This window comes from Taudactylus pleione, unplaced genomic scaffold, assembly GCF_031769625.1.
Source record: "Taudactylus pleione unplaced genomic scaffold, aTauple2 ptg001594l, whole genome shotgun sequence".
Taxonomy (NCBI): Eukaryota; Metazoa; Chordata; class Amphibia; order Anura; family Myobatrachidae; genus Taudactylus; species Taudactylus pleione.
The window spans coordinates 590,114-800,316 of record NW_028285991.1 but is presented as its reverse complement, the minus strand read 5'-3'; the positions used below and the strand labels follow the sequence as shown (position 1 = coordinate 800,316).

Genomic DNA, 210,203 nt, shown 5'->3' with positions numbered 1-210,203 from the left:
CAGACAATGCCAGGTGCTTCTGCTAGTGACAAATAAACTAAAAAACATAATTTAAAAGGCATAAATGTGCTCCACAGCACTGGATGTCTGCACTTCCTAACATTCAGACGTGAAATGGGGGATAAAAAAAACCTTGTACCTGATCTGCCAAAACTTTGTAGAATTGCCCACTTTTGGGCAAAACTGACACTTTCAAGGTCTGCAAGTCCACAGTTGAGGGGTAAGTGTCTGCTCTATCCTCTAGCCAGAATACAATAGGACACCACTAGCCAGAGTCCAATAGGGCACCACTAGCCAGAATACAATAGGGCACCACTAGCCAGAATCCAACAGGGCACCACTAGCCAGAATCCAATAGGACACCACTAGCCAGAATACAATAGGGTACCACTAGCCAGAATCCAATAGGGCACCATCAGCCAGAATACAATAGGACACCACTAGCCAGAATACAATAGGACACCACTAGCCAGAATACAATAGGGCAGAGTAGCAATCTGCTGCTACATTATACAGGCTGTAATCATTACAGTATTTTTGAAATCATTAAATTTCCTGGATAAATTAGTTATATTAAGTTTGTCCTTTAAGGAACATATTTGTTCCTCTGGGACAGGGCCCCCTATGCTGCTGTTTCCGTCAGCAGTCACATGAACTGCTTTGGCTATAGTTTCACCCTTGACTGCAAAATGTAACTTTGGTAAGAGATATCCAGAACAAATTCATAAAGTGACAAAGATGCTGCTGCTTACATTAGGTCTTATTCAGAGTCAGTCTGAAACACTATTTGCAATTGAAGTATTTTTTCAGTCTCCAACGTGACTTGGGACTGTGGGCCTAATTCATAGATGGACGCAAAACCGAGCAATTGTATTGTGATTAGTCTCATATGTAGGAATCACAGGTAGTCAGTGTTTGGGGGTAGTAAGGGGGAGGGGGGTTTAGAAAAAACACCATCATGTCTGACTGTTTAAAGGTCGTTTCATGGGCATGCATAAATTAGCCATTGGATTGGCTTTTGGAGTATGAGAGCTCTCTGCGTATCAGAAAAGCTGCAGTGTTTGCAGCTGGTCACACTTGACTTACATGCTGCCCATGTGCGTCGATAGTACCAATGTTTACGCTGTTGTACTTTGTCGGACGGATATGAGAATACCGTGATACCCCTGGCTCTACAGATGCCAATGGACGTTATAATTAAGGGATATGCCAGTAGAAGGAACAGCACCATAACGAAAAGAGACAAGTCAGCAACAGAGCAGGGGGTTACTAGTTGCATATGCACAGTAGAGTTGTAGAGATGCCGAAGAGCGTAGTAGCAGACCGGGGTTAGGTGCCGCAGTTCTGAAGAGAAAGGCTAGGAAAGTGACAACGCGGAAGTGGTACAACTGCCACTGAATAGTATACCCGCTGATGGTGGGCTGGGGGCTGCTACAGAGTGCCGGCAGAATGAGGCTGAGATCCGAAGACAATGTGTCAGCGCTGGGAGCCGCAGCTAATATCCGTGTAGGCTGTGTAAGAGTAAAAGCTGTAAAAGTGGGAAGTCTCTTCTGAGATTCTGAGAACTGTTAAGTGCTATTGAAATGTACTAAGCATTATTGAGAACCATTGAGAGATACTAAGCCCTATTGAGAGATACTGTGAACTATTGGGAGATATTGAGAAGTATTGGAAACTATTGAGAGCAATTAGAAATATATTGAGAGATACTTAAAGTATATTTAGTATATTAAGAAGTATACAGAAAGTACTGTGTAAACCTAACCTATGAAAGAGTTTGTGATAAATATCTTAAAGTGTGATATATACCTTGTCTGAGCTGCTACTGAATCAGTGACTGAGTTTAACAGTAAAGAGAGAAGGCCATTTTGTGAGAGAGTCTTAAGCTGATTAAAGAGCACTTTGGGACTGAGCTATTGATACTGTGAAGTGCTGAAAATAATTGAGCTATTGAAAATGGAACTGTGTGGCTTATCATTGGAAAACCAAAGCTGTTGTTTAAGACTAGCATCAGATGCTAACTTTCTTATGTGTGCCTATTGGAGAGTACAAGTACATGCATGTTATAGTACAGTGACTGTCCAGCAACATAGTACTCCAACGGCAGAACCTTGTACTCACTTTAATGTAAATTACTGATCAGCTTGAGGTTTTTGTTAGTTCTGCTGAGTAATGTTCTGTTTTGCTATTACTCTATATATGTGTATTGTAGGGGTGAGCGGGTTCGGATTTCTGAAATCCGAACCCCCCCGAGCCCCCCCGATCCGAGGCAGATCCGAGTCAGGCTCGACTTTTCCCGCCTGACTCGGATCTGAAATCGAGGCAAAACGTCATCATCCCGCCTTCCGAGTCTCGCGGGTTTTGGAACCTATATAAGGTACCCGCGTCGGCGCCATTTTCTCACTCGGCTGTGGACAGTGAAGAGGGAGGGTGGGAGTTAGGGCTGGCTGGGCTGTGTAGTGTAGTGTAGTGTAGTGCAGAGTAGTGTTGTGCTGTGCTGTGCTGCGCTGTGCTGCTGTTGTCCACTACTTCAAAGTCCATAGGGGCTGGCTGTGTTGTGCTGTGCTGCTGTTGTTAATAGGGGCTGTGTCCACTACTTCAAAGTCCATAGGGGCTGGCTGGACTGTGTTGTGCAGTCAGTTCTCCATAGGGGCTGTGTCCACTCCAAAGTCCTGTGCAGTGTCCCAGTCCTAAAGGGGTCCTCTAGTGTTGTCCAGGGGGTGCTCTGTCCATCAGGGGTGCTCCCCCCAAGTGCTAAAAAAATTATATTTTTTGTGTGTTTGTGAATTGTGTGCGCAGTAGCCGCACGAGCATCAACAAAGTAGTGCCAAGCGTGCGCGTGTGTCATAAGTAAAGGGCCGGCTGGCTTGACCATTAAAGGGTGCTGTAACCCCCAAAGTACACTCCAGTCCAAACCAAAAAAAAAATTATTTTCTGTGTTTGTGAATTGTGTGCGCAGTAGCCGCACGTGCATCAACAAAGTAGTGCCAAGCGTGCGCCTGTGTCATAAGTAAAGGGCCAGCTGGGTTGACCGTTAAAGGGTGCTGTAACCCCCAAAGTACACTCCAGTCCAAACCAAAAAAAAAAATATTTTCTGTGTTTGTGAATTGTGTGCGCAGTAGTCGCACGTGCATCAACAAAGTAGTGCCAAGCGTGCGCCTGTGTCATAAGTAAAGGGCCGGCTGGCTTGACCGTTAAAGGGTGCTGTAACCCCCAAAGTACACTCCAGTCCAAACCAAAAAAAAAATTATTTTCTGTGTTTGTGAATTGTGTGCGCAGTAGCCGCACGTGCATCAACAAAGTAGTGCCAAGCGTGCGCCTGTGTCATAAGTAAAGGGCCGGCTGGCTTGACCGTTAAAGGGTGCTGTAACCCCCAAAGTACACTCCAGTCCAAACCAAAAAAAAAATTATTTTCTGTGTTTGTGAATTGTGTGCGCAGTAGCCGCACGTGCATCAACAAAGTAGTGCCAAGCGTGCGCCTGTGTCATAAGTAAAGGGCCGGCTGGCTTGACCGTTAAAGGGTGCTGTAACCCCCAAAGTACACTCCAGTCCAAACCAAAAAAAAAATTATTTTCTGTGTTTGTGAATTGTGTGCGCAGTAGCCGCACGTGCATCAACAAAGTAGTGCCAAGCGTGCGCCTGTGTCATAAGTAAAGGGCCGGCTGGCTGACCGTTAAAGGGTGCTGTAACCCCCAAAGTACACTCCAAACCAAAAAAATATATATTTTCTGTGTTTGTGAATTGTGTGCGCAGTAGCCGCACGTGCATCAACAAAGGAGTAGTGCCAAGCGTGCGCCTGTGTCCCATAAGTAAAGAGCCGGCTGGCTCATTTCTTAAAGGCTGGTGTAACCCACAAAGTGCACTACTCTCCAGCAAAAATAAAAAAATATTTTCTGTGTTTAGCCGCACGTATATATCAAATCGATATAACATAAATGGAGGACCAAACTTTCTCCGATAAAAGTAAAATAGAGAAAGATCAAGAACCACTTCCTCCTAGTGCTGAAGCTGCTGCCACTAGTCATGACATAGACGATAACATGCCATCAACGTCGTCTGCCAAGGCCGATGCCCAATGTCATAATAGAGGGCACATACAATCCCAAATGACAAAGTTCAGGAATATGACCTTGAAAAAAACATTTAAATCAGCTGAAGAGAAACGTAAACTTGCCAATATGCCATTTACGACACGGAGTGGCACGGAACGGCTAAGGTCGATCCCTTGTATGTTCATGACTAGTGGTTCAGCTTCACATGACGATGGAAGCCCTCCTCCCACTAAAAAAATCAAAAGAGTTAAGCTGGCAAAAGCACAGCGAAGAACTGTGCTTTCTAAGAAGATATCACAAATCCCCAAGGAGAGTCCAAGTGTGGTGGTGGTTGCGATGCCTGACCTTCCCAGCACTGGACGGGAAGAGGTGGCTCTTTCCACCATTTGCACGCCCCCTGCAAGTGCTGAAAGGAGCACCCACAGTCCACTTGCTGATATGCAAATTGAAGATGTCACTGTTGAAGTACAACAGGATGAGGATACTGGTGTAGCTGGCGCTGAGGAGGAAGTTGGCGAGGAGGATTCTGATGGTGATGTGGTTTGTTTAAATCAGGCTCCGGGGGAGACAGTTGTTGTCCGTGGGATGAAAAAGCCCATCACGGTCATGCCTGGGCAGAAGACCAAACATTCCACCTCTTTGGTCTGGCAATATTTCTATCCAAATCCGGACAACAACTGTCTTGCCATATGTACCTTATGTAAAGGTGGAATAAGTAGGGGTAGGGACGTTAACCACCTAGGAACATCCTCCCTTATACGGCACCTGCAGCGCGTTCATAATAAGTTACTGTCAAGTTCAGAAACTTTGGCTAAGACCGTAAGCAGTCCAGGGACACCTAAATCCCGTTGTCCTGTTGTATCCAAGCGCCTGCAAACCACACCGTCAACTCCCTCCTCGTCAATTTCCTCCTTAGTCAGGATTGGAAGTAGTCCTGCAGGCCATGTCACTGGCATGACTGACTCTCCTATCGGGGATTCCTCCGGAGGATCCTGCATTGCTACGCCTCCTGCTGCCGCTGCTGCTGTTGCTGCTGCTGGGAGTCGTTCATCATCCCAGAGAGGAAGTAGGAACACCACTACTTTTACTAAACAATTGACCCTCCAACAGTCCTTAGCGAGGAGGATGAAGTACGACAGCAGTCATCCTGAAGCAAAACGTATAACTGAGGCCTTGACTGCTATGTTGGTGTTAGACGTGCGTCCGGTATCCGCCATTAGTGCAGTGGGATTTAGACAATTGATGGAGGTAGTGTGTCCCCGGTTCCAAATCCCGTCTAGATTCCACTTCACTAGGCAGGCGATACCGAGACTGTACAGAAACGTCAGAAAAAGTGTCCTCAGTGTCCTGAAAAATGCCGTTGTACCCAATGTCCACTTAACCATGGACATGTGGACAAGTGGAACAGGGCAGACTAAGGACTATATGACTGTGACAGCCCACTGGGTAGATGTATCACCTTACGCAGCAACAGCAGCAGCGTCACCAGTCGCAGCATCTCAGAAACGCCAGCTCGTTCCAAGGCAGGCTACGCTGTGTATCACCGGTTTCAGTAAGAGGCACACCGCCGACAACCTCTTAGAGAAACTGAGGGAAATCATCGCCCAGTGGCTTACCCCACTTAGACTCTCCTGGGGATTTGTGATATCTGACAACGCCACCAATATTGTGCGGGCATTACATCTGGGCAAATTCCAGCACGTCCCATGTTTTGCTCACACAATAAACTTGGTGGTGCAGAATTTTCTGAAAAGCTACAGGGGCGTGTAGGAGACGCTTTGGGTGGCCCGAAAAATTTCTGGCCACTTTCGCCATTCAGCGACTGCGTGCCGAAGACTGGAGCGCCAGCAAACACTCTTGAACCTGCCCCGCCATCACCTGAAGCAAGAGGCTGTGACGCGGTGGAACTCAACACTCTATATGCTTCAGAGGATGGAGGAGCAGCAAAAGGCCATTCAAGCCTATACATCCACCTATGACATAGGCAAAGGAGGGGGTATGCACCTGACTCAAGCGCAGTGGAGAATGATTTCCGTGTTGTGCAAGGTTCTCCAGCCCTTCGAACTTGCCACACGTGAAGTCAGTTCAGACACTGCCAGCTTGAGTCAGGTCATTCCCCTCATCAGGCTTTTGCAGAAGCAGCTGGAGAAAGTGAAGGAGGAGCTAAGACGGAGCGATTCTGCTCGGCATGTGGGACTTGTGGATGAAGCCCTTCATTCGCTTTGCCAGGATTCCAGGGTGGTCAATCTGTTGAAATCAGACCACTACATTTTGGCCACCGTGCTCGATCCTAGGTTTAAAGCCTATGTGGTGACTCTCTTTCCGACACAAGCCTGCAGAGGTGCAAAGACCTGCTGGTGAACACACTGTCAGCTGAAGCGGAACGTGACACGTCAACAGCTCCTTCTTCATTTTCTCCCGCAACTGGGGCTGCCAGGAGAAAACTTAGGTATCCTAAGCAACCCGCTGGTGGTGATGCAGGGCAGGCAGGACCAAGTTTGGACATCTGGTCCGGACTGAAGGACCTGGCAACAATTTCTGACATGTCTACTGTCACTGCATATGATACTGTCACCATTGACAGAATGGTGGAGGATTACATCGGTGACAGCATCCAAGTAGGCATGTCAGACAGTCCATACCTGTACTGGCAGGAAAAAGAGGCAATTTGGAGGCCTCTGTACAAACTGGCTCTATTTTACCTGAGTTGCCCCCCCTCCAGTGTGTACTCCAAAAGAGTGTTTAGTGCAGCCGGGAACCTTGTCAGCGAAAGGCGTAGGAGGTTGCTTCCACAGAATGTGGAGAAGATGATGTTCATCAAAATTAATTATCAGCTCTTCCAGGGAGACCAGCCTCCAGAACGTACAGAGGGACCTGTGGTGGTGGATTCCAGTGGGGATGAGTTAATACTCTGTGAGGATGAGGATGTACACAACACTGAAGAGGGTGAGGAATCGGTGGATGAGGAGGATGAGGACGACATCTTGCCTCCGTAGAGCCAGTTTGTGCAGGGACAGATTAATTGCCAGCTTGTTTTGTGGGGGCCCAAACGAACCAATCATTTCAGCCAATCATTTGTGTGGCAGACCCTGGCGCTGAAATGATTGCTTTGTTAAAGTGTGCATGTCCTGTTTATACAACATAAGGGTGGGTGGGAGGGCCCAAGGACAATTCCATCTTGCACCTCTTTTTTTTCTTTGCATTATGTACAGTTTGGGGCCTAGTTTTTCAAACTGCCATCCTGTCTGCCACTGCAGTATCACTCCTAGATGGGTCACGTGTTTGTGCCGCCCACTCGTGTCGCTTAGCATAGTCATCCAGCTACCTCGGTGCAACCTTTTGGACATAAAAACACTATTGTGAGGTGTGAGGTGTTCAGAATAGACTGGAAATTAGTGGAAATTAAGGTTATTGAGGTTAATAATAGCATAGGAGCAGAAAAACCAACACATTCTGTGATTTTAGCTGTTTTTATGCTTTTTAAAAAAAAATACAGATCCAAAACACAAAACCCAGAACCCAAAACACGGAAGGGTGGTTTTGGCAAAACCAATCCAGATCCAAAACACGAAGAAAGATCCAGATCCAAAACCAAAACACAAAACACGAAAAGTGGCCGGTGCACACCACTAGTGTATTGTAAAGGGTATTGTGTGTTTAGAGCATAGTATAGTGAAACCATTGAGAAACTGCATTTTTCCCTAGTCATAGGCAAAGAAGTGCTGCAGCAGTTAAAATAAATAGTCTATTTCACTATCCAAGAGAGTTATTGCCTACTACTGTGCTAGATTTGCTATATCCCTTTTATGCTGCAATTTACTGTCATATGTATAGTGATCATTATTTTCATCATACAGTTGATTATTTTGTTTATCAAGGCTATCATGTTATGTCATTTTACTGTGTTGATGGGACTAGCCTCTCTGCTACAGTCTGAGGGGGATAAGGCTTGTGGAGTGTTTTTTTATGTTTTGCTATTTTCTTTCTGTGTACACACTTTCTATGAGAAAATTATTAAAGCTACTTTTGCAGAATTTATTGTTATTTTTGCCTCTTATAGCTCAAAATGAAATACTTGTTTCTAATCACAGCATATTATAGCCATATCATACACCACTAATGACGTCTATACCAGTGCGTCTACTCCATAAATACTATGCACGCAAGACTATACTTGTAAGGTGGCTATAAGCAAAACATGGAAAATATTTATACTACTTTCCAAAGTACACTGCACAATGGCTTAAATTTTTTTTTATGAAAAGGGAGGTCTGGTTACTTTAGGATACAGTATCCCACAGTATATACCTTTGCAGCCTCCACCCTCACTCAATGAACAGACTGTAGGGAGGGATCCTAAACAGACCTGCATTCTTCATAGCACCTGTGAGCAGTATCTTATCTAGGGGTAGATTCAATACAAGGCAGAAGATGGCAAAAAGAACCTCACGCTATCTTTCCATATTCCAACTCCTGCTTTATACTTCTATGGCCGTAAGTAAAATCTGATTTTTGGCTTTAATGTTCTCTTGCACCTTACAGTATAGTGAGTTACATGAAGTGCTGCAACATACTGTAAATTGACCAATATTATTTGTGATTGGTCATTCTCAGCAGAACAGGTTAATCCATTCTGTATTTTACAACAAAATAATATTTGCACTCTTAATAATATTCTCTAAAGACTCTCAGTCATGTCCCCCAGTAACTGAGATATTTCTACTGAGATATTTTTTTTTAGCTAACTAAAGTGTATTTTTCATATTGAAATATATACTGAATTGAATATAACATATTGAAACATATTGTGTTTCAATACATTTTGTGACACAGTATTGAAACACAAACTAACAATGGTTGTGATACGACATAATTGCAACAATTTGCTATAGTTTTTTTCAGTATGGCAGATTACAATATGCTTTATGCTTACTATAGTACTATTTAATGCAAAATAACTTATAGACAACCTATGTTTTAAATAACTGATGAGAGGAATGTGATGTGTGCTACATTTGTAGAATGTAATTGCATTGATTGATGTAGGTTCATATATATGCTTGCCCGTATGAATGTATAGCTAGTAACCAAGTAAGTGGACATTTAAAACATTCAAGTTGCTTTGAAGGTCAATTTTCTTTGAGCACCCACTAAACAAGACATGCCTGCAAATATGCGCATCCATCATCGCTTGAGGTTCATTACACTATCTCCTCATGTTTTAGGATTTAGGTAAAAATCAACATCTTTGCTAAAACACCTTCATCTGCCCATGTCTTAGCACTTCCTCCCAACAGAAAGAGCACATTTCTGACCCCCTTCCCATGTGCGCGCACACACACACACGTGTGTGTGTATATATAAATATATATACTACACTGTATGTATATGAAAGAAAATAAAGCAAAATTGAGTTATTCATCATTTTCAGTGTTTTATGCCTCATGTGCTGACGATCTCTCCCTATTGTCAATCGCATTGTGGGCCTGATTCAGCAGTGCATTGCTAAATGCAGATTCCCGATGTTCGAGAGTCTGCGCAGGACCATGACCCATTCTGTGCATGACCCATTCTGTGCAGGCTGGCAGAAGACTATCAGTGATTGACAGTCTGCTGCCGTTTGTGGGCGGGGAGGGGGCGGCAATGTCCTCCGTTCCCCGAAACAGAGGTGACACGCCGTTGGGGGGAGGGAAGGAGCCAGGATCTCCGTCGGCTGATGGAGATTTCCTGGCTGCTTCATCTCAACTGCGGCGGCCAGCTGTGTGACCCCATGGGTCACCTTAGCTTGCCGATGTCCCGCAAAGTATCTGATGCTGCGTTGGACAAGGCAGATCGGATATGTAATGCAGCAGAAGACGTGATGCTCCCTGCAGCATTATCATATCAGCACAGACGGAATTGCAAATCTGCTTGCGAGCAGCTTTGCAACTCCGTCTGAAGCTAAATCAGGCTATTTGTGTATAAGGGTGAAGAGAGGTACATCAGGAATTCTAGTAATTGTAAAGGCAATATTATCCTTTTCTCTGTAGGGAAGAGGAATGACAGTATATTGGTAATTGTTACTTTTTGTAATACATGCTGAAACAGGCAGATCTTTATATTAAATTTTAAAGGCACTTATATAATTTAGGTGAGTCTAATTATTTAATGTTAAGCATGTCCATAGGATTGGGAAAGCTACTGAATTAAAAATGTTGTCCCTGCCCTGATCATAACTGACGGTTGTGGATTGGAAGCACTAGCCGTTATCAAGGCTTTATTTGTTGGAAATTACAATCGGAAGGTGGAAAGGTCATTCCTAAAGTCTGAGCCAGATCTGCCTTATCTGGTCTGTCACCAGTTAAAATCTTTCTTCTGTTCATGAATGAACAGATTCAGAAAACGTCTATGCAGAGGAAATATTAGCTAAATACCTAGTCTGCTCTCACCAGCAGCTGGGATTTACCTTTCCAGTGATGGGACTGCTAATTACACTGGTGAATATCTTGCATGATGTCAAAATTAATGACAATGCATACATTGATATGATAATTAGTTTTGAATAATAAAGCCACTAGCTATTGAAAACAAAAGCAATATAAAGATAACCCGTTTTACATGGAGGTAACATTGAAAATGTATCAGATACTCTGGTTCAAGACATTGCAGAGCTCAGGGCGAAAGTTTCCTTTGGCATCCTGCGCTCAGGGGGTGTGGTCTGATTGGGGGGGTATGGCCATGGTCTGGGAAAAAAAATAAATAAAAAAATAAAATACTAATTGCAGGGTTGTGTGCTGTGCAGAGAGGAGGCTGTTTGCCAGGGAGGAACACTGTTTGCGCTGGCGGGCAAGAGCAGACAGGCGCCTTCACCGGCGGTGGACTGCGGCCATGTCTTCAGTCCGCAGCGCCCCGAGCAATAGCCCCGCTTGCCTGCCCCTAGAAGCACCACTGACTCCAACGACTCTGTTTCATTTATTTGCAACCCTCCATGTGCAGGCGGGAAGCCAAAGCCACAAAATTAATAAATATATAGTTAAATAAATAATTAGGTTAATTTTTAAGTATTACCAGTTGTGTTTTGGATATGCCCAGGTTAAGATGCTGAGGAAATATCCAACCTGAAATGGAAGATATAAGAAATATGACAATAGAGAAAAAGGGCCTGATGTAGGGTTGGATGGAAACGAGACATATGCACCAGCATTGTGTGCATGAAAATAATTAGTATATTTGCCCATCTGCAGAGTTTTACACATCTTGCATGCAACTACTGTACCCTGGTCTGTATGCTTGATTTGCTACTAGTCATCATCATCAGTGTGCACTTACACTTACCCTATACTATATGCAAAAGGTATGTGAAACAGACGTACTTACACTTGTGTCTAGTTTGCAGTTTTATTGGAGCGCTCAACATTGTCTATGTGAGTGTGCCAAATTACAATTAATTTGTATCTCTTCAGTAGTAAGTGTAGATGTGGTCAAAATGAGTTTGAATCTGCACCATCTGTACTTGCATGTGTTCAATTCCAGGGCATGAGTACAAAATACGCTCTGCCTGCAGTCGTACATTCAACTCTTCATCAGACCCAAAGTCTGTGCAGTCTGGTGACTGATCTGCCAGTTTGAAAAGAAGACATATTGGTCATGGTTGAAAAACTGGGTCGGGTATGAAATCCCGGCGGCTGAACAGCCGCCGGGTGAAATACTGATGCCAGAAGCCCGAACAAGAAGAAGAATATCGATGGGGCAGGTAAGTCAGCTAACCCTACCCTTCTCCTCCTCCTAACCCTCCCTTGGTGGTGCCTAACCCTAAAACTCCCGTGATTGTGCCCAACCCTAAGTCCACCCGGGGGTGCCTAAACACCCCCCCTCCCCACACCCTAAGCCTAACCCTCCCAGGGAGGTGTCTAACCCTAACCTCCTCCCAGTGGTGCCTAACCCTTATCCCCCCTCTCCACAGCCTAGCCCCAAGTCTCCCCAGTAGTGTCTAAACCTACCCCCCCCCCACCACCGCGGCTAAAAGCTAATAGCCACTGGGTGAAATACTGATGCCGGAAGCCCAAACAAAAAGAATACAGATGGGGCGGGTAAGTCAGCTATCCCTACCCTCCCTTGGACGGTGCCTAACCCTAAAACTCCAGGGGTGGTGCCTAACCCTAAGTCCCCCCGGAGGTGCCTAAACTTAACACCCCCTTCCCCGCACCCTAAACTTAACCCTCCCATGGGAGTGCCAAACCCTAACCTCCCCCCCAGTGGTGCCTAACCCTAAACCCCCCTCTCCACAGCCTAACCTTAAACCTCCCCGGGGGGTGCCTAAACCTAACCCTTTTCCCCAACGCAGGTAAAAGCTAACAGTAGTCGGCTTACCTTCATTCGGGAAGCCATCTGTCGGGATTCCGTCGTTAGGCTAAATATAGGTGTCGGGATTTAAATGTCTATCTTTAGCCCTAAATTGGGATTTAGACACCGGGATTTTGTCAGACTGCTTCCCGGCCATCAGTATTTTGACTACATCCCAGAAAACTGACAACAGATGGGAAGGGAAGTACATGTATTATTGTAATGGGAACAGGTATTAACAGGAGTTCAAAAGATGGAGGTAAATTAGTTAAACAGTTAACTATGGAAAAAGTTTGTCAAAATCATAAAGCAATTGCCATCTTGCTGTTAGACAGGTAGTTACCTGTCTAACAGCAAGATGGCAATTACTTTATGATTTTGTGTGTGTGTTTTTTCTGGAATGCTCCATACAAATAAAGCACATTACACCTAACCTATTATGATATTACAAAAAAAGTAATTATTATGCACATCACACCACTCCTTTATACAGTATGCAGTCCAATGTCCAGCAAATACTGCACAGAAAATTCCCACACTAAGTGATAACACCTAAAGCTTATATAAAGGCTGATTCTAAGTCGGAAGCAAGTTGATGTATTTGTCTGAAGCCAGATTTACTACCTTATACTAATGCGGGTTTCCTTAGGGATAATGCGAGAAACCGTATGGTTTCAAGCGGAAAGCTGCACCGCCCAGTGTTTTACTTTTTGTAGCTGCAATTGTAATCATTGATATCGGCACTTGCACCTGACTCATGCTGGGTGCAGGAGATCTGTCAGGTTTCACTGTCTCTGTATGCACGCCTAAGAATAGCATGGAAGTATAGCTACTTTTCCACAACCCTCCCATGATAGACCCACGAGATGGCACAGTTCCATGTGATAGCATGGACACCATCCAGTTACAGCTCCGAAGCACCTATTTCATGCAAATAGAGATCTAGCCAAGATCCCTCAAACTCAGACTTGCCCATAGTTACTCAAAAATGTGTAAATTCCACTCTGTGCATGTGCAGTATGCTAAAACTCATTATTTGCTGCTGCTGACAGGCCACTACCATAGCATCGCTGTGGGCTTCCATCTGGATCTGCCACCGGACCCACCTGTGGCTGCAACCAGGAGGAAATAACAGACAGGTGTCCTTTTGATGCTACACAGCTCACCATCTTGCTGCCCACTCCTCAGGTTTTGTTGCATTAGTAGTGGTAGTATTCTGTGATAGATCCTAGCATCAAAAATAATGGGGGCATGTGGAGGAATCTGGTATAAAATGGGCATCATTTGTCATAAAAAGGGCATTTGGGTAAATCTGGTGGCATAGAAGTGACATGTGGAGGATTCTGACATAAAGGGGGCATGTGTCTGGCATAACAGGGCGATCTGGAGCAGTCTGAATAAATCTGACAATAAAATGCTAGTTTCCCATCTCCAGGAAGGATAATTTACTGTCATTTTGCTTTGTTGCGAAATTTGCGCTAAACTAAAGCAACCAGGCACTTTCTTCCATTGTCTAATGTAGATAAAAGTTAATTGTTAATGGATTGGTGCACTTACATGCAAATGATGTACAGTACCTAAAGCCAATGTTAGTAATTCAGCCCTATTGTCATGGACCCTATGACCCTATTGTCATAAACCTATGATTTTCTATGGAAATCAGGGCAGCGGCAATTTGTGATTTTGGCAACAGCATGTTCTCAAATAGCTTCAAGTAAGAAGAATACCACAAATATCGCCAGAAGCTAATCAGAGGAGTCCATAGTGATTCTGATGCCTTATTGCAATTGACATGAGGTGGTAATGTGCACTTATAGTTGGGGGGTGAAGTGAGGAGCAATTGAGAAAACTGCTAAATGATTGCAACTAAACTGAGTATGATACGTCCAAAAAATACAAAACATGTGCAAACGCTCCGTACTGTAACCAATTTTGCCAATGGATGTGGGGTTAAAGGGTTCCAATCCCATAACTGTTTATGTCCTTTTACCACTGTTAACAAATTCTAGTAAAAGCCTGTACGGTAAGGAATCTAACAAAACTGTACACACTTTATATCAATACCATGTTGTTGTAATGCTGGTTTTTGGCCCTAGGAAAGTTTATCCACATATAGTAGAGGAGAGAGACAGCACAAACACTGACGACAAATATTGCTGTAGGTACTGGTAGGTACTTCTAGTTCCAGTTATTTCAATTCTGGAAACAGAATATCCAGAGCAATACTGTACATAGCATAAGATAGTCTGATCAATAACTCATTTAAAAGAGTTTTTTTTATTTCCAATGTTGTAATATTATGATTTACTAATTTAATTTTATTGTATTTTCTGTTTTTCAGATGGCGAATGGGACAGGTAAATCTCCCAATATTTTCCTAAGCTGCCTCAACTTCTGTCTTTTTAGACACCATTTAAAATGGAAAACCCTGTAAAGAATGCATGTTCTTGTGTTTATATTCAATAAGCATTATAATAAAACATAATTTAGTACACAGCTATAAACATCATATAAAACACTTAAGGGGTTATTTATCATGAAAGTGATAAATGCCACTATAATTCCTTATTACCACTATTCACAGCAATTTCTGAATTAGTTTTGTGGCAATTTATCATGGTCCCTTAGCCAGGACAGTTTCTCTGATAAGCAGCTGTGCCAACGATGCCCCAAACCAGAACTTTTTACATTACCATGTTCTGTCTTGTCATTGTTACTATGCATGTGTGACCTTATATCTTCCATGTGCCCTGTGAGGGCCGGTATAGGCAAAGGGATCCAAATGGATCCCTATTTGTGCTACGGACCCTCTTTCCTAGGTAATTGCCAACTGAATATGGTGTTAGCTACTGCAGTCAATTCCAAATGGAGCTGGCTAAATATTACAATCGCAACGTTCCCATACCTTGTATAGGGACAGCAGTGCGCTCCGTTAATAGATACGTCTACATGATACATCCAATATTTACTAGGAGGTGCTGGTGTTTGGTTGTGCTAACTAGCGTTGCTGCTTGCAAAACAACTGGATGACTTGCACTCTAAATCAGGGACTCAGTGAATGGCAGTGGAGGTTTTCCCCTACCAGTTCCTATTTCCCTTTTACGTGGCAACGCCTTTGACTTTTTTTGGAGATTGGCAATTATCAGGGTTGACTTACATGGATTTATCCAGTGTTGACACAACTGCTGCAGCTTAAAAAGAGACCACGGGAAGCTTATACCTGTGGTTAGACCCTGGAGTTACAAGTGACGAAGTTGCCCTTATGGTAGATCTATGGTAGCCAGAGGTTACTACGGTGAAACAGGTAACATATTCATGGATAAACTCTATAGCAGGGAAGTCTTTTATACAGTGATTTGCTGGAATCAGAGCCAGATTTACAGATACATATATGAACCTGAGAGTTTATGTGGGCATTATACAAAGGTGCAGCAGTATATAGTTCTGGAAATTTGGTGTGTTTTGATCAGGATTGTTTGGAAAAGGTAGATAGGGGAGGCAGTGCCTCACCTGCCATACACTTTTTACTCCAGAGTTTTGACTATAAACATGATTAGAATAATACAAAGAAGATATTTATAATATTTTCTTTACATTTTTCTTATAATTTTTATAGTCAAATCTTTGGAATATACCTAAGTATGACAGGAATGGCTCTGCCTCACCGGCCTCACCTGAGGCACATAATATATTTTTATCTCCAAAATGATATTTTGCTGATTATTTATTTGAAATAATTAAAAGTATTCTTTCAGTAATTAAAAATGTGAATTGTTTTTCTTTTATGCAGCCAGGAATAAATAATAATAGAAATGGGAAGAGATAGTTTTCCACACTAGGCTTCAGCCTAGTGTGGCACAAAATCCACATATTCTTTGTTTTATGACAATGTGACCTACATACATGTACTGTACTGCTTTTATCAAACAGCTCCCAGATCTTGCCACATTCTTTTTTCCCTAGTGGCTCACATCCTCCCCAGTTCCTCTTCTTCCACTTATACCTGTACAAATTAGTGTCATTAATGAAAGATAAATAACAAGAAAATAACACCTGTAACAAGTATAAACTGAAAATTACTTAACAGCTATAGAAAATTGGTTTGGTTAATACATCAAATATTTCTGATTTTCTTGCAGATTTTTCAATATCGACAAATGACGTCACATCAAGGAGTATATATGTTCAATGGACTAAAGTTGTTGGGGCCGCATCATATAAAATCACAGCATCTCCTTCCATGTCAGCTGACCAGTCGGCATTTGCAATATTTAATCCAGCCACTGTCATAGGGACTATAAACACACTTCTTCCCAATACTAACTATACAGTAATAGTGGAAGCCATGGACAAAGATGGAATAGCTCTAGCTCAAGCTCAGATCCTCCAACTTACAGGTTAGTGTGTTGTTTAATGATTTTCAACAATTTCAACCATATTTTTAGATCTCTGTCACATTTTTAAATTCAATTTTATGCAGCTCCTGAGGTGCCCAGTATTGACCAGGCATATTCAAAGCTAAGTAACAGCATCACTGTGGAATGGGCTGAAGTACCAGGAGCTGCACACTATCAGGTGATCGCTCAGGCTGGACAAATATTCTTTGAGTCTATTGTCACCAGTTCCCCAGGGACTGTGACCGGCTTGCAAGATGCAACCTCCTACAAAATGACTGTGAGATCCATCAATGCCGCTGGGAAGAGCCAGCCTTCTCCTCCAAAATGGGCAAAAACAGGTATTGTGTGGTTATAAAAACTAGTTATTCATTTAAGTTACTGTCTTTTTAATGGGGAATGGAGAAATTGGTCTTGTTTTGTAGTAATCATAAATCAATATAACAATAATATGAATGGGTCTGGGATTCTATGGGTATATCTTTACTAAAGTGTGGATTTTTAAAAGTGGAGTTGTTGCCCATAGCAACCAATCAGTTTCTACTTATCATTTATCTAACAGATTCTAGAAGATAATAGCTAGAATCTGATTGGTTGCTATGGGCAACAACTCCACTTCTAAAAACCTACACTTTAGTAAATATACTCCTATGGGGTCCCAACTGTCATCTCACAGGCTGTGTTTGAAAAATGACAGTTGGGCGCTGATTGGCTGGTACCCTATCACTTTCTTATCACTGTTAACTCTGTCTCCTAACACTGGTTAGTAAATAGACCCCTATGAGTTTATGCATGCCTAAATGTCTACTATTTTTAATGGAATGAGACAGTCGCTGTTTTTGTGCTTTTTCTGAAGACGATTTTATTCCTGATAATTTCCCTGTGTTTTTTTTTTTTTTTTTTTACAATGAACAACTCCAAAGCACCATGGGGTATATTTACTGAAGTGAGAGTTTTTAGAAGTGGAGATGTTGCCCATAGCAACCCCCGTAGAATCTGATTGGTTGGTATGGGCAACATTTAAATTTCTATAAACTCTCACTTTAGTAAATGTAAATATACACCCATGTTTTATATTGTGTTTCCTGTATATAATTATTAATGTCTGTGCTTATTAGGTAACTTCTACACATTCAAATTTGTTGATTTGGAGTAAGCGACAGATAAGCGCTGTCAGCCAAGTTTGTTGCTCATGTTGTTGCTTGGTCCCATTGCTCAGTTGTTTTGAGTTGACCAGCTCTCTAATGAATTGTGTCAGGGTAATGGGTAGATCCCAACAAATGCTACAGTGCTCCAAAGTAATTTGAATCATTTTATTTCTTGACTGACAGTGATCTTGAGTTTTTGGAACCTCCTGGTTTTACAGTTATCTACAGGGACCATTATTTTTCTTCCAGATGAGGTGTCTTTCAAGGACCCCTCAAGCAGTAGTTGATAATCTAAATAGGCTATTTTCCATGTCAGGATTGGTGCTTACCCAAGTTTGGCGGTGTTTACTTTGGTCTAACAACTCTTCGAGGAGTTACAAAATGACACACTTAAGGTGGAGCTGATGCAGCTTGCCGCTAATATTTGAATGTATGTCCTACACAAGGAATGTAACTCTTGATTCCACTGGGTTAACAGCCAGATCCTTCAATTGCACATAGATTCCTCCGGCTCAAATCCTGGTTGGGATTCTTCCAAAAGGTCCTTGTTTATGGAATAATATAATGTTTCTTAAGCTTCAGATTGCACTAAGGACATTTAATCTCTGGACACCATAGAGAAATTTAGAAGTGAATAGGACAGCAACCCACTCTGGTGGACCTTTACTCTACTCTTTGGCACATGAGCAGGAAACAGCACAATCACATTCTTATTTTGGCTTTGAACTCAAAGCTCATTTTGCTGGCCCAGATGCATGCTCAGAAGGACTGAGCAGATGGACAGCATCAGTAGGCTAATAGCACACATGGGCTTTGTCAGTGATAGTTCCTCAACTGCTACGTATTTATGTAAAATGAATATATGTCAATGCATTAGAAGAACACATAACAAATTACTGCATTTATGATTTTACTGTACTGTGCATTGATAATTACGTGTTTAGGGCATGATTCATTACGGATCGCTAATGCGATGGCGGCTGCGATTACACTCCCAGGACTGATGCAAAATGCTTATGAATGCAATCGCAAAGCCATCGCACAGCCAGCATAGGGACGCCCACTACCGCTATCTCACATCCATAATACCTTGCAGTCCTGTCTAAACATCAGGAACATCGAGTAACATCGGTCCCTCACGCAGAATTACAGCAGCTCTGACCATACTCAGAAGTTGCTAACCTCGTCGCACGCAGTAAGTACAGTTGCCGTTGCAGTGGCAAATTTATGCATGCCCAAGTAACGGTGTTACTGCGTTTCTCCGACCACTCCCCGTCACCACCCCCAAACGCTGACCTCCCGTCACTCACTCTGCGATGGCTTTGTATCTGCGTAAGTGTTGGCAGTGCTATCACAATGCTAACTCACTCACGCGCACTACAATGCATATGCATGCGCAGTATACATCATCGGCCGGTCTGCATACACTGTTGCAATTGCGATCAGTGATGAATCAGGCCCTTTGTCTGTAACCATGTCTATTTTCTAATTTTATATCCCTTAGCAAATAGGTGAGGTTTTTTTTGTCACTTACTGTGTTCTTTTCCCAATATCCTAGTTCTGGCAGCGCCATCTATCACAGTGGAATCATTAAACAGTGAATCTGTGAGTGTTAGCTGGCAGCCTGTCCCATCAGCTGTGCTGTACTCAGTATCTGTAATGAGATCAGATGGATCTGGCAGCAGATGGAACCAAAACACAACAGATCTGTCCCTCAACTTCACCTTTCTGGACCCAGGCACTGTCTACACGATAAAGGTTCATGCCTGGGATGCTAATGGGAGACCAGGGGATGACATCACATACAATCAGATTACACGTAAGGAACACTTTGATCTATAATAATAGAATCATTAACATGTGTTTCACATGACATTGCTTTAAAGTAGATGTAACCTTACAATGGGTAACATCACATATTGTCAAATCATCTTGAATTTACAAGAAATGTCAATGGAAAAATATAAATTTTTAGAGGTTTATTATTTGAAGCTGTTGCAGTTATCATTCTTCAATGGCTTATTACCGTTCATTGTGTTTCAACCTTTAGGTAGAGAGTACATACTAATCTGTAGTTAATTATCTTTAACTAGCTGACCAAATGTGACTATTCTTGACTGGACGCCAAAATAAAAAACAATTTAATTATGACTTTGTAACCAATAAATGCCCTTGCTACATTTTCTCACCCCTTTAGTGTTTGTGTAATTCCTACATACAGAATAATCACTTTTTATAACCTACAAAAATTATTTATGTCAGCCTTTAAACTTGAGTTATAAATTCACCTTATAAGTAGACATTTAAGTATTTTTGACCTCAGAACCCTTTAACATACAGTATCTGGAAAATAATCCCCTGTTTTTGTTGGCAATATATGTTTATTGAAAAAGCCAAGAATACAACAACAGGGTGCAAAGCACCATTATTCCCGAGGACTAACAGCATTACATTGACAGACAGAAAGAGTAGTCTGATAATAGGAAACCAACATATAAAGAAAAACAAAACCAATACTTTGACTCAGTGGTTTAGAAGAAATACCGAGTTCCAAACGTCAAAACGAACATCTGTTATTTCAAGAAAAGGGAAATAAAAAGGAAAACAATCCCCATTTTGAGATTTAACTCTGTGTAAATCTTATTTCCTTCACAATTTAGTTATTTTGTATAATTATTTGGTGCAAATATCCATATTATATAATTAAATGTTATGTTGTTTAAACATGTAGTTGTTTTTTTTCTTTTAGGTCCAGTTGCTCCGTCAGATGTAAACATCGCATTCAACAGTGGAGCTTTGGAAGCTGCATTCTCTGTGTCTGGAGCTGATTCCACATCCAACTACACTGTACTTCTTTATGGTGGAGAGTCCACTATCAACTGCACTATGTCTGTGTCCACTTGTACAATCTCTTCATTACAGTGTGGAATAGAATATACAGTATCCTTGGTAGCAACCAATGAAGCTGGATCAACTCTATCACCAAATAACTGGAGTCTAAAATCAGGTGTCTTTTTTAATATTAACAATATGCAGTTACAAATGTACAACTGTGAAGGAATAGGGAATTTATTGATAGTAAATTAATAGTTAGTTGTTTGTACATTAAGTAAGCAAAGTTGAACATTTTACACGATAAGCAATGCAAACACCAAACAAAAAAGCAATATTTTCATCAAATTGTAAAACTTGCAAAATGTTTCCAATTGTGTAATAGATTTTGCCCAACATTTCCATCGAATCAATTGGTGATCCAAATTGTACATATTGTACATATTTGGATACAGTGTTGTAGGTCTGATCCAGAACTTTGGATCCAGCAAAGTTAAACCTAAAATGAAAGAAGGTCTGCTAAAATATTTACTGCCAGTAGTGTAAATAGGTAGCACACTCTTGTAAGAAAAGGCCAATAACAGATGTGTCCTAATACACTGTGGTGTTTGTGGCACCAAAAAGCCTCTCTCAGCTTGCCAGGCAGTGCCAAGAGTTTTTTCACTCAAAATGTACTGTATATCTGATTCACACAAATGAAACAACTGGAAGAGACAAAACTACTTTGCTAGATTAGACAGACCAATTTGATGTGGGACATTTGTGCATCTGTGTGCGATTGAAGGCCGTATTCAATTAGACGCGAAAAGCCGAAATCGGTGAAAAAGTTTCACCTATTGCCGCTTTTCGTCTTTTTGCGTCTTATCTCCAAATTCAATTTCATGACGTTTTTTGCCTAAGTGGAAACTCAGTGCACTGGAATGGGTTTCCCCAATGAATGGAAGGCGAAAAAAAGTGCAAAATCTCTATTTTGGGGGCAAATGTGGGGAATTGACCCTTTGGACAACCCCCCCCCAAGGACGAATCAGCCCCAAAAAACAAATTACCTCAGAACACCCCAAAAATACATGTTATTTTTGGGGTGAAAACGAAAAAAGTGGGGGACAAGGATAAAAAGCAGTGAAATAGGTTTCTTGGGGGGCTGTATGGATGGGACAGGTGTTTTTAGGATCGCAGGTGCATGCAGAAGGTTGATTTTTCACATTTTTTAAAAGTGCACTTTAGAAACACAAAAATATGCTAGCACCCATTTTCAAGTACCCCAAATTTGACAGGACTATTTAGTTTCCCCAAAAAATACTGCTTTCTATCATTTTTCACCAATTTTAGAAATATGCTTCTAGAAAGCTTTTAACACAAATTAAGGTCACAGAGTACTTTTATTAGGGCTAATAATGATTTCCAGTGTCAGGGCATCTTATTTTCGGGTACAGACTGATTCCCCCAATCTATTCAGTACTTTCCGCCTGTTATGCATTCGCCCATTTGCGTTTTCGCCTCAACGTCAATTGAGTTGGGTGAATCGTGGGGACGTGCATGGCGTGAATTTGCATCCCAAACAAGCGAATGAGGCGGAAAGTACAACAGGTGAAAAGTTTCCGACTTTTCGCGTCTAATTGAATACGGGCCTAAGTGTACGAGAGATTTAATAAAGCTTGGAAAGAGATAAAATTGCAGATAAATATGACCAACCAATCAGCTCCTAACTGTCACTTTACAGACTGTGTTTGAAAAATGACAGTTAGGAGCTGATTGGTTGGTGCTATTTGTCTCCAATTTTATCTCTCTCCAAGCTTTATTAAATCTCCCCAAAATGCTACATTGCAGCAGCCAAAGCTTTTTCTGCTGGGCTTCATCTGCAACTTTCTACATGTTTACAACAATTTCCTGTGTGGTTTAAGTCACAGCCTAGCATCTCTAGTATTTAAAGAAAAACTAAAAGACAATACACTACAGCTCTCACAGCGGCTCAGGTGTGCTGAGCATCTTGCGCTGTATGGCGTATTGAAGCTAGGTGAGTGAGGACACATCTGTAGCTCAGTATAATAGCTTGTAAATATTTACTGTCAAGAAGTGATCTCAGCTTCAGTGACATGAAAGTTTACTGTAGGAGGTTTAGCACTTATTTTGCCCTCACCTTTCACATAGGTTACAGATTGGCTGAATTACCCTCTATACAGTTATTTCACACCCATGCACACCTAGAATCTGCTACCACCTATTCTATGAGGGCAGTTGTAGAGTTCCAAATGTACCTGCTTAACCATTTGTTAGACGATAGAGTTAAAATTTCACACACTAGCAATCAAATGGTTAAAACATCACCTGTGTTATATAAAGTATCTGCTGACGCACTGTATTGCCCTGATTCAGAGTAGCATGCAAATCTGTCTGCATATGGACTTCGTGTTTTTTAACAAACTGCTAATGCGTCAGTTCCTGCATATGCCACTTAGTGCAATTAGGGGCGATTCAGATTTGTACACATCTCAGCCGCATGTCCTCTAGTGCCTGAGTGGTTATTACCTGGGTGGAAACAAGACATTTGCATGTAGGATAAGTATTCCGTGGGCGTGTTGTGGGAGTGATAATGGAATTGCAGGCTATTCAGTGGTAAGAGTAAGCAAAGATCTGGCCGCTTTCCGTCACATCTCGTACACCAGGGATAGGACTGATTCCAATGCGTGCTGATGGATAAAGGATGGGAACGATGGGGGTCTCATAGACAACACTGGCCGACACTGCATACAGGCAGAAATCCACATTTCTTACCAAACACCTAAAGTTTTACATGCAACTCTGAATGAGGCCTTATGTATGAGTTCTTTATTCTGTGACTGATATTTCCTTTTTGTTCTTTTGTTGTTTCATTTATTTACTTTTTTTTTTTAATATGATTTATAAACATAGTAGGTCTAATGATTACATACTGTATGAACAAATTGATTATTTTGGTCAATATTCTTATGAAGACCTATAACAGCTATACTTTGTCGCTATATAGCATAACACAAATATATTAAGTTGTAATGAGTTCTCAACTATGAGATGTATTTGTTGGGCTTGCTGTTAATATGTATTCATATAAACTCACCTATGTTCTCAGTTCCATGTGCACCTAGTGGGATTACAGTTGAGGAGGGAAACCCTGGTAATCTCACAGTGTCCTGGTCCAGCGGAAATCTTTCAGATTATTATGTTGTGTTTGTGAAGAGTGATGACGGCTTTGAAGTTCATTGCAATACGTCCCAGTCACCGTGCTACTTTCCAGCTGAGTGTGGCTTCATCTATTTCATGAGTGTCTTTGCATATAACAAGGCAGGACAAAGCCCCCTGGGTGAACTTCTGAATTACACTACAGGTGAGTTTATGTGATAAATAAATACAAAGTCGAGTCACATTATTGTGACCACCAGCTAATCGCCAAAGTAACCGCCGTGTGCAGCACGGACAGCAGCTAAATGGGCTGGGATCGACTCAGTAAGGTGCTGGTAAGTTGGCACAGGTATCTGGAGCCATGCTGATTGCAGTGCATCCCACAGCTGCTGGAGGGTGCGTGGTGGAGTATCCATAGAGCGAACACAATGATCGAGGTGGTCCCACAGATTCTCAATTGGGTTCATGTCCAGGGAATTAGAGGGCCAGGGAAGTACTTGGAAGTCTTGGTACGTGCTCGTCCAACCACTGTCAGACATTTCTAGTCGTGTAACATGTCACATTGTTTTGCTGGAAGATCCCATCTACCTCAGGGAAGACAATCAGCATGCATGGGTGTACGTGCTCTGCAAGGATGGATTCATAACCAAATCGGTTGAGGGTGCCTTCCACATGGATGAGTGGGCCCAGAGAATGCCATGAACACATTCCCCAGACCATAACACTGCCACCACCAGCTTGTGTTCTTCCAGCAATGGTTGCAGGGTGTTTGTTCTCCGATGTTTCTCGGCTGACATGCCAGCGTCCATCTGCAGAAAACGTGACTCATCGGAGAAGGCAACCCTTCACCAATCAGCAGTGGTCCAACTCCGATACAGGCATGAAAATTTAAGCCTTTTCTGCTGATGCACCTTCGTTGGCATAGGTGCAGTGACCATCCGCTTGTTTCGGAGCCCCATATGCAGCAGGGTTCGCTGAACTGTTATTTTAGACACACGTCTGGTGGCCCCAGGTTCATTTTGATGGTGAGCTGCTCCACTGTAGCGTGTCAGTAGGCCCTCACGCACCTTCATAGCCGACAGTCACCTCTCACATCAATGGCATGTGGTGTTCCGCAATTTCCACGTCAGTTATTTGGAATGGTGCCATTTGTCCAGTCACAATACACCTTCACCACAGCAGCACACAAACAGCTTACAAACTGCACTGTTTCAGAAATACTGCCACCCTTGGCCCGAAAGCCAATAATCATCCCTTTCTGCAACTCAGAAAAATGGCCCCTTTTACCCATGACAGCAACGAGTGATATCTTTGCAGATGGCCTATCACACTCCTTATATACCCACCAAGCCAGCGCACTGCATGTGACGTACTTCATGGGCTACACGCTGTCGACATCAAATGGTCATAATAATGTGACTCAACTGTGTATATCCTCAGATACTGTAAATCTTAGTTTGTAGACACTACAGTATATACATTTTCCACCTTACATTTGTTGGAAAGGCTCTTTTTTACAAGCATGGTGAAATGCGTAGTTAAACCATTACTTCCTATTTCAGGAAAATTATCTTTTATATCCAGTTTGGGAAATATTTACTTACAGGAAAAGCAGTACATTTATAAAGAAAAATAATATACTGTAACAAGATCTCTTATTAGTATTTTCTTTTATTATGTCATTACAATATTTTTGTATGTTAATAATAATTATTATTATTATTTTAATTTAAACAACTACTGTCGTTTTATTGTGGTTGGGAATGATCTCTGGGATTGGTAATATGATATTAAGGGGGAGGTTTATCAAAGAGGAGATATTGCCAATAGCATCTAATCAGATTATAGTTAGCATTTTACAGAATGCATTAGATAAATGATAGTAAGAATCTGATTGGTTGCTATGAGCACGAATTCCACTTTAGAAGGTTTGATAAGTCTCCCCCTAAGAGTGACAGATTTGAAACCTCCATTTTGTTTTTGTCAGTTTTGTCAAGATTCTATAATTGAAAACTATACGTGAGTGAAAGTGGACTGGCCAAGGGCAGGTGCCTGCTGTAGATTCTCAATATATATATTGCTGATTGCCAGAGCCGTAACTAGACTTTTTGGTGCCCCGTGCCAGAAAGAGCATTGGTGCCCCCCTCATTTTTTAAAGGGACATAATGCACCCAAAAAAGGGCCATGGCTTCATGGGGAAGGGCCAGGGAAGAGATAGGAGAGGCCAGGAGATGCTGGGGATGAAATAAGAGGAAGCTACAAGCAAGAATGATAATAAACAGAAATTTGACAGGCCCAAACAGCACCCCCTGACCTGTGGTGCCCTGTGTAATGGCACCGGCCGTACTACCCTAGCTACGGCCCTGCTGATTGCATAATATGCACAAGGTTACATACTGTATTATTGCTGTAGATTATCAATATTCATTGCTGATTGCATGATCTGTTTCTCCCACAACTGTATTGTGCTCTCTGGTATGGCGCTCCAGTGCTAATAAAAAATGAGTAGTATATTGTTTCTGAAAATGACATGTCATTGTTTTACAGCACCGTGTTGCCCCAGTGATTTCAACCCGGCCTATGTATCGAGTGATACGCTAGAGATTGTCTGGTCTGCTGTGCGAGGTGCGGAAATGTATGAGACAAAGGCTGATGATGGGACTAACATAATCCTCTGCAATGACACAGCCACAGTATGTGCTCTTTCTGGCCTCCAGTGTAACACACAATACAATGTAACCGTGTTTTCATATAGTGAAAACCGGGGCAGCAACACCTCATGTGCTTCAAAGTACATGAAAACAGGTATGTATACATTGAATGTTATATTTATCGTTCACCTCCAAATTTTGTATATTTAAATGATACCTGGGGGAAATGTATCAAACATTGGAGAGAAATAAAGTGGAGAAATATAAAGTACCAACCAATCAGCTTCTTTAATTTTTCAAACACAGCCTGTAAAATAGCAGTTTAAAGCTGATTGGTTGGCACTTTATCTCTCTCCAAACTTTGATAACATCTCCCCACCTGTTTGTAATACTATAATTTCCTCGAAATACACATGTGAGTCAATTTCTTATATGTAATGCTGTGATAAGCTGGACACATATGGGACATTCTGCTGGGGACAGATCTCTTCTAATCTATGGCCTGTAAGTGTGGACTTACCCTCTGACAGATAGGAGTCATCATGGGTAATCTCACATTTTAATAATATCAACATGGGTGATAATGATGCATATGTGGATTATAGGACATCACCGTTGGTTTCAGTACACAAGCGCTGAGCTGTTGTTACAAATGAAAGGAATCAATGGGAGAATAACCAATTTCTTCCTGAAAAAGTCTGAATAAATGTAGTCTGCATTGTTGACAGATGTAATTTTGATTAAGGCATAATTGTGTTTCACAATGCACACCATGCTTATACAGATAAGGGACAACAGGGACACAATTTAAGACACAAGAATCATTAGGTTACGCCTCATTCTAACATACAGAGCATAATACAGAGTGAGTATTATGCTTGGTAGTGAAATGGACACAAGAGTACAGTCAAGGCATGCTTGCACAATTGCAAATACTTGCAGACCAGGACACAGACACATCCATGCTGAAGACATCTGTATAATTTGCAGGTAGTCTCATCTGGGCTTTCTCTGTTGCTCAGGCATACATTATGCTTTCCTGGATGTGTTTAGGCAAATGTTTCTTTCATCCCTCTTATATGAGAATGGGAGTTATCGGCGGCGTAGCTTTGCTAAGTAATGCACTGTGCCGCCCACTAAGCATATGACGTCATGATGTCACGTAGAGGGAGTGGTACCGGGAAGTGCAGCACTGCCTGGAATATCTTGAGGATGCTCCGAGCAGCTGCACAGACTGCAGGGTGCCTGCCTGGAGCATCCAAAGTACACTCCGGGCGTAACTGCAGCAGTGATACTGGCTGCAGGGTGCTAATTCAGGCACACTACTAGCAGAAGTAAGGGCTGTGGAGCAGCGACAGTGCCAACCCCAGGCCCCTGCACTCTGTGTGTTGGCACTAGTATCACATCCCTAATTACAACCCTGGTTGTTATTGATTAATTAGAAAAGTATTTTACGTTTTATATAGCTGTAAATCTGGATATATGTGCATGTGACGTATGTCTGGTGTAAACCAGGCACAGATGCTGCTGTTGCTAACACACATGCATCTTGCAATAGCCGCGGTTTGTGCACATATGTAACCAATCTGCAGGGGTGTATCTACCCATTGGCCAGGATGGCACTTGCCAGGGGCGCTGGCGAAGGGGGGGGCGCCATCCGGGGGTGACAGGGGGTAGAATCAAGACAGAACTGCAGTCCTGGGTACGCCCCTGTGGCTCGACGGCTCCTCAGTGCAGCCGCAGTGATGAGGCGCACATGACGTCATGACATAACGTGCGCCTTGTTAAAAAAATAAAGCTTTTTTTTTTACAAGGCTCGCATAAAGTCATGACGTCATGTGCGCCTCATCGCTGCAGCTGCTGCTGCACTGATGAGCCACCGAGCCACAGGCTGAAGTTGGTAAGTATTTGTGGGCTGTGGGGGGGCTAGTGGCTGGATGGTGGGGGCCAGGGACTGGATGCAGGTGCCAGGGACTGGAACAAGGGGCTGGATCCGGGGGACCAAGGACTGGAGCCCCGCATTGGCTGGGGAGACTGGAGGGGGGTGACTGGAGAGACAGAAGTGGGATGGTGGGGCTAGGGAGACAGGAGAGGGATGGCTGGGGAGACAAAAAGGGGTCTGCCTGAAGAAACAAAAAGGGGTGCTGGCTAATAAAACATGGGGGTTGGCTGGGGATACAGAAGGAGGGTTGGTTGTAGAGACGTAATAAATGCAGACAAATTATTCAGAATATATGGGGGGGAGGGGGGCGCCAGTTCATTACTTTGCCAGGGGCGCTCGGAGCCATAGATACACCCCTACCAATCTGTAAAAGCTATAAATGTTATACATTCTATTCCATATACTGTATAAAAGTTGTCTTCCTAATGAATTATGCTTGTTTGTTTATGGACTGACAGGCATGCATTAAAGGCATTTGATACCTAAAACTATAATGTTGATATCTACAGCTTATGACATACATATACAGCATTTACTTGATGTCCACAATTGTGTTTATTCCCAGTAAGTTAAAGTATTTGCTGATACTATTTGAAAATGTATTTATGACTGATTATTTTCTCATTTCTACACCACAATTTGTTCATTAAATGTCCCTGCTTCATTAAACAGTGACTGTTTTGTACTCCAGAACTAGTCTCTTATTATGTAAGCTGTCTGCTTTCAGCTCCCTGTAGCCCAGTAATCAGAAATATCACAATGATGGATATAAGCAGCTTCATGGTCAGTTGGCAGTCCAGTAATTACCATGCAGTGTACACTGTGACTGCAAGAGGAGAGCACGGATTGCTGGACTGCACCAGCTCAGGCACCTCCTGTATACTTGAGAACCTGCCTTGTGGATCAATGTACATGGTCCATGTGGTGGCATCTACTAATGAAGGAACCAGCCTGCCCAGCTACAGCATGCCCTTGGAAACAGGTAACTAAAGAATCCACGCTGACATTCTGTTTGCCACTACAAATGCATGTTATACAGAGAATGCAATGTACTTTTAATATCTAATGGCTGTTAATTATTTTCAAGATAAAATATAAACAATAAAGAATAGATTGCACAATGTGTAATCATTGACATATGAAATAGGTATGTTTTGAAAATGTTGTGTAATTAAATATATTTTCTTGTTACAGCTCCTTGCTGTCCAACAAATCTAAGTGTGGTCCAAGTCACTCAGTCAGTGACAAATGTAAGTTGGTCCTCTGCCACAGGAGCCCTGACATATAACACAATGCTGGAATCACCGAAGGGAGAGGCTAAATGCCACACCATGGAGGACCATTGCTTGCTGGGATGTATCACCTGTGGGACAAGTTACTCTGTGTCCCTGGAAGCAGTCAGTGAAACTGGCCTTATGTCACAGTGCACTTATCATGGTTACTCATCCAGTAAGTCGGTCATTTTGTCTATTCCAAAACACCAGTGGTGTCCGCTAGTTGTCTGCTTGTGATTATTCATAATAAAAGAGATACATTTGTAAAACAAAAAGTTTGTTAGTGTAATCTACAATTGAACATTTCAAAGGGATAAAATTGTAATATAAATCCACTGACAATGATTCAGTCAGAGCACCCACATAAGCCCAGTGCCCATCACAACTTGTGTTGCACAAATACATTTAAGTGCAATTTTAAATCATGCTTTTAGGGGCATATGTATCAAAGCTTGATGTGAGATAAAATTGTGAAATATATATCACCAACCAATCAGCTTCTAATTTACATTGTGCAAGCTGTGTTTAAGAAATTATAGTTTGGAGCTGATTGGTTGGTGATATGTATTTCACAATTTTATCTCACATCAAGCTTTGATACATATGTCCCTAGTGTGCTAACGCTTTACTAGACTTCTTTATATTTTTTGTGAATGTGAAATATGCAAAAAATCCAAACCTCCAATGTATCAAATTATTCAGCATGATATATAAGAGCAGTAATGTAGTATATTAATATCCCACAGGTGCGTGCTGTCCATCTGGAGTGAAGCTATACAGGCTATCTAACAGTGGCATCCGTGTCACTTGGCGGGCATCATCTGGACATGACAACTACACCGTCAACATCTATGGATCCAAAGGAAACTTTACGTGTAATCCAAACACCATCTCCAGTTACTGTGATGTCACTGAGATTCCATGTGGAGATGTGTATACCGTCGTGGTTTCTCCTGTCAGTGGTGGAGACACCCAAATCTCATTCTGCCCCAAAAGAATATATTCTGGTAGGAATTTATTTTTTTTATTTGAACTCAGTTCTTACTGGAAGCAGTGGCTTAAATAGAGGGTGGCTAGACTGGCAAATTTGCAGGAGCCCACAAGGTGAAGGAGGCCCTCTGCAGCGCACCCTGCAGACTCTAATGTTGCTCCAAGTGTCCTAAGGATACTTGTGGTGCAGTGGTGATCCAGAGTCAGCATCCCCCAATCTCACCTGGGAGCACTCACCAGACGCCCATAACACACAACTGCAGCTGCGAGTGGCCGGAATACACCAGTGTGTGCTGCCGCTGGGAACTTACGGGGACACGCAGTGAGCACAGAGAGGGATGATTGGTCAGCCGCCGTATGCTGGGCTGAGTGAGGAGGAGATGAGCCCGTGCATGTAGGAAAGTTCAAGACAAATAGGTGATTACTAGCAGGAGGGGGTTATTATACCTGCAGGTGCTGCTGGGTATGAAGGGACATATTAGTGATTGGGGTTGACATTGACCCTTAATATTGACTGTCTTGACCTTTATTGTTGATGCTCACAATTAACTTCCCTGTTTCAGTATTACCATCTCCTCATGTAGGTGCCTAGTATAATCGCAAACATTTTTGAAGTACTGTGATAATGTCCTTGAAAAAATATCCAAGTGGTAGTGAGAAACGTAAAAGGAAACAAGAGGAGGAAGAAAAACGCATTAAACTCCCAAAAACATGTAGACCTAAGGCTTTATAGAAATCAAATAGGAGGCCCACTGTGAGAGTTTGCCAGGGGCCTCCAATACTCTAGTTACACCCTGACTGGAAGCAGTCTCACTCACAAGGAAGCACTTGTTTAATATCTACAGTACCAGTGCATTTTATCTTATCGTTTGGCAAGTATTACTAGACAAACAGATATATGACAATGCCTTTGTATCTGTCATGAAAAGTAATTCCCATGCCACTGTCATGTAAACACAATATAACTATTTACAATACCTGTGTAATATACAACAGTGATATAATAATTAAAGGCGTTTCAATGAGTATTCCATTTAACGTATAATACTCATTTTACTGTATAACAGATATTCATAGTTCTGACCTCTCTTATTTAATTGCAGTTACATGCTCAGGAAGCTCCCTTGGGATGGGTAAGACTTATTCAATTTCTGTCTATTTTTCTCATTCCACATTTATCTATCATATTATCTACTAAAAGTGTTCCTCGGAATTCAGTAGGGTTTCCAGGTCCAGGTGTTTCCCATGTGCCCCTTTTATGACACATCAGACACCCCCACATGCCCCCCATCTGTCTGTCCTGTTAGTTTGTATGTCCAATATTGTGCCGATAATCTCTATTGTGCAGGACAGGATATACAAACCAGTGTTGTGCTCTTTCCACCTCACCTATTTGATCTGTATCATGTTATATACCCCTTCCCCCAAAAAAACTGTATGTTCTGTGCCCTCCCCCCTCATCTGTCTGTCCTGTTAGTTTGTATGTCCAATATTGTGCCAATAATCTCTATTGTGCAGGACAGGATATACAAACCAGTGTTGTGCTCTTTCCACCTCACCTATTTGATCTGTATCATGTTATATACCCCTTCCCCCAAAAAAACTGTATGTTCTGTGCCCTCCCCCCTCATCTGTATGTCCTGTAGTGTTACCCTACATTTCTCTGTGCCCCCACATCCGCATCTGTATGTCCTGTAGTGTACACCCCCATTTCTCTGTACCCCACATCCCCATCTTTATGTTCTGTAGTGTGTATCCCCATTTCTCTGTGACCCACATCCCTATCTGTATGTTCTGAAGTGAACACTCCCATTTCTCTGTGCCCCATATCCTGATCTGTATGTCCTGTAGAGTACACCCCCATTGCTTTGTGCTCCCACATCCCCACCTGTATGTGCTGTAGTGTAAACCCCTAATTCTATGTGCCCCACATCCCTGTCTTTATGTTTTGTAGTGTACACCCCCATTTCTATGGGCCCCTTATCCCAATCTGTATGTCATGTAGTATGCATCCTCCATTTCTCTGTGCCCCCACATCCCCACCTGTATTTCCTGTTATGTACACCCTCATATCTCTGTGCCTCCACATCCCCATCTGTATGTACTGTTGTGGTACACCCCAATTTCTCTGTAGCCCATATCCCCATCTGTATATCCTGTAGTGTGCACCCCATTTCTCTGTGCCTCCACATCCCTACCTGTATGTCCTTTTTGAGTACACTCCCATATATCTGTGCCCCACATCCCCATCTGTATGTCCTGGTGTGCACACCCCCATTTCTCTGTGCCATCACATTCCCATCTGTAAGTCCTTTTGTGTACACTCACATTTCTCTGTGCCCCACACCCCCCATCTGTATGTCATGTTGTGTACACCCCATATCTCTGTGCCTCCACATCCCCATCTGTATGTCCTGTTGTGTACACCCCCATTCCTATGTGCCCCACATCCCCATATGTATGTCCTTTTGTGTGCACCCCCGTTTATCTGTGCCCCCACATCCCTACCCGTATGTCCTTTTGTGTGCACCCCCATTTCTCTGTACCCCCACATCCCCATATGTATGTCCTTTTGTGTACACTTCCATTTCTCTGTGCCCCACATCCCCATCTGTATTTCCTGTTATGTACACCCCCATATCTCTGTGCCTTCACATCCCCATCTATATGTACTGTTGTGGTACACCCAAATTTCTCTGTAGCCCATATCCCCATCTGTATATCCTGTAGTGTGCACCCCATTTCTCTGTGCCTCCACATCCCTACCTGTATGTCCTTTTTGAGTACACTCCCATATATCTGTGCCCCACATCCCCATCTGTATGTCCTGGTGTGCACACCCCCATTTCTCTGTGCCATCACATTCCCATCTGTAAGTCCTTTTGTGTACACTCACATTTCTCTGTGCCCCACACCCCCCATCTGTATGTCATGTTGTGTACACCCCATATCTCTGTGCCTCCACATCCCCATCTGTATGTCCTGTTGTGTACACCCCATATCTCTGTGCCTCCACATCCCCATCTGTATGTTGTGTTGTGTACACCCCCATTCCTATGTGCCCCACATCCCCATATGTATGTCCTGTAGTGTGCACCCCCGTTTATCTGTGCCCCCACATCCCTACCCGTATGTCCTGTTGTGTGCACCCCCATTTCTCTGTACCCCCACATCCTCATATGTATGTCCTTTTGTGTACACTTCCATTTCTCTGTGCCCCACATCCCCATCTGTATTTCCTGTTATGTACACCCCCATATCTCTGTGCCTTCACATCCCCATATGTATGTACTGTTGTGGTACACCCCAATTTCTCTGTAGCCCATATCCCCATCTGTATATCCTGTAGTGTACACCCCCATTCCTATGTGCCCCACATCCCCATATGTATGTCCTGTAGTGTACACCCCCATTTATCTGTGCCCCCACATCCCCACCTGTATGGCCTTTTGTGTGCACCCCCATATCTCTGTACCCCCACATCACCATATGTAAGTCCTTTTGTGTACACTTCCATTTCTTTGTGCCCCACATCCCCATCTGTATGTCCTGTTGTGTACACCCCCATATATCTGTGCCATCACATTCCCATCTGTATGTCCTGTTGTGTACACCCCCATATATCTGTGCCCCACATCCCCATCTGTATGTCCTGTTGTGTACACTCCCATTTCTCTGTGCCCCCACATCGCCATCTGTATGTCATGCACTGAGCTGGCTCTCCCCATCTGCATGCTTTGTATTGTCTGCTCTCCCCCAACACAGTCTCGGTACTGTGCTCTCAACATCAATCCCACACACACACATGAGGTATGTTAGCATACCTCATGCACGCCATCCTCCAGTCCTGTCTGACTTGTAAGCATGTTCATACATGTCAGACTATATAAATAATTAGTTTCAAGCTGCCAATCATCCTTAGATGTGGAAAGAATTCAGTACACGCTGCATGGTGCTTGTTCTATGCAATACACCATGGTGGCAACAATAGGTGATGTCAGAGTACAATGGGCCTCATTAATATGTGGATAGTGTTGCACAGCCGCAAGGAAGCATCGATAGGAAGCAGACGCCTCCTGACAGGAATTGCGATTCAAGTGCAGTGTCTGTAGATGCTGCATCAGATGACCATTGCGACCATCAGTCACAATGACAACAGTACCAGCCAGTCTGAGTAAGCTCCATCTTACTAAGGCTGGCAGCTTGCGATGCCAGGAAATCTGCGTCCACCGACGCAGACCCTGGCCTTGGCACTCCCGGAAAATGAGGCAACATGCCCAGGCACGCCCCCACTCTGCACCCCAAACGCTCCAGCATGTCAATCATCCTACGGCTAAGGGGATCTGTGAACGAAATTGCAGGACATGTTCTGCACATGCGCATACCCCAAACAATTAGATTAGTACGTAAACCATCGGGTTCAAGTTCTAATCTGAATCAGGCCCTATGTGCGGACAATTAAAAGACAACAAATGTCTATTGCTACCAAATATATTTTTATCACAGTATACTCCAACTGCAGAAATAATGCGACACTAAAGGCACTTTATTAATTCATAAAATGATGTCTAACTGTTTTACAGTACTGCCATAAAATATATATAATGCTGCATACCTGAGTTCTGAATTTCCCCTGTGTCTGCTCTGGTCAGAGGAAGACAGCTTCCAGAAAATATCTCCTCATTAATTTACCATGTAGACATCAACTGACACACAACATACATACATTTCATGCATTTTGATTCAATAAGTGCTAATGAGGGACACATATTATGCCCATATATATATATATATATATATATATAAACATGCATATATTATATATATATATATATATATATATATGTATATGTATATATATATATATATATATATATATATATATGGGGATGGGAGATATGCACGCGTCACCTGGATCTATTTAAACAATAAAGTTTTAAATATCTCTATGCACTTTCCCATCAGGTTATGTGTGTCAGCTAAGTCAAGAGGTTAAATAGCAATGGTGGTCTGCTATTGCAATAGAAATGGTTTATAATGGACTTGATGTGCAGTGACAAAAATGTGCTTAAATAAATAAATAAGTTAAGTAATTGTGCTTTAATCCGTGTTTGTAAGAGAACCTATGTATAAAAGTATTTAATATTCCACTTACAACTTTATTAAATTGTATCTGTTGATAATTATGTATTTTTATAAATAAATTGTGCAAATAAATGCAATAAAGTGTCAGTGAAACCATGCAAAATAATTTTTTTGTGTAAAACTGTAAACATATATTATGATCACACGTTATATACCACTGAAATCCATCCCATACACACTAAAAAAAGACTAAGTGACAATCCCTCAGCTTAGTCCCTCAAATACAAAAAATGCCAATGCCTAAATAAAATATCTATATTTATTTAACTATTAACATAAGATTATAATGGATAAATATATTTAAAAAGATTACAACAACACATATATAGCACGATTATACCAATGAGATGATTAAAAAATATATTTCATGGTAAAAATCAATCATGTAAGGTATAAAGAATAAATAAATGGCAAAGTGCTAGATGCTTATCTTGTTTAGAATGCTAAGGCAAGTTCATGCAGGGCAAGGGCATGGAGCCTCCAACGCATTTCGTCTGGTCCACAGAGTTCCTAAAGGGGAAAAATAATTTTGCACGGTTGCACTGACACTTTATTGCATTTGTTTGCACAATTTATTTATAAAAATACACAATTATCAACAGATAAAATTTCATAAAGTTGTAAGTGGAATATAAAATACTTTTTTACATAGGTTCTCTTACAAACACAGATTAAAGCACAATTATTTAACTTATTAATTTATTTATATACCACAACAAGACAATGGTGATGCGCTAATAAACAAATTAATATACTATATAAGTCCTGAAATGGCAGAAAAAAATTCTCAAGACACCACCTATATAATATTAATAATCTTTATAAAAATGTAATATAGCAAAAAGGAGAGGAGGGGGAGGAACAGGTGCACACTATAAGCACTAAGAATACAAATGATCAAAATATCTATAATAGACTGCAATAATTAACATGGTTTTAAATGTAAGGTTTCTTAGTACATGTTTGGCCAAAGATGTTTGCCCACCTACCACCTCACGGTGAACCTTATACAGGTGGGTCCCTAACATCTCTAATACTAACACACTAATTAATGTATCTAGGTCTTACCTATCATAGAGCCCATTAGAGGGCTCTTCACCTTGACGTGGTAGGTGGGCAAACATCTTTGGCCAAACATGTACTAAGAAACCTTACATTTAAAACCATGTTAATTATTGCAGTCTATTATAGATATTTTGATCATTTGTATTCTTAGTGCTTATAGTGTGCACCTGCTCCTCCCCCCCTCTCCTTTTTGCTGTAGAACTACTGGTCTCAGCATGGTAGCACCTATTATCATGTTTAATATTAGGATGTGCAGCCCAGCCCCTCCCATTTCCTGTGTGTGTGTATTTAAGGTACATTCTGAAGTTGAGACCCCCTTCTTTGGGCTAGCACTCTTCCTGCCTGCCACAAGTGATTTTAACTGGTATGGGTCCTTGCATTGCAGTACACACATCTAATGGGCTCTATGATAGGTAAGACCTAGATAAATTAATTAGTGTGTTAGTATTAGAGATGTTAGGGACCCACCTGTACAAGGTTCACCGTGACGTGGTAGGTGGGCAAACATCATTGGCCAAACATGTACTAAGAAATCTTACATTTAAAACCATGTTAATTATTGCAGTCTATTATAGATATTTTGATCATTTGTATTCTTAGTGCTTATAGTGTGCAACTGTTCCTCCCCCTCCTCTTCTTTTTGCTGTAGAACTACTGGTCTCAGCATGGTAGCACCTATTATCATGTTTAATATTAGGATGTGCAGCCCAGCCCCTCCCATAAAAATTGAATATGTCAGTACATATAATCACATTTACATTTATAAATAATCACATTGATTCAATATAGAAAGACTCAAATGCACTTCTAAGAATTGAAATAATCCTTTTAGCCTTTTTAGAGAAACATTTTTTTAAAAAGGTTTTTTTACTTATTATCCTGTGCTAATATCAATTGCATTGTATCATCTTTAATTTATATTTTGCATTGTCTATGTATTATTCATAAGGGACATTTGCAATATTTATAGCACCTTTGCACTTTACTGTACGCAATATTTGCACAGGGGACTGTACTGATTTGAGGGCATTGTCAGAGCCCATTGAACACGTGTAGGCTCATTACTCTATTTCATATCATTTATGTTATATGTTTTTTATCATAGTGAATAAATATTGTTGCATTTTTTAAATTTACCACGTTTTATAAGTTTTTACACAGCACTATTTTGCACTTATTATTTGCATTGTGGTATGTTTTCACTACATATGTACGCCAGTCTCTAAGACCTTATACACTTTTTCCATATTACTAAAGGTGCATACCCAATGCTCCATCACATTTGGCCCAGCTGACACCCTTTAGACGTAGGGAGTATGTACTTTTATTATTATATTTTCACGATTTGACTTGTAGTCTATATTTGATTCTATCAAAGTTGGCGGCATTACCCTACACATTACTATATATATATATATATATATATATATATATATATATATATATATAAATATACCAAATCTGATGGTGCGGCACTCAGGGCTTGTTGAACAAATAACTCAGACACGTGAAGATAATAATTTATTATCTTCATGTGTCTGAGTTATTTGTTCAACAAGCCCTGAGTGCCGCACCATCAGATTTGGTATAATTTTGCTTTGTGGTGGGACCGGGTTAAGTTATTCATTATTATATGAGTGCCGGACCGTTGTTGGCAATATACTGTATATATTGTATTATGGTAATTTAACCTTTTGTATTTACAGTGATCTACAGAGGAAAGAGAAGTGTCACATAAAATAATAACAGTGCTGTATGCAGGTAAAACAACCAAACTCATTGTAACAGCAACTACAGAGATGGAATTTACCACTATTCTAGCATAAGCATCAGTTCACTTGGCAGCCTTCTAATCCCTTACAGAAACTACCATAACAGTTTACATTCTAGACAAATGTTGCCACTAGAACTGTATTTAATCTGCCCATAGAATATATTTAATTTATTTACTCTTGCAGCATATTCCAATTATTTACCTACCTACCTTATGTAGTCTTTAGTAACCAAACAGTCCCAGCTACCCCTGTCTACCTTGTTATAAAAACTGCCATATACATTGATAATCTGTTTGTGTCCTTGGATTTAACTTTAATTCAATTGTTTGAACTTGTATAAAAACTTTTCAAACCTTACAATGTTTTATTTGTTCATTCTGTGCCTGTTACACCATCAGTTACATTAACATGCAAGAGATGTATCATTTTAAATACTTAAATATGTGTTTTATGTAAATAATTGCATGATAGCCTACAAAAACTCAGAAGGGCAAAATACACTTATTGAATAAATAAAGCAGTAGAAACAAGCCTATAATGTAAACTTAATATTTTACAGTTGAATTAATTTATTGTTAATCTATTTTTCCAATTATATTTTATAATTTGTAAAACTGAAAATAGAAATTTTTATGATTTCATCTACAGAATTCATCACAATAATTCAGGATTGGAATAACTGGTCAATGCAAAGCAAATATATGTACATAATTCACCAAGCAATACCCACATGATCAAGAACTGCCTGGTGTCAATTTTCTTAGACCTGGAGATATCATTAAAAACACAGATAATTTAAATGTGCTGTATGACATTGGTGATTGCTAAATGTTGAACATGTTTTTGGTCACATTCATAAAATGAAATATTCTACAAATTATTTGAACAATAACCTATTTCCCCAGTATCATATATATATATATATATATATATATAAATAAAAAATTTATTTATATATATATATATATATATATATATCTACATATATAAAGAAGTGCCTTGCTTAGTTACTGTGTTAAACATCTTCATACTTACATTCTTATTTACTCCTCTAGTCAGGGTAATCCTGATCACTGTACACTCTAAGCTAAAGTCAAGGAAAATATATTTTCATTAATCAAAAGCTCATTGTAATTGATGAAACATACTATTGCTTACTATATGTAGTATAATTTCACTAACAGGTAACATAATTTATAGTTAAAGAAAGCTTGCATTGTGTTCAGTAAGGTAATGTTATCAATGTATATTATATACATGTACTGTGTAATTATTTGGCCTACAATGGTGTCATGTATAGCTTTTATATTAAACAGAATGTTCTACAGACAAATATGTTCCTATCTCTGATATTACTCTATGTTCATTTCCAAATTGCCACAATAATGATTACTAATTAATTGCTGTGTTCTTAAAGTATTAAAGAATATGATGTGTCATTTAGCAATCCATTAATGTATAGACTCCCAACCAAAACATACAAAGCACTTATATGACTAGTTCTCTTATATTTCATGTATTTCATATGTTTGTTAAAATATATAGATGTGTAAACACTCATACTTATTAATAAAAATTTGGTATTTTATGGTTATTTAGGATTTCAGTATACACTGTAGTGTGATTATAAGTAATAAATAGTTAATTTATTACAATGAATTCCAAATTTATTAAGCCTTGCCATAGTAACAAGCATGCAGATGGAACCAGATAGTCTATAATTATCTCAGTCACCACATCACCACGTTACTTTCCAAACCCATGTACCAATCCACTGGACAAAATCACACATCATATTTACTTTTAATTAAACTGTTAATATTGCACATTTGTAGCAACATTTTAGCTAACAAACTCTGCAAAGATACTCAGATTTTATGTAGATTTCAGAATATATTTTAATTGTAGCTGAAATCTGGTTCAAAGTATGGAAATGTACTGTAGTTTGTAGAAATAAACATCCCTATTTGCATATTGTCCCAATTGTCATTCTTCTGTTTGGACACGGAAACTAGCGTTAGCAAGCGAATATTGCACAACATATAGGAGATTGATTTGGAAACCAGAAATGTCCCAATGCTAAATCACCCAGTATACGTACATAATAGTATGCTAATATAAAAGTATATAATTTGGCTTAAATCAATAGTAGCTGCTGCACATGTATACAAGACTAGCAGGTCACTACTTCAGCATTAATACAGTTGCCAAATTATATATATATGCACAGCATATTTTCAGTACTCAATCATATGTAGGTGTGCTTGTTCAGATACAATGAAGGCTAGAGAACCGACTTAATAAACTAATTTGTAATATTATCTTTAGCTATAAACAATAATCAGTACTGACCCTAGCATAAAATCACATCAATATACAATGTAGAGTTCCTAAGCACTGGTCATTAAAATGTCATGCCTGATTACACAAGCCTCACTAATTATGAGCAGCTAGCTGGCATTTATCTACATTGTAAATATCTCATATGATTGACTGAAGGAGTGGATTCAATTTACATATATATATATTAGAAAAAAGGGCACTCACCAGGTAGAAAATAAAGATAAAATCACATCTTTATTGGGAACTTAATTAAAATTATCACCATAATGTCTGACATTATGGTGATAATTTTAATGAAGTTCCCAATAAAAAAGTGATTTTATCTTTATTTTCTACCTGGTGAGTGCCCTTTTTTGTATTTTTGTATTTTTGATTCTGTTGGATCTTTAAGGAGCACCGCCTTCATATGTGACTCACAGTTAAAGCCTGGAGTGCGGACTTATATATACACACAAGAAAAACAGCGGCACTCACAGGACTGATATGAAAAGGACTTACGACTCAGATAGGTCAATATATATACAAAAAATACTTCAAGGGCGCAATTTAGTAAAATACCCTATAAGGGTCAATATTGAAGGAAACCTTATCAGTCCAGGCAATTTACACCACTGTTCATAGCAAGTACAACTAGAGTTCTTTATATAACTCCTGTAGCGAATTTGATATTTTTCTCTCCAGATTCTTTATTCCTTTGGATGTTAATACTGGATTGTTCCAAATAATACTAAAAAAGACCCTCTAACCAAAGAAAACACCCAAAAGGGGCCCGAAGGCCAATCATTAGATATATTTTCTTTTGAAATTTTCTTTTTATTAAAAAATATATATAAATGCTAATTAGCACATCATTTTCACATGATAAAAAAAATCCTTACATCAGTTTCATTCAACATTCCATTGTCATAGATTAGGGGCAAGATGGCTGTATCCTGTTGTCCACCCCTCAGGGTATACAAGTTATTCAGCAGGTGCCTCCCCGTTGACACATGGATCTTTTTATCAAAATCTAGGGGTATTTAGGGGTAACCTGGTAGCTGCTATCCCATTGTTTAAACTGAAAAAATGTTACCTGGTTTAAAGCTCACCTGCCAGGTAATGGTTTTTAAAGGCAAGGCAGTCACCAAACATAGCTTCTATCATACCAGCAAAAAGGCAGCTGACACAGGTTATTATAAATGAGTTTGCACATGGGGTGCATGATTTTGTATATATATATATATATATATATATATATATATATATATATATGTTAATATAAAAAGAGAGGAGAGCGCTCCATGGTGCAGATCAACACAAATTTTAATAAAACATGTACACACGTTGGCACACTGATGGGTGCCGCTTGTACCTTGGAACAAACTGTGTGGGCTGGTTACCACGTGATGTGTTAAAATACTCCACCGGTTGCTGTAGGCATTGTACCAGAGGACCGCCGGGCTCACACACCCCGCTGCCGGATACTACAATGTAGACCACAGCCGGTCGGACCACAAGTGGCTGGGACACGCTGGAGGCAACTGGGGATTCCTACGACGTGCGTCACAGAGGCCCCGCCCTAACGCGTTTCGTCATGGACTTCGTCAGGGGGCCTACAGCAACCGGTGGAGTATTTTAACACATCACGTGGTAACCAGCCCACACAGTTTGTTCCAAGGTACAAGCGGCACCCATCAGAGTGCCAACGTGTGTACATGTTTTATTAAAATTTGTGTTGATCTGCACTATGGAGCGCTCTCCTCTCTTTTTATATTAACAGATTTTGTGGACTTGGTATCCGTCCTTTCTATGTGGAGAGCTGCGGTCCGCTAACACTTGGGACCTGGTGGCATATGGAAATACTCAGTCATCACCCTAGATTGGTGTTTTTGATTGCTGGACTCACTAGAGACTATATATAGATATTTTTTGGGCAGTGTTTGTTCTAAAACATGCGCAATCACTGAAATTTCTTTCTATATATATATATATATATATGCAACAATGGGCGGCACTCCCTGGCAACTTCACAAAACACACAAACACTCATGATATTAAAACAACGTTTCAGAACTCTATTGAAGGTTCTTTCCTCAGGATACAATCTTTTCCTTGTATCCTGAGGAAAGAACCTTCAATAGAGTTCTGAAATGTTGACTTAATATCATGAGCGTTTGTGTGTTTTGTGAAGTGGCCGGGAGTGCCGCCCATTGTTGCATATATTTTTTCCTTACTATTACAGGGATAGGTAGTTTAGGAAGGCACAAGGCGCACATTATATCTTTAGCCCTTTGGAGTGCCGGACGTAATTGCTGTGTATATATATATATATATATATATATATATATAATATTGATTGCTATATACTGATTATTGTTTATAGCAAATGGCAAAATTAAAAATTATCTTGTTAAGCCAGTTCTCTATGCTTCATTATATCTGAATAAGCACATCTATATACTGTATGGTACTGGAGATATTCTGTGTGTAAATATTTTTGCAGTTACAGACAATTACACAACATAGACTGGTTGAAGCTGCTGTATATCTTGTTTCAGGCGTAAATATTTTTTTCACAAGTCCTGTATCAATGGGTTTCTTAAAGAAAAGAACATATCTGGATACTTTGATGTTTCTTTTATAGGCCACAAAAGCAGTAAATTTTAATCTAATAACACTTCTAAACAATGGCACATTTCTATCTGTGTCATGGGTACAGGAAGCACCTGGGGGAGTTTCCCATGAACACACAAGTTCCAGTACTTTCCCACTTGTATTCTGATATCATCTCACTGTAAACGATCACTATAGACAAAAGACACTCTAGAGTGAGACACACAATCTGTATTGTGTACATACATAGTGCTATGTACAGCTATGATACTCAGTTGCTCTGTCATACTTGATCACTGCCTTATTATGTAGCCAGCTTTTTTCCAGAAAATTATGTAGAAACTGAAGTTTCTGCATAATTTTTATGGTTTGTTGCTATGTACTAATAACGCCATGCAGGACATTTCACAGAAATCTCTGGAAGAGTGCTATTTAGTGCTATAAATCTCAGTCCCCATTATTGTCAATGGGATCTACGATCTCAGTACCAATCTCCAAAAAGCAGAGCATTTTGGAATTTGGTCCTGTTAGTTTACACCATCTTCAGATTATGTAAACTGCTTTAAGCCTATGGAGGGATCTTCTGATCTCTCTCCTGCAGCCTTGGGCCAGCGACAGACACTGTCATAGCAACAATTCATAAAATTATGCAGAAACTTCTGTTGTTCTTCTGTGGGAAAACCACAATGGGTTATTTCAGTCTACAGGAACCTATATAAACCAGTCCCTGAGGATTTGTTTTAAATAAACTTACATTATAACCTCTATATGAGTTCAGCACTTTCCACCTGAGTAGTAACCAATACTGTATGTGATATTGCAGGCTGTAACAGTTATTTTATTAACTTGTTACAGTTATTATATTCCTAGCAACTGTGTTCTCTTTGAATCTAACACAACATAACTCAGACATGAGACCATTTGTGTGTATTTATGTCAAAATATAAAGTAAAAAAATGTGTAAATATAGGTATGCTGCTTTAATTAAAATACATTTTTGCTAGAAATCTGGTAAGTGCACCCGGGATTAATTACCTTATATTTTGGCAGTGGAATTGTTCTTCTGTGTATTCTGTGCTGCACTCCAGGAAAGTGTCCTAATAATGCGGGTGCAGACTCTTTAAGTGTGTGTGTGTGTACAAAGCACAGCCTTTTTTTTTTTAATAAACATCTGTCTCTTTTCACTTTCTATAAATCCTGCATTTTAATATTTAGCTTCTGTTATATACAATAATGCCAAGATAATTTAGGCAATAATCCTTTGTTTTTAAATTCTCATTTTTGTTAGTACCATTTGGTAAAATAATGTGATATATATATAAATATTATATATATATATATATATATATATATACACATGGACGGCGGCACTCAGGTATAAAAGGTCACCAAGACGCAGGTAAATGTATTCAACATTTCGGAGTACTTTATTCCTCCATCATCAGGATACAAATATATAAAACATGTACTCACTTATATCACCATCATCACCCAATGTGTGCCGCGCTGCTCCTGGCATCCGGCTAGATGACGCACCAATATGACGTCAGTGCTACCCGAACCGTGACCATGGAGACCAACCCACACACAGAAAAAACCCACAAAATACAATGGCTATATTACACAATAAGCCTATACACAATCGCAACTGACAAATAGTCAGTAACTAACAATAATGCAGTACTTGGATGTTGTTAATAAAATATCAACATTTGGCACAAAATATAAGTCTATATATAGCATACAGAATAAAGTCTTTAAGCGGCACTAATAAAATAGTAGCTAATGGCAACCACACATATAAAGAGAAACAACAAATCAGTATATATCATAAAGCTAAACCATACCAATATTTTACACCATATACATCAATTACAGGAAGCACACTAAGCCCAAATTCTCATTGAGACCCTTGAGGGACATGGTCTCTAATCTGTAAATCCAGCGTGTCTCGCATTGCAGAAGTTCTAGTGATCTATAACCCCCCTAATGAGTTTGGGTATGTGGTTGATGATAATGTAGCATAAAGCAGACACATTGTGTCCTGCAGTCAAAAAGTGGCGTGCCATCGGCTGGTCACTATTGCCGCTAGAGATAGCAGCCCTAATGGCTGACCGATGTAACGCCATACGCTCTCGTAAAGTTCTATCGGTCTTGTCGACATACGTAAGACCAAATGGGCAAATAATGAGGTATATGATGTATCTCGTGGTGCAAGTAACTCTATGTCATATACTATACCATATGCTACTATGAGGCTGACAAAAGGTATTACTGGCAGTTAGCTAACGGCAAGTTAAACAATTTAGACATTTGAAACAGCCAAGTTTAGGTCATAAAAAGTGATCATCTGACTTCAAACCAAGATTGGTAATATCTGTCTTGACTAACCAATCTCTAATGTTGCGGACTCTCGTATAGGATGGTAGAATATTAGTATTCTGTCATTTTTAAATCACAATCTCACCTAACAATCGGCCAAAGTTTTCTAGCAGATCTCCTGATGTTCCCACTCGCAATGTTGTAATGGTGGACCCAGGGAATCTTTTCTCGGCTCCTGTCACAATTTCTACTACTAGAGAGTAATTTACTGCATGGAATAGACAACGCTTTACTCTTTGCTAACTCCAGAATAACTTGGTTATACCCCTTCTCTCTAAGTTTTACCATCAAAGCATTAATCTGCTCATTCGCAGATACTGTATCACTGCAAATTCTGTGTGCACGCAAAAATTGAGAGTAGGGAAATCCCAATTTAAGTGATGTTGGATGGAAACTATTGCAGTGGACAATAGTATTCCTGTCAGGGGGTTTATGACAGAGGTTGGTCTTGATATTATCATCACATAATTGAACTTGAACATACAAAAAATTAACGCTGACTGGGTCAATACAATAGGAAAACTTCACTGGATTCTCCCTGGAGTTATGTTGATCCATGAAATTAGTAAACTCCTCTCGGGTCCCCATCCAGATGAGGAAAATATAATCTATGTATTATGGCATAGAAAAAGATCCTGCCAACTACATAGATGTCTTTGAAAAAAATCTCAGATTCTGCCACAAACATAAACGCGTTGGCATACGATGGGGCCACATTGGACCCCATCGCACAACCAACAAGTTGCAAGTTCAGTTTGCCATCAAAAAATAAAAATTTGCGAGTAAAGATCATCTGCATCAATTTGACCACCAACTCTACATTATACACAGGGCTCTCAGATATCAACTTTTGTACAGCCGCCAGGCCATCAAGATTTGGAATAAGCAGCACTAATAAAATGGTTACTAATGGCATCCACACATGATAATGTAGTGTGTCCACTTTATGCTACATTATCATCGACCACATACCCAAACTCATTAGGGTGGGGAGGGGGGGGTGATAGATCACTAGAACTTCTGCAATGCGAGACATGCTGGATTTACAGATTGGAGACCATGTAACCCAGGGGTCTCAATGAGAATATGGGCTTAGTGTGCATCCTGTAATTGATGTATATGGTATAAAATATTGGTATGGTTTAGCTTTATGATATATACTGATTTGTTGTTTCTCTTTATATGTGTTGTTGCCATTAGTCACAATTTTATTAGTGCCGCTAATACTTTATTCTGTATGCTATATATAGTCTTATATTTTGTTCTAAATGTTGATCTTTTATTAACAATATCCATGTACTGCATTATTGTTAGTTACTGACTATTTGTCAGTTGCAATTGTGAATTAATTTATTGTGTAATATAGCCATTTTATTTTGTGGGTTTTTTCTGTGTGTGGGTTGGTCTCCATGGTTACGGTCGGGTAGCCATGATGTCATGTTGGTGCGCCATCTAGCCGGACGCCAGGACCAGCCCTGCACAAGTGGGGTGGTGATGGTGATATAAGTGAGCACGTGTTTTACATATTTGTATCCTGATGATGGAGGAATAAAGTACTCCGAAATGTTGAATACATTTACCTGCATCTTGGTGACCTTTAATACCTGAGTGCCACCATCCATGTATGTATATTGGGATCCACAGGCTGGGTCTTTTCACGGAGGGCACTGGGGACATTGCAGTGGATTTCTGGAGTGCCGCCCTATTGGACTGTGTGTGTGTATATATATATATATATATATATATATATATACATATATATATATATATATTGTTTTAAATGCATATATTAAATAGTATATTTTATTGTTATTGTTTATTGTATAATACTGTGTGCACCCTCAAATAGCTTTTCTTTTTTTCTTCCCCCCTCTGATATATTGACAAATAAGCTAGACAGCACAGCACCACATGTAAAAATACCATCTAAGATTGGACATTATCAATTCTTGGTGCAGGATTTATTTTCTCTCTCTCCCTAGCTATGGGCCTGATTCAGCAACGATCGCAGTTGCTAAGATGCACGCAATTGGCCGATTGTTGCATTCTGCGCATGCATTCACATAGCAGTATGCAAACCTGTTATTACTGTCGCAGAAGCCACGCAGACCCATCGTAGAGTGATTGACAGGAAGTGCAATTTGTGGGGGGTGAAGGGGGGTTCTTGGGCGAATGCAGGCGTGCCAGTGCATCTGAACGCCGTTGCATAGGCGTGCACTGCATGAACATACGCAGCCTGAAGTCTCATAGTGTGCGTGGCTGTTAGCAATTTCTGAGCAAGGTCTGGGCTTGTGCAACTGTGTGTATGGTCTGATGGTACTCGATTGTACCGATGGTTTCACTATTCTCTATTACGGATGTGCATATGGTAAAGTTGGCGTCCTTATGTAGTGCTGAGTTTGCATTGCGATCGCAGTGGATTGGCTTGCTATCGCAGTTGAACTGCGTGCGTACGCAGTATTACGATCCGTAGTGAATCAGACCCTAGGCACTTACATTAGATTAGATGCACAAATTTTATAACAGCTACTGTTTTCTGTGGACTATAATTCCCACATTGCTTTAGTACGCAGTTGTTGTTGGAATACATATTATTGTTGACTGTGGCATACAGAACACTGTTAACAAATACCAATGACTGTTCCTAGACACCAGTGTAATGTTTGTTGGATTACAATCTCTTTCCACTGACTAAACTCTCAAGTAACTTATTTTTACTGGAATGGCAACACATTACAAAGAGTGTTGCAAATAACACCAGTTAAGCCTTTAATCTACTGTGGCCCATAAAATATTGTATGGAGCAGTAGGCAGAGTACAGTAAGACCAAGTACAATAAGGGTTTGTTCATGCAACTGTAACTCATGTAGACTAGTAGATACACACTGATAATAATGACGACATTGTATTAGTAAGGCTTATGTGCTGCCCATGCAGAGCCAGATCACCAGATGTGTACAGCTCTGCATATGGGTGGAAATACACTATTTCTGTGTGAGCTTTCAATTTTTCATTTATAGAGTAATGTACGCCCATTGGGGCTGATTTTGAGTTGGGAGCAAAGCAAAAAAATGCCAGTAACTTTGCACCTTGCCAAAACCATGCTGCACTGCAGGTGGGGCAGTTTGAAAGAGAGCATAGAGATGTAGGGGAATATTTACTAATGAGCGGTTTGTCTAAGCCACTGATAACCTGAGGTTTTGACCAATAGTTTTAAAACGTCAACAGGAATAAATGATAAACAAGCCTTGTTTAGCATTGATTCCTGTTGCCCTTTTAAAGCCAAATTTGCTTTTACAAACTGCCTGTTGGTAACTACACTCCTTAGATCTGGGATAGGCATATCCAAACTTATATCTAAATTGCAGTATAAAAATAAATGTCCAGTAATTGTGGGCTACATGCAAAAGGAGCCAGTATTTATTCTGTGTGCAAATAAAAAAGTATTTGCACCCCTTACAGTGTAAACTAGTTTGTTCCAGATACAAAGTTACTTTGCTTTGCTCCCAACTCAGAATTAGCCCCAATATGTGAGCAATGTTGCATCTGTCTCTTTATCTCACTATGTTCTGAACCCCAACATGTACATGCTAAGCTTGGAAATGCTGTTTGAATATCTTTGCATAAATCATTGTTTAAAACTTTAAGAACTATAGGGTGGGGGCAGGGATGGGCGAGAAGAGGGGAAGCAAGACTGTAGCATAAAGAGCTAAAAGGAAGAGGAACATGTGGGATAGAGGGCAAAGGAAAAGAAAGAGGGACAGTAATTGCAATGGAGGTTAATTATGTGTTGAGGCCTGATGATAAGAAATCCTGGGAGACCAAATATAATGACTTTTATAAGGGAGTTCATGTAAAGTGCATGTGATGTCTTCTAAGTGATATGTATTCCAGACACAATGAATCAGTGCAGTAGTGGAGGGAGGCTCTGATTTTTTTTCCAATTTGCATTTATTGAGCAATTGGCAGTGTTGAGTATGAGATCAACCAGAGTCTGTTAGTGATTGGGCATACTTTGGGATTGGTTTAGGGCAGAATGATAGACATAAAGGGAGTATGATACCTGTAATGGTGTGTATTAAGTTATGTCCCTTAAGAACCTAATATTTTTTTGTCCAGATGACAAATGGAGATGTCTGTACCCAAGGGGTAGGGCGGATGTTCCAGAGAGGGGACATGTGTTAAGGACTTAGAATAAAGTGGAAGAGTCTAGTACAGCAGTCCCAATTCAAGAACACAAATCTAAGGGTAGGAAGGAGGAGTCACACAAATTTTTATTTTAGGATGGTACATATTCCTACGTTTCTGACTAGGTCTATTTCTTAGTAAAAGGAACAGCCTGGACCACAAATACAATTTGAAACACCATTGGCATATAAACACAAGAAACTGTCTCCTAACGTGATTAATTAACAACTCAATATCGATAGCACAATTTTGGTACAATTTCTAATTCTAATAACTAGCTCCAGAAACAGGAAGGAATCAGCAATTTTTTTTCAAAATTAAATAAAATAAGTATCTCAACACTTATCTAGAATATGAAGCTTCTATAAATCTTGTATCAGTTTGTTCATTGATGATTCCTCTATGTCCTATGGCCACATACAGTGCGGCTCATCAGCATGGCATACCTGCTGCAGCCTGTAATTATCCCACTGATGTTTCCAGCATACTGCTTCCAGGGCTGCCACCTGAAACACTTCTACTCATCCAAGGGGTAGATAGAGATAGAGGATGTACTAAGCCGTGCTGATTCTGCACTTGTTTGGTATAGTGTAGCTCTATTGTACGGCATAGCAGTAGTAACTTCATTATCGCATAAGTACTGTACTCTGTAGCTTTCAACATGTTTATGAAAAGCTCACACCCTACACTGTATGGGATTGTCACTTTCACTAGCTTGCATTCAGAGGAGGTAAGTCAGAGTTATATAATGGAACAGAGATAATAGGATCTTCAAATGGTTAGATTATATAATTGATGTAACTTTGTTATAAACAGAGAGTGCACAGGAATGGGGGTGTTTGGTATGAAAAGCAGACATTCAGAATGTTGACACCAGAATGTTGACAGTCAGAATTACGACATGGACTTTAGGTTGTCAACAAAAATGTTGACCTTCAAAAATGCGATGTGTTCATAATGTCCACATTTAACATGTTGACTGGGCCATAGTGAGCTTTGCCGGTTAAAATTGGGGGTGTGGCTTAATGTAAGTAGGAGTGGCCACACCTCCTAAAAAAACTTATTTGTAAGGTGCAACAGGTACTGGAGAGACTGAACTGAGTGTGGATTGGAGAATGTAGGAAAAGGAGGATGGAGTATGTAGGATTTGATAAGAGAATGGTCTCAACTGTCAAATGGTATTGAATATGTGGCAAAATCTTGGGCTGTGTCAGAAGAAGGGGAGGAGGTGTATTTGGGCAGAGTGTTATGATACCCCTAGAGTCATGCTAGGAAGCGCTTCTGCCTATAACAACCACCTGTTGTTCCTTTAGAGTTGGACACACTCACCAGTACTTAGGATGCCACCAGGTCTTAAACCTCTGAACAATAGGAGCTTACACAATTATTAGGAGATCACAGGATATGGTGAAAGGTGAGTATACAGAGGCAGGACTGAGACCTCAATAGTAAACCACTGAAGTAGGGCCACAAGGTAGTTACAGGGCTGAACAGAGCCAACCAGACAATCATACATTAATGATACATTTGCTGAGCAGGCTAATGGTAGAGTCACCTGCAGGTGGTAAATGCAGTAAGGGCAAAAGGAGTTAAATTTGCTCAAAGCCTGGACAGTTATAATGAATAGCAATGGAGACTGAGCTAAAGACAAAACCAGCCAGGACCAGCATTCCCCAAGGCTGCCTGGCATTCCGGTTGCCTGGCAACCCCGGGACCAGGCACCCATGCAGCCGGGGAGCCGCGTCATCCCAACTGCCTAGTGACGGCCCGGGACCTGTGAAAGTAATGAGCCGCAATGGAAAAAAACAATAAGGGAAGGAGAAATAGGATGATTGACAGTAAAGAGGAGTTTGGTGAAGTGAGCAGGAAAAAGAGAGAGGGTGAATTTCAGGGCCGTAGGGAGGGTGGTGCGGCTGATGCCTCAACACAGGTCAGAATCCTCCAAGGTCACTGGCCACACACTTTCCGGCTTCGGAGGTCTGCGGGAACAGACCTCCTGCAGTGCCGCATGGCGCTCCAACAACGCCGATGAAGGTTCCCGCCCTCCACCCATCTCCTGGAGGAAAAGGTATACCCCCAGATGGAGGAAAGGGGGAGGGGGGAGTGAGGGGCAGCAGTGCTGCACAGGGCGCACTGCCGTCTTTATACGGCGCTGGTGAATTTCATAGGTGCATAGTGGAATGATGTCAGAGATGTGTATGAATTTGGATAATTTTCTGGTATGTTGTCCAGGGTGGGTTGTACTAAGGGTAAAATGCAGTAAAGCCTCTGTGAACTGTCATTTTTAGAGGTTTGCCGCATTCCCCATATGTATCAAGCTCCTGTATACAGAACTTTCCGGAGCTTGTACCAGATAGGCAACGCCATCTATAAATAGCGTTGTCTAAGCCTTTGGGCTTCTTTCTGAGAATTCCCCTGCAATGGGATCCATAGAATCCAAGGGCTGCACATGCGCAATAGGTCATAAACCTGAAAGTCATTACAATGCAAAGGACAGCTCTTATTGGGAAAACTTTCCTTTGCATTTATAATCACAATTATTCATGCATACAGCATTAATAAATGCCACTATGCATGCGATATGTGATGGGATGTATCGCATGCAGTATGTGATACATGATACAGTCTGCTGACGTGGAAATATCAGTAGGTCCAACAGCCAAACAGATGTGATAACATCAATCACAGTTGAGCTCTGTGAGTCAAGCATTTGAACCGAGATGTTAAAAGTAATGGCAGATAAGCTTGTTGGGTCCATTATAATAGAATATAGATGGTAATTCCGTAAATCCTTTAAATGGGATATGTTCAGTATCCTAGCGCAGGGGATGCCGATGCTTAGAACACCATCACTGTAATCCCGACACCTGTAAGAATGCTGGCGCTGGCATCCTGACCGCCGGCATCCCGAAGGTAAGTAGCGGGGTTGGGGGAGGGTTAGGGTTAGGCACTAGGGGGGAGGGATAGGTTTAGGGTGCGGGGAGTGGGAGGTTAGGTTTATGCACTAGGGGCAGAGGTTTGGTTCAGGCACCAAATAGGGAGGGTTAGGGTTAGGGTAGGGAGAGGGGGATGTTTAGGATACCGACCAACAAGTGTCGGTATCTTAACCCTGTCGGGATGCCGGCTTCCCGTACCCAATCCCTTAAAACAACCTTGCTTTTGGTGTGATATCAATCCTCAGCACTACTGTGTGGTTTACTAACTGTGGGGCTGATGCAGATGTGAATAGAAGTCTGTTTGCCAATTGTATCCCGCAAATTTTCTCACTGCGCATGTTGTGTAGCTGAGTTATATTCAGTTGCATCTCCACTTACGGCTGAAGGGGTGTAACTGGATTGCAATGGGCCATTTGCTTGTAGACAAAGATCAGATAAGGCATGCTGATGAAATTGGAGGCTATGCTGAGTTATAAGTGTAAATATAGATGTTTTAAGATACATCTATTGCAGTTAGTATAGGGCAGGTGTGCAATGATAATAATGATGATTATAAAAACAAAGCAGAAGGACAGGAGTTAGGGTGGGTACACACCTGCATGATATTTACCCGATTTGGCCTATTTAGCAAACTTGGAACAACAAATCGGACATATCATTCAGTGTGTATGCCCGATTTGCGCTTTCCCGCGGTCGCATCCGGCGCCATACATATTAATGATGGACGGAACGAGTAATTGTTCCGACGTTCATTCAATCGTGCAGTGTGTACCGGCAATCATGCGATGTCCAGGATGAAAGCAAATCGCCATGAACATCGGTATGATTGCCGGTCATTTAGGTGTGTACTCACCCTTAGGGTTATACTGCAATTTAGGTTTAGGCCAAAATATCATTATCGACATTCACAATGTCAACATTCTGAAGTCAGTGTCACGATTGTGAATGATGATAAATGTCAGCATGCTGAACATGCCAATATCCTGAATGTTGACATTTGCTCCATGTCAACATTATGGTGTCAACATAATGAATGTCAACATTTCATCCCACCCCCATTCTCATAACTCAGGTTAATGCCTTTTGGGATGGGGTATTAAACTACAAGGACCATTACATGTTGTTCAGTGCAATACCTACCATGCATTTCTTAGACTCTTGTATTTTTATAATTTAGTATTTATTGAAAAGGGTTATTAAAAAAAATAAAAAAAATAAATACATAGTATTACTATGAAATTCAGCATTCGTGACCTAATGGAGATTGTGTTAGGCCAAGTGGCACACCATATTACCTTACTGTACATGCACAGGCTCAGCAGCTAATTTTTCCTAGATATTATTATGAATGTTAGCGATTATGAGATACTGTACTTTAAATGACTTCCTACCTATAAATCACAGTCATAGCATAATATTTAATTACATATATAAGTTTCATTTCCTGTTGTAGCGTTTTCACAGCTGCTGGGAATCAACACTCTTCATGTGACCTCTGCCCTCTTACTCACACTTATGTATTCTATAGGACTCTGGTCTGTTCTTCAGTTCCCTTTTATATATGACAGTTGATCATCTTTTATATTTCTTGCATTGGAATGCACCGCCCAACAATGAGAGTTACCATATCTCTTTATAAACATGCTTTATCTAAGAACAAAGTGTAAGATAGATTTTCATCAATAGGAGGAGTAGTGCTGATATCTTTTTCAGTGTTTCAGCTTTTACAATTGGTCTATATTATCCACTATACATTACACCTCTTTCCAAACCAACTTTGCTCTGTCAACAACTACAAATGTTCCTTTTAGATGACTCTCAAAGAATAATTGAAAAATACAAGAAATGATTAACTTACAGATTGTGGTGACATTGGCTCTTCTTTCAATCCTATTTCAGGTATTTTGAGGGCAATATTTGTGGGTTATGTGAGTTAATATTAGACACAGATTAGTCTGTGTTGAAATAAATATTATTTAGTATAGATTTAATTCCATGGTAAATCCATTGACTAAAAAATATATTGGCAACATTATTAGAAAATGTAGAAAAATGTAATTGGATTTATTTTGATGCAAGTTTTTTTTAGTATATTAATGTTTCTTCAAGTAACATTTAAAGTATTCTTCAGTATACTGTACTTTAATACATATAATATAGCAATATATTATATTGATTTGTGTCATTACTTACAAAAAACTAACTAGAACAGACTGTAAGGATTATTTCATTTCAAGCAATAATATCTCTTGCTTTGCAGATATATATATATATATATATATATATATACATACAAAATTGAAAATGGATTGCATTAGACATAAGAGTGATCTATAACATTACCGAGTACCGTTTAATTTTTTGTGCAATACACTTGCCAATTAATCTAAGTAAATTAAGTGGAAGTACTTACATTTTTGTGTTTTTTTAAACATTTTTTTAAATGAATATATATTTGCTTCCAAATTATTACATTTGCGTTCTGAAGTAATTTTTTTATTTCAAAATGATATTCAGTTTAGCATAGGACTTGGAACCTCCCATAAAGAAGAACACTGACATATTTATGTGAAATTCTTAATTATTTATTGAGAGTGCAATAGCAATTAATTGTGTACAGTAATGGATTGACAGTTTATTGTCCTTATAAACTATGATATGAACTATACCTGTGTGACTGTGATATTGGAAAATATACTCAAATATAATTTATTTTGAAAACATTTGCTGTAGTTATTTTTAATTGGGTAAAAAAAGAGTGTCCTTATTTCTGAGTATTCTTTTTTAAGTTATTGGAAAAAGTACCTATTTTTAAAGTATTTTTCACTAAAGCTGCTTTTGACTGGAGTTTATAAAATGTCCCATCAGCCTAGAAAGCAGTACTGCAGTTGTCATACATGGTCAAAGGTTCTCTGTGCAGAAAAACATATGTAAAATAAAATGAACCCTAGTTTTATTTACATTCAAACTGCAATTTTTTTGTTTGACTTTTAAATAGAAGATTAGGATGTACTCATATAGTATTATTTATGGATGGCTTATGCATCATATTTTGTTTCATGTATATAATATAATCTAGATATCATTTCAATAATCTTAAATTTATATGCTTTTCTTTTATAGATTTCATCTGGACAAAAAGGTACCACAATTGATTTATTTATTGTTTATTATTTATTAAACTTTATAACAACTTACATTAATATGTATAACGGAATGAGGGAATAAGACTGTATATGTGTAAAACTGTTTAAACTGTTTGTGGTTCTGGATCTGGACAGAGTGTGTTACCAGGGGTAATACAGGATTTATAGAATGGACATAACATTTAACATATATATTATTTAGAAGCAAAGTTATCAACTGGGTTGTTTGTTTTATTAAACACAATAACAAGAAACATTTATATTTTTAATATGTTATAGTGACTTTGATCAGTTTCTTGAATGTCACAGCAGTTACATTTTCGAAAAATATATATGTTAATTACTTTCCAAGTCACAGACACAAGGGAATAAATGTTCAGGAGCTCATGTAGTTCAGGGGCTCATATTTATGCCCCAAAAACTAAGCAGGAAATGATGCATGCATGAATGAAAAAGTATATTAAAGTGCATATGGTCTGTTAGATGGGTGTGGTATAACTTGTCGACATTCAGAAGGTTGAGATTCAGAATGTCGACAGGTTCTGAATGTAGACAGTTAGAAGGTCGACTTGGTCATAAGGTCAGCAATCAATATGTAGACATTTATTTTTACATGTTTAGAATGTTGACACATTCAGAATGTGGACAATTAACACATTGACACCAAAATGTCAACATATGGTTTTTTGGTTACTTAATCCCAGTAACCCTAAGCCTAACCATGAACCTATCCCTATCGCAACATTTTGGTGTTGACATGTTAAACATCAACATTCAGAATTTGTCAACATTTTAACCATGTTGACCTAAATGCATGTCTATATATTCATCATCGACCATTCTGACTGTCAACATTCTGAATGTCGACCTTCTGAATGACGACAAGTCAACCGAATACCTGTCAGATGCTTATCAAGGTCCTTACGTTATGTATACACAAAACAAACTCAATTCAGGCACTGATACTAAACCATAGTATAAATATGATGTCACTGAGAGTTTTTTTCTATGTCTCACAGCTGCAGAAACTATTATGTGTTTGTGACTACACACAAATCTGTATCCAAAATGACACAGTACAACAATAAGTATATATTAGCTTTTGTGCTAATTATTAAAGAGGTCTGGAATGTGAATTAAACACTCAAATACTCTAGAATACTTATAGAAAGTTATTTATTGCACAATATAACAGTAAAAAGATTAAAACCGGTTGCTATCATATCAGTGTATATTTCTATAAAACATCACAATAAAATATAAAAAATTGAAAACATAAAAAACCATTAAGACAAAACGAAAAAGAAAATCTAACATCTCTTATGTTTATACTCCAGGGGACTTTAAATCGGTCCCCTTTAATGGCTATTATGGTGCATACACACGGTCAGATTTTTCCTTCAGATCTGAACGATAACGATTTAAAAATCGTTCAGTCGTTCATATCTGAAGGAAAATCTGACATATCTGACATGCCTGAACGATGGACGATGAACGATGCGCGTTCCCGTTTGTCAGATAACGATATCTGACATCTGATGTGTTTGCAGTCAGACTTGGACGATTCCATTCATTTTAATGCAGTCAAAAATCGTTCAATCATTCAAAACTTTGGTCAAATCGTTCAAATCGTTCAATTGTTCAATCGTTCATCTGACAAATCTGACCGTGTGTATGCTCCATTAGTGTGAAAGCTCACCACAGCAGATTTTTTCTTTTTTGGGTGTAATCGATATTGTACCCAAGTAGATCTGTAAACAACAAGTTAGTTTTTAAAGGAGCAAATTTCCAAAGGCCCTGATTTCCTAGTCTGCTCTGGAAGAGTCTGTGTAATGACGCTGACTAATGTCTATTTGGTTATTATACCTGTATGTTGCTTAAGTTTTCTCTCTGCTAATAAAAGTGCATTTTACTGCACTGAAACAATAAATCAAGATTTGCATTAATCAGAGTACCCTAGGATCATCTATCTTTGTAAGTTCCTGGAATTATTGGTAGCAGGTTTCTCCCTCTTAGAATATATATCTTCACAAGAAGAAAACAGCATTCCGTACAGGATCAGTGTTTATTTAGGCAAATGTAAGAGGGGTGCAGTGCAGTACCTGCTGCCGTGCAGGTGTACTCCCGTATCTTACTTTGCGTAGCACCCTCTCACCTTCAGGCCGTATGTTTAACAGACGGTCCTGGAATATCCAAACTGGACACAGACACGATGACCTAGGAGGAAGGAGGTGACGTGAGAACCGTCCTTCCTCACGTCAACCGACACGGCCTACCGGACCGAGGAATAGATTCAAGTTTTAAGTGAAGATCATCACTGGCACTTTTGGCCTCAGATCCCGAGTTTTCACCTAGAGGTACTAGCGCACCAGGTGAAGACTCAACCTTGTACCAGGATGCAAGGACCACGGTCCGCCCAGAAGGAAGAAAGACAGAAAGCAACAAACAGACAGTGAGAGACAGTACACACAAATATTTCTCACTGTGTCCACTCTTGCTCTTCATCCGATCACTCGCCTACAGGTCCCTGTAAGGAGATACACACCACAGCTGTGCAGGACCTAAACCTGTGTCATGCTACTACACATACTATGACAATATCACCCTCAACCTACAGTGTGTGTAGTGCGGCAGGCTTAACAATAAACAACTAAACGTTTGCCCTGCACGGAACAACATTCACAGACGGTAATCACACAAGAGTAAAACCACAGTGCTATCCCTTTAAATTAGGGGTGAGCGGGTTCGGTTTTACTCGGATTTACTCGGTTCTTATCGCCACTTTACCGCAAATTCGGATTTATTATATTGGCTATCCAAAACACATGATAGGCGATAGCCAATAAAATGCCGTTTAAAGATCCGAGTAAATCCGAGTAAAACCGAACCCGCTCACCCCTACTTTAAATGTATGTTTCCTGCCTAACTAGAGCTGGCCAGCTCCTCTTCTTAGTGACTGTGATATACTTATTATCTTAGTGGGAGCCTGACAGCTCTCCACGGGGGTTCTTGGAGGGTGAGAGTGACACAACTGCTCACACCTCTATGCACTTAAACAGGGGGCTACCTACTTGCTATACCAGTCATCTGGGCCTATGGCCCAGAACCACTCTCAAGATGCCGTGAGTGGGTGGGTCTATGATGCGACGAGCTGTGATTGGCTCATCGCGTCTGCCTCCTATTGGCTGCTGGCCCGTGTTTGGCACGCGGCCAGAGCCAAACACCCGCCGCCGCTCCAGTTAGCTCACACCCGGAGCCAAGCTTCACCCGACGCCACTGTACCGCCAGCACTGGTGGAAGGGACCAGGCAGTCCCTTTACCAGGTACCCACCGCATCTGCTTACACGGCGGTGGGAGTAGAAACAGCATCCCAGCGCCGGACACCAATGTGTCCCGCATTGGACACATCTCCTCCTGCTGTGCCAATGCTGGGATCAGCCACTTGATCCTAGCATGGCTTTCCACACATACAGCATATACAATACAGCAACGTTTCTCGCAGCTATATACTACGGCACTTAACTCATCTATGGTGCCCGAGGTGCGAGAGAAAGTGTGACCACAAAATAGGCTTTAATCCAAAGCACTCAACCAGCTGCGGAGTCTGAGGTATGTGACCACACCATTAAATAAAAGAATCATACAAGCTCATAACTCCAAACTGTATTTTAGATATGTGTGTATGTATAGTAGTATATGTAAAACACTTACGTCACTGTAACTTGTCTATTTGAATTGCTGCAAATCTAATTATAAAAATGTTTTCATATAGATCTCCAGATCACTAATGTGACAAGTCCCACTTCTGCTCAACTGCTGGTTACATGGAACTCCAGCTCTACATTAGTGTCCTTCTTCGTGCTTGATCTCCGTGTGGTGAACAATGCAACCATCACTCCCATTACTACCATTGTCAGTGTTTCTATCAGATCAAAGCTAATGCAAGGCCTACGAACTGGGACATATTACAATGTAACATTGAAATCATATGGATCTAGCAGCAATCTGCTAGCAACAACTTGGGTACAATCACAAACAGGTCAGTGTACATCTTATTGTATGGAATTGGGGAAAATAATGGTAACCAGACAATTACTTCCATGTCAGATCATTACAGGGATGTATAGTTCTACAACCAAAGTCTATTGATGGTCTAATCAGTTTCTAGCTAATAAACCAATACAGAGCTAGTTTTATTGTACTTTGGCTTTTCCAGACAAGTAGATTGAAGAATAACGGGACCACAATGGTCGGTGCCAATGCTAATTGGGAGGAGGGATGTCTTGTATAAATTTCCACACCTTAGAGGAAATAGGGTAAAAGACTGTCACCTACAGCACAGAACATCTCCTCCCATATTCAGAGTTCTAGTATGGGCCCTGGTCACTGATTCATACAACTTTGCCAGTTAGCTAAATCAGCCTTTCGCTGACTATATATGCAAACTGCGCAACAACGTGGTGTCCACAGATGTAGGAGAATAATTGCTGCCAACATCAGATTCGACCAGACCAGAGACAAACTTACGCTTCTTGGTCACTATGTTGCTCCTGCTGCACCTCTTTGTTGGTTACTCTGACTTTAATTCTTCCTGAACATTTACTATAGATCAGAGCAATATATAAATAGGCGCTAAACGTCCAGGCACTCTATATAGTGTTAGTAAATAGCAATATAATATGCAATCATATGTTAAAGTAGTCCAATGTATTAAATTCAAATAACTGATAGCAGCAACCATAAAATAAAGGGAAAAACTGGATTACCCCAATCAAGCAAAATAGAAAAATAGAAATGAGGCGCTTGTCAGTTATAACATTTATTAAAAGAAAAAAATAATAACAAACATATCACATAAAATACAGATACACATGAAACAACACTTACGGGGGAATTCAATTAGATGCAAAAAAACGTTACGTTTTCGCACCCTTTGTGTCACTTTTCACCGCTATCGCGTATGCAGGTTTTCAAGCAATCTTATTATAAAAGATGCGATGCGGCATTCGCCCCAAAAAAATACAGCGAAATGTGTGCCTGATCCTGCCGCACTACTTTAAACCCATTTTCCAACACTTTTTACATTTTGACCCCAAAAATGACATGCCATTATAAAGGGGAACTAAGTTAATAAAAAAGTTATTTTTGCCTAATTATTCATTGGGGGTCCCTCACATTTTTAGCCGAGTAGGAGTTTTGCACATTTTTTCACCTGTCCTGAGATGGTGAAAACTATTTGCTGCGCAAAATTCGCATGAGCGATAAGCCATGGCTAATAAGACAGCTCTATACCCATTTTTAGCGAAAAGTTCGCACAATTGTAAACTTTTCGCCAAACTGTGGCTTTTCGCGGCTAATTGAATCTGGCTTTAATTTATTAAAAGGCAACAATTAATGTACTGAGCAAAGAAGTTATCAAGCAGAGATTATAGCAGAAGAGTGTTTTGCTTTCATCACAGAAGCATTAAGCGGCAGAGGCAATATACTGTAGCTTGGATAGTTGCAACATATGGGATGTACTCAGCATTGTGGTGCGTGGGATGCCGACGCTCAACATACCTGCGCTGGAATCCCAACAGCAGCGGGATCCCGGCTACAGTATCCTGACCGCTGGCAGTTGCACAACGAGGTGACACTAGTAACTGTACGGCAGCAAAGGTGTCTTGACGCACTTTAGCTCCAAGGAATGGCACTTGTAACTATACGCCAGTAAGGTGCTATAACGCACTGCTGCACCAGGAGATAGCACTTGTACTGCACGCAGGTGAGGTGTTCTGACGCACTGCTGCACAATGAGATAACACTTGAAATGGCACACAGGCAAGGTGTTAGAACGCACTGTTGCACACGGAGTTAGCACTTGGATAGCACACAGGCAAATGTTCGGACGCACTGTTGCACAAGGAGTTGGCACTTGTATAGCACACAGACAAGATGTTTGGATGCACTGTTGCACAAGGAGTTGGCACTTGTATAGCACACAGGCAAGATGTTTGGATGCACTGTTGCACAAGGAGCTGGCACTTGTATAGCACACAGGCAAGATGTTCGGACGCACTATTGCACAAGGAGATGACACTAGTAGACTCGAGAATATCACGATGAGGGAACCTGAAAGGAGGTAACGGCAAGTATACACAAGATAGCGACAACGTTGCAAAGGCAACTTCCTTCTGTCCGGAGACTGGCTTTATACCCTAAGGTAGCAGATCATTGGTGGACAGCGTCACCTGACCACCACCATGCTACCATTGGGTGATGTGAACTGTGATGGCTGCGTCCATGACGGCAACCGCAGCAACCAAGGCACAGTGCAGCTCACGGATGTCCACATGGCTCTAAGTATAATGCTCAGCATGTCACTCGCCACCGCACCTAACGTCTGATCACCCGAGGGATTGGGGGAAGCCAGCACTGTGGAGAGTAACGGCCGATCCTAGGCCGCAACCTATCACTCATGTAGTGCTTTTTTCATGGCGCATTGGCTGATAATGGGGGACAGAACTCCAAACAGTCTTCCCTGTTATCAGAACAGCACAATTATGGGTAAATTTACTAAAGTGACAGTTTTTAAAAGTGAGTTTTAGAAGTGATGTTGCCCATAGCAACCAATCAGATTCTACTTAACATTTAACTAGCACCCTCTAGATCATTACTTCTAAAACTCACTTCTAAACACTCTCACTTTAGTAAATTTACCCCTTAATGTCAGTTGTTGCTAACATCTTATCTGCCATGAGAACCAAATTACCCTGTATATGATATTGCTATTATGTGATGTCAAGGCCTACATGTCTGAACCTACATCACATCTCAGTGTTCACTTAGAGTTTGGTGTCTGGTACTTTTCTGCCCTGTTGTGACTTGCAGTCATGTGACCATAAATATCAGTGGCAGCTATTTTGATTTCAGAAAACCAGTAAAACCTCACTCTGTGAACTAGTCTGTGTCAAAGTTTTAGGTTTACTTGTCTCTCGCATCCTGTATTCTGATGTGTAGTTCCTGATATGCTCTGTCACCAGCCTTTTCTTGACTCTATCTACTCTAACTCCAAGGTGATTGTCATTTGTTGACCCTGGCTTGACTTGGACTATTAGAATTCCCTGCTTTCTAGAGCCGTGCCGGGCCCAGGTGACTGGGGTCATGGCCTAATCACGGGAGGCATGACCACGCCCCCTTAGAAAAAATGAAAAAAAAAAATTATTTCAGTGCTGCGAAGCGGTGCTGCGCGCTGGGGAGGGAGACGCTGTGTGCCCCTCAGTCCGGTGCACAGCCAATGGTGGGGTGCGATCAGCATGATCGCTCCCCCCATAGGCATAGGAGACTGCTCCAGCTGCTGCTTCAGCAGCCACGAGCAGTCTGGGCTGCTGTGACTTAAGAGGGAGGGGGAGCGGTTCTGGACCCAGGCCCCGGCAGCAAGCCCGGGCCCAGGTAATTTGTTCCCACTCCCCCCCCTCTGGGTGCCCCTGGTTCTACTGTGCTGCCTTTCTCCTCAAACTGTTTTAGAAACAGTCACCATTTTGAGGCATCAAGCATTGATTTTTAAGAGGAAAACTACTATAATACTTTGGTCTTAGGTTTACTTATCAAACCTGGTGCTCAAAGCTGCTCACTATAAGCTGCTGCCCTGACTCTGACTCCTTATGAAGGGTAAATGACACTTTTGGGTAACACTGTGGCTTATGGTCTTGCGACCACTGACATCAAGAAAGGTAGTTTTGAATTGAGTACACTGTTTACATCTCACTCTGTGCATTTTCAGTGACAGAGTGTTAGGCGTCACTGCCCCTGCCTGATCAAGTCTGCTCCTTAATGACTCTTCTGATTTGGTACTTTGCTCCGTTTTCACCTTGGCTTGATCGAGACTCTTCTTTGGCACCTTTCACAATTTTCAGCTCCCCAGTCCTACTGTACAGACTTGCTCATTTCAAGGGGCAGGTCAGAGTGCTGCAGCCTGTGGATCTTCACTTAGTGAAGCCCAAACTTCCTTGTGGAGGTCCCTGGAGAACACAAGGATCCTTTAGAGTTTGGGTCACAGTCAGTGATATCCTCGGTTGGCAGTAGTAAATCCACTAATCCATCTTCCCCACAGTCTGGCTTATACTGAAGTTTATCTCTGGTTATTTAATAAGTATATCAAATTAATATCCTTAATTTGATGCACTGCACCACTCCATTGAGTACATAATGGGGTCAGAACTTTTACAGGCATCACAGTCATATCGGTAGCAGAGATGAGGTTCTTGAGTCCTTACTTCCCCTACTGAACCCAAATGTTCTTATTATTTTTATCTTCCTTAGTGTATTGACTATAGGAAATGATTGCAGTCACTGTGTTATTCTTCCTGCTATCAGGACCTAATGAAGAGGTAGTCGAGCAGAGCTCTAGGAAACGAGTACTGCTGCCATAACTACCACAGTGAAGGGACAGGGACAGCTATATCTTCTTATCCACTGAACACTTCTGGAATGTTTAATAATATAGTAATATAGGTAGGAGGCATCTGAGTACAGATATCACCTCATCGACTACTATTACTGCAGCTCTTATACTGAATTATATGGACGCACTTCGCAAAGTGCTAGTGATGTTATCTGTGAATGTCACCAGAGGTTTGCACAGTGCTCTTTCTCAATGGAGTGATAATAACAATTATAATACCTTCTCCACCAGACACAGTAGCAATAAAGGAATCTGTGGGAGTGGAGGAAGATATAAGAGAGAAGAAGGGCAGGGGGGATATAAGGGACAATGGGAGAGTGGGGACAGAATAAGTAACAAGGGGAGGATGGGGTGGCACTGAGACACAAGACATTGAGCAGACGAAGAGGGAGATCCGCTTGGAGCCAGCTGCATAAGTCTGTGAAAATAAAACTGAAATGGATTTTGATTGTGTGTATAACATTTCTATACATTTTCACTTGTTGTTTTAGCCTGAAATAATTGGATCTGAATTTAAAGCTATATTCTGATACATATCATAAGTGCATATTTCTTTTAAAGGGCAAGAAGCAAGGTTTTGCAGATAATGTTAGATTTTTATTACTTAGTTGGGAAAGATGGATATTTGTAGGATGAACGGGGTGGGTATTAGGAAAAAATGTTGAAGGCACACGTAGAGGTAGAAGAAATTCAAATAATTGCAATCATTTTCATTATTCCTGAACAGCTATGACATTTTACCTACTCAGTTTGATGATCAATTAATTCTTTCCTTTCATTTTTAGTGCCAGCGACTCCACAGATTACATCATCCAGTGGCATATCTAGCTCTGTAATCACGGTTGGATGGTCATCTCAAGTAGGGGCAGATAACTACTTTCTGATGGTGACACTTGGAACAGGGAGTATCAACAGGACATTCACAGCCTTGAACTGCAGCATTGCAGGACTTCAACCATCATCTCTCTACAGTCTCACCGTATATGCTGTAAATTCAGCTGGTCCAAGTGCAGCAAGCAAACGTGTGACTGCTCTTACTTGTATGTATCTGTACATTTTTTACATTAAAATGAAACAAATAGAGCTACAAATCTTTTTTGTAAATGACTGGGCCTAATTCAGAGATATATATGCAAACATGATGGTTTACGTACATCTCCAATATTTGTTGCAGCCATTTGGGGACGGTGACTGGGAAGTTATACAAAATGGGGGCATGTCAGCCCCATTTTGTAGGTGTGCTAAGACCAGGATCTGCATCTTACGCCGCAGCTTCACTGGCCCTAGCAGCATGAAATCACCAGCCATCCTGAGTAACCTTCAAAGTTACCAGCATTGCTGTAGCAAAACTAATTTGTAATAAGGAATAGTAAAAAAGGAAGATATGTGAATAAAGACTACAATGGGGCATATTCAATTGCAGGTTGGATTTTGAAAAATCCTGCTGCACTGGTTTTTTTTTATTTGATTGTTTGCAAGAAAATGAGTTGCGGTAATTTCTATAGAAATTAACCAGTTTTTTTCTTGCAGCTTCAGGGCAGGTCCAATTTTTCCTAAAAAGTCTACACTTGCTTCTGAATTCCTTGGAGACCTCCCTATCCTTGTGACTAATTAGATAATTGGAAGTTTTATTATAAAATAGCTTTATTAGTCCAATAATAACATGTCATTATTGCTTGCTAAAAAAGTCCTCAAATTACCCACAAATCAATAGTTTTCCTTCCAAAATTTATTTAATTAGTTATTTTAACAAAAAAAGAATTTTTTAATTTAATTATTTTTAATTGGCAGAAAATGATCCAAAATCACCTTTTTTGTACTTTTTCCCCCCTTTTGTTTGTAATTAAACAAATATTTTTTTTAACATATTTTAACAAATGCACAAATAAGCTACTTGAAATTTTTTTAACATCAAAACAATTTTCTTTGCATCAGTAATAAACATTATTACTGTTTTTCAACATTTTCTTATTTTTTGGGGGTACAGGCTGTTTAGAATTTTTCTTTTAAAGTACCCGCGGGTCTTTGCGGTAAAAATTACTGAAATAATTTTTTTCAAAATTGGATAGTGCGGGTATCGGGAGGATGCATACCCATTGTAATGAATACATGTATAACATTTATTATGTTTCATACATTGTTTTTTTTCTTTTTAAAGTAACACCACCACCCATGGATGTCACTGTTATTCCAATTTCAAGTTACTCTGCAACATTAACATGGACAAGCGTGGAGAAAGCACTGATGTATGGGATCTTTGTCTACGAAAATGGGCCAACACCTAACTTAGCATTTATCAGGAAAACCACTTCCATTATGATCACACTTGATAATCTGCTCCCATGCACTAAATATATTTTTGCCCTGACATCTTACAATTGGTTTTACACCTCTGGAGAAGAAAATTGGGTATTGCATGAAACCGGAAGTAAGTCAACCAAAGTAAAACTATATATTTATATAGCAAGTATGAAAGTAAAGTAGACCATTCAGTTTTACCATGCTTCCACAACTTTTTAAAAATATCAAGTGTAATTAAAATATATTTTTAAATCAGAGACACAGTATGCTCAAAACAAGTGTGATTACAGCCATTTTAGCAATCTCTCAAATAGAACCATTTCTAAAAAAATTGTGTCTGATGCTGCTGATTTAGCCATGCGCCTTTGCAAACTACCATGAATCCCATGTTAACTAAACCGGCTTTGAGATTTGCATTTTTCTGGTTGAAAAAAATGCATCTTGATTTTACTTTGATCAATATCAGGAACCCCTTCTAATTCGTGGTGTTGTTATTATTGTGCATTATTGGTTATTTGTTGCATGAAATTATTAGGAACTTTTAATAATTTTAGTTTATAGATTTTGTGAAATACAATGTATGGATACAAAATGGCAAAATCATGATTTTTAGGGAGAATCAGAAGAAATTGACTCCACTTGTATGCCAAGAAATATTCATGTATGATCTGAAAGGTGACTGGTTATGCTTGTGTGTGCATGTCACCTCTCTCTGTGAGTCAGTAATTATAATGTGTAGCCTGATTAGATTTTTGTATGAATAAAGGTATAGGTACTATGAAAAAAATGTACTGTACTCACCTAAACTGCTGATGGTCTTGTTGCCAGGTAAGTGTATTTATGACCTGTGAGGTAGTCTTGTCATTCATGTGGGATCCCTGCAGTCTGGATGCCACTGGTCACACTGACAGCGGCATCCTGACAGTCGGAATCCCGATGCCTGTAGGTAAGTAGCTTAACTCTAACCCCTAACCCTCCCCCTAACCCACCTTTCCCACAGCCTAACCCTAACTCTCCCCCTAGTGTCTAACCCTAACCCCTAACCCTAAACCTAACCCTACCCCTAAGCCTAATACTTACCATTGGGATGCCGACGGTCTGGATTCTGGAGCCGGGATTCCGACTGTTGTCGGGAGCCCCATGCCGGTATTCTGAGTGCCAGCATCCCGACTGCCGGGATGCTGACTACATCCTAGTCTGGTGATACAAGTTACTGGTCTGTGTACACTTCTGGATGGGGGAAAATCCAAGAACTGATAAATATGTCTAATATTAAAATAGGTTCCATGACTTTCAATGTGTGAAATCTTTTTGAAATGTAAATGAGCTTCATAGAGGTCACGGGATGAATATATCAAAGCCAAGGAAAACTTGGATCAATTGGTTAGATTCACTGTAACCTTTAACTTAAGTTGAACTATTAAGTTTCTACTTTAAATTTCAATTTATTTTTTTTTCTTTGACCAGTGCTGAATTCTCCCCAGATTGTCAATATCCAGTACTCCAGCAATTTAGGAACTGCGTTATTATCCTGGAATTCAAGTGTTGGGGCCTCTTCATATACAGCTAGTGCAAAAACACAAACTGGTCAGGAATCCTTGTGTACATCCACTTCCACCAGTTGTCAGATTTCAAATTTACCGTGTGAACAGGATTATGTAGTAAGCATCACAGCGCTCACTAGTAGTTGCAGCAGCAACAGCAGCCAACCGCTGAATCTAGTAACAGGTATGTTATACAATGTTGCTACCATTTTTGAGTGACCAAAGTGATTTTGATGAGATTAAATAACATGCTGCAGTGTTTGGGATTGTCTAGTAAGACCAGTATACCTATTTCTTAAATGCCAAATTTTCAGGAGCTTATTATAGAGCATATTTGAGATAAAGTTGAGAGTATGTAGACAATATCTTTCCCCTGTACTTCAGACTTTTTGTCAGTAAGTTCATAAATGACCTTATAATTACACTCTGTCTGGAAAGGTTGCTGACAGAAAAATGGTTTGCACTCAAGCCAATGTAAATTGCAAGCATCTCATGTATAGTAGGTTAGGTCTATCTCACACCATACTTGTCATCTTCTGCAAGTGACTGTCTGGGAGGTCTGAGGAATAAAGGAGGCAGGTGGGCAGGATGGGTGCAGAAACCTGCAAATCATGTCATTGCAACCATGTCCCCTGTGACATTTTGCCAAGATTCTCAGCTTCCCGATGCTGAGACGAGTGGTGTGATCACACGGTTCATATAGAATTATGTAACCATGAGTTGTGACACGCCTACTTCATGAGTCATTTGGCAGGATGCGGGAGAGCTGCCCACTTTCACAGGAGAAGGGAGGACCCCAGGTTTGGAAGCCTCTCAGAAGTTCTGGGAAAGTGAGCAAGTATGGCTCATACTTACATCACAGTTGCCATATGAAACACACATTTCACCTCCGATGTATCAAACTGCAATTTTGTATCAGTTTTTAAAACCACAATAAATCAGATTTTGGTTGTAAAATACAAACTGATTTATTTATTGATCTGTGGTTTATTTAAAATATTTAAAACAATAAGCCTGATTCTGAGTTGCAAGTAGATCCGAATGCGTCCACATTCTGAATCCAAATGGATTGCAAACAAAATGCTAATGTGACTATAGGCACATCCGAATGCATACGCCCAGTTGACACCATTCGTTGGGCACTCACTATCATGCCCCGTTCAAACTCTGATAATTCCCATGGCCTTGCCATGAGCAGCACAGCCGGTGTTCACACTGACTCACGAGATGTCAGATTACAACTTATTCCAAAACGTCACAGTACAGTGACGCCACTTACCATTACCTTCACATACTGCTATCCCATGACTTTTGGCACTTCAGTCTATTGGCTGCTCACATATAAATCAAAAAGAATCTCTCAAAGCTCGTAAAAAATAAGAATTTATTAACATATAGCAACTAAAATGGTTGTAAAAGATATAACAACATAGTTAAATGCATGCATTCAATAGACTTTATTATATCAAGATGTGACATCATAAGCTGATATGTAAGCTGTTATGAGCAGGGCCCTCTACCCTCTTGTGCTTCTCCCTACTTTACTTTCATCTACTTCTTACTCCCCACTAGAGTACCTAACACTTAGGGGTCTATTTACTAAGCTTTGTTATGAGATAAAGTGAACGGTGATAAGGTACCAGCCAATCAACTCCTAACTGCCATTTTTCAAACACAATGTGGACCAATAAAGATAAAGAAGACTTCTTTTTTGGGGGCACTGCTTAATATGATTAATGATTACTTTGAAAATTAACTTTAATAAATTGTTTCTAAAAAAGGAAGAACTATACATACAGACATACACTTAATACATAAAACACATATTTACCCTTTCAATTAAGGGAAAACGCATATAGGAAAAGCAGCCTATATGGAATCAATACCCTGATTTGGCATCATAATGATTGAAAAACAATCTTTCTGTGCGAATTAAATGACAAAAAGCATAATAGCAATGATATGTCTGATAAACTTAACACCACACAAAAAACAGCAAAGGCGAAAAACAGACAGTAATAAATAGTATCTTGCTCTTATGTCTGTTAAATTGGTGGTAATCTCCTACCATAGATAAATTACTCAGCAAAAAATACATATAAATCTATACATTTACCATGTATGCCTCAAAATGTAGCCAATTTGAACATAGGACTCTAAATGTCTCAAATCAGTCTCTCAGTTGTTAATTGGAAAACAGTCTCCTATATAATTGGTAGTAATCTCCTACCATTGATACATTGCTGATCAAAAATACAAATAGATCTACACATTTGTCTTATATGTGTATCTTTATTTTTCAAACACAGCCTGTGACATGGCAGTTAGGAGCTGATTGGCTGGTACCTTATCACCGTTCACTTAATCTCCTAACAAAGCTTAGTAAATAGACCCCTTAGTTGCTTAAGCTCTGCTGCTAATGTGAGTGTTATGGTTGCTAACGGAGCAATGTCTATTATTCATGTCCCTGTCCTGCATTGTATTGTACGTATTGTACTGTAAGTCTTTGGTCACGTATTTGTTTATATATTTTGTATGGCGCTGTGGAACACTTGTGGCGCCATATAAATAAATGATAATAATAATAATAATAATAATAATAATAATAATAATACATTTCATGAATACGGCTTAGTGAGATAAAACATCTATAGTCTCAGAGACATTCCATGTGTTTGATAATTGATTTTGAAAAGTACATATGTAAAAGTACAATTTCACCTAAAGGGCTGTTACGGTCCTTTTTAGTATTGCTTGTAATGGGAGCTGTAAAGCTATAAAATCACAGTATTAATGGTATTACAGTGGCCAAACATAAGTGCTGATTCTTCTGCCAGTAAATACCTGATTATTTGGTAAAGCTTTTGTGCATCTGCTTGTGAATATACAGATTTAGGTCGGTGCTAATCGCAGGAACAGCCTTGTATCTGTCAGAAACAGCCTTGAGTGAGATGTGGTATTATGTGGTTCTTGCACTACTTAAACATCATTTGTGTTCCAATATGGTATCAACCGCCATTTTGGATGATGCACAGGCGTTGCACAATTCTTGCACCTATGTCCTTCAGTGGTTGCACAGGCAACGATGAATGGACTGGTCCCTTGTTCCTATTTGTCCCAGCTATTGCGTGTTGAGGATTCTCCTTTGATGTTTAGTCATTCATAAAGGATGATAGAAATAACTAGATATCATACATATCACTTTCGTAGATGGTATTTAATATGTGGTGGATTAATATACTCACCTTTGATAAATTTCAATACGCTTTGGACATTTTTAATACCTGATGTCCATCAGTTAATAGTGAAAAAATAGATTAAATAAATATAGACAGTAAAATCTATATAAATGAAAATGATATAAAAATTGCTTAAAATAATTAAATAAAAAAATTAAGATTACTGAATAATTAGTGCTATGAACTTTAAATAATTTATTCAATAAAAATGCAAATACAAAAAATACACTATGATAAGGTAAAAAAGTGAAGAACTATGAAATGATAAATAAAAATCTATTGGAGTATTGTCCCTAAAAAAGCTACGTTTTTCACAGCATCTATCGGCTTCATCAGGCTGGTCGCAAATGAGATGTAAAGTGGGCAGTGCTACCTCACCTCTCAACCTGCTGGTGAATTGTGCAGGTAGATGGTGCGTAGACGTCAAGCAATCCGGTGTAGTCAGTCACCTCTTTAGCAGCGTGGAGCATCGGGCTATCCCCTGGGTTTCTAAAGCAGCTGTGGTAGAGGTTCCCAGTAACGAGCTGGTTGGAAAGACCTATCCAAGCATTACGCTTCTGATGAAAGTTCAGTCTGCACTGAAACACCTTAAGGGACGGCCACAAGGCTTGCACTTGGAGAAGCAAATAAATAACAGTCACATATAAGTGCAGTACAGTAAGAACATGACACTCTAAGATGCCTTATATGTAACTTTAATGATTTAAGAAGAGTAGTTTTGTGCATCCCATAGGTTTGATATAGATTCACTAGTTGATAATGATGATTGTTGCTCCTGTGCTCTGGATGCATTTATATGTTTTATGTTAAAATAAATGCCCAGATGTATTTGTATGACCATCTCTAAATCAGGCCCATAGTTGCTCAGAACAAATGTGATTTCAGCAATCTTAACAATAATTTCTAAAAACAAATGATGTTTGATACTGCTGATTTAGCCATGCTTCTTTACAAACTGCCGCTTCTTCATGGATTCCAAGGTGCAAAACCAGCATTGACTTTTGCATTCGGCCGGTCTGATAAAATGCATCTTGATCAGTCTTAAACTCTAATAAATAACCTCACAGATAAAAACAGCTGACATTAAATTTGATCTTCAATTTATTGATAACAATATAACTGTAACCAGTATGGTGGCAAGGAGAAAGTGAGCAGATCAGGCTCCCACTCTGTAGTCCTGCAGTCCAGGGGCAGCCTCCCATATGCCCAACGGTGCCAACAATGTTTTCCACCTACGCCCTATTATCGTGTCTGATGGATGACCCACCCAGCAAAGTGGTGTCACTGACCTGCGGTCATACCTATCTGAGGAGGAGACTAAAACACTATTAGCACAGCATCATCTGATCTGATTTACATTTTTATGCTCAACCCAGCACAAGAGAAATAGGGTTACTGAAAAGAAAAATGTATATCTCATCTGTTCCTCAATAGGTTTCCTTTAATTATATATTATATTACTAAGAAAAATGTATATCTCATCTGTTCCCAAATAAGTTTCCTTTAATTATATATTATACTAGCTGGATTACACGGCGTTGCTCGAGATTTTAAGAATGCTTGTTTACACATCATCCTCCAACAAACCTGTCCTTAGGCAGGCCTCACAAAAAGTGTGACAAACTTTCCCATCCACAGTCCTAAGGTCTTCGAATGAAGTAGGACCTGTAATGCTGTAAAGCAAACTCGAGATAGAAGCATTCAAAATGTGTTGGATGTACAGTGTAAACACGGCCAAGAGCTTCTGTTGCTCTAATACCAGGATGACCATCTACAGCGACTCCCTGTTTTCTGCGCATAAAAACTTTTCCAGAAGCATTCCATGCGTAATATTTTGGCAGCTCACAGTACAGCAGGGTCCTTGCAAAGTCAGCATTTTGACACAGTTCGAAGAAAGAAGTCAATGTTGTTGTGTAATTTGGGAAAGGCTGCTAAAGCTCTCTTCGATAATAAACATTAAGATCATGACAAAACATGACAACACAAAATGCTGGCTCCGAGGCCCTACCCATATGCCGTGAGGCCCCACAATGAGCGTACAGCCAACATTGTGTTTTTTAATTAATTAAAAATTAACAGTAATTCATTTCAATTTCAAATTGTTGTAGTTGCCTCCGGCGTGTTTTAATACGCTCGTATGTAATATTTCACGATCTTGGCTTGTAAACTGTGGATTTGTATAGAAAAACAGAAGGACAGAAATAGTATAAATAGCAGAGATAAGAAAGTTCTTAAATATCACCACTGGAGGCAGCAGACAGCAAAAATTGTGGTTTTTAATTAATTAAAAATTAACAGTAATTAATTTTGATTTAAATATTTTTTAGTTGCCTCTGCCATGATTTAATACACTCGTATGTAAAATTTCTTGGGTTGTAAACTGTGGATTTGTATAAAAAGACAGAAGGACAAATTTTCTCTTTTATATAGTAGATTACTAAGAAAAATGTATATCTCATCTGCTCCCCAATAGGTTTCCTTTAATTATATATATTACTAAGAAAAATGTTAAACATAAGCCTTATTTCTGTTTTACAGCTGCATGTGCCCCACAGAATATAACAGTGAGTCGTGATTGCCATATAAATACTATTAGCATGTATTGGAATCCAGTTACTAATGCTGTGAAATATACTGCAAGTGCCATCGCACCAGATGGTACAAAGGAAGAATGTGTAAACAGGGACACCTACTGCTTCTTCATGAACCTGCCATGTGGCACGGTGTACGAGATGAGTGTGTTTGCTTTTGATGGGAAACTGAATGGTTCTAGCAGCCCTGCATTCAGAGTAAGGACAGGTAAGAGGAATGTCATGTATGTAATAAGATCATTTAGTATTTGTAGCAGAAGTGGTTAAGGCAGACTTTATATAGGAGAGACAATACCTTTACTTAATAATAAAAAAACTCCATATTATAATTTTCAAGCATGTTTAGCATACTCTGATCTAGTATTAAGGTTCTGATTCAGAGGTGGACACAGACATGGTGGCGGCTTCGTCTTTTGCGGCAGTCGCGTCTGCGTATTTATGCTAATGCTGCCTCTGATTTGTAAAGAACTGAGACACCCACTTGCAGTGTCTTAAGAATCCAGTGCGTCTTTAGATGCACCATCGGTCACACCATCAGAACTTGTACCAGCCCTATGGCAGGTGCAGTTTCCCCATCTAAGCATGGCCTCCTGTGTGAGTGGCCGTGTGTCTTTGAATGAAGCCACTTTCAGCGATACGCCGCATCGGATCCGCCAGCGGCTACCTCCCAGGAACCCCCACTGAAAGTCACAAACCTGTATCTGATTCTGTGCTGCATCTCTGTGTGCCCACTATCAGGATGAATGCCCTGTGTGACTAAGATGCATTTGAAAACTTAAAACATCAGCCATTTGCGTGCACCATCGACACTGCGACCACCTCTTTATCACGCCCTAAGGGTCTAATAGTAAGGGAAATATGCTAATGACCATTTATTAACTATTTATTACTATTATCATTAATTTATCACTCATAAAGTTTAACAAAGATATAATTTTTTTCCTGCTCTAAATTCACGTCGTTAACTCATACCAATAAAGACTGCATGCAGATATATTCTAACATTTAAGATATTTAGGGGTCTATTTACTAAGCTGTGTTAGGAGATAAAGTGAATGGTGATAAGGTACCAGCCAATCAGCTCCTAGCTGCCATGTCATAGGCTGTGTTTGATAAATGGCAGGAGCTGATTGGTTGGTACTTAATCACCGTTCACTTTATCTCCTAACACAGCTTAGTAAATAGACCCCTGAATATGTTCATTGACTTGAAAGTTCAGTTATTACACCATAATATATGTGTATCACTGATATTATTATCACATAATCACATTGCTTGTTTTATAACTATGTACTCTATAAGTAATGTGTGTGTTTGCATGAACGCAGTGTGTATGTATGTGAGGGTTCCTGTATTAATCCCAGACCAAATTAGAAAGAAGATGTATGAGATGACTCTGGATTGCATGTTGAGGGGACCGAGGGCCTGATTCAGAGCCGCTCGCTCTGACAGAGGGCTCGCTCTGAATCAGGGCCAGGCTTTTTTTTTTTGGAGCGGCCTCCTGTAGCGAGCGGCCATAATGATGTTCGCGATGGTCAAGACCATCGCGACCATCGGGCTTGCGACGAGACCCTTGTGGTAGGGTCTCGTTAATCGCAAGCCCCAGAGAGCTTTCGGCTCTAACAGAGTCGGAAGCTCTCCACTGACATCACTTGTGATGTCAGTGGGGTCACCCCAAACGGAAAGCGTTCCCTCGGGAACGCCTCCGTTTGGGCAGCCACCCCCCTGGCCCACCCACCAAAGGGGGCGAGCTGTCACTCAACATCGACAGCTCGCGCCCTTTGGTGTGAGACCCGGAGCGACGGATTGCCTGACGCTAGCCGGCTCCGTCGTGTGCATGCTCTGTGGGCCACCATCGACCCAGTTGCGATCGCTCAGCGCTTGCGACCAGGTGTGACTCAGGCCCCGATTGTGTATGTGCGTGTGTGTGTGAAACATGAGGGAAGTAGGATGCGTGTTGCAGATGGGAGTCAATGGGGCTTCGGTACAAGATTTTTGGTATCCAATTGGGTGCAGGGTTTTGATTTTTTTTGAGTGCTCAAGTTTTGTTTGAGTGCCTCCAGAACTGGTCTAATTTTTCCTAAACTTGTCTGCACCTGCTTTGGGCCCCTTTGTATAGTCTCTCTAATGACTATTAAGCAATTGGCAGTTTCCAAAATCCTTAATTACTCACCTTCTTAAGCGCTGTCCTCCACCTCTGTCTCTTCTCCAGCATTGCAGGCAGCATCCATGGACCAGCCAGGCACAGGACAGGTACTACCCCTAACCCTGCACCCCCTCCCTGCACACACTACCACATTAACACTTTAGAACTAGACTGCCTGTTGGCTTGTTTCCAGGAAACTAAGCAACTCACTGGCGAGCTGCACTGATTACTGTAGCTAAGGCAATTGTTGCAAGAGTGTTTTTCATTGGGCTCCTTTAAAAGTTTAAAGTTTAAAAAATAGATGTACCTGGGTTCACTGCCCGTCATACAAGTAACTGCTGTGAATCTTTCTTGCTCTCAGATAAATCTCTTTTGCTTAGTTGTGTATTGACCTCAGCTTGCCTTTTGATTTGGAAGGGAACCCCACACTTTCCATGTTATAGTGTCACCAGTCCTGGTTGGTTCAGCCTAGAGCTGATAAGTGAACAGTGGCGGGACTCAACGCCATTTTTTAAAACCTTTGGAATTACTTATATCCAATTTGAGAACCCCTTAACAACCACCAAGGCAATGTGACAATTATGGCTGCCAACCACTAGAAGTTCTATGAAATCTATTTGTAAGGCTGTCTATATAATCACTGCTTAAGGTGGATACACACTAGATGATATGTCACCCGTCCCACGGATTGTGTGTACCCACTATGCGTGACTATGCGCACTCCCGTGGGTCAACCATCAGGATCGTACCGTCGGCCTGCATGTAGAGCTGATGGAACGACCCAGATGCCAACACCAAAATATTGGTTGAAGCCAGTGCCCGACAAATCCCTAAAAATCGTGAGCCTCTCGCAACTTCTGGAACAGTAGGCAAGTATGTGATATGAATTCCTAACCAGCATGGGCTTAAATAACCATGTTGCCATCTGGACAGAAGCTGGATAGTGAAGGGGCGAAGCAGAGATCCTTTTTAGTGTATAACCTTTAAATGTGTATTTCTTACATCTAAGTAGTTTAGATGTAGCAAAGTCCTATATGAATTCCGTCATTAAATTTTCAAACCCCCAGGACTTATTCCAGTCATGCAGCGTGGGAGTCAAGGGCATGCAAGGGGTGCAGTTGCTATGGGGCCCAGAGTACCATACAGGGCCCGCCACCTTGCATCAAGTTCAGCTATCTCAGTAAATTGTGCTGCCAGTGTTCGCTTCTATTAGTCTGCAAGATGTAAAGAAGTGCTCTGCAACGCTGGCCATACAAGAGGACTTAAAGTAGATGGTCATCTGATGCTGATTCCTGATAATCACTTCCTCTGTTATCATGGGGACAGAGCTACATGGGGATGGCGGCGGAGCTACATGGGGTTTGTGCCACTGGCTTCAATAGCTAGACATATGGATGGCCATTGGTGGAGTGTCCATCGATGGTCACCATCAATGGGCCTATTGGTGATTACCATTGATGGCACAAAAACCATCTATGGTGAACCATCGATGGTTAGTGCCCCCTTGATGGCCACAGCTGCTGGGGGCTCGCTGGGCCATGGGCCAATCAAAAAGGGGTATAGGACTTAGTGGCTGCTGGGGAGCAATGCTAAGCTCCGTCTTGTCAAGAAAAAAAAACATCAGCTCCCATTCATCTATCAATGATGGAGAACCATTGGTTCTCTGCAATCGATGGCAAAATTAGTAAACATTGGCTGTCCATCATTGATGTTTTGAAAACATCAATGGCCAATGGCCATCCCTAAATGGACCACTTTCGGTGTGTGTGAGTCAGTATGTGTGTAGTAAGGACCACTGGTATAGATGGTCCCGACAGCAAACTGCTTCTTAGTCACAAGCAGATTTCTGCCTATGACTTAGAAGCAGCTTACTGCTAAGGCCATCAGTGTTGCAGTTCCCTGACTGACAGTGTGCAGTAGAAAAGCTGCTATATAACTATTTTTTAGATGGGGGCACAAAAATTACTTTCCCCTGGACCCCCTCTCATAGAAAGCTTCACAGGTGTGTCCCCACCTCCAACTCTCCTTTATTCTCCTGCTCCACCTGCTTGCTCTGTAAAAAGGTACAGAGAACCTTCCCATGTGTGACTCTGCCCTTATCCCACCCCTAGTGTTCCTCTGACCCCACTACCAAATGATGCCACTGACCCCCTACCTAACTGTGCCACGGACCCACTTCCCATGTGTACCTCTAAACCCACCTCTTGTGTGCCACTGACCCCCCTCCACATGTGTAAAGCTGACATCCCTCCCCCTTACCCATGTGTGCCTCTGATCCCCCTTACTCATGTGTGCCTCTGACCTCCCTTACCCATGTGTGCCTCAGATCCCCCCTTACCCATGTGTGCCTCTGATCCACATTACTCATGTGTGCCTCTGACCTCCCTTACCCATGTGTGCCTCAGATCCCCCTTACCCATGTATGCCTCAGATCCCCCTTACCCATGTGTGCCTCTGATTGCCCTTGCCCATGTGTACCTCTGATCGCCCTTACCCATGTGTAGCTCTGATCCCCCTTACCCATGTGTGCCTCTGACCCCCCTTACCCATGTGTGCCTCTGACCCCCCTTACCCATGTGTGCCTCTGACCTCTCTTACCCATGTGTGCCTCAAATTCCCTCCTTACCCATGTGTGCCTCTGATCCCCCTTACCCATGTGTGCCTCTGATCCCCCTTACCCATGTGTGCCTCTGATCCCCCTTACCCATGTGTGCCTCTAATCCCCCTTACCCATGTGTGCCTCTGATCGCCCTTACCCATGTGTGCCTCTGATCCCCCTTACCGATGTGTGCCTCTGATCCCCCTTACCCATGTGTGCCTCTGATCGCCCTTACCCATGTGTGTCTCTGATCCCCCTTACCCATGTGTGCCTCTGATCCCCCTTACCCATGTGTGCCTCTGATTGCCCTTACCCATGTGTGCCTCTGATTGCCCTTACCCATGTGTGCCTCTGATCCCCCTTACCCATGTGTGCCTTTGATCCGCCTTACCCATGTGTGCCTCTGATCGCCCTTACCCATGTGTGCCTCTGAATCACCCTCCCCATCTCTTACTATACTCCCACTGTCATCATCAACTGTGCCTTTGCCCTCTACCCAAAGCTGGTGGCTAATTATAAAAAGTAGTGGGTGAACGGAGACACCGCATAACTGAACATAATGATGGCAGGTAAGCACAATTTTCCTTTCTAAAAGCTTCGGGGACACCTTCAAAATTTTGCAATGGGGCCCACAAAATCTAAGCTATGCCCCTGTTGGGAAGCCAAGGTAATTTAATCTTTGCTTCCACAGACTTGGCCATTGTTCTAGCATAGCGCTAGCAAGCGGGTCGGTGGCCGGGCAGTGCGCACACGCGAGCCCTGGAGCAAGTGAGAAATTCACTCGCTCCGGGGCTCACTACAAACGGGGCGGCTGTCGATGTTGATCGACAGCTCGCCCAGTTTTGTAGGTGGGTCGGTGGGGTGGCTTGCCAAATGGAGGCGTTCCCGAAGGAACGCCTGCCGTTTGGGGGCGGCCCTACTGACATCACGAGTGATGTCAGTAGTGAGCTTCCGGCTGTATTAGAGCCGAAGCTCACTGGGGCTTGCGGCAGACAAGACCCTATCACAGGGGCCTCGTCGCAAGCCCGATGGTCGGGATCATCGCAACCATCACCTGGCCGCTCGCTAAAGCTGTGGGTGGTCACCCACAGCTTAGCGAGCGGCCAGAAGGCCGGTCAAAAAAAAAAAAACGCCCTTTAGACCTGCAAGCTGCCTCCGGCAGCGAGCTGGTCTGAATCAGGGCCTAAGTGCCATTTCTCTATACATCTTTCCTCACCATTGTCTTGCACTTTGATAATCCATAGACAGGTAGTCTCCACATGTCTAATTGAGAAGCCCATGAAAGCTACTCATATGACTTTCTATTTCCAAATCACCACATCCATCAAGATAACACACATTCCTTAGCAAATTCACTAAGTAACCCACCATTATGTGTCAATCAATGTATAACAACAAATCTATCATCAACTAAACCACAATGTATTATAAATGGAGGCAAACACTTCAAACCTTCTTTCTCTCAAATATCATTAAAACAAATAAATACAGTACTAATATACTTCACAAAGATACTGTAACTTCAAGGTTATACAAACATTGCATATAGGCCCTCATTCAGACCCACTCGCGAGTGGCTGTCCGCTCGCAAGTGGGTCGATGGTCCCCACTGCGCATGCACACGACGGAGGGAGCTACGTCGTGCGCATGCGCGAGACCCGACGAGCGAAGGACTTTCCTTCGCTCGGAGTGTCTCATCAAAGGGGGCGTGCTGTCGATGGTGACTGACAGCACGCCCCCTTTGGTGGGCGTGCCGGGGGCGTGCCTGCCAGACGGAGGCGTTCCCAAGGGAACACCTACAGTCTGAAGCCGGCCCCACTGACATCACTAGTGATGTCAGTGGGAGTGATTTTGGTTTCGATAGAGCCAAAATCACTCCTGGCCTTGCGGTTGAAAAACCCAACCGCAGGCTTTTGCTCGCAGTTTCGATGACCATCATCCTGCACGCTCGTATATGCTGTGGGTGGTGACCCACAGCTATACGAGCGTCCAGGAGGACGCTCCATATTAATGGAGGTGGGCCCTGATTCAGAGCGAACGCTCTGGTCAGAGCGTCCGGCTCTGAATCAGGGCCATAAATCCTTACATACAGTACATATAACACAGTACAGTTCCGCAGATAATATAATATAAAATGGGCCTAATTCAGGGATGTACGTAGATTCGATTTTTATGTATGTTTGCATGCAGATTTGCACATGTGCAGGAGCCGCATGTGCAGGAGCCGCATGTGCAGGAGCCGCATGTGCAGGAACCGCATGTGCAGGAGCCGCATGTGCAGGAGCCGCATGTGCAGGAGCCGTATGTGCAGGAGATGCATGTGCAGGAACCGCATGTGCAGGAGCTGTATGTGCAGGAGCCGTATGTGCAGGAGCCGCATGTGCAGGAACCGCATGTGCAGGAGCCGCATGTGCAGGAGCCGCATGTGCAGTAGTCGTATGTGCAGGATCCGTATGTGCAGGAGCCATATGTGCAGAATTTTTTTCCGATGTTGCTCACGGTGCCTTAAAACCTGCAACATGATTGACATGCTGCTGGGGTTTGGGGGCGCGATGGGCAGCATTTCAGAAAACAGGGGCATGTCTGCCCCATTTCCTGGACTTGACGAAGCCAATGGTCTGTCAGCTCAAAGCTGTTTCAAAAGTCAAGTCCTTTTGCATATTGAAAATAACCAGGCAGCCCCTCTGCACAGCAAGAAATACCCTAAACAATCCATCCGGGGTGCAGTCAGCATCTCGACAGTCAGGATGCCAGTGGTCACAATACCAACAGCGGCATCCCAACTGTCAGAATCCTGACAGATTGTGGAGGTAAGTATTAGGGTCAGGGGAAGATTAGGGTTAGGCACTAGGGGGAGAGTTAGGGTTAGTCTGTGGGATGGGAGGGTTAGCTGCAGGACTGAGGGTTAGGTCCCTACGTGTCGGACCATCCACACCTTATGATACCCATCACTGGATCCAACTACAAACCAGTGGACTTTGGGCCTGATTCAGACCCGGTCGCAAGCGCTGTGCACTCGCAACGGGGTCAATGGTAGCCCAGAGCGCATGCGCACGACGGAGCCGGCTCCGCCATGCGCATGCGCGAGACCCGGATAGCGACGGGCAATCCATCGCTCCGGGTCTCGTACCAAAGGGGACGTGCTGTCGATGTTGAGTGACAGCACGCCCCCTTTGGTGGGCGTGCCGGGGGCGTGCCTGCCAGACGGAGGCGTTCCCAAGGGAACGCCTACCGTCTGAAGCCGGCCCCACTGACATCACTAGTGATGTCAGTGGGAGTGATTTTGGCTCTGATAGAGCCAAAATCACTCCTGGCCTTGCGGTTGAAAAACCCAACCGCAGGCTTTTGCTCGCAGTTTCGATGACCATCGCGACCATCATCCTGCACGCTCGTATATGCTGTGGGTGGTGACCCACAGCTATACGAGCGTCCAGGAGGACACTCCATATTAATGGAGGTGGGCCCTGATTCAGAGCGAGCGCTCTGGTCAGAGCGTCCGGCTCTGAATCAGGGCCATAAATCCTTACATACAGTACATATAACACAGTACAGTTCCGCAGATAATATAATATAAAATGGGCCTAATTCAGGGATGTACGTAGATTCGATTTTTATGTATGTTTGCATGCAGATTTGCACATGTGCAGGAGCCGCATGTGCAGGAGCCGCATGTGCAGGAACCGCATGTGCAGGAGCCGCATGTGCAGGAGCCGCATGTGCAGGAGCCGCATGTGCAGTAGTCGTATGTGCAGGATCCGTATGTGCAGGAGATGCATGTGCAGGAACCGCATGTGCAGGAGCTGTATGTGCAGGAGCCGTATGTGCAGGAGCCATACGTGCAGAAGCCGCATGTGTAGGAGTCGCATGTGCAGGAGCCGTATATGTGCAGGAGCCACATGTGCAGAAATTTTTTCCGATGTTGCTCACGGTGCCTTAAAACCTGCAACATGATTGACATGCTGCTGGCGTTTGGGGGCGCGATGGGCAGCATTTCAGAAAACAGAGGCATGTCTGCCCCATTTCCTGGACTTGACGAAGCCAATGGTCTGTCAGCTCAAAGCTGATTCAAAAGTCAAGTCCTTTTGCATATTGAAAATAACCAGGCAGCCCCTCTGCACAGCAAGAAATACCCTAAACAATCCATCCGGGGTGCAGTCAGCATCTCGACAGTCAGGATGCCAGTGGTCACAATACCAACAGCGGCATCCCAACTGTCAGAATCCTGACAGATTGTGGAGGTAAGTATTAGGGTCAGGGGAAGATTAGGGTTAGGCACTAGGGGGAGAGTTAGGGTTAGTCTGTGGGACGGGAGGGTTAGCTGCAGGACTGAGGGTTAGGTCCCTACGTGTCGGACCATCCACACCTTATGATACCCATCACTGGATCCAACTACAAACCAGTGGACTTTGGGCCTGATTCAGACCCGGTCGCAAGCGCTGTGCACTCGCAACGGGGTCAATGGTAGCCCAGAGCGCATGCGCACGACGGAGCCGGCTCCGCCATGCGCATGCGCGAGACCCGGATAGCGACGGGCAATCCATCGCTCCGGGTCTCGTACCAAAGGGGACGTGCTGTCGATGTTGAGTGACAGCACACCCCTTTGGTGGGCGTGCCGGGGGCGTGCCTGCCAGACGGAGGCGTTCCCAAGGGAACGCCTACCGTCTGAAGCCGGCCCCACTGACATCACTAGTGATGTCAGTGGGAGTGATTTTGGCTCTGATAGAGCCAAAATCACTCCTGGCCTTGCGGTTGAAAAACCCAACCGCAGGCTTTTGCTCGCAGTTTCGATGACCATCGCGACCATCATCCTGCACGCTCGTATATGCTGTGGGTGGTGACCCACAGCTATACGAGCGTCCAGGAGGACACTCCATATTAATGGAGGTGGGCCCTGATTCAGAGCGAGCGCTCTGGTCAGAGCGTCCGGCTCTGAATCAGGGCCATAAATCCTTACATACAGTACATATAACACAGTACAGTTCCGCAGATAATATAATATAAAATGGGCCTAATTCAGGGATGTACGTAGATTCGATTTTTATGTATGTTTGCATGCAGATTTGCACATGTGCAGGAGCCGCATGTGCAGGAGCCGCATGTGCAGGAGCCGCATGTGCAGGAGCCGCATGTGCAGGAGCCGCATGTGCAGTAGTCGTATGTGCAGGATCTGTATGTGCAGGAGATGCATGTGGAAGGAACCGCATGTGCAGGAGCTGTATGTGCAGGAGCCGTATGTGCAGGAGCCATACGTGCAGAAGCCGCATGTGTAGGAGTCGCATGTGCAGGAGCCGTATATGTGCAGGAGCCACATGTGCAGAAATTTTTTCCGATGTTGCTCACGGTGCCTTAAAACCTGCAACATGATTGACATGCTGCTGGCGTTTGGGGGCGCGATGGGCAGCATTTCAGAAAACAGGGGCATGTCTGCCCCATTTCCTGGACTTGACGAAGCCAATGGTCTGTCAGCTTAAAGCTGATTCAAAAGTCATATTGCATATTGCATATTGAAAATAACCAGGCAGCCCCTCTGCACAGCAAGAAATACCCTAAACAATCCATCCGGGGTGCAGTCAGCATCTCGACAGTCAGGATGCCAGTGGTCACAATACCAACAGCGGCACCCCAACTGTCAGAATCCTGACAGATTGTGAAGGTAAGTATTAGGGTCAGGGGAAGATTAGGGTTAGCGTGCCAGGGGGGTGGCTGCCCAGACGGAGGTGTTCCCATGAGAACGCCTACCACCTGGGGGCGGCCCCACTGACATCACAAGTGGTATCAGTGGGAGAGCTTTTGGCTCTGTTTGAGCCGAAAGCTCTCTGGGGCTTGCGGCAATGAGACCCTACCACAAGGGTCTTGTCGCAAGCCCGATGGTCGCGATGGTCTTGACTATCGCGACCATCTTCCTGGCCGCTCACTATAGCTGTGGGTGACCACCCACAGCTATGCGAGCGGCCAGGAGGCCGTTCTAAAAAAAATAGCCCAGCCCTGATTCAGAGAGAGCGCTCTGTCAGAGTGACCGGCTCTGAATCAGGGTCTTTATTCTTAATTATTCTAGAGACTTTAATTCAGGCGCTCAATTAATTTGCTACAAGCCACATGAGGCAGTAATTCATTACTGTGTGCTCTCACATTACCGCGACATCCGGAAGTGACTACTGTCACTCACAGCACTGTGACTCCAGTGTTTTTTAAGTTAATAAACATACATTGCCCTTGTACTACTTGTGTGAGATAATTACATGATACATTTATATAGTGACTAGAGCATTACCATAGCATTCAACAAGGGGTTAACACATATGCTAAGCGCAGACTCATTACAATTAATCTATAGATACTATAAGAGATTTGGATCATCTCTCGTGTCAGCAGCTAGCAAGCACGTACTCAAGAGGAAGTGCAGGGTCTCACTCAAGCTATCATGGGAGAATAAGGTTATGACACCAGATTTTTTTTTATACATATTTTGGGTCTGGAAGCATACTAATGGGTTTCATTAACAATGGTAGGGGATTGGTTAAAATTTTGCAATATCAATCTTAGCTGGGGCATAGGATCCAGATTTTACAGCCACCCAGTAGTGCTTGTGTTGAAAAAAAGACTTTGGAAAACAATACTACAGTGTTTATGATCATTTTAAATTTGCCTATTTAACGGTAAAGTCATGATAAGATGTCATTGTTTTTATTTGTGCAGAAGTCATATGTATAAAATTCCTTCATGATCATTACTACAGACAAATACAAATGTATGTAACACTTTTATGTTTGTTTGTTTTTTCACATTTCAATGTCTTCTCTCTTATATCTCAAGCTCCCTGTGACCCAGAAAATGTTCAAGCTATTGCACATTGTGAGGATAATACCTTAGCGGTGTCATGGGACCCGTCAGTTGGGGCTGTTTTCTACACAGCATATGCCTTGGGGAGCTCCGGTGCTACCTACAACTGCTCTACAGGAAGCATCAGCTGCCAGATCACAGAGTTACAATGTGGAGAGAGTCTATCAGTGTCTCTGGTTGCCTATGATAATGAATGTCCCAGTATGAATAGTGATCCAGTGGAGATAGCGACAGGTATGTTATGTATCAATAAAGGATTTAGGGAAAGTTCAACCAGAATTTTCCTAAATATCTCTTTTTAGATTTCAGCTCTCAGAGTTTCGATACCTGGAAAAATAAATAATTAGGACAATTCATCCACTGAACAGAAGCATTATACAAAACCTAAAACACAATATTCTTCACATGAAATTGCTACTATCAACTTTAAAGATATACACCAAAAGCTTTTATGAACTAGTCACCAGTGGTCAGTTTTTATTTTTTAATGGCAATTTGTTTTTCTTTTTTAAACAACTCAAGGTGCACAAGTCACATAACCCCAGAAAGCAGAATACACAATAAGAAGTTACATTTTATCCATATGTAAGACAACAAGCTGTTTTAATATTTTTAAATCTTTTAAATACAAACTAGAAACCTAGATATAAGTATACATATATCCCTCATGATTAATCATGTCATTGACCAATTTCCACTGTACAATTCCTGTAGGAGCTTCCACTAGCCAAGTCCTAGCTATTACTAGCTTTGCTAATGTAGTAGGATTAAATATGTGTGGGTACATTTGTTTTTTTAAGAATTCCTCCAGTGAAACCCCATAAAGACCAATCTTTGAATCCAATGGAGGAATTACTGGTAGAGTGATACGAATACAGTCCCACACCTGCTCTCAAAACCTGTTTACCTGTATATCTCACACATTCCCACAATACATGCCAATATGTAGAATGAATGACTTTTCATTTAGAACAGGTAGCACCCAACCTTTTTTGACCATACTGTCAGGCAAAATATATAACTGTTTTTGTTGAAAGCGAACATAGGACAGTAATTCTAAGATCCAATGTTCATACTAGGAACCACCCTTATCTGTTTTACACCTATTCTGAAGGAGAGGTAGTTCCATGGAGGTTACCAATGGATTTAAGATATAATATAATGAGAAGATGACCTTGGATGCTAAATTGTATATTACTAAAGACAACAGAATTCAAGAGATTAAACTCCAGTTTGAGTTGTTTGAAACTCTTAATAGAATCAGAAAGATAGACCTTGCCCTTGATAGGAGTTGAAGAATCCTGAAGGGTAGAAATATGTTGCTCAGTCTCTACAACCCACTTCTGCATCCTGGACTTCCTCTATTTTGTTAGTAACTCACTTATCAGAGGCAGTAACAGTCAACTGAACCTGCTGCAATGACGTCACATCCCCTGCAACCAAAGCAGCAGGGTTTGGGAGAAATGAGGAAATAGGGAGGGAATTGGAAGCCACCAAAGCAGAATGAGTCTGTGACAAACAATATTTTAACATGTCTGCATTAAATTACCATCTTCTGAGCATGTATGAAAAAATTAAGTATTAATTAAATTATATTAAGGTATCACTTGTAATTATAGAAGCATGCACCCTGTGCTGATTAAACATTTTCCATTACATCATGATATTGTTCCATCTGTCAGATTTTAGTACAATGTCTCCAAGTAATTACAGGAAATTAGAGTTGCAGAGTCTTTATACTACAGTTATACCACAAGTATACCTCAGATTAGCACATACCTGCATCTAAATGAAGGACTTACACATAAAATAGGAAGGGAAATAGTTTTGTTGATTTTCTAAAGAATATGTGTTATTATTTTTTTATGTTTTTCTTAAGATATACTATAATGGTGGAGTATTTAAATCTACCATGTAGACACAATGTAAGTGTAGTTATACCTGTACTAGTGAATCAAGAACTCAAAAAGTTCATTCTTCCTAAATAATATTTGGTCTTATGTATCATCAGCAAAATCAAATGATCAAAAACAATATTATTTTCATTAACTTTGTGCCTTTCAGCTCCATGTCCACCAAAACATGTCTCAGCCGTGACTGACTGCAAAACACATTCCACTGTTATTCAGTGGTCCTACAGTGAAGGGGCTGTTCTGTATGTGGCCCATGTACAAGCCACCAATGGCTCAGAATATTCTTGTGAATCCTTTGACTTAAGCTGTTCTCTCTCTGAATTACCATGCAGCCTTACATACACTGTCTTTGTTACCGCCTCTAACTACCAGTGCATGAGCCCCTACAGTCCGACACTTTCTATCAATACAGGTATGTTTTATGCAATGTCAATTTAAAGTGTTTTAAATTTAGGGGTATGTTTTTTAGAGAAGAGGATGAGAAAGAAACTACATCGTTCTAAGAATTACATCTGGAAGAATGAATCAGCTGAATTAGGGTGTATTGATGTAACAGCTTTATGTTATGAAATAAGCCCAAGAGCACCATATCAGAAATAACTCCATTCTACCAGCATATGCTGTTGCAGTACAATGTAATAACCCCATGTCACCATGATAGCCAAGTGCTGCCTTATTTGCCAAGTATTCTATCAAATACAACGTAATGCCAACCTCACCCATTGTGTAGACGATGTTATTTTGATTGCTATTCTGAATTTTCCATCCAAGAAATCTGTGCTATCAAAAGTGTTTAATATGTCCACATGAGAAAAGTATCATATTATTTAAATAAAGCAAAATTGAAACGTGTGAACATTTGCTCAAGGATTTCCTTCCTTCATTTTCATTATAAAATGTCACCATGGTTTTTATGTTTGAATTCCAAATTGTATATTTTTATGACATTTAACATGGTTTCAATTTGTATATTTGCAGTTCCATGCATTCCAAAGAACATTGCAGCTGACGTCATTTGTGACCAGAATGCAATACATGTCACATGGGCAGAGGACATGGCAAATATAACATTCACCGCTACAGCACAGAGTGACTCTGATTATTTCAACTGTACTACCCATGAAAATAACTGTGAAATTAGTAATATTAGCTGTGGACAACTTTACTCTATCTCTGTTGATGCAGATAATGGTCAATGCATAGCTTCCAGCAACCAGATTGGACCACAGTATTTAGGTATTGTTATTTTCTTCTGATTTCAAGATTTCTGATACACAACTAGTAACAATTTCTCATGTCTTCTGTAACATTAAAATTACCACTAGTGGGACAAGTTCTGTTTATGCAGTTGCCATACACCAGTACAATAGTGATGTTTTGAGTGTACAGTTTATATTCCTTGTAGATGAAAGGGGACTTTAGTAAAGTAGGCTAACTTTTAATATGTGGACATCCAGCTAGAGACCAGGCTCTGTGTCTGACTTGGTCAGACGTATGAATGGCAAACTTGAACAATTGTGGGTATTCAGCATTCAAGCCAAATTATAGATCACATTATAGGCCTACAAATACAGTCAGCTACTGATCTCTGTGCCTGAACAATCATTGAGTAACTGTTAAATGTGGACCAGTAAAATTGTTGTTATTGTGTTACTGTCTAATATACTGGTTAACCTGACCCAATTTATTTACGATTATCTGCTCTTATTCTTAGCATTGATATCACAAGTCAAGCTGACTTCTTTGGTTTCCAATGTGCATGGTTATTAATTATTCTTATGGTAGGTTAAATGAAGAACTTACACTTAGTTGGAGTTTGATAACTACATAGAATACTGTTACCATATAGATCTTTGAAAAAAAAAAGAAAAGAAAAGCTTTTTAGCTTTATATCATTGTAGACCAAGGGGCATATATATCTTTATTTGCCATCTTGCATATTGTGGCAATAAAACATTAATTATTGGGACAACATATTAACAAACGTTGGCACCGATGAATGCCCATCCCTACAATGTGTAAAAAGTAAAGTGATTGCTTATGTTATTACATTACTTCCAGGTTGTGACTAGACAGAGCTGCTGGTTGTGCATGAACATCCATCTGCACACACGCAAGAGGTTATTATTTTATGAAAATGTGGCCCATAGTGTACAATGGCAAACGCCAAAGATGGCATAAGCCATTACTGCTCTGATCAGGAAAGTGTAGCTTTTCTGAGGGTGATATATTTCATAGAAACGTAAGGAGCATTTTTGCCTCTTTTGGGGGGACCATATCCTATATCTCCAATTTCTTCTGTGTTCACCCCTTATATTTTGGGGATACTTCATTTTTGCGAGTATCCACCAAAAACAGCTGTTTATATAGGACTGCCAGCAAAATAGTGTTAATAAATATGCCTCTAACTTTGTTATAGTAAACTGATCTGCAGTTTACATACTTAAACTTGTCCCAGTATCTCCAGTCAGACTGACTATAGAACAAACTGCAGCCCCATGTTTTTTTTAAATACCTTTATTAGGTTAATTTAATTTACAGTTACTATATTTATCTGTTCTTGTTTACTTCTAGTTCCTTGCAAGCCAACAGATGTGTTTTCCAAACATATCTGCGTTAATGACAGCGCTGAGATATCATGGACAAAAAGCTCTGGATTTGGGATAAATATGTATGTTGCTGCAATGCAAAGTAATGATGGAACGGATCTGATGTGCCAGTCTATGACAGGAACTTGTGTGATTGGGGGCACTAAGTGTGGAGAAGTGTACAAAGCAACAGTCACAGCTGTGGGCATCAACTGCCAGACTCTCTCCAACGAATTCTATGTGGATCCAGGTACCAGCAACAACAGTTATAAGTCAAGCTACACAATATCTTATCAGATATTGTGATTGCTGCCTTTACAGAAATGAATTGTTTACAGCTGTTTAAACCTAAGATAGAATATCACGCATATTAAGAACAGAACTAAATTAGGTCTTTTGGGGGTAAATTTACTAAGAATCGAGTCTGTGAGAGTTTGCTTTTTTTTCAACTCGATTAGCTTCACCTAAACTCGGGTGATTTAAAGCTCCTGAGACTCAAATTTACAAAGAAGGGAGTTTAGCTGAGAGTGAGATGGCCGATGGTGAAGCAGAATCAGATTTCTCTGCCGAGTAGCAGGGTTTGTAGGAGATTTCTCCCCTGAGTAGCTGGTTTTGCAGGAGATGACTCACTCAAGATTGCAGTATCTTCTCTCTGCAAAACTCTCCTGAGCAAGCAGCCTGCACATATCAGTGAGATCATATCAGATCTGTAAAAAAACGTGTTAAAAGAGTTTAAAAAAAAATTACATAGGGCCCCCCCCCAAAGCTTGACCAGCACCAGGCTTGCCAGCCTGTCCTGGTTTCTAAGATTACGGGGAAAAAAATGGTAGGATTCCCCTGTAATTTAGAAACCAACACCAGGCTGCAGGGGCAGTACTGATTTTAAATATAAAAAAGGGGTCCCCCCTCTCTCTTAATCCAGGCTTGGTCTGAAGCCTGGGGCTCTTCCCCGCACTCCTGGAGTATTGTGGCAACACACATACTGATGCCCGGTGCGTGGTGCGGTAAATTTGTTTTTTTGTTTTACAAAGTCCATGGATTACTGTGGAGACCAGTGCCAGGATATAGGTGAGTATGCAATCTTTTTTGCATGGCCAGTCATTACAGATTCTACTGGAGAAGAGGACAGAAGCATCTGGTATAGATAAGTATGTGTGAATGGGTAGGTGTGTGCAATAAAGTTATACTTTGCACGGTGTGTCTGTTTTGTGTTTATTTAACTATTTATTTTACAGTGGGGGTACAGGTGCCGCCCATCTGCTGGCACTTATAGTTCCACAAGTGCCAAAGGGCAGGCATGCTGGCACCTGTAGTCCCACTGTAAAATACAATAGTTTACTTAAATATAGGGGGGACCTTACACAATTATTTCCCCCCTATATTTAAAATCAAGACTGTCCCTGCAGCCTGGTGTTGGTTTCTAAATTACGGGGGAACCATACACATTTTGTTCCCTGTAATCTTAGAAAGAAACCGGGACAGGCTGGCAAGCCTGAGGCTGGTTAAGCTTTAGGGGGGGGGGACCCTATGTCATTTTTTTTCTGATATTTAAATTTATTTTCTATATTTACAGGCAAAAACATACATGGATCACAGCGATCTGTGTATGTTTCTGCCAAACTCTCAGATCACAGGCAGGTGTATTTTTTTCACAAGTTTTTACAGGAGAGTTTGCCCATCTCATGAGAGTTTTGAAACTCTCTGCTTGGTAAATTCTAGAATCCTATCTTCACCAGTGCAAAGGTTCTCAAGTTTTGCCGATGGTGAATTGAAGAGAGTTTGCTAACTCTCCAGTATTTTCCCGTAGCAAAGGAGATCTCTCTCCCGAGTTTGACATTAGTAAATTTGAGAGTGGGAAAAACTGCCCAAACTCTCCAGAGTTGGCAAACGCTCCCAAACTCTCAGCTTAGTAAATTTACCCCCTGTTGTCTTCATTCTGGTGTAAGCTTAAGTGTAACAACTGTATAGTGACACTAATAATTGACTATGATGGCGAAGTTGTGTTGTTTACATTATATACTTCTTATTTTTACAGACCTTGAACCTTATTGAGAGACAGCATCCAAGATTTAATAGCTGGCTTTTATTAATATAGATCCTCTTCAGTACTTTGCTGCCCTGTCAATTTATAATTATATGAGGAAGTAGGGTAAAATACTAAAACATGAGAATAATATTTGGGTTATGTAACAGAATATACATGTTAAGTTTAAGAAAGTGCTGATACATCCAGGAAGAGATAGAAGATGTTGATATGTCCTATTGGCCGCTGCGCAAGACAGGGCAAGTCTCCCTGACTGGCCACCACCCCCCCTCAGCCCACCCTTTGCATTGCCCCCACTTACCTGAGGAAAGTGGGCGGTCTGGAAGGGGCAGATGATGCGATTCATGCTGAGCCACAGCATGATTAACATGCTGCGGCAGGGGCGTCTTTAGAGAGGAGGGGGTACGTGTGCATTCCACATCATGGACCCCCTCCTCTCACTCTGGCATCCGGCAGTCGTCTGACGCGGCTGGCCGGCCACCACAGAATCAATAGACTCTGGGCACTAGAGTGTGCTCAAAGACACAAGATGTGGGAAAGCTCAGAGCGCAGATAGCTGCCCGTGAAGAATGGTGATGTAGAGTCTACCCTTAGTGATCCTCTACAGTGAAATGCTAAAAAAGAAAAATATCACCATAAACTCTGCAGGCGCTAAGCACATGGACCAATGTTCTTATTGAAATCGGAAGTCTTTACGATGTCCTCCAAATCTCTCAAAAAAGAGAAAATACAAACAGACACATGGTGAAGTATATCCAGACTAAAGTGTAACTTTCAAAAAATTAACAAGGTACTCCTACCAGATGTTATAGTCTACTGTTTAGGTAGACAGTAATCGCATTAAACACACTTCTCTCCAATTTTCACTGTTCCATATTGTGTCCCCGATGTAGTATATAGAAAAAATAGAAAACTATATAGTGTAATATAGTTTTAATAAGAGACACAACATACAAACGTAACAAGTGGCCTCTTACTAAATGTCAATAAAAATAAGTCACATACAAAAAACATCAATGAATCAAAATATCCAAAAAATTCCCATAAGTAGATACAGGTAATAGATAAGCCTCTCACCAGATGATAATGTCCACCTAAGTAGACAAATGGGCATAGAATATGGATAATTCAGGCGTCCCCGTAGTCCATAGCAAAAAGGTCCCAACAGAGAGTGCTATATCAATTGCCTGGATCCTAGTACAGCCAACACGTTTCGATTTGCAGTTTAATCTTTTTCAAGGCATAATGGTAATAAAGTAGAAGGAGATATATATACCCCTTTCTCATCAAAGACTAAAATACTTATTGCCAGACATGGAGTAACTAGCAAACTAAAATCCTATAATGAAATGGTGTGTCATCCACCAAAAAAAAATCTATCCAGGTTTTCCGTTTATTCGTCTTTTACATGTTCCCGCCGCTAAACACATGCGGCATTGTGAGTTATGTCTTCCGGACCCGGAAATGACGTCCCGTCACAGCTACACATACCGCATCTCTATGGTAAGCGCAACCAGTCCTCCACACTGTCAGCATTCTTGCCGCTCAACACACGCGGCGGTGGACGGCGGATATTGCGTCAAAACCCAGAAATGGCATCTCGTCATGGCTATGAAATCATTCACTCTATAGTCATTATCTCCAGTCCTCCCCATGATTATATACATGGCTGGAACCGGAAGTTATTCATTCTGAATATACCATCTCATCAAATTATTTATGTTGCCATGGTAACCCTTTTATAATAGGAAATAGCTGCATACTTAAACGCCATGCTGAATTAGAAATACCTCAAGAAGAAAAAGGAATAAAAATACAGTAGAAAGACATTAGATATAGTATAAAAAATACAAACATATATAAAAATCATGGTAAACACATGTTGAATCATTTTTGATGATGTTTTTTGTATGTGACTTATTTTTATTGACATTTGGTAAGAGGCCACTTGTTACGTTTGTATGTTGTGTCTCTTATTAAAACTATATTACACTATATAGTTTTCTATTTTTTCTATATACTACATCGGGGACACAATATGGAACAGTGAAAATTGGAGAGAAGTGTGTTTAATGCGATTACTGTCTACCTAAACAGTAGACTATAACATCTGGTAGGAGTACCTTGTTAATTTTTTGAAAGTTACATTTTAGTCTGGATATACTTCACCATGTGTCTGTTTGTATTTTCTCTTTTTTGAGAGATTTGGAGGACATCGTAAAGACTTTCGATTTCAATAAGAACATTGGTCCATGTGCTTAGCGCCTGCAGAGTTTATGGTGATATTTTTCTTTTTTAGCATTTCACTAGAGTGTGCTCAGTCTACTGCGCATGTGCAAATCGCTGGTAAAATGGAGTGCCACCATTTTACCAGCGATTTCCTCACAGCGCATGTGCAAAATGCCGGAAAAATGGCAGCGGCGGCCATTTTACGGCATTTGTGCAGTGCTAGGAAATCCGTGCGGGACCGCGGAGAGGTAAGTTTTACATAATATGGGTGCAGGGTGTGCGGTGCTGGCCCCACCTGGACCTGGGGCCACCCTGCAACCATTATAGATACGCCCCTGTGCTGTGGCCATTTGCTGCTGTGCAAAAGAGTCCTACTCTGAATCAGGCCCTGTGTCCCTGTAAAGACGGAGCAAATTGTCTTCCTTCCCTCCAGTCCCTTCTCTTCCCCACCTCTCTCTTTCTGTTGTTATACTATACTCTCTCCACTCCTTCAAGTCTGCTGCCTAGGGGGTTTATTTAGGATTACAAAAATGTAAGTACCCGTTTGAGGCAATGCTTTTTCTGATATAGGCTTACCTTGCCATTCTGGAGCCCTTACCTTGATAAGGCAGTAACCTATTAACTTATTTTTATTAGCATAACCCTGTATAGATAAGAAGGAATCTATTTTACTATATTATAAATTATCAAATTTTTTTAAATATCAATGTAACATCCCTTGAGCGCAAGTGAGAGAGAGTGACATCCCTTGTGATGTGCGGCTGAGTACAACACCTCTTGGGAGTATTCACATGATCAAGAGCATTTAATAAGAATGATTCAGTTTAAGTTTGATCTTTGGGTTGAAATCAGCAAGTTTGATTTTTTATTCTTTCAAATACACCCCATTTGTGTAATGCTGAGTGACCTGGACTCCTGATGTGACTGTTACAGTAAGTTGGGAAGGTGAGCTTTAGAGTACAGCCAGGTCGATTATAGGTTTATGGTAATTTTTCCATCGGTTTTGTAAACTAACCATTTACTAAAGCCAGAAACGATGGAAAGACTACCATAAGCCCAACTTTAGAACATTGGGCCAACAATCGATTGTTTTACATAAAACAGATTTACTCATAGTCAGTTTGTAAACTGACCAAAACCCGACCTGAAAACAATGGAAAACCCATGCAAACAATAGTCCTGCCTGTGGCAGGCGAGTTTGGGAGAAGCATTGCACAGATCACTATTATCTGTGCAGACTTTGTTACTAAAGAAAATTTTTTATTTTTTTTTTAAATATGAGGGGGTCCTCTCCAAATCAATAACCAGTCCCAGACCTCCCAGCTTGCACTGGTATGGGAAAATAGGAGGAAAACAGAGTGGGGTAACCAGCAGGAGAGCTTATGCCATAGCAGGGTGACACACAGCGTGGGGTCTCCCCGCCATCACTTTAACCATCCCCAAGATAGTCAACCCAGGGCTGGAATTCCTTAGAAAGTGGTGATCCCAAAAATCATGTGGGGCCATCCCTACCGAGGAACTACCAGCTCTCACCCAATCACCACTTCCCCATGCATTCCTATGTAGTGACCGGGTATAAGCTCTTATTTCGGGTTTGCACTGTATGTCCTTGAGGTACACCCAATTTGTAGATCAACAATGGCTGGAGGGACGCTTATTGCTCACCCCTGATAGACTGTAACATCACGTTTACATGTGCCTGTGAGACACTAGCCTAAAATACAACAATTCCTTAACATTACAGTTAACATGTTGAGATTTCTCAGATTCAAAGTGACTGAATGTTGTTTTCCTCTGGTTCCAGAACCCTGCTCTCCGAGTAACTTGGACACCCATGTTAGTACTGGGCTTGTGGTTGCATCCTGGACTGCAATGGCTGGAGCGCTGAATTACACCACGGACATAACAGGGGTTAGTGGAGAGAAACATGAATGTTACACAGCAAATACAAGCTGCTCTATAACAGAACTAATGTGTGACCACCAGTACAATATGGCTGTGACAGCCAATGGCAGATACTGCAGCAGTAGTGTCAGTGACACGCAAACCTTTCAAACAGGTGAGAAAATAAATTATGCCGATATACAATCATTTCCAATTTTTGCTTAAAGAATAATTTAAATTAAAATGATCCTTCCCTAATAATACCCTATATTCAGATGCTAATAATATTGGAATAAAATGATCAATCTGCGTGACAATGGCATCATGTTGGAGGGTTTTGTTTTTTGTAAGGTTTCTGTTTTTTTTCCCTAGTATTGGAGTTGCTCAAATGTAATAACAGTGCTAAATACTAAAATAACAGCCTAACTCAGATCGGTGGAACCCCTCTCCTTGTTTACAAAGCTGTGACCAGTTGACTAAGAATTCTAGAAGATATAAATCTGCACTGCAGTATAGCAGTCAATCAAGATTTGATTGCATATTCTGACCTTTTATTTTCCCACAGCTCCATGTGCTCCACAAAATGTGACTGTAGAGGTAGATTGTGTCACTAACACTGCTGCCGTTTCATGGATCAGCAACCTGGGAGCAGAGAATTACACCAGTGTAGCAGTTGGTACAGATGGGAAGCAACATGTTTGCCAGTCCACTGCCCCATCCTGTGACATTGCAGGGTTACTGTGTGGACAGCTGTACCTCATAACTGTCTCAGCAGCAAATAATATCAGCATCAGTGAGAGAAGCCTGCCAGTAGAACTGCACACTGGTGAGTATATAGTGATACTGTAAGTGTAATTAAGTTTACATTGGGAACACACCAACAGATCAATAAAGGGTATATAGAATTAAGGACCTCATTCAGAGCCGGTCGCACAGAGCGTGCGGTCGGTCTGAATGAGGGGAGGACGTCTTGAATTTTCAAGACGTCCTCCTTTGCGGTGGTAAGGCTGTGGGTTAACACCCACAGCCTTACGATGCCTAAGGTGATGGTCGCGATGGTCAAGACCATCGCGACCATCGGGGCTTACGACGAGACCCTAGGGTAGGGTCTCACTTGTCGTAAGCCCCAGAGAGCTTCTGGCTCTGTCTGAGCCGGAAGCTCTCCACTGACATCACTAGTGATGTCAGTGGGGCCTCCTCCAAACGGCAGGCTGCCACCCCCCGACCCACCTTCCAAACGGGGCGAGCTGTCAATCAACATCGACAGCTTGCCCCCTTTGGATCGAGACCCGCTACGACCGGCGCTGTCGGTCGTAGCGGGTCTCACGCATGCGCACGACGGCGCCATCACCGTCGTGCGCATGCTCTGTGGGGGGCCATCGACCCGGTCCGAGCGCATCGGCGCTAACGACCGGGTCTGAATGACCCCCTAAAGCCTGACATTACACAAAACACAGGAAAAGTTGCTTTGTTTTCCACTTATTATAACGCAAAATGTTTTCCAAGTTGTTAGCTAAGTTACCTAAAGAACGCCTTATGTTTAAAGCTGCATACACACGTAAAGATTTTCTCTCCAACCATCCAACTAGTTGATTGGTTGGAATGAAAATCTGGTAAGGTATGAAAGCAACTGACAATCAGCAATTTGCTCCCAACGCTGGAAAATGGACAAAAACTGTTGTTTGAACAAATTGTTTAGATCAAACATTTATCCAACTTGTCTGAATGACCATTTTCCTCTGTTTTCTGGCATTTTAGGAGCAAATTGCTGATTGTCATTTACTCCCATACGTTACCAGATTTTCATTCCAACCAATCAACTAGTTGGATGGTTGGACAGAAAATCTTTAAGTGTGTAACCAGCTTTAGTCTTCTCTTTTGGATTACAAAAATGTAAGTAACTGTTTGAGGCAATGCTTTTTCTGATATAGGCTTACCTTGCCATTCTGGAGCCCTTACTTACTTTAATAATGCAGTAACCTATTAACTTATTTTTATTAGCATAACCCTGTATAGATAAGAAGGAATCTATTTTACTATTTTATAAATTATTTAATTTTGTCAAATATCAATGTAACATCCCTTGAGCGCAAGTGAGAGAGAGTGACATCCCTTGTGATGTGTGGCTGAGTACAACACCTCTTGGGAATGTTCACATGATCAAGAGCATTTAATAAGAATGACTCAGTTTAAGTTTGATCTTTGGGTTGAAATCAGCAAGTTTGATTTTTTATTCTTTCAAATACACCCCATTTGTGTAATGCTGAGTGACCTGGACTCCTGATGTGACTGTTACAGTAAGTTGGGAAGGTGAGCTTTAGAGTACAGCCAGGGCAGTATGCTCTTAATGGGCCCATACATCCAGCCGCTGTTGCTGCAATACAGCCGCGTTTCCCCATTCTGCCAGTGCGATGCAACGATTTGTGATCTATTTCGCTATTCAGCAGCCATCAATGATTGGCGGCCCGTAGGAGGATTAGGGAAAAACAGCATGTTAATAATCCTGACTCATTGATCCCGATAATTTTTTTGTCGAAATTTGTGAATTGAGGATTTTTAATATGTTGAATTTCCCTGATTCTCCTACCCCGCTGTCAGATTGAAGAAACACACTGCAGATGTATGGGTCCCTTTAAAGAGACACCAATCAAATTTGAGACTGCACTTGCTAATGTCCAGAGTGTGGCTCGGGCTGGAAGGAGGTAACCCAGTACCTAATGCATATGAGTGACATGGTGTAAGTACATCTGTGTAGGGCTGAAAATGAGAGCTTAAATGATGGTCTGATTTCACAAGAGTGTCAGTTTTTGTGTAAAGTAACTATACTATGTAAAGGAACTGAGTGAACTGTGCTAGAGTGTGAATATTGAAATAAAGACCTACTTCATTTATTTTAGTAAAGAGAAATGGTCTGGAATCCACTTATTAGAATCCTGGTAACTGCACACTGCTACACAGCAGGCATTACACAAACTTCATTGCTAATAAACCTGCATGTTCAGGGGCACCTGTTGGCCATGTCACCTGTGGTAAGAGAGACTGAGCTAGAAATTGAGTGACAGATTTAAAGGTACTTCAGAGATAAGTGTTAAGGATTACACATACACCCCACGCAATGTAAAAACTGGGTAACATCAACATGTATAGATGTGTCCTTTCGTACTGTTGCTTCAGTCACGCCAAATAGCCCCTATTTGCCAGGTCCACTGCGAATCATCTGCGCCAAGCATCTTTTTCGCTCAAAATGTGCAGCTTATTTACATATTTAAAACACATAGAAGACACCCAAAACTACATTGCTAGCTTAGACTGATCAATTTGGTGTGTGACATTCGTTCATCTATGTGAGTCTGAATCTGTGTAAAAAGGGCTCCAATGCGAGCGCCCGTGGCTTTTCCTCACGCCAAGTTCCTTGGTGTTTCATCTGCAACTTGGTACTGTACGTGTGTAAAACCAAATCCTATGCCAGTAAAGTCGCAGCCTTGCATCTCTGGTACATTGTGAGTGGCTGTTCACTGCATCTGTGATGCGAATAAGATGCAAAATGTAAAGAAAAATACGTTATGCTCCTCATCTCGGAGCATCTCAGTCGCATCTGGTGTATGGTATGGAAAATCAGTAAGTGAGGACACGTCTGTATGCTAAATTAGTTATATAAAAGTGTTGGGTATGTAACCCAGTGGCTGCATAGCCACCGGGTGAAATGCCAACGCCGGAAGACCAAACAGTTAGAATCCCGACAGACAAGGTAAGTACCTTATCCCTACCCCTCTCCCCTCCTAACCCTAACCCTCTCTTAGGGGTGCCTAAACCTAACATTCCCAGGGTGGTGCCTAACCCTCAGTCCCCCCGGGGGTGCCTAAACCTAACTACCCCCTGCCTGCACCCTAAACCTAATCCTCCCGGGGGGGTGCCTAACCCTAACCACCCCAACCGGGAGGGCCTAACCCTAAGCCCCCCAAAGCCTAACCCTAACCCTCCCTGGGGGGTGCCTAACCCTATGTCCCCCTCGGGGCCATGTCACCTCGGGGCCATGTCACCTAAACCTAACCCTCCCCTCCCGCGGCTAATGCTAACCCTGTCCCCGCTTACCTTCATTCGGGAAGCCGTCAGACGAGATTCCGTCGTTGGGCTAAAGATAGGCATCTGGATTTCGAAGCCTAACTTTAGTCCTATGTCGGGATTTTGACGCCGGGATTCCGTCTGACGGCTACCCGGGCGTCGGCATTACAGCTACATCCCATATAAAATAACATGTATTGGCAATAAAAAGATAATAATGTGTTTTCTCCAGCCCCTTGTCTACCAGTGCAGGAACCACCACAGCTCCACTGTTACAACAACTCAATTTCATTGTCCTGGAGCACAACCTCTGGAGCAGTCAGTTACATGTCCAATGCCACCAGCCTGGGAGAAGAGACACTCTCCTGTCATACAGAAGACACAGGCTGCACCATCAATGAGCTGAAATGTGGTCAGATATATACTGTGACAGTTACAGCCATCAATAAACATTGCTGGGGTCCAACAAGTGCCCCATCTACACTTATAACAGGTAAGGTCTTTGTATCAATATGCAAGTGTTCTGGGCATTTTGATAACACATGCTCCAGTCTTAGCTACAGTATGATTTTTCAAAACATTTCTACAGCTATAAGTAATATTGTCACCTGAGTGAGAAGTGACAAGGATTGTGTCTTTATTGTTTCAGCACCATGTCAGCCTCAAAATGTGGTTCCTAAAATGAACTGCTCCAACTCAGCTGCCCAAGTGAGCTGGGATAAAGCCCTGGGAGCTCTGAGTTATTTCTCAGTTCTGAGAACAGCTGAGAAACACTATGTTGTATGTAACAGCACTGAGCTTGGTTGTGAGATCAGTGCTCTCCCCTGCGGACAGACTTATGATGTGATAGTGACAGCAGTCAATGATCAGTGTGAGAGCGCACCCAGCTTTCCTGTAGAGTTATACACAGGTAAGATGGCCTATCGTATAAACTGCCTTTATATTTATATAACAATTGACTTGATGGTAGTGTATCTAAAATAAATCTGAAATTAAAATCTGATATTACTAACAGTTCCTCATTAGAGGCTTCAATAAAAATATTGCACCCTGGACTTTAATATGGTTGCTGTGGAACCACCAGACAGGGGACTTTGAAGCAAAATGGAACAAAATACCTAATAAGAGTTCTGTATGACTTGAGCCATCTTAAACGGTTACATCCAAGAACACAATAATAGTTCCAAACGTAACTCTATGGTATAGCATAAGACATTTGTTTTGAATAACTTGTTACTTGTAAGTTTGGCATATTTTGGGATTATTAGAGCTCTATGAGAAGGAGTGCATGCTCCATGCTGTATAGATGTGTATTAATTTCTAGGTGTAAATTGACTAAGAATCGAGATTGGTCGAGATGTCAATCTCGGGTGATTTAAGGGTTGATTTTCATTTCGCAAATTTACTAAAGGTAAAGTCGGGTGAGATACAGAGATATTTCTCTCTTCTCACTCATAAAACTCGGGGGAGATAGCTAACTCGAATCAACTCACCATTGGGCAAATCGGAACTACTTTTCACCTAAAATATACATCTCTAAATTTACTAAGAATAGGGATGACAAGCTCGGGTGAGATGACAGCAAACTCTCTGTCCAAATTACTTTTCTAAAGGTGGGTATCCAGTACTAGATATACAAATGAGAGCACAATTAAGACATTGCAATCGTGCTCTCGTTTGTATATCTAGTGATGCGCCTAGACTGAACGTTCACTCGTTCAGTCTAGGCAGATCAAGACACGGACCTCTCTGCCGCTCTTGCTGCTGCTGGACATCTCTGCATTACACGGGAAGGGAAACAAACAGTCACAGCCTGATGACGCTGGACACTCACATGTTGTGAGTGTCCAGCATCATCATCAGGCTGTGACTGTTTGTTTCCTTTCCCGTGTATTGCAGAGAGGTCCGGCAGCAGCAAGAGAACAGTAGGTGCTCTCTATTGCTCCCCGTACATGCTGAACCTGACGAAATCGTCAGGTTGACCAGCATGTACGGGCGATGATAGATGGCAAAAACGACCAGTGGGCACGCGCATCGCTGGTCGTTTTTGTCATTTACATGCCCGATTTGTGGGCAATTTGCTGGTGATTGCACGATAATGACGTCTTTATCGTGCAATCGCCTGTCAAAATTGCCTAGTGGATACCCCCCTTTAACTCTCCACTTCCTGAGCTGTGAGTTAGCCTGAAACATACACAAATCATTGTGATTTGTGTATGTTTCTGCCTTTAATTAGTTAAAAATGGGTTAAATTAATTTTTTTAAAATTACTTGAGGTCCCCAGCCCCAGACTTGCATGCTGGCACCTGTAGTTCCACTGTAAAATACAAAAGTTTCTTTAAATTTTACACTTTATTACTCCCATACCCACAGCCCAGGGGTGCGGGGAAGAGCCCCGGGCTTCAGACTAGGACTGGGGTTTTGTGAGAGGGGGGACCCCACCTCCCCTGAGATCCCCAGCTTGGCCTAAGTGGCTTGGGGTGTTAATGCTTTGGCCCTGGAGACCCGGTAATAGGGTCTCCTGACTGTGGCATTACACCGTGGTCGTTTTGGGTCCGGTGCTGGTTTAAATATAGGGGGACCCCTGTGCAATTTTTCCCCCCTATATTTAAAAGCAGGACTGGCCCTGCAGCCTGGTGCTAGTACCTAAATTATGGTGGAACCCTACTCATTTTCTTCCCCGTAATTTTAGGTACCAGGACAAGCTGGTTAGGCTTTTGGGGGGGGTCCCTACATAATTTTTTTAAAAATAATTTAACCCGTTTTTTACAGGTCTAACACACAAGCAGCTTACACATATCTCACTGATATGTGCAGGCTGCTAGCTCAGAAGAGATTTGCAGAGAGAAAACACTGCAGTCTCGGGTGAGTAATCTCATCTTCACTTGCAACTCGGGGGAGATATCTCGATCTGCTTCACCATCGGCCATCTCACTTTCAGCTAAACTCACTCAAATTTGAGAGATGAAAAACGGGAAAATCACCCGAGATTCGGCGATGCAATCGAAATAAAAAAAAACTAAACTCGACCATTCTCGATTCCCTTTATAGTTAGCTGGAAGATCCAGTGAATATAGTACTTCGGGGTGCAGAGTATTTCTACAAAATTGCTACATCTTACTTCTAGTGTAGATTTTACTATAAATAAATCCTCTGATCTCTTTCCAGTTCCCTGTACGCCCAGTGAAGTGCAGGCTGATATTAGCTGCGAGTCTAATATAGTAACTGTGGCATGGTCAAAGACCCCAGGAGCTGTGGATTACATTTTGGTAGCCAATGGAAGTAATGGAGAGCAGTATTACTGCCAAACAACCAACACGTCGTGCAGCTATACAACACTCGCCTGTGGTCTGGAGTTTGAAGCCAGTATTGCTGCTGTGGGAAACACTTGTAGAAGTGATGACAGTGCAGCCATTGCTTTTCACACAGGTAACTGCTCTGTACATCTGACTGCTTTGCTAGAAACATGTCATTTATGTCAAACTCAGCTTTTGTTTGTTATCAGTGGCATATTCCAGAGGTGCCCAATTTCTGCAGTTACAGTCCAGGTTTTAAGGATATTCATGCTTGAGCACAGATGGTTAAATCTAATTGACTGAGCTACTAATTAAGTCACCTGTGCTCAAGCATGGATAACCTTAAATATGTACTCTAATGGCTGCAGCCCCTAGGTAAAATTGGCCACTGGGCACAAGTACAAAATAATTTATGTGGTTGGCTCTCTTCATTTATCTCTAGGCATGTGAGTTTTTCTGTGGCGTAGCCTGCCATGGTGCATTGCCATGCTCTGCTTTCTACTTAAGGTGAATAATGCATATAGGAAACTGTTTATCAGCAGGCTCTTTAAAAACTGGGAGCTCCATGTACTAAGAGTAGATAAGGTATGAAAACGAAAAAGAAATAGAAATTCCCTGTACATATTGCTCTTCGATATGTACCAAAGGGATTTCTCTGTCTTCTGCCTGCAAGCGCTAATAGCAGCTTAGAATATTGGCGCCACCATAGGAACTTATGGAGGCACTTAGTGACCCAGCTATAACTAAGAAGAAATGTCACTTACCATTAGGTTTCTTCACCAGTGCGGATTTGGTCACCTCTAGGTGCTGATATTTGCTTCTCCTCCTTCTTCTGGCACCTATGAGCTGGCTGCATTGCTGGGAGAGGAAACCTGGTGTTGTCAAGTCCAAGATTTGTGATGGGGAGGTCACAGTGAGGATGGAGGGAGATGCAGTCTTTTGGGCCTGGTCATTCAAATGGAGGTCACGTATCATGCATGTATCTGTTTAACCTACTGCACATGTGCACAGCTGATTCAAAATGTGCTATGCATTTCCGCAGACACTGCCGAGGCCAACTTTATGTTCACCCTCTCATTTTGATAAATAGCATGGTAGCCACTTCCTGCATCACAACGATGACAGGCAAAGGAGTAGCGGATTTTTGTAAGTGCAGTGTTAGTACATGGAGCTCTGAGTTTGCTGCACCCAAGTTCCTGAAATTTAAGTAAATAATTAAGGAGCACTTGTCACAGTTGTCACGACCAGGTCTGTGCAGCGCCAGAGGTCGCGGACCTTACCTGTCCAGGCTCTCTGGCGGGGTCTCTTCAGCGGGGGTACTGGCTTCAGGTGGTACGCGGGTGCAGGTGAGTCCTGAAGGATGGTGGCTGGACTGCAGGCTGTGGATCATGACAGGCAGCTACTGGGCGGCGCCATCTTGGATTTGGGCATGTGACCTGTTCTGCCTATCACAGCATCATCCTGGGATTCCTAGCAACCAATCATTATTATTATCATTTATTTATATGGCGCCACAAATGTTCCTAAGCGCCTTACATAGTACATAAACAAGTTGTAGACAAGCGACTTACAGAACAATACAATACAGGACCAGGACATGGATAATATATATTGCTACATTAGTGACCATAACACCCAGATAAGCAACAGAGCATAAGCAACCAAGTGTTAGGTGCCCTAGTGGTGAGTAAGAAGTAGATGAAACTATAGTAGGGAGAAGCACAAGAGGGTAGAGGGCCCTGCACGTAAGAGCTTACATTCTAAAAGGGAGGGAAAGACAAACAGGGGTGACACAGATGGGGTAGATGGGGAGGAAGGAGCATGTAGCAGGGAGTTAGAATGATAGCTGGAAAGCTTTGATGAAGTAGTGGGTCTTGAGAGCCCTTTTGAAGGATTGCAAAGAGGTGGAGAGTCTGATGGGGAGTGGGAGAGAGTTCCAGAGGTGGGGAGTAGTGTGGGCAAAATCTTGGAGGCAGGAGTGGGAGGAAGAAACCAGCTGGCATGAAAGGCAGTCTGCATTAGTTGAACGAAGAGAGCAGAGAGGAGAGTGAAGTGAGATGAGATCAGAGATGTATATGGGAGAAAATTGGGTGAGGGCTTTTTAAGTGAGCGTGAGAACCTTAAATTGGGTTCTAAAAGGGAAGGGGAGCCAGTGGAGGGCTTGTAGGAGAGGGGAGGCAGATGTAGAGCATTTGGAGATGAAGATAAGCCATGCAGCAGCATTAAGGATAGACTGGAGAGAAGAGAGATGGGATTTGGGGAGGCCAGATAGGAGGTTACAGTAGTCCAATCTGGAGATGACCAGTGAGTGTATGAGGGTTTTAGTAGCATCCTAGGTGAGATAGGGTCTGATCTTAGAAATATTTTTGAGATGGAAATGACAGGACTGTGAAAGATTCTGGATATGTGGTTTGAAGGAGAGGGATGAGTGCAGGATAACTCCAAGACAGCGCACCTTGGGACTAGATGAGTTATTCCATCAATCATGCACCTTCCTTGGGTACTTAAGGGCTGTGTGGAAGTCCTAGTTGCCAATGCAATGTTATACACAGCGCAAGCTGTGTGCTATTCTCTGAGCTCCCTTGTGTTATTGTTGTATCCTGCAGTTCTAGCTGCACTCTGTCATTGCTCAGTCTGCTTTAGTTCCAGCTCTTAACCCCTTGGACTTCCGATTGCTGTGTGCACCATCCTGCTTGCCTCTCCTGCTGGAGAACCTACCATTCCCGTGGTTCTAGTGTCCCCTCCAGTATTCCAGTTCCTAAATCTGACATACTCCACAATTTCTACAGTTTTCTACAATCAAGCATCCTTCATTTCATCTTTTATTCATGAGTAACACCCCTCTAAGGCAGCTTAATTTCAATACCAAAAGCCCGTTCTATGGTCATCACCTGTCTCCACCTCGGGTCCAAGTTCAAATCAAGTTCTGACAGTTTGCACTGGCCCTATGGATTCGGCAAGTGGACAGGATCCTGGAGCGGTTCTACTGCAAGGTATTGCCAAACGCTTAGAGGGACTGGAAGCCTCACAGTGGCAGCTAGCTCAATTCCTTCAAGATATGTCACTCCGTCAGGATGTATTGCAAGCTTCCCTTGTTACAGTGAACATTCCTGCAGCTACTAATCAACAAGCTGCTCCGATTGCTGCTGCTCCAGCCGCTCCATCCCATGTGCATTTAACAACACCTAACAAATTCGATGGAAACACTAAAATGTGTCGCGGATTCCTCAATCAGTGCGATGTCCATTTCACTCTCCAACCTGCGAAATTTCCTACTCCTAAATCTAAGGTCGCCTAAATAGTTTCCCTTTTGTCTGGATCCGCTTTAGATTGAGTTTCACCATTATGGGAAAGGTCAGAATCATTACTGGATAATTACACAGACTTTCTGGCGTCCTTCCGGAGGATATTTGACGCACCAGGGAGAACAACGTCAGCATTCGCTGACGTCATGCGTCTCCATCAAGGGAATCGTCCAGTCAGCCATGACATCCAGTTCCAAACTTCATCCTCAGAAACGAGGAAGTTCTGATCTCCGCTTTTTGGAGTTGTCTTTTGGATCGATAAACTATTACCTCGCTACACGAGATCTACCTACCATTCTAAATGACATTATTTCTCTTTGTAATAAAGTGGATTTACAATATCGCGAACGACAAATTGAAAAGAATAAGGTTGTTCATTTCAGATTTCGTCCTATCAATGGGCCTGATTCAGAGCCGGACGCTCTGACCAGAGCGCTCGCTCTGAATCAGGGCCCTCCTCCACGAAAATGGAGCGTCCTCCTGGACGCTCGTATAAATGTGGGTGACCACCCACAGCTATAGCGAGCGTCCATGATGATGGTCGCGATGGTCAAAGACCATCGCGACCATCGGGATTGCGACGAGAACCTGGGGTAGGGTCTCGCTGCCGCAAGCCCTGGAGTGATTTTGTCTCTATTAGAGCCAAAATCACTCCGACTGACATCACTAGTGATGTCAGTGGGGCCGGCTTCAGACGGTAGGGAACGCCTCCGTCTGGCCGCCACGCCCCCGGCACGCCCACCAGAGAGGGCGTGCTGTCAATCAACATCGACAGCACGCCCCCTATGGTGTGAGACCCAGAGTGACAGCTTGGCTGTCGCAGTCCGGGTCTTGCGCATGCGCACGACGGAGCTCCCTCCGTCGTGCGCATGCGCAGTGGGGCAACATCGACCCATTTGCGAGCGTCCTTTGCTCTCGAATGGGTCTGAATGACCCCTATTATCCCTATAACCTCCATATCAGAACCTGTGAACGATGAACCCATGCAGATTAACCGGGATCATCTCACTATTGAGGAATGGCAAAGACGCCAGCGTGAAAACCTTTGCATGTACTGTGGAGGGACTGGTCATTTAGTTGCTTCCTGCTCCCGCCGTCCAGGAAACTTCCGCTCCTAACTGACTCCGGAGACACCAGGTTGGGAGTTATGTCATCATCTCCATCTAAAACCGAATCAGCCATGTCCATTACTCTGGAATTAGTACAAGGTAAAATTGTTCTCTCTCTCCTTGATTCAGGGGCTGCCGAGAATTTTATCACCGCAGAGCTACTCCAAAAATTTCAGATTCCAGTTATATCACTCGATCATACAATCACCCTGTCAGCAGTGAACGGCAGTCAAATAGCCAATGGAATTGTTTCTTTACAAACTCAACCTGTACAAGTTCGTGTGGGGGCACTCCACACAGTGGCCCTCATTCAGAGGCGCTCGCAAGAAGCGGGCGCTCGTTCTGAATGAGGGCGGCCGCTTCTATTTTTTAGTGCGGCCTCCTAGTCGCTAGCTAAGCTGTGGGTTACCACCCACAGGTTAGCGACCGACCAGGGTGATGGTCACGATGGTCAAGACCATCGCAACCATCGGGGCTTGCGATGAGACCCTAAGGTTGGGTCTCGGCAACCGCAAGTCCCAGGGAGCTTCCTGCTCTGAGCAGGAAGCTCCCCACTGATATCATTGCTGATGTCAGTGCGGCCACCCACAAAACGGTAGGCGTTCCTTAAGGAACTCCTCCATTTGTGAAACCACCCCCCCCGCCCCGCCTTCAGAACGGGCCGAGCTGTCGATCAACATCGACAGCCGGCCCTTTTGTAGTGAGCTCCGGAGCGAGAGAGTTTCTCTCTCGCTCCGGGGCTTGCGCACGCGCAGTGCGGCTGCTGCGTGTGCGCAGGGCCTAAACATCGACCCGGTTGCGAGCGCTCAGCGCTTGCGACCGGGTCTGAATGAGGTCCAGAATCCATACAATTTCCTGTCATTCCCAAGGCCTCTCATGGAATCATTCTGGGATATCCTTGGCTATGTAAGCACACTCCAAGAATTGATTGGAGCTCCATACAAGTCCTGTCCTGGGGAAATGCCTGTTATGTATACTGTCTTCCTTGTATTAAATCTATTAAAGAGATTCTACATATGCAGATTCCCAGCCAGTATATCTCCTTTAGTGACGTCTTTTGTAAAACCAGGGCTGATACCCTGCCTCCACATCGGGATTGGGATTACCCCATTGAGTAGGTATCTGGCAAAACTCCTCTGCGAGGCCGTACTTACCTGCTGTCTTTACCCGAGACCAAGGCTATGTCGGAATATATACAAGAAAACCTACAAAAGCGATTTATTCGACCTTCCACTTCTCCAGCTGGTGCAGGGTTCTATTTTGTGTCCAAAAAGGATGGAGGCCTTCGACCCTGCATCGATTACCGGGGCTTAAACTACATAACTATTAAGAATCAATACCCGTTACCCGTCATCACCAAACTTTTTGACGATTAAAAGGGGCCACAGTATTTACAAAATTGGATTTAAGAGGGGCATACAACCTCATTAGAATATGTCCAGGCGATGAATGGAAGACCGCCTTCAACACATAGGGAATACCCTTCGGCCTCTGCAACGCACCCACTGTCTTAATAAACTTCTTTAATGACATTTTCTGAGATTTACTGTATATATCTGTAGTCATTTACCAGGATGACATCCTAATTTTTTCCTCCTGTCTTGAAAAACATCAGTCTTAGGTGAGGGAGGTTCTGAGTCACCTGAGAAGGAATCACTTATACTGCAAGGTGGAGAAGTGTGTATTTAAGGTATATTCCATTCCATTTTTAGGATATGTCATCTCAGGTTCCAGCCTAGAAATGGATCCCAAGAAAGTACAAGCTATCCTGGACTGGTCTCGTCCCAATTCATTGAAAGCAGTACAAAGACTCTTAGGGTTTGCCAATAACTACAGGAAGTTCATAAAAGGATTCTCATCCCTAGTGGTACCAGCTTTGACCCGCAAAGGGGCTAACCCTTCTCAGTGGCCTCCCGAAGCTGACAGCCTTTCACATGCTGAATGAGGCTTTCATTTTTGCAACCATCTTACGACAACCTGATATTGATAGTCCTTTTTTCATGGAGGTAGATGCCTCGTCCAAAGCTGTAGGGGTGGTACTATCACAGAGATTCGAAGATAATAAGGTCCATCCTTGTGGATATGATTCCAAAAAGTTTTTAACAGCCGAGAGAAACTATCCTCTAAGGGAACAAGAACTATTGGCAGTCAAATTAGCCTTCACAGAATGTCGTTATCAATTTGAGTGAGCTAAATTTCCCATCATCGTATATACGGACCATCGGAAACTACTATTTCTAAAGAACAATCAGTGTCTCAGTTCACGTTTGGTTCGATGGGCTATATTCTTTTCTCGATTCAACTTTACTTTGACCTTTCAACAAGGATCCCTAAGCTGAAAGGCCTTTCTCGTTCCTTATCCTCTGACAATCTCCCAGAAGATCTTAAAGAGTCTACAGTCTTAGAGCCCAAAGGCTTTGTTACTGTTCGCATCCAACCACCTCCTGGAAAAACTTTTGTAGCACCAGATCTACGTAAGCAAATTCTAACTTGGGCATATACTTCTCGCTTTTCAGGGCACATGGGCATCCATAAATCTCTGGAATTTTTACAGCGCTCCTATTGGTGGCAAGCCATGAAGTCTGAAGTTGCAGAATTCATCTCTTCTTGCACTCTATGTGCGCAACATAAAACATCCAGACAAGCTCCTGCAGGTGATCTGAAGCCTCTATCCATTCCGACTCATCCCTGGTCTCATTTGTCTATGGACTTTGTAACAGATTTACCCATCTCCAATGGCTATACCACCATTTGGGTAGTTATTGGCCGATTCTCGAAAATGGTGCACTACATACCTCTAAAAAAACTACCATCTGCTCTTGAGTTAGCCCAACTCTTCGCTCATCATATATTTTGTTTACATGGACTTCTTACTGAAATTGTTTTGGACCGAGGAGTCCAGTTTGTGGCCAAATTCTTGTGCTCCATTCTACAAGTCAAACTGAATTTTTCTACAGCTTATCATCCCCAAACCAATGGATCTACTGAAAGGGTGAATCAAGATCTTGAAACCTTTTTATGGATCTATGTGTCATCATCTCAGAATAACTGTCTGATTCTCTACCTTGGGCCAAGTTTGCACACAACAGCTCTTATCATTCTTCCACTGGACAAACCCCATTTTTCATAGTTTACGGACTTCATCTCAGAGTTCCAGAGTTTAAGGATCTACCGCTTTACGGCATTCCAGCCGTGACATTAACATTACAAAATTTTTCACAAATTTGGACTCAAGTCCATTCTTCCCTTCTAAAAACTTCTCACCGATACAAGTTAGGAGCAGATAGGAAGTGAAGGGCTGTTCCCAGTATGAAAGTGGGAGACCAAGTTTGGCTATCTACTCGTAATCTGCGGCTCAGAGTTCCTTCAATGAAGTTTGCTTCCCTTTTTAATTGGTCCCTTCTCCATCACCGAAGTTATCAACCCCGTGGCTTACAAATTGAAGCTTCCTCTTTATCTCAAAATACCAAATTCTTTCCATATCTCCCTATTAAAAAATCTAATTCTCAATCGATTCCTCAAAGTTTTGCTGCAGACTCCCAAAGTTCAAACAGAGAGAGGAGTGGAGTTCCAAGTTAAACAAATCTTAGACTCTCATTGTTATGGACAACTCCAATATCTTCTAGATTGGAGAGGTTATGGTCCTGAAGAACGATGTTGGGTGAAAGCAGAGGATGTCCATGCTCCTCGTCTGGTTCGGAAATTCTATACCGAAATCCAGGAAAACCAAAAAAGTGTCCAAAGGTCACTCATAAAGGAGGGGGTACTGTCACGACCAGGCCTGTACAGCGCCAGAGGTCACGCACCTTACCTGTCCGGGCTTTCTGGTGGGGTCCCTTCGGCGGGGGTACTGGCTTCCGGTGGTGCGCAGGTGCAGGTGAGTCCTGAAGGATGGCGGCTTGACGGAATGCTGTGGTTCATGACAGGCAGCTACTGGGTGCTGCCATTTTGGATTTGGGCATGTGACCTGTTCCGCCTGTCCGGTCACAGCATCATCCTGGGAGTCCTAGCAACCAATCAAGCACCTTCCTTGGGTACTTAAGGGCTGTGTGGAAGTCCTTTACTTGCCAGTGCAATGTTATACACAGCGCAAGCTGTGTGCTAGTTCTCTTTGTGGTATTGCTGTATCCTGCAGTTCCAGCTACACTCTGTCACTGCTCAGTCTGCTTTAGCTCCAGCTGCAATCAGTCACCACTCAGCTTTGCTTTAGTTCCAGCTCTTGACCCCTCGGACTCCCGATTGCTGTGTGCACCATACTGGTTGCCTCTCCTGCTGGAGAACCTGCCATTCCCGTGGTTCTAGTGTCCCCTCTGGTGTTACAGTTCCTAAGTCTGACATACGCCACAATTTCTACAGGTTTCTACAATCAAGCTTCCTTCATTTCATCTTTTATTCATGAATAACACCCCTCTAAGGCCAGCTTTGTTTCAATACCAAAAACCCGTTCTACGGTCATCACCTGTCTCCACTCCGGGTCCAAGTTCAAATCAAGTTCTGACAACAGTGATCCGATTATCAATTTTCTATTTTTTCACATAACTCATACAGGTCTACTCTCCCAGAATATCTGGGAGACTCATGTAATTCTGGGAAAGTATATTGCTACCCCATTGAAAAGGGCAGTCTGGTGTTTGATCCAGTCTGAATGTTGATAGTAAGAATGTCGACATGGACATAAGGTCAACAAGAATAATGCCAACATGGTTAAAATGATGACATGTTCATAATGTTGCCATTTGACATGTCGACACCAGAATGTGGACAGTACATTTTTTGCTATTTTTAGGGTTAGGGTTAGGATTAGGGTGTGAATGTCGATATATTGCTTGTCGACCTAATGTCCATGTCAACATTTGAAATTTTGACTTTTCATACCACACCCGTCTGGAGGTTTATGACACAGTTTGCAGTGAATCGCGTCACTGTGACCCTGCCCTCACTGCTGTGGTTTGTCTCATTGATCAGTGGTGCCATACCACCTGCACCTCACATCTATGACCCTGCCCTTCAGTATCTACTAATTTTTATTAAATTGAAGAAAGTATGTATAACCAGTAGCAGATTTTACCTAGGGGCTACGTATTAGTGGTATTGACTTCCCATTGGACGTGCTTCCTGCTAATCACAGCCGAACAGGCAATCCCAGCAGGAGTTTTCTCCCCACAGGACTGCCTGTCCACACTGTGAAAGGAGAGAGCACTTCCCATGGGAAGCCACACCCCTGCTATTACGGTAGCCCTTACTAGCTTATAGGGGTTGCAGCCGATGCAGTCCCTAGAAGCCGGACAGTTGGTGCGTATGCCTGGGATTGTGATCCTGCACATGCACACAATTACAGAACCTCCCCCTTCCCCGTCAGACAGGTAAGAATCAACCGCTGTGTATAACCATGATTAAATTTGCTAAGGAAACGTCAAAATACCATATTTTTGCATTTTACACATTAGTATATTAATGGAAAATACATGAGCTAAGCATTGTGTAAAATCACTGTGGGGTGTTTGCTGTTTGGACTGATGATAGGTTCTGTACAATCACATGCATATTGGATCCTGAAGCATGAATCACTGGAAAATGTACATTGACCCAAAACAGACACTGCTATGACTCTTTACAGGGTACCCTTATAGACTAAGAAATTGCCCATACTATATTTACTGTAGTACATTGTAGCAGGTACAATTTTTTTTATGGATAAGGTGGGTCACTAAGCTTTCAACATCTAACAATGTTATGTAAGTATGACTGGTTCCATAATAAATATTCAGGATTTACCAGACATCCATTCACTATCTTTCAGTACCTTGTGTAGCAAGTAACATAAATGTGCAACTCCAATGTGGAAATGACTATGCAGAGATCTCCTGGATGCCTGCACTTGGAGGGACCACATACATTGCAAGTGTCAGCACATTGGATGGGGATGAAAGCAAGTGCAACACATCTGAAGCCAGCTGCATAGTTAATCATTTACAATGTGGCCAGACATATGCTGTGACGGTGGAAACATTTGGGGCAATTTGTAGCAGCATAGCCAAGGCCCCAGAGTATGTTCACACAGGTAATTAGAATGTTAAAGTAAATAACTCTATTCAATTAGGAGCAACTATGTCACGACTGCAGGTAAGTGCACTTGCACTTAAAGAACCGCTGGACTCGTAGTATTTCTGTTCGCAGCCCCATAGGGCTGTGTACAAAAATGCATAAGTTTGGGAGTGAGATCGGGCTATAAGGGGGGTGAGTCCCGCTGCCATTGCCAGCGTTTCTACACCATTGCAAGGGAAACTTGCTCCCCTCACCCCTAACTGAATTGATCCAATTGATTCACAATGGAAAATCTTGCCATATCTTTGATCAGTAAACATCTACCATTAATTGCAATGTGTAGTAGATTAGTAGTAGTACTTCTTCAATTTACTCGTTTTGCTAGAACTGAGTCTACTTGCATAGTTTCAATGTACTGTATATAACCCAATGCCGCATGCTGTAAGGCAATCCCTATTCCACAGGGTCTAAAATTGTAGAGTTTATTTGCCACTGCTGTTAGATACAGTACATCCCAACACTGTGAGTGCAAAGATCATGATATGGTGTAGAACTACATCTTGGTGTAGCATATACCTCTCTGGCCCCGTCCGATCCCCTTGTCACTGCCCTGAGCATCAGTTATGCAGAGCAGTAGTGGATGGGAAAGTAATTGCATTTGATAAACGGGGTAACAGAATAATGTTTGAAGTGGTAGGGTCCAAGACTAGAAAGCAGGGTCTGTTGCCTAGAGTAACCATAGATATAATCCAGGCATTTTAAGCGCAATTTTTGGTAATTTCACAACTTCTTTTATTTGTGTATATTTTTGCTCTTCAGATCCTTACATACCACAGAACGTCGCTGCAGACATTGACTGCCAGGCTAATACTGCTGCTTTATAAAAAAATCGAATACATCGCTATCGATAAAAAAATATTCACGAGGCTTGTAAGAGTCAACAATATTATGATTTAATAGTTAAAAATTAAAACATATATAGACAAACCATACATATACAGTCAGGTCCATAAATATTGGGACATTGACAGAATTTTCAAATTTTGGCCTCTATTCACCACCACAATGGTTTTGAAATGAAACAAACAAGATGTGCTTTAACTGTAGACTTTCAGATTTAATTTGAGGATAATTACATCCAAATCGGGTGAACGGTGTAGGAATTACAACAGTTTCAATATGTGCCTCCCACTTTTTAAGGGACCAAAAGTAATGGGACTATCAACTCAAAAGCTATTTCATGGACAGGTGTGAGCTATTCCCTCGTTATTTCATTATCAATTAAGCAGGTAAAAGGTCTGGAGTTGATTCTAGGAGTGACATTTGCATTTGGAATCAGTTGCTATCAACTCTCAATATGAGATCCAAAGAGCTGTCACTATCAGTGAAGCAAGCCATCATTAGGCTGAAAAATCAAAACAAACCCATCAGAGAGATAGCAAAAACATTAGGTGTGGCCAGATCAACTGCTTGGAACATTCTTAAAAAGAAAGAACGCACCGGAGAGCTCAGCAACACCAAAAGACCTGGAAGACCACGGAAAACAACTGTGGTGGATGACAAAAGAATTATTTCCCTGGTGAAGAAAAACCCCTTCACAACAGTTGGCCAAATCAAGAACACTCTCCAGGAGGTAGATGTATATGTGTCAAAGTCAACAATCAAGAGAAGACTTCACAAGAGTGGATATAGAGGGTTCACCACAAGATGCAAACCATTGGTGAGCCACAAAAACAGGAAGACCAGATTAGAGTTTGCCAAACAACATCTAAAAAAGCCATTACAGTTCTGGAACAACATTCTATGGACAGAAGAGACAAAGATCAACTTGTACCAGAGTGATGGGAAGAGAAGAGAAGGAAAGGAACTGCTCATGATCCAAAACATACCACCTCATCAGTGAAGCATGGTGGTGTAGTGTCATGGCGTGGGCATGTATGGCTGCCAATGGAACTGGTTCCCTTGTATTTATTGATGATGTGACTGCTGACAAAAGCAGCAGAATGAATTCTGAAGTGTTTCGGGCAATATTATATGCTCATATTCAGTCAAATACTTCAGAACTCATTGGATGGCGCTTCACAGTGCAGATGGACAATGACCCAAAGCATACTTCAAAAGCAACCAAAGAGTTTTTTAAGGCTAAAAAGTGGAATGTTATGCAATGGCCAAGTCAATCCCCTGACCTGAATCCGATTGAGCATGCATTTCACTTGATGAAGACAAAACTGAAGGGAAAATGTCCCAAGAACAAGCAGGAACTGATGACATTTGCAGTAGAGGTCTGGCAGAGCATCACCAGGGATGAAACCCAGCGTCTGGTGATGTCTATGCGTTCCAGACTTTAGGCTGTAATTGCCTGCAAAGGATTTACAACAAAGTATTAAAAAGTGAAAGTTAGATTTAGGATTGTTTAGTTTGTCCCATTACTTTTGACCCCTTAAAAAGTGGGAGGCACATATAGAAACCGTTGTAATTTCTACACCGTTCACCTGATTTGGATGTAATTACCCTCAAATTAAATCTGACAGTCTGCAGTTAAAGCACATCTTGTTTGTTTCATTTCAAAGTCATTGTGGTGGTGAATAGAGGCCAAAATATGAAAATTCTGTCAATGTCCCAATATTTATGGACCTGACTGTATAATTAGATATCATATAATTCAATTTGCAAAATTAGCAGCATAAGTAGTGAATAGTCATTAGATGCAGGTTGTTTCCAGATGTATAGCCCCAATATAGGACTGCAGATTATAATATTTATAATGTCCTTTCTTATAAGGAAACAGTTCTGTAAGCAGTCAATACGGTGAAATGGAAGTATTTTTACCAGTCCATAATAGGTATCTTCAGGGTTTAGCAAGATATCCTCGCGGGACGTAGTTGAGCCGCCGGTCTCAATGCCGATGCTGGAATCCTGACAAGGAACTTAAGATAGTGGTCGAAATACCGAAGCCTGTCTTAATCCCAGCGCCGGAATCCAGGAGGACGTGTACCCGAACGAAGGTAGTGTTAGGTTTAGGTAAAACAGCGGGGTTAACGTCAGTTTTATTGGGGGGTAAGTGTCAGGTTTAGGGTGCGGTAAGGGTGGGTTAGGGTTAGGCACCCCCCAGGGGGAGGTTAGGTTTAGGCACTAGGGAGGGAGGTTAGGGTTAGGCACCACTAAGGGAGGGTTAGGGGGAGGAGAGGGGTAGAGATAGGGTACCTAACTGCCCTGTCGGGATCTTCTCCCTTCGGGCTGCCATCCTCGCAGATGCTGTATACTTTCCTGGAGTCCTGGGCCCCTGTATCTAATGACTATTCACTACTTTTGCTGCTAATTCTACAAATAGAATTATATGATATCGAATTATATCTATATGGTTTATCTATATATGTTTTAATTTTTAGCTATTAAATCATAATATTGTTGACTCTTTCAAGCCATATGAATATTTTTTATTGTTAGCGCTGCATTAGATTTTTCTATGTCATTTATAAGAAGGTTCACAACCTTCATTTACAGCTGCTTGAACAATAGTGATAAGCGCCAACACAAGTTATCCTTATAATACTGCTGCTTTGTCTTGGAGTAGAACACCTGGGGCTGCTAATTGCACAGCACCTGTTATAGGAACAAATGGAGAGGAGCACACCTATCACACAACGTCCACCACATGTGACATAACATATATGAGTTGTAGACTCACATATGATCTCACTGTAACAGCATTCAATGCCCAATGTCAAGGGAAAAGCAGCTTTGCCATACAGCTTGTGATGACATAATTCACCTCCAATCACGTCATCAAGCCTCCAATTCAGGAAACCTGTCTGCTCTCTGGGAGTCTGCTGGAGGGCCAACACTAATACCCATAATATACAGCACCTTTATGGTGCCACTGCTGTAATAGGAATTTGGTTCATATAATTGGGTTAATCCAAGAGTAATACAGTATGAGTAAGAATAAAATTTCCTAGCTACATAAGCAATGATTGTCCTGGAGATATCATGAACTGTTCTCTTCCTACCCAGGACCCTGCGTCCCACAGGATATCGCAGCAGATGTTGACTGCCAGCTAAACAGTGCTGTTGTGTCCTGGAGCAGTACTCTTGGATCTGTAAATTACACTGCACTGCTGTCCACATCAGAGGGAGAGGAGCGCACCTGTCATAGCACATCTACCTCCTGTAATCTCACAAGTCTGAGCTGCAGTGCCACATTCCACGTCATTGTCAGGGCGTTCAATGACTGGTGTCAGACTGACAGCAGCCATGAGATCCAACTTATTACAGGTATTTTCTTTTATTATCACTGCTTAAATTATTATTTTGTTGAGATTATAAAAACCATTGACAGTACATTTCAAGAGAAAATTAAGCTGGCCATACACCTGCGCGACCAGCATACATTCCAATTCAGCATCCGACTCCCCGAAGCTCCCTCGCAGAGACGGCAGCATGTCTGTTGTTTTTCTTAGCACAGGATCTGTCATATGATCGATCCTGTGCTTCACGTGCTCATTAGGGAAACAGTCATTGAAATGACTTGAATTGCTGCACGATGGATCGCATTAACAAAATAAACGGCACAATCTGCACACGATACGATGGAACATATGTGCTGCACATCTGATCATAAGATCCAATTATAGGAGCTTCGGGAGCGCGCATCAGATCTTAAATTAATTTAAAATAAAAACGATTTTCACAAGATCCATCATATGACTCATCGAAAATCAGGCAATCGGTCTGAAATCGCGCAGGTGTATGGCCAGCATTAGTGAAACTAGAACTATTTAATGTTTATGATAATTTGGCCATCAGTATAAAACCAGAAAGATTTAATATTAATGATAATTTTTCCTTCAGTATAAAACCAGAGATATTAATATTTAATATAATTTTTCCTTCACTGTGAAAGTGCTAATATTTCTCAGGCTATAAGCTTAGCATGGCAACTCTCCTTTGTTTCTTTTATTTGCTTTTTACCTGTAAACCTACAGTTCAAAGTTACAGGACCATGGACTGTATAGCCCTTTTATTTGAATAAACACAAGATGACAACCCATTGTCTGGACTGACACATTGGCATACAATAAAATAATCTACAATTTCTGGTATTTTAGATTTTGTCGATTTTGACAAATTGCAATAATCTTTGCTGAATTCCTCTACAGCTCCCTGTGCTCCAGACCATGTCCATACAGCGCTAGACTGCAGTACAAACTCTTTAGCTGTTTCCTGGAATCAGGTGATCGCTACTGAGAGTTTTACTTCCTATCTCATTGCACCTGATGGTGGGAGCAGAACTTGTAACACTGGACAATCAAACTGCACATTTCCTAACCTCCCATGTGGATATGATTTTATTGTTACTGTGTCAGCTGCTAACAGTCGGTGTGGAGGACCAATGAGCCAAGCTGTAAACATCTCTACTGGTAAATAGAGGATATCCTCCTGCTGTCTCATAACATAAAGTTATTTCTATAGAAGTGAGAAGTCATTATGATGCTTTGCCATAACATGTAGCTTGTAATCACTGATGAAGCATTTACCATAATGGTGCTCATCCACCGGTTTTAGTGTCCTCTTTACAAAGAGGTTTCTCTTGCTGTTGCATACACAGTTCTCCTTATCCATTATTAGAGATGTGAACCACATTGCATAACCACACCCTTTATGCTATATCTTGGTGCAAATCTAATAGCATTTGTAGAAATGATATATCATTGTAGTCATCCATGATAAAAAAAAATAATGCAGAATAAAGGGTTGGGCTCCATAGCTGCCGGGATGAAATGCTGACGCCGGAAGACCGATAGAGGAGAATCCTGACAGAGCATGTAAGTACCCTAACCCTACCCTTCTCCCCCCTAACTCTAACTCTCCCTTAGGCGTGCCTAACCCTAAAACTGCCGGTGTGGTGTCTAACCCTAAGTCCCACCTGTGGGTGTCTAAACCTAACCCTCCCCACCCACACCCTAAACCCTCCCGGGGGGGTACCTTGCCCTAACCTCCCCCCCAGTGGTGCCTAACTCCCTCTTCCCCTAGCCTAACCCATCCCGGGGTGTGTGCGGCTAAGTGGACTTACCTCGATCGTTCCAGTGTCCTTTGGCATTCCGGCATTGGGATTAAGAAAGACATAAGTATTTTGATGCTTATCTTAAGTCCCTTGCCGGGCTTCTGCTATTGGGATATAGACCGGCGGCATTTAGTCTATAAACTACATCCCAGAATAAGAGGCGGTTTAAGTCTACCTGCTGTGATCCCATAATAATTATTTTGCAAGATTCTAACAAGTCTGAAATACTGTTTACCATGACGTTTGCATGCACAGCACAGTACAGCCTTTACAATAATTTACTGGTCTTGTAATATATGATTTTTTCCTTCATTGTGCTATACACAGCCCCCTGCGTTCCAATGAGTGTGAACACAGCCCTGGACTGTATTACTAACTCAGCATTGATATCCTGGAGCCTCTCCCGTGGTGCATTGAGTTATATGCCTTCATTGATCGGATCACAAGGAGAGAGATACAACTGCAGCAGTCAGAACACATCATGCTGGATGCGAAATGTCCCATGTGGGGAGTCAAATACTGTGGGGATGATGGCACAGAATGACATCTGCATGAGTATAGAGCACACTGTTGCTGTGCTCCATACATGTAAGATAGTACTTTTAATTCCAGAGTGCGTTGATGAATGTATTTTAGATTATTTGATCTGTTACATAAATATTAATTATGGACGAATTATAAGCTTTAAAAAAGAACACCTAACCACTCTTATGTTTAATCACTGACACATCCTAAAAACACAACTCCAACTTTTTAAATGGTTCTATCCATTGAAAAATCTATTCAAATCAGAAATTCACCACAGGCGGAGTGACAAGTAATGGTAACTTATGACTAACAGCAAAGTTGAATGGGATCGTGGATCAGTGATCTTTATCTCTAATGGAATTGTTGGTTTACTATAGAAAGAGAAATGTCAAACAAATTAATGGGGAAGTCTAGGAGGCCAAACCTTTGCTTTTACAATTTAAGGATTTGCCTGTCTATCATGAGAGAGACAAAACAATTAATGAGAGAGTAGAAGAATTTAGTACAAGGAAAAATTTAAAATTTATATGAAATAAAGTCTAACTAAAAGATTAGAGTACTTACATATATATAGAGTATCTCGGGGTGCACCTTCCTAGAGACCTCTCTAAAGTGCATTCACTTAACTTTACTCCTATACTTGCGAAAATCTGACATGAGCTTACCTCTTGGTCCAGTATTGACATCTTGTGGATTGGGAGGGTAAACATAATTAAATGAATATATTGCCTCATATACTTTATTTACTAAAGGCTCTCTGGGTGCTGATCCCCCATGGTGGGTCTGTGGATCTTCACTGAATGGCAAGGAATTATGTTTGAGGTGGGAGAACTCCCCGATTTAAACATGATGCTTTGTTTAGGAGGAAACATCTGGGTGGTCTCCAACTTCCCAATTTTGGCATCTGTTATGATGCAGTTATGCTTAGCAGAATTTATGATTGGTCCAGGCCAGGTTCTATGAAACAGTGAGTGGCTATTGAGGGTTCCTTTATAAAATCCCTTTTAACTGCTTCTCGTATACCTGGTGTTTCGAACTCAACCGTTGGCCCTACTCTCATGGAAGCATCTTTGGGGCAAGGAGTTCATTTCATCCACTTATTCCCCTTTCACTCTTCTACTCGATAATCCTGCATTCCCTCCTGGGGTCTCAAGGCAGGCTTTAAAATGTTGGTTCAGGGCAGACATTTCACAGATTGGGCAATTATATTACTCATCCAGGGTGATGCCTTTTCTTATATCCAGGCTAGGTGGCATTGGCTGAATAATGAGATATGGAGGTTTCTCCAGGTTAATATTGCTTCACGATAATAATTTGTTTGGTTTAAAATAAATTGGTGTTGAGCACTTTACTATATATCGCAAGAGGAGAAAAATGTAGGACGTTTTGCCTCAGGTAGGCCTTCTCTATGTTCAGATTACACATGCTGTATTCAGACTACAGCATTCAGTGGCTCGGCTCCTCTTCCTGTTTAAAATGTATTTATTTATTAATTATTCTAAAGATAAAATATTTTACTCTAATATGTCTCTTGGTGATTTTTGAGATACTCAATTAGACACTGTTTTGTTACTCAAGTAATTTACAATATTCACTCTAGCTACTTGGGGCCTAACTAGGTATTTCAAGCCCCATACAAAAGTTTGTAAGTGCCCCTATGTACCACCCAATGGTGCAAAATGTAAATAACACATGTAAATGTGACAAAGAAGATGGGTCCCCTCAGCTCTGGGCCCCATAGCAACTGCACCCCTTGCACCTATGGTAGTTTTGCCCATAGATAGATAGATAGATAGATAGATTATTTGTTTTATATAAAAGAGGATTTAGATGTGTTTAGAAGGAGTATATATTTATATATATATTTTAACTAATTTTATTCCCTAGCTTCCCATAATTAATTGGTTACTTTATTGCAATGTAGTTTAACTCCCCCTCATTCTATATTTATCTTATTAATATTTATCTCTGTTTTATATCAGTTACTCTCTATTTAGATTCATAATAGGATTTGAAGATGCAGAACGTACAATATAGCATTAATAGGGTGCATTTTCTTTGCCACCAAAGTATTCCATTCTGTACTAGGGATTTCTATTTTATTCAATTCATGTTAGTATATTTGAATTATGTGAGAGATTTTCAGAAGGGACTACTATCCTTTTAGATTCTGGTCTTGGTCTTTCACTGGTATAATGAATTTATACTCTGTTGTATTAGGTATCACTGGAGAGTACGTTATTTAGCATTCTTAGACAAACTCTTCCTTAAGCCAAGTCCAGAAAGGTGACTTGAGAAAGTAGTTTTTATTAAATCACTGAAATGTTGCACACATACTGTGTCATCCTGCTGAGACTTTGTGGCTGATAAGTTTCAATGGATGAGTTTATTTATATCTTGCTCCTGTATGGAGCTATGTTCTTTTTAACTTTATTACTTGTTAGCCACACTAGTTTAGCACTGTTCATTTTGTTTGTGTAATGGGCCAGTACTTATGGTACAAATGACACAATTAGTTTAAATAAAATTTGTTAGCTCTGATTTTCTTAATAAATCCGTTTGTCAAAAAACATTACATTTTCCTTTTTAGGTCCTTGTGCCCCCCAGAACCTATCCATATTTTACCCCTGTGACTCTAATGTGGTTAAACTGCAGTGGACGTCTTCCCCAGGCAGTGTACATTACAAGTCCAGTGTAATATCGTCACATGGAGAGATATATACATGTAACACAACTGACATAACCTGTGACATTGGAGGACTGCAGTGTGGAGAGATATATAATGTGACTGTCACAGCCTTCAATGATCAACAGGCCAACGTCAGCCTAAAGGAGGTGACATTTCAAACAGGTAAACCGCAACCATAAAAATACAAAATGTGTAAATATTGGTCATGCAAACCTCATCCAGAGTTTCTTATTCCTAATTATGGGATACAGATGTAACCTTCTTTACTAGCTGATAAGCAGAGCAAATGCTACATAAACTGTCATTGTTAGCCACATTAATTCTGTAAGTCACATGTCTATAAAGAGAATAGCCTTCCCTGACAGAAGTCGGAGGACCCAATCATTTGGGTGATACCACTGTTTTTCTCACACTGTTCCTGGCATTGCCCATTTTATTAAGTAATGTATTAGTGCTTCTCACAGTAACTGTAGAAGGAAGTACTTGGGGATTATACAGGTTTAGTCTCCTATATCCAAATATTCCAAAATATGTAATATTCTGAAATACAGATTTTTTTTGGCATGACTGAGATAGTGAAACCTTTGTTTTTTGATGGTTCAATGTACACAAACTTTGTTTAAGGCACAAAATTATTTAAAATATTGTATAAAATAACGTTCAGGCTGTGTGTAAAAGGTGTATAATACATAAATTAATTTCATGTATGTAGACACACTTTGTTTGAGCCACAAAATTATTGAAAATATTGTACAACATGACCTGCAGGCTGTGTGTATAAGGTGTATATAAAACATAAATGCATTCTGTCTTTAGATTTGGGGCCCATTCCCAAGATATTTCATTAGGGTATGCACATATTCCAAACTACGGAATATTCCGATATCCAAAATACATCTGTTCCCAAGCATTTTGGATATGGGAGACTCAACCTGTACTTGCATGACATTTTCATTAGAGAATACAAATTACTTACTTAATTACTAATTTAATCCACCACTAGATGCTATTAGATATGACCAGCACATTTGTTATATTAAATGTGTCATTAAAATACAGCTGTACTATGTACAGTACATGTTTATAATTATTACATTTTAACTTTTTTATAAGTGATTTATCAACATTCTGCTACTGACAAGATGTAGAGTAAAAAAAAAAAGTTTAAAATAAGATAGAGGTATTAAAAAAAATATTTAACAGTAAAAAATGACAATAACCAGACAGAACAAAATATGCAATCTACAGTCATTTAGTGATAAACTGATCATGTTAAACATATTAATATTGTTAATTAATAAATTAGTAAGCAGTATAATGTTATAGGTATATGCATGCACATGGCTATAAAGCACTGGTAATGATCTTCATGTATAGCAGGGCTTCTCAATCCCCATGCATCAGGTAGCCCTTATAATTACAAAGGTTTAGCCCTTAAGTGTGTCACTTTATCCCTAGCACCCACTTAAAGTTATTCCACGCAACCTATTAAAGTTTTAATATAGGTCAGCAAGCCACTTATATATTTAAATATAAAATATACAAAATTTTCTTTATTGCATTTACCTTCTATAGTTTGTTTTTCTTTATTGCATTTACCTTCTATAGTTTGTTAATACATGAAATTGTTATTTTGAGGTTAATCTAAGAACCTGAATTGTACCTTGATTCTATCTGGGTTACCCCTCGTACGGACCCTGCCTTAAAGCAACACCCTTTTTTAACATTTTATCACATGAACAATTAGAAGTGATATAAGTTACTATTTTTCTGAATTCCAGCTCCATGTATTCCTACAAATGTGAGGGCAGAGTTACATTGTGGAACCCGCATTGGAACTTTAAGGTGGGAAACAGCACAAGGAGCTACAACATATTCTGCACTTGTAACTGGAATAAATGGCTGGAGTGGAATGTGCACCTCAGGCAACACAACTTGTGACATCAGTGACCTTGAGTGTGGACAAGTGTACACTGTAACCATCACAGCATCTAACTCCCACTGCAACAGCATAGGTAGTCCTACAGATATCTACACAGGTAAAAATTATTACAGGTGCCGCCTAAAACACCAGCATACTGTGTTCATTATCTGACAATATCCATTTAAGAAAAGCAAATGATCATGTAATAAGAGATCATCTTCTATCAAGCAATTAAATTACATGCAGTGCAAACTAAAGCAACTTCTACATAATGTGAACATGGCAATATTCTGCATATACCTGCAGCAGCTCTGCAATGAGCAGCTATATGTCTCTCAGTGATTCAAGTTTACATGTTTCCTTCTAGGACATTGTTTAAAAGGTTAGACAGTTGAGTGTGGGAAGGTCAAGGTATTAATATAGGGCTGCAAATCCATTTGGGCCAAGGTCATTAGGAAATTTTGGTGTTTTATAATTGATACTTCATCTGTCAATACAGAATTGTTCAAAGACCTGAAGACTAGGGATTGTGTCTAGGAGTGTGGACAACAAAGACCTGCAAATTATATTTATATATCTTTTACATTCATACTGCTTTCAAGCTAGTAGGAGAAAGAGGACACATAGAGGGGAATTCAATTAGAGGAGAAAAGCCATATTCGCCTGTTTTATTGCAAAAAATTGGCCTAAAATTTTTTTGCCAATTTCAATTACAGGACAATTTCGCCTAAGCGGAAACAATTCTCCAAAAAAGTTTCTCCAATCAATAGCTGGTGAAAAGAAATGCAAATTTTGGGGTGCAAATGTGGGGAAACAACTCACATCCCTTGGGGCAGCCCCCCAAAGGACAAATCTGCAAAAAAAAGAAACAAAAACCTAAGAACACCCCAAAAAAGACATGTAGTTTTTGGGGTGAAAATTTAAAAAGTGGGGGGATAAACATTAAAAGTATCAAAATAAACTTCTTGGGGTCCCCAAGTATGGGTCAGGTGTTTTGGGGATTGCAGGTGCATGTAGCAGGTGGATTTTTCACATTTTTTAAAAGTTCACTTTAGAGACATAAAAATATGCTAGCACCCATTTTCAAGCACCCCAAATTTGACAGGACTACTTATTTTCACCAAAAAATACAGCTTTATGCCATTGTTCACCACTTTTACCTAGATGCTAATAGCAAGCAATTTACACAACTTAAGTACGCAAAATAGTTTTATTAGGGCTATTAGTACACATTTATATTGATTCCCTATGTTAATATATCTTTTTCTGGGGTACAGACTGATATCCCCAATTCTTTCAGTACTTTTTGCCTGTTCCGTTTTCACCTGTTTTGCAATTGAAGTAGGCGAAAAGTCGGACAGGCGAAAACCTCGCCTCTAATTGAATATGGCTCATAAACACAATAGAAAGCATTAATAACAACAACTGAACATACTAAACCATGATAGTAACAATTCACAACTATTCCTTGGTATCAGTAAAGTTACAGTAACCTTTTCTAAATCATGATATTAATTTGGTAAGTAGAGGGTATGAAGCAGCTGTTGCAAAGAGTGATGACCAGTGCTAGGGTCGGTGATCCCAAATTGGTCTTGGATATGATTATCATCCTCATCATTTATTTATAAGGTGCCACAAAACTCAACATTTCTTTAAAAAAAACAACAACAACTCCTATATAGAAACAAAACAAGTACATTTAAATTAGATGGAGAAGGTATTGGAATAGGTGGTGAGTAGAGACTGCTCTGCACTTGAGAATCTACAATTTAGAGGGAGAGCATAAAGCTTTTATTTTACACCACATTAGAGCCTTTTATACAGTTACACCACAGTAGAGCCACTTCTACACGTTATACCAAAGTAGAGCCACTTAAACATGTTACACCACAGTCTGGCCCCTTATACACATTACACCACAGTAGAGCCACTTATACACCACAGTAGAGCCGCTTATACACGTTACACCACAGTGAAGCCACTTGTACACATTACACCACAGTAGAGCCACTTCTACACGTTATACCAAAGTAGAGCCACTTATACAGATTACACCACAGTAGAGCCCTTACACACGTTACTCCACAGTAGAACCGCTTGTACACATTACAGCACAGTAGAGCCACTTATAAAAGTTACAGCACAGTAGAACCGCTTATACACTGTACTTCACAGTAGAGCCCAGTCATTGGTATGGAGCTGTCAGTGCCAGAAAATAGTATCAGGTGGAAGTATAATAGGCTGTATGGGTGAGGTGGGCTTTGAGTATGAACTGAAAATATTGCCAACTTGTGGAGAGTATATTCAGGCTGATTAAGGTGTTCCACAAGAAAGAAGTAGCATGAGAGAAGTCTTGGATGCAAAACATAGAGGTGGATTTAAGAGAGGTGCAGGACTTTGGTAGATGTATAAGGATGTGAGGGGGATCATCTCATCTCAACATCAGAGATTTATAAAATGCAGGTGTTGGTGACAGGTTTTAAAGTGATGGATAGTGGCTGCAATTGGATTCTGGATGTTACAGGGAAAGTGTAGATATTTGCAGAGTAATGACGTAGACATGAAATGGCATGAGAGGTGGATTAGTTTCACTGTGAAATTTAGGACAGCTAAAACTGTGAATAGATGAGTCAGGGGAAGACTCTATAGGAGGAGGTTACAGTAGTGAAGGTTGGACATAATAAGAGATTGGATATGAGTAAAAAAAAGGGCATATTCTGGCAATGTTTAGAAGGAAAAGGTGCCCATACTAGGGCAAGGATTGGATGTATGGAGTGAAGCTGAGGGCAGAGTCCAGAGTGACATCAGGGACTGGGACTGAAGACAGAGGAGAGCTGGTGAGATACACTAGAGGAGGGTTCATAAGGAGAGAAAATAATCAGGAGGGAAGATTGTGTTTGGATATCTAAGTAACGATGGTGGAGAGGCATTTGGACACACAATATAAAGAAGAAAGAGAAAGGTCAGGAAGGAGAGGTCGTTTTTGCTATTGTCTGCATAGAGACGATAGTGGAATACAAGAAAGTATAATAGTTTACCATGAGAATAGTTGTAAATAAAAAAAAGCAGAGATCCAAGAACAGAGCCTAGAGGGACAAAACATATGGAGGGGAAGATGTGACAAAAGTATATACAGTACTCTTAAGGAACATTCATTAATTTAGGCAGTGAAATAGGAGAGCACTGTACTCTGAAGGCCAAGGGAATGAAGGATGAACAAGACAAGAAAGTTGTTGTCTGTATCGAAAGCCTCATAGAGGGGAATAAAGATATTACCTTCGACTCATCTATGAGATGATCATTTGTTACTTTAGTAAAATCAGTCTCAATGTAGTACAGTGGTCAGAAGCCAGAATACAGAGGGTTAAGTATGGCATAAGAGCGAGGGCAGATTGGGATGGAAAACCAGCCCCGGAAGTTTATGGAAGCATCCACAATGGGGGCGGGGGTCTGTCAAGAGGGTCGGGATCCCTCCTCATAGTGACTGATTCTAAATTGGACGCAGTTGTGACCTTCCTTGCTTCTTTTACTGCAGTTGCGTCTGCGATTTTATGCTAATGCCACTACAATGCCCTTCCCTGGGGTACATTTGTGCACCCAAATATGCAAGGATTGAGATGCCCACTGCAGTGTCTACAGATTCTAGAGTCATGCTTTCTGCGTCTTTAGACACCACCATTGGTCGCACCATTGAAACTTTCACCAGCCGTATGCTCAGTGCAGATTACAGGGTGCAGGCTGCAGTTGCTGATGGGAGGAAATAGTCCTGTCCTAACACTGCTGGGTGGAAAAGACAGAAGTGAGGCTGTGTCTGTAAGTCTGCCAGCCAGTGAGAGCTGGGGCCTCTCTGCAGCTAGATACATGCTGCATAAGATTATATAACATATACACAATAAATACTAAATGATTAAATACTAAAATTATAATTTTGTCAGGATTTTTCTCATAAATCAAGTAAATGTGAACTTCCTGTGAAGTCATACTAAGGTTCTTGTCTAGCTTCGGCTTTAAGAGCAACTGGGACTTTTAGTAAAATTAAAACAGCTGGAGAGTCACAGTTTTAATCTGTGCTATACAGATTCTCCTACATCCTTAATTAAATTGTTCACTAGTCCATTCAGCCTGAGGAATCTCTGGCCCAGATATTGACGCTTCTTGGGCCCCGATAACTGTGCAGGCTTCTTTAGGAAAAGTTGGTGCTATGTATAAAGTCTAGGAGGGATGGGATTGTGCAACCCAATGGGAATCTATTGGTACAGTACGCACATTCAATTTGCCCTGCCTATAATCCAGCTCTTCCATCATCACCACCTCTGGAAGCTGTGTTGTGCCACCACCCATTGCTTTTTTTTCCCCAAATGACACCATTCTAGGTGCACTTCTTACAGTATATAATATTGCTTTACTTACGCACTGCATTTCCGTTTTATATAAATTTTGCTACATTTATATAGAACTATATATGTCCTGGAAATGAGCAGTTTAATCATACCCGCCTCTCATCATGTCTTTTTTTTAGTTCCTTGTGTTCCACAAAATGTGAGACCAGTAGTTATGTGTGGAACAAATATTACAGAGGTGTCCTGGGACAGAACACCAGGAGCTTTCAACTACACAGCAATAGTCATTGGCACCAAAGGAGAAGTACATTCGTGCTCTACAGCAGAAGCAACATGTAACATTGAGGCACTGGACTGTGGTCAGGCCTACTATGTTACAGTCACTGCATATGGGGAACAGTGTAAAACTGAGAGTACAACTGTTGAATTCCACACAGGTAAGAATTCCTTCCAATCTCCAATGTGGTTGCCACACATTGCTGTATTTATGTTTTATATTTTTAGCAGTATTACTGCATGTTTGTTCCCTTAACAAGATAACAATCTTTACAAAAACTGGTGCCATTACCATCTCAGTTGTGCTGAAGTAATGCTAAAAATAAGCAAGAAAGAAAAATATTGTTGAATGTCAGAAATACTTATATAATGCAAGTTACATGATGCGGTTATGAAGGAAAACTGCTGAATAAAAATGGTACTTAACCCAAGTATCACTGGTAGTGACTATATATGCAATATACATATCTCCCTAATTTAATTGACTTTAGGATAAACAAGTATAATGATTATTTAAAATTTGAGGTATTTATTTCTTGAGTAAATGTAAGCAATTACCCACCCTTTATTGTAGCTTACCCCGCCCTCTTCAACAAAAAACCCAGCAAAGACAAACTGTCATCTCGTTGAGACCAGGGAGCTAGAATCCCATTCCTGTTTATAAAAGCTCAGGTTCCCCTATTTAAACGTTGTAAATATTGCTCACTATATAAATGGTGCTTTATTACATTTTAACTATTTTATTGGTTGACTTTATAACTTAAAAAATGTGACGTAATTGTTTTTTAAATCCATACTATTTTTTATTTACAAATCAGCTTTTCCATGTTGGCCAAATACACTTTTTATATGATTACTATTACAATCATCTTTCCAGGTCCCTGTGTGCCTCAGATATTAAACACAATGCCTGCATGTGCAGTGGACTCTTTCACACTCTCTTGGGCTGCTGTCTTGGGAGCAGATTATTACGTTGGAAAATTGACAAATAAGAATGGGAAGTCAGTGACTTGTAACACTACAGATCAGAGCTGCAACATCAGAGGCACAGAGTGTGGGGAGGCTTATACTGTGACTATAGAAGCACATAATGACCAGTGTAGCAGCAAAGTCAATTCCTCTTTTCTTCTATATACAGGTAAATGTGGTCACAGAATCAGCACTCTTAAATGTTTATTGTGAAACTGTCTGGTTATTGTGCCTGGTTCTGTTACTTGCTGATTACTACAGAGGAGTGTGTGTGTGTGTGTGTGTGTGTGTGTGTGTGTGTGTGTGTGTGTGTGTGTGTGTGTGTGTGTGTGTGTGTGTGTGTGTGTGTGTGTGTGTGTGTGTGTGTGTGTGTTGGACACCCTACTTAAACATGATAAGTCAGTGATTCCCAGCCTCGGTCCTCAAAGCACACCAACAGTCCTGGTCTTAGTGATATAAATAAGTCACCTGTACTCAAGTATGGCTATCCTTAAAATCTGGACTGTTAGTGTGCCTTGAGGACCGTGGTTGGGAACCCCTGCGATAAGTGGTTCTACCATGCTGAGACTTGTAGCACCATGCAGGAAAAAAATGCTGTTGAATACTCTAATAGGGGGTGTGGGCAATAAGCAGCCCATAGCTGTTATACAACTACTCATTTCAGCATGCCCTGCCACAAATTTGCTATTTGGCCTTGCTAAAACTGTTGCAAGACATGTTGGGATGTGTAGTTCACCAACAGCTGGATGGTCGCTTATTGCCCACCCCTGCATCGAAGCACTAAGAACAGTGATAGTCAAAACAATTGTGATAAACTCTATAATCAACATGGAGTATAAAGAAAGTCCTTAGTACGTTTGGCTAAAATGCTTGCCCATCCACCACGTCACGGTAAAACCCATCAGATAGGTCCCTAACATCCTTAATACTAACACATTGGGCCTGATTCATAGATGGATACAGTGCCGATGGTTACGCAGTTGAGCGATTAATTGCTACTGCCCATGCACAAATAGTTTTGAAAACCCCTAGGGCACAAGCTTCACCAAATGTATTGACCCATACGCTGATGGGAAAAAAATTGGTTTTAAATCCCCAGTGCAGATTAGAGAAGTTGTCAGTTTTTTGGGGAAAATCTTTTAATGTTTTTTTTTTGGTACATCATCTTTCATGCTATTCCCAGGCATAGACTATGTAACGGAAATGTAATTTCATAATCTATTCTTATACCCTTTTATTTAATTCAAAACTGTTTGCATTCTATTACTGTGTCTATTTGTGTTATCTTTTTATCCAAACCATTGTGACTACCTTATGTCATGTTAAATTACCCTTAATAAACCCAGTTGTGTTTCTAAATGTATTCATGCACTAGGGATCGCTTGGTTATTTTGGTAACACTACACAACAGATACTGTTAGTAAGTAGACATAAGTGTTGGTAAACTGAAGACTGTCCAGTCAAACTATAGCTTTTGGGAAATCTTGTACTAAAGCTGGCAGAACAGGTCCCGTTCCATGCACCCTGCAGTCCAAATGTTGGTACCACCCACTAGACCCTGCATCCTGGGCGTCAAGAGGCATGACTACAGCCACAATGTATGAGGACACACCTGTAGGCACATTACATCACAATACAAGAATAAAATGGATTTTTGCTGTGCTTACCTCCAACTGTGCATAAGTAATAAAACTCATCTGAGAAACTGTTACAATTAATATTTTATTTTAATTTTCAGCTCCCTGTGTTCCCACAAATCTTACCAGCTCTGTCACCTGTGAGACACAGTATTTGACTGTATCATGGGATGAAGCCCCTGGATCAATTACATACACTGTCACAGCTCATAGTGCACAGGATGAGACTTCCTTTAAAACCCAAAACACTTCCTATGAATTTAAAGACCTGTTATGTGATGAGGAATATGAAGTCATCATAAGCAGTGAATCTGCAACTTGCAGCAGTTTAGGGAACAGTTCTCTTCGTGTTAGGACAAGTAAGTATTAAATAAAAAAAAATGTTGAATGCTGTAGAAGGACAAATATTTATTTTCTTATATTGTATTTCTAGTTCCCTGCGCTCCTAATATTCTGGAAGCCTATGCAGCATGTGAAAATAATTCAGGCATAATACACTGGGATTTTAGCCACAATGCCAGATCATATATGGCTATAGTAGAAGGAGTTAATCGCTTGTCCTGTAACACAACTGATACTGCCTGCGAGATCCCCAAGTTAGAATGTGGACAGAATTATACAGCGACTGTTTGGGCAGAAGATGGAACATGCACTGGGCAAAATAGTACTAAACTTACATTTAAAACAGGTGAGTATAAAGTTATGGACGTTATGTCGGCAGTGAAAATGTAGACATGCGGTATGTCAACTACATGATGTCAACATATTCTGTATGGCGACATGTTCATCACTGTATATCAACATGCACAATGTCAACTTGTGACATGTTCACAATGTCAACACCTAACCCTAATGCTAACCCTAATGTTGACACTGTGTTGACATGTCATATGTTGACATTTTATCCATGGTCGATATCGTGATATTCAACATTATGAATTTCAACATAGTGAATGTCTACTTGATGAATGCATACCATAATGTGTAGTATTTTTGTGAAATAGTCCTAATTTACAGGAAATGAGGGAACATGGGTAATAAGCCAAAACCTCTAGGGGGAGATGTATCAAAGCTTGGAGATAAAGTACCAAACAATCAGCTTCTGTCATTTTTCAAACACAGGGGTCTAGTTACTAAGGGGAGAAAAGGGGGAAAAATGCTAAAGACAGAGAAAATCCCATAACATACCGCTTCTCAGTATGTACTAAAGGGATTTTCTCTGCCTGTAGCCTGCCAGCGCTAAGTGCAGACTACAACATCGCACTGCACCTGGGTCACTTAGCGCTGCTATAAACACCTATGGCAGCACTAGTGTCTCAGGTATTACTAAGAGGAGATGTCACTTACCGTCTGCTGACTTCTCCAGCGCTGATATCGCCTCCTGTAGCTGCTGGTATCTGCTTCTCCTCACTGAAGAAGCAGGACTTGAGCTGTGTCAGGTTGGCCATTTGTAAATAAAGTTTCTTGAAAAAAAAAAAGGCGCTGCTGTCGGCCGGAGATGGTGAGTAACACAGGGTGTAGGGGAAGGGAGCCTCAGCTGTTACCGCCTAGGGGGTGATGGTGAGTAACACAGGGTGTAGGGGAAGGGAGCCTCAGCTGTTACCGCCTAGGGGGTGATGGTGAGTAACACAGGGTGTAGGGGAAGGGAGCCTCAGCTGTTACCGCCTAGGGGGTGACTTAATGATCACCCTCCTCGGCTGGTCTATTTTTAGTAACTGCTGCGTTAGCCAGCTCCTGCTTCACAGCGGTAGCAGGCGAAGCAGGAGTGGCATTAACACAGTGTCTTAGTAAATAGACCCCACAGTCTGTAAAATGACAGTTAGAAGATGATTGGTTAGTACTTTATCTCTCTCCACTTTATTTCTCTCCAAGCTTTGATAAGACTGTTATAAACTCTGTTCTTACTGTTCAAGTTGTACTTTTAATACTATATTTCCTTACTTTCAGTGCCATGTGTAGTTCAGAATGTTACCTCAACAGTAATGTGCCAGGAGAATACACTCCATGTATCCTGGATTGTCAGTTCTGGAGCAACGGCCTATTTTGCTACTGCTGTAGGAAGCCAGGGTGATGTTGTTACAGCAGACACAACAGAAGCTAACCTCCTGTTATCTCCACTGCAGTGTGGGGCGGTGTACAGCCTGACCGTTTTGGCTATAAATGACGAATGTAAGAGCCCTGAGAGTGCTGCAGTGGAAGTCATATCTGGTGAGTATCCAGCTACCAAGAAATATCTGCACTGCGAGTTAGAGTTATGACTTTATCAGCGCTGTCTGGTACTTCTCCTCCGCCTGCTCCTTCCCTGCGCCCTCCCCCTGGCCATAAATTATTATCTGCTACCGGTGGGTGGAGGGTGGGAATTTTTTCCTCACGGACCCAGCACCCGCACAGATCGAGCGTGCCTGGAGCCAGCCCTGGACTTTATGTAAAGAGAAGAAAGACCTTTGTATTAGTAAGGGAACACACGTATGCTTATGGAACATAAAAAGACATAATTACAGTAGAAATAATTGTTTTAGTCTATTTGTGGTTCTCATATCTCAGAACTACAGAATGATCGGTTTGTACTTTCATAGAGATATGGAAGCTCATAGTGAGCTGAGTGTATATCTGTTTGCTAACAGTAAAAAACTCACATTTATACTGTGCATGCATGAAAAATGATGCATAACTCCATGCCCATATGTAGATTAGGATGCATCTTACACATGCAACTCCTTCCACTTAGAATGGAAAAATGTGAGGGAAGAGGTGGTCAGTGGTTCTACAAGCACCGCCAGACCTCGATAGTTTAGAACTGCCAAAGTGTACCTGCAACATTAGTAATGTTAATCTTTACTGATATACTGTATTTCCCCAACACCCACCGCACAGGTTTGTTGGGAAAAGCTTTAGAGCTTTTATTACAGGCTCCCCCAGCGAATGGAACCCCGTGCTGGACATGCTAGGGCTGAGAGACACCTTAACAGGGAGACCAGGCGCTATGGGATTCTTCATTATAGTGTGACAAGCCACTTCCAATCATCACATTTTTTCATATGGACCCCACGTTGTTTTCCCCACTGAATCTGATGCTACCAGCCCCAATTATGACAGGTGGTGGCATGTTCTTATTGTTGTTGATTTTTTAACTATATATTTTGTATATTTTGTTTGTATATTTTGTATATTTTGTTTCACACTACATTAAATCTCCGATCATAATCATTAAGATGATGGTGCTAGCTGGCGTTTGGTTGTTATGAGCCACTTCTCCACCTTTCCTTTTTAGAAGGTTTGATACATCTCTCCTTTAGTAGTTTTAAGCTGGGTACACACTAAACAACTCTGTACCCAACGATGCGACTCACGACCCTGGAGCCAATGGGCCAACATATCGGGCAGTCTGTATATACTGGGCGATTCAATGCCTGACCACCCGATATGCTGGCCCGTGCTGCATAGCACTGCACAGGATCATCAGCCACATTGCTTGATCTTCCTGCATGTACAAAAGATCAGGCGATGCGGCTGACGATCCAACGGGAGCGTGCACTACATGAAGTAATGCATACACACTGGACAATTTTAACGATTTGTCATTTAATAAAATCGTCTAGTGTGTAGGGACTTTTAGAAGTGACCATTTTCTTATCTAGACATAAGGGTTTCTTATCCCTCTTCTACAAAAGCTCAGTTTGTTACAGTCTCATACAGTATGAGCTCCTGCCTAAAGAAATTTTTCCATAGGCGTGATCATAAGACTCTGGGCTTTTATAGCTAATTAGACACATGGACACTTAAGAAACCAGAAAATATATATATATATATATATATATATATATATATATATATATATGGTATATATATAATTTTTTGTTCAGTTTTACCTATTTTTGCAGAAATATTATTTGTTCTATTGAAAGTAATTGGGATTTTTACAACTATATATTCCACCCATTATCCCATAGAAATAATGGCCCTCATTCAGAGCCGGACGCTCTGAGCAGTGGGTCACCACCCACAGCTCATACGAGCATGCAGGATGATGGTCGCGATGGTCTTGACCATCGCGACCATCGCCAGTGCGACCAGAAGCCTGTGGTCGGGGTTTTCGACCACAAGCCCTGGAGTGATTTTGGCTCTATCAGAGCCAAAATCACTCCCACTGACATCACTAGTGATGTCAGTGGGGCCGGCTTCAGACGGTAGGCGTTCCCTAGGGAACGCCTCCGTCTGGGAGGCACGCCCCCGGCACGCCCACCAAAGGGGGCGTGCTGTCAGTCAACATCGACAGCACGCCCCCTTTGATCAGACACAACGAGCGAAGGAAAGTCCTTCGCTCGTCGCGTCTGGCGCATGCGCACGACGGAGCTCCCTCCGTCGTGCGCATGCGCAGTGCACACCATCGACCCACTTGCGAGCGGACAGCAGAAAAATATTATTTGTTCTATTGAAAGTAATTGGGATTTTTACAACTATATATTCCACCCATTATCCCATAGAAATAATGTCAGATGTTGCACTTATCAACCAGCCATCTAAGTATGGTATAATGTGGATCCAGGGCCGGATTAAGGGGGGGGGGGGGTTCGACAGGGACGGTCGTCCCTGGGCCCCCACACACAGAGGGGCCCCCACACAGGGTCGATGTGACCCTGTCCAGCGGCACCTGATCCCGGGTAGAGGCTCTGGAGCTGCGCTGTTCGACAGACTGCATGAAGCAGCACACTCAGTGCTGCTGCATCAGCTGTCTTGGGGGCCCATTTATTAATGATCACATTTTGCAATACGATCAGGGCATGTAGTACCGCCCATGATCGCATTGCAAAATACGATCATAGCGGCCGGATGTATTAACCGGCACATGCAGGGTGATTGGCTCCGAAATCGTTCCTGCGATGTGGCCGGAGTGCATTTGGGACTGCTGCGCACGCGCAGTACCGCGGACTGCACATGAGCGGCGCCCGTTGCCGGCGTAGGGATCTGGGAGATCCCTCTGCTGACTGATATGCAGTAAGTGCCTATAGACTACAGTGGCTAACGCTATCTTCAGATGGCGTTAGCTGCTGGGGCCAATATCGGGAATGCTTCGCATTCCGGATATTTGTACATTTGGCAGCATCGCATCCCCTATAGAAACCTATGGGGGAGGCGGCTGCCAGCGGCAATGGAGGGATCGGAGATACCTGCTGCGGTCCCTCCTTCATACATCCGGGGGTACTTAGTATTTGAGGTAAACCCCCGAAAACGTCTGTTTTCGGGGATTTTACCTCAAATATTGAATGATAAATGGGCCCCTAAGGGAGAGAGAGAGGGCCAGCTTTACTGTGACTAAATCCCTCCGACTCCCGCCGATGCCTCAGCTGGCCGCATTGGGGGCAGAGCCAATACGGCAAGCCCCACCCCCATATTCCTGCAAATCGCGTCATTAATCACGGGGGGAGGAGCCTAACGAATTGAGGAGGTACCGGCCGGGTCCTTTTGCAACCTGCTGCTGATTAAATGTAAGTGTACTGTTTTAGTGTATGTATGTACAGTATTTATGCATGTATGTGATATTATGCATATGTGTTGGTGTGCATACTGTGTATGTATGTGTTATTGTGTATATATGTGTTAGTGTGTGTATACTGTTTATGTGTATGTGTGAGTGGTGTCTTTGTGTGGGGTTTTCGAAGGGGGGTAGGCTCGGCTCTGTGTGGCTTGAAGGGGGCCCCCACTGCTAAATTGCCTTGGGACCCCCACAAGCCTTAATCCGGCCCTGTGTGGATCTCATCCTATCCTAATTTAGTTGCTTAAAAAAACTACAAATTTTATTTTGATCCATTAGAAACTCTTAAAATTATGGTTTATTTTAAGTAATTCATATGAAGTACACCTACTGTAAATAGGAATGTATATTCCAGTGGATTCTGGATATAGTCTGCAAATTCATTGTAAAACGAAAAGCTTGAATATAAAGCTTGCTATGTATTAATACACTCAGGTTTAGTGGCTTGATGTGTGTTCTAATACAGATTACAATTCTAAATAAAGTTGTTATTAAAGTGTGTGGATATGGGCCATATGACTTAAGGGGATGTAGTATAATGTCGGCAGTTATGATGTTAACATTAAACATTTTGGCGTGTGCAGAAAGTCAACATGTTCACAATGCCGACATGTGAAACGCCAACATTCTGCATGGACCTGCCATAGAGGGCTAGGAATAGGATGAGGGAGCGGAGGTTAGGATTAGGCTATGGGAATATTGGGGTTAGGTATTAGGGGGAGTATTGGTGGTTAGGAATACTGCGTCCATCATCAATTATCATAAGTTAACCGCTGGAACCGGAGGGCACCGCAGTAGCCGCCGGACCCGCAGGACCAGGTAAGGCAGTACTAGACCACCATGGACATTTTGTTGACATTCTAATCATGTCAACATTTCATCAGTGTCAACATGATGAATGTCGACAAAATATACAACACCCGAGTGAAGTATTTCTCAAGGTTGATGGTAGTTTTAATTTGCTTATTATTGTGTCTCTTGATAATCCCATTCCAGCATCTGCAACCTAACTAAATTAGTGGTGTGTAATATTCTAGGATCTAAATGAGTGATGTGTAATATTCTAGGAGATTCTAAATGAGTGGTGTGTAAAATTGTAGTAATAAAAAAAAAATTATAATATATATTATCTAAGTCTTTTCCATACTACTTACTCTTAAGTTAACCTACCCAGCACTAAATGGTGACTCTTGAAGAACTTTAACCCTGATAACAGTATCATACCAATATTATAATCATAAACTGTACTTCCACAACACTAATTATTTGTACTTTGTGTATAATTGTAAGTTATAGTTTTACTGTATATATATATATATATATATATATATATATATATACAGTCAGGTCCATAAATATTGGGACATTGACAGAATTTTCATATTTTGGCCTCTATTCATCACCACAATGGCTTTCAAATGAAGCAAACAAGATGTGATTTAACTGCAGACTTTCAGATTTAATTTGAGGGTAATTACATCCAAATCAGGTGAACGGTGTAGAAATTACAACGGTTTCTATATGTGCCTCCCACTTTTTAAGGGACCAAAAGTAATGGGACAAACTAAACAATCCTAAATCTAACTTTCACTTATTAATACTTTGTTGCAAATCCTTTGCAGGCAATTACAGCCTGAAGTCTGGAACGCATAGACATCACCAGACGCTGGGTTTCATCCCTGGTGATGCTCTGCCAGGCCTCTACTGCGAATGTCTTCAGTTCCTGCTTGTTCTTGGGGCATTTTCCCTTCAGTTTTGTCTTCATCAAGTGAAATGCATGCTCAATCAGATTCAAGTCAGGGGATTGACTTGGCCATTGCATAACATTCCACTTTTTAGCCTTAAAAAACTCCTTGGTTGCTTTTGCAGTATGCTTCGGGTCATTGTCCATCTGCACTGTGAAGCGCCATCCAATGAGTTCTGAAGTATTTGACTGAATATGAGCATATAATATTGCCCGAAACACTTCAGAATTCATTCTGCTGCTTTTGTCAGCAGTCACATCATCAATAAATACAAGGGAACCAGTTCCATTGGCAACCATACATGCCCATGCCATGACACTACCACCACCATGCTTCACTGATGAGGATCATGAGCAGTTCCTTTCCTTCTCTTCTCTTCCCATCACTCTGGTACAAGTTGATCTTTGTCTCATCTGTCCATAGGATGTTGTTCCAGAACTGTAATGGCTTTTTTAGATGTTGTTTGGCAAACTCTAATCTGGTCTTCCTGTTTTTGTGGCTCACCAATGGTTTGCATCTTGTGGTGAACCCTCTACATTCACTCTTGTGAAGTCTTCTCTTGATTGTTGACTTTGACACATATACACCTACCTCCTGGAGAGTGTTCTTGATTTGGCCACCTGTTGTGAAGGGGTTTTTCTTCACCAGGGAAATAATTCTTTTGTCATCCACCACAGTTGTTTTCCGTGGTTTTCCGGGTCTTTTGGAGTTGCTGAGCTCTCCGGTGTGTTCTTTCTTTTTAAGAATGTTCCAAACAGTTGATTTGGCCACACCTAATGTTTTTGCTATCTCTCTGATGGGTTTGTTTTGATTTTTCAGCCTAATGATGGCTTGCTTCACTGATAGTGACAGCTCTTTGGATCTCATATTGAGAGTTGATAGCAACTGATTCCAAATGCAAATGTCACACCTAGAATCAACTCCAGACCATTTACCTGCTTAATTGATAATGAAATAACGAGGGAATAGCTCACACCTGTCCATGAAATAGCTTTTGAGTTGATAGTCCCATTACTTTTGGTCCCTTAAAAAGTGGGAGGCACATATTGAAACTGTTGTAATTCCTACACCGTTCACCCGATTTGGATGTAATTACCCTCAAATTAAATCTGAAAGTCTGCAGTTAAAGCACATCTTGTTTGTTTCATTTCAAAACCATTGTGGTGGTGAATAGAGGCCAAAATCTGAAAATTCTGTCAATGTCCCAATATTTATGGACCTGACTGTATATATATAAAATCTTTTAAATGGTCTTCGTCAGTAAGGCTTGGATCCATGTATTAAACAGTTGTATAATTCATATATGTCCCTTATTCATCAAATTTTCTCACTGCGGTCAGTCCATGTGTGCAACGATTAAAAATTAAACAGCCCTGTATAATACAGCCATAGATTATGTTTACAAAAGTTAATTTATATTACCTACATTGTCTAGCCCCTTGCAGCCCAATGCATCTTACAGCTTCAGCGGAATGTGATATAAATGGAGCATCAGCCACCTGGGAACTTAGTGCCGGAGCAGTGTCATATATTGCCGTATTTCTTGGGCCAGATGGAGATGAAGTTTCCTGTACTTCGCTATCCACCTCGTGTTCAGTATCTGGACTACACTGTGGACAAGCTTACAATGTTACAGTCACTGCCTTTGATGGAAGTTGTAACAGCATAACGACAAAAGCAACAATTGTCACAACAGGTAATTTTAATATACGGAATAATGTATTTCAGCTGTATGTACCAAGGTTGCAAACAATCTTCTCACTGCCCGATATAATGGTCCATTTCTTCGTACTGATCCTCCTCGACCTCTGGTGCTGTTGGCACTGTGTACTACTCTAACCTCCTACAAACCCTCCACTCCATTGGTCTCACTGACTTTTTCTGGTTATTTTCCCAACTTTCCAATAATTTCTTATCTGTCTCTTCTCCTGTTTACACCTTCCATTCTTTTCTTCTATCAGTGTCCCCCAAAGGTCCGTTCTTGGGCCCAGTCTCTCGCCTCCATGTATACCCTTGCTGAGTCTTATACCATCAGTTCTTTCGGCCCCTGAAATTAACTTCTGTGTTAATAAAACTCAATTTACCTCTCCTCCTACCTTAACTCTTCTAGTATCTTAACCCTTGCATCTACAGATATCTATCCTTATATTTTTTATCTGTTAGGGAAAATTCTGCTTTTATATTTCAATAGCTTTTTACAGCTATGTGAGAGGCTACAGTGTCATCTAAATATAAAAATTAAATATATGTCAATGAAAGCTATATAGAGGGGTGGATTGGACCATCAGCACAAGGAAATAAGATAGTACTCTGGCCCTGATTCAGAGCCGGACGCTCTGACAGAGCGCTCGCTCTGAATCAGGGACAGTCTTTTTTTTTTTAGAACGGCCTCCTGGCCGCTCGCATAGCTGTGGGTGACCACCCACAGCTATAGCGAGCAGCCAGGAAGATGGTCGCGATGGTCAAGATAATCGCAACCATCGGGCTTGCGATGAGACCCTTGTGGTAGGGTCTCGTTGCCGCAAGCCCCCAGAGAGATTTCGGCATTAACAGAGCCGAAATCTCTCCCACTGACATCGTGATGTCAGTGGGGCCGACCCCAAATGGAGGCGTTCACATGGAAACGCCTCCGTTTGGGCAGCCACTGCCCTGGCCTGCCCACCAAAGGGGGCGGTCTGTCACTCAACATCGACAGCATGCCCCCTTTGGTACGAGACCCGGAGCGACGGATTGCCCGTCGCTATCCAGGTCTTGCGCATGCGCATGACGGAGCCGGCTCCGTCGTGCGCATGCACTCTGGGCCACCATCGACCCGGTTGCGAGCGCTCAGCGCTTGCGACCGGGTCTGAATCAGGCCCTCTGTCCTGCCTTCTGCCCAAAACTAGTAGAGTGCTATTTTTCTTATGCTCCACAACGACAAGGGTAAGTGTGGGGCATTAGGCTGTTGGCCATTTCTCTGACCTGTTTCCAACCGGTTCTGTGGGAACTGAAGTACAAGGGCATTTGTGGTTATTTTATTTACCGAAAGTAGCCACAACTAGTAAACACTGCAGCACTTGATGGGTGATGTGCCGAGAAGTTGCCCATACCAGTCAATCAGCTACAAGCTGACATTTATCTAGCAGTCTATAAAATGACAGCTAGAAGCTTAATGGTTGCTATGGGCAAAGTCTCCACTTTATCTCTCTCAAAGGTTTAATACATTTTCTGCATGGTCTCTACACTACAGAAAATGACAGGTTAGGAGCTCTATTCACGTACAGTTCATACTGAAATGGCTAACCGAAAATATCACTATCCTCATACATCCGATCTGGGGGACAAGGTAGTGCTGGATCTGAGTTAGATGGGCTGGCACAGGAGCAGAGCACTAAAATGTTTGCTGAACAAGCTCCACCCCTTCTATCCCCCCACTCCCTTTATAACTCTATAAATATTTTTTTTCCGACTCTCCCCTCAGACCTGTCTATCTGTACAATGGTGACACCAGCTCCAGTATGTATCCAAGGGATATCTCTGCTAAATTTGGATCTGGACCCTGGTCACAACAAATGCCAGCCTAGTAGGCTGGGGCGAAGTAACTCTCAGCATTCATCTCCATGGCCGTTGGTGCTGGTCAGAAGCTGCTCTTCCCATCTACATTCTGGATGGAGAGTGGCCAAACATGCTCTGGTTAAGGCTCGGGATTTCCTGTGCAACAAACCTGTTCTCATTCAGTCGGATAATGCCACCACGGTGGTTTATATCAATCGACAGGGTGGAGCCAGGAGTTGTCAGGCAATGGTGGAAGTAACTCACATTCTTTCTTGGGTGGAGGCCTGGGTGTTTGTGATCTTGGTGGTTGCCACACATCCCTGGATTTATGTTTTATATTTTTAGCATGTTTGTTCCCTTAACAAGATAACAATCTTTACAAAAACTGGTGCCATTACCATCTCAGTTGTGCTGAAGTAATACTAAAAATAAGCAAGAAAGAAAAATATTGGTGAATGTCAGAAATACTTATATAATGCAAGTTACATGATGCGGTTATGAAGGAAAACTGCTGAATAAAAATGGTACTTAACCCAAGTACCACTGGTAGTGACAATATATGCAATATACATATCTCCCTAATTTAATTGACTTTAGGATAAACAAATATAATGATTATTTAAAATTTGAGGTAATTATTTCTTGAGTAAATGTAAGCAATTACCCACCCTTTATTGTAGCTTACCCCGCCCTCTTCAACAAAAAACCCAGCAAAGACAAACTGTCATCTCGTTGAGACCAGGGAGCTAGAATCCCATTCCTGTTTATAAAAGCTCAGATTCCCCTATTTAAACGTTGTAAATATTGCTCACTATATAAATGGTGCTTTATTACAGTTTAACTATTTTATTGGTTGACTTTTTAACTTTCCAAATGTGACGGAATTGTTTTTTAAATCCTTACTAATTTTTATTTACAAATCAGCTTTTCCGTGTTGGCCAAATACACTTTTTATATGATTACTATTACAATCATCTTTCCAGGTCCCTGTGTGCCTCAGATATTAAACACAATGCCTGCATGTGCAGTGGACTCTTTCACACTCTCTTGGGCTACTGTCTTGGGAGCAGATTATTACGTTGGAAAATTGACAAATAAGAATGGGAAGTCAGTGACTTGTAACACTACAGATCAGAGCTGCAACATCAGAGGCACAGAGTGTGGGGAGGCTTATACTGTGACTATAGAAGCACATAATGACCAGTGTAGCAGCAAAGTCAATTCCTCTTTTCTTCTATATACAGGTAAATGTGGTCACAGAATCAGCACTCTTAAATGTTTATTGTGAAACTGTCTGGTTATTGTGCCTGGTTCTGTTACTTGCTGATTACTACAGAGGAAAGTGTGTGTGTGTGTGTGTGTGTGTGTGTATGTTGGGGGGGGGGGGGCGGGTGCTGGACACCCTACTTAAACATGATAAGTCAGTGATTCCCAGCCTCGGTCTTCAAGGCACACCAACAGTCCTGGTTTTAGTGATATTAATCAAATAAACTGTGGTACTATTTAAGTCACCTGTACTCAAGTATGGCTATCCTCAATATCTGGACTGTTAGTGTGCCTTGAGGACCGTGGTTGGGAACCCCTGCGATAAGTGGTTCTACCATGCTGAGACTTGTAGCACCATGCAGGAAAAAAATGCTGTTGAATACTCTAATAGGGGGTGTGGGCAATAAGCAGCCCATAGCTGTTATACAACTACTCATTTCAGCATGCCCTGCCACAAATTTCCTATTTGGCCTTGCTAAAACTGTTGCAAGGCATGTTGGGATGTGTAGTTCACCAACAGCTGGATGGTCGCTTATTGCCCACCCCTGCATCGAAGCACTAAGAACAGTGATAGTCAAAACAATTGTGATAAACTCTATAATCAACATGGAGTATAAAGAAAGTCCTTAGCACGTTTGGCTAAAATGCTTGCCCATCCACCATGTCACGATAAAACCCATCAGATAGGTCCCTAACATCCTTAATACTAACACATTGGGCCTGATTCATAGATGGATACAGTGCCGATGGTTGCGCAGTTGAGCGATTAATTGCTACTGCCCATGCACAAATAGTTTTGAAAACCCCTAGGGCACATGCTTCGCCAAATGTATTGACCCGTACGCTGATGGGAAAAAAATTGGTTTTAAATCCCCAGTGCAGATTAGAGAAGTTGTCAGTTTTTTGGGGAAAATCTTTTAATGTTTTTTTTTTGGTACATCATCATTCATGCTATTCCCAGGCATAGACTATGTAACGGAAATGTAATTTCATAATCTATTCTTATACCCTTTTATTTAATTCAAAACTGTTTGCATTCTATTACTGTGTCTATTTGTGTTATCTTTTTATCCAAAGCATTGTGACTACCTTATGTCATGTACCCTTAATAAACCCAGTTGTGTTTCTAAATGTATTCAAGCACTAGGGATCGCTTGGTTATTTTGGTAACACTACACAACAGATACTGTTAGTAAGTAGACATAAGTGTTGGTAAACTGAAGACTGTCCAGTCAAACTGTAGGTTTTGGGAAATCTTGTACTAAAGCTGGCAGAACAGGTCCCGTTCCATGCACCCTGCAGTCCAAATGTTGGTACCACCCACTAGACCCTGCATCCTGGGCGTCAAGAGGCATGACTACAGCCACAATGTATGAGGACACACCTGTAGGCACATTACATCAAAATACAAGAATAAAATGGATTTTTGCTGTGCTTACCTCCAACTGTGTATAAGTAATAAAACTCATCTGAGAAACTGTTACAATTAATATTTTATTTTAATTTTCAGCTCCCTGTGTTCCCACAAATCTTACCAGCTCTGTCACCTGTGAGACACAGTATTTGACTGTATCATGGGATGAAGCCCCTGGATCAATTACATACACTGTCACAGCTCATAGTGCACAGGATGAGACTTCCTTTAAAACCCAAAACACCTCCTATGAATTTAAAGACCTGTTATGTGATGAGGAATATGAAGTCATCATAAGCAGTGAATCTGCAACTTGCAGCAGTTTAGGGAACAGTTCTCTTCGTGTTAGGACAAGTAAGTATTAAATAAAAAAAAATGTTGAATGCTGTAGAAGGACAAAAATTAATTTTCTTATATTGTATTTCTAGTTCCCTGCGCTCCTAATATTCTGGCAGCCTATGCAGCATGTGAAAATAATTCAGGCATAATACACTGGGATTTTAGCCACAATGCCAGATCATATATGGCTATAGTAGAAGGAGTTAATCGCTTGTCCTGTAACACAACTGATACTGCCTGCGAGATCCCCAAGTTAGAATGTGGACAGAATTATACAGCGACTGTTTGGGCAGAAGATGGAACATGCACTGGGCAAAATAGTACTAAACTTACATTTAAAACAGGTGAGTATAAAGTTATGGACGTTATGTCGGCAGTGAAAATGTAGACATGCGGTATGTCAACTACATGATGTCAACATATTCTGTATGGCGACATGTTCATCACTGTATATCAACATGCACAATGTCAACTTGTGACATGTTCACAATGTCAACACCTAACCCTAATGCTAACCCTAATGTTGACACTGTGTTGACATGTCATATGTTGACATTTTATCCATGGTCGATATCGTGATATTCAACATTATGAATTTCAACATAGTGAATGTCTACTTGATGAATGCATACCATAATGTGTAGTATTTTTGTGTAATAGTCCTAATTTACAGGAAATGAGGGAACATGGGTAATAAGCCAAAACCTCTAGGGGGAGATGTATCAAAGCTTGGAGATAAAGTACCAAACAATCAGCTTCTGTCATTTTTCAAACACAGGGGTCTAGTTACTAAGGGGAGAAAAGGGGGAAAAATGCTAAAGACAGAGAAAATCCCATAACATACCGCTTCTCAGTATGTACTAAAGGGATTTTCTCTGCCTGTAGCCTGCCAGCGCTAAGTGCAGACTACAACATCGCACTGCACCTGGGTCACTTAGCGCTGCTATAAACACCTATGGCAGCACTAGTGTCTCAGGTATTACTAAGAGGAGATGTCACTTATCGTCTGCTGACTTCTCCAGCGCTGATATCGCCTCCTGTAGCTGCTGGTATCTGCTTCTCCTCACTGAAGAAGCAGGACTTGAGCTGTGTCAGGTTGGCCATTTGTAAATAAAGTTTCTTGAAAAAAAAAAAAGGCGCTGCTGTCGGCCGGAGATGGTGAGTAACACAGGGTGTAGGGGAAGGGAGCCTCAGCTGTTACCGCCTAGGGGGTGGTGGTGAGTAACACAGGGTGTAGGGGAAGGGAGCCTCAGCTGTTACCGCCTAGGGGGTGATGGTGAGTAACACAGGGTGTAGGGGAAGGGAGCCTCAGCTGTTACCGCCTAGGGGGTGACTTAATGATCACCCTCCTCGGCTGGTCTATTTTTAGTAACTGCTGCGTTAGCCAGCTCCTGCTTCACAGCGGTAGCAGGCGAAGCAGGAGTGGCATTAACACAGTGTCTTAGTAAATAGACCCCACAGTCTGTAAAATGACAGTTAGAAGATGATTGGTTAGTACTTTATCTCTCTCCACTTTATTTCTCTCCAAGCTTTGATAAGACTGTTATAAACTCTGTTCTTACTGTTCAAGTTGTACTTTTAATACTATATTTCCTTACTTTCAGTGCCATGTGTAGTTCAGAATGTTACCTCAACAGTAATGTGCCAGGAGAATACACTCCATGTATCCTGGATTGTCAGTTCTGGAGCAACGGCCTATTTTGCTACTGCTGTAGGAAGCCAGGGTGATGTTGTTACAGCAGACACAACAGAAGCTAACCTCCTGTTATCTCCACTGCAGTGTGGGGCGGTGTACAGCCTGACCATTTTGGCTATAAATGACGAATGTAAGAGCCCTGAGAGTGCTGCAGTGGAAGTCATATCTGGTGAGTATCCAGCTACCAAGAAACATCTGCACTGCGAGTTAGAGTTATGACTTTATCAGCGCTGTCTGGTACTTCTCCTCCGCCTGCTCCTTCCCTGCGCCCTCCCCCTGGCCATAAATTATTATCGGCTACCGGTGGGTGGAGGGTGGGAATTTTTTCCTCACGGACCCAGCACCCGCACAGATCGAGCGTGCCTGGGGCCGGCCCTGGACTTTATGTAAAGAGAAGAAAGACCTTTGTATTAGTAAGGGAACACACGTATGCTTATGGAACATAAAAAGACATAAAACGTGTAATTGCTACATCATCATGAGGATGATCCTGTGATCCTAAGCTCAGACTGACAACCAGCCATCAATATCACTCTCTTGCGGAAACCATGATATGGTACTTTCATCTGTAGTATAACATTCCATCTGAAAAGTAGAGTTCATTACTCCCCTTATAATAAATCATGTAGTTATGCATTTTTTTCAAATAGGAGTTGATGCTATTTTCGATTACATTAGAAATAATTGTTTTAGTCTATTTGTGGTTCTCATATCTCAGAACTACAGAATGATCGGTTTGTACTTCCATAGAGATATGGAAGCTCATAGTGAGCTGAGTGTATATCTGTTTGCTAACAGTAAAAAACTCACATTTATTCTGTGCATGCATGAAAAATTATGCATAACTCCATGCCCATATGTAGATTAGGATGCATCTTACACATGCAACTCCTTCCACTTAGAATGGAAAAATGTGAGGGAAGAGGTGGTCAGTGGTTCTACAAGCACCGCCAGACCTCGATATTTTAGAACTGCCAAAGTGTACCTGCAACATTAGTAATGTTAATCTTTACTGATATACTGTATTTCCCCAACACCCACCGCACAGGTTTGATGGGAAAAGCTTTAGAGCTTTTATTACAGGCTCCCCCAGCGAATGGAACCCCGTGCTGGACATGCTAGGGCTGAGAGACACCTTAACAGGGAGACCAGGCGCTATGGGATTCTTCATTATAGTGTGACAAGCCACTTCCAATCATTACATTTTTTCAGATGGACCCCACGTTGTTTTCCCCACTGAATCTGATGCTACCAGCCCCAATTATGAGAGGTGGTGGCATGTTCTTATTGTTGTTGATTTTTTAACTATATATTTTGTTTCACACTACATTAAAACTCCGATCATAATCATTAAGATGATGGTGCTAGCTGGCGTTTGGTTGTTATGAGCCACTTCTCCACCTTTCCTTTTTAGAAGGTTTGATACATCTCTCCTTTAGTAGTTTTAAGCTGGGTACACACTAAACGACTGTGTACCCAACGATGCGACCCACGACCCCGGAGCCAATGGGCCAACATATCGGGCAGTCTGTATATACTGGGCGATTCAATGCCCGACCACCCGATATGCTGGCCCCTGCCGCATAGCGCTGCATAGGATCATCAGCTACATTGCTTGATCTTCCTGCATGTACAAAAGATCAGGCGATGCGGCTGACGATCCAACGGGAGCGTGCACTACATAAAGTAATGCATACACACTGGACAATTTTAACGATTTGTCATTTAATAAAATCGTCTAGTGTGTAGGGACCTTTAGAAGTGACCATTTTCTCATCTAGACATCCCTCTTCTACAAAAGCTCAGTTTGTTACAGTCTCATACAGTATGAGCTCCTGCCTAAAGAACTTTTTCCATAGGCATGATCATAAGACTCTGGGCTTTTATAGCTAATTAGACACATTGACACTTAAGAAACCAGAATATATATATATATATATATATATATATATTTATTTATTTATTTTTTCAGTTTTACCTCTTTTTGCAGAAAAATATTATTTGTTCTATTGAAAGTAATTGGGATTTTTACAACTATATATTCCATCCATTATCCCATAGAAATAATGTCAGATGTTGCACTTATCAACCAGCCATCTAAGTATGGTATAATGTGGATCCAGGGCCGGATTAAGGGGGGGGGGGTCAACAGGGGCAGTCGTCCCTGGGCCCCCACACACAGAGGGGCCCCCACACAGGGTCGATGTGACCCTGCCGAGAACAGGTGTCCAGCGGCACCTGTTCCCGGGTAGAGGCTCTGGAGCTGCGCTGTTCGACAGACTGCATGAAGCAGCACACTCAGTGCTGCTGCATCAGCTGTCTTGGGGGTCCATTTATTAATGATCACATTTTGCAATGTGATCAGGGCATGCAGTACCGCTCATGATCGCATTGCAAAATACGATCATAGCAGTCGGATGTATTAACCGGCACATGCAGGGTAATGGGCTCCGAAATCGTTCCTGCCATGTGGCCGGAGTGCATTTGGGACTGCTGTGCACGCGCAGTACCGCGGACTGCACATGAGCGCCGCCTGTTGCCGGCGTAGGGACCTGGGAGATCCCTCTGCTGACTGATATGCGGTAAGTGCCTATAGACTACAGTGGCTACAGTAGCTGCTGGGGCCAATATCGGGAATGCTTCGCATTCCGGATATTTGTACATTTGGCAGCATCGCATCCCCCATAGAAACCTATTGGGGGAGGCGGCTGCCAGCGGCAATGGAGGGATCGGAGATACCTGCTGCGGTCCCTCCTTCATACATCCGGGGGGTACTTAGTATTTGAGGTAAACCCCCAAAAACGTCTGTTTTCGGGGATTTTACCTCAAATATTGAATGATAAATGGGCCCCTAAGGGAGAGAGAGAGGGCCAGCTTTACTGTGACTAAATCCCTCCGACCCCCGTCGATGCCTCAGCTGGCCGCATTTTGGGCAGAGCCAATACGGCAAGCCCGACCCCCATATTCCCGCAAATCGTGTCATTAATCACGGGGGGAGGAGCCTAACGAATTGAGGAGGTACCGGCCGGGTCCTTTTGCAACCTGCTGCTGATTAAATGTAAGTGTACTGTTTTAGTGTATGTATGTACAGTATTTATGCATTTATGTGAAATTATGCATATGTGTTGGTGTGCATACTGTGTATGTATGTGTTATTGTGTATATATGTGTTAGTGTGTGTATACTGTTTATGTGTGAGTGGTGTCTTTGTGTGGGGTTTTCGAAGGGGGGTAGGCTCGGCTCTGTGTGGCTTGAAGGTGGCCCCCACAGCTAAATTGCCCTGGGACCCCAACAAGCCTTAATCCGGCCCTGTGTGGATCTTATCCTATCCTAATTTGGTTGCTTAAAAAAACTACAAATTTTATTTTGATCCATTAGAAACTCTTAAAATGATGGTTTATTTTAAGTAATTCATATGAAGTACACCTACTGTAAATAGGAATGTATATTCCAGTGGATTCTGGATATAGTCTGCCAATTCATTGTAAAACTAAAAGCTTGAATATAAAGCTTGCTAAAAAACTCTCATTTGTGAAACGTACGTTGGCAGCAGCAGGGATTTTACTGCTGCATGAGCAGATATGTTACTGCTCAAACATCTGTAGTGATGTGATGTGTTGTAAAAAGAAGATAATACTTCACTCAGTACTCACCTGATATATGCGCTGTGTATATGAGACACTTATCTCTATTGAGCTGATGTAATGCTCATATATATTATATCAATTAAGTCAAACCTAATACTCATATAACTTATACTGCTGAATTCAACCATTATTAGTGAGCTAGTGTAAGGCTCAGATAGTGTATACCATGTGACTGATTAGAGCTGTTTCTAGACTCACTAAGTTACCAGCTATTCATGTTAGATCCTATTTATTTATAGCTGCTTGAACAGCAGCAAGCTTAGAATCATTTATACACACCATGTGTGCTGTTCAAATTTGGCTTCTTTCCCAGATACTCCCTAATTTGGGCATGGGTTTTCTTATTGTCAAAGCTAATGCAAATACCCTTATGATTTAAATGGCTACATGTGCTGCTAACATTATAACAAGACACTGTGACACTGCAACATTGTATATCTGAAGATTTGGCTTTCTTTCCAGAGATTTGCTGAATACACTGCAGACAGCACATGTGCATGTTTGCCTGCAGCCTAATGAATAGCCAATAATGTCCAAAAACATGGTAGGATAACATGAGGGGATAAGGTGATAATATAAGATATCAATCTCCTATTCCTACATGACATTTGTGATATGAAATCTATATTAATTGAGCCAATTGACTGATTACAAGTATATTAGTCAGTCTTTACGGAATATAATTCCAGCCCCTTAGATGTTATAAGTTATTTGTTGGCTTTGCAGCAGTTAAGTCAACCCTTGTTTAAATGTATTAGATTCCATGTGCATTTCAGTTACAGGTGGCAATCTAGGTATATGAGTATATTGCGGCCACTTCTCACATGCATATCATGGCAATTCTGACATGCAGTGGACATTGCAGAATATTATCCCACTTTTAGGGATGTTATAGCATGCCACATATAATTGGTCCCAATTAAATTCCTTTTTTTTATTTGTTATTTTTGGATTTGCATATATTCTATGACTTATTTGTGAGAGATTTTCTATTTATTAATATCCATTTTTGTGTCGCCATTACACGCGCAGGTGTACCAATAACACTATTCATTTCAATAATTAACACACTGAGACGTTATTTCATATTTATTATTGTTTAATAAAAGTTAAATTTTATTAAATTTTTTGTTGGTGCGCTAACCAAGGGACATTTCTGTCTTCTTTTTTATTTTTCTTCTATGTATATTAATACACTCAGGTTTAGTGGCTTGATGTGTGTTCTAATTAGGGGTGAGCGGGTTCGGATTTCTGAAATCCGAACCCCCCCGAGCCCCCCCGATCCGAGTCCGATCCGAGTCAGGCTCGACTTTTCCCGCCTGACTCGGATTCTGAAATCGAGGCAAAACGTCATCTTCCCGCCTTCCGAGTCTCGCGGGTTTTGGATCCTATATAAGGTACCCACGTCGGCGCCATTTTCTCACTCGGCTGTGGACAGTGAAGAGGGAGGGTGGGAGTTAGGGCTGTGTAGTGTAGTGTAGTGTAGTGCTGCTGTTGTCCACTACTTCAAAGTCCATAGGGGCTGGCTGTGTTGTGCTGTGCTGCTGTTGTTAATAGGGGCTGTGTCCACTACTTCAAAGTCCATAGGGGCTGGCTGGACTGTGTTGTGCAGTCAGTTCTCCATAGGGGCTGTGTCCACTCCAAAGTCCTGTGCAGTGTCCCAGTCCTAAAGAGGTGCTGTAGTGTTGTCCAGGGGGTGCTCTGTCCATCAGGGGTGCTCCCCCCAAGTGCTAAAAATATAATATATTTTCTGTGTTTGTGAATTGTGTGCGCAGTAGCCGCACGTGCATCAACAAAGTAGTGCCAAGCGTGCGCCTGTGTCATAAGTAAAGGGCCGGCTGGCTTGACCGTTAAGGGTGCTGTAACCCCCGAAAGTACACTCCAGTCCAAACCAAAAAAAATTTTATTTTCTGTGTTTGTGAATTGTGTGCGCAGTAGCCGCACGTGCATCAACAAAGTAGTGCCAAGCGTGCGCCTGTGTCATAAGTAAAGGGCCGGCTGGCTTGACCGTTAAGGGTGCTGTAACCCCCGAAAGTACACTCCAGTCCAAACCAAAAAAATTTTTATTTTCTGTGTTTGTGAATTGTGTGCGCAGTAGCCGCACGTGCATCAACAAAGTAGTGCCAAGCGTGCGCCTGTGTCATAAGTAAAGGGCCGGCTGGCTTGACCGTTAAAGGGTGCTGTAACCCCCGAAAGTACACTCCAGTCCAAACCAAAAAAAATTTTATTTTCTGTGTTTGTGAATTGTGTGCGCAGTAGCCGCACGTGCATCAACAAAGTAGTGCCAAGCGTGCGCCTGTGTCATAAGTAAAGGGCCGGCTGGCTTGACCGTTAAAGGGTGCTGTAACCCCCGAAAGTACACTCCAGTCCAAACCAAAAAAAAAATTATTTTCTGTGTTTGTGAATTGTGTGCGCAGTAGCCGCACGTGCATCAACAAAGTAGTGCCAAGCGTGCGCCTGTGTCATAAGTAAAGGGCCGGCTGGCTTGACCGTTAAGGGTGCTGTAACCCCCGAAAGTACACTCCAGTCCAAACCAAAAAAATTTTTATTTTCTGTGTTTGTGAATTGTGTGCGCAGTAGCCGCACGTGCATCAACAAAGTAGTGCCAAGCGTGCGCCTGTGTCATAAGTAAAGGGCCGGCTGGCTTGACCGTTAAAGGGTGCTGTAACCCCCGAAAGTACACTCCAGTCCAAACCAAAAAAAAAATTATTTTCTGTGTTTGTGAATTGTGTGCGCAGTAGCCGCACGTGCATCAACAAAGTAGTGCCAAGCGTGCGCCTGTGTCATAAGTAAAGGGCCGGCTGGCTTGACCGTTAAAGGGTGCTGTAACCCCCAAAGTACACTCCAGTCCAAACCGAAAAAAAATTATTTTCTGTGTTTGTGAATTGTGTGCGCAGTAGCCGCACGTGCATCAACAAAGTAGTGCCAAGTGTGCGCCTGTGTCATAAGTAAAGGGCCCGCTGGCTTGACCGTTAAAGGGTGCTGTAACCCCCGAAAGTACACTCCAGTCCAAACCAAAAAAAAAAATTATTTTCTGTGTTTGTGAATTGTGTGCGCAGTAGCCGCACGTGCATCAACAAAGTAGTGCCAAGTGTGCGCCTGTGTCATAAGTAAAGGGCCGGCTGGCTTGACCGTTAAAGGGTGCTGTAACCCCCGAAAGTACACTCCAGTCCAAACCAAAAAAAAAATTATTTTCTGTGTTTGTGAATTGTGTGCGCAGTAGCCGCACGTGCATCAACAAAGTAGTGCCAAGCGTGCGCCTGTGTCATAAGTAAAGGGCCGGCTGGCTTGACCATTAAAGGGTTCTGTAACCCCCAAAGTACACTCCAAACCAAAAAAATATATATTTTCTGTGTTTGTGACTTGTGTGCACTGTGGCTGCACGTGCATCAACAAAGGAGCAGCGCCAAGCGTGCGCCTGTGTCCCATAAGTAAAGAGCCGGCTGGCTCATTTCTTAAAGGGTGGTGTAACCCACAAAGTGCACTACTCTCCAGCAAAAATAAAAAAATATTTTCTGTGTTTGTGTGCGCTTTAGCCGCACGTATATATATCAATATAACATAAATGGAGGACCAAACTTTCTCTGATAAAAATAAAATAGGGAAAGATCAAGAACCACTTCCTACTAGTGCTGTTGCTGCTGCTGGGAGTTGTTCATCATCCCAGAGAGGAAGTAGGAACATCACTACTTTTACTAAACAATTGACCCTCCAACAGTCCCTAGCGATGAGGATGAAATACGACAGCAGTCATCCTGAAGCAAAACGTATAACTGAGGCCTTGACTGCTATGTTGGTGTTAGACGTGCGTCCGGTATCCGACATTAGTGCAGTGGGATTTAGACAATTGATGGAGGTAGTGTGTCCTCGGTTCCAAATCCCGTCTAGATTCCACCTGCATCCTCAAAGCAGCAGCGACAAGCGTGCGTCTGTCTGTTAAAGGGTGGTGACACCCTCAAAGTGTGCTACACAAACAATTAAAATATTGTTCTTTTTTTTTCTGTCTTTGTGAAATGTGTGGGCTGTAGCCGCACCTGCATCCTTAAAGCAGCAGCGACAAGTGTGCGTCTGTCTGTTAAAGGGTGGTGACACCCTCAAAGTGTGCTACACAAACAATTAAAATATTGTTCTTTTTTTTTCTGTCTTTGTGAATTGTGTGGGCTGTAGCTGCACTTGCATCCTCAAAGCAGCAGCGACAAGCGTGCGTCTGTCTGTTAAAGGGTGTTGTAACTCTCAAAGTGCTCCAAAAAATCAAAAATTTTTTTTTAATGTGTTTGTGACTTGTGTGCGATGTAGCCACACTTGCATCCTCAAAGCAGCAGCGACAAGCGTGCGTCTGTCTGTTAAAGGGTGGTGACACCCTCAAAGTGTGCTACACAAACAATAAAAATATTCTTCTTCTTTTTTCTGTCTTTGTGAATTGTGTGGGCTGTAGCCGCACCTGCATCCTTAAAGCAGCAGCGACAAGCGTGCGTCTGTCTGTTAAAGGGTGGTGTAACTCACGAAGTGCTCCAAAAAATAAAAAACTATTTTTTGAATGTGTTTGTGACTTGTGTGCGATGTAGCCGCACTTGCATCCTCAAAGCAGCAGCGACAAGCGTGCGTCTGTCTGTTAAACGGTGTTGTAACTCTCAAAGTGCTCCAAAAAAATCAAAATTTTTTTTTTATGTGTTTGTGACTTGTGTGCGATGTAGCCACACTTGCATCCTCAAAGCAGCAGCGACAAGCGTGCGTCTGTCTGTTAAAGGGTGGTGACACCCTCAAAGTGTGCTACACAAACAATAAAAATATTCTTCTTCTTTTTTCTGTCTTTGTGAATTGTGTGGGCTGTAGCCGCACCTGCATCCTTAAAGCAGCAGCGACAAGCGTGCGTCTGTCTGTTAAAGGGTGGTGTAACTCACGAAGTGCTCCAAAAAATAAAAAACTATTTTTTTAATGTGTTTGTGACTTGTGTGCGATGTAGCCGCACTTGCATCCTCAAAGCAGCAGCGACAAGCGTGCGTCTGTCTGTTAAAGGGTGGTGACACCCTCAAAGTGTGCTCACAAACAATAAAAATATTCTTCTTTTTTCTGTCTTTGTGAATTGTGTGGGCTGTAGCCGCACCTGCATCCTTAAAGCAGCAGCGACAAGCGTGCGTCTGTCTGTTAAAGGGTGGTGACACCCTCAAAGTGTGCTACACAAACAATTAAAATATTGTTCTTTTTTCTGTCTTTGTGAATTGTGTGGGCTGTAGCCGCACCTGCATCCTTAAAGCAGCTGCGACAAGCGTGCGTCTGTCTGTTAAAGGGTGGTGACACCCTCAAAGTGTGCTACACAAACAATTAAAATATTGTTCTTTTTTTTTCGGTCTTTGTGAAATGTGTGGGCTGTAGCCGCACCTGCATCCTTAAAGCAGCAGCGACAAGCGTGCGTCTGTCTGTTAAAGGGTGGTGACACCCTCAAAGTGTGCTACACAAAGAATAAAAATATTCTTCTTCTTTTTTCTGTCTTTGTGAATTGTGTGGGCTGTAGCCGCACTTGCATCCTCAAAGCAGCAGCGACAAGCGTGCGTCTGTCTGTTAGAGGGTGGTGTAACCCTCAAAGTGTGCTCCACAAACAATAAAAATATTCTTTTTTTTTTTCTGTCTTTGTGAATTGTGTGGGCTGTAGCCGCACTTGAATCCTCAAAGCAGCAGCGACAAGCGTGCGTCTGTCTGTTAAAGGATTACATCGGTGACAGCATCCAAGTAGGCATGTCAGACAGTCCGTACCTGTACTGGCAGGAAAAAGAAGCAATTTGGAGGTCCCTGTACAAACTGGCTCTATTTTACCTGAGTTGCCCCCCCTCCAGTGTGTACTCCGAAAGAGTGTTTAGTGCAGCCGGGAACCTTGTTAGCGAAAGGCGTAGGAGGTTGCTTCCACAAAATGTGGAGAAGATGATGTTCATAAAATGAATGATCAACTCTTCCAGGGAGACCAGCCTCCAGAACGTACAGAGGGACCTGTGGTTCCAGCAGGGACGAATTAATACTCTGTGAGGATGAGGATGTACATAACACTGAAGAGGGTGAGGAATCTGTGGATGAGGAGGATGAGGACGACTTCTTGCCTCCGTAGAGCCAGTTTGTGCAGGGACAGATTAATTGCCAGCTTGTTTTGTGGGGGCCCAAACGAACCAATCATTTCAGCCACAGTTGTGTGGCAGACCCTGGCGCTGAAATGATTGCTTTGTTAAAGTGTGCATGTCCTGTTTATACAACATAAGGGTGGGTGGGAGGGCCCAAGGACAATTCCATCTTGCACCTCTTTTTTTTCTTTGCATTATGTACAGTTTGGGGCCTAGTTTTTCAATGCCATCCTGTCTGCCACTGCAGTTTCACGCCTAGATGGGTCACGTGTTTGTGCCGCCCACTCGTGTCGCTTAGCATAGTCATCCAGCTACCTCGGTGCAACCTTTTGGACATAAAAACACTATTGTGAGGTGTGAGGTATTCAGAATAGACTGGAAATGAGTGGAAATTAAGGTTATTGAGGTTAATAATAGCATAGGAGCAGAAAAACCTACAAATTCTGTGATTTTAGCTGTTTTTATGCTTTTTTTCAAAAAAATACAGATCCAAAACACAAAACCCAGAACCCAAAACACGGAAGGGTGGTTTTGGCAAAACCAATCCAGATCCAAAACACGAAGAAAGATCCAGATCCAAAACCAAAACACAAAACACGAAAAGTGGCCGGTGCACACCCCTAGTTCTAATACAGATTACAATTCTAAATTAAGTTGTCATTAAAGTGTGTGGATATGGGCCATATGACTTCAGGGGATGTAGTATAATGTCGGCAGTTATGATGTTGACATTAAACATGTTGGCGTGTGCAGAAAGTCAACATGTTCACAATGCCGACATGTGAAACGCCAACATTCTGCATGGACCTGCCATAGAGGGCTAGGAATAGGATGAGGGAGCGGAGGTTAGGATTAGGCTATGGGAATATTGGGGTTAGGTTTTAGGGGGAGTATTGGTGGTTAGGTATACTGCGTCCGTCGTCAATTATCATAAGTTAACCGCTGGAACCGGAGGGCACCGCAGTAGCCACCGGACCCGCAGGACCAGGTAAGGCAGTGCTAGACCACCATGGACATTTTGTTGACATTCTAATCATGTCAACATTTCATCAGTGTCAACATGATGAATGTCGACAAAATATACAACACCCGAGTGAAGTATTTCTCAAGGTTGATGGTAGTTTTAATTTGCTTATTATTGTGTCTCTTGATAATCCCATTCCAGCATCTGCAACCTAACTAAATTAGTGGTGTGTAATATTCTATGATCTAAATTAGTGGTGTGTAATATTCTAGGATCTAAATGAGTAATGTGTAATATTCTAGGAGATACTAAATGAGTGGTGTGTAAAATTGTAGCAATAAAAAAAAATATTTATAATTAAATATTATCTAAGTCTTTTCCATACTACTTACTCTTAAGTTAACCTACCCAGCACTAAATGGTAACTCTTGAAGAACTTTAACCCTGATAACAGTATCATACCAATATTATAATCTTAAACTGTACGTCCACAACACTAATTATTTTTACTTTGTGTATAATTGTAAGTTATAGTTTTACTGTTCATATATATATATATATATATATATATATATATATATATATAAAATCTTTTAAATGGTCGTCAGTAAGGCTCGATCCATGTATTAAACAGTTGTATAATTCATATATGTCCCTTATTCATCAAATTTTCTCACTGCGGTCAGTCCATGTGTGCAACAATTACAAATTAAACAGCCCTGTATAATACAGCCATAAATTATGTTTACAAATGTTAATTTATATTACCTACATTGTCTAGCCCCTTGCAGCCCAATGCATCTTACAGCTTCAGCGGAATGTGATATAAATGGAGCATCAGCCACCTGGGAACTTAGTGCCGGAGCAGTGTCATATATTGCCGTATTTCTTGGGCCAGATGGAGATGAAGTTTCCTGTACTTCGCTATCCACCTCGTGTTCAGTATCTGGACTACACTGTGGACAAGCTTACAATGTTACAGTCACTGCCTTTGATGGAAGTTGTAACAGCATAACGACAAAAGCAACAATTGTCACAACAGGTAATTTTAATATACGGAATAATGTATTTCAGCTGTATGTACCAAGGTTGCAAACAATCTTCTCACTGCCCGATATAATGGTCCATTTCTTCGTACTGATCCTCCTTCGTACTACTCTAACCTCCTACAAACCCTCCACTCCATTGGTCTCACTGACTTTTCCTGGTTATTTTCTCAACTTTCCAATCATTTCTTATCTGTCTCTTCTCCTGTTTACACCTTCCCTTCTTTTCTTCTAACGGTGTCCCCCAAAGGTCCGTTCTTGGGCCCAGTCTCTCACCTCCATGTATACCCTTGCTGAGTCTTATACCATCAGTTCTTTCGGCCATGAAATTAACTTCTGTGTTAATAAAACTCAATTTACCTCTCCTCCTACCTTAACTCTTCTAGTATCTTAACCCTTGCATCTACAGATATCTATCTTTATATTTTTTATCTGTTAGGGAAAATTCTGCTTTTATATTTCAATAGCTTTTTACAGCTATGTGAGAGGCTACAGTGTCATCTAAATATAAAAATTAAATATATTTCAATGAAAGCTATATAGAGGGGTGGATTGGACCATCAGCACAAGGAAATAAGATAGTACTCTGGCCCAGATTCAGAGCCGGACGCTCTGACAGAGCGCTCGCTCTGAATTAGGGACGGTCTTTTTTTTTTTTAGAACGGCCTCCTGGCCGCTCGCATAGCTGTGGGTGACCACCCACAGCTATAGCGTGCAGCCAGGAAGATGGTCGCGATGGTCAAGATCATCACAACCATCGGGCTTGCGATGAGACCCTTGTGGTAGGGTCTCGTTGCCGCAAGCCCCCAGAGAGATTTAGGCTCTAACAGAGCCGAAATCTCTCCCACTGACATCACTCGTGATGTCAGTGGGGCCGACCCCAAATGGAGGCGTTCACATGGAAACGCCTCCGTTTGGGCAGCCACTCCCCCGGCCCGCCCACCAAAGGGGGCGTGCTGTCACTCAACATTGACAGCACTCCCCCTTTGGTACGAGACCCGGAGCGACGGATTGCCCGTCGCTATCCAGGTCTTGCACTCTGGGCCACCATCGACCCGGTTGCGAGCGCTCAGCGCTTGCGACCGGGTCTGAATCAGGCCCTCTGTCCTGCTTTCTGCCTGCCCAAAACTAGTAGAGTGCTATTTTTCTTATGCTCCACAACGACAAGGGTAAGTGTGGGGCATTAGGCTGTTGGCCATTTCTCTGACCTGTTTCCAACCGGTTCTGTGGGAACTGAAGTACAAGGGCATTTGTGGTTATTTTATTTACAGGACCCCATGCAACTTCAAGTGGGGCTGGGATCACATATACAGGATTTTGCTGACTGTTAAACTCTGGGCTGGGTGAGGTGAGAGTAGCCACAACTAGTAAACACTGCAGCACTTGATGGGTGATGTGCTGAGAAGTTGCCCATACCAATCAATCAGCTACAAGCTGTCATTTATCTAGCAGTCTATAAAATGACAGTTAGAAGCTTAATGGTTGCTATGGGCAAAGTCTCCACTTTATCTCTCTCAAAGATTTAATACATTTTCTGCTTGGTCTCTACACTACAGAAAATGACAGGTTAGGAGCTCTATTCACGTACAGTTCATACTGAAATGGCTAACCGAAAATATCACTATCCTCATACATCCGATCTGGGGGACAAGGTAGTGCTGACGCTGAGTTAGATGGGCTGGTGCAGGAGCAGAGAACTAAAATGTTTGCTGAACAAGCTCCACCCCTTCTATCCCCCCACTCCCTTTATAACTCTATAAATATTTTTTTTCTGACTCTCCCCTCAGACCTGTCTATCTGTACAATGGTGACACCAGCCCCAGGATGTATCCAAGGGATATCTCTGCTAAATTTGGATCTGGACCCTGGTCACAACAAATGCCAGCCTAGTAGGCTGGGACTCTCAGCATTCATCTCCATGGCCGTTGGTGCTGGTCAGAAGCTGCTCTTCCCATCTACATTCTGGATGGAGAGTGGCCAAACATGCTCTGGTTAAGGCTCGGGATTTCCTGTGCAACAAACCTGTTCTCATTCAGTCGGATAATACCTCCACGATGGTTTATATCAATCGACAGGGTGGAACCAGGAGTTGTCAGGCAATGGTGGAAGTAACTCACATTCTTTCTTGGGTGGAGGCCTGGGTGTTTGTGATCTTGGCCATTCACATTACCATTGTGGAGAACTGGGAGGCGGACTTTCCCAGTCACGTCATGGTTCATCCAGGGGATTGAGAACTCCATCAGGAAGTTATTCAGGAAATTCGGACTAATGGGGAACTCCCAACTTAGACCTCATGGCCACCCTGCTCAACATGAAGCATCCTTTCCAGGGACCCCCATGCAACCTTGGTGGACACGCTGATGGCTCCTTGTTCCTTCAGATTAGGTTATCTTTTTCCACCCTTGTCAATCCTGGTCAGGCTGTTTCAGGGCCTTTCGTCCTGGATTGGCTCCATCGAGCATAGTACTCAACTCTGCAGGGCCTGCTGGTTGAGCCAACTTGACGTCTCCCTCTGCTACATGATCTACTGTGATAAGGGCCATGCTTACACCCAAATATGTCTTGAATGGCTTTGATAGCTTGTTTTGGAGACCCAAATAATGAGAGCCTGTGGTTTTTTGAGAAAAGTTGTTCATACCAGACGCCAAGTAAGAAAACCAGTCACTTCCCAGGTTTGAGAAATTTGTATTTTCTGGTGTGAATGACTGCGCCTCTCAGCATGCATCTTTCATCTTCCCTGACTCTTGTCTTTCCTTTAAAAAGGGTTTCTGAGGGCCTTCGTTTTTTATCCCATTGCCGGAGGTTCAAACCTTCCTTCAAGGGGTGCTTTGCATACACCCACCATATATTTCTCCTATCCCTCGATGGGATTTTAATTTTGGTTTTAGAAGCTCTTCAAAAAGCCCCAATTGAGCCTCTTGAGTTGGTGGAATTATGCTACCTTACCTTGTTTTCTTCTTAGCCATTGCCTCTGCTAGGAGGGTGTCAGAGTTAACGTCACTACTTTGTAAACCTCCAGGCGTATCTTTCTGCCAATCCGCCAGTTGCTCCTTCTCTTCGGGTGCATTTGACTTGTGCGGTCTGGGCTATTTGGGTGGCTTGCCATGGGGCCTTAGTGAAGCAGTTGTGCATAGCGGTTAGTCATCTGTGCATACTTTGACAAAGTTTTACCGTTTTCATACTTTTGAATATACCAACGCCAGTTTGGGTGTAAGGTTTTACGTGCGGGTTTATTTTGGGACATCCCCAGCGTCGGCACTGCAGTGTCCCCCAGACTGGATGTATGAGAAATTGGATTTTTTTATGTGCAAACCGTAAAATCCTTTCATCGTAGTCAATCTAGGGAACACTGCGATCTTTCTCTTTCTGGTAATCCTGTTTGTTTCCTGTTCTTTTTTACTTGTTGTTTGATGTTCAGATTAGCTTCCTCCATGCGGCTTTGTTAGGAATGGGGGGAGTGGGAGAGGTTTAAATAGGGGTGGAGTTAGTTTAGTTAACTGTTTAGTGAAATGTTAGAGGAAAAGAAGGGGGGAGGGGGTGAGGGAAAGTGGGGTTGTCTTAAGCACTAAGGCCCTCATTCAGAGCCGTACGCTCTGAGCAGAGCGCACGCTCTGAATGAGGGCCGGGCTCCATGAAAATGGAGCGTCCTCCTGGACGCTCGTATAGCTGTGGGTCACCACCCACAGGCTATACGAGCGTGCATTTTGATGGCCGCAATGGTCGTGACCATCGCGACCATCGAAATTGCGAGCCGGAGCCTGCGGTTGAGGTTTTCAACCGCAAGCTCCGGAGTGATTTTGGCTCTATCAGGGCCAAAATCACTCCCACTGACATCACTAGTGATGTCAGTGGGCCGGCTTTTGACGGGAGGCGTTCCCGTGGGAACGCCCCCGTCAGGGAGGCACGCCCCCGGAACGTCTACCAAAGGGGGCGTGCTGTCAATCAACATTGACAGCACGCCCCCTTTGATCGGACACAACGAGCGAAGGACTTTCCTTCGCTCGTCGCGTCTGGCGCATGCGCACGACGGAGCTCCCTCCGTCGTGCGCATGCTCAGTCCATAACATCGACCCACTTGCGAGCGGACAGCCGCTCGCGAGTGGGTCTGAATCAGGCCCTAAGTTTTCACTAGTAGTTTCTATTCACATAATTATCCACAGTAACAATAATAGTTATACCCAATTATCTAGCTATAGAATACATGTTAAAGGTGTGGAGGTGCATCCCTGAGAGTAGTTTTCTAGTAGAGCACAAAAAAAGAAAATTCTTTTTGAGGGTACGCCTAAGTAGTAGGTTTAATTTAATACATAACTTTTAATTTCATATTCCTTAAAAAATTCAAAGATATAAAAGTAGCACACATACAGCATACATACAGACAAACAGACTCTGTATGAGTCTGTGAATATAAATCAATAAATCACTCTAAGAATATGGATAAAGATCAGGGGCTGGCTGGCAACTTTTAGCCTGGGGGGCAAATGCATGCAGGCAGCCCTGGCTGAGGGGTAGCGTGTAGCCAGGGTGCCCGAAGAACGTGCGTGCTACGGAGCCCCCCCCCCTCAAGTGTTCCAGGGAGGAGGCGGGTCGATATGGGATTAATGTAAAGTAAAAATAAAGATTAGGAACAGCCTCATCGTGGTGCCCATGTGCAGTGCCCCCCTGTGCCCCAGGAGAAGACCCCTTTATGCAGGCCTCCAGTAGTGCCCCCAGTAGTGATCCCCCCATGCAGTGCCCCTAGTAGTTGTCCCCTCCCCTTGTAGTGCCCCGAGTAGTAGTAGGCCCCCCTTGTAATAGTAGTCCCCCCCTTGTAGTGCCCCCAGTAGTAGTCCCCCCAGTTGTAGTCCCCCCATTGAAGTGCCCCCAGTTATAATCCCCAGTAGTGGTCCCCCTTGTAGTGCCCTCCCCCCTGTAGTGCCCCCAGTAGTGATCTCCCCCTTGTAGTACCCACAGTAGAGGTCTCCCTTTTGTAGTGCCCCCAGTAGTAGTCCCCCCGGATCCGGCGGCTGTGTGTTTGTCACTTGTGTAGTGCTGACCGAACTCCGTCCGGTCAGTGCTACACACGCAGAGCAGTCTGTGTCACAGTGACACAGACTGCCCGCGGCCCGCATGACGTTGTGGCCCGGGGCGCACATGGCAACCTGCCCCCCGACCCAGCCCACCACTGATAAAGATAAAGATTTGGAGTATATAATATTCAGTATTAAGCAGGTGAAAATATTTTGCCTCTTTTTTTTAATCTATGGAAAACAAATGTGAAATGCACTGCAGATGTGTGCGTCTTGGTGACCGGGTGGTCCCACTGTGCACTAGTGGGACATCTAAGCTACACGGAGCTTCCAAACCTCAGTGTTACAGGCTAATTCCCATTATCAGCAATTACCAGCAGGTACTTTTCCTTTCATAGCGCTGCAGATATTGAGAGTTTGATTCAAGTTAAGAGACCCTTGCAATGCTGAAGGTAACAAGGTCCACTTGATTAACCTCATTTGTACCTGCAGTGCTGCATTATCTTTCTTCATATCTTAGCCCAGACACACACCGCTCACTTGCCACCAATGCAAATGCAAGTGGCAAGCAGCAGCGTGTCTGTCTGATAAAGCTGAGCATACTAGTTTTATTCCCTCTGCTGAGAATTGCACACTTGCAGATTTATCCTGCCTTTTTTAAGTACTCTCATTGCATTTATGCTTAGAATCCCTGCACTGAATCTAATCAGGTCCCTTACTGAGCATTGTGCAAAAGTAGATAGTAATTAACTTATTCATATCCACTTAGTCAGGGGAAAACACAGTCACGGTTTGTTCACTGCGAATAGCATAACGTACTGCAGCAGCCGTTCCACCTGTACTTACATGTGTGATATAACTTTATATTTGTTTCTGGCTGATACTCTGCACATGCTGGAGGAAAATACATAGTGTTTTCCCCTCTCTGAATAGGAGGATTATGGACCTTATTCAGATTCAGTCGCGAGCGCCGATGCGCTCGTAACCGACTCGATGGTTATGCCTGCGCCCGAGCAGCGGCCGCACTGCGCGTGCGCAAGCCCCAGGGCGACAGAGAAACTGTCGCTCCGGAGCTCGCTACCAAAGGGGCGGCTGCTGATGTTGATCGACAGCTGCCCCCGTTTGGTAGGCGGGCCGGGGGGGTGGTTTCCAAAATGGAGGCGTTCCTTTGGTCGTAGCGGGTCTCACGCATGCGGGTCTCACGCATGCACACGAAGGAGCCAGCTCCCTCGTGCGCATGCGCACTGGACAAACATCGAGGCGGCCGTGCGGTCGTAGACCGTACAGCCGCCTCTGAATGAAGCCTTATAAGCACTAAGGTGTAAATTTACTAAGATTCGAGTTTGGTCGAGATTACAATCTCGGGTGAGTTTAGGCATGTTTTTCATCTCACAAATTTACTAAAGGCAAACTCGGAGAGTTCTATCTTCTCACTCGTAAAACTCAGGTGAGATCGCAAACTCAAACCTTCTCACCATCGGGCAAACTAAGAAGTACTTTTCCTGAAAAAGATGCAGTTTGCAAATTTACCAAGAATCGAGATTACAATTTCGGGTGAGATTAGAGCAAACTCGCTTAGAAATTGAAGTTTCAAACACTCAACCTCCTGAGCTGCGAGTTTGGCAGAAACATACACAGATCAGTGTAATTTGCATGTTTCTGCATGTCTACTTAATGTATTAAAAAACAAAAATTACGTAGGTTCCCCCCCAAAAGACATAACCAGCCCCGGACTGGTCAGCCAGTCCTGGTTCCTAAAATTACGGGGAACAAAATGAGTAGGGTTCCACCGTAATTTAGGACTGCAGGGCCAGTCCTGGTTTTAAATATAGGGGGGAAAAAATTGCGTAGGGGTCCCCCTATATTTAAAACCAGCACCGGACCCAAACCGACCGGGGTGTAATGGCACAGCCAGGAGACCCTATCACAGGGGCTCCATGCAGTGCCGGATTAATAATGGTGCGAGTGGAGCTCCAGCTCCAGGTCCACCATGAAAATAGGCCCACAGGATCCACTGCAGTGCAGACAGTGTTGACAGGAAAAAAAAATCCCTGTCAACAATATTTGCACTGCAGTGGAGCCGACAACATTGTCTGCATATACTGCTGCAGCTCACTGTAGTGGAAGAATCTAAAGCCCCAACCAATCCCACCCTCCCAACATTGGCCGTCCGAAGCACCGCCCACTGACCATAAGCTCCTTTGCAGGGCCATCCGAATAGCCTCAACTTGCCGAATGAAGCACCACCTCCATGTCACATGAAGTTCCGTCTCATGTTACCTGAAGCTCCGCCCCCATGCCGCCTGAAGCCCCGCCCCCATGTCATGCTAAAGGTCCCTGTCTGGGCTGTTCACAATTGTGTCCCTCGGGTCACCAGAAGTCAGGAGACCACCAATGCCTGCTGAGCTGTCTAGTACAGGGGGAAGCAGCTGTCAGTGGCTGTGAAAAGAAAACACATTGCATAACCAAAGTACCTTCCCACAGGTTGGTGTAATGTCTGGCACACAAGTACATTTGTATATATGTGTGTGTGTGTGTGTGTCTATAAAATATACACATATATGTATATATATATATATATATATATATATATATATACACATGAATGTGCATGTATGTGTGTGTATATATATATATATATATATATATATGTGCATGAATATATACCGTATATATGCATGTATATATTGTGATAGGATCACTGGTAAAGTGGTCTGTGGCAGGTACATTTGTCCCAGATTCCTGTTTTTTGTGTTTTAAACCCCCAGGAGAAAGTCTGCAGTGTAGCAGGCTTGAGTTTCGGCTTTTTGAAAAGCCGGTTTGGGACCTGGGGGTTGTGGGTGAGAGGAGAGGGAGGGCTCCACCCACGGCCACTCCAGGTTTTGGTTCTCGCAGCCTGGTACAGGCTTGATTGGGTTCCCACCTGAGGGTGGCCAATATAAGCCTAGTGTGTTGAGAGCTGATTGTCTCACCTGGGAGAGCAGACAGGGAGTTTGCTCAGAGACACTTGGAAAACCTATCTGTGAGTACTGTGCTATGCTTTGTTGCTGGCGAGGGCATTAGGCCCTGCCAGGTGCTGGTAGTGAGGGAACTACCTGTGAAGTTAGTGCCCCGACAGGGCTAGGATTTACGTTTATGTTTTCTTTGTGTTATTTCTGACATTGTACAATAAAGACTGGCGCCGACCAGCTTGTACTTGCATCCAGACTTGTGTGCTGCTTCCCTGCTGCTGTATGTGTGTGTAAGGAAGGAGTCCTCTACCCAGGAGAGGGACCCCCTAACCTAACTGTGTCACAATATGGTGGAGAATGCGGGTACCCACACACACTGAACTTGCAGCAAGAGGAAAACTTTCCATTTAAAAATTAAAGGGACAGACACCCAATTTGTGAGTGTGGAAATAACACTGTGTCCTTGGAGTCCCATAAAGGAGGCGTCAGCCAATGCTCAGAGAGGCAAGGTTCAGCTTCCAACCTACACCCCAGGACAAAATGGAGGACATTATTAAGGCCTTGCTCCAAGCTACAGCAGCTCAGCAGGAATCTGCCAGAGCTCAGCAGGAAGCTACCAGGGCTCAGCAGGAGACTAACAAACTTCAGCAGGAATCCGCCAGGCAACAACAGGTCGCCATTGAGGAAACCCGCCAGGCCTTAGCGGAAAACAGCCAGGCCATAAGAGAGGTGGTACAGCACCTGGTCTCCCGGCCCAGAGATGTTAATACTGGTCCTCTCACCACCACTCACTCCGTACGAGCCAGTCACTTCCTCCAAAAGATGACTTCAGGCGATGATGTGGAGGCCTATCTCGCCGCATTTGAAAGAACGGCCGAAAGGGAGAGTTGGCCCCAGGAGCAGTGGGCAAGTCTGGTGGCACCTTTTTTGTCTGGGGAGCCACAAAAAGCATATTTCGACTTATGCCTGACTGATGCCAAGGACTATAAAAAACTAAAACAGGAGATCCTAACTCGCTTGGGAGTCACCACCTTTGTTCGTGCCCAACGGGTCCACCGCTGGGAGTTCCATATGGACAAGCCTCCATGTTCACAGATGCATGACCTCGTCCATCTGTCCTCAAAATGGCTACAGCCCGAGACGCTGACGGGACCACAGATCGTGGAAAGGGTTGTGATGGATCGGTACCTGCGATCATTACCCGCGACTCTGCGCAAGTGGGTGAGCCATGCAGACCCTAAGACCGCGGACCAGTTGGTCGAGCTAGTGGAGAGGTACGTGGCGGCTGAGGAGCTGATGAGTATGCCCCACCGAGCCCCGATGGCGCACCGGTGAACTCCCAGAGACACTGGTAAGACTGTTATAGGGGAGAAGGGTGCTGGGCGGTGGAATGTACCTAAGACTGAGGGTGTACAACCTGGAGACAGGCCTGCCAGGCCGGGAAGGTTCTTGCCCCGTAAACGACTAGAGATTAATATGACTCAGTGTTTCCGATGTGGTGGCTTCGGCCATATTGCCGCTAATTGTGCTCTTACAACTGAACCTATGCAATGTGATACTGCTCATGTCTACCGCAGGGGGTCTTTCTTTGCACAGATAGCCTGTACGGCTGACCGGCAGGCTGAGACTGATAAGCACATGTGTGTACTCACTGTAGATGGCAACCGAGTAGAGGCACTGTTAGACTCTGGTAGCTTGGTGACACTTATAAAAGCTGAGCTGGTGAACCCCTTGAGGCACACAGGGAAAACTGTTGGTGTGACCTGCATACATGGGGATACTCGATATTATGTTACGGCTGAGGTGAACATCGAGACACCATGTGGCTCTGCTATAGTTTCTGTGGGTTTGGTGCATGGTCTGGTGTACGATGCAATATTGGGGAGAGACTTTGCTCACTTCTGGAAGTTGTGGGAAAGCCGTTTTGTTCCAGAGGTGAACAACCCCGATCCATTTGAGAAGGTTGTCGATGTAGTGGAGGAGGGAGTTTCTTCTGAGTCAGAGTTATTCCCTTTTTCTACTATGGTTGGCGAACTAGAGAATGCGGAACGTGACGGTGGCCCGCCAACTGATGTGCCTCCCATTGAGGTGGGAAGTGTTGTTGGGCCAGGTGATCGTCTGCCTGATTTAGAGGTCAGAAGAGAGGTCTTTGCCGTGGAGCAGTTGAATGACCCTACTTTGGTAAAAGCCAGGGAGAATGTAAAAGTAGTTGATGGTAAACCCGTAGACCCTGATAGTCCTTTGTCCTATCCCCACATGGCAATGTGTCAGGATTTGTTATATCAGGTGACTAAAAAGGGGGAAGATGTTGTGGAACAACTAATAGTTCCCAAAGCCTACAGAAGAACAATGTTGGATCTGGCCCATGGTCATATAACGGCAGGCCATCTAGGGGTAGAGAAAACCACTGAGCGAATAATGCAGAGGTTTTTCTGGCCCGGGCTTCATAAAGAGGTATCTGACTTTTGCGCATCCTGCCCTGAGTGTCAGTATCATGTACCCAGGCCACATTTTAAGGGTCCTCTAGTTCCATTGCCTATCATAGAGGTGCCGTTTGAAAGAATAGCGATGGATTTGGTTGGACCCTTAATGAAGTCTGCCAGGGGACACCAGTATATTCTGGTCATAATGGATTACGCTACCAGGTACCCGGAAGCGATCCCGTTGCGCAATACGTCAACCAAGACCATTGCCAGAGAGCTAGTTCATGTCTTTAGCAGGCTGGGTATACCTAAGGAGATACTAACTGACCAGGGTACACCGTTTATGTCCAAAGTCATGAAAGAGTTATGCCGCCTGTTCAAAATTGAACAGTTAAGAACTTCGGTTTATCACCCCCAAACCGATGGGCTGGTCGAGAGGTTTAACAAGACGTTAAAACACATGCTTAGGAAAGTGGTCGACAAGGATGGTAGGGATTGGGACTACTTATTGCCGTATTTATTGTTGGCCATAAGAGAAGTTCCCCAGTCCTCCACCGGGTTTTCACCCTTCGACTTGTTGTATGGGAGACACCCAAGGGGGTTACTAGACATTGCCAAAGAGACATGGGAGGGGCAGTCTAGTCCTTACAAAACGGTGATTGAGTATGTTTCTCAAATGCAGGAGAGAATTGCTGCGGTAGTGCCGATAGTGAGAGAGCACCTGGAACAGGCTCAACAGGCACAGCAGAGGGTATACAACCGCAATGCTCAGTTACACAGCTTTGCTCCTGGGGACAGAGCGTTAGTATTGGTTCCCACTGTGGAAAATAAACTTTTGGCTAAATGGCAAGGGCCCTTTGAAATCTTAGAAAGAGTGGGACAGGTCAATTACAAAGTTTACCAGCCGGGGAAAAGAAAGCCAGAACAGATATACCATATAAATCTGTTAAAGCCCTGGAAAGATAGAACGGTACTGTCGGCCGTCCGTGACCCTCCAGTAAGTCCAGGGCCCTTAGTTCCCAAAGTGACAGTGGCAAAAACCCTGTCGGCAATTCAACAACAAGAGGTCAAGGAGTTTCTGATTAGAAATAGGGTGCTGTTCTCTGACATACCTGGGAAAACCTCGGTCATTAAACATGACATCATCACTGACCCAGGGGTTAAAGTTAATCTAAAGCCCTATAGGTTACCAGAAGCACAAAGAGAATCGGTGTCGAAAGAAATTAAAAATATGCTAGAGTTAGGGGTTATTGAAGAATCACATAGTGAATGGTCAAGTCCCATTGTGTTGATTCCAAAGACCGACGGGAGTGTGCGTTTCTGCAATGACTTCCGAAAGTTGAACAGTGTTTCAAAATTCGATGCCTACCCGATGCCAAGAGTGGATGAACTGATTGAGAGACTAGGGACGGCAAGATATTTAACCACTCTTGACCTAACCAAAGGGTATTGGCAAGTACCGTTAACCGAGAGCACCAAACAAAAGACAGCTTTTTCAGCACCAGAGGGCTTGTTTCAGTACAAGATGTTGCCCTTTGGGCTACATGGGGCACCTGCTACCTTCCAAAGAATGATGGACAGGATTCTAAGGCCCCATAGACGGTATGCGGCTGCTTATCTGGATGACGTGGTCGTTCATAGTCCTGATTGGCAGTCTCACTTACCCAGGGTACAAGCAGTGTTGGACTCCATCTATAAGGCAGGTTTGACAGCCAACCCAAAAAAGTGTTGTCTAGGCATGGAGGAAGTAAAATATCTGGGATACACCATTGGCAGAGGCCTGATAAAGCCTCAGCTCAATAAAGTTGATGCCATACAAAACTGGCCACGGCCTCTGAATAAGAAGCAGGTGAGAGCCTTCTTGGGAATTACGGGGTACTACAGGAGGTTTATACCCAACTTTGCCACCATGGCAGTCCCACTGACTGACCTGACCAAAGGCAAACAAAAAGTCATGGTAGAATGGAGTCCTGAGGCAGAGAAAGCTTTTCAGGAGTTGAAAGTAGCATTGTGTTCCCAACCAGTCCTGATGACTCCTAATTTTGAAAGGGAATTCATAGTACAAACCGATGCATCAGAAGTAGGTATAGGAGCGGTCCTGTCCCAGAACAAGGAGGGTGAGGAACACCCTATTTTCTATCTTAGCAGAAAGTTGAATGTACATGAGAGAAACTATGCCACAGTGGAGAAGGAGGCATTGGCCATAAAGTGGGCGTTAGAGGCTCTCAGGTACTACTTGGTCGGAAGAAAGTTTAAATTGATCACTGACCATGCCCCTCTGAAGTGGATGTCTGAAAATAAGCACAGTAATGCGAGAATTACAAGATGGTTCTTGGCGTTACAAACTTTTAAATTTTCAGTGGAACACAGGCCAGGAAGCCAGCTGGCCAATGCTGACGCGTTGTCACGCGTTCATTGTTTGGGGGCTTCAGTTGTTCCGCCCCACAGGTCGAAACAAAGGGGGGGGATATGTGATAGGATCACTGGTAAAGTGGTCTGTGGCAGGTACATTTGTCCCAGATTCCTGTCTTTTGTGTTTTAAACCCCCAGGAGAAAGTCTGCAGTGTAGCAGGCTTGAGTTTCGGCTTTTTGAAAAGCCGGTTTGGGACCTGGGGGTTGTGGGTGAGAGGAAAGGGAGGGCTCCACCCACGGCCACTCCAGGTTTTGGTTCTCGCAGCCTGGTACAGGCTTGATTGGGTTCCCACCTGAGGGTGGCCAATATAAGCCTAGTGTGTTGAGGGCTGATTGTCTCACCTGGGAGAGCAGACAGGGAGTCTGCTCAGAGACACTTGGAAAACCTATCTGTGAGTACTGTGCTATGCTTTGTTGCTGGCGAGGGCATTAGGCCCTACCAGGTGCTGGTAGTGAGGGAACTACCTGTGAAGTTAGTGCCCCGACAGGGCTAGGATTTACGTTTATGTTTTCTTTGTGTTATTTCTGACATTGTACAATAAAGACTGGCGCCGACCAGCTTGTACTTACATCCAGACTGGTGTGCTGCTTCCCTGCTGCTGTATGTGTGTGTAAGGAAGGAGTCCTCTACCCAGGAGAGGGACCCCCTAACCTAACTGTGTCACAATATATATATATATACTGTATATATATATATATATATATATATATATATATATATGCATACAGTGTGTGTGTATATATATATGTGTATATATATATAGTATGAGTATATATATATATACAGTATGAGTATATATATAGTTGTAATAAATTTTAAACATTGAACATTTAGGAGGGCTGGGATCTTCGTTATATTACTGGATATACACTGAGAGTGCCGCTCTGTATATTTGGCTTATTTGTATTTATCCTTTGGGAAGGCACCCAGGACATGGTGCAGCGGCAAAGTAAGAGTGCAAGTGTCCTGTGGAGTATTGGAGCATTCACACACACCGATACAGAGGAATCCACAAGGATATCCCAAAAAATAGATCACATAACCAGTGCTGGCTCCAGGGGTATTTTACACAAGCGCTACAGCAGGAGCCGCACCCTGTGTGGTGAGAGACTCCTACGCCCCTAATCTCGCGCGTGGCTTTGCCGTGCACAACCGAAGAGGGGCATGGCCTAGTTAACACAGGCCATGCACCCTACATGATGCTATTTGGGGGCGAGCCCATACGGCACGCCTCCAATTTAACGCCAGGCTGGGGGCGAGCCCAGCACTATGTCAGCTGGGCTGCCCCCAGCTCTCTCCCTGCACTGAATGCATGCGCGCGGCATCCATCCATGTTCCCAGGGACCGGCACTGCTGCACAGCTGCGGCGGTGAGGTGCCCAACATCCCGACCACCCACAGGATACTTTGTCCTATGGGTGGAACAGCAGAGCAGTGCCCGAAAAACAGGACTGCCCCGCTGAAATCTGGAATAGCTGGGAGGGGTGCACCCTCTATTAGGTGGCGCCCTTGTTCAACTGCACTGGTAGAACATGCTTCGAGCCAGCCCTGCACATAACTACAATTCTGTAACTGCAGGTATGCATGTAGTTGATTTTGAATTTCTTGCCAGAGTGGGGATGCACAAAAGGGTCCTCCATCCCCAAATAACCACATGTTGTGCATCGAAGACCCCTCACACACCCTTTCCTGCGTGATAGAAAAGTATTTTCCACTACCTTCGGGGAGAGATATCTTTACGGTCCATCGCATCACCAATATTTTTACCGCTTCTGTAACAGGGGAACAACCTCAAATCTACCAGGTTGTTAACTTTACAGATGCAGTAAAAGTTAACGTATACTGCATTGGTCCAGTATTGGCATTATTTTTTTAAAAATGGCAACATGTTTTTTCTTCTCCACTATTAAGTGGTTGAAGGTAGGCGCCAACTATGACCTCCATGGGGATAGCCACATACCCTGTGTTAACCACATCCACAAACTAGTCATTCCCCCACATCACTAGTTACTTCATGACAGTGCTTGTCACAAACCCCTGCTGCAGCACACAAAAGGCCTTTCATAAATTTCAGTGCCAGGCCCACGTGTAACCAGCCATTGAGCGGCCACTATACGTAAAGCGGCCTCTGATTGGCTGGTGGGCAGTGGGATTTTCCGAAGCGTCCTGTCAGTTGGCATTCGCGATATATTTTTATGTGTGACAACACACATACCGATACTTGTCCGTATGGGTTTGCTTACTCAGTTTGTTATTTTGCCAAGACCCCTGGCTGCAATGGAGACCAGCGCGAGGATGGAGGTGAGTATCATATCTTTATTTCAGGTACACACATTGGAATCTACTTGGAGAAGGGGACAGAAACATCTGGCAGTAGGTAAGTATGTGTGAATGGGATAGGTGTATGTAATAAACTTTTACTGTATACGGTGTGTGTGTACTGTGGTTTTTTAACTATTTAATTTACAGTGGGGGTACGGGTGCCGGCCGCCTGCTGGCACTTGTAGTTCCACAAGTGCTCAAGGGCAGGCATGCTGGCACCTGTATTTCCACTGTAAAATACAATAGTTTTCAACTATTTAACGATTATTACCCCCGTACCCACAGCCCAGGGTGGCAGGGAAGAGCCCCGGGCTTCAGCTCAAGCCTGGGGTTTTGGGAGAGGGGGACCCATTTTTGGGGGGGTTCCCACCTCCCCTGAGATCCCCTGCTTGGGCTGACCGGTTTGGGGTGTTAATGCTTTGGCCATGGATCCCCAGAGAAAGGGTCTCTAGGCTGTGGCATTACACCCCGGTCGGTTTGGGTCCGGTGATGGTTTTAAATATAGGTGGATCTCTACACAATTTTTTTCCTCCTATATTTAATACCAAACCCTGCAGCCAGGTGCTGGTTCCTACATTACGGTGGAACCCTACTTGTTTTTTCCCCTGTAATTTTAGGAACCAGGACTGGCTGACCAGTCCGGGGGTAGTTATGTCCTTTTGGGGGGGACCCTACATATTTTTTTTTTCTAAACATTTAACCCGTTTTTTACAGGTACAACACACAAGCAGCCTTCACATATCTCACTGATATGTGCAGGCTGCTTGCAGAGAGAAAACACTTCAATCTCGGGTGAGTAATCTCTTTCAAAACTTGCTACTTGGGGGCAATATCTCGATCTGCTTCACCATCGACCAACTCGATTTGGCACAAATCACCTGTTGGTAAATTTGCGAGTTAAATAATGATAAAATCACCCGAATTCTGGCGAGGTCCAGCGAGATTAATCTCAAAGTAACTCAGGCCAAACTCGATTCTTAGTAAATTTACCCCTAAGAATTCTAATGATCAAAAAGTCTATAATAAACTGCAACAATTAACATGGTTTTAAAAGTAAGGTTTCTAAGTACATGTTTGGCCAAAGATGTTTGCCCACCTACCACGCCACGGTGAACCTTATACAGGTGGGTCCCTTACATTCCTAATACTGACACACTAATGTATCTAGAACTTACCTTTCATAGGGCCCATTAGATGTGTGTACTGCAATGCAAGGACCCATACCAATTAAAATCACCTGGGGCAGGTAGGAGGAGTGGTAGCCCAAGAGAAGGGGTATCACTTTCAAATGTACCTTAAATACACACACATAGGAAAAAGTATGGGTTGGGCTGCACAGCCTAATATTATACATAATAGGTGCTACCCTGCTGAGACCTGTAGTTCTACAGCAAAAAAAGAAGGGGGGAGAAGCAGGTGCACACTATAAGCTCTAAGGGCCTGATTCAGAGCCGGACGTAATTAGCGCTCGCTCGTCCTGAAAATAGGGGTGGCTATTCAAATGAACCATTCGCTCTTTGCGGTCTGTTCACGCCTCTAGGTCTGAACGAGCGAACAAAACTTGCGGTCGTTTATTGGGAAACTACGCCCCCTGGCCGCTCGCATCCTACGTCATGTCCGCTATTTATTAGAATAATCGAGTACATCGAACAGGGTATGAGCTGCTCGCTATTCTTGTGGTTGGTTTTTGCTACCACAATTTTGCGAGCAGTTCTGGCTTAAAAAAAACCCAGTGACGTGGTCAATGACGCTGTTGTTTTAATTATGCACACCCATAAAATGCCCGTTTTGACCTTTAAGCACGCCTGCGATCGGATCTCCACTCCCCGTTTTCAAGCACCTTCCCCTGTTACCACCCACATACGCCTCATCCTGTCACTCAAATTAGCAGGCATTCGCTATTTTGCGAGCACATGAATTTTGGCCACACTGACTTGTTCGCGCATGCGTATAACGATCCGTACGCATGTGCAGTTGGACAAACATCGCTCGGAGCGAACGAGCTGCCGCTTACGAGTGGCTCTGAATCAGGCCCTAAGAAATCTAATGATCAAAAAGTCTATAATAAACTGATAAATGGAAATACCTGATATGCATTAATTGAAATATACTACTCCGTGATTGCTTACAAGGAATTGTGAAATTGTCTTATCACATAGATTGAATAAAAGAGACAAAATATTTTCACCTGCGTAATATTGAAGATTATATACTCCATGTATGAATATGGTTATAAGTATGCAAAAGAATCTTTATCCTGGCTATAACTTATCCATATTCTTAGAGTGATTTATTGATTAACGGTCACAGACTCATACATAGTCTGTTTGTCTGTATGTGTGCTATTTTTATATCTTTGAATTTTTTAAGGAATATGAAATTAAAAGTTATGTATTAAATTAAACCTACTACTTTAGTGTGCCCTCAAAAAATTAATGTTATGGTAGACTTACTTATACCCCTTTTACACCAGAGCAAAAACCTGGGTTATTGCTGGGTCTACCCAGGTCGCAGCTCAGTGTAAAAGGGTCCCTGAAAAATAACCTGGGTCAAGTGACCCTGCTATCCAACCCAGGTAGCTACCAGGGTTGGACCCAGGTAATGGTGCAGTGTAAACAGCGCAACCCGGGTTATCTGACCTTGATCATGCCTAAAATGAGCGGATTGGTGGTTGTGGAGCAGTCACCTCCCACTTTTTATGACCTCACAGGTTTAGCAGGGCAGACCTGAGTTCAGTGTGAACAGGGCTGACCTGGGAGTAACCCAGATCAAAGGTACAATGTAAATGGGTCTGACCTGGGTCTGACCAGGGTTGGAACCATGTCCAAAAACCCAGGTTGGACCTGGGTTTTTGGTGGAAAAGAGGTATTAGATAACTCCTTTTCTTCAAGGTCCATAGGGTCCACAGGGATACCATGGGGATATTATGGTTGGAGAGATCCAGGCACCAAACAGTTAAAGTTTCAGCTCCCAGGATGCCTCGAGTCCTCCTCCATATATACCCCACCCCTAGCCATAGGCCTTCAGTTTAGTTAACAAGCCTCAAGGCAGGAGAAGGAAGAGCAATTGTACACCAGAAACACTCTTACATAAGATAACTGTGACTGAAATAAAAAATCACCCATGCAGCCATGTGCGTCAGGGTGGGTGACTCACCTTGAAAAAGACCCTAGAACGGGGGTTGAAACGCGTCAGTGCCATGGACGTGGAGGACCCAGGCGGCTTACAGGGATTCCGGTTTCCTGGATGTATGCTTTGGAGCTGAACCAGTGCCCGGGACATGGACTGATGTATTACATCACATGCTCATAAAGAACTGCCCATTAACAGTTCTTGCATCCATCCGGTAAACGTCTTCTTTGTAGCCTCTTTGGGGATACTTATCCATGTCATTACATGTCATTTTATGTTCTTTATGTCATTAAATTGTGCTTCACTATATGTGCTACTTTTTCCATCTTTTCTGGGTGAACTTTGGTTGGAAATGTGAGAAAATATCCATTCTCAGAAACCATTAAGATCCCAGATACATTACTGACTACTGAAGGAGTGTTAGTACACATTTGCTCAAAAGCACAGATCATATGATTTTTATATCTTTATATATCAAAGGCATAGAACCTAAGAAAAGTGTGGACAGAAGACCGTGTAGCTGCCTTGCACAATTGTTCAGCAGAGGCACCACGACTAAATGCCCACGATGGCCCTACAGACCGAGTAGAATGTGCTGTCACCGTGCTTGGGACAGGAGATCAGCCTGTGTGTACACCTGAGAGATAGTCATGCGTAGCCATCTCACCAGAGTCTGCTTATTAGCTGGCCATCCTTGTTTTTGAAAACCATATAATACAAAAAGAGCATCTGATTTTCTAACAGAGTTTGTACGCTCAACATAAAAACAGAGAGCACAAACTACATCCAGGGAGGCTTCACCTATAGAAAGATCTGGAGCCTGAAAAGCTGGAACTACAATTTCTTAATTCACATTAAAAAGGGACACTACCTTAGGAAGGTAACCCTCCCTTGTATGAAGAACTTTATCCTGGTGATAAATCAAAAATGGGGAGCGACAAGAAAGTGCTGCCAAATCAGAGACTCTGCAAGCAGAAGAGATAGCGAGAAGAAAAATTGTCTTCGCTGTCAACCACTTCAAATCTACAGAGTCTACAGGTTCAAATTGGGGAGCTTGTAGCCCCTTAAGAACCAAAGACAATTCCCACTTTGGTACCGGTGGAACAAAAGGAGGCTGAACTCGCAGAACTCCTTGGAAAAAAATTCTAGCATCTGGGAAAGAGGCAATCTTTCTCTGGAACCAAACTCAAAGTGGCCAGGCGGAGACCACTGTCTAACCCTGCCTGAAGAAAAGCCAGTACCATCGAAATCCTAAACACCTTATGATCATACTTCCTATGGGAACACCATTGACCAAAATAATGCCAAATTCTGTAATAGTTGCGGACAGAGGCAGGCTTCCGTACCCCAAGCATCGTTAGAACTGGCAAAACCTTTTGCTCTTAGGATGGAAGATTCAAGAGCACGCCATCAAAGCCAGATGAGCTAAGTCCGGATGCCGTGAGGGACCCTGCGTTAGCAGATCCTGCCATAGAGAAAGTGGATACGGACTGTCTATGGACAGATTCTCTTGCGAGGAGAGAAATTGGAGGAAAGAGATACACCAGCTTGAAGTCCCATCTTACTGCCAGTGCATCCACGAAGGCTGCTAATGGGTCTCTGGACCGGGACCCATACCTGGGGACCTTGTGGTTGGATCGATCTCTGGTAGACCCCATTTGTTTACCAGGAGCTGAAACACTCCTGGATGGAGAGACCACTCTCCGGCATGTATGTCCTGGCAAATTAGGAAGTCTGCTGCCCAACTTGAGTACTCCCGATCTGAATATTGCCAAGATGGCAAAGAGATGATGTTCTGCCCAATCATAACCTTTGTCACTTATTTAATGACTGCGTAACTTCTCGTGCCTCCCTGATGATTGAGGTAGGCCATTGTAGTTGCAATGTTGGACTGAATCTGGACCGGCCTGCCCTGGAGCAGGTCCTGTGCCATGATAAGTGCCTTGCATACTGCTTGCAGTTCCAGAATGTTTATTGGCAGATGACTTTCCTGATTTGTTCATCTTCCCTGAAAGGTGTGATGACCTGTCACTGTGAAGACTGGCATCTGTGGTGAGAAGCACCAAATTTGGAATCCAGAATGGGCACCCTTTGTTTAGATGATCCTTTCTCAGCCAGCACAGGAGGGAGTGACAAACTTCTGGAAGGAGAATGATCCTCTAAGACCTTATTAGATGATACTGTCCATTCCACTTGGAGAGAATCAATTATTGCAGAAGCCCGGAATTGAACTGAGCATACCCCACCATGTCAAAGGTGGATACCATTGATCCCCGGACCTGCATTGCTAACAGAATGAATACCGTTTGCTTGTGTATTTGCAATGATAGGGCCACAATCTTGTCCTCTGGCAGAAACATCGTTTGTAATTTGTATCAGACTGCGCTACTATAAAGGAATCTACTGCAAGATAGCAGACTTCACTTCACATGCATACATAAATCAGTCTTTGCTCCAAAATAGGAAATTTGTGCTGCTTTTAAGTAACTGGTTGTTGCACATCTATTTGGTAAAATTTGGACTTCCAGATTAGCACCGGGATCATTGGTTTGGTGTGTAGAAACATCGTTTGTGCCCGAGAATCCAGAAATGCTCCCAGACGTACCATCTGCTGTGTTGGAGAAAGTGATAATTTCTTCCAATTGATTATCCAGCAGTGTCTTTATAGGCAGGCTATGGTCAGTTGAAAATGGCTTTGTAAAACAACCTGAGTCTGCAACAATATCAGAAGGTCATCCAGATATGGCAGAATTCTAACTCCCTGACATTATTTTGGTAAATACTTGGGGAGCAGTAGATAGACCAAAGGGTAGAACTTGAAATTGGTAATGTTGCTGAAGGACAGCAAACTGTAAACATTGTTGGTGGGATGGTATAATAGGAACATGCAGATGTGCATCCTGAATGTCCAGGGAAACCATGTAATCCCCCGACTCCATTGCCAAAATAATTGACCGGAGAGTTTCCATACGAAACTTGGGTACATGTATAACCCTGTTGAGGGTTTTTAGATTTAGTGTAGGGTGATAGGCCCCATTCGGTTTATGAACCATAAAAAAATTGGAATAATAACCCCTTTCCTGTTGCGAAACAGGAACCAGGACTATTACCTCCGCCTGCAGCAGGGAGTGATGGAGGATCTGTGCAAAAAAACTTCTGGGAAGGATGCCTCCTGAAAGTGAAAGAGAGACCACTTCTCAGACCCAGGCATCTTTTGTTGTTTGATGCCAATAATCCGCAAACTGAAGAAGTCAGCCTCCCACCCTGGAGGAGGCCTGCCCCATCAGGCCGAGGGTTTGTCATCCAGTTTAGAAGCTGGACGTCTTGCCGGGCCAGACCTTTTAGTTTGTCACCTTGTTGTCTTACGAAAACTAGTCGGCCTAGAGGAAGACTGTTCCCTTGCTCGTCCCTGAGGATGGAAGGACAGAAAAGAAATCTGTCTAGACTTTATAGTTGCCGTAGATGGCAGACCTGCTGATTTTGAAGCCGCCAGAGTAGCTATTATTTTATCCAACTCTGCTTCAAAAAGTACCCTTCCATAGAAAGGTAAGACTTCCAGCGCCCTATTTGATTTTCTATAAACTTTCCAGGATCTTAACCAAAGGGCCCTGCGTGCCACTATTGAAGCTGCTGATGCTTCAGAAGCTAAAATTCCAGCATCTACTGCAGCTCCTCCCAGATAGGAAGCCGCTTTCCCGTATGTGGGAGATATACATCATTTATTCTCTGGTAGCATCTGGTAGGGAGTCTTTCAATGCCCTCATCCATTCTTCAACAGCTTTGGCTACCCAGGCTCCAGCCATAGCTGTATGAGTTACAGCTCCAGATGATGAAAATATTGCCTTAAGACATGCTTACATTTTTCTATCTGTGGAATCCTCCAGAGAAGATGCTGACGTAATAGGCAATGTAGCAGTTCTGATTAAATGTGTTACATGAGCATCCACAGTAGGAGGTACCTCCTGCTTAGTACATACAGAAGGTGGGACAGGATACAACGATGTTATTCTTTTATTCACATAAAATCGTTTGTCCGGGTCACCCCATGCCTCATACATAGACTCAGTGAGCTGTTCCGATACAGGAAACTCTGTTTTGGCCACCTTCCAGTGGTGATTAAACATTGGAGCCTTCTTATTATGAGCTGGTTCATCATCCTGAATATCTAGGACTCATTTAACCGCCCTCACCAAAGAAGGAACATCCACAGTGGACGGATGGTCCTCCTCCCCCGAGCTAGACCCTGGAGAGGAACCCTGCGCATCATCTGATTCACCTGATGATGCGTCTGAATCCATATGTTGGGCAGACTGATAAAAAGATAACTTGCTCTTAGGTGCCTCAGTAACTTATGTTCTGCTTTCAAGATTAGATGGTGCCATACTCTGACTAGATTGGCCATAAACATCCTTCCAGGAAGGATGCATAAGAGGTGCAAACATGACATGCTGTGGACACCCCATCCAAGGAAGCATCATGGGAGCAGCCATACGATCCACAAACTGCTTCATTACCTAAGGCAAAGAGGATACCCAAGATGGCTCTTGTCCAGAGACAGGTAAACTGGACTGGTGAGGTGGCTCTATATAACAGACAAACCCACAAACCATCCTTTACGACCTGAGGGGACACATAGGCCATACATGATTTACATGAAACCAGCACAGGGGGCTCCCCCTCCAGTTTCCCTTTATCTTTTGACATGTTCAATAAAGTTAATAAATGCAATGCTATTTGACAGCCTTCATAAAATCTTAAATGAATGCAAGGACTCAAAAAAAAACCTCCACCCCAAAAGGATGGAGAGAAAAAATAGTGATAGTTATAATTGACATTGTTAATAGCAGCTAGCAAACAGTCACATACAATGCATATATAATATAGTTACAATGGACTCTAGATCAACTACAGAAACACCAGGAATGGTAGGATATAGAGACCTATATACCTTAACCAAGGGAGAGGTATACAAGGAGACTGACCCAAACCCTCCTGAGACCAACAGCTACAGCAGCGCACTGATAGTTTTCTGTGAGCATCTACACGTGGAGGGTAGGTGGAACAATTCAGATGCACAAAACCCTTCATAGGGACTGCATCTGGGTCGGGGAGGAGCTGCCGGGGTAGCGCCTACCACCCCAAAGCTGCGTCAACCAGCCGGGTACGCTGGTCTCGTGGCAGCAGAAGCGTCTTCTGCCGATCCCCAGCATCAGACGATAAGGCCCCAGCAGTCTAGTGAGGACGCGGACAATCCCGGGCCCTGACTGCAGCTGCTCCTGGTGCATCTCTGACACCAGAAGCAAGGACTGCCGCGCACAATTTCCCATAAGCGACAACCGTCTCTCCTGACATCTCCGTGTGTCCGCTTGCCGTCTGGGTCACAGCATTGCTGCTAGAAAGCTCAGCCACAACCAGCTGGAATCACCAGCCCAGTTACTGGTGTTGCGGCCCGGTGAAGGTAGATGGAGTCGCAGTACATGTGTCTTAATTCAGACGCTTAGTACGGCCAACCCAAAAACATAGAAATAAAAACTTAGGACTGCCTGAGCAGTCCCCTGTTACAAAGGTGAGTCTTGATCCTGCCGCACCAAACGAACAACTGAAGGCCTATGGCTAGGGGCGGGGTATATATGGAAGAGGACCCGAGGCACCCTGGAAGCTGAAGCTGTAACTGTTCGGTGCCTGGATCTCTCCAACCATAATATCTCCATTTATCCCTGTGGATTCTTATGGACCCTTAAGAAGAAAGAGTTTTATTTTCTTCCTTGTATTTAACGTTTAGTTCCCTGCTCCTGCGCTAGCCCAACTAACCCAGCATCAGCACTAAAGTGTTCCCCAGATGGATTACAAGGAAAGGATTATACGGTGAGTACATAAAAAAAATCCAATTATATTGCATCATATTGATGTAATATATAGTAATGTTTTTTAGCCATTTAGTAATACTTACCTGTCCGGGAACGTCTTCTGATAAACAGCTCCTCCGCGATCCTTGCAAGCAGTGTATATACTGACATATTGGCAGTCTGATAAGTCTTCTTCCCACTGCACTTGTGCCGGCAATGCCTTGTGCTCCAGTGTCCTTCCATGTCACACTGCTGACACTGGACACAAGGGGGCAGAGAGACGGAAGAGGAGCTCACTGCTTCTCTCCCCTACAGAGGGACACTTGAGCTGATTTTGCCATCTCCAGATGGTGGTATGGTGGTCGCAATGGTTGCTGCACTTGGCCAGGCTGCGTAAGCTGAACCTGGCCGGCTCCTGGAGGCTTGCGAGCCCAGAAAATCTGCATCCTACAATGCAGATCCTGAAAATTACGGCAAATGCCCCCGTTTCTAGGAATGCTTCCAGGTGTCTCCCCCTCCCCTTCCCCAGGTCGCTGCAGCCTGTCATTCAGACTGCGGCACTGCAAGCATGAACGCAGGACTTGTCCTGCACATGCTCAGAACAGGTTCTGCACATGCTCAGATGGCATATCATCGGATATGTACATAAACAATTGGGCCAAAGTAAAAAATTTTTAAGGGGATAATTAAACTGATGTGTTCTGCCATTGGTATAATATATTTATACAAGATTATTTGAAGTAATGGGCTCCACAGAAAAAAATAAACGTGCCTCATTCCGAATATTGGGTCCCATAGATGTACATGTTTCTGGAACACTTGCCAAAGAGCTAACACAGGGCCTGATTCACTACGGACCACAATTATGATCGCGGCTGCGATGATATGCTAATGCAGCTAATCCATTGCGATCGCTATGCCGTCGCAGCACTTCATAATGATGCCCACCTTACCTTGCACACATCCAAAATGTTTAGCAAGGCTGCAAAACCATCAGTAACAATGAGTACAATCGGAGCCTCGAGCACACTTGCACAAGGTCTGACCTTACTCAGGAACTGCTAAGGAGTACTCAAGCTGCGTATGGCATTTAAGGACATTATCCTTAATTACCGTTTTTTTTAGTATTCATTAACACACTTAACACAGGAGATATCACTGATATCTCCTGGTTATGTCCGTTTGCGTTAACTTCAATTATGCTATTATCAAAGTCCGAAAATTATGTATTTTTGGAATTTAATGGTGTTACTATACGGCACACTCAGGTGGCATATAGCCAGGGCCGGTGCTACCATTAGGCAGTTTTAGGCAGCTGCCTAGGGGCGCTGGCCACAAGAGGGCACCGCTGAGTCCACAAAAAAAAATTAATGGCATAATTCACAGCTGAGTGGCATGTAATGAATTTGTGGCACAGCGCTATGTGGCATGTAAAGAATTATTGGCATGTAATAAATTTGTGGCAAAGTGGTATGTGGCATTTAATGAATTTGTGGCACAGCGCTATGTGGCATGTTATGAATTTGCAGTGTTATGAGGTACATTATGATTTTGGTGCGCTGCTGTGTGGCATATTATAACCAGGGGAGACTGATTCATGGCATATTATGAATTGGACGGAGCATGGGCGGTTGGTGAAATGTTGCCTAGGGCGCCCGGTAACCTTGCACCGGCCCTGCATATATGAGGTAATACTTACCAACTTTCAGCGTGAGCAGGTCCTCCTCGGCTCCCTCCATCACTCCCTGGTTCCTCCTCTGGCTCCGGCTGCTGCTCTCTGTGTTCTCCCACCAGAACATAGTAAAGTTTGAAAAAAAAAAAAATCTTCTCCTCTTCAGCGGGAAGTCGGGGTCGGCGGCTGCAGCCTGTGACAGGCGGCCAGGTAGGTGGGGGGGGGTGCGGAGGGGGATTGGGGGACACACAGTTACCACAGCTGTAATCAGTGCTGCGCATGTGCCGCTTTTGTGAATGTAACGGCGCATGCGCAGCACTGATTACAGCTGCGGTAAGGTAGAGCAGAGAGGGAAAAGTATCCATTTTTTGAAAAGCCGTCATCGCAAAAATGACAGCTTTTCAGAATAGATACTTATGGAGAGGAGGAATGATGAATTCCTCCGGTAATTAGATCCATGCGAGTTCTAAACCTAATTACCTCCATCAATTTTTTAGTTATGATGAATAGGCCCCAATGTACTGCAAAAACTCTGATTCATGCACTCACTATATCTTCCATTGACTATTGCATTCCCTTTTTACTATATTGGTTCCTCCTAACTAGACATTCACTTATCTTTTTTGAATGCAGCTGTAAGATGACTTTTCCTTGCAAAATCTTCTACTGCAGCTCTGCTGTATCAGTATATACTTCTACTAACATGCAAAGGCATTAAGAAGAGATGTAGTTTGGAAGCCGACGGTCTAAATGCCGACCGCTGGCTTCCAGACTTTCTAATCCCGGCGTGGTACTAATGACAGGCGTCGAAAACTCGACGCCTGTCATTAACCAGATGCCGGAAGACCAACGCCCGGCATACCGAACGAATGTAAGCCGGGCGCGGGCGCGGGCAGCCGTGGGGGGGAAGGTTAGGTTTAGGGCTCCCGGGGGGATTTAGGGTTAGGCACTCCCCTTGGAGGGTTAGGTTTAGGCTAGGGAAAGGGGGGTTAGGGTTAGGCACCCCCTGGGGGAGGGGGAGGGTTAGGTTTAGGGCTCCCGGGGGGATTTAGGGTTAGGCACCCCACTCGGGAGACTTAGGTTTAGGCTGCGGGGAAGGGGGGGTTAGGTTTAGGCACTTAGAGGGGGGATTAGGGTTAGGCACCCCTAAGGGAGGGTTAGGGTTAGGGGGGGAATTAGGTTAGCGATACTTACCTTAGGGACGATCAGGATTTTCACCCTTGCCGGGCTGCCGCTGTCGGGATTTGAACCACCGACCCTGCATCTGGCGGTAATACCTACTACACCCATTAAGTAAACTGCCCTGGCAATATATTTCCTTGTCTCAGAATGACTCCCATTTTGACCCCTCTACTCTGCCCAAGATCTGTTTCTCTCATCCATCCTCATTACTTGCTTCCTTTTTTGCGGTTAAAGGACTTATTTGGGCTGCACCCACTCTGTAGAATTCTCTCCCTCGTATAGCAAGGCTTTCCCCTAGCCCTCAACCTCTAGCACAGTTCTGCCACTATAGAGCTACTACAAACTAAACTCAAACATTAAGATTTTAATTTCTGAAGCATTTCATTTATTTAATGCACTGTACTATATTAGCCTGAATTCGACCTGCAATGCTGTTAAATAGTGAAATGAACCAGTTTGTTAACTCCCCAATCCTTTAACATCTTCAGAACACTGTCCTAAATGAAACAGATAGAGATGAAGGGGTAAATTTTATTTAAGTGAGATTTTTTAGAAGTGGAGATGTTGCCCATAGCAACCAATCAGATTCTGCGTAACATTTAACTAGCACCTTCTTGAAGATAATAGCTAGAATCTGATTGTTGCTATGGGCTACATCTCCACTTCTAAAATTCTCACTTTAGTATAGTTGCCCCAAAGAAGCTGAAATTGCAAAGTATAGCTTGTCAGTTAGCTTGCTTTTACTGACCCTACCCTGTGTATTAATGAATCCACTCATCTGCACATGTGCGTAACTAGGTATTTGAAGGCTTTATAGCAAAAGTTTGTAAGGGCCCCAATGGTGAAAATGTATATATAACACATGTAACTTTAACAAGAAAGATGGGCCTCCCTCAGCTCGGATCCCCTTGCACCTACAGTAGTAGAGTGTTTCTGTTAGCTTGGAGGCTGGCTTAAAAATATTGCACGCTATAGCTTTTTCCTGCAAAAATATAGAGTTGCACTACTGCCCCTGCATTCACTGCTTTGTTTTTTAGAGAGCAGAGAGTTGTCCATAGGATGTTGTTCCAGAACTGTAATGGCTTTTTTAGATGTTGTATGGCAAACTCTAATCTGGTCTTCCTATTTTTGTGGCTCACCAATGGTGTGGTGAACCCTCTATATTCACTCTTGTGAAGTCTTCTCTTGATTGTTGACTTTGACACATATACAGTACACCTACCTCCTGGAGAGTGTTCTTGATTTGGCCAACTGTTGTGAAGGGGTTTTTCTTCACCAGGGAAATAATTCTTCTGTCATCCACCACAGTTGTTTTCCGTGGTCTTCCGGGTCTTTTGGTGTTGCTGAGCTCTCCGATGCATTCTTTCTTTTTAAGAATGTTCCAAACAGTTGATTTGGCCACACCTAATGTTTTTGCTATCTCTCTGATGGGTTTGTTTTGATTTTTCAGCCTAATGATGGCTTGCTTCACTGATAGTGACAGCTCTTTGGATCTCATATTGAGAGTCGACAGCAACTGATTCCAAATGCAGATGTCACACCTAGAATCAACTCCAGACCTTTTACCTGCTTAATTGATAATGAAATAATGAGGGAATAGCCCACACCTGTCCATGAAATAGCTTTTGAGTTGATAGTCCCATTACTTTTGGCCCCTTAAAAAGTGGGAGGCACATATAGAAACCGTTGTAATTCCTACACTGTTTACCTGATTTGGATGTAATTACCCTCAAATCAAATCTGAAAGTCTGCAGTTAAAGGACATCTTGTTTGTTTCATTTCAAAGCCATTGTGGTGGTGAATAGAGGCCAAACTATGAAAATTCTGTCAATGTCCCAATATTTATGCACCTGACTGTATATGTATTTGAATAGTTATTTCTACTCCAGGGTCCTTAGGGATCCACAGGGATACCTTGGGTATAGGCATGGGCTTGTCCGGCTCCTGCAGTGGGTAATGGGACTGACGTCATGACGTCTGTCCCATAATGCTGAGCGCGCCAGCCTGGGCGGACTGGCAGGCGGCGGCGGCGGGAGCGGCGTCACGGACATTAGCAGGAGCAGCGTGGATTCAGGTAAGTATATTTTTATATATATATATATATATATATTTTAACCTATCAGCACAACGGGGGAGGGGGGTGGCTACTACTGGGGGGACCTCTACTGGGGGAGGGGTGGCTACTACTGGGGGCACCATTATTGGGAGGATCTCAACTGGGGGGGGCTACTACTGGGGGCACTTAATCAGGAGGGGGAACCTCTACTGGGTACTACTACTTGGGGGGGAACTACCACTGGGGGCATTATAAAAGCGGCCTACTACTAGAGGCACTGCACTCGGGGGACCACTACTGGGGGTAATAATAGGAAGGGCCACTACAGGTGGCACTGGATAGGGGGGATCACTACTGGGTGCCTGCATAAGGGGACCACTACTGGGAAAACTGCATGGGGGGGACTACTGCTGGGGGCACTATATAAAGGGCACTGTATAGGGGGGGACTACTACTGGGGGCACCATATAAAGGGCACTGCATAAGGGGATACCGCTACTGGGCGCACTGCATTGTGGGGACTGGTACTGGGGGCACTGCATAAGGGGGAACACTACATGGGGCACTGTATTTGGGGGGGCCACTACTGGGGGTACTGAGTAAGGGGAACTAATTGGGGGCTGTATAAGGGGGACCACTACTGGGGATACTGTATAAGGGGCACTACTATGGGTCTGCATAAGAGGGACCACAACTGCATACTGGGGGTACTGTATAAGGGGTACTACTGGGGTTAAGGTGCATATGGATAGGAATGTTCAGTGTGAAAATAAAGGAGTGTGTCATGTTGACACGCCCCATTTTTAAGTGGCCACGCCCATTTTTTGGCGCGCACATCGGGAGGGGGGGGGGCTCCCTTTTCAAATTTGCCCTGGGCTCCAAATACCCTAGTTACACCACTGCATGAGAGTCTCCTCCTCAGGTGGATTCTCATGTGACGCACTTAGTAAAGAGCGCATCTCTGCCTATGCCATCTATGTGTTCTCTCACAGACGCTACAGACCGTAAGGTGGTGGTGTGACTTAAGTCTATCTATTCCCTCGCTGGAAGTGCATCTAGACCAGCTATGGGGGTTTGCTGGGTGGCCCAGGCTATGGAAAGATGGGCGGACGCTTTGGAAGCATCATTTGCTTCAGAGGGTACCAACAAACAGGTGGTGTTAGTGGGTAACCTTCGGGATTCCGCTACATATATTAACGAAGCAGCTTTGGATTTGAGCCTGCTTACTTCTAGGATTTCCGCAGCGGTTGTTGCCGCTCGACGCTCCTTGTGGCAATGTTCTTTGAGGGCGGATGCTGAATCCAAGAAAGGCCTGGAATGCTTACCTTACAATGGGCAGGTTCTGTTTGGGCCAGCTTTGGACAAGATAGTGGACATGCTGGTGGCTGCCAAATCTGCTTGTCTACCTTCAGCTCAGACTCCATCTGGGTCTAAAAACCTGTCCTTTCGGCCTTATCGCCCTCCAGCAAAACTTATGGTGAAGTCTTTTCCGAGACCTTCAGGCCCCAAGAAGACAGCTAAGCCAAAGAAACAAGCTTGGAGTACCAGACGTCCAGCCGCCAAGCCGGATGACAAACCCTCAGCCTGATGGGTTGGGCCTCCCCTTGGGGGATCCCAAGGTGGGAGGCCGACTTCTGCGATATGCCCAGTGTTGGTTCCAGACCACCACAGACACTTGGGTAAGGGAGGTGGTATCTCAGGGATACGCCCTCTCCTTCCGCAGAAGGCCTCCTCATCAGTTCTTTGCAGCAGACCTTCCTTCAAATCTAGGGAAGGCCCTAGTGATCCAGGAGGTGGTGCGCTCGATGCTTCAGATGGGAGTAATAGAGCCTGTTCCGTTATCCCTAAGGGGGACCGGATTTTACTCCAACCTTTTCCTGGTTCAAAAGCCAAATGGATCATTCCAACCTATCCTCAACCTCAAGTCCCTGAACAAGTTTTTAAGAGCCCCTCAGTTCCGAATGGAGACTCTGCATTCTATTGTTTTAGGTATGCAGCCTGGGGATTTTATGGTGTCCCTGGATATTCAGGATGCTTACTTGTATATCCCCATTGCCAGGGTTCATCAGGGTTACCTCAGATTTGCGATATCGGATCATCATTACCAGTTTCGGGCTCTACTGTTTGGCCTTTCCATGGCTCCATGGGTGTTCACAAAGGTAATGGCGGTCATGGTGGCACACCTGCGGTTGCAGGGAGTTCGCCTGTTACCTTACTTGGATGACCTTCTGTTGTTGGCGGGGTCACCACAGGTTCTTTGCAGCCATCTGCAACTGACAATATCTGTGTTGCAGGCTCACAGTTGGTTAGTGAACTGGAAGAAGTCCTCTCTAATTCCTTCTCAGAGAATGGTCCATCTCGGGGCATTGTTGGATTCTCAGCAACAGCAGATCTTCTTAACGGAAGAAAAGATAGTCCTGTTGCAGTCCAAGATACACAATGTTCTAAGGAGTCGCCGAGTGTCTCTTAACTCGGCAATGAAGTTACTGGGTTCCATGGTGTCAACATTCGACATGGTTGAGTATACCCAGTTCCATTCCAGGCCTCTGCAGATGTTGATCCTCTCCAAATGGGACAGAGGGCCTGATTGAGACCCGTTCGCGAGCACTGAGCGCTCGCAAGCGGGTCAATGTTGCCCAAGAGCGCATGTGCACGACGGAGGCGGCTCCGTCGTGCGCATGCGTGAGACCCGAATAACGATGGCCAAGCCGTCATTATGGGTCTTGCACCAAAGGAGGCGTGCTGTCGATGGTGATTGACAGCACGCCCCGGTTGGTGCACGTGCCGGGGGCGTGGCTGCCCAGACGGAGGCGTTCCCATAGGAACGCCTACCATCTGGGGCCGGCCCACCTGACATCACTAGTGATGTCAGTGGGAGTGCTTTTGGCTCTGATAGAGCCAAAAGCACTCCAGGGCTTGCGGCAGCGAGACCCTACCGCAGGGTCTCGTCGCAAGCCCGATGGTCGTGATGGTCTTGACCATCACGACCATCATTTTGGCCGCTCTCTATAGCTGTGGGTGGTTACTCACAGCTATGCGAGCGGCCAGAAGGCCACTCCAAAAAGGAGGAGGGACGGCCCTGATTCTGAGAGTGAGCGCTCTGTCAGGGCCAGAATTCCCTGTCAAATAAAGACGCAGATGATCAGGCTCACTTCTGAGGTGCACCTGTCCCTGACTTGGTGGTTACAGAAGTTTCATCTCAGCAGGGGACGTCCATTTTGGATTTCAGATTGGGAACTTCTAACAATGGATGCCTGCCTTCAGGGCTGGGGCGCTGTGAAAGGTCCACACGTCTTCCAGGGCTGGTGGACGTCAGAGGATTTGGATCTGCAGATAAACATAATGGAACTTCGGGCAGTGTTCAAAGCGCTGCAGCAAGCAAGACCGTTCCTGCAGGGGAAACCTGTGCAGGTTCAGTCAGACAACACCACCATGGTGGCTTACCTAAACCATCAGGGAGGAACTCGAAGCCAAGCGGCTCTAAGGGAGGTGTCCTGCATTCTGAGTTGGGCAGAAGGCAATCTCCCAGCCATCTCGGCCGTCTTCATTCCGGGCGTACTCAACTGGGAAGCAGACTTCCTCAGCCGCCATGATGTACACCCGGGGGAGGTGTTCCAGCTCCTGGTGGACAAGTGGGGCCTTCCCAAAATAGACCTCATGGCCTCCAGACACAACTGCAAGCTGTGGGTGTATGGATCACGAACAAGAGACGTAGGAGCTCTCCTGGTGGACGCTCTGTCGGCACGTTGGAACTTCCAGTTCGCGCACCTGTTTCTTCCGTTCTCCCTGCTGCTTCAAGTAATTTGAAAGTTCAGGCAGGAAGGAGGAAAGATCCTGCTGGTGGCCCCTGCATGGCTCAGACGGAGTTGGTACTCGGATCTTCAGTGTCTGTCCATCGACACTCCATTGCTGTTACCCCAGCGGCCGGACCTGTTGTCTCAGGGTCCTTGCCTCTACCCGGATCTGAGTTGGCTGTCCTTGACGGCGTGGCTCTTGAGGCTTCCCTCTTGAGGTCCAAGGGTTTCTCTAGAGCGTTGGTGAATACCATGCTATGGGCTCGGAAGCCGGCTTCAGCTAGAATTTACCACAGGGTGTGGCATACCTTTTTTGAGTGGTGTCACCCTAAAGGGTATGATCCTCACGAGTTTCGGATATCAAGAGTGTTGGCTTTCCTACATGCGGGCTTGGATCTAGGTCTACGCTTCGCCTCACTGAAGGTGCATATTTCTGCCCTGTCGGTTTGGTTTCAACATAGGATTGCTACGCTGCCTGATATCCGCACCTTTATGGTGTCCTTCGCATACACCACACCACTTTGTCCCTCCGGTGGCTCCTTGGGATCTGGCGGTGGTCCTGACGGCGCTCCAGGGTCCTCCATTTGAACCTTTGGGTTCCGTGGATTTGAAATGGCTTACGGCAAAGACAGTGTTCCTTTTGGCTATCGCTTCAGCCAGAAGGGTGTCGGATTTGGGGGCTCTCTCAGGTCGTCCTCTCTTTCTAATTTTTAATTCGGACAGGGCGGTACTTCGTACCCGTCCCGACTTCCTTCCTAAAGTAGTGTCTAGTTTCCACATTAACGAGGAAATTGTGGTCCCAGCCTTTACTTCATCTGATCTCTCGGCTGGTGAGGCTTCTTTTGATGTGGTACGGGCTCTGCAAATTTATGTGGACCGTACCAGTTCTTTAAGAAAATCAGACTCTTTGTTTGTCCTATATGGATTTCATAAGAGGGGTTGGCCTGCCAATAAATAGACTTTGGCATGCTGGATTTGCATGACGATCGCTGAGGCGTACACTCATGAAGGTCTTCCAGTCCCACCCTCGGTGAAGGCCCATTCTACAAGGTCTGTGGGGCCTTCGTGGGCAGCTCGACGTGGCGCCTCGGCTGTTCAGCTTTGCAAGGCGGCCACGTAGTCCTCTGTCCATACTTTTGTCAGGCTGTCACGTCTGAGACTGGAGTAGAAGACGTGGAGGGCCTAATTTGTGGGAGGAGGCGGAGACGAGGGGCCTGGATATATGTTCTCCTCATCCACAGGTCTTGAGTGTTGGCGAGACCTGGGCAAAGGCGCGGAATCTAACCCACAGGATGGTGTTCACCAGTGACCCCCCCCAATTGGGATTTGGGCTTAGCTGCACCCCGTGAGCAGGTCGCGGTCCTTTGACCAGGTACCCAAGCCCTGCGGGAATAGAGACCCAACACCCGTGGCCCAGAGAGGTGATGCCTGGATAGGCACTAGTAATACCCTAACCGTACAATAACTATATCTTGACACGTGGATCAAATATCAAGTGGAGACTCACGGTTACTTGAGAAATCACCAGAGACAGAGGGCACACAGGTAGGGATGGTATACACTGCTGCACGGATATTCACCAGAGATGGGAGGCACACAGGTGGAGATGGTATACACTGCTGCACGATATTCACCAGAGATGGGAGGCACACAGGTGGAGATGGTATACACTGCTGCACAATATTCACCAGAGACGGGAGGCACACAGGTGGAGATGGTATACACTGCTGCACAATATTCACCAGAGACGGGAGGCACACAGGTGGAGATGGTATACACTGCTGCACAATATTCACCAGAGACATGAGGCACACAGGTGGAGATGGTATACACTGCTGCTGTAAGAAAGGTTTAGGAACCTGGACCGGGAACTCACTAAGGCACGCTAGGAGACAACCGTTGTTCAGGCAACTTCCTGGAACCTGTGAAACAGTTATATACCCAGGTGAACCCTTTGATAGGTGCACAGCATCAGCTGATCACTCACCTATCCTGGGAAGAAGATGCTGTCACATGGGCCGACTGTCATGGCGGCACCCATGTCCGGAATTATGATGCCAGACACCAGCCCACCAGGAAGCCACTGCATGCGGGGAGAATACTCAGCTTCTCCCCGCCGCCGCGCCAGCTGCCCGACCACCCAGGATGACAGGGGAAGCCGGTGGCGCGGTAAGCGGGAGCCGATCCCCGGCTGAGCCCTGACACAGGCATTACGACTTTGACACATTTGCCTCTCAGGATGCTTCCTTCGGGAGGCGGGTTCTTCTCTCGGCACAGGAGCATCCTCTCCCTTGAAGGATACTGCTTTGGGACATCCCCAAGGTATCCCTGTGGATTCCTAAGGACCCTGGAGTAGAAAACAAGAGATATGGTAAGAACTTACCATTGTTATCTCTGTTTCTACGAAGTCCTTAGGGTCCACAGGGCACCCGCCCTGATGCCCTGTGCTTCTGTAGGGTGTTGTTCTGGTCACCAGTTTCTGTCTCCTTTTCTGTGAGAATGTGATTCCTGTGTGTTCCAGACTTTCTTCTTCCTTTTTCTCTGCTCCGGCCTATGGCTTGATACTAAAACTGAGGTGCCTTGGCCTGGGGGCGGGGTATAGGAGGGGGCCTGGTGCATCCTGGGATGACATCTTTAACTGTGGGTACAAGCCCATGCCTATACCCAAGGTATCCCTGTGGACCCTAAGGACTTCGTAGAAACAGAGATAACAAAGGTAAGTTCTTGCCATAGCTCTTGTTTTTCTTTCAAAAATATTGTCTTAATAAATGAAATCATTTAAATCGTATTATCTGTAACTGCAAAACCAACATAGACAGAAATAATTTCATAACTGGCTTTAAAAACATGGAGATTGGTCTACTCTACAATTATCTGAGCCCCTGGTTCTCAAAAGAGGCTTTGATGTCATAAATGACAATGGTCGGATATTGCACAATACTTGCAATTTATTCTCAAATATTTACTGAAAACTAAAAATATAATATTTATATTGCCATTAAAGCAAATTACTTTAATAATTATTAGATATTACTCTTTCAGACTAATTCAACAAATCTAAGTTTTACATATCCAACTCAAATCTTAGATTGGCTTAAAAATTCAATGGTCAGGTGTCTGGGAATCTGTCCTGATTTATGCCCGAAATTTATCATCAATATTTAACCCCAGTGAAACTTTTCGTTTAGTGTCACTTTGATACAAATGAAAAAATTACTGGTATTTACAAACTTACCCCTCTGGCGAAGTCCTCGTCCTCGTCAGGGTCCTCCGCTGGGCTGCTTGCAGCCTAACATTTCCAGCGACGGGGCTCCAGTGTTATGCGCATGCGCGATGGTCCGTCTGTGCATGTGCATGACACAGGTACCCGGCAGTGCCTGGAAAGCTTTGCTGAAGCCGAAAAGGCACCGCCGGATCTCCATTGCCGGCAGTGGGGACTGCATCGCTATTGCCATCTAAAAGATGGTGAGAGCGATGCTTGAAAAATAGCGGTAATCTTAGTTACCAATGTTTGTTAAATACAGAAACCTGGCATAACCGTTATGCTTCTATGATAAATGGGGGCACTAGACTCTGTGCACAATGCCAAATCAGAAGCACAACTCCCAGAATCCAGTGCAAAGGACACATGGTTATTGGAGCATTGGATTAGTGAGCTGTAAACATTGAGCTTCTTAGAATGACACAGCTGGTGTCACTGGTGGTCAGAGATATGGGATGTGGGGACCTTTCTATTAGGCCCAACATTTCAAACCTGTAGGGAGGTTTAATCAATGCAGGTAAGTGTTTATTTTATATATCTTTATGCAAGCAATTTATCGTTTTTGATGGTCTATTTGTTGTATGTATGCCATGCCCTGGAGGGGTTGGGTATGAAATCCCGGCTGTCGGGGTGCTGCTGGTCAGCATTCCGACAGCGGCATCCCAACAATCAGAATCCCAACACCCACAAGGAATTAAGGTAAGTGGAACCCTAACCCCTAACCTAACTAACTCCCTCTGCGGTGCTAACCCTAACCTTCCCCCCTAGTGCCTAAGCCTGACCTTCCCCTACTCGCACCCTAACTTTGCTACCTAGCCCTAACACCCCGATATTTACCTTCGGGATGCCGGCGTTCGGGATACTGGTGCCAGGATCCCAACTTGTTGGGAATTCGGTGCCGGTATTAAGACCATCGGCATCCTACATGCCGGGATGCCAACTACTTCCTGCCCTGGAGTGGGGTCATGGACCTGTTGTGTGTATATAATGCCAGAAATTACAGGTGTGCATCTCTGCACTGGACTTTTATTCTGCAACAAAAACAAAATATCGGCTGCCTTCCTCATCTCTATAGTGATATATTACTAGAACCTGTAAAATGTATGGTTATTGAATTTGTTATGTAATAATGGTAATATAGATGTGTCCTCATACAACTAGCCTATATATTCCATGTAACGCGAGACGTCTGGTGTGCATGAGCCTCTAGGTCTCGTGCTACTCTGCTACGATGCTAGCATCTTTGTTTGCGTCTTTTTACCCAAAAATGTGTGGAAAAAAGCTGCGGCCGCTGCATCATAGCACTTCATGTATAGAGTCAGTCTCAGTCGCACACAGATATACACATAGATATACAAGCGTCGCATATCAAATTACTCGCATATCAAATTACTCAGCACAGTGTCCTGGTGCGTCATAATCGCATTTTCGGGTAAAAAGACGGTCGGTGATAGCAGAGTCTCACAGGATCTGGTGCAATGTGAAGGGCTGTTTGCCGCAACTACAGCACAGATGTGTGAGGGCACATCTATAGATGAAAAATACTGATATTCACATAGGGCCGTTAGATAGGCACAGTGCCAGGCTACTTAATGGGGCAATGCCTAATGCGTAAGGCGTTGCCTTTCCCCATAAAAAAAACCTTTGAAATATTTTTATGCCTGAGTAATGAGTACCTACCCCCTCTCAGAGCCTCTGTATTCACATATAATTTATAATTTTCCTGGATTATGTAGAACCAACTATCTTCATTGTTTTTTCAGTTCCCTGTGCACCAATCAATGTCGCATACACAAGAAACTGTCCCACTACAATGGCTTCTGTCACATGGTCAGCAAGTGAAGGCGCTATTGGTTATCATCTAACAGCCACTGAGTCTGGAGGAGCGCAGCTATTTTGCAACAGCACCAATAACACCTGCTGGCTAATGGATTTAAACTGTGGATTGTCCTATTTAGTCGAGGTGGTCGCTATAGGCCAAAAATGTAGCAGCAACACCAGCTCTTCAGTGCTTTTGGACACAGGTAATCAGTGCTTACTTTAATTATCTTTCTGTCTGTCTATACTGAAGTAGATTTGGTCAGTGGTGCCAAATAAAGGTCTCCAGACAGCAGCTCAGAGTTTAAATCTAGAGGATGCCTTAAGCAGAAAAGGCAGATGGGTTTGTCGTTCGGCCAACCCAATCTAAGGACTGGTAAGTGGATTTACACTTACCAATCATTTGCCCAAAATGTCTGCCAGCAGAGCCATTTGAATATGCCCGCGCACTTGTGACATCATATTCAATGGATACAGCGAGCAACATATCGGACCGTCGGCTGGTCGGCCATACACACAGCTAGATGAAACAATATATCTGTGAGATATATCATCATCTGCTGTGCTGCAGGACTGATCAGATATGTGTGTGAACTACATCGTTCATAGACATATCGGGTGTGCACACCTGCTGATGCACCAATGATATCTCGTTAGTCGCTTGATCGAACAATATATTGTTCAGGTGTGTACTCAGCATTACTGTCAGTATAAAGCAAAGAAAATAATTAACAGTCACTCAGGGAACTACCTTGCTACTTGAACTATCTTTATACATGGACAAGCTAGTCTGCTGATCTGGGGGGAGATGTATCAAACTTTCTAAAGAGGACAAGTGGAGAGATCAGGGTCTAGCCATCACCTACCAAGTACATTCTAGAAGATGATGGGCAACTTCTCTACCTGCCCTCTTTAGAAGATTTGCTAAATCTGAGTTCCCTGTAGTCTCTCAGGATTCCAGCATCTTCTCTCATGACTGCTGTCTCTTAGCCCTTTGAGTTGCCTGCCTAACACACAACAACCTCATTGGTCTCTCTCCTCAGCTCCTTGCTATGTCACTCTCTAAACGGTTATGTCCAAGAGAGATGGTTTGAGTAAGGGTGTGACACATGGCAATGACAGTTATCGTTACTATGCGCTTCCTCCTCTGTAATTTCTGCTCTGTTTTTGAGTAGAGATGCTTTATAGAAATCAGTCTTATTTATTTATTTACTAGCGATCTGCCCCGGGCTTTGCATGGGAGCAATTTCATCTCGCCACAGCCCCCTGCATCTCATAACCTATGCCATGTCACCACAGTCCACTGAATCTCACAACAGCCTCCTGCTTCTTACTACGGCCTCCTGCATTTCCCCACAGCATCCTATATTTCACCACAGCCCCTTGCATCTCATCTTTTACCATTTGATGTATGTGGTCCGATGTTGCCACCATCAAATTGAAATCATTCTATTATGTTTCAATGGTTGTTTGTTTTTATTAATTTATGATTGATATGCCTCCCCTGGCTCCTTCGTGTCTAGTGTATCTGCATCAGGGCATCTTCATATGTTTGTTCAAGGCTGTCGACTGGCTGTTGACACTCTACCTGAGACATGACCTTGCTCAGTCCCTGACTCTCTCGCCTCTCTAGGCTGCTGCTAAGCAACAGGGCACATTGCTAGCTCTGATTGTTGCAGATGCTCTCTTGCTATTTCAGCACAATGGACAGCTCCTATGCAGACAGCAGGTTGGTACTAGATTTCTTCTGTGACTTGCTTCACTAAAATTGTGACTGCCAAGCTCTCTTTTGTCACAGATTAATGGTTCATACAGTACACCTAAACGTTCCTCGACCAATGCTGTATAGAATAGTGAAAACCTCATCAAAATCCGTCCAGTGGCTTAAGAGATTAGCTCGAACAAATAGACAGACCCCCATAAACGAGAGAGAGAGAGAGAGAGAGAGAGAGAGAGAGAGAGAGAGAGAGAGAGAGAGAGAATGAATAAGACTATCTTTGAGTCACAAATGTTATAGTATAATATTTAAGGGGATCTAATTTTTTACAGATATGTTTAACACAATTTTGTGTTGATGAAACATCAAAAGACTTTAGCTGTTTGTCATACTTCAGGATTTCTGTGTATGATTTCAGCTTGTCAATATGTCTTTTGCTTCTTACGATTAGTATTCATTAAGCACTTCAACCATCTGTCTGGCATTATTACTTGTAGGATATTCAGTAAATATATTTATACTGCTGCCATTTTAGCACCTATCATGTAATAACCTGGGTTAGTTTAATTAATTGAAGTAAAAAATTATATTTATTTTAATTTAGATTTTACAGAAACTAATTAAACTCAAAGAAAACCATTCAGTAAGTAAGAAATAAATATGAGAGCAATCAAATATCTCTAGGATGATATAAATCAGGTTAATTCTTTGTGTGCTGTGGATAGCTGTCACCTTTTATCCTATTACGTGCTAAATAGGGTCATATGTTCACTTGTGTGAATTTGTATTGTGCACTGCTCTCATCCACTTTAAAAGTTTGAAGGATCCTGGGCATTACCTACCTTCTATCATAACCAGATCATCCAATAGGCAACCTAGGCTCTTGCTTAGGACCCAGTGGCCACTGAGGGGACCAGATCGCCCTAATCTTTGTTTGTGTTGATTTATTTTTATACAGTGGTGGGAATAGGCCCCAAACGTGCACGTTGCCTAGCGACCCTCAGGGTTTTAATCCAGCTCTGCCCGCTAGTTAGGCAATAAACCACATAATTTATTCAGGATTTGTCATTATTTCAATCAGATCTGTGGGCCTGATTCAGACCCAGTCGCAAGCACTGTGCGCTCGCAACCGGGTTGATGGTGGGCCAATGCGCATGCGCACGACGGAGCCGGCTCCGTCGTGTGCATGTGCGAGACCCGGATAATGACGGGCACTCCGTCGCTCCGGGTCTCGCAACAAAGGGGGCATGCTGTCGATGTTGAGTGACAGCACGCCCCCTTTAGTGGGTGGGCCAGGGGAGTGGCTGCCCAAACGGAGGCGTTCCCATGTGAACACCTCCGTTTGGGGGTGGCGCCACTGACATCACTGGGGCTTGCGGCAACGAGACCCTACCACAAGGTCACCCACAGCTATGCGAGCGGCCAGGAGGCCGTTCTAACAAAGAAAAGACCGGCCCTGATTCAGAGTGAGCGCTCTGTTAGAGCGACCGGCTCTGAATCAGGCCCTGTGTCTCAAAGGCGACCATCAGATATAGCATACGAGTACATCAAACCTTACATAAACTTATGTGTTTCACAGGACCACTGCCCGCTTCTTCAGACAGCTTATGCTTTTTGACGATCAGTGGTCACTCTGCTTGAACTCCTTATACTGAATGAAATAAGCACTGGCACTTTGCAAAGAAAAGAGAATGCTATTATACCCCAAAATTTGGGATTTTCATGGCCATTAAGCATAAACTGTCTGAAGAAGTAGACATATGACGAATCCTTACTAAATTAATGGCTTTTTAAGAAGTATTACTGACTCTTCAATTGGGGGAAATAGCACCGGAAAGGACTTTGCATAAATTTAGATTCTGTGGAAGAGTTTCTGGATTCCTCTTCTCCACCCAAGGCAGCAAACACCACCAACTGACCAGATATGAGTCCCCAAGTGGACAGGTCTTTGTTCCATAACCCTTAAATAAACCACATAACCTTTCAGTGACATTCCCCTTTCGGATTTCCATTGATAGCTATGCATAGTCTGCATGGAATTATTCTATACTACACATGATTAGAGAGGATGACAGTGGCAATCAGGTACCACACAGACCTCTGAAGCTGTGAAATTTGAACTACCTATCCATCTACATTGACAGCACTCTCCTCTCCTTGCTCTTACTGTCATGAGGCCGCAGAGGGTCTCTCATAAAGTTGCTACATGATAACCCCTTTAATGGCAAAACTACTTAGAATTTTGTAACTTAAAGTTAATAATAACTAATGACTGGAACACGGCTAAATGGTTTACCTTAACAGTCAGTAAAAGTGTCCTGATTATGAAGCAAACAGAAGAATTAGAGAATATCTGACTGTTGCAGTATGTGTGTTTAAGACTATGGTTTGTTTTTGGCAGCCCCATGTCTTCCAAATAACACTGCAGTGCACATGGACTGTGAAGCTAACTCTGCCATCTTATCATGGGAGGGCAGCAGAGGGGCACTGGGCTATATTGCCTTGGTGAAGAAAGATGAGGACTTTGTGCACTCCTGTGACACTGAAGACACAAATTGCACTGTCCCTGGCCTGAGTTGTGGAACATCTTATTCCTTCTCAGTGTTGGCTATGGACCTGCAGTGCAACAGTTCCTTTACTACGCCCATTGTATCTGGTGTGGGTAAGTTGCAGAGCTAGAAGTATGTGTGCTGGTATGTGATTCACCTGTGTGCCAATAAAAAAACACATTTTTTTTTACTGTAATTATTTATTTTCTGTGTATGCTTAATATGTGCTGAAACTACAGTATATACAGTATATATTACAAATCTGTTTAAGGCAATATTAAACTAGTCCCTTGTAAATATGTTTGTGTTTAACTCAGCATTGTTAGGCTAATAATAAAGGCTAGGGGGTAGATTTACTAACAAGCAGTTTGTCAAAGCCACCAATCATCGGCAGCTTTGACCAATAGTTTAAAACGGCAACTGTAATAAAGGCTAAATCAGGATTGTTTAGCATTCATCTTTGTTGCCTTTTCAAAGTAATCGGTCAAGTATTACACTAGGGAAGATATTCAATTAGCAATGTTACTGATTACAAAGTGCCTTTGCCTGTCCGTCTAATTTATCTAACAAGCATAAGTCTATTTTAAGCAGCATCCACTTACCTATCAGTATGTTTTGAAATGTGGGATTTACCTGGAGCACCCAGAGGAAACCAGGACAAATACAGAGAGAACATACAAACTTTATACAGATAAGCACTTGATTGGGAATCAAATTTATATCCCCAGTTCTGTGAAGCACTACTGTGCCACAGTATACTACTCATGTACTGTGTATTTGGGAAAGTAATGCAAAAAGCTGTTTGTTCGTTACCCTGATTGCACAGGAAAGAGCTGTCTTCCTGGGTGGCTTCCATGTAAGGTCACAGTAGGAGACCTGTGTGATATGGAGTACATCAGCCTGGAAGAGAACATAGTGTATGACAGCAGTTTAGAAACTCAGAGGGTTCTATACTATGGGGGAAATGTATCAAACATTCTAAAGAGTGAAGAGGTGGACAGGTGGAGTACTGTAGTTGCCCATAGCAAGTTAGCAACCAATCAGCTTCAACTATAATTTTATATAATGTACTTGATAACTAGAAGCTGATTGGTTGCTATGGAAAATTCTCCATTATGTACAGTAGGTGGTTTATATATTGTTGTCTATCATATCTCCTGTCCTGGGCAACAATAGTAAGGCGGTACACTATTTTATGTCAAATAAATAGTACAGAGAAGTACAGTAGTCCTAAAAAGGTAAATCACCAACTTCAGTTACAGAAGACTGATAGTTACACAGAGATATAGTAACATAACAAAAAGATTTTTTCAAGATTTTTGTTTTCTAATTTTTTACAAATCATATTAAATGCAGCTTTATGAAATACTCCCATTTCAAAAATGTTCTGTTTTGTTATTTTATCACAGTCCCTTGTCCTCCAAATGAAGTGGAGACTTTAATTTACCATGGCAGCGTTAAGCCTCAGGAAGTAGAGGTATCCTGGAATGGGAGCCATTGTGGCACAGACTACATGGCCACAGTCCAGGGACAAATTGGAAACGACCCAGAATCCTCATTTACTCTGAACTCTTACTGGACATCATACATGGACTTTTACATCCCTGTGCCCTGTAGCGCATCTTATAATGTTACCGTAACAGCTCAGAACTCAGCAGGAGCCAGTGTCCCTAGCACTCCCATAGCAGGTTACACAGGTTTGTATAACAAGTTATACAATTCTACGCTTCCATGTTAATCATGCATTTTTGTGTAAATTAACTGAAATGTACATACACAAATAACATTAATATATGTATAAACTTTTATGAATTGCTTGTTCTCTATATTGATCAGTCTTGTCATGGCTTCAGCACTTTAGCATCAGTTGTGTAGAATGAGATTGTAAATCGTGAGAGTTTTTTGAGTCTGAAAAACATGAGAGTTTGCTCTGTTGCTTTGTTGTCTGGTTCTATTACATTGGCCGAGTTTAAAAAGTGTGAAAACTCTCACCTATTCTAAACTCTCACCCTATTACATGTGGCCCATGATGGCAACAGTTACAGAATGTTTCTCATGTTTAAGCACTGTGTACAATACATCTCCAGATTAAAACAGTCCTTCCTTATTGATTAACACTTCTTATATTCAGTATACTAATTTACACTTGGATATAGTAATCTCATATTATTTTTCTAGCTCCTTGCTCTCCCCAAGTCAAACCACTAGTGGCTAATGAAGGATCAATAATCATTTCATGGGAGGCGACACCATATGCAGATGAGTACAGAGTGCTGGAAATAGGTAACAGTAACGTAATATGCACAACCACAGGACTGTCCTGTCAAGTCCCCTTTACATCCAGCTCCTTTCAAGTGATCGCTGTTAATCCATCGGGAGAGAGCACTCCAGCCTTCCTTTCAGGTGAATTACTAAAATAACTTTATCATATAACCTATATGCAAATAAACCACGCAGCATGTATATATTTCATATTTGTCATATTTTAAAAGACTGACCTGGCAACTATACTACAAGCAGCTGTAAATAATGTAACAGAGCAATAATACAGCCATGTTATTTTTTATATTCTCTATACTTGAAATAGTTTGCTGCAACAATCATTGTTTTGGCTACTAAGACTTTGATTTATTTTTACACTCCCACTTTATCTAGAAGACATGTATATTATGCACTTCCATCCTTCTATCACTATTCCCGATGCTGAGTTGAACGCAAATCAGTAGATGCACCCACTTTACTTGTAAATAATTTATATATATTTGCCCATATGCAAAGTACTATGCATCTTTGTGGTTTACCCAACCACTATCTGTACAGTTGGAGGGGGAATGTAAAAGGGCCCGATGTAGTTGCCCAGGGCAAGATGAAAAGCGGAGCACCCCCAACTGTTTGCGCATAAAAAAAATGGGCGTGACCAGATGCCACAAGGGGCATGGCCACTGAAAATGGGGACGTGTCAACATGACAACACCATTTCTTGTCACTCTGCGAACATTCCATATGCACCTTAATGCCCCAAGTAGTAGTGCCCCTTATGCAATGCTCACAGCAGCAGTGCCCCTTATGTAATGCCCCCTGTAGCAGTGCCCCTTATGCAATGCCCCCTGTAGCAGTGCCTTCAGTAGTAGTGCCCCTTATGTAGTGCCCATTAAACAGTGCCCCCAGTAGTGCCCCTTATACAGTGCCTCCAGTAGTGCCCATTATACAGTGCCCCTTATAGAGTACCCCCAGTAGTGACCCTTATATAGTTCCTCCAGTAGTGCCCATTATACAGTTCCCCCAGTAGTGCCCCGTACACATAAAATACACACAGACACATATAATTTACTTACCCAAATCTCAGCTCCTGCACCCGCCCTTTTCTGCTCCTATGGTCCCGCTCGGCACTATGGGAGAGCTGTCATGACGTTTCTCCCTTCAGCCACTGCGAGCCGGAAGGCAGAGCTCATGAGTGAGCTCCAGTCCGGCTCCGGCCCTGGGTGCAGCAGCCAATAAGAGTCTGACTCTTATTGGCTGCAGTGCTAAAACAAACACACCACTGGGGGAGTCTTTGCCATAGACAACAAGTGGTACTGTACTTGCTGTCTGCAGTTTACAGATATATGCAGGAGACTAGTCCCACTCATATTTTAGGTAAGGACCATGAACTGCAGCAATAGGGCAATAGGCAACACAGTCCATACATGGAGAAGGATTAGCATAAAGAGTACTGAATATGTGCGACTTTGTACAAGCTGTCTGCCTACCTGAAGAGCCTAATTTATATCCTTACTGACAATGTTTAAAACTGTGCAATAGAAAATTCATATCTAGCACTACATGAACATGCTTGAACAAGAACAGAATTACTCATGCAGGAAAAATACACTTTTTTTTTTTTTTAAATCACAATAATGTAATTTCAATAAAACACAATAAAATTGATATTGTCATTAAATGCGCTAATTGTTTTCTTTTTCCAACAGGCTATAACAGCGTAAGCTCACCATGATGCAAATGCCTTGTACAATAGGTTCTGCTGCCAACCTGTATATACTGCTGGTAGTACTCTTATTCATAAGATGGCAAAATTCATTGCATTGTCAAGTTCACCATAAAGGAGTCTATGAAACTGCTTTCAGTCATAACCAACTATGGATATATTATATTGCTATTTTTATTTTCCATTCTAAAATGTTGAATCTGATGCTTCAGATATACTATGATTTAATAAATGTTTATGTTCCAGCCATTTGGCAGATCTTCTATCTGTGTTTAAAGCTTAAAATAAAATTGCATTATTTTATTTGTCATAAATTCTCATCATTATACAATGCACTGCCTGTTTTCAGTCCAGTCTGGACTGGAAAAATGCCCAAACCAATAAAACAGTCAATGCATAATACACAGTTGTATGGAGTTCAGACAGCTCTTTTAGTTGTAAATTTACTAAGAATCAAGTCTGGGAGAATTTGCTTTTCTTCAACTCGATTAGCTATGCCGAAACTCGGGTGATTTGAGGCTCCTGAGACTCAAATTTACAAAGAAGTGAGTTTACCTGAGAGTGAGATGTCCGATGGTGAAGCAGAATGAGATTTCTCCCCCGAGTAGCAGGTTTTGCAGGAGATTACTCACTCGAGATTGCAGTGTCTTCTATCTGCAAAACTCTCCCGAGCAAACAGCCTGCACATATCAGTGAGATATGTGTAAGCTGCTTGTGTTCTAGGCTGTAAAAAAACGGGTTAAAAGTAAAAAAAAAAAAAGACATAGGGCCCCCCCTAAAGCTTAACCAGCCCTGGACTTGTCAGGTGGTCCGGGTTTCTAAAATTCCGGGGAACAAAATGAGTAGGGTTCCACCGTAATTTAGAAACCAACACCAGGCTGCAGGGCCAGTCCTGGTTTTAAATATAGGGGGAAAAAAATTGCGTAGGGTACCCCCTATATTGAAAACCAGCACCGGACCCAAATTAGCTGGCTGGTATGCAATAAACTTTTACTAGTCACGGTGTGTGTTTTGTATTTATTTAACTATTTATTTTACAGTTGGGGTACGGGTGCCGGCCGCTTGCTGGCACTTGTAGTTCCACAAGTGAAAAAGGGTAGGCATGCTGGCATCTGTAGTTCCACTGTAAAATACAATAGTTTACTTATATTCTTTACATTATTACCCCCGTACCCAACGCTCCAGGGGTGTGGGGAAGAGCCCCGGGCTTCAGTCCAAGCCTGGGGTTAAGGGAGAGGGGGGACCCCTTTTTTCGTGGGCTCCACCTCCCCTGAGATCCCAAGCTTGGCCTGACCAGCTTTTATTATTTATTATTATCCTTTATTTATATGGCGCCACAAGGGTTCAGCAGCGCCTCACAAACTACATTAACAAATGAGTAAACTCGTAAAACAGCGACTTACAGTACAAGACAATACAGAATAAGAACATGGTTTATAAACATTGCTGCAGTGATCATAACACTCAAAAAAGCAGTAGGACGTCAGCTACCAAGTGTAAAGTGCCCTTGTGGAGAGTTTTGAGTAGATGATCGTATGAGTGAGGGAAGGAAAAGCACATAAGGGAAGAGGGCCCTACTCGTGAGAGCTTACATTCTATAGGGGGGTAGACAGACAGGGGTGACACAGATAGGGTAGACAGTGAAGAAGAAGCATGTAAGCAGCAGGTTAGGATGAGAGCTGGAAGGTTTTGAAGTAGTGAGTCTTGAGAGCCCGTTTGAAGATTTGTAGAGCGGTGGAGAGTCTGATAGGGAGAAGGAGAGAGTTCCAGAGGTAGGGAGCAGCACAGGCGAGATCATGGAGGCAGGAGTGGAAGGAAGTGATCAATCGGCAAGAGAGGTGGGATGCATTTGAAGGAATTGGAGGGAGATTAGTGTGATTAGATGAAGGTGTGGTGAAGTGATAGGGAGAGGAGGGTGGGTGCTCACTTTAGTGGTTGGGTAGTAGGACCATTGTGGGGGAGAAAAGAATGAGAGAGGACTAACGGGAGAGGAGAAGGAGGGAAACAGAGGGGAGGCATACAGACAGAGGAGGGGAGAGAAGGGGAGGAGACTAGTGAGTAAGGATAGAGGTGGGAACGGGGAAGAATAAAGGATTAGGTAGGAACTGAGTAAAGTCAGAATTTGAAGAAAATATGGTCACGGTGTGGATGAAGCAAGAATAGTGTATGTGTGAGAACGACAGTGTTGATTTTTTTTCAAAAATGCTGGTGAAAGAACACTGTTGGTGAATGCGTGTGCTTGTTGAACAAAGTAGTGGTTTTTTTTTGTTTTATTGAGGGGAATGTATGTGATTTAAAGTGTTTTGAAAATGAGTAATAAAAAAAGTTCAAAGTTGTGAGGCTAGGCAAAAGCAATAGTAAATCAAACCGTATATGCAAGGTTTAGAGATTACTTTGCATTGGTACAACTACAAATAAGAATTTAGTTTTTAGTGAAAAAAGAGGCAGCACAAACAGTAGCAAGTGAGATAATGTCTTTGCAATGATCAAACAAGGAGTTCAGTGTTGCATGTCCTGGTTATGCAGGCAGCAGGTGTTTATTGTGAAGAGGTAGTGAACTCACACTTGATGCTCCATAGGTGTCCATATGCAGTATTGCAGGATTGGGCTAATAATGCTTTGGCCCTGGAGACCCGGTAATAGGGTCTCCGGGCTGTGGCATTATAGCCCGGCCGTTTTGGGTCCGGTGCTGGTTTTAAATATAGGGGGTACCCTACGCAATTTTTATCCCCCTATATTTAAAACCAGGACTGGCCCTGCAGCCTGGTGTTGGTTTCTAAATTACGGTGGAACCCTACACATTTTGTTCCCCGTAATTTTAGAAACCAGGACTAGCTGGCAAGGGGGGGACCCTATGTCATTTTAGAAATAAAACTTTTAACCTATTCTTTCCTATTTACAGGCAGAAACATACATGGATCACAGTGATCTGTGTATATTTCTGCCAAACTCACAGATCACAGGCAGGTCTGTTTACTTAACGAGATTTTGTAGGAGAGTTTTCCCATCTCATGAGAGTTTAGAAACTCTCTGCTTGGTAAATCCCGAATCCTATCTTCACTAGTGAAAAGATTCTGGAGTTTTGCTGATGGTGAATTGAAGAGAGTTTGCTAACTCTCCAGTATTTTCCCGTAGCAAAGGAGATCTCTCTCCCGAGTTTGACATTAGTAAATTTGAGAGTGGGAAAAATGACCAAACTCTCACTTTAGTAAATTTACCCCTTAGTGTCATTTACACACATGCAAAACGCTCACACTGAAACCTCCATCACAAATCTACCCATGCTACCTTAAGTAACATTTATTAATGCATTGAAAACCCTAGTGGCTGACAACCTAAACATATTACAGACAAACAACCACATAATCAATGACAGTTTTACCAAGGCAGAGCTTTATAAACTACAAGATATTTGGAACAATAAAAAAGGTGATTATTAGGAGTCACTGAAAACCACCCTACCAGGACTAAAAACATATTAACCAAAAAAGGATACTATATCCTCAACACTAAACACCCGGTAATCCCTGTTTTCTACTACCTGCCCAAACTATACGAGTCTCCATCAGGGTCGGCTCTTGGGGCATTTGACCAGGGCGGTCAAACAGGGGCGCGACCCCATAGAGGGCACACCCCCTCCCAACATCCCGATTTCAGCGGGATAACACTGTCTCGCTGTTCCACCCATGGGCCGAAGTGTCCCGCGGGTGGTCAAATCAGGAGGTTGGGCACCCCCAACGCCGCAGCAGTGCGGCAGGTGCTGGATCCCGGAGTAGCTGAATGGATGCTGCGCGCATACGCATGGCATCCATTCAGTGCCGGGAGAGGGCTGGGGGAAGCCCAG

At 42.7% G+C, this 210,203-nt stretch overlaps 2 protein-coding genes across 2 annotated transcripts; both read left to right on the top strand.

Annotated features, from left to right (window-relative positions):
* The first annotated feature begins 8,475 nt into the window (after window positions 1–8,475).
* Window positions 8,476–39,642, top strand: LOC148442249 (fibronectin type III domain-containing protein 7-like). Its single transcript, XM_088464119.1, has 14 exons — window positions 8,476–8,546; window positions 14,716–14,731; window positions 16,514–16,771; window positions 16,855–17,109; window positions 19,475–19,735; window positions 20,666–20,923; window positions 23,855–24,109; window positions 26,452–26,709; window positions 29,225–29,479; window positions 29,692–29,946; window positions 30,518–30,778; window positions 31,865–31,894; window positions 38,678–38,732; window positions 39,395–39,642. Exons 1-13 carry the CDS (start codon window positions 8,484–8,486, stop codon window positions 38,707–38,709), a joined length of 2,457 nt encoding a protein of 818 aa, XP_088320245.1. The 5' UTR covers window positions 8,476–8,483; the 3' UTR covers window positions 38,710–38,732; window positions 39,395–39,642.
* A 15,390-nt stretch (window positions 39,643–55,032) lies between these two features.
* Window positions 55,033–206,600, top strand: LOC148442248 (uncharacterized). The gene is made up of 38 exons (XM_088464124.1): window positions 55,033–55,086; window positions 56,311–56,329; window positions 60,106–60,372; window positions 65,562–65,816; window positions 66,935–67,204; window positions 68,545–68,805; window positions 74,399–74,659; window positions 86,010–86,270; window positions 88,101–88,361; window positions 88,928–89,185; window positions 90,524–90,787; window positions 96,615–96,869; window positions 97,260–97,520; window positions 100,989–101,249; window positions 101,406–101,666; window positions 103,925–104,185; window positions 114,267–114,527; window positions 118,526–118,786; window positions 119,671–119,931; window positions 120,903–121,163; window positions 123,694–123,954; window positions 125,574–125,831; window positions 130,236–130,493; window positions 131,210–131,470; window positions 133,040–133,297; window positions 133,372–133,626; window positions 134,886–135,146; window positions 141,652–141,912; window positions 144,734–144,994; window positions 146,527–146,784; window positions 146,859–147,113; window positions 148,374–148,634; window positions 159,965–160,225; window positions 198,054–198,314; window positions 202,227–202,487; window positions 203,784–204,071; window positions 204,553–204,777; window positions 206,343–206,600. The coding sequence occupies exons 1-38, from the start codon at window positions 55,033–55,035 to the stop codon at window positions 206,366–206,368; spliced, it is 9,204 nt and encodes a 3,067-aa protein (XP_088320250.1). The 3' UTR covers window positions 206,369–206,600.
* Window positions 206,601–210,203: the final 3,603 nt, after the last annotated feature.

Coding starts and splice junctions, on each gene's coding strand:
- LOC148442249 (XM_088464119.1), top strand. CDS start 8,484: ATGGCAAAAAGAACCTCACGCTATCTTTCCATATTCCAACTCCTGCTT. Junction 29,480..29,691: donor CAGCATGCCCTTGGAAACAG/GTAACTAAAGAA, acceptor TTCTTGTTACAG/CTCCTTGCTGTCCAACAAAT. Junction 31,895..38,677: donor AGGAAGCTCCCTTGGGATGG/GTAAGACTTATT, acceptor TTGTATTTACAG/TGATCTACAGAGGAAAGAGA.
- LOC148442248 (XM_088464124.1), top strand. CDS start 55,033: ATGATTAACTTACAGATTGTGGTGACATTGGCTCTTCTTTCAATCCTA. Junction 133,298..133,371: donor TTCTCTTCGTGTTAGGACAA/GTAAGTATTAAA, acceptor TTGTATTTCTAG/TTCCCTGCGCTCCTAATATT. Junction 160,226..198,053: donor AGCAACAATTGTCACAACAG/GTAATTTTAATA, acceptor TTGTTTTTTCAG/TTCCCTGTGCACCAATCAAT.